Source organism: Tinamus guttatus, unplaced genomic scaffold (assembly GCF_059628265.1).
Source record: "Tinamus guttatus ecotype Peru unplaced genomic scaffold, ASM5962826v1 Tinamus_guttatus_pri_ptg000115l, whole genome shotgun sequence".
NCBI classification, from domain to species: domain Eukaryota; kingdom Metazoa; phylum Chordata; class Aves; order Tinamiformes; family Tinamidae; genus Tinamus; species Tinamus guttatus.
The window spans coordinates 8,516,793-8,805,150 of record NW_028288649.1 but is presented as its reverse complement, the minus strand read 5'-3'; the positions used below and the strand labels follow the sequence as shown (position 1 = coordinate 8,805,150).

The 288,358-nt window shown below is 39.0% G+C and overlaps 1 protein-coding gene across 2 annotated transcripts; it reads left to right on the top strand.

Moving 5' to 3' along the window:
- Window positions 1–67,841: 67,841 nt before the first annotated feature.
- On the top strand, window positions 67,842–268,144 carry LOC104566438 (ubiquitin-conjugating enzyme E2 E2). 2 transcript variants are annotated; one of them, XM_088521202.1, is made up of 6 exons: window positions 67,842–67,899; window positions 71,226–71,414; window positions 79,473–79,523; window positions 229,939–230,071; window positions 243,716–243,863; window positions 267,203–268,144. In XM_088521202.1, exons 2-6 carry the CDS (start codon window positions 71,239–71,241, stop codon window positions 267,298–267,300), a joined length of 606 nt encoding a protein of 201 aa, XP_088377328.1. In that variant the 5' UTR covers window positions 67,842–67,899; window positions 71,226–71,238; the 3' UTR covers window positions 267,301–268,144. The 2 variants fall into 2 exon arrangements, with proteins under 2 accessions (XP_088377328.1, XP_088377329.1); XM_088521203.1 differs by having other exon boundaries at window positions 67,852–67,899; window positions 71,231–71,414.
- Window positions 268,145–288,358: the final 20,214 nt, after the last annotated feature.

The following is a 288,358-nucleotide window of genomic DNA, read 5'->3' as shown; positions in this document are numbered from 1 at the left end:
TTGGTGTAGCAAACTTCTGTCCTTGGGTCATCTGGAGCTCCTATTAGCCCTGCCTTCCTCTGGGCCTCATCACTGATCCTGACAGACATCAGCCTCTTCTCCCACCTGGAACTGTTGTAGTCCAGCCTGCCCCATTAACTAGTTCAGCCCACACCAAATATGCAGTATGGAAATTTAGAAGGACAATTCACACAGAGCATCTAGTTGCACTGTAAATTCACATCCTAGTTTATTTTGTGACGGACTCCCTGTAAGACAGTTCCTTCGAAATTCAAATCCAGTAAAAGCAAGTCAAACCATGTCACCATCCTAGTAGCTCTCACGCCAAGACTTCATGGTTCTCCTAGCAGAAAACCATCTTCAGCTCCCTTCAGACATCATCCTGCCTGTCCTCAGGCAGGTCCTAATCCGGGAAAGGATGTAGAAAGAGCTTAACCACCCACCACTCTTATATGCTATTGGGAGCAAGTGCTTGACTGACAGCATTTGCTAAAACTAGAAGATCTATGGACTTCAACAGAAGTATACCTATATTCGGAGGTACTATGTCCTGTTATATCTCCCAGCTTCCTCCTAAAGTAAGTAAATTTCTGTATTTCTCTTTCTTACCCAGCCCATCTCTCTACGAATTTTCTTGAGAAAAGAAGTCAGAACATCCCTATTGTACAGTTATGCCTTTGAAGTACCATGTGTGCCTGCGATCTAAGAGACATCTCACAGGTTAACATGAAAACAGAGGATTCATCATTCAAAATGCGTTAAGTCAAAGCTTAATTGAATACACAGTTATTTTGAAAAGAAGAATCGCTTTAAAGTTCAAGATTACAGTAACAACCCAGTTGACTCACTGTTAATAACCATGGCGTTCTCACTACCTGTATTTCACATACTAAGTAATAATGAAGAAATCCATTTACTAATCAAGTCCCCAGATTACTTGTATTTTGATAACTTCCATGTTGCTATTTATATATAAATAGGAGGACTCCTGTTTATAAATTTATATATTTTTGTTTATAAATGTCTTTATAAACATTTATAAATGCCATTAAACATCCTTTAATTCCTTCAAATATCAAGTTTAGTAATATACTTCCAAGTCCCCCTATACAAAGAGATGGTTAAAACATTCTCAAATTTTCTGAAGCACTGCACTACAATTTAGTTCCTTCAGAAAAGAAATCATCCAATATACTTTCACTAAAAACTCAGGGGGATTGTATGTTATAGCACCTGCCTCTTTTAGAGAAAATGTTTTCTAGCCCCAAACTTTTTAAAAAGTTCTTCAATAGAATTTCCCTCATGTCTTTCATGCATTTGTAATTTTTTAAAATGTATTTAATCAGCAAAACTGATCTCTGAATTTCAATTTTTCTTCCCATATAACCTGCAGGTAAATAGAAAGGAAGTCAGATACACACACTACAAAAAACTTTAGATGCTTTTGAAAGTAGTGGCTGAAGAACTGAATTCCCACTCTCTGAAGTTATTTAAGCAGTTACATTTTCTCATCTTCTCTGCAATATTTAGTATTTTAACAAAATATATACTTTTTAAATATATATATATATATACAACATACACTATATATATAATACATTAGCAAAGAAGCTAATTCTTTTTTTGGATCCAGTTGTCAGATGAGGTTGCAAGTCAGAAATCCAGTGACCTTGGGCACAGAGTCAGATCTTACATTTACTGAGAATCAGTAGATATCGGCTGAAATGTGTTAGCCCCAGTCCCCTCACTTGCTTTTACAGATTACAGATCCTTGAAATTCCATTTCAAAAGCCTTTTTGTGTAGAGTTTAGGAAGAAACCCTCCCTACTCTCCCCAGGTCTTTTTTCAGCTAGATGTTGCAAAGAAGCAATATATTCCTCTTCCTCCTCTTTGCAAAGATGCAGAAATCTAAGACTCTTCTAAGCACAGCCATGCAAGAACATTACTTGGTCTCTAGGGCTTTTTGCTGACCTTAAAGCTTAACACTAGCACTTTGTGCCTTTGAATTGCTGAGAAGGAGGTCCTACCTGAGCTGAGCAGCTCATCCGGACCAAGATGAGCTTTAATGTTCACTGACTGCTCCAATAGTTTCACAAGCTGCTGTAGTTGTAGCTTTCACAAGATGCTCTGGGCCCTGTGGACGGTTAACAGCAGAGACCAGACGCACCGGTCCCTCGAGTGCAGGAGAGGGTATTAGATCACAGGAATAGCAGACTCACAGAAATAGTAATTCGAACAATCTCCTGCTGAAGAGCATGTGGGTCTCAATTAAAGGGCAGAAATGAAGAGGACAAGCAGAAACATAAATGACAGCTGCAGAGGAAAAGACAAAAAACATATATACACACTAAGGTCTTGCAATACGACCCAAAGCACTTCAGCATCAAAAAGCAGTCATAGATCTATTTAAATCATGTGCAGAAATGCAGAGAGGTTTTCCAGAAAAAAAATCTTTAAAAAAAGCCTGCCTAGTAGCTCTCTCTCTAAATACATGAGTTTGTTTTTGTTTAAAGGAGGTAAACTGTTCTATATCAATGTTTCCAAACAGAGAGTAAACTCTGAATTGCACCTTCAGTTGAGACAGGACATCATCCCAAAATTCTCAACACGCCACAACCTCAGCTAAACTCTATCTCTGTATATATTCAATACAAAGGGCATGCACACATAAATGCAAAGAAATGGTTTTGTGTTGTTTTGTTTCATCACTGCTAAATGAAGAAAAGAAACAAATGCTTTGCTCCATTTTTTTTGAAATTCCCTATGGCTCCATAACAGACACAAGAGTTAGTCTCAAATGTACAGTTCCAGATCAGTAGAATTTTTTGGAAATCCAAAAAATTTCCATCTGGAAAAAAATCAAACTGTCAAAATTGTTTATCACTATTCTAATTCTGTTCCTTCTCAGCAGCAACACACTGCCACTGAAGTCAAGAACAGCAGCATTAAGATAAGTGCCAATTTTTTTGAATGAATTGTCTGCCATAAAATCTTGTCACTGCTAAGAAAGCTGTGTGTCTCAAGATTAAAAAAAGAGAAAACTCTAGAGAGCACTCCTTCCCTCAGTATTTATTCGGTATAGCCTCAAATTATTCTTCATAATAGAACCATACCCAAGTGAGCTATCACTAACTTTATTTCTTACCTATTGCTCCTAGACCCACAAATACATTAAAAAAGAAAGCATAAATTGATTATTCTAAAATTTGTTCCACGACTAGGCATTGCTATTCCAAATGATTGATTTAGGCCATAAAAATTCTAGATTCACCATCTGTCTTCAGAAACTGCCTCTTGTGCCTACATTATTTTAAGCAGATGTATAGGACAAGTAGTTTAACTATGCCTGTTGTCATAAATATGACTAGCTTTTGTAGAAATCTTAATATTACAGTGCAGAGGTCTTTACACAGTTTAAAATTTAAAGTATGAAGAATCTGAGTTATGTAAATGATGCATAAAGACTACAAAAGAGAGGCCGCTTGGGAATCTTTACAATCTTTACAATAATATAGAGATACGAAGTGCTTTGGTAGAAATGTTATCTTCTCTGTTAGTTATCAGAAAGGTTTTGAACCTAGACTTACAGATCTGCATGCCATGGTAATGTAGAGTGCTATAAACAAGGAGTTGTGTTATGTTTAGACGGCATGAAGAGAGACAGACAAAGAATGCACATCCAGGGCACCATCTATAAACGGACACACATAGTCTGTCCCTTAGCTAATGTGTGTGATGGCAAGTCAAGTTTTTAGGAAAATGAAACATCTCCAGCTCCTGAAAAAACAATTAATGATAAGTTTTCTTTTTTGTGGAAGCCATGCTTTCTTCATTCAGGTCGCGGAGTATACTTGATAAACAGAGTGTATTTAAGCTCATAGGATTTGTGTGTATATATATATGTATATATATACACACGCACTTTTATACCCATGCAACTTACTTGTAAGGAAAGTTCACTTTTAATCAGAAATTGCTCTGTTGATGAGCAGGACCATTTGTTAAGGATTATCGTGAAACGGAAAATTTAAAAAGCATATAACAGTACTATGTGTGTCTCCTCTGTACATTTGTTCAGGGTGACACCAGTAAAGGTAAATGTAAAAACCCACACCATAACTTACTCTAAAGCATTCAGGAGCATTTTAGAAGTGTGTCAGTAAATGGGGTCAGAAAAAACTGCTGAGGATTTAGAACAAAGTTACAGTTTACAATCTGAGGCCTTATGTGTCTCAAGTATAAAATTATGCCTAGGATAAGTCACCAGTCTTAGAGAATGTACAATATTAGAGTAGAAATTTATGATCCACTTGTTATAAAAGTAGTAGACATAGAAATACTGAGAATTATCTTCCATTGGAAACCTGAAGGTGTGATGCAACATAAAAATACTCTGTGTATTAAAGAAGATTTTGACTCAGGCGAATTTCACACGCAACCGTTTCGCTCTTTGGATTGTGTCTGCAAAACAGTGAGCAATCAAACTGTATAAGATATTGTTGCTCTTCATCTGTCATATTTGGCAAGGAGGCTCATGTTCCCTAGCGTTGTTCATGTCCTGTATGTTTCCTCCTCAGAAGAAAAAATGCAGTTCACGATATAAGTAGCAACCTTCTGCCCGATATGAGTCGGACTCTTTTCTCCCCAGATCTCTACTCTCCAATGCTGAGAGTAATTTGCTGAGAGCAATTTGCTGAAAGCAAGAATGGTGAGTTCCTGCAGAACTACCACCACGGGACATGCTGCTGTCAGTCACGCGACTTGGCTCGTTGCTTGGCTCAGTTTCTATTTTCATATAATCATCATGCAAAGTGTTTGCTGGATAGATACAGTAAACTTCATGACATGGACAGTCTCCAAGAGCATGATTCTGCACAATGCTGAGCATCTGGGACTCCGTCCCGTAAAGTCTGTGTGTAATTTTGAGAATGAACAGACTGTCATTGACATAACTACTGCTTAAGTACATGGAAAGTCACCTGAAATAGAATCTTTATAGTATGCAGTGTGAGATTTTGGCATATTACAAATAGTCAGTGGGGAAAACAGCTGATACATGATCTTTTTTTTTTTTTGATGCCTCTAATTATATCCAGTAGATTCAGCATCTTGCAGGACTAAACCCAAAGATGCAATATACAGAAAGGACAGAAGAAAGGGATAGAGTTTGACAGAGTATCAAAGGGATACAAAGCTGGATTTCTGGAGTCTGGAACTTTACAAAGATTAAAGCTGACTGTACAAGGTCTTATGAAAATATTTGAAGGACATGGTTATAATATCTATCATACATCATTGTTAACTCCTAATTTTGGCACGCCTCTCAGGCTACACAATATTTTTCTTGAAACGTCTTTTTCTAAAATAAGACCGTCACATATAAGAGTACTGAAGTTAAAAAAAAAAAAAAAAAAGCCAAAGGGGGTTCCTCACAAAGCAGGTGCTTGAGAATGGCTAGAAGGAGGCAAGAAAATGCTGAGGAGTTTCCCATGCTTAACCTTCTTGCTAGATCTGTGAGAATTTACTCCTTTCCTCACTAGACAAAAAAACAAAGTGTTAGGTGGATTCCATCCTGCAAACCATCGCAATAAAGATCAAGCTGGTCTTTAGAGCTAGACTGTTTGGAGGATTACATCCTTCAATGGCACTTCAAAGGGATAGTTGAAAATTAACCACATTCTAGAGAAATGCAAATATTTCCACTCAAAGAAAGGCTGAATGGATTTGAAGTGAAAATGTACAAGTTCAATGAAAAGTCTTTCAGTGGCTAGAAACAGAGTGTATTATTAATGTTTGTAATCCAACACAGTCCTCTGTGTTGGTTTTCATAATGTTTTCTAAGTACATATTAACACTAGAAGGACACAGAGGACAGTACCTTGAAAGGTAGCTTTCCTAAGGCATTTCATTAAAGCAGGATTTAAATCTGAAAACAAAATGAGATTTCATTCACCATCAAAAAGAAAAATTACAGATTTCAAAGTTAGTTTAAAACATTTACTCTCCACAATGATCCTTGTGCATTGTATTAGCACTCCACATGCTACAACTACTTTAATAGGCATTTCAACCTGCAGAGAAGTTAAAGAATACTGCAGCTAGTGATTATTATCTCTATTTCTCATCAGTTATTATAAATGTTCTAATCATGCATTATCTCATCTAGCTAGAAGACATCGGAGTAGCTCTTCAAACATGGTTCTGGTGCTTAAACAGATTAGAAAGCTTTCTTCTTCTGCAATTGCATACATTTATACATACTTTATACATACTTCGTATAAAGGTCTCCTAGGGAGAGGAACACAGTGTAAGATCTCTGGATAAACACAGAATACATTTCTGGATTTTCTGTTTATTTCTGGGTACCTGAGTTTGAGAATTAGGCACCAGAAGAACCTTCTTTGATTTAAAAGATCTTAAAACATTACTTTCTGCACAATCCGAGGACAACTGATCACCTCAGAAAAATGAGACCAGTTATTTAAGGGTCTGTATTTAGGGACTTAAATTTTAGAAGAATGTTGGCCCTTCCCTCTCTCACCTTATAAATGAACTACTACACTCAACATCTTGCTGCTCTTCCATGTAGTTAATGGAACATCTCGCTTAAAAATCCTTCAAAATCCCCTTCCTCAAATTTAACCAAGGACCATTCAGAAGTGTGGAAGGGGTGAACAGCTGGGTAGCAGAATTCAAACTAATGTTTCATCCAAAAGGGCCAACAAATTCACAGTCATTCCGAGTTCACAACTATCTGGGCCCACAGCACTGCTTTGCCATAAAAACCTGAAGTGCTACTCTCGCACAGGCCACAGTCCATAGCATTTCTTTCACTTGGGCAGGGAGTCTTTCTGATTGCCTTTGAAAAACCAATCCTTCCCCTCTCTTGCTTTGCTGGATGACATCCTAAACTGTTTGAGGGGGGAATATGAGGTGAGAGAATGTGACTGGGCCAAATGCAAAACTACATTTCCACAGCTAACTGTTTGAAAAACAATGGGGAATTTGAATTGGAAACTGAAAGGAAAAATCATTAACTCTTAAAGAGCAGCTGTATTAGCTTATATCATCCACATTTTCAGGACTACAAAGCAGGTAACGCCTGATTTTAGAACATGAATAACTGAGGAAAAAGAGAGAACAACAGCAACAAAAATTCAGAATCTATTTATCTAGACAAGCGAATGAAGAGGTACCATCCTCTCTTCTTCTCCTGCATTCTCAAGGTCAAGTACAGCCTTTTGTTGTACAAGGTAACAAAGGCGAGCACATACCTGGAAGGTGGCAGCCCAGCACCTGCAGAGAGGAATTTGCACTGAAATCCTCTGAAAGTCACTGAAATTCTCTAGTGTTAAGGATACCAAACAGCAGCAATGTGATGGCAAGTATGTCAGGTTCTTAGCCTGTGATTTAGCCCTTATTTCAGGGGCCAAAACTGGGCTGAGGATGGCTTTTAGCAGACGTGTTCAGTGGCTGTTGTACAAAACAGCAATTCTGTACAGCACACAGAAATAAGGCACAAGTCAAACGTAAAGAAGTGAATGATGGTAAGACAGCGTTTAACTGCTTGAGGCGGATCATGTCTGGAATGGAAGGATTAACACCCTTATTCTTCCTAAACCTGCAATATCATCTTTACTGACCCCAAGAGATCAGTGCCTTTCTCTATAAAGCCCATGCACAGGTCATTAACACTCTACTAGGTATCACAAAGCCAGTTCAGTAATGACTTGCAGGGCAGGGTTGGCACAACTCTGCTCTTTCAAAGATCCCTTAACAATTACCATGTTTGAGGACTTTCAGCATGGAACTGAAGATTAATTCTTTAACCCAAGAGTCTTTATGGGCTGCCTGAACGATTGAAGTGAAGAACGGGGGATTTTATGGAGTTCTTACACTTATACAACATAGCTATAATAGCAGAGCTTGCCTTCTTTTAATTAGATTGGAGTGCCAAGAAGCAGATGCAAAAGGCACTTACTTCCCTGGCCAAAATCTCTCACTCCCAAGCAATTTCAGAAATGCAAATTCCTACCACATGAGGTAGAGACCTCTGTTTGGTCAGCTGCATGTTTGAATCAATTCAGATTTTCAGCAAGCGGATCCCCTAGCCTAAAGCAATTCTTCTAAAATCCCGGATCTACAGAACCAGCACTACCTCATATTTCCTGGACGTCATATATCACTCTGTCTATTTATGTATCTTAATACAAAAGCTGTATTTTAATCTAAAGAATTCATACCTTTCTCACAATTATTATTTCACCGAAACGCAGCTTTAAAGTTTGCACATAAGTTACTTTTGATAATGTACAGCAGGTGGTCCTGCATACTTACACTCTGCTCCTAGCAATTAAAACTATATAATCTATCACAATGTTACTACAAATTTAGAACAGGTTCTGTGCTATACTTCTACAGTTACCACACTTTTAGTCAGAGGAACTTATTCAATGTATCTGCTAGTACTTCTTGCAAACCAAAACAAAGACAAGAATATGAATGCAGACTTTTCAGGATTCAAATTGTGACATCAAGTCCAATTTGAGTTTATAAATTTATCTATTCAAACCCGTGAGCCAGGAAGACATACTAGCTTGTACTGAAAACTAGCGTTTTCAGGAGTGATCCCTAGAGTGATCCCTTCCAGCTGATCTTTCATTGTCACCATGCAAGTGGGCAAGAGCCTATTTTGCATTAAAAATATTCGGTATGGATTTATTGCAGTAAAATAAAGTCTTGGGCTACTGTTCTTTCCTCAAACCATAGGCTATTCCCACCTCCAGCTCAGTATCTCTCTCTAGCCAGCTGCAGCCCCCTAATTTCTGCCAGGGGAGCTGCTCCTGCAAGCACTCCCTCATGTATTTCAGGCAGAGACATCTGGATTAGCAAAAACCACTACTTTAAACTAAGGTTGAACACCTTTACTGAGTCAACAGACTGTAAAATTCAGCACCAAGCTGTTCGGTGATCCTGTGGCCTCACTCCTCTCCCTCCTGAAATATCTGTGCCACATCTAATTTCTCTTCCATTTACGTCTTTCCAGAGTCAAGGTTTTCCAGTTTACAAGCAGTTTGTCCCACAGAAAGAAAGCAGCAGGAGGAGGAAGGTAAGGAGAAGAAAACAAGAACACCCTATCCAGCCAGCACACATCAGCACAGGCTGCCACATATGCCAGCTGGTCAAACTGGGATGCTCTGGTTCATCCACCAAGGCAAAAAAAAGAAAAAAACAGAGTCCTGCTGGTCACCCACATGCCTAACCTGCTGCAGGGCTGGGACAAGTTCATTTATCTAATTCAGATGAATTTTCCTGAAACTAATTGGGGAGTTTTCAGATAAACTCCAGCAACAGAGCCCTCCAGTACAAATCTCCTGGCAGAACAAAAATGGACTGAAAATAACTGCAGGTGAGTGACCTTTTATGTTGGCACAGCTGGATCTAGAAGCTGAATCTCCATGACTTAATCTAGGATAGCATATTGCACAGTAAGGTAGGAATAATTCTTGTAAGTAACTTAGGTTGTTCCTTCCCTCTTAATTAGTACTATATGTTGGAGTGGGTGGGGGTTGGAGGCAAATATGGAGAACCACAAAACAACAATAGTTCAAAGTAGCCAGGTTTTGCACCAATTTAAGTAGTTTTCAGATATGTCCAATAGATGCAGTATTGCAGCTGGAAAGAGTATCGACACTAACATAGGCTAAATTATGCCCTCATGTATAACTGTTATGGACTTACAGCAACCTCATCCATACACCCAGGGGCAAACCTGAGGCAAGGGCATTGCTGGGAGTTACTTTTCCACTCCAGTTTGGCCTGCTCTCCCAGCCGCAATGGCAATTCCTAACCTGATACTTGAGCTCCTCCATGTGGCAAATAGTAGTATCCATCTTCCCTGCGTATAACAAAGAACTTCCTTATTCTTTACAGCATTTTCCTTTCATTATTCTTCTTAGGGAAAATTAAATATCAAAGCTGCACTATAATACTATGGGGCAAGAATGATTAGTTCTGAGGATAGTGGAAGTAAAACAAAGACATCATTACTCTGATAATTGCTATTATACACAAATGGGTACTTTCATAATGTGATGTAGTTAATCTGCATGTTCATAAAAATCATTCTGAGTTCCGATACAGATCAGCTATTTTGAACAGTCAGCTTTGGAGAAAATCATACATGAATAGCCTTTCAATTACAGTAGTGCCCTCTTCCCTTCCCATGGGGAAATATCTAACAAAACACATTCTATTGTGCTGAAGATTTACCACTCCTTCTCTGTCAAGGTAGCAGTAACAAGACATAGTGCAGGTTTATTCCTTGAGAAATTGATAAAGAGGTTTTTATATTAAACCGCAGCCAACAGAGAATCTATGAACCTTGTTTAAAGAATATCTGGAAATTAAAGGTGGCATTTATCTAAAAGAAAAGGCCTTACGATTCCCAGTACACCTCTACAAGAAATCAATAAAAGGCAGATTTTTCTCAGCTCTGCAAGTTTTCAACTTATGTTGCATATTGCAACATATTATTAAATCAGGGTTAATTCTGTGCTGAGAACTAGTATTACCTCCTGCTCCCCTCCCCATTTTGCTCACACATAGCTTTACAAGCTTACAAATTTGCTATTCCACTAACACTGAAAGAAGCAACAGTGAAATGCTCAATTTTAAGTTTGCTTGTTTCTTTGATACACAGTAATTTGTCTTTTAATAAATGAAGTTATTCAGCATGCTTACTCCAGAAACATTTAGCTTGACAATGGATAAAGTTCAGGTCTTGTTTTAAAGAAGTTGCTTCTCCTTAATAGAAACCTTTCCTACTATGTGTGTTTTTGTTTGGCTGGTTTGGGTATTTTTCATTGCCTGCCAGCAGAGGACACAGATGACTATTTGGAACCTACAAGCATGAACCATATTTCTCAGAGGCAGGAGAGCAACATCTTTCACTGTAAATGCACTCTCTCTCAAAGTTTTTAGCTTCTGAGTTTCATGCTTTTGTCGGGCTACATTTCTTTTAACCAAGTTTGATTTTTTTTTTTCCCCAAGTTTGAAATCACACAAGCTAGAAACAAGTTCATCATTTTTGGCTCTGAAACTCAGGAAGGTGAAGCCATGCTTACAGAGATTTCAGTTCTGATTAGCTTTAACCATCACAAACTCATGAGCAGTCATATATTTCCCTACAGACAAATCATTTGTTTCCATACAGCCACATCTGCTCCCTAGATCCTAACTCATACTTTCAAAACTGCTTCTGCTTTTGCCTGTGCTCTACCAATTGTTACAGACAGAGGGAGCAAACTACTAATCAGAGGGAAGGGCTCATTTTGTGAAGAAACTGCTCTAAGAGGAATACTCCTACATCATGGATGAGGAAAGGGTGGCATGAGACCTACTCATTTCATAGCAGATCTGTACAACTTGTTTCCTTCAGACCAAGTCCCATATGAAACTGGAGAGACAGGGTGGGATTCCTTGTTCAGTGTCCTCCATAAAGATCTCCTTTTACTTGATACACAAAACTGCTTTTACTTCATTCTCTTTAATATAAGAAGGCAGAAAATGGGAGAAGCATGGAGATTTAAAAAAAAAAAAAGGGGGGGGGGAAGAAGAAAAAGAAAGGGAAAAGCGAGGGAAAGAGAAGCAAGGGAAGATTCACGGATCCTGTGTTTTAGAAAAAGAGCTGTTTAAGTTTCAAATTGTCACACATACCTGTGTGGCTCTGTTGTATATTCTGTGGTATTTGCCGAAAAAAAGTCTCCAATAATTAACTCATCTTTTGAGTAAATACATTTCTATTCTGCATCAGAAATGCTACATTTATGCTCCTGAAATCCACATTTTCCACAGAGCGAGCAGAGCAGTGAGAACTTTCAAACTCCATCCCATCCCCAAACCTTATCCCGGAGGGACTCTCAGCTCATCAAGCCCTCCTAAAAGGCCGTCAAGCCTGCAGTGGCTATCAGTTGGCCAAATGTTAAGCTGAGGCCTCAAGCCTCAGCCTCATAGACCACAAAGCACCTAATAAAAAGTGAAAAGTGCTTCTTTTCACTACAAAGCCATCAGAATTTGAACTAACATTGCATATTTCCCATATGAATCATTCCACACAGGGTTTCCTTCCATCACACACACATGCACTCTCTCTGTACTCTCCCGCACTCCCCAGCCAAAAGGCAGCATTAGCATCTCTTCCCTGACACTCTAGCCTGTCCATTATGACCCCTAGACTCTCTCAACAAGTTCATTTTTTTAAAGGTTAGTGTATTATAGCATTAGTTAGTGTATTAGTAATAACACCTTGTGGAATTAACTAATAAGCAGATTAAGACAGCAACTGGAATCAGGCTTCCAGAGGTAGAGAGAGACCGAGAAAGACATGGGACCCCATGAGATCAAGTCTGTTTGAGGAAAGAAGGTGGAGAAACCACTTCACCTGTGAGAAATTTGAAAGTGACTGGAGCAAGACTAAAAACAATGTTGTAAAAAAGTGAAATTTCAGGAGAATAAGCATCAGCTTAAATAGTTATCACAGAGATCCTAGACCAAAGCGAATCATGCTCTGGAAAATTGCCTTCAACAAAGTCCATCCACTAGCAACAAAGACTGGTCAATGGATCATCCCACCTCCGTAACACAAGATTTCAAGTCCTCCTCTTGTCCATATTGTTTCCCTATATATGTTCATTGATGTTTCAATGTGCCTGCCTCCTTCACTGTACAGAGCAGAGAGTGCTCACCTTTGGTTGACGAGCTGTCCCCCAGCAGTCATTAACTGCCTCGAGATTAACATTACCTGGTTAACTTAATGGTTATTTTTTTCCATTGATAAGGGAGTGGAGAAGGAAGAATATAATTAAGCACATGGATCCCAAAGAGATCACTTTTTATTCCAATTTATCTGAAGAAAAGATGAGTTTTTAATCTCCATTTGAGGAATTCAGGTTCAGCCAAGCTCCTGGATTAGCGCAACAGTCATGAATCCCTCATCACTATTTCAAGATCACATCCCAGCTTTAAGCCTCCTGCAGGCCTCCCCCTTCGAAAAAAGGAAAGAAAAAAAAAACACCACTGCTTTTCTCCAGGTTTGTCTATGAAAGCCAAGGGATTTACAACCCTGGAAAACCATAATATAGCAATAAATCATGCACCAAATTTAGCTTATAAACCTATTCACTGCAACAATAGAATGGAAATTAATGGCCAGATCCTCAGCTGCAACCATCAGCTTAGCTCCATTAAAATCCACCCTGCGGCCTGACCCCTGAGCGCTGACCTGACTTTGTGCCGCCTGACACAGTTTCCACCGGCTTTGCTGCCAGCAGGAAATAGCCGGCGTGTGGGAAGGCCCCTGCCATGTCTCCTGCTGCCCCTGGAGGAGGCTCCTGCGGCGCAGGGACAAGGGACACTGGCTGCGGGGCTGCCTGCAGGCCTGCCCGGCAAGGTCCGCGGCCAGGGACTCTGCCGAGATGGTCACATCCCCATCTTGCAGCCAGTTTGAGAGACCTCGTTCTGAAAACTAGCACTCCTGCTCGCGGTTGTGTGCATGAGCAGCCACCATTTTGTAGAAAACGTAAGTTCCAGGCAAGGAAATCTAAGGAACCGTGAGCTTCGCACTCATCCCATACCTTATTTGGGGCCTCTGTTTTGTTTTACTTTTCAGACAGACATTAGGGTAAGGAGTGTGAGCATTAGGTAAGGATCTCAGGAAAGGCCTAGACTAATTAAAGGAAAAGGGAACACCAGCGTCTCAGTCCTGAAGCAGACAGATTAGAAAATTTCCCTCTCAACTTTTGAAGGAGTCATTTCTTGTGGCTGTGTATGTTTATGTGGAAATACCAAAGTCCTACCTCAACGTACATGACACAGTTCTTTAAAAGTTTGTAAAAAAAAAAAAAAAAGAAAAGAAAAAAAAAGTGCCTTCTAGATATTTTAATTAATGAAATTCTGCTATTTAATTTAACAATGGGATACACAGTGTATTAATGATCTTTTGGTACAAAACTGGATCATTCAGAGCTCTTTCTACATGAGCATTGAACAAAAAAAGGAAAAAAAAAGTAAAGAAAAAAGACAAAAAGAATAGTGCACACCATGCAATATTTTCCACCTTTCTACTACTTTTCCTGATATTTTATCTCAGGTTTAATTTGGAGCCTAATGCTAAGGAAATAGAAAATTAATTGTGAACATTCCAAGCCTCCCAATAATAATAAAAAAATCCTTAATTCAAAGTTTTACTTTATATACCTTCGATTTCCCAGTAGCTCCATTTCTCAATCAGAATTTGAATAATCTTTACAATTTGTATTCCCCAAAACTCAAATTTAATGAGTTAGTAGGTATAGAAAGAGAAATAACAGCTGCAGCTTATCCCGCTGTGCTATTCAGTAATGACAATGTTATACCACATTAGCAATTGTGACATTAATAAAAAGAAGCCCATAGGATTAGCCAGAGACAGCTGACTTTAGTCAAATGTAGGTCATGCTTTGTTTGCTCAGAGCTGGGTAATAAATTTCCAGGTAAGTGCTCTCATGTGTCATACATATATGCCAGGAGCATAATTTCAGCTATACTAAATGATCCACATTCTTAAATTTCTGTAAGCCGTTCTGAATTATTGTTAAGCATTTAATTCCACAGCAGCATCTTACAGGCTACTTAGAGTTATTAACTCATATGACATTATGGCATGTTTTCTTTCTAGTGGCAGTTAATAGCATCTTGATCTGTTTTCCCTTTCACCTTAAGGTATCTGCAACTCTGAATTGTGAGTATTTAACAAAAGGTACTTAGCAAGGAATCAAACCCACTACATTTTGCAGTTTTAGCTAAAGGGGAAAACAGTATCTGGAATCAATCCAAGCAGCAGCAAGATATCTTCCACCACAGAGGGAGGCTTTAAAAAAATTTTAAAGGAAATAAAGGCGTAGCCTTCAATTAATAGTACAAAAGATCCTATCTCAATCTCTGCTACCTTGGCAAGCCCTCAAAATTTGGATTGAAAGCAGACCTTTAAACATATTCATATTTAATCTTAATACAAGATGTGCACTGAAACCTTAAAGGCCAAAATCTGTGTTCACTAACACCCTGACAGGCATCAGTGCAAAAGGCGAGTGTAACACAGCAGAATTTGACCTTGAGGTTGTCATCTTACTTTGTCTGCTTTTATTTATATTATGGTAATAATTACAAGCACCAAACAAGATCAGGGTCTTTCTGTTCAAGGCATCATCCCAACATGCATAACAAGGAGGGGAACCCTAGTTATGAAGAGCTCAAACAGCAGTAAGACAGATGGAAAAATGCATGATTATCACCTTTTTACAGATGGGAACCTCGACCACGAAAAGGCTAAATGCCAGATCCAGATGGCTTTAATTCCACCTAAGTCCCTCTCCTAGTGCTTGCTACAGCTTTAGACAGCTACTCCTCCAGCCCCTTGCTTAGGCCCTCGCTCCATCAGGGCACCCAGCTCCCTGGAGGGACAGCAGAGGGTCTCCTTTGCTGCCCCGTGGGCCATGGGCCGCTTGGGCAATGACCCACGTGCTCTGCTGCAAGGCACACAGCCAGGGGCCTGCGCTTGCACCTCACAGCCTGCACCAAGCTACCGCCTTGTTCATCTTATTTACAGTTAATTAGTCCAAGCCTTTCTCAGCAACAGTAGTTAATTTCTTGATTCCCTTCTATTTTTACCCACATCTTGCCGAAAATGTATTTACACATCAGCAAGTCTTTGGGGGTTTCTGAGGCATGCCAAGTGGAAGAGCTGACATACCTATCATTAAAGTCTTTTTTGTTTTAGTTTGTTATTTTAACGGGAGCTATTCTTATGATTGAAATTAAGCACCATCTAAGCAGGTTTTTTTTAGTAAATAAGAAAGATAGAGTTCAAAAAATAATTTTGTGCTTTCTGTAAGGAAGTTGAATGAGAAGGCTTTTCAGACTCTCAGTACAATTCATGATGCAGCAAGATTTCATTAAAGCAACAGTGTTTATTGGTCTCTTTTTTGAAGGCTGCATTTGTATCTTTATCATGCTTCGTTGTCATCAGTAAAACCAAATTCCATAGCCATATTTGAGAAAAACAAAGATCTTTTGTAAGGGACATTGATTTCCTGAACACTTTTGTGAGGTAATTCCCACCCAAGATAATTCTCCGCTCCTCCCCCCAAAAAATCAAGAGCATATGTTGAGCAAATGACACCTTGAAAAACAAATGAGTAAGAGAAAAATATGTATTTTGGCCAGAGGTCTGTATTTCCAATAAATACTGCATATATGTATCATCCCAGAACACAACTGGCCAATCTGCTTTTTAAAGATGATTTTTTCTTGCTTTGCAAAGGTAAGGAAGATCTATATGAGCAAAGCTGAGCCCCTTCTACTTCTCTGCATGAAGTAGATGAAGTCGATAAACCTCTAACATGCACATATACATAAACATTCATACATGCAGAAACATCCTTTCCTGCAGAAAATAGCCTCAGCAAAATCAGAACATGTGAAGAAATTATTGTCTGAAAATTTCTATATTTTTTGCACAAAAAAGAGAACTTTTTGGTGAAAAACAGAAAAACACTTTTTTTTTAAGCAAATAGGAAAAAACAAAGATGACCTTTTGGTTGGGGGGTGAGGGGGAAAATCAATCTCTCTGCTGAGGGGCTGCTCTCTCTCTCTGCATGCTCCTTTGTTTGCAGCCCCTCTCGCTGCCTTCCAGCTGAGCTACTGCCTCCGAGGATGCCTCCTGGCTTCCTCTTGCCAAGCACAGGCCAGGAAGGCAGCGCACTGCCCGCTTCTCCTTCATACTAGGGCCCCAAGGCTCTTTTTCCAAGGGCACAATGCTGCCAAAGTGTGACTTTATAAAGAATTCCCTTTCCTTCTCTCACCGCTAGAAACGTATTATCATTTGGAGGCACTTCTTGCTGTTATAGCCCATCTAAAATGCAGTGCAGAAGCACTGTCAGGGTGGCAGGTGAGCGGCTAGTCTTCCTTATCAAATTTGGCCACTTGGAAAGGCAACTTTTGTTCATTTTAAAAGCTTGAAACACAAACCAGCGGCAAGGCTGAAGGCAGAGCAATACATTGTACAGGCAAAAGCACCTGCCTCAGCCACGAGAGCTGTGTGGAGAGCAGGATCATCCAACACACAGGAAACTGAATGTAGGACCAAGGCTTATGCTACTTGCCACAGCTCACGGCAGCTGTCAGCTGGCTGCTTCCCTGAGCAGCACTGGCCTCGCTGCAGTCCCCGCAGAGCTCACACACAGAGTACAAAACTTATTTTTGACCCCCATCTCCCCTTCCTCCTTGCACCATTAGACCTCTACCCCTCACATATGGGGCAGCTTGGGAGCCTTCCATCCCCAATAGCTGACATGCAGAAGACAACTGCCCGCATGGCAGCCGTCCCACGCAGTGAGCAGGCATCAGCTTGGCTACTCCCTGTAAGCATTCACTGTCTGCTCCTTCCTCCCTGGTAATTGCATCACTTCTTTGGTAGCTTTTCAAGCCTGAAGTGAGCTCTCTGGTAGCACGGCTGCACTGCTGAAAGTCCTCTTGGCCACCATGGTCACAGAGCAACTACTCCATTAACATACCCAAAAGCTGCAGTGGCCCCAGTGGTACTAAACAGCCCTGGAAAGGCACCCCAAGGCACTTGCACACACCGACCGGTTACAAATTAGAGATGCAGTCCAGGAGCTTACCCTGCATAGCTGCGTAAGATGTGTCATGCTGGCCTTGCGTCTTAAATCAAAAGCGGTTGTAGAAGTTACTAGAAACGCCATCGGGCTCTTTCTAGTACTTGCATGAAGAATTCCTGCTAAGCGTTTGAGCCTGGATGTTCAACCAGCTTGGGAATCCTTTCTCAATTTGTCATACATTCACAGATCTAGAAATAGTGAGAATAAAAAGAATAGACCAACAGCAACACCAGGTAAAGTCATTCTCAACCTCTAACACCAAATACCAGCTGCAAAATATCTTTATATGTAAGTGAGAAGAAATAAAATAGCAATCTATTCAATGGTTATAAGCACAGGATCTCTGTAAAATACATGCTTTTTTCATTTCTAAGCAGTCAGAAGCTATAAGTTCTCCTGTTTTTTTTCCCCTCAAAACTCATAAGCTGTCTTCAAAACTGATTTAAGATATTACAAGTCAGCTGCTTTAGATCATATTTCCAAATGAATACATCATTCTGTTACTTCAGAAAACACTACAAATACAAACATCTGGTAAAATGAAACCAAAGTTTGGGTGGCAAGAAAGAGAACAGCAGAAGAAGAAAAAAGAAAAGAAAGAAAAAGCTTTTCTCTAGATAATTATGACAGCAATTCTTTTAAGTTTCATTTTGAAGACTTATTCAGATATGAGGCACTGATCCATACAAAAGAATAATTCTCTCTGGAAAAAAGAAAGTGCAAAATGTAACTGATACTACAGGCCACACTCCCAGACGCCAAGAGGAATTACACAAAGTAATATTGGTGGAATAGTCTAAGTAGAATTTCAAATACCACTTACTGCTACACTAAAAAAGAATGCACAGGTGAAGAAGACAGCAAACTTTTTAAGGATAATCCAGTAAGACAATGCTGCCAGTCAAAGACAAATAGGAATTTTAGGACCTTCCAGAGCTCAGAAGTAGAGAAATTTGAAGAATAACTGAGGAAGAAACAGTTATACAAAATGCGTCTCTGGCAGACTGTGACTCATTCACAGACTGAGATTAACGGCCGTCTCCTTATTGATCCCTAGGGGTTTCCTGAGGGATGGGGAGCCAAGGAGAATAATGTGGCCAGCAGCGTGGAGGCCTTGTTGGCCAAGGCCTGTCCTGCTGCACCTGGGTAAGGTGAGCAGGGCAGCTCCAGAGATTATGGCCAGGTTCAACCAAGAGTCCAGATCATTAGGGAGGTTTATGATGATGAGTCAAACTCCAGGTCAAGGCCAGGCCCTGAGGTCACCAGTCAGGTCCATGGTGACAGTGAACACCAAGATGGGAAGCCAGCCTACAGCCCAGGGTCTGGACCAAGAGGATCCATAGCAAAGCATGGGTATGGGCCAACTGGAGGCTAGCACTCCTCAAACATAGCTCAGATGAGTTCTGAAGACCAGGATAGAGCTTAAGTAGATCTTCTAGGCTCATGGACAGGGTGGGGAGGCCCCAGTGGTCAGGGCTGAGGCTGGAGGTGCCATGACTGGGTAGGGGCAGTGTCATGGCAGGGCTGGAGTTAACCGACAGCCCCAGGCTGTACTTGAGAGGCAAACTTACTTCCAAGAGTACTGGATTAAAAAGAAAATCTGATGAGGGATTCCTAAAAAAAAAACTGTCAAAGTATGCAAATAAACAGAGTAAGATTAATTAGAAACCAGATGTTGGATTTGCTACTACGAAGTGCTATTGAATATGACTAATATGCTTTTAAGAAGAATATTAGATTTCTCAAATTTGACAAGAACCACAGAACAAATTTTAAGGTCTGGAGGAAAACAAAAAACTTTCTTTCATCTAGATACCTAGACACATGTGCAAAAACTAGAGAATCAGAAAAAAAAGTGCCTGTTTTCTTTACACTCAGTTCAAATCCTGTTTTCAAAATAATAAATGCATGCACACACAAACATATAAATCTTGGGAGGATATTGCAGAAAAGGAGAAATATAGCTGCTTTCCTGTACAGCAAGGAAGAGAAGTCATATCCTATTCCACAAAATACATCCAGGACAATGATGAGGAAGAAAATATAACGAAAGATAATATACCTGTTTCACCCGTATAGTATGCTCGGTCTCCTCTACCGCCTGTTGTCTGTATCTGCCACACCACGTAGGCGTAAACGTTGTCCATGTTGCAGGATGCTGTTTTGGAAACAAGAGAAGAAACAAAATATTGCTTTGAGAAATCCAAACAATCTGTATCAGCAGATGAGGCCTGACATTGGGTTTGGTTGTTATCATTCCAACCCATGAGCATTTCAGGGCACTCATATAAGATTTCTTCACTAATTCCCACCGAGGACTAGCAGAGTACTAAGGCTCAGCCAGAACCAGTCTCCGGGGCAAATCTAGTAGGAATTTTGAAAAGGATGGGGAATTATTTTATAGAAATCAGGCAAATCTACTGCAGGCTGATTTCTGAGGATTTGCCAATGTACTGGAGAAATGTTTCTTGGCCCACTGGAAAAGTGGAGTAGGCTGCTTTAAGGTGCGTAAGCACAGACTGAACTTTGCACAGTCTGCAGAAATAGAGGGTTACTTTCCTTTGTTCTGTATCCTCAAGAATTTGCATAACTTTCCTAAAATTTGGATCCTTACGTGAAAAAGCAGATAATCTGTGAAAGGTCCCAGATACATATGTATATATATATAATCTTGGCGATCCATTTGGACCCTAGCTATTCTTGCACAATACCTTACATTGTTTCACACTTAGCACAGACCTTGAAAGTTAGATGTAGGAGAGAAAATTCATACCCTTGAGAGTACCACAGCAATATATTCAACTATTTCTTATAAAAATAGCCACACAAATCTAACTCAGAGAGATTTCTTGATCATTAAAATCTGATATACAGTGAATGTAATTGTTTAAGTCAGGTACAAAATCATTGGGAAGGGTTAAGAGGGACGAGAGCTCTTTTTGTTCAGCTCAAACACACACAGCTAATTATTGGACCCTCAGAATGGTTGCTATAGGATGGTTTTAAATATACGCCGTTGTGCTGTTAGCCTGCAACACTGATTCCTCCAGCACGGCGCTGGGAACAGCTTTTGCATAATGTGTCACCACAGATGCTGCTGTATATTTGGCTTAAAGTTCCACCTCTAGGGAAACACATGCCAAAGTATTTATAATAATGGGCTGCAATTTATGTGAAAGGACTTTGCACCCCTCCTACATGAGAAATTCAACACACTAGTACACTCATTAACGCATCATTAGTGTAATGGCGTCCTTTATAAAACAGCAATATGCATACTTTGTTCTTCCAGAGGTGTTTTTCTTCAAAGAATGCCAAAACGTTTTCCAAATATAACCAAACAGTTATCAACCTCCAAAATGTTTGTGGAAGACAGGGAAAAAAAAAAAAAAGGAGAATGTTTGTGGCTACTGTACCATCACATGGCAAGTGCAGGGTCCTGCACCTGGGGAGGAATAACCCCAGGCACCAGTACAGATTAGGGGTTGACTTGCTCGAAAGCAGCTCTGTGGAGAGAGATTTGGGAGTCCTGGTTGACAACAGGTTAACCATGAGGCAGCAATGTGCCCTCATGGCCAAGAAGGCCAATGGGGTCATGGCCTGCATCAGGAGGAGCGTTGCCAGCAGGTCGAGGGAGGGGATCCTGCCCCTCTGCTCAGCTCTGGTGAGGCTGCACCTGGAGTATTGGGTGCAGTTCTGGGCTCCCCAGTACAAGAGCTTCTAGGGAGGGTGCAGCATAGAGCAACAAAGATGATTAAAGGACCGCAGCATCTGTCATATGAGGAAAGACTAAGCGAGCTGGGCCTGTTTAGCTTGGAGAAGAGAGGACTGAGAGGAGATCTGGTCAATATGTATAAGTACCTGAGGGGAGAATGTACGGAGGATGGGGCCAAACTCTTCTCAGTGGTGGCCAGTGACAGGACAAGGGATAAGGGGCATAAATTAGAACACAGGAAGTTCTATCTCCATGTGAGGAAGAACTTCTTTACGTTGAGGGTGACAGAGCCCTGGCACAGGCTGCCCAGAGAAGTTGTGGAGTCTCTTTCTCTGGAGATCTTCAAAACCCGCCTGGATGTGACCCCATGCCACCTGCACTAGGTGTCCCTGCTGGAGCAGGGGAGTTGGGCCAGATGATCTCCAGAAGTCCCTTCCAACCTCAGCCATTCTATGATTCTGTGAAAAAGGGGAAGCTTTTATAAATCAAAAGACTGTGAAATTCTCCTAGGCCCCTCTGCCTCAGCCTTCACTTTACTCCTGGGAGGCAGGAGGAGAAAGGCATGCTACACGTAGAGCAGTAAAATAGGGTTATGAAGGAAAGCTCATCCTACTTGGGGAATGCAGCTTACTAAAGTAAAAGCTGTGTGAGTTCCTCTACCTTACGCAAGGATAGTGTGGCTCAGGTGTTTTTATCTTCACAGTTGCTAGATGCCTTGAAAAACATTACAAAAGAGTTAGAACTAGATCTCAAAAAGAACCACAAGCTCAAGTCAACAAAACACTTAAGCAAGAGATTAGCTTCTAGCATTTGCATAATTGAAAACAATGCAACATAACCTGTTTTGCCAAGTCATGGCCTAAAGTAAGAATTTGCTTTCTCACCTAATATCTGGCTGAAGACAGTGAAGGCTGGAACACAGAGATAGGCAATCCTTCTGCAAACTTTCTTCTCCACTCTATTAGCTACCTGAGAGATACCAGATTTACAATCCCTTTCTCAGTTATGAACTCCATTCTCGGAGGTCATCTCTGGCTTCACAGTTTCAAATGCTGATGTAGTTTGAGCGTTGTCAATCTTCCTGAAAGCCCGAAGCAAATTGCTCTCCATGTTGACCAATTATTTCTGCATTTTCCCTCCAAGGAAAAGCAGAGGCCGATGATAAGAACTTCTGTATGGTAACAAGCAGGCAGTACAGCAAATCTCCACTCTTCTCTGCCAAGGGTGGACCCATTACTAATGTTGCTTAACCTATGCAAAAGTAAACTAGAGCCCTGAGTAATATACTTTCTGTGGACCAGACACCCCTGCCAAGCAAAATCACAGTCACCTAATTCAAACCACGTATCTTTCCAGCACCTGCCTGTGACTTACTTTTTTCTGAAGCTACAGAATTATTGTTTCATCTTTGTCTCAGACAGTAGGAAATAGAAACTAGGCACTGACGCTTTCAAATTCCTTCAGTCCAAATATCTAGGCCACTTCTTCCTGCTTTATCCAGAAGATCTTATTTTCTGTCTTTCTGAACCCCAAATACTGACATAGGTATGTTTTGGAATGATTAAGGCATCTTCTGTGTTCTGTTGCTGTGGTATATCTAATTAGACAGCAGACAAAATAACTACTCACACAATAGTTTGGCTCTCTTCTATTACCTCTCTCATATACACTCATGACTTCACCCTAAATAAAGTGATAAATCTAGTGCTTAAGCTAAAGGTATGAAAAGGAGACCTTGGCCTTCCATAAAGATCACCAGGAATCCATGCAAGTCTGCCTTTTGACAACACACATGTCCCTGACAGCTCAGATAATTGAATACTCTGCATACAGGCATCCTCCCTAGGGAATATGCTGCCAAAAGGAAAAATGCAACCCCCAACTATAAACTCTGACAAGTATAAGTACTCTGTACATCTATTAGCCCACCTTCTTCAGTTCCCTACGTCCTTCTCATAGGCAGAGGAGGTGAAAAATCCTAGGAGGGATATTAAAAGCCACAACTTAAGTCCGAGTCTGTTTTTTTTCCTTGCCTTTTTTTCTTAAATAGGTTACCGTGTATCATTTTTGCAATGGAAGTTGTTCCTAGCTCAAAAAAGCATAACACATTCCCTGTGTCCACCATGGGCCACAGGACACTCCATCACTTAGCAAAGCCAACCAGAAATCGAATCTATGTTAGAAAGTCTCCAATTCATCACTGTCCCTCAACAGCAGAACACAGTTTGAAAGATTACACTCACACAACAAAAAATCTAGTTAGGTTTTCCAGTTAATTTTATGATAAGTAGTAAGTCACTTTTTTATAAAACTGTTCTTAAGTCATTCTCAGACCCCAACCAAGCAAGGTTTATAAAACACATTTCAAGTCTCATTTATTTTACTGAAAGTAATCCCATGCTTCTAGCTAGCAGCATTGCCAAATGCAAAAAAAATCCAAAAATCTTCAGTTAAGCACTGCCTCCCAAACTAATGAGGCTGTTTGTTTGTTTGTTGAAGATATTATTTCTCCTTGGACTCATATTTTCAAGATGTAATCCAGAAACACAAAGGCTACAAAACCAGGTTTTAATTTAAGTTGAATATCTGAATCCCTATTCCGATAGCCAGAGCCTTAAGATCAACACAAAACACATGAGAATTGGCAATACTGACTTAGATAGGCACATGCTTAAGTGATTTGTTTTGTTCCTTTCTTGAAGGAAAAGGGTTTGGAGAAGAGGAGGGTCAGAATTTTAACCTCCAACCCTTTCACCTTTGAATCCTTACTCAAAAGCTTCCAGGAAGGAAAAAGGACTTTGCAGCATGTCTGGAAGTTTAACAAACCCAATCTCTGGTTAATCAAATAGAGAAGCCCTAGGGCTGTACTAATTCCTATACCCAATGAGGCCCCTTAGAACAGAAGGAAACTGTGAACATAATAGGTAGTAGAGCTGCTTGAGTTCATTTACATGGCATATCCCTGGCTCTTAAGCTATTCTAATGTTTCTGACTGAATAAGCAAAAGAAGGTTTCCCCACCCAAAACGCTGAGCTGGTCCACTCAAGGCAAAGCTGACTACCACAACCCCTGATTTCACACACTACAAAGTAGAGTGTATTTTATGAGATGAGTGAGGCCCCCAGAATCTCCTTTTTTTCAGGATCCTGAGGTTATATTTATTAAGTGCACTCGTAGATATGTGTGTATCCCAGAACTGACAGTGTCTGCAGCATAACCGAAATTCAGCAACACAGCTTATAAGGCAGAAGAGGGAAAGCTTTTGTTATTTTTATACTGAACCCAGCTATAACTAGCCAGCCACTATGTTTGACATCAAGATCTCTTTGTTAGCTGGGATTTAGAGTTTAATGTAAGTTATCCAGAGTTTAGAAAGCAATTTAAGGATCAAATGATTCAGCATAATGTTTCCGCAACCTGTAATTTAAAGGGCTAAAAGTCTCTCTGCAGACACCAATGCTTTTAGGGTCATGAGTTTATTTTTACTCTGCTATTTCACTTGGTAAATGGGCTGTAGGCATTAAAGGGAATGACCACTCCTAAAACAGAACCTCTAGCTGTAAAAACTGTTCATTCCGCATAGTACTTTGCTTTGGCAAGTGAAAGCAGGAGGGAGGAAATCCAGCTCAGTTTTGACCTCAAATTCATTTCTGTTGCTGATTTCACATATGTTAAAGGGAAATTTCTCTAACTACTAACAGGCAATCTGCACTAGACACTGTGGCAATATTAAGCAAAATGACGTGATCAAGGTTCACAGGCTTTGCAATAGAGATGAAGTTTCAAGTCCGCAATTTTCTGCAATTTTTTTATCTGAAACGGATCCCTTGTTAATTCATAATAAAGGGAATAAAAATAAACTAACTTGTTCACCAAACTTCAGGAATACAAGTAGCACAAATTCAGAAACTCAGGGAAAATGAGAAGCTGATTGGATTCTCTATTATAGGAAGGTTTAGTTACATATTATAAATAAACAGATTATATTCTTATCTTTTATTGAATATAGTTGGTCTTTGTTCTCATAAATGCCTCTGTATACAAAAAAATTGCTGTATATTTCCAGCTAATAATTTTCAGCCCATTGTTTATTGTTAGGTTCTAGGATTTGGTAACTATTCTAGGTACTAATTAACATGACATAGATATCAGGAAATTGCAACAGTACAATAACAAAAAAATAATTTGGAGTTATTTTTAGGTGGTTTATTGGCACCCAAAATTGTGAAAGCTTCTTAAAATAAAATGTATTTCTTTTTAATAAAAGCAAACCAGACCTGTGAAGAAATTTAAAAATAAAAGAAAATTAAACTTAAAGGAGAAAGCAAAAAACCTACTAAAAATATCCACACGTTAATTCAGGCACTCAATGATTTCACAAAACAGAAGGAAAGGCTGAGCTGCAGAGTTTGGTAATGGTAAAGGATGACATCATTAAGTTCATAGGTAGACTTCAACCCACATTATTATTGAAGTTTATTGCAAATTGTGGCTGCTTGGTCAACATAAGCATGCAAAGCAGTCTTGTGGTTTTATACCTATTCATAGGTGTTCAATGCTTGCCTGAAAATCACAATAGCTGTAGTGAATTGCTCTATTACACTACAAACTGGCTTTTTTTTTTTTTTTTTTTTTTTTTGCAAGGTGTCTCCTCTAGGTGAGGGGAGAAAGAACCTAACAGGACAACATTTTTCAGTAACAGAATTTATTAAGAAATGCATATGAAGAAGCAATTTTATTTTTTAAATGAATTTATCAGTTATTAAGGCTGGAAAAGATAGGAGATGGAGGAAATAAAGTATTTCTTATCTTTATCTTATTTTTCTCAGAATTTGGACATTTCAGAACCTTCCTGGCACTTTCCATGCTGATTTAGGAAAAACACATCAGTACAAAACACTCATGTCATTAATTCTCCAACATTGATTATTTCTAATTTCTCACCTCTAACTTAAAACCTTCTGGATAGCTCTGCTTTTTAGAATGCATGTTGTGTAGTTAGATGTCATGCATTATGCACTGCTATTTAATCATTTGGATGACAGATTAATTCACTCAACAGTCCTAGACACAGCACACTGTGGAACATATAGGCACATAGAGACCTGCCAAATTTATCACCTTACCTAAACCTCTCCCAACATTATTATATTTAGACTTTAAAAATATATAAAAATGCAGAAAATGATCAAGATGTCTTGAGAATATCCACTTAGTACTTTTTCATGATTCTTTCTTTATCTTTTAAGCATTGTCAACAAGAAAATAGACATATCTACACTTTACAAAATATTACAAGTGTTTTGAAACCCACAGGAACAATAGAGCATAGACTTTATAAAAAAAGAGAAAATGAATGAGGCCTAATTACAGGCCTTCACTCCATTCAGGAATTCTAGCAAGAAACATCAGAAATAAAGCCTGGGTTTTGTGAACAATTACCATTTTTCCGTCTTTTAAAATGAACTATAGAATGAATCAGCCCACAGAGCTTTTGTTCTCCTGCTGCTGCCCTTTGGAAACAGTAGCAGGATTTTTTTATTTCTTCAGAGGGTAATGTAGTATCTGCTGCTACTAGGGCTGTGATTTCACTTCAGCCAGCAGCTGAACTGGTTCTGAGCCATTTCCCACCAGCGAAGGTTAAAATGTCACAGCCATCAATTACCACATTTCCTTGCGTGGGTTGCCATGTGCTTAAATAATAGCACGATAATGGACACACATGCTTCTGTATGCAAACAGCAAATTTACGCTTGAATCCCAAATGATTTATTTTGGGTAAGGGAAACACGACTTGGAGGGGAGAGGGGAGGCAGGGGAGAAGTAAATATTCTCTTTGCCTTTGTAACATAGAGCATCAGACCTTCTTTCTCAAAACGGCACTACCCCTCCTGACAGTAAGCACCCTGAAGTTTAAATATCCAATATACAGAGCACAAAATCCCAGTATTTACACACTATTCATACCTTCATTCCATGATACCCAGCAAATACCAAGCAATTATTTGGCAATGGTGTTGCTTCTTTTAATGTTAAGCACATTCACCCAAGCCGTGTTTAGTTTTGCCCAATACCAGGGTGTAAGAGGCACCTCGCCCACAGTGGTGTTCAGAGCCCTTACTGCAATATCTGTGAGTGGCTACACGTCCTAACTACTTCATTGAACAGAGCTGAAAATGCTTCTTCAGTTGCCAGTGACGTACAGCTGGAGGAAGGAATGGAATGAGGCTGAATATGAACTGTAAATAAAACCCACTTACTGATAGCTTGAGGTTTTCTCTTGGCTTAAGCACACACACAAAAGAAAAAGCCAGGAAAGGCCAATACGGTCATTTATCCTGACCTCCAATTAACTTGAATGAAGAAATAACAAAGCAATTTCAGCTTACTCAGAAGAGCAAGCTCTAAAAAAAAAAAGCACAGCACACAGTCCAACTGAGAGCTCCTTCTGTACACCTGCAAAAAACACTGGCTCATCTACAAACTAATGATCATTTTCCAAGCGTGCCTTACTGTTTTCAGACGTGAGTTACTTTGACTTTATCAAGATCAATTTGTGACAGCACCAAAGTCCTGCTTTTGCGGAGCCAAAGCCCAGGCTGCCACCCTTCAACACACCTGCAGTCAGACAAGAACAGGGTGAGACCAAACACAGTTACCCACTGAAGGGGGAATGAGAATTGGCTGAAAGAGCAAATTTTACTTTTTTTCTCTTTTTTTTCCTTTTTTTTTCTTTTTTTTTGTCCTTTTTTTTTTCTTTCAAGGGAAAGCTGAGGTAAATCTGCCTTCTTATATGCCCTCATGTAGGCTTGTTAGGTGACCAAGATTCAAGCTTCTCACCTCAAATGGGAAATGATGGGTCCAAAATGATGGGTTCAGGAAGGGGGAAGGAATGACCTGCAGAAGTCATCTGGCAGAGGAGAAACTGTATCTTGTTTAAGGAGGGGAAGTTAGAGTCTTTTTGCTGTCCTCTATGTCTCACTGATGACTAACTAAGGTAAGAATCACCAAAAAAAGAAAAGATTTTGGTTGCACATATTTCTCAGTGGGAATCAGAAGAAGCGAGTAAAGCATGAAGTACAGAAGCATGGGCCGTGATATTTTGTAAACTGACCCCTCTTTTGGAAGGGGCTGTGGTTTCTAAATACACTGGTATTAATCTTTTCCATGACTTTGCTGAGTCAACAGTCTGTATGCTCCTTTCTCTCCAGCCCCTACTTCAGGCTTCAGCTATCTTCATTAATATCATTTAAAACAGAAAACGTCTATTCTGGTAAAATTTTATTTGAATGAAATTGCACATTATTGACCTCCTTCATCAGAAAACATATTTTAAAATTAAGAGCAGCTTTTTTACATTACTAGTAAGTTAAAAACATACTCAGTGAGTTGTTTTTAATGTTTTAGCCAATTTGTATGGACACTATGTCTTCTATTGCTTCTGAAGCCTACACTGAATCCAGAAACATGTTGCAGGAATGAGCGAATACTTTATTTCAAATGCCACGCAATATGATAATTTATAGAGAAATACTTGCACATTATAATTATGCTCTCTTTAGAGTCCTTAGCTAGGTAGACAGACAGTCACAGTGAGGATATATAGATAATACTGTCATTTTCCATGTAAGATATTTATCCTACTCGGATTCCAGTTAACGTGATTTTGATCATCTCTCAGAAACTGAATTTGTTGGAGCTTTTTATATCATGCTTCCCTATCATATTTTTTATTACTAACATGATATTTACTATTCAAGAGATCTGTATACTTCCCAGATGAAATTAATCAACTGAGCAGCTTCTGGAATTTTAAATGTGGTCCCTATGGCAATAAGCAGGTTTCGCTGCTGATTTTGATTTAGGAGAAATAAAATAGATGCTTACTTTACTCTACAAATTGATCATGACAGCCAAATTCTACAACATGGCATTTTGACTCTGTCCTGTGACTCTCACGAATGAAAAACATATCACATATGATGTACCCTTTAGGAAGTTAATGTCTTTGCTACGTAGTATTCTGTTGAAATATAATGGCGTGCAGACATGGCACAGAATGGCTTGGATTAAATATCTGGGAAAAGAAACCCCTTTGGATGACTGTCAGGACTAGTCTGTCTCCATGATCCCAAGACACAGGCTGCCACATTATCATTTTTATACATAGTTAAGCACCCAGACTCTGATTTCATTAATCATTCAGTTAGGATTGCAAATATATCAAGCAGAGGACATGCACTGTCTTCACATGGAATGCTATTTACTAAGATACTATAGCTGTATTGCATAATATTAATCTCTGATGTCTTAACAATAATAGCAGCACTTGAATCAAAGGTGTTTTTCCTTTTCAGTTGCCCTTTAGCCTGTATACATTTTCATTTCTCCAATTCCTGCTCCTTTAATGGGATGATAGCCTTTCTCAGAACAAATTAGCATAAAGATTTCTTTTTGAGTACCTCACCCCACTTTTTAATTGCAGGGGCCTGCCTAAATACAGTTTTGTCTCAATTGCATGCCAAGGAACCAGTCTATTACCTTAAAAGCCAAGGAGTAAATAAAAATCCATTATTTGCAGCATGAGCTGGATCAGTCTCCAAAACACAATGCCAGAAGATTTCAGCCTCCTTCCTTCAAAAATGGACCAGTTTTCACAATACTGGAGAACCATCTTGTCTCAAAACCATGGTCACATCCCAACTGTAAGTAGTAGTAAGCAAGCTTACAGTCAGCAAGCTGACTAAGCAGATGCTCAAGAGATCTGCCTTTGTTTAGCATAAAACTGAGCTCTGAAGTTTGTCATTTGAGTCATTATCAGTCATATATTTACAACATAAACTATGATTCATGTCCCACTTTTTCTTTTGTTTTCTGATTTCATCCTGAGAACAAGAGATCTGCCTTTCCACTCTTCCAAGACACAGTGCAAGGGGCTAGACAGAGTTTTGGAGCCCTGTGCAAGCGCCGTACCTGTTGTCATGGTTGATATTTCACGTGTGCCTATTCTGGCATTGTGTAAATTGTATACTATTTTGTGCAAAATTTTTAAGCAGATGCCAATTTTTGCAGGCATTTTCTGTGCAAAAAAATGGCAGAATCAAATCTGCACCACAAAATCAGGTCATCTTAGGTATAAATCCTTTATGGGTACAATCAAATACTTGGACGTTTAAATTAAAAGAAAAGTAATTGCAGATAATTGCTGTCATTTGGCAGGGTTATTTTGTGAGATCACTTTCTTGACTGGCAAATTACATCCAGACTTGGGAAGAAATGCTGTACTGCTACTAGATGTAAGTTGGGGGGGTTATTTGTTCATTGTTTTTAAATTGATGTTTCCTGTAAAATAATCATTGCACCTGAATCTATGTCTTAACTCTGACAGGGGTCACTTCTTGGGACAGAATAATTTTTCTGGAAACTAAACACGAAAGCTGTGCTAATATAGCAATCATAGCAAAAATAGATTTTTTAAAAAGTCAGATTTAGACTATGTTCACTGTTTCCTCAGTTTCTATCTGGCATTATTATTTGGGTACATGATGCTTTCTTCAAAGCTGAACAATGAAGAAATAGTTAGGAGCCCGCTGGGAATGATTACATGCAGATAGGCAGTAATGGTTAAGGTGGGCCTGAAAATCAATCCTTAATACAGAGTAGCTCAAACTGTTGATTATTTTCTAATTCTCACTGAGATTCTTACACTCATCTTTCTTCAACATTCAGTCTCCTTGTTCAAGAGAAAGCAAAAACCCGTAAAGGCAATTAACGTACTGCAGCCAAATCCTCCTTAAACAATGACAAAAATCAGGAAAGTGAGGCAAACAGGATTTGACCCTAACTATGAGTGCAGTATTCATCCTTCAATGTGCACATCTTAACAGTCTAAGGATTTATTTACAGCAACTGAAAAGGGCTTCTATAGAGCAATGCAGTATGAAAATGTGTTATTTTGCTGGATGTACACAGTAAGAACATCCTCCCTTGACCATCTCTGTTCCTTTTTCCAGTTTACTGGATGTCTTTCCTAACTAGCACTTTTTATTTGTTTGTTTGTTTTTTTTTCCAGTCACTTTCATCTCCCTCTGAACCTTTTGAACTGCAGTAAGTGTGATCATTTATTGGAGTTATTTGTTTCCTGGCTTTTCTTCCCATGCTTTTCCTTCTTCCTCTTCTTTGCTAAACTCTGACACAATATAATCTTGTTTAGGATTAATTTCTATACTGCTGTCCAATTAGTTACTCAAGGCTACTTGATCCTTCTGAATCACAGAGCAGACATCCTGCTTGGAAGTAGGTCACTAGGACCTTAATGAACTCATTTATGTTAACAGAGAAATTAAATAAAGGTGTTAAAATAAAAGAAGGTAGTTTGCAGACAAACCTTTCCTCAGCAAATTCTTGCTATTGAACACGTTTTGTTCTGGCTTCAGACATGCTTCTCACGTAAATTATGCTGTCAGTCCCTTGTTTGATTTGTAAAATAATTATATCGAGCGTGCCAGGGATGTCATTTTATTCACAGGGAGCAACACTCAAAAAAGTTTTCTGTTTAATGATGATCCAGAAACATTTTGTAAGACATCCTGTAGCAGCCCACACTGAACATTTCAGTCCTGGGTAGCTGATTTTGAGCTAAGGATCCTGTTTATCTTTGCTGCAGTCCCCTTTAAAAGCCTTTTGGCCTGGACCATGAGGTACTGAGTGTGCTGCAGATAAAGCCATACTATTTTATGTTTAATGGACCATGTCAAAAGAAACAAATACTTGAAATAGTTGGATCTTGCTACTTTTAAAAGTCTGAGCTTCGTATATCCCCAGGGTCTCTCTGCTTGCATCTTCTTGAACAATACAAGCCATTATTAAGAACATGAATAATGTGGCATGCTATCATATTAGAATATAATTAAAAACAAGAGAGCCAAGCCTCACAGCTGCTTTGAACATACCACACATACTGTGACCTCTGCATTTGTTCTGAATTAAAATCGCGTTTCTTATTTAAAACCTCACCTCCGTTTCCTTGCTTTCGAGCATGTGCTCAGTTCGCTGAGCAGCCAGTGCCTATTTGAACGATATCTGCTTTCAGTAAAAGAGCCGCATCCGAATCGGAGGCGGGGGAGCGCCCACCTGCCTCGCTGAGCACCCACCCTCTGCAGCCGGAGGAAGGCTCGGAGCGCCACAGGAGGGACACAGCAGGAAAACCACACGTCACGAGGTGCGATCTGACTGATGCTGGAAAAGCCAGCCCTGCCAGAAACGGCCTGAAACCACCCGAATGTATTCCCCCCCATGCAGCATGCGTTGGCACAGCGCTGCATGGCATGTCAGTGCCTGTGTGCAGCACTCCCCATTAGTCGCCTCACAGAGGCAGCACATCTACCCCCCCATTTCCAAGGTTGGCAGTTTAAATGTGGAGGGATTGTGTGCAAGCCTCTTTCACAGAAGAAGGGTTAAATGTGTGTCTGTGATCACAGCTGGGATTGCCTCAATAGCGTTAGGACTTGTGGAAAACCATATTATGACACCTACACCTTCTTCCATCAAGCACTCAGTGTTCAGAGACAGTTTTTCCTCACTAACATATTTTTATCAGTTCCTACATTAAAACCATGTATCAAGAACAAGCTGAATTAAGAACAGGCTGGCAACTGACCCAGTTTTGCCCAGTCAGCCTATCCACTTTAATAACTGTCCATAACCACAACCCATTTTTTTTAAATCTCCTCAGACTCATCAGAGGAGAGCTTTCTTGGCCTGGATGAATAAGGGCCCTCAAGGATGAATTTGGGCTCTAGAACATGCTCAGAAAAGAACCTGGTGTCTACATATCTTCAGCCCAGGATCTGCAGAGTTAAGAGGTTGTAGGCATGGTTGATACAACTGTTTGTTACGTTCACTCCAGAAATAGGCATGGGATAAGGTCTTCACAGACCTGTCTTGGACCAACAGCAAATCCAGCTGTGGACTCATACTGAACCTGAAATACTGGAAACCTTCTGAACAAGGATGGAGGCTATAAGCAATGTAGGTACTTTAATGAGTGTTTGGTGTCTGGCTTTTGTTTTGCGGTCTCCTCTGAAGAGGTGAGTGAGCTGATGTTCTTTCCGGGTGTGGGGCCTCAGGACACAATCCTTTATCTTATTCTGAAGGCTGACCCAGAAAGAAACTGAACTGTGGCTGCCTTTGACAGGATTCACAGCTGTTTAAAATGAAACGCTGTTACAGCAGAGGTACGAGTAATTCTGGTGATTCCCAGTAACACAAGTTTCTAATGGAATTGCTTGGGATTCATGGATTCTTCAGTTCAAGGACCAGGGAGTCAACATCTAGCTTTCCTTTAAATGCTAGACTACTCCAAATACAGCCAGAAAATCAAATTTCAGTCAGAGCCTTGATTGTCTTCTGGTTGAGTATCAGGCCATGTCAGGTGGGTTATCTGGGGAGATGGAGGGGTGTTTTATAGTCATCAAAGCATTAGATTTGCCAGAAATAAAATATATGGCAATCGCTGGCATTTATCTCATCTCTTGACATGCTGTCCTTAGCATGACCCTCCAGTCTGCCACCCTGTGGCACAGTCTGTGGGATGCTTGTAAACTCTGGTTATCCTGCAGGCCCCAGCTAAGGAGAAAGCATTTAGTTAGTTCCTATTTTAAGACACAGAGAGACCACGGGGCACAGTCGTTCACCTTCACACTGAAATGCGGAAGCGTTGTGCTGAGCTCACAGGAGAGCGTTGTTTGCTCCTTACTGTGGGCTGTCACTTAGGAGTGGAGGTAGCTTCTTGTAGAATAGTGAAATTTGTCAAGGTCAGCTCTTGGCAGTTTTCTCTCAAGTCTTGTCCCCAGCTTCTCTGCTAAAAGGTGCTGGTGAATAACAGTTAAAATCAGGCCAGGCGTGCAGGCCCTGTACACTAGCAAGCGCAGGAAGTCCTGCCTGATACAGATAGGACAGGATCAGGGCATGGCCTAGACCTGCTTTCCAGGGGTGTGTCAAAGACTTGCAGCACAAACAGTATCGCTGCTGTGAGCTGGCTGTAAAAGGTACATTGCAGATCCCCAGGGTGACGTTTGGCTGTGTCCTAAGAGCTTGTGGCACAGCTAGAGTGCTCGCCTAGGCTGAGGCTCGCCTAGGATGCAGGCTCAGGGACCCACTTTCAGGACTTTCAAGGTGTGGAAGGAGAAGTAATCTTTCATGTTTGTTGTTGTCTGACTATCCCTCCATATGGTGCTTCTGCCTCACCAAAGCAATACTTTGCTGCACTCTGTATTGGTTCGGGCAACGATTCTGCAGATGATTCAGCTAATATAGCTTAATACAGGAAATGTACAAGTCACATCATTAAACAATCACTTATGTATTCTAGACCTTTATCATAAGCCATCTTGAGATGAGTTAATTTATTTCTTCCCTGGTGTTTATAAGATATGACATCCTGCAAACAACTAATTCTGGATCTCCGTTTTGTTTGAGATTCAATCAGCAGTTGAGACTTACACCTGGTATTATGCCAGGATACCTAGAAAGCAATGATGAGCAGGCTTTCAAGCATTTGGCAGATCCATTTAAACAAGCAGAAGCTGATGTGAAAAAAACCCCAAACCCTCTGAGAAACTAGCAGTTCTTTCTCACTTTCAAAAAGGCTAAAATAAATAAATCCATGGCTTATACATGCTTGACTGAAACAATGTTTACAAGTTCCTTATCAAACCACAGAGCTGCAGTCTAGTTTATCTCAAATGAAAGGAAGGCTAAGTGAAAATAATTGCTCTCAATAGCAGAATGCAACTGTGGGTCAGAGCATCCTAAAAAGCTTAAAATATGGATCCAGGGAAAGCATAAGCAGAGATACCTTTCACTGAAAAAAATAAAAAAAAGTCATTTTACTCCTCCAGACAGCCAAGTGTATGAAAGTCATAGATAATGGGATAGTAAGACTAGCTTCATTATTCATATTTCCTTATCTATTTTATTAGTCATATTAATTAACAGCAACTGAGGAGCACCTTACTCTTTGAAATTTATGTATGACTCAGTTCAATTATTTACAGAATAATGGCTAATTAAATAATTTAATTCATTTAGAAATATACACATTGTAAGAGAAAGCAGTTAGCACTTTCCAACAAAGTGCATTTTTAATTTGAGGAACAAACCAAGTTAAACTGGGGAAAAAAAAAAAAGAGAGAAAAAGAAACAGCAAGGAGGAGACATGGCTTAGAGAGACACAAATATTCCAGCTAAAGTCAGGAGACAGAGTGCAGGTTTCATAAGCTTCTCCAGCTGAGCTTTCTACTAATAGGATTTGCCTTCCCACTCCAGCCTTAAATCACTAGGTCGCTTACTTGGCAGTAAAGAAGAAATCATTTGGATGTAACAGTTCATAGCTTCACACAAAAAGAGCTAGTTCTTAGGCTTCCTGCCTGGAGTCTCTCTTATCTAGTCCTACAACACTAGACTTATTTAGCTACACAACCTACACGGTTATGTGTCTTGGTTCATTTTAGTGCCTCTAGGAAGTGAGCTAAATAGGCCATAGGTAGCACAGGATTCCTCAAAGAAGCAACCACCATGATGGGACCATTTATATAAATTTATATCCATGTGGAACATCAAAAAGGGACCAGAGAGATGACTGTGGGAGAAGCGGCGGAAGGCTGCAAACTTTCTTTAGGAACAGTTCAGGTGTCAAGCTACAAAAGAAAGATAGAGAATGGGGTGGTGGGTACCAAGTTATCAATAAGGTTGGTAGTTGTGGGGATGAGCGTCTGTGAAAGTCAGGAGGAAAAGGAGAAAATCAGCGTATGTGCAGGACCTACTTCTAGTGGAGACATCCTAGTGGAAACAGAAAGTCCTAGTGGAGATAGACTGCAAAGCGGAGCTACCGGAAGTACTGAGTCATCAAAAGGGAGGCCAAACAAACCCGGAAACAGGCACGGGAGCAAGATAAAGTAGTTCAAAGCTGTGATTCAGAGTGGGACTGTGGTAAGAGTGAGTGTTTGGTGGCTGGGAGCCATAACAAAACTGTTGGAAAATGGTGTAAGGGCATGCTCCCAGGAGGGCCCTGCACCGCTGGGAGAGCATCTTCCCACCTGCGAGGAGCAGAGGCAGGAACTCAAAGCTTCTCGGTGAGCTCTTCTATTCTTTAGTATAAGCTTTTCTATGAAATAGAAGATATTTGATCTCCACAGAAAAACTTCATCTAAATCAGGATACAGACAGTTACAATTCTTGATAATTGCATCTCACTTACACCTGCCCCCAACAAAAAAAAAAAAAAAAAAAAAGTGGGTTTATCACAAGCAAGAAAACAAGAGAGTGCATTAAGTGTGCTTACCAGTTCCAGGTAATTTATTAGAGAACAGAACTTCACTGCATATTTTCAAGACCTACTTAAAGGAGTATTAAAATATCAGAGATACAATCAGAGTACTATACAATTGCAACATAAAATTTGAAGACATGGATTACATGAAATTACATGAAATGCTAGGTTACTGTGCAATTGGAACTGGTCAGACACAGTAGGATATGACAGTAAATGACAATTATCAAAGTTCACTGAAAGCAATTGCACTTACCTGAATATGCAAAATATATTTAAATCTGATTCGAATTCAGCATGGTGAGTAAAAGCAGAAAGCCCGTGACAGTTATCTTATGCAATAAAGAAGTCAGTATTCAGGAGGTCAGAAAGTTTTCAGTTTCCAAAAAAAAAAAAAAAAAAAAAACAACAACAAAAACACACAGTAGAACACAACCATTTTCCAAAGCAGAAAAGGGCTGCAATTCAACAATAATTGCCAGCATGAAAACACAAGCATAAAGCAGCTACTTGATTCCTATAAGCAACCTAATATGCCACTGGACTCTTTATTCTTTAAACTGGATTTACCTGACTCAGTGTGAAACAACATATACTTTGCATTACTAGCTGTGCTTTATTTGCATAGCAGTGCAGAGATGAACCAAAACAGTGAGGTTTCACTTTTTCTCAGTACTTGCTAGAACCAGTGTAACCAACCCTTCTGAATCCCACTGCCTGCTTGAACACCAGCTGGAAGGACAGCAGAGAGAGCTATGGGTGTAATAGCTTCAATCTGCATGTTAGTTTAGCACAGGGCAAATTCTTACAAAATGTGACTCAGTTATGTTGTGGGTCCCTCTTCCCTGCCATGTTTAGGATGGATATGCCAAATAGTTATTCCCAGGTAGAATGCCAAGTGGAAACTTTTTTTTTTTTTTTCCCCCTTAAGGGGGACAAAATTCACGCTTTTCTGACTTCAAGCAATTTCTTTGAAATAGGAATTGGAGCAGCTCCATTTCTTCAGAATTACAAAAATGTTTCTCGAGCTTAAAATTTGCCGAAGGCTTGTTTGCGTTAGGATTTAAAGGCATAATACTAGATCACATTAGACAACTGGACCTAATGCACGCCTTCTAGAAGCCTAGTCAAAAGCAAAAGGCAAATTCTCCCAGGTATTGAAATAGCTCATGTGAAGCTTTGATTCCACCCTATGGTTTCAGAAGTTTATATCCTCACTTTGTTTTAATCAGAGTTTCAAAACAGTACTATTCAGACTGAACGTGCTATGCGTGGTCTGGGTAGGCTGTGTCTAGCACACAGGTTGTTCCCCTTTTGCTGCTAGGGCAGGGAGTATTTCCCTCCCCAGCAGGCCTGCTGCAAACATGAGGGACCCACTACAGCCCGAGAAAGAGAAGGCAGTGGTAGTTCCTTCTGCTTCTAAATCAAACATCCTCGTACCTGCTCGCCCTATGCACAGTGCCAGCAGCTGCTCTTCTGCTCTAGAGCCTCGCTCAGAGTGCTCCTTAGACAGCTGTTGATGCAGCTGCAAATGCCAGAGGTCTAAAGAGGTGAGAATTAAAAACAGTGGAATCGTAACCCCGCAGGAGCTCAGCAGTAATACAAGATGTGTACTCCAAAGCCAAGGGTGAGGCAAAAATAAAAAATCCTTCAGGGGAAGGTTAGCAAATCCCCCTGAAGGGCCCAAAGTATTTCCCATCCTTTCCTGCCTTTCAGACCCAGAGGGGCTGGGGCACTGTATGACCTTTCACATCCTCTCTTCCTATGGTCACCCACAAGTATTCCCTGAAACCAGCATCCTGTCCACAGCAAAAAGAAGCAGAGACCATGTGGGACTAGTTAGCACCCTCCTCTATTATCGTAGGCCTCAGGCTAAGCAGAGCTTAAAACAGTTACCTCCAAAAACACTGAGTACACAAAACAGCTCCAGAAGGCCTCCCCAGAAGCAGCCTGCCTGCTCTCCGGCTGTGTCTCCAGTCTTCTTCAGCTTAATCCTGTCCTACAAGATGTTCCCACCTATGGAAATTACAGGTTGTGTAGATTACACAGTTTTGCCTGAGGGGGTCCTGTCTAAGTACAGCAAGACTAAGCATAGTGGTAAGTCCTCTGTAGTATACTTTGTTCCACCCACTTGAAAAAAAAAAAAAAAAGTGACTCAAATCCTTTAGCAATTTAAAAAGAACAAGAAAATCTTAGCCCTGTGAGCACCTTCACTCAGACTGTAGCAATTTAATAATGCATAAAATAATAATAATAATAACGTAACAAAGCAGTTTCAGTTTTTCCAGGCTCCTTTTAATCATGGTTGGCAGTCTTGCCACTGCAGGTTGTGAACTCTTTGACTCTCCCAGGGTAATCATGAGCAGGCTGAGTTGGTATTTGTATAGAAAATCCACAGGGAAGCCATAGAAAAGGTTTAGATTATTCAGACACGGAAATAATACTTATCTCTGTATTAATAAGAATTCTGCCACATATCTTGGAGATAATCCTGACTCTCCAATAAAGATTATCCAAGAAGCTGCAGGCAGTGATGTTCAATTTTGTGGGTCCATCAGTTTTTCTGTGGAGGTGTGCACAGCTCTGTATAATGAATGGAAGTCTGCAGACATAAGGCTTGCTTAGTCAGCTCTTATCGTTTTCTTAGAAGTATTCCATGGAAACAAAAGTGTCTATGGGCTGAAAATTACAAAAACAAATCACCATTTCAAAACACTGTGGTCATTAGTGTTCTCAATCTTGGCATCTAAGTCAAATCGCACTGTTGAAAACTACATTTAGAAAATGTAAATATCCAGGAGCTGTCAGTAAAATTATGTTTTCTTTCCCCTTTATATAGGTGTTGTGGGATAAGATAACATTGCAAAGTACGACTGAAGTACTGCCATTTACTACCCAAATGTGTGCCTCACTGTGAGCTATGTTTCATTCAGCAGGGCTGGTTACCTTTTTTAAGGGTTCAGAATGAAAAGCACTAGAAAAAGTAAAAACAGAGCTCAAATGGCTAGCCTATTTGAGGTTTCCACTCACCTGAAGGAAAATCAGAGAGAGGGTACAGGTGGGAAAAAAAAGGTGTGTAAAAAAGCATTGGGCTGCTTTTATGCTCTTTATCTATACCAGGCTGGCCTTTGGAACAAGTAATAACTTTGCGAAGCAGCCTCTTCATGGCTTGAAAATGCTGCAATAGCAGGTCAGCAGGCAGAAATGAACCCTCATGCACACGTCTTTTGGACATACCCTTTTTTCTGAAGCCAGAATTTCTACCCCAGGAACCTGGATAAGAGAAAACAAAACAGATGCTGCTGTATAAGTCAAGTCATTTTAGGGTTTCTGTCTTCTAAAGAGCAGAGCAAGCCAGCCCCAGCAGAGCTGAGAATCAGAACCATTTAATTGCAAATATCACTATTAAGGAATAATAGGACAGTAAAGCAAATGAAGCAAAATGCAAAGCAATTATTCTTATTTGTTTGGGTTCGATACAATGCTGGATAAAAATCAAATTCTCACATGCACTCAACACTGGAATGAACAACTGTTGTCAATTACTACTTTCATTCAATACTTAGAGAAAATATTTTACAGTACACTGAAGTATCTTCAACATTACTACTAGCCTTATTTTGTTTAATGTACACCCCATCTCATTCGAATTCTGCCACTTTAGTTAAGTGCTTTTTATGAGTTATTGATGCTCCATTGTTTTGCATGTACTTCATTCTTTACCATCTGTGACAAGATTTTTAATCCTTACACACGAGAAACCAGGCTCAAGCAAGAATGACCTGTCAAGAATACTTACAGCTTTGTGGTTAACTCTCTCTTGAGTGCAATTTAATCGACGTGGTGCTGCCTGACAACATACAAGATTCAGCAACATAATAAAATCTGGATCTTAACCATTTGAGACTATCAAAGAGAAAGGTAGAGGTTTAGAGATTTGAAGTAGCACCAAAAATGCGGCATCTGAGATGTCCACGTTTCTTCTTTAAGATTGGCTGAGTGGGTATGAACTGTGTTTTCAATGGGACAACTGAAAGTTTGCATTTTAGTGATGCTTGATTTTTCTTATTATTATCATAACAGATTATAGGCAGAAACAGCAAAGATTTCCAGGTGCTCTTCTGCCACTGGGTCTTATCTTTTTGTGAAACCATCACTCTCATAGTCAGATCATTTTAAGCCATCATTTTAGGCAATCTTTGACCTCACTGTTGAGAAATTATGGCACTTGCTTATCTTTTCAGTATACAGTTCAGTATACAGTATAACTGAACTACAGCCACCAAACTGTATCATTTGGAAGTCAGCACTCAGATACTGCCCCAACAAGTATTTCAGGATAGACACTTTAGAAAACTCTTGGATGCTGTTATTGTGGAGCCACAATGGGGAGGGAGATGAGGTTAGTGTGGTGAGGAACGGGGGACTTGTGACAAAATAAGAAACCCTCTGCTGTGCGTATGGAATAACCTCCCTCCAACCTTTCATTGTGCTCCAACAGCTAAAACTCTTGCCCCAGTCTGAGTTGTTTTATCACTGACACCTTCATACTCTCAATCTGGCCCACCTAGTGATGGGACCAAGTTCTTTTTAATATATTGATGCAAGTTACTTCATTAAGCCATCTGAAAGACTTAAGTCATTTTAAGTGCATTTTATTTTAAACCAGTCCACTGTCTTTTTTTATCCATCACATTAGATCTAAACCTTCCATTCTCATCTTTGGTGCCTTGCATAACTGCATATTTTCTACCTATACATTTGCTGTCTCCTCTTAGCATTCACCGCAGTCTCCATGTTCTACTTACATACCTTCACTGCTGTCTTTTCTGTGTTATTCTGCCCTGTTCATGAAATGCAGTGCTGATTCTGGTTCACTGAATTTGAACTTTTCATTCAAATCCCTCCTTTATGTTCATTTTGGTAGTGCCTGCAATTAGTGACTCACTGATCATAATTATTTTAAATAAACCATTTAGCTAAGCAGTTGAGGTGTTTACAAGCCCAAACAGCTTAACAGCTTGATCTTATTGCCATAATGTGTGAGGTAGTTCCTCATTCCATCTTCTCCTGCTGTTTATTACTCTCTTTCTAATCTAAAGTTAGATGCTTAAACTCTTCAGGGAAGTGATTATGTCTTTCTTTTTGTTTAGTGTAGTGCCTGCCATGTTTTAAGGTACGGTAAAATATAATACCTAATATGCACAAATTGATACCTGTAGTCCAGCACAGACTCAAAAATATTAATATAATTAAGAAAAAGTAAATCTTAAAAATCAAATGCCATAGTATGTGTTCAATGAGAAACAAGAATAAGATAAATCCAAGAGTGCAACAGTTTTGAGTTAAAGGCTTAATTTACAAGCCTCCCTAAAGAAGAATGCCCCACTTTAGGAAAATAAATGAAAAAAAAAAAGAATATTCTATAGCGGTGCTGGAACTACAACATAGTTCTACAGAGATGCTTAAAATTCAGTAGATCGAATGAATGCGAGCTGCCTATTTTAGTCTATGTAAGCAGCCAAGAATGTCTAGAAACAGTTTTCCGGGACAGAGCTGTCACATGCTTAAGATGAATGTTGCGCTTGCCTCTAGTAGAGCTGAAGTGTATGACTTAATCTTATCTGTTTAACATCCAAGAATCCAGTTTTAGATTTTTGGCAGCTAACATATGCTCCCCCTGTGGCAACTGTATAATAACATAATATACTTAAAAAAAATCCAGGCTCAGTTACCTCATGAAACTATTTTAAAATTCAGGCTGAGCACAACTGCAGTATTTCAGTTTACAAGCATCATTTTCATTTACAGCTGTTTTAAAGGACCCATTCTAATGTTTTATGTCTTTCACCACCTGCAGAACTGAATGAAAATATTTATTCTATTTTATAGAGGGCTACCAGAACCAAGAAAGCAGAACGGAGTGAGAAGGAATAAAATAATTTAAAATAAAGATAAGATCCAAAATAATTTATTTTATTACCAGTCTGCTAACAGTGAAGATAGTTTAAAAATATTGGGAAACCAGAATAAAAATAAACTTTAAGCAAGTAGCAGTCTTACAAATGGCCAGTTGCCTAAATGAGTATTTATATTAGTGCTTATAGGCCTGACAAAAACAAATTAGATTCCTAATATTTTTAATTACTGTTTTTAAAGTAATTTATGTACATAAAAGGGATCAGTTTATTTAACCTGCAGCTTTAATGTGCCTGAGGTCTAAGTTCTTTGGGCAGGAAATCTCTTTTCAGTGATTATCAGTACCAGCTGGAGGCTCCGTTGTAATATAAAATAAAGAGCAAGAAAGGAAGGGGAAAATAAGCTGGGCCTTGAAAGAGTCCTGCTTGGAGCCAAGAGAGGCAACCTCCTCCCTCATAGGGGAATGGCTGAAAAGAGTCGAAATCAATCGGGAAGAGTACAAAAGATGAAAGCGAAGCAGGTAAAACAACAAGGTAAAGGCTGCAGCTGAGGAAGAGTGAAGAGGGAAGGCAAAAAAGCCAATAAAATTGAAAGGAGTCGGTCTTTTTGGTTTGGGGAGTACGGTCTTGCAATCCCAGTGATGATCTATGGCACACTGCACTCTTAACAGAAAGGAAAGGCACAAAAAAAGATACAAGGGATAACTAAAGGGATTATGTTAGTACCAGAGGTAAGGTTTAATTAAATACTGGAGCCAAAGGTTTTAAAAAGAAAGTCCCAGACAAGGACAGCAAGCAGAAATCCCAGACTGTGGCAGCTTCTCTGCCAAAGAACAGGTGAACACAAAGGTTTGCAAAAAGGGTTGGTGAATGATGCCTGAAGGAACCCTGCCCAGGGGTGAGAAGAGAATTAGGGGATGGATTAGTGGGTTTCCCTCCCCAGCTTTTGCTTAGTGAGTGGTTAAGGGATGCTAAAAGGTACTGTGTGAGAGCTTTGTTCTGACAACCCGTGAGGTGCAGGTGTTGTGGTCACAGCAGAAAGTTCAAGCTGCTCTGCTAACAGTTGTTAGCCGCAACTCATACCAGAGTGGGCAATTCTAGTGCAAAATGAGCAGGCAAGTATCCACGGCCTTTTCTTCTCTTTGCAAATGTGGCCCTAAGGTGGCACTTGCAATTTCATCACCAACTTACTAGGAACCGGTACGAGACCATAACTACATATCTTTTAGAATAGCTGTCTGGCTGTAAGGCTTTCAGTAGAGCTGGAAAAATGGTGGGCAGGGGGGAGGGAAATTCTCCATGAATTATGAAGCTGGTCAAGCACCAGAAAAAACTGGTGTGTTAAATAAATGATTTGAGGAAAAACAGCCATAGTCACTGAACAGTGAAGAGTTTCTTCACATTAGAGAATATCCATCTAAATTTCAAAGCTGATTCTGATCCAAACATAATTTCCATTCCTTCATGTCTCTTCATGGCAAGCACTGATAATCTTTTCATAAATACTTTTAGACCAAGAATTATTACGTGAGGAAATGTATGAATAACTTTGAATTACAAATAGGTTCAAGGGTTTCACAGTCTGCCTATGAACTATGTACTAGTGAGGAGAAGCAGCTATGTGCTGAATAATTTGTTCAAAATTATTTGCTCAATACAGACTTACAGGCTTAGCAATTTGGTCTGGATTCAAACCAGTCATTAAGTGAAAAACCATTTCTTTAAACTTATTCAACAAAATAGTCAATTTTCATAAAACTTGTATGTATTTAGTGGTTTTAGATAAAACATGATTTTTGTAAATAGCTCATCAGCACCCTAGGTCTGAGCAGTGACGTCTGCCTGCATCTGCAGACAGTCTGGATCATTAACTTTGGGAAATGTGAATTGCACCATGAATCTCAATAGTGTGTTAACAAAGTGCTCTTGGGATCCTGTCAACAGCCCCTCAGGAGAAGAGTATGTGTGTGATGAGGGATGTGGCAGGTCCGAGCTAGTCACCCTAGTGAGGGTATAGATTGGGAGGCATCTCTGCAACCTTCCCTCTTTCTGAGGGCTTTTTTCCAGTGGAGAGAAAAGCCTTGCTATGACTCCCACAGGCGTGGTGAAAGGAACCCCCTGTCCAGTTGGGAACAAAGCCGTGGTGTGGATGTCCAACATGCTGTGCTGTTCCAAAAGGCCATTGCTTTTTGCAGCAAAGCTAACTTAGGTAATGCCTGCCTCATGTGCCTGTATCATCCCCCAGCTGTGTTGGTACAAAGGTTTGTCCAGCTGCACGGTCAACAAGATCAGAGACTGATTAGAATTTATCATTACCTGGTAAATTAAGTTTATTTATAAGAAAGATCAGAGGAAGAGGCAAAATCACTTTCAGTTACCAGTAGCTCACTTCCTGGCTTCTGGAGTTAGCTAGAAGCCAATGTATGTGTCTTCCTCGGTGCACACTGAAATGTGGTTAGGGGTGCACTAAGGTGAAACTGTCCTCAGAGGCAGGGAATGATGCCACGGAGTCCCTCTCTGCCTCCTCAGCTCCCTGCTGGGCTTTTAGCTGTACTGGCAATCCAATACGCTGGCTGAGCTTTATATAAAGTGCTTGAATGATTTCCTATTTTTGGTTCTCCATTTAGTTATGTTTGTTCAACAGTCTAAGAAGGTTATTTAAAGCATATTTTTATTTACATATGAACTGTAAAATATTCAATACCACTACATTTAAATAACTTTTGTAACAAAGTGATAAGGAAATAAAATATGAGCTTGACAGCTGTGGAAAAGGGACAGTTAGAGGTGCACTATAGCAAAAACAGTGTTAAAGTTTTATATCTTCATTATACCCTGTAAACACTTACATGCTTGATTAATCTTACTCCTATTTAAGTCAAGGAAGCGGCTCACATGCATAAAGTAAAAGCATACATAAGGACAGGATGGATTAGGCCTACGTTGACACAGAGCGTAATAACACATTACAGTTTAATAGGCTTACCAGACCAAGGGCTCTGAGTGGAAAAACAGTATTATCTTCAGAATGATAAACATTCTACTAATTAACTCTGGTTTTAGATTATCCCTAGATATATCTCATAAAGAAGCAGTGAGATTTCCCCCGTCTCTCAGAAATATGAAAAGACCTCTGTACCATTTAAAAAAGAGATTATACTCTTCAGGGGGTTTTGTTTGTTTGTTTGTTTTTAATGGCTGTACAACTAAGAGACCTGCTAATAATTATGTAAATTATCCGACTCAAGATGAACTGATTTCTTTAATATATACCACGCTGCTATGTATTCTGTAAGGCTTAAAGTTTAAGTGCTGAAGCAATAGCAGAAAGCCAAAAGGCTTAAGGATTCTGATTGCTACCATTCACTGACCAAATGCAACTAAGTTTGAATGCAATCCTGAATAAGTGGAATAGTTAACAACATGGCTGTGCCTCTATTTCAACTTCTCTTTAATTGGCTATGTCAACACAAAATCTGCCAGACTATCATGAACGAAACTGAAGTATTTGTATATAAAAAATAAATGACCAAGTCCAGAAATATGCGTTATGCCCGAGTGAGCTACCACCCATCCAGTTCTGGTCAGCAGAAGTTTGTATGAGGTATTCAGTGTCCTGGTAGCCAGCAGGAAGGCTATGAGAGAGGGTGCAATTCTGTGCCCTCTGCTGCTCAGAGCGCGGATGTGGTTGTGGAGATGTGTCAGGAAGGAGAGCAGATGATGGTGATGCTGTACAAACTGGTTGCAGAATAGAAAAAGAAACAGCAGAGCATAGGAAAATTTGCTAGTTTCATTTCCAGTTTAACTTCACTATGTAGAAAATGTTCTGCTACTGTCAGAAAACATGACAAGTGAGCAGGATATTTTAAAGACCACTCTGTTGCTTCCACAAACCATCAGTGTAGGATGCAGAAGTTAAGACAGCTTTCCTCCAAACCTCATCTCCCTCACAGGTGGTAGCCATTTCTACACAACGCAGTTTAATTCCAGCAGTAATAACAGCATAGGACTAACCTCTGCCCGGTCCCATTCCACAGCCTATGTTACCCCCTATTGACTTATGTCAGCTGTGAGCTATGTCTGAAGTTTATAGGCAAGAATAAAAAACAAGTCTTTGCATGGTTCTACCTTTTTCATTTAAGAAATATGCATATTTTTTAAAGAACTGGAATAAAACATGTCACAGAGCAAAGTTCCTCAGCTTGATATGTAGTTTTCAAAGGAATGGAAGGAGCATTATTGCAAAGATTCTAGGTATTCCTGGAAGAAAAAGGTACACTGCTGAAATTAGAGGTAGATGAAAATCTCTGGACTAGCCAGCTGAAATGCACTGGAAATCTATAGTGAGCACTGGGAACTCAAAAGGCACTTTAAGCTGCTGGACGAATCCATATTTTCACAGATTTTTTTTCTGTTGTGAACTGATGTGTGGGAAAAGCAGCCTCCTCAAATGAAAGTGGTGGATACAAAGTCTTACCTACAGCAAAGGTAAATTTTCTGCAAACCAAGGGATATGATTATGTCAATGAAGTGCTGGCCTCTTTCCAACATTTTTCCATGTTGTTGTAAAACAGCCTCTAGTAAGGAGTCACCCTGCATCACCTCTGCAATTACAGGTCATCTTAACAGATGCAAAACAGAACTAAATAAAAGACATTGCGCAAGAAGAAACAGGCTTTTGTCTACAACTTTGATCTAACATTAGGCCCAATGCCTCAACAGCAGCCATGGTAACACAAACTGCTATCCCTGAGCATGCAAAAATGGAGAGACAAAAATCACAACTTTAACTTAAAAAGAAAAGAAAAAAGAGAGATTTTGGGGGAAAGGGGAGAAAGGTCTTTTATTGAAGTTTTTGATACCGTAGGATTTACTTTTTCAAGCTTTGCTTCACTCTTCATATAAATCTGAGATCCTCCCACAGTCTCAGGACATCTGGAGCTGATGACTTAAGGAAAGCCCTAAACATCACTAGAAATGTTAACACTCAGCCTGTCAGCGTGACTCTGCAGGGCCACCAGCAGCAGAACAGCACGGCGGGCAGCGCAGGACGCGAGGCAGCGCGGGGAGACCTTGCCCTTTCAGCACGTCCTTCCTTGTGTGACAAGGAATGGTTATGCTCCTCCCTGTCCTCCCTTCGTGCGTTTTGAATCAATAGTTGGTTCTGGCTTGAAAAGCTTCAGTGTTTTAAATCTGGCTAAATCGAGTCTCCCGTAAAATTGAGCTGGCAGCAATGTTTCCTGTCTGACTTGCAATTGAAGCGGGTGTCATTGGCCAAACGTGACAGGAAGGCTGAGGTAGGTGAGAGAAGGATTGGCTGGGTGCAGTTTTCCAGTGGTAAATGTAACAGATTTTGGTGGGATTTTATATATAACCACAGTACTGATGTGCTGTAATCCAATTTGACTATATTCCCTGTCCTAGTTCTTATGACTGATTCCTATTTTAGTCTAGCATCTGCAGGAAGTGTGTCCTGTGTTTGACAACCTCAGCTTTCTGATTTGTTCTGCTTTTAAAATGCACCTATCTGATAAAATCATTTTTTTCAATTTCTGCCCTTACTTTATAAGGCACTTTCCCAATACAGATTTCTTGTGTACTGCAAGTTAAGAGTGACATGGCATTTAGTGGGGGGTGAAAAAGCAGTTTTAAGTCTACTTATTTCAGTTCTTGTGACTCCGCTGGTACTGGCTCAGCCGTACTTACTGCTGTGGGAGATGCCTCGTGCATGAGGAGCTGCTCTCCTACACAGAGATGGGGTGGAACAAAAGGCAGCAAGTGGGTGCACGCTGGTCTCCCACTGGCCTCCTGAATTATTTTTAAATGTTCTGCTTCTTACCATATGCTTCTCCTTCGCTCCATGTCCTGAAATTGCGTCTGAAATCAGGAACTATTATATAGCTGCTGGTTAAGTAAGCAGTTCTACAGAGCGAAGAGAAAGTAAGAGCAAAATATACAGCTTTTGGGGAGGGGGCTTCAGGTGTGTATGAGAAGCTCTAAACAAACTGCCGCACTCAAGTGTCTTCTACAGGGCAGGAGAATCTCCTTCCCACCCAAGATCAGCCCCAAAACACAGAGGAGAACAACTCTCAATGCTGATGGCTTTACATAATCCAGAGCAGTCCTTTCCTGGGACTTTTAGGACAAGGCAATCAGTCCCATTATTATTCTACTGCCATAAGGGAGCTCTCTTCTAATGTATGGTGATAGAGCAATAATCTACAATGTACATTCTTATCATCACTCGTAAGTGAATCATATAAAACTCCTCCATTACCATACACCATAAAAAGATTAAGCCACATGCGCATTTTAAAATGTAATTATTATATTTAAAGAAATGAAACTGTATTCTGAATGATCTCAGTACTTTATTTAGCACAAGAGACTGCACCAATTTATTTTTTCTATTAAAACAGTTTTTCACAATTCCTTTTTGTTAGAAAATAAAAGCTTAAAGCCAAGCACAGCTGCTGAAAAGCATTAATGAAACCTGTGTCTGCCTAGCAGAATCGAAGCAGTAGGAGAGGTGGCAGCTAGCCACAGAAAAGGGCAAAGGAGATCGGGAAAGCTGTAACAAGGGAGGCATGAGATAGCAGGAGATAGCAAAGATTTACAAATGGGTTTCCTGTTACCATCCATTACCATCTATATCTGCATCTGGGCAAAATGTAATTCAACAGATTTGCAGTTTGGAAAATGTTAGTGCATTATGATAACATCAACATTGCACACCGAAACCTTTAAAGTGAATTACAACCACATTACATTCAGTAGGGTACACAGGATCTAGTTAAAATCTAAATAAACATGCCTTTGCAAACTTATTTATAGGGTTGTGAGTTTTCTCAAAGGCATGTGTGTAGCCTACTATTAATCTTCAGAAAGCAACTGCGTTTCTTATAAACACAAATTAATATATTATTTTTTTACATTTCCAAATTAAGTTGTGTAATAAAGTGCATCCTTTTAAATCAAGGTAATGCAAGCTGACATGTGCTTTCCTTTGTGAACCAGATGTTTTAATTGTTAGATAAGCTCCTAATAGTTTGCTCCTTCTGAAAAGAAAACGAAAGCATATGAATGACCTTTCCCTCCCAATGGCTTTCAGAGCAGCTACTTTTCTCAAAGATTAGGAGTCTCTTGGACTCAAGCCCTCACTCCTCTTGTATCTGCAAACTACAGTCTGAATTAGTTTTCTGCTTTAACAAAAACTCCTGCTGTGTTGGAGAATCTCTTAATTACTTTTCAAGCTCCTTGTGTTATTGTGGAACTCTATGAAAATCTGATTAAAGTGCTAATAAAATGAGTGAATAACATTTTTTTTTCTTCTTAAATTGGAGACTAAAATACAGAGCTATATTGTCACAGTGTCAGATAATACGTGAATATAAATATATAAATGGTACTAAATGAGAGCCTTCTGTCATAAAAATGTAACCGTGGAAATTATTCAACCCACATCAAACAGTGTGAAATATTAAGGAGAAAACTTGGTAATTTAGGTGTATAGAATTCTTTATCAAAGTAATTTAGAACACTGAAGTTTTGCCTCCTCTGAGAGTTAAGAAAAAATAGCACACTTCCCAAACACAACATCCAACTTGTTTGAACGTCACCAGCTGATACTTGTGTTTCAAAGGCAGCCAGTGGCTTCCAGTTTGCCACCAGACATGAAGACTGTAAAGGTTCATCATCAGAGTTGCTTCAGTGAGAGCTGCTGTCTTTTTTGATAGCAGGTATAGACTTATAAATCTGCCCAGCAAAAATTATACAGCATAAGGCCTCGGAGGAAAACAGAGCTCTACAGCAGGGAATTGCAAACCTGCTGAGGTTTAACAAATGCTCAAATAAGTCTTTGTCTCATCTGTATTGCACATCTTTATTATGGCCTACAAACTTTCTGTATGCCATACCCATGACAAAGAAAATCCCCAAAGTCCCCAAAAATCAGGACTTAAGTAGCCCAACTTAAAACGGAGGCTCAGGATAGAAGTGTTTTCTTTTTTTAAAGATGGTGATATGTTTGTGAGGGAGCTGAAGAAAGGTCCTGCTTTCTGACAGGTAGAAGGAGCCTCAGATGGTGGGAACCTTCACTACCCCATTGGTTTGTCTGTGTTTGTCTCCTTCTCCATTACTTTTCTTAAACCCTGCTCCCTCAAGTCCATTTGGGATGTACATTCCCTCAAAATGTCATGCTTCCTCTGTAATTCACCCTTTGAGGTGAACATCCGGATACATGGCAAGTCTTCCTTTACCAGCTATTGGCAATTAATGACAAGACCATGTAGACTTATTTTTTTAAAAAATCACCTTAAAAACACATGTCCCTGGTGATCATACAAAGGATAACAGCAGGAGCATGGTGTAGCAGATTTTGGAATCAACAATACTGGCATAAATCTAGAGAGATGCAGCTACATCCTATATTCACTTTGACTTTATAGAGAATGAAGTGAAGATACTCCAGCAGGCATATGCTGCTGGACCTGCATAGTATCTGCCAAACCAGGCTGTTCTGCAGTTGCCTGCAGGAATTTATCAGGAGTTGAAGCTACCACTTCGTTGGGAGCAGCTACTCAGCCACATCCCGGCTCTGGGCTGCATTCATGTTTCAGAGGGAGACATCTGCCTTAAAAAGTGGCACTTCGGTGTCATCCAAAATCAAGACAAGGCATACCACTCACTCCAAACATGTACCTGCAGTCTCACATTGATGCCATGACTTTTCTACCAGCATTCAGCCACTGGTTCCCTGATATATGGAGATATCTAGGTGCATAGGCTGCTGGGTGCAAGTTGCTGCTGCTTGGAAGAACAGCAGCTCCCCATGCATCCCCGTGGGGAGCCGGGCAGCCTTGCAGGGGCCTCACACTGAATTCAGCTCCCTGCATTTTTGTACTGCACGTTAAGTCTTTCTTCAGGATGGGGGCACCTGCTGCCTTTCTCACAGGTGTCCCCACCACAAAGGCTCAGGTAGAAGGAAGCCTGTTACTGGAAGCACCGTATCAGATCTTACCCCTTTCTCCAGCCACATGGCACTTGCAGGAACTTTATATGAAATCACTACAGATGTCCTCAGCACACAAGCCCCAGCAGCACGGGATTCCCAGTGACTGTCGCTTAGTTCTAAAGGTGAAGTGGAAAACATGTGTAAACATTCATGTTTTGTCAACATTTAAATCTGTCTGCTCAAGCTAATGTGCCAGAGGAGGGGGAAAAGAAAAGTAAAACAAAGGCTGGTCGTTGTGCTGGCTCTTTGCTCTCAGGAGACCGGGTTGCTGACGTCACCGACACCAATCCTGGCAGAGCAGAGTGTTCCTCTTTGGGTTCTTTCATTTCGCTTTACATCAGCAGTTCGCTGCTCAATGCACTGCTGTCACAAATGGCAGGCAGAATGCTTTTTTTTTTCCCTCTCCTGTAAATTCAGGATAAATTAGATTTGGTGCTCGTCCAAGAACAAAATACTGTCTGCTATTGTAAGTATCGTTATGGGCCAGATCTTCAAATCTTTACGACTGGCAAAGGGTGGTGTCCAAGTATTGAGTTAGTAAATTGAGTTAGATTTGGCCCTGTATCTTTCACATCTTTGCCTTTAGCTTTTGGTCCTCCCAGAAATTGCAAGTGAATTTAGTCCTTATAACAGGAAGAAAAAAAAAAAAAGGGTTGGCTAAAATAAGTAATCCAGATTTTCTCGCTATAACTATCCTTTGCCTGGGCTGACTAGAGTTCTTTATTTTAAACTGCAATTAATTTCTGTAAACAGGAGCTCTGACGATCCCAACCTCATTTGCATGGGATTTGTATGGGAAAAAATGAACTCAAAGTGAGTGGAGGTCTAAATAATGTAGTATCTATAGCCAAAATAATAAGTACCTTGTGGAAAATTGGAAATGACTTCTCTTTTCCTTGTTGCTTTTTCTAATGCTGGTTATTTTTCATCTCCAAAGCATCTTAGAGTTGAAACAAAATGGTACTTGTGGCATTTGTTAAAATTTCAAAGGGGATCTGTCCATAATTCTTTCACGTTGGTTTTCTGTAAAGACTGGGTATTTCTAGTCAAAATCTTCCCTTTTGCACATCACAGAGAAGGAAATTTAATCCAACCTAATCCTAAAGCAAGTTATTTTCTGATGAGACTCACCAATAATTTAAAATCATTTTCAAATGGCTAATATGTGTGATATATGTCCAGACATTTAAAACTCAACAAGGAGAATAATTCAGTAAACAAAAGTTTCCTTGTAATTGATTTGCCTGTCTCTGTTTCACAAAATTTTCCCAGCATTGCCTGCATGTGATGATGGCTGCTGTCATGAATACGAATTACATGGTTTAATGTCTTCTCTTTGCTGTGAAAAAGTGATTAAAATAGAATTTTAGATGGAATCAGTGTATAAAAAGGCTACAAGTTATTACAGAAAATGTATTTTTACTGTGGTATTATTTTTAAATGGCAGGACATGGAATGGAAACGCAATCTAGAAGGAGTGGAGAGCTGGGGACAGATTCTATTGTTTTCACATGAAAAAGTTGTTGTTTTAATAATAGCCTTCTTCGATAATGAGATTTGTTTTTAATTAATAGTCTGCTTAACATGTGTGTTCCATTACCAGGAACCTCTTAGTGCTTCCGAGACCTCCTAGTGAAAGCAGAGACGCAGCGGAGGGTGGCGCGAAGCTGTTGGAGGTGGAGGCAGCCGCACTGGTTCCGCAACCGGGAGGAGCGCGTTCGTGTCAGCGTGATGCTGTGCACAGTGAGTTCAGCCAAGGAACACTGCAGCTTCAGGCTGAATCTCTGCATAACTGGGATCTTTACACCTGTGCTGGGTAAACACCATCCCAGCACCTGAGGTGACATCCCGCATAAGGTAAGATAAACTCAAGGACTAGAGTAGAACATAATTTGAAACTACGTTACACCGTAATACAGCACCGTATCCACGCTGGCCAGGGCAAACTGGGTGAAAGGCCAGAATAAAAAGTTGTTGACTTATTTGTTTGTATCAAATAGATCAAATCCAAGCCTCAAAAATCACCTTCCTCTTTCTCAGACCTTTTCTTCTCACCTCACTTCCAAATTCACCCCATAAAACAGACAGACTGAACACCAGTTTGCAGCCATTTCTACTCTCTTAAGTTGTTTTCTGGAGACTTTGGATGAGAAATGGTCAAAAAGCCCCTTTTTAGCCCACATGAAAAAATAAATATTGGTATCTCAAGTCCAGTGAAAGTGAAGCTGAATGCTTTACTGTGGCTCAGAAGATACCAAAATCACTCTGTTATTTTCTCTGGTAAGAGTAGCATCCTGGTGTTAGCTACAATGACATGTATCTCATAAAGCCAACCATATGAAACTGGGTTTACACTGGTGTAATCTATTGTTATGTTGTGCTAGTTTTACCCATGCTGAGAAGTGTGTTACTTTGCTCAGCCCAGATCCCTCCAGCAATAGTGTTTCAATACGTGTCGTTGCAGCCAGTTTGTACTGCTGTTAATTACAGCAGCAGGAACCGTCCCTGAGTGAACACGTTCATTTCCTTCAGGAAGTGGAATTAGGAGAAGGCGATGTCAATCCCATCCGAGATTACTGAGTTTATGTGTTAAATCGCTTCGCGACTGCAGAGTATTGACTATAAAAAGATTGAGACCGTGCTGGGTGATGACCATGCGGGGCTGCTGATCCTGGAGCAGGCTGTGAGAGCGGGCAGCCTGTGAGAAGCGTCGGCATCCTCCCACCGCTGCGGCTCTGCGTCGGCCTTTGAAGGATTCCCCAAGGAGCAGCATGCTACCCAGCTAAAGCAAGCACGGCAAAGGCCAGCCGTAATATCACATTTCCAAATCTGGTCTATTTCAACTTGAAGTGAATTCTATGTGCTTTGTTTGTGTATCTTATTTCTAAACCTTTAAAGCATTTTTTTTTACAGAGTGGAAAGAATTTCCCCCCTGAAAGTGTGTGGAAGAAGATGTCACAGATCAATTAGCAATAAGATACTTAGGGCTAGCTTTTTCAAACAATACTCCCCTTGACAAGGCCTTAATTTGTAAGTAGTCTCACTGAAATTTAATTAAAGAATATTTCAAAACACCGATTCTAGAAATATGGATGGTGTTTTGAGTTTAACCAAACAGACTGGTTTTGTTCTATGTATAAAATGACTTTCAGAAACCAATTTATTACGACCAAAAGTTAAAAAAAAAAAAAAGAAAAAAAAAGAAAACTCTCTTTTGGTATTTCATAGAGCCTTTCTATGTAAATCAGTAAGAGTGATTTGCCAAAGCATTGCAGTTCAGCACTGAAATGGTGCTTCCAGCTTGGTTCAGGGCACAACACAAAGATATTGCTAAAGGAGCAGTACAGGAAAAGACCCAGAGTAACATCTCTTCTCCTTATTTCATCACTCTAACACTCCTGACTTTTTCAGTTTGCTATTGAGATCCTCCGAAGAGTTGAGACTCTTATTTTATTTTGTACTGTCCAAGAAAGTAATGAGAAAAGAGCTGCTTTCTCTTTGACCCTTCAGATCTCCTCAGCTTAATTCTAATGTATAGTTTATGTGAAGCTTTCCCATATAACCCCATACTAATATAATTAGTTATAAAAAATCCTCCTTGAGAGTATTACTTCTGTTTCAGTTCAACTCTCCTCTTTACAGTACTTTGAATATCTTTGGGCATTGCCAGGAAATCTAGAAATGTTTTCCATTTCCAAAATCTGTCATTAATGAGACTGCTACTACTGTACATAAGAATTATTCTATACTATTCTAAGAAGAGGCGCTCAGATGTTTTAGAAATATGAACTAAGGGATCTTGAAAGGAAAAAGGCAGACCACCTTATCATGAAAGACATATTTTGGGGAGGGGAAGTTTTCTCACCACATTATGATATGTCCTAACATATAGAAGGCTACAATTTCAACTTCTGTCCTGGATTTCTAAGAACTCTGACCATTAGTGTGACTGTACTTTAGCAGAGCTCACACATGGAGAATAAATTTCTGTTCTTATTCACAAATGCACAGACCCGTTTTCTCATTATTTTATAATATAACATATGCACTTATGCAGGGAACACTAGAGAGTTAACTGAGGTATCTTCTCTTTGAATGTAGTTTAGATGCTAAATATTTAGAAGACAGCAATTCTCTGTGATTAATAACCTCTACACCAGTCATCAGCCATGGTCTGTGAGTTATAGTTTGTGAGGTGAGGGGAAAATTACCACATCTGGAAGGGAAAAGCGCACAACACATTGGAATTGGGGAGGTAAGGTAGTCAAGGAACCAAGCCAAGAAAAAGTAAGTAAGTGTGCACAGAGAGAATGGGAAAAAATAAAAAGTGGCTGGAAAATGAATGGGAAGTAGGGTTGGAGAAAAATAAGGCTTCAGGTACAAAGGGCATATTCAAAGAAAATATATATAAAAAAAGAAATAGAAAGAAAAGGTGAAAAGAAATCAAAGACAAAGGTACAAAAATGTGTGAAAGACAATTGGAGGCTTGCTCACAGAATTAGAAACCAAGATGCTCTTATTGCTCATCATAGCCTTTTTCTCTCTAGTTCTACGCTTCTTTGCATGCTGTAAGGACTTTTGAAGGGAGACTTCATTTCGAGGAGTCTAAAGCTGAATCTGCACAGTTCCATCAGTTTTCTCAAGGTAGTTAGTGAGAGAGCACTTCATTCCAGATGCCAAAATCTGTTTACTACTAAATAAATAAATGAATAAGGCCATAAGATGACAGACGAGTCAAATTTATAATACATTATAATCTGTTTCCTAGAAGGGATAAAACAATTTATTCGTGCAAAGACACATTTTGCTTTGGCTCTCAACCTTTTAAAGTGACATCATGCGCAAAACAGGGATTATGTGGAGTTCCTGAAACAGTCATATTGTCTGCAGACCAGCTATTAGAGCAGCCCCCGTCTTCAGAAAAATCAAGTGCAAAGTCTCAGATGGAAACACAGATGAAATAAGGCTGTGGCTTTGCTATGTGTCTGTGAGGAGTCCTCTGATGCGGACAAGAGGTAACACAGTGCCTGCGATTTACTGAAGAACCTGTCCTGGTAGAGCCAGGCTCCGCAACAGGGCATGAGTTGTGGCAGACATGAGGTTTGTTGGTTTGATATGAAGGACTGGCAAGAAAAAGGCCCTCCAACAGAAATAGGCCTCCTTGGACACCCTGAGACACCTACTGTGCACCAAGAGATGAGACAGATGTGACAGATCTGTAAATGGGACCTGCCAGGCCCTTAGGCAGAAGGGTAGTTATCAGGCAGGCGGAATATGCTTGCAGACTGACTACTGTATCTTTTCAGAGATACTTTTGACTTCCAGGAATAGTAAATTAAAGCTGGTTTGTTGTTGATTAATTCTGTTGTCCCTGAGATTCAAGGCTGGATGCTGATCTAAACTGAGACCCTCTGGGATAACACAGTGGGGCCTGTGGCTATAAATCTCTGCTGTGAAAGGCAGGGAGCACAGGTCCCAGTCTTGGTCCCACCTGAAGGAATGTGATAGCTAAAGATGTAAAGTTTGTGGTAATTGAAGTGAGGGGTTGAAGTGTCGGCTGTTCTGCTCTCAGGAATCCTTACAGAGGTTGCCAGACTTCTCCCAGGGGTTGCCACCTCCGAGCAGGGGGAGCTCATGAATCAGCCACCACCATTTACCGTGGTTGGCCTGTTGAGGTAAACCAACATTGATTTTGGTTTATGCTAAACTGCAAGATCCAGGAGCTGATTCATGAGCCATTCAGCCACCCCCGCCACAGAGCAGACGCCTCTGCAAGACAGCAGGGTTGGGGGCATTAATTGTTTCAGCCAATGTATTTTGAATTTTAAACTACCATATGTGTGTAGGTGCCTTTGCAGGAGTTCCCCGGGGAGAAAACCACAAAATGAGCAAACAAATAAACAAAATTTACAACCTAGCCTGAAACAGTGATAATAACTATCTGGAGTTTACTCAGGATTTCTGCCTTCCCGTAACATTTTTAAAACTGCATACAGTGTTGTTACCAAGAATACAGCTGTCATCTCAGATCTCAGATGTGTTTCCTTCTATACCTTGAGTGAACAAAATGATGTAACTATTCACCTTTACAGCTACACTGTGGAAAATAAAAGCTCTCTAGTGCTCACCGGTATTTTCGAGAGCTACTAATATTTTGTGTTTTGATCTGGAACACTCAGAATTCTTTAGGGATATCAGGTTTTTCAAGCTCTTCACATTCAACTATCTCCGTTTTGGGAAAAGGAACTCAAGAAAAGCACTCCATTACACAAGTCATCTTAGGTCTCCCTATTGACATCCCCAATTGTACTAGAAAAGGCCATCCTTCCACAGCACACTAGGATGCCTTAGGGTTTTATTATATGTGTACATTTTTATTAAAGGGCTTATTACGACATTCATGAACTTTCCAATGAATTTAGATACAGTTTTGAGCACACTTGCCTATACATCTGCTTTGGTGACCAAACTATGTAAAGTACATGAAACCAGAACACCCAAGCTTTGATGCTTCTTAGTCAGTTTTGGTTTGCGTTTTGGGGTTTCAGACCAAAGTTATACTTGAGGGAATGAACTGTTATGAGTCAGAATAAAGAATATGTTATATGATGTCCTCCCTAAAGAAACCACAGACCTTTGCATATTCTCTATTTTCCCTACAAATTCAAATGACACTTTAAGCTTTTCTTAAGGAAAAGAGGAAGGGAGGGAAGGGAGGGAAGGGAGGGAGGGAGGGAGGGAGGGAGGGAGGGAGGGAGGGAGGGAGGGAGGGAGGAAGGAAGGAAGGAAGGAAGGAAGGAAGGAAGGAAGGAAGGAAGGAAGGAAGGAAGGAAGGAAGGAAGGAAGGAAGGAAGGAAGGAAGGAAGGAAGGAAGGAAGGAAGGAAGGAAGGAAGGAAGGAAGGAAGGAAGGAAGGAAGGAAGGAAGGAAGGAAGGAAGGAAGGAAGGAAGGAAGGAAGGAAGGAAGGAAGGAAGGAAGGAAGGAAGGAAGGAAGGAAGGAAGGAAGGAAGGAAGGAAGGAAGGAAGGAAGGAAGGAAGGAAGGAAGGAAGGAAGGAAGGAAGGAAGGAAGGAAGGAAGGAAGGAAGGAAGGAAGGAAGGAAGGAAAACTGAATTCTCCTGTAAGACTGCTTATTTTTGTTATGGTTTCAAAAAAGATACCCAAATAAGGAGCCTATTCCCTATAGTACTTTCAGGGCTGCTTTATTAAAATATATACATGGCAAATAATGTATGGCATCAATAAAAACTATTATAGTGGCAATTAGGATTTTATCCAGTCCATTAATGTCAATGGGAATCTTTCCATTGATTTCAAAGGAGTTTGAAGTTGGTCCATACTAAAAAAATGTTTTTCAGCTTTTAGGCCTACCGCCATCCACATGGGCAAGAGGAAATTTCTACCTCACCTTCTGGGCTCTGATCGATGGATTTTTAATTGCCAGTAATGACCAGGCCATTATATTTAAATTGCCTGCCAATTTCTGGTCTGTTGTTTCAGATTTGTGGGCTCAGCAAGCAGATGTAGAGGCAGCTGTGAAACTCACAGCTTCTGTGGCTTTTCACCTCACGGGAGATGTAATATAGCAAACCATTTAGCTAGTCTCCCCCACACTAGGGAACATGAGTCTGATAAAACAGTGCAGTCCAAGCTGCAGACTCACAGGAGTGAAAAACTATCATTGAAACTCTTCCAACACCAAATTATATCTTCCATTGTCTCAAAGGAATAATAAACCCTGGCTGGCTGATTGTGGAATATAATAATCATCTAGCTGAATTAGTGGGCATTCCTGGGAGTGACTGATTTCTGCTTTTTCCAAACAGTATTTTTTTTCAAGTTAATAGTTCTTGTTACCAGCAAAACAGAATTTTACCATATATAACTACATGACAACTAAAGCTAATGGATATAGAAATGGTGGTTTTCAGAATTACGCTCCATGTGCATGTGCATAGTCATAATAGAACACTTTTATGCAAAAATATATGGCTACAGAAAGCCATTTCCACTGACACAGTGTCAGGGCCCCTGAGGGCATGACCAGCCCTCCGTGTCCCTGCCACCCTTGGCCTCCCCTGCAGATATTGACCCCCAGCGCACAGGGAGTGACCCGCAATACCCCAAGATTTTTTAAACAAAGTTGTCTTTGTTGAAAGTGGCAACTCCCCTTTAATACCATGTCTGTTCATCTCATTTGGTTTGACTGAGATACTTGAAAATCACAGTACTGCATCAGTAAACAGTTTTATAGCATGTTTGAATCTGTAGGACACATTTCATTGATTTACTACCCGTTTTTAAAGGTAATGATGAATTGTGCTATGTTTTTTGATTTCAAGTAACTCGTGTGTTTGATCTTGTAAGTAAAAACCTCCAAATTGATGTCATTGAGTAATTTAACACCTATTTCCAAATTTGATTCCAATATACAAAATAGAAATTCCTCTATTTCACCTGCAGACATAGGTCAAGTAGACCAAACAGACCCACTCTCATAAAAGCATAAGCAGAAGTGTTTTATCTAATAGTTAAGCAATTAGAGCTTTCACCAGGGATACTGCTGACACAGGCACAAACTACCTGTTTTTCTGAAGGGACATGTTATCTCAGGTTGCTGCCTTGAAAAGAGGCAATGGTGCGGGAAAGGGACGGGGGACTTCCTAATCTCTCTTGCTAATGCTGTTCCATTTTGAATGGGATCATTAAATATTAAAAGAGTGAAAGAAAAAAAAAAAAGATCAGAAGACAGAGACTTTTACCCTGCTTGTTAGGCCACTCACGTTTGCAACTCTACTCCAGTGCAGACATAGATATTTTTTAGAGAGGACAACAGCTGCAATGAGAGAGAATAAGCCAAGTACCAAAGTGCTGCAGCAGTTCGGACATGCCTCTTGGGGTTAGAACCAATGAGCCTGGGTCCTTTCAGCCAGTGGAGGGAATTATATTTCCATTTCCTGTATCATCAGTGATGGCTCCATCACCAAAAGATGGAATGGACAAAGGTCTTCTGCTTATTTAATTGCAGGAGAGAGATGTCAGCCAGGAACCAGTGCCAGACAGAGGCACTTGCATTTGTGGAAGAGATTGTGCTGGTGTCAACTCTCTCCTTACCACTTCCTGACGACTAGGTTAGTGTCTCACTACTTCTCCAAATATTTGTGGATCCTCTATATCAAAATATAAAGCTCTGTTAATGTATTTTACTGTAAATGCATAGCCCTAAAGGAGAACTGTGAATTGTACTGGTTGGTATAGCATCTATAGTTAAAAATTGCAACAATGACCCTAAATTGCTTTTATGGGCCCAGCTCTTGGCTATGCCTTGGGTTGCAGTTCAAAAAACTCTAACTTAGGAAATCAAACCAATGAAACATTATAAAGAGAAACTGTGGACTGGATTCTCTAAAACTGTTTTGCGCTTTTCCAAATTAGCTGTAAAATACAAAAAAAAATGCCCATTTTGCGCACCTAGAGATACCTATGTCCAGTACAGAGTAGTCAAATAAAAGGTTTACTTGGATTAAACACGTAATAGATACAGCTAAGTAGGGTCTCAATTAAGTTACAAGGCCAAGTGAAATTCTTTAAAACACACTTCAGTAAGTTGCTTTGTCTGACCTGCAGTTTGCATATGTTCTGTCATCCGTGCCTTGTGTCATCTTCAGGTAGGTTCTTTCTTCTGGAGTCATGCTCAGCCAAATTCCATGAAGATACATGCATGGGATGAGGTACAAAATTATAAAAATCCAGGATTTTTTATCTGGCTTTAAAGCAGGTGTTTTGATTTTCCCCGATTCCAAATACTATATCCATGTCCCCTGTAGAAACGATGTGGTATCTTTCCAAATGAATTTGCTGGAGCCCATGTGAACTACATGATCCCTCTTTTCATTTTAGGATCATAGTAAAGCAGCCAGGCTTAGACTCAAGCTTGGTGATTGGCTCAATCTATTTGAGTCTCCTGTAAGAGAAAAAGTGTGAGCTGTGTTCGTGTGGCTGAGATGAGCCGAGCCTAACAGTGGCCAACGACCCGCTCACACTGCTCAGGGCTCAGAACCGCAGCAATGATACTGGAGGGAAAAGTCTATTTAATTTTGCAGTAGGTGTGTTTGCCTGCGCTGTGCCTTGCAGCGTTTTTTAGCTGAAGTGGGTGCCTCACCTCCCTCCTCCCCGCTGCCTCCCTGTGACTGCGCCTGCAGCCTCAGGAACAGCCCCAGTGCGATCACCCTGCCCCAAAGCTGCTGCTTCGCCACAGGTAAGGGAGGAGGATGAGCACTGGCTGTTCTGTTCCCCCCTCCCTGAGCACCTGCAGGAGGAGCTTGGTGGGGAGCAGATGGGAGTTTGTCCAGCTCTAGCTAGGTCTATAGCCAAAAGATGTCATTTTTTCCCTGCAACTGTTACCACTAAGGTTGGAAGAGACAAAAAGTATTTTTTCCATCCTGTGTTTCTCTCTGGACTTAGCCATTCAACTGGGTAGTCAAATGTAGCAGCTGCTTAATCAGCATTATTTGGATAGCGCACAACTGACCATAAGCCAGAAGGGTTAATTTAGGGTTATCAAACTGCAGGCATTCCCCTTTATCTCTTCCAGGTACAGCCCAAACCAGGCCACCCCGGTCAGAAACCTCAGGAAAGAAGGGCAAAACATAAGCAGACTGGCTTAGGGCTGCGGGGGACTTCCATTTCACCCAGGGAATCCCCAGCAGAGAACATGCAGGTAATTTCCACTCTCCACAATCTGCTTCAGACCGACTGCAGGCCCTGGCGTTTTTGAGTTGCGTTTGGTCATTGAGACTGAAAGGAGCTACACAACCCTGTTCCATGAGGTTTGCTGTGCTCTGGCGGATGCACTAGCCACCTTAAGGAGGCACTCTTGAAATGTGCATTAATCATGCATTAGCCATGGAGGATGTTTGGCTTCATCTTCTGGTGCCTTAATATTTTTAAAAAGGGGATATGAGTATCCACAGCTATATTTTTCTTTTTTTTCCTGTGTAAAGGAGTAACTTTCTAGACAGAATCATAAAGAGATCATAAGGACATCCTCTGAATTTTAGCCATATTTTTTTTCAGAAAACAAAGCCCTGATCCTGTGAGTTCAGGTGTTGCAGAACCAAAAGAAAATAACAGGAATGTGGAGGCACTGAAGAGAGCATGGAGATAACACTCAAAGAAAAAACAACAACAACAAAAAACAAACAAACAAAAATCTTTTATAATTTATCTACTCTTTTCAACATTGTCTCCCACCTATGGTGATGAATTAAGCCAGTCAACACAGGAAATTTGTCCAGTTATAGGTCACTGCATTACAGTAGCTTTGGAAAGAGAGATTTTTCCCTTCTGCACATAAAAGATGAGATTTTTAAAGCAGCGGCGTACTCTAGTATTCTGTTGTTAACAATTTCTGTCTGTCTAGAAACTAGCAGAGAATTATCCTTTGCAATTATCTTAAGTTGGGTTCTAAACCAGCACGTAAAAACAAGCCTCTGCTTCTGACACTAAGCAGTGATTTATTCCCCAACCTAAAGAAAAAACGAGGCTTTCATTAAGAACACGGAAGCAAGTTATTACTTCTCTCCCACCCATCCCTAATATGTTTTATCTTTATTCTTTAGAATCCCAGATAGCCAAGTGCCTGAGAACCGTGAGGATCTCTGATGGCACATGGTTATTGTCCCAGTTGTTTTTTCTGTTCCAGTTGAATGATGCTAAGAGCCGTTCTGCTTCTGAGCAAAAGGGAGGAGGACAAGCTGCAGATTCTTATTTTTTTTAGGTGAGAATAGACTAAAAGAGTGTTTGCATCAGGCCTTACAACTCTTTTCATATTTAATGGCTTGAAAGGATTAGGGTGAATAAATTCTAATGATTTGGGGGTTTACTCTGTTGCAGAGCAAATAAAGAAGTCAGCCTAGTAATAACTCGTCTCTGTACCCACACAATTATTTTACTTCAGAACGCCATAAAATATTTTAAACAGATTTATGTCTAGGTACTTTCTAAGTAATAGGTTTACTCAGTGTTGAGGATTCAGTCATGTTTCCCTTGATACAGTATATAATGTTTTTAAACAATGAAGGTATATACAATTAACTGAAAAATCTAATGAAATTTCTGCTACACCTGCCCTCCCAAAATCTATTCTTGCTACTCTGTTTTGTACTGATGCTGAAACCTGGAAAAGAAAATGAATAAGAAATCCTGATCTCTGAAACACACAAATGTTGTGTCCAGGGGCTTCGGAGAGCAGGGTTCTGTGAACTGCAGTTTACCTTTGCCAAAATACAGAGTAGGATTCAGTCAAGTAGCAAGAAAATGAAAGCAAGATTGTAGAAAAAAAAAATAAATACGATGTGAGAATCACCTAACCAAAAGCAGAAGAAAGAAAAGTAGTGGGGATGTGGAAAACATCCCCATACAGTACAGGCCACATCCTGTAGACTATCCTTACGGCTCTGTACTGTCACAGCGCTACAAAGAAAGTCAATTGCAGCAGAGGGATGCCTTAGTGGCACAAAGCTTCTGCAGAACTTCATGCTATTCTACCTTCCCACCTCCGTTTCTCAGGATAAGGACAAGATTGGGAAACAAAAGGCTATAGCTGGCTGCTGACTGCTCTCAAAACAGCCCAATAGGGTCCAAGAATTATCAAATACACTAAGCAGCAGGAAAGAAATGGGGTGAGTGACACAAGCTGAGATAGCCCCTGCTGAGCTGAAAAAAGGAACAAGGTAATTCTTTACACCTTTGTCCCTTTTCCTCCAATCCTCTGCTGATAACAGCTCGGAAAGATGAAATGATCTGGTTCATTAGAGTCTGTTTGAAAGAGATGAATAGAACAATACGGTGCTCCATGAACAATTGAGTATTTTCAATCTCAGCCTTTAATATAAAATATTTAAGTTTTGAGAGGGAAGTATGCTATCATGAGAGAGCTACTGTTATGCTTTCAGCTGTATAATAATTGAGACACTTCCTGGTCGTTTCCCCACTCGAGAAAAACTGTCCCCGCAATTTGTATGCCAAATATACACAAAGTTATCAGCTAGAATTCAACAAAAATACACGTTTAAAAGCATATAGAACAATATTAAAAGGACTTGTCCTTTAAATGTGAGACAACAATAATTCATAAATAGAAAAGCAGAAGAAATCTTAAAGTCTGGAACCTAAATTTAGGTGATATATATTTAAATCAACCCTCCTTAAATGGAAACTTGCCTCAAATTTCTCCAGCTCCATGAGTTTTGATTGACATACATGTCCTTGTAACAGACACTCAGAATCAAGAGGCCTTATTGGAAGTGTCCTTAACTAAAACAGTCGTAAAGTGTGACTGTCTGTGTAGGGTGATCTTAACTGAGTGTGTCTCTGACGAAGCTGTAAGTTTTTATGAGAGTAAAGAACTCAAGTTGTTCCGGAGGTGTCCAGCATTATAAATAAGCATAATGTGTGGCTTAACACTCCAACACAGCTGAAATCTATCATTGCAGTATTTCTAACAAGTTCAAAAGGGCCAGAATTTCAACATTCGTGATCCAAACTTACAAAAGTCTTCAGAAGGATTTTGAATAACACAATATTATGCAACCTTTAACATCTGAGGACCAAACATTTTATGTCAGAAGGACAGAAGGATAAAACTGATACTTGGGAGCCACTGGTTACCCTGACCAACTCTTTACTCTGTGTAGGTAGGGCTCATTCAAAACCTTCACTTGAAATATCAGAAGGTGCTCTTCAATTTGCATTTTACTGCATCAGACAGTAAAATTATGAAGTACAAATGCAGTATGAATACTAAGACAGTACAAATTCTCTCCCCAGCTTAGCTGTCCTCAATGTAAGCTGCCATTTAGGGTGCTGGGGCAGAGGATATGCGCCAAAAGAAAAACCAGGGTCTGACTCCCAATGAGTCAACCCCTACACTTGGTGCTGGAACACTTCAGCACTCCCTTGATTTTTTTGGCACCAGGAATTTATGACCCAGATTCTGGGACATGGTATGGCCCTGTCCTATGCCTCTCTGAACTAGACTATACACCGAGCTTCACTCTTTCTCTGCTTCCTGTGGATGCTAGCAGGAAAGAACACAGCAAAACACACAGAACTGCCACGGGAGCAACACTCTGACATGGGCCAAGGAGTTCCAATAGATGGGGTACTCTGACAGGAAAATTTATGCCTCCTCAAAGGCAGGCACCTCTAAGCAATCAGAGCAATGGCAAGGAAGCAGGATGGAAGACTCATTTGGAAGTGCATTTCATAGCTTCCTGGATGGTTTTCAGAAGGACCGTTTCTGAATGCCTGGAAGAAAGGCACGATTTAAGTGATTTTAGGAAAGGAGATTGTGATGTCAAGAGTGCGCAACACAGCCGGCAGCCTTCCAGCACAACAACAAAGCATCACTCGCAGGAGATTTGCATTCGTTAAAAGAATTTTATGGATCATATTCTGTTAATTACCTAGCTGCTAGTCTTTGCGAGGAATCAGTGCGTGCCAGCAGATAGAAACCCACCTAGCTGACATTAGGAGCTTTTCTTCATGAGTTCATTAGAAGAAGCAGGAAAAAAAAATATCTTGTAAATGCATATGCAAAAGGAAGAATTAGCTGACTGCAGTGTTTTTAAGTTTATGTGTGGATGTGCCTGGGATTACTTTAATAATGAAATAAAAAGACACAATAAAGCAAGTTATTTCAAAACAATTACTGAACAAAGAGAAAGATTAATTTTATGTAGATAGAAACTGTAAAAGTAACTTCAGTTATCTGGATACAACACAAGAGACAGGTGCTAATAGCATTTTTAATCCTTAAATATTGCAGCAGTGGTTCAAGTTCTTGATTTTCATGCATAGACTCCATCTACACCATAACCATGAGTCAGAAAAAGTACTTCACAGCTCAAACAAGGAGAAACTTTTCCTTGCCCATGCCGAATAGCACGAACACATTTTATTTTTTAGTTTTCTTTAGTAATTGCGATGTGCCACTACCTCTTTGCCCATGGTTGGTGTGCTTCCCTGTTGGCTGAAGAAATGCTGATGTATTTACGTAACCGAGCTCGGCACCGACTGCACGTTATGTAAAGGCTGGAGAGGCAACGCCAGGGTGGTGTTTTACCACCGTGCCAGTGAGACCATGCGGGCCGGTTAACTCGGGGCCAGGGGGTCGCGTTGCTCCCGCTCAGTGTTAGTGGCACCCAACAGGTCACGCTTGAGCGCGGCTCGGCCTCGCTCCGGGCCTCTGCTCGCGTGGGAGGCGAGGCGCACGGGCCTGCGCGCCCGCACCCGCGGCACCCACCCGGGCGGGATGCCCTGCGCCACCGCATGGCCCTGCGAGCCGCCCGGGGGGCTCTGGGCGCCAAGTGGCAGCGCTCAGCGCCCCGTGCTCCGGCCCTGTCTTCCCAATGGGAAGCGCCGGGCCGGAGGAGGCAAAGCCGCGCGGAGAGGAAACAAAGAGAGAGGAGAGGGGCGGCCAAGAGCCGGGAAAGTTAATCCCGGCCGCCCGCCGCCTCCACTCGCTCCTTGCGGGGGGCGCGATGCGGCCGCGGGGGGGGGCCCACGCAAGACGCGAACCGGGGCCTCCTTCCCTCCCCCCACCCGCCTCCAACGCCCCCCCCCCCCACGCCGTCACCGCTCCTCCCCGCCCGCCCCCCCGCGGTTCCCTTTAACGCGCGCTCCCGACGGGGGTTTCTCACCCCCCCTCCCGGCCCCCGCGTGCACGCGCGCGCGCCCCCGCCCCGCTCGCTTGTCATTTCCCCCCCTCGCAGGGCGCGCGCGGGCGCGCGCGCGCCCGCCCCTCCCTCCGCGGGCCGCGAGGGCCGGGGCTAATTGGCTGCGTGCGGCGGGCGCGCGCGCGCGCGTGCGTGCGGCGCCGCTGCCCGGGGGGGGGGGGGGACGGACGCGCGCGCGGAGGCGGCGGCGTCGGGGGCGCGCGCGCGCGCGCGGCGGCGGCTTCACTTCTCTCCGGGCAGCGGGGGCAGGAGCGGCGGCGCTGGGAGAAGCAGCAGCAGCGGCGGCCGCCGGCGAGAAGCGCGGAGCGGAGCGGAGCGGAGGCAGGCGAGGAGCGGGGCGGGCTCATGCCCCAGTGAGCGGCCGCAGCCCCCTCGCCAGCCCCGAGCCCGGCCGGACGCGGGGCTCCCGCCTCGGATCGTCCCGCAGCCCGAGCCCGGCGCCGCCACCGACCGCGCGCGCCCGCAGGTAGCGACGGACCCTCCTGGCCCCCCTCACCCCCCCACGCGGGTCCCTTGCGCCTCCCCTCCCCCACGCCGGGACCCTTCCCCCCCACCCTCGATGTCACCCCCCCGCCCCTCCCCTCCGTGCCCGCCGCCATTAAGCGCCCCCCCCCGGTAACAACTCCGGTGCCCCGGCGGCCCCCCCGCCGTGGCGGGTGTCGCCTCCGGGGAGGGTCCCCGTCGCCCTTGTCCTCCCCCACGGGGAAGCGTGCGAGGGTTTTTCCGCGTGCGCGCGCCCCCGGGGCCGCGGGCAGCACCTCCCCCCGGGCCGGTCCCCTCCGTGGTCCCCGCGCGGCCCCGGGTCCCCTGTGCCCGGCACGGGCTGCGCGGGGGCTGGCGCGAGGCCGCCGCTCCTCGCGGGCGGACCCGCACAAATACCCAGTTTGTCTGCGCTCGTCGGAAATTAAGACCGCTTCGGAAAGACATCATCTCTGGCGCTGCTGCCCTTGGGACCCGTCTGCGCTGCCAGGATCTCTCTTTGCCTGGCTTTTCTTCTTCTTTTATTTATTTATTTTTCTTTTCTTTTGAGAAGGGAGGGTGCCAGTGGATATATATAAATATATACACACACATACATACGTATGACAGTAGCAGGATCTCTTGGACGCTCTTCACTTAAAATTTACAGTCTCCTTACAGTTGTCGTCCGCGTCGATGCTGAATCATCTCGTGTTAAGGGAAGGACTTTTAAGTCCCCTTCCCACTCGCCCCCCAGTTTTCTCAGTGCGTGGGCAGGAAGGTTAAAAACCCTCGCGTGGATGCAGGGCAGCCCGGGGAGCTGGACGTCATGTCTCTCTTTTTACGCTATGTGACAGTTGCAAACGCACTTATGGCTGTCTGGAGTCAAGAAGTATCTCACATTTGTCTGTGTTGATTGCATGGAAATGTTTTCCGACAGTGTCATTCCCTGGTTGATTATTTTTTTCCATTCTTTTATTTGTTCATGTGCTTGTTTTCTAAGTTTGACCACATTTGAAGTGCCTGGCTCGAGGACTTTTAAAGCACACTTCTGTCGCAGTATTGAACGTCCCTTGAACTGGGCAAAATAGGTAAAATTGCCAGCGTTAGGAGGGAAGGGCATGGAAAGAACTGGCTCTGGGTGTCAGAAAGGGGACCAGAGAGAGACACACAAAGCTGTGAGACAGAAAGAATAAGAAACTAGGCAGCCATCAAATGACAGATTTAAGCCCTTTCCTGATGTAAATGCTGGCATTACATGTTACAGTAATTATATGCTCTGGGCTACTGGTACAGTATTTATCTGCTGGATAGTAACCTGAACTTATGAAGTGAATACAGTTGTTTTGGGATAATAGTAATATTTATAGCCAAGGTTATTCACAGCAGATGTCTATGTATATAGGCTTCATTATATATGCTTTTAACTTTCTGGCCACCAGTGCTAAGTAATAGGTACGTTGTAAAGAGGATCTTCTGTTTAAAATTAGACGTGCTAACAAAAGATCAGAATTAAAATCTGGAGTAACTGAAGACCATAAGGAAAAAAAAAAGAGATCAAGTTGTATTTTAACTGTATATAGAAGCAAATAAAGCAGGTACCTGCTTTCCATTTGCTTTGTAGTTATTCCATTCTATTTTTAATTATTGAATTTATATTTTTCATATTTTATATTCAGAGTATGGTACTTTTGTCTTCTATTGTCTCTTAAGTCTTCTTTTTCATGTATCTTAACATTTGATAAGGAGGATGTAAATATAGAAGATGTGAATTATGGTAAATATATTGTTGTAGCTATGTTGTCCCATCAAGAATGAGCAATTTTATACTTTAATTTTACAAATCAAACTATGCTTTATTTCCATTCATGCAATGGCCTAGGTGTTATGTTTTTATATATGAATATATATTTATGAGTTTTTAAAAGAACCCCCAAATGTAGCTTAAGCTACTTGAGAGTAACCTCTTTCCACATCCATCACTTGCTATTTTTTATACTTTTTAAATATTTTAAATGCATTTCATACTTGCAGATTTTCTTTTTCTTTCTGTGTAGCCTCAATTAGACAAAAAAGATTTAGTTCCTACTCAGGTCAGTTGGTTTGAGTTGCGTGACTAATGCCTGAAAAGATTGATTCTTCCATTCCGAAGTGTGGGGTTTTTTTATTATTATTATTACATGCATTTATTTTTCTTATATGTAATTCTAGTGAGACAGATTATGGCCTTTTTAAAAAGTGGCCTTTTGAAAGTATTGTTTTTTTTTAACATAACCTCATTGACACTGTTGTGATTTTCCTTTTCCTTTGCTGTCTCTTTTCATAAATATGTGCAGAGAGATCAACCTAATCCAGTAAATGAATGTGGTTAAATAAAAGGATAAGTGAGTTGAAGTTAACAGCAATTTAAAACTCTTACTGATTTGGATGGATTCTATCAGAAGACCGCCCAGATACATGGGGGTTGCATGTAAGCAAGGAACATTTGGGCCTGTGTGCTGTGAAGGCGGCTCTGCTATTAATGTATCTGAAGAAGGACATATTTATATGAGCTATAGATTTGGAGTTAAAGAAGAGACTTTCTGCTTTTAATAATTTTTTTTTCAAACAGTCCTTGCCATTACATTTGCAAATTTATAAGGAGTTTTTCATGGACACTTGCCTTTTATTAGAATAGTTAGAGAAGTTATGACAGCTGTAACAGTGCACTTGTAATTCTTCTGTCGGCATATTATTCTTTCATTCATTTTTAAGTAATAAATGAAAGTAGCTAACTAGTATCAGAAGTGTGCAAAAATGTATCAGCTTGACTTATGAAACATAATGAAGAGTCTTGTAGCTGGTGTTCTTTGACAGCTTTGTTGCCTGATGTCACTTGAACGGATTTAATTGGAAGAAAAATTCCTTATATCCTCTACCAATGTATTTACCATCGTAGAGGTGTGCTGTTTTAATAAAAACACAGAGTTCTGTGTTTGTACTGTTTGGTTCTATGAATGTTTCCATCAAGCATGCCAAATGACATGTGAATTTTGTAATGTGGAAACCCGCACGATACACTTGGAAAGAGCCCGTAGATTTATTTCATATGGGATAACAGAGAGTCTTAAGACAGTAATAGCTCAGTTTTTAACAAGCCGTTTTTAATTTGAACTGGTGGCATAGAGATGTAATAGTCTTATTTCATGTTTTTGCTTTATGGCTTTATTTATTTTCTTTATTTTGCTCTGTTAATTAAACAAAATTGTTGCTTTATTTCCTTAAGAAATATGAAATATTATCAGGCAGTTTCTTCTGAAAAAGCTTTAACTTCTCTTTTTTGTTTCTGTTTAGTTCAGCATCTGCCATGTCTACGGAGGGGCAGAGAGTTGATGATAGTCCAAGCACTAGTGGAGGCAGCTCTGATGGAGATCAGCGTGAAGGTGTTCAGCAGGAACAAGAAAGGGAGCAGGTTCAACCCAAGAAAAAAGAGGGCAAAATATCAAGCAAAACAGCTGCTAAACTGTCAACTAGTGCTAAAAGGTAGGGTGTTCTTTCCAGTTGCTTTTTTTTTCCCTCTCTCATTTTTCGGCTGGCCATCAGATGTGTGTATTGATTTACTATATTCATGTTCTTATTGTTTTATTACAACACAGTTATATCAGCCAAATAGTCTTTGGAGGCTAGTCACAGTAATGAGACCTGTGTCCTTTTTTCCATACTTTGACGGATTGGCTCTCTTTCACATGGTTTTAATAGTAGCTTGCATGATAAAAGCTGACATTTTTTTATTGCTAGTAAAACTCAGACAGTTTTGTAGCCTTATAAAATATATCTCTGTATGTTTATGTATGACTGATGTTGAAACTTGTCAGTGTAACTTACAGTTAATTAACCATAAACATCTCAGACAGTTCAGTAACTCAGCATGTTAAGAGGCTCCTGTAGTACCTATTGCTATATGTAAAGTACTGCATTTCTCTTTCCCAGATGGTCAAGTCTGAAATATTTGTGTGAACAACAACTATGTGTTGATTTCATTACTTTAAACTGTGGTCTGTTTACCTATCCATTTTTTTCCTCCTTTTTTCTACTGGAGAGAAAAAGTAGATTTGGAGAAAAGCTGTTTAAATTATTCTATACTCTCATGTCAATCTCGAGATAAGGATTGTCATGCTCAGACTGGACAGATAGAGCAACACTCACCTCACTGCTCTATCAGGACCGTGGTATTAGTCTAGGCAGCAGAATTTAAATGGTATTATAAAGAATGTAGTTAAAGTATACTTTCAAAAGAATCTGACCCGAGCCCAGTCCTGCAGACTGTCCTTATGTAGAATTCCTGGATCTTAAGTCAGTGTAAACTGACCACGGGAGTCGGGGAAACCACAGGAGTTGTGCGAGTATGTCATTATGATAAAGGAGGAGGATTAAGGTCTTATTGCCATAATTTATAACATATGCACATGGTAGAAGGCTGTAAATACCAGCATAAGTATGCATACATGCATCTTTTCAAGATTATTATTTTTTTTAATCTTGGATTAATCCTACCATTTACATTTTTTTTTCTGTCCTGAATACTCTTTCCGTTTCCACTGAGGGGGTCATCATACTTTTCTTTTGTCATCGACACCTTCCTAATAGCTTGCCTGTGTAAGCCTTTATTTATTTATTTATTTCCTCCCTTCTCACAGTGAAATGCTTTCTCAGGAAGAATCCCTACTATGACGCTACTAGCAGACTGGCTAGTCAGATCAGTTACAGGATGTCCAGCAGATTTTGACAATATTTGTTTTTATGACTAAAAAGAACAAAAATCCCAACTTCAAGCCATGAAGTTGTGCACATAATTAGTCCTTGTAGTCATTATCATTTCTGACTCTGTTCTCTTTCCTCTGCTTCCTGATAGATATGTATTTTAGCACTATAAATCCTACATAGTTAAATATTCCTAAGACCATCGAGTCCTGTTTTTACCGTCTTTAGAAAAGAGTCCATGTGTTGTGAACTTTGTATAATGATGCCACAATTCTGCGAGGGCCTGTAGACACTATCCTATTAAAAAATTAATAACGATATGTCAGAAATTAGTCTATTAATCTTAGCTTTGTGTCTTCAAAGCTTAGGGCTTTTATCAACATGCATTTTGCAGTGATAAAATTACTTAAACCTTTTAAAATTTAATCATATCTGCTTATGGTTCTGCTGAAACAAATTATGCCAGTTGCTGACAACAGTACATTTGTCAGTCTCTCAAACAAGGGTGTACAAGTATGTACTAATATTACATAAAAGACTATCATTATGCATTTAAAAATTGAGATTAGTTAAAAGTATTTTAAGAGTGCTGTAGATATGTACACTGTAAATAATATTTTTGAAAAACGTATTTTAGGAGCACTGATTGTCATAGCATTATTCATAGCACTACTCATAGAAAAATCACGATAATATGTTTTTTTACATTCCATTTAAAGTCAGTATTAAGTTGTTAGAGTTAGGATGACATTTTTATAGTCATACTTAATCTGACTAGGTTTTTATTACAGTTGACTTTGTTTTTTAGGTATATTCTTTTTTCAGTTAGAAGCAGTAATGCCTTAAGAAAATAAAACCCTGAAATCAAAGTTTAGGATTAAATGGAGAGGACTAATATCAAGTGAAAAAAAAAGTATTATTATGTATTGAGGACTAAGTTTCTGAAGATTATTTCATAGAGAGTTTTTTCTGTCATGCCCTTTTGTTTGTTTGTTTGCTTGTCTTGTTAGAAATTATGTCTGTTTCAGGAATAAGGCTGTAGTCCTTCATTAGGAATGCTGTTAACCAAGTTAGAAATGTTCTTTTTAGCTGAAACAATTTGAAATAATTCGTCTTTTCTAAGTGAAAAACTTGATTATACATTTGGCAAGTTTTTACTCTATCAGCTGTTGAATTCTGTGACTTTGTATGGCATTACTGTAAAATCCCTATAATCTTCATTTAACAAAGTGTTTCACTTTGCTGTGGCTTCTGATAACTCTGTTACAGTTAGGCAAGTCAACTCTGCAAAAATCTGTAACAAGACAGTATATGATATGTGAGACGTTGGTCAAGATGCCCTTGTTTATCTTTAGAACAGATAATGCCACTAAGGTAATGTAGTGCTGGAGCTAAATCTTTCTCTGGGGCATTCGGACTGAAGATTTGATTCTAATCTGAGTTTGGATGCCACAGTACTTTTGGTTTATGTTAAAGCTGCATAGTGAATAACTTGGATTAGAATTAAGAGCTGTACATTTGTAGGTGGAATACCCTTTCCTGTTTTTGTTGTTGTTGTTGTATGCTTTATAGTCAATTAGTAAGATTTACTTTTAAAGAATCTTCATTAATGCTGTTTTTTAGCAAATCAGGATTTAACAGTGTACTCATTTTTGCTTGTGTCGAAGTACACTTCTGTATCTTGTTTATATCTTCAGTCATGTATATAATGCTTCTGCCACTTAACGCTTTGCAAAATGATTTGACTATGGAAAGGTATATGAACACACTTGAATTAATATGTGAATAAGTAGCAATGAATTGCTTTTAAAATAGTTTTTTTTTTTTTTTTAGAGGGCAGAATGCTTTCATGTGCAGTGCCTCTGTGCTAATGCTACGAGGGAGAGCAGCTTACAGGTGTAATAGCTTACAGCATATGTCATACAGTGTACCAGTCCTTCATTTTTCCTCACCCAGAGGGCATCACCTTAAATAGCAACCTTTCTTACCTAACATGTCAAGATTGAGAAACTCAGTGCATATCACAATTACAGTTCAGACATGGAATTGAATTGCTGTCCTTGAAAACAGCAGGCGTCTTGTTACCTTTTAAGTAGCAAATCTTAGCCTGACCTTTGAATTGAGAGAAGTGTAACCATTCTTGGCTAGCATAGGAGCTCAACAAATAGATGTATTGTTTTCCTGGACTCCTGATGTTGGTAGTTTAAAATCTATCAACCTTTGGGTCCAGGCCTGGATTGTCTTCTCTCTCTCTCTCTCTCTTTTTTTTTTTTCGTTAACTGAAATCGTAATCTGTGGAGTAGCGGCTAAATAGTGAATTTAATTTGTTAGAAATCTAGGAATATAAAATTGAGATATTACTATTTTTTTTTCCCTTGGAGGAGGTTATCATAGCACTATTTCTAAAGAATCTGGTAATTATTGTTAGATATGTGTTAAATATGACAGGATAATATGGACTTTTTTTTTTCTTTTCTTTTCAAAAATATCCCTGTCACTTATATGTGCATCTAATATTAAAGGAGAATATTTATCTTCCTCAGCATAAATCTAACCGTCTTTCAATTGATTTCCTGCACAGTAACAGTCTATGTAAGGTTGAAATATGTACCACTTATTGAGGAATTTGTTATTTATAAAATATTGGGGGTAAAGAGGCACTATTTTAGAAAAGCAAATATTGTAAAATTGGCTTATTGTGAAAGAATATTTTTGGGTTTTTTTCCTCTTAATTATACTAGAAAATCCTCTTAACACATTCAGTTCTCCCTTAGCTTTAGGGACCCTTAACTATTCCATGGAGAAACAACAGACACAACCCCTAGGCTTGGAACAGTGGTAAACATGTGCCTGTGCGAATTAGTAACGTTTGAAACTCACAATGTACTTCTGTGCTTCAGAATTTAGGAACAGATTAACCTTTACACTTTTACTAGAAGGCAAATATGTTTGTTCATTCCCATTAGTAAAAGAGAGTAAGGGAGAGAGGGAGGGAGCGAGAGAGAGGTCAAATGTCTTCTCTAAGACTAAACAAAGAGCATCAGACCTGACATTGCAAATTAAATGTCCTGTGTGTACAGCCCAGGGCTTTGATTACCAGAGAATATTTCTTCCTCCCTTCTCTCCCCAATAATAATGTAGTGAGCCAGTGTATCATTAGTTTAAGTATAACATGAATAAAAAAATAGAGTCGCTTTTACTCCCCAACATAACTAAAAGTGGCTGTACCGAGCCAGAAAACCCGTAGAAAAAGGACCCTACGAGAAGTGTTTGCTGGCAGTGGCCCCGCGTGCGCGTTGCGATGGGCGCTCCGTGGCCGCAGCGGGAAGCGAGGCCCGTCCCGTCCCGCGCCGCGGCGGCTCCGAGGGAGCTCCGTGGAGACCGCAGCGGGCGTCGCGGCCGTGGGGTAGCTCCTTCGGAGCAAGGCCAGCTCGCGCTTGGGGAGCCCCTATCACTGCAAGGCTCTCTGCGGTGTTATTTGGTGATTTAACTGTGACTTTGAGTGCTGTGACATGTGAGCAAGCTATTGCATGTCAGCTGCTCGGCAGAAACGGTTTCTGCATGTGCTCACGGCGTGAATACAAGGTGAACTAAAGCAGCTTACCTCTTAACGAAACAGGAGGAAGGCGTACGTATTGCCTTCCGTTTGGGAAGACTAGGAGAAGGAACATGGGCAGCTTACTGAGGAGCAAGTGATTGATATATTAATATGTTTTAGCTTGTTTGTGTAAAAATAATTGTGAATGAAACATCTATATATTGGATGCCTGCTTGAATACAAATACAAAGTAAGAGAGAATTAATTTTTATCATTTAAAGCAGAAAGGTGTTTTGCTTTCCTGTCTACTCAGTCCCAGGAAAAGCTCTATCTAGAACCTTTTCAATCCTGAAAAGGAAGTGGGAGGGAAGGGAGGAGGATTTAGAAGGAAGAAAGGAAGGGTTTTGATCTAGGACTTAAGCTACATTTATTGCCAATCCATTCTTGATATGTCTCAGACTCATTGTACTGTAATGAAATATTAACGGCTTTTATTATTATATGTAGAGCTTAAAGCTAAGGAGTAATCCATGACTCTATAGAATATCAATGTCATCATTCTGTAACTTCTCAAGAAGTGGAACAAGCAAGCTAACCTGTAAACCATGAAATTGAAGGAGATTCCATGTTAGCTTTTCTTCTACTTTGAGTTTGTGATAGCATACATTTGAAAATCACAGTTTTACTTTGTCATGGAAGGAAGAAATATTTTAAGCATCTCCTACACTCTAAAATCCTCTTTTTAAAAGAGAAAAATTATTAGGGTTTTTTAAATTGAGGGTTTTTTGTTTGGTTGGTTGGTTTTGACCATAATGTTTGTTATGCTTAGGCTTCATTAAGCAGTATGTCCAAAAAAAAAAAAAAAAGTTTACTGGAAATGTAAATATTTCAATGAATAAAATAAGCAAATAAACACTGAATTTCTGCCCCTCTGTATGAATATATATATACATATTCAGGGCAGACAGAAGTTGGAAGAAAAGAAAAATGTCTGAAAGATCTTTTTTATCTTTTCAGTCACATCAGTTGGACTAATAAAAGTAATCTTTTATTAGTAATCTTTATCTCTCCCTGAAAATTATTTTCCAGATTAAAAAGGATAAAGTAGTGGAATTTCTTGTTTGGTCCCATTCCTGTTCTACCTTTCATTCATTTATTCATTACAGCCATAAAATCAACTTGTAGTGGCAGAAGGAGAATTTTGATAGTGGCTGTGAGACTCTTTAGTGGACAAATTTCTATTTGGATCTTAACATTACATGGAAAATTAAACTGCTCATTTTTGTTATGTGTGCCAATACCTCTGAATGTTTATTTTGATATACCAATTTTTATGCTTGTATGTACATGCAAAGTAGGGGGCAGTTGTTTTTAGCAAGATATGTGTGTGCCTGAGGCTGGGTCTGAGCTCTTGGGCTGTGGCTTTAGCATCTGTCCTAGGAATTTGAGCTCTGTTATTATGCAGGTTTTCTTTCTTAGTGTAGGGAATAAAAGGAATAGTAATCTGTTCCCATACGTGAAATCTTGTGCAGGAGAGGGGCAGAGGAGAAAATATTGAGGATATGTCAAATCTTTTTTATTTCCTCTCTGTTCCCAGATGTTGTTCTTAAACTGAGTTAGCCTAAAATAAAGCCTTGGGCACGATAAGGTTCGTTGGGAATGTGGCCACAATGCTTGTGCTTATGGCATCATATTTTGGCAGCTTCTGGGAATATTTCATTTTTAAACTCTTCCTCTGCATGTTCAAATTTCCTTGGAGGAGGAGGTGCTGACTTTTGTGCAGGTGTTGGTACGAAGGAAAAGAGCCTGTATTGCCGGATATGACAGAGGGCAGGGATCCCACTGCTTGGCCCAGGAGCATAAGCTTTGGAAGGTCCAAAAGATATTTTAGGAACTTAAGAGCTCTACCTCCAGGCAGAGTAACTGTGAGGATGCTTATAACAAGTGGAGCATTGCAGGGGTCTGTAATGGGCCTGTCCAGTTTGACATCTGTATCAGCGACCTGGAGGATGTGACCGAGTGCCCTTTTACCATGTTTGTAGATGCCAACAGGCTGTAGGTGCAAGGACAGGGCTATCATTTGGGAGGACCTAGACAGGCTGCAAGAAGGGGTTGACAAGGACTGCCTAAAATTCAGCAACCGCCAAGTCCAGCGCTTGGGAAGGAATACCCACTTGTACGCACAGAGCCAGGGGCCCGCCTGGCTGCGGAGCAGATCCGCCCCGAAGGACGCGGGGGTCTTGGCAGGCAGCGAGCCGAGCTGAGCTGAGCTGAGCTGAGCTGAGCTGAGCATGGCCAGCGATGCGCCCTGGCAGCAGGGAAGGCCGCCTGCATCCCGAGCTCCATTAACGGGAGCGCAGTCAGTAAACAGAGGAAAGTGATTATCTCCCTTTGCTCAGCACTCATTAGGGCACATCTGGAACAGTGTATCTAGTTCTGGCGCCCTCCACGCAAGAAGGTTCTAATCTGGAGCAAGCCCAGGGGAGGGCCCCCGTGCTGCCCAGGGGACCGGGGCACTCGCTGGAGGGAGCAGGGGCTGTCTAGCCTGGTGGGCACAGCTGACAGCAGACCTTAGATGAGGTTACTGAGAAGGTGCACATGAGTGCATGAATGGAGGCTGAGAGACACCTCGCATAAACTGAAACAAGGAAAGTTCTGGCTGAAGAGAAGGAAATATTTTTACTGCAAGGACAGTCAGGGAGGCTGTCCAGAGTTGTGGAAGATTTCCATGATATGACTGGATAAATCCCTCAGCAAACTGGTCTGATCTTGTAGCACATTCTGCTTTGAGCAGGGCATTGGACTGGAGCTTTCCTGGCTTCCCTTCTGCCCAAATTCTCTATAATTCAGTGAGGTGGTTTATTTATTTTTTTATGCTGCCCCGTGTAAAGGGTTGTAAGAAACAAAGAATTCTGGAGAACAAAGCGAAGAGCCTGGGGCATATGGGCGGAGAAGGAATAGAGGAGGGTGTGTGAAACAATGAGTGTGTAAGTGAGCAAAGGAACTTAGAACCCTGACTTAAAAAAAAAAAAAAAAAAAAAACTCAGGATTTATTTGATGGTTGATCATGGAACAACTTGTTCTAGATTGGAGGCTCATTTTTCAGACAGGATTTTAGAACTTGAGTTTAGTCCAACATTTTTTTGAACAGTTGCATGCAATTTTAGCATCAGGTTTCCATTGCAAATGAAAATTATCTTTTACTGTTATTGATTGCTGTAGAAATATTTCATAAAGTTGAAGGAAATGTATTGTGAAAGAAATAATCCTGATAACTTCTATTTTTTTTCTTTCCTCCTAAGAATTCAGAAAGAACTTGCAGAAATCACATTAGATCCTCCTCCAAACTGTAGGTAAGTGCATATGGATTTTTTTTTAAATTTGGAGTACTTAGAGAAATTACGTAGAGGACTGGGTAAATTTTCACTATTCTTTTGTACTAATTAGTGATTTTGGAATAAAAGCTGTTAGGTAGCATCTTTGCCTATGTACAAGAATTGATATGGTATACTTTTGATAACAAAAGTAATAGTAAAAACAGTACAGAAATATATGATGTGTTAATAGATACATGGTAAAAATCAATTCATCCTTCAACTCGAGATATTAAATCAGTAGTGTTTTGTTTGATACTACAAAGTGTAATCTTGGTGGCAGTTACTGGTTTATGCTTGATTCCTTTTTCTTGTAAATTGTTAACATGCTGTTAATATAACTGAGAAAGAAAAATGTTAATGGAACAAACTGTTATTCATCTTCTGAGTGTATTTTTGGTGATCAATTACATTGAGAGCAAACTTACTGGAATGGAGTGTACCATCCTGTATGCTTTGGAAATTATTCCTTTTGTGCTGCGTTTTTTTGTCAGGTGTGTTCGCTCGTGATGTTTTAAAATTTGCTTTGAAATGAATCATGGCATAGGCCTAGGAAGCCTTGCTACCTTGTGGCCCGGGCCTTACACAGCTGCTTCTGGGTGGCTGTCCCAGGGTTGTGGTCTGTCAGCTTGACATATGGTCGGTGTTGGAGCGACGCCAGGGTTGTGCAGTGCTGCTTAAAGGAGCCCCTGCAATGGTACCTCTCGCGGTGAGAGGTCAGAGTGAACGCAGAGGAATAGCTGCTGTGCAGGTCTGCCAACTGATCTCAACTGATGTGGTTAGTAGGATTCATTCTATTAGTGCACTAAAAAGAAAGATTGATAGAAATAGCTGATTGCATGTAGCTTTTATAATGAATCCCAGTCTGTTTCAGTATCAAATTAACTAAGTAACTGGTAGTAAAAATGACAGTCAGCTTTATTGTTTGGTCTGTTGACAAAAATATGTGTGAGAGAATATTCTAACAAGGTTTGATGTGGTTGTGCTGGATCTCTAGATATAAGTCAAGTGGTTATGTACTAAAGCACCATGTAGTGAAGTAGCCTTGCAATAATAGTGTTCAAAGAGTATTTCAGTCAATTAGGATGAGCAGTTCTTTGCTAGATAAAACATTTTAATAGCTAAGCTCTTCTGTCATACTTACGACTGTGTGTGAGTCTTCAATCACGTCAAAGCAGTTTCAAATGGCAGATCTTTACTTAGGTGTTGATGACGGATGCCTATTAGTGGATTGATTTGCGGAGATGAATGTGAAACTTTAGTATGTTGTAGGAGAATGCCAAAGTCTTTGAATTGAGTGTAAAAGGCTTCATTTTTAAAGCAGTCATTTGTTTTAGTTTTTGAATCCTTCCATTTGTAACAAAGCAGTTGTTTCAGTATATAGGATACTGTTGTTTGCTTTTCTTTTACTAGCAAATGTAAAGTGAGCATTGGCTGGCTTAGTGGAAAGCCTCTTGGAGACTTGCAATAAAAGAAAGAGTGAACTGGAGTTTTTCTATTCTTTTGAACTATTTACACTAATGAAAAAAATATCAATGAGATGCACCACATGATGCTGTTTTGCAAAATCAAAAAAATACCTTTAACTTCATGTATCTGTTGCTTTAGCACACTTCTTAAGATACAAACTTACTTCATGTTGTGATCTTGATAGATAACATTAATAACTTTACTCTTAATAAATATATTTTTATAGACAATAAGGAATCACTTCATTTAGTTTTATGCCCTTTTGACATAGTCTAAACAGTGTTTTCATTTGAACTTCATTTATTTTGTATTATAGTTAAACATTACAAAATAATTGGCCAGACATGATTCTTCAGCATAATGAAGAGAACTAAGTTGTGATACAGTATATACCTGTAATTTGCCCAGAAGAATTGATTTTGGGGTTTTTTTGTTTGTTTGTTTGTTTGTTTACACAAAAGTCCTATTTTATCAAGATAAATTCCTTACTGATATAGGCTCCTTGAAGTGGTTGCATTCCCAGTCCACCTTCGCTCTGCGTCATCTTCTATCTCAGTGGGAGGTTGTACGTGTAAAATTGATCACATTCGTGTTACCCAATCGTGATTAATCTGGAATGTAAATGCCAAATAATGTAGAGGACAACTGTACAACTGCTAATCCTCAAGAATACTATCTTTAGTAGTTTTCTTAGGGACTATAACAGGCAAGATATTTAATCAAGCTGGAACTTGGGTAGAATATTGCAAAAATGTTGCAGGATGTCTAGATAACTGCAGCAGGCTGAAGGTCACATTTGTCCCATCCCGGGAAGAGGCAAAATGGAAGAGCCTGTCGTAACAGCAGCCCCTCATGGCGCGCTGGGCTCCAGGGAAGCTGCTGTTTCTGCAGCAGCTGCAGTCTCAGCTCTTGCCCCACTGATCCTCACAGACAGAACAGCCTACATAATCTCCTTGCCTGGCAGAAAAACTGTTTTGCTGACGTTTAACACTTTGTAGCTGCAGGATGATCAGTATTGCAACTTGAAGCTTCTTCCCAAACTGTGGAATGTTGGGAATTTCAGAGTTTCTTAATAATAATAATAATAATAATAATAATAAACTGCCACACTGGGCTGTAAAAGTGGATTTAATATTATAAGAAGTTGTTATCTGGTTTGCAAGGTATCATTGTATTCCAAATTCTGTGGCTTGCATTCAGAGCAATGGAAAGACTCAAACTGACTTCATAAACTTCTGATCTTTTCCCCACAGCCAGAATATTAAGTGTCAAGAAGCCAAGTCGGGAGGAGGGGGGAGATGAGCACTGTAATCAGTGCTATTTTCAGAGGGGTGTATGTTGCAAGAAATCTGTTTTACTTCACTTTTAACAGAAATAATTGGATGTTTTCTGGTATGTATTTCCCCTTTTACTGTAGTACAAAGCTGTATTATCGAGGAGAGTCATGAATGCTGAGCAGCTACCTTTTGTATTTTAAATGTACAGTATTGTCTGGTTTTAGTATGTGAGGCAACAAAACAGCCAAATTGTAGAGATACTTTTTTTTTTTTTCCCTTCCCCTACTCTCCTCTCCTATTCATTGAAACACTAAGACTTGATTGCTAGAAATTCTGCTGCACATAGCACAATTCTGAATACAGGCTATACCTTTTCTCAGATGTAGTAAACTCTTGGCTTTAATGATCTCTTATTATATATTGTGTTGCTGGAAAGTATGGGAATAGTCAGGAATTCTTGTAGCCTTCCCAAACTTTCTGTGCTTTGGGTTGTATCTTGTCAAAGACAATAGATTTCATAGAATATGTCTCCTGTTGTCAGTGCTGTGCACTATTTCTCACTGGCCAGAGAACAACATCTTTGTGGCAACTTATACCAGTTGCTTACATGGGAAAGTAATATTTGGAAAGTATTTCATGTATTTCTAGCTTCTTCCAATGTGAACTTAGCAGCTGGGAACACAGAGGGCCTGCACAGAGTTAATAGCAGCTCTCTGTGGACACCGCTTGGAACAACTACTCAAAATTTTCCTATTAAGTTACTGTTGTCCCCTATCTCTTTTTCTGTCTTACAGTGTTTCCTTTTGATGATTGCTAGAATATTTGTAACCATTCTTCTCTATTCTATGTGTTTACTGCAATTCCCTTTATGTACATAAATTTTATTTCTTTCTCCTTGTAGCAATATGGGTGATGTCTAGGGCTGAGAAACAGCTTTAGTGCAGCTTAGGGGGTAGATTGACCAATTCTTGTTGCAAAATTTTAAATCGTGAATGTAATTTTCTCTCCTCTGCTAGTTGCAAATCATTATGGTCTTGCTTCTTATACTGTTTCCAAAATAGATGAACATAAATAGTCAACACATCTAATCTCAGCATTTTCCTTGTGAAAATTAATCACACTGATTTTTTTTTTTTAATAATCCAGTTAATTAATGAATTCCAGTTGATGGAAAATCCTGCAATTTAGCTTTAGGAGAGAGGACAATGTGTCTTCTGGATGCCTTTCTTGCTGTTAGTCGTCACATTAAGCCCGGTATTCCTATTCAGTATTTTTGTGGCTCTGCTTTTGCTACAGTGATGAGGCCATGATCTTGGCTCTAAAGGATTATGTGTATTATACAAATTTAAATAATTTCTCTTGTGGCCGTTTTCTTAAGTGTTGCCTAATAGCACTTTAGAATTTATGGGATGGACACAAGTAAGGAGTGGAAAACAAACACGTGATTTCATAGGAAGAGCGGGCGAGGGGCAGAGGTGCAGGGAGCGGAGAAGCCGGCTCGGGAGCACTCGTGCTGTGCGGGGTCTGCCCCCATCTCCTTTCCCTCCTCTCGGGGAACTCGTGAGGAGCGCACAGCGTTGCAGTGTGGGTGAGGAGATGTCTTGCCGTCCTTGGGTCATGTGCCCACGACAGCACTTTGCCTTTGGAAAGTTTATAAATAATATTTAATATTTATAATAATATTTATAGAGCTTATAAATTAAAAAGATGCCTACATTTCCTCGATCTATTTGAATAAATACAAAATTGTTTGGAGAAGGCAAAACTAAGGTAGAAGCAATTTGGTGTGGGAGCTGGAAGAGTTCTTTTTTTAAAGCATTTGCTCAGTTTGTGTTTGCTTCTCTTCTGGTTGGTCTCCTTTAGCTTGCGGTGCGGGCTTGCTTACCTAGTGACTGAGGTAACCTCAGCACTTGCTCGGTACCGCTACATCCTCTCAAGCAGCCACAGCCCTTTTCACCAGCTCTGTATACCTGCTGGATTGTTTGTAGAAGTAAATGCTCCCTGTCCTTCCTATTCTTGTCTGCAGCTCACATGCTACTTCAGTGAGGTGCTACCTTCCTCTATAACCAGAAAAATGTAAAGTAGCGTAGTCAGCAAATACTATGTCTCTATGTGTGGATTGCACCGTACTAATGACTGTCAGGTCACCTGGAGGGGATGTAGGGGTTTCATTGCTTCTGTAGCTAGAGCAAGCTTTTCATGCCATTTCTGCTGATGGTGTATGAACTGGGTGCCAGCTTCAAGTGCAAAAAATGCCCCAAGATCTAGCAGCTCATATCTTTGTTTTAAAAGAAGCTCTCACTGATTTTGATTGGCTTAAGCTAGCTGTGCAAGCTGCTTGTTGCCGTAGGCACATGGCTGTGATGCACATGATGCTAATGTGTGAGCAAGATGAAAACCAGAATAAGAAATGCTTTCTTTGAGTGCTTTTCCCCACAAACATTTCCAGACTCCTTGGTGTTGAGTCTGGGCTCTCTTCCCATTATATTACGTTACACATGGAGTTTACCTCCTGCTCGTACGGGCTTACTTTGATCTGGTACTTTTGTATCACCTTCTAGTGAAAAGTGTGACATAGAAAACTGCATACAACTTCTCCTGCCTGGGCCTCTTTAAGAATTGCCTGCAAATAGCAAAAATTAATCAAAAGAGATGTATGTAGGAGCTGTGGTATTAAAGCAAAGAATCATGTTGTCTTAAAATCTATGATCCTTCTACATTTATTTGAGGATAAAGAAGGAATATAAACCCCACTCGTATATACAACTGCTTTATTTATTTATTTATTTATTTATTTATTTATTTATTTATTGGGTTTGATTCCCGTTGTGCTTCAGAGGCATCAAAGAACATGTCCCCAAAACAAGCAAGCTAACAATTGCACTGAGATTATATTTTATAATAACAGCTAAACTATATTTTCTCATTTAAGCTAGTTTACCTGGTTTTCATAACTAGTTGTTATTTCAGGTTTGTTTTCTTGGAACTTAAAAGATGAAGTAGTAACTTGACACTTTTCATCCAAAATACTTTAAAGTCCGTTAATGCTATTTTTTTAAAAGTGCAAGTCATTGTCATTTGTTTTAATGCCTGAAATATGTAATGTACTAAACTTTTTTTGAAGTATATATTTTTAAGGTGTTTCAGTGTGTTTATTTTTACTGCAAAAATGACTCTAGGCCTTTGATAACATTGCTCACAAAGCATCTGTCTTTGGAAATAATTCACAGATGTTTCTTTCTGTGGGAGTTGCATGTGTGGAGATGCACTGTACGCTAGAAGCCACCTGAAACATAGCTGGTGTTTCTGTAACGATAGGGTATCTTTGACAAGTATGTGTGATATGAAAACTCATATGGCAGCCCTAAACTGGCTACCGCCCTTGCCTTTCATAGATAGAAGATAGCACAGGACCCAATGTACACATTTTGAGTGAAATGAAGTTTGTATCTCCCCTCGTTTCCATTTCTGATTGCTGTAGCTAGTAGTGGTGCGACTTTGGGGCTGATTAAGTGCAGTACTCAAAACCTTCAGGTTATATTATAGGCATCAGTGGTTAGCAAAGCTAGTGCCTGTGATCAGAGAGGTGTGTAGCGATGGGGAGAAAAAAGCAGCAGATGCTGCTTACCTGAACCGGCAACTGCACTTGCCGGTTATGAACTGAGGAACTCGCAGATAAAACACTGTTGAATATCCCCCAGAAAGTAAATAGAAAATAGTTTTAGGAAAGAATAAGAGTGTGTCCTTTGAACATTGTACTAGCGCAAGCATGGATGGATGGCGGGATGTTGGACCTTATCGCCTGGACAGCTGGATTAGGGGGAGCAAGCAGGGATTTTGCCATAAGCAGGGGTTGTGTTGATCACGCTTTCCTTGGAAAAGGGAAGGGTAGGAAAGTGCCCCAAAAGTTTGTAATGGACATGGAAGAATTCAGGGATCCCTGATATTTGTAGTATGCCTAAAGCTCTATCTTTGCTATGGTCTTTTACTTGCAGTTTAAACCAAAAAGAAAGAAAGACCTTGATGTTTTGAGTGTAGCTAATTAAGGACAAAGAAATTTTCTTCCAATAGCTTTATGTCTTGTTGCAACTGGTCTTCTGTGGTCTGGATTTTTTTTTTTTTCAGAGTATCATCTGTAGATGCTTCTTTTGGCCTGGAATTTTTCTTCCTTCCCTACCTGAATGTGGCTTATAAAATAGGACTAATTTTATATGTATGTATTTTTGTGATTTCCTCAATATAGCCTCAAAAATAAAACACTAAAACACAATCTTCCCTCCCTCCCTTCTGCATCAAACCCTAGATTAAGTGTTTTAAATAGAGCCGTGGCCTGCCAGCAAGGCCAACAAAACTACATTCACTGAAACTTTGCATCATTATTAAGACTTTGCAGAAATGATTAAACTGGTATGTTTTAAATGTATTTAGCTATTTAAATTTATTCAGCTATTTCTGGGGTGGTGTTTTCCAATTTGTTTTTCTAAATATTTTATATGTTCCAGTGTTATATACGAAGCCTGCTTAAATATCAGTTTCTTCACAGAAACTTGAGAGCAGAGTTGCTCGGAAGTGGTGACTGTAGAAAGTCCTGTTGCCCTGAACAATCACTGCCACTTCATAATAATTGCGTAAGAAGCTTTTATAGCACCTCTTTAGCCTTTGGTAAATTACCCATAATGGAACAAATGGGACAACTGGAAGCTACTCTGTCAGTTGGGTAAGACTGGCAGCATTACTGGTAAGGAAGTATTTGCTTTCTTAAATAAATGGTACAGTCTCAGAAGTGCCTAATGATGTGGACTTTAAGGACACCCACATCTCATCAGAATTTGAACTCTGAGCTTTAGTAATATAGCACTTTAAGATTTCCTTTTTAGGAAAACTTTTTTAAAAATTCAAAAAAAAGTATTGATTAACATTGTGTATCTTTTATTCCTGCCAAAGGAAAACTTCTTTCCTCAATTATTTGAAATCTAAAACTTTTCTTCTCAGTTTGAATACCTCACTTATACAGCTGTTGATGGAGGTGTGTGTTGTTTGTTTGTTTCTGACATAAACGTCACAGTTGAAGGCAATGCTGTATTTTTTTGTTTATTCTTGGTATAGAGTTTACCAGTGTTAATGTGTAGGAAATTACAATTAATAGCCTGAGCTTAATGGAATGTTTTCCAAAATGTCCTGGAAGAAAAGCTGCAGCTTAAATATAAAGAGCCATAAACTAATAACAGAGCATGCTTTACAGCATTTTGCAAACAAACTATGAAATTGATCTGGTTGCTGTTTTCTTGCTGGGCAATAAAACTTATTTATGCTGTAGTTACACATTTGCAGCTTTGTAACAAGCTTTTTGGGGTATCTAATTGACTGCAGCTTTGAATCATATCATAACACATGCCAAATGTGGCTAATTACAATTAAGATATCTACTTGAAATAATCTTTGTTTTCATTTTCTTTGACAATTTTTTTGCTCTTATTTACATGCCTTTAATTTTTCATTTTAACAGTTCTTCCAGCACTTTAATTTATTTTTGTTTCAAAGCTGTGGAATTGGATTAAACACGGTTTTTTAAGCACTTCCATGTTGCTTGGAGAGGAGCCAGTTACTGTGTATCAGCTTAATAGAAACCATGCCTAGCAGTGCCTCACATATGGCAGCTCGTGTTTGTGTGGTAGGGCATCATGTATTTTAAATATTACCTCTTATACCGTAGTCAAATTTATGCCAGAATCTGAAGTTTCCTCTGATTAATGTTAACAAAAATAGCAGAGAGCCAACTGTTTCTGTTTTTAGGGAGAAATATGTAATTAAATACATAATCTACTGTCTGTTGAGCACAAAAGCCATATTTTTGTGGCCTCTATTAATTTGAGATGCATACCGTGACTAAGAAAGGCTATAGGTGAGTGATAATATGCCTTCTTGATACTTTCAGCCTTTTATGACTGTAAATATTGTGGAAGCCTAGTCTGTGCCTCTGAAGCTGCGACTAAAACAAGAGTTTGTGTTTGACTTGGGAGACTGAGCTGTGCTCGAAGCACAGGCTATGCACAGTCACAGCAGCCGCTCCTCGAGTAACACTTGACGCCAATGACAAAACTGAAATCTCTCAAGATTTTGTTTGTTTTCTATTTAGAGTTTAGCATCGCTATTTGTAGTTGTTAAAGTCTTTTTATTATGAATGATCTGTAAGTAGCCTTTTTGATATGTAATTCAAATGTAATGGCTGTCTATACTGGTGCAAATTCCTGTATACCAGTAATTCTAAGCTAAATAGTTGCTTTTCTTTTTTTTGAGGTAACTACAGTATGCTTAGAATAATTATATACTGTCAGCCTTAAGATCATTTTACTGTAAATTTTATTCAGAAAACTTAATACTTGTCAGTGTTTGGTATTTAAGCATAGTAAATGGGCTACGTGTATAGATGTGGCCTATAAAATTATGCATTTTTCTTAGCCATGAAATAGATGGATGGAATATGAGCTATGCATTTAATTTTCAGAAAAGTTTATGAATGAAATATTAGATGTCTGTCTAGCGTGCAATTTTGGATTTCTTGATATAAATAATAGATTGTTAAGCTCATGACTGTGGCATTTAAACCGGAGTTATAAACATGAAAGAAATTCAGATGCAGAAATGGGTCTTACAGACAGAGCGTGATCACAGGGAAGCTATTTTAAGAACCACTAATGTCGATGCAGTGGTAGTTTGTGCAGTAACTGGAAGTAGTAGTGGATTGCATTTGTTAAAAATTATGCACTAAACTGTTGGCTCTAGGGTTAATTTGGTTTGAATTTAGCTTTAGAAATTTGACTAGTGTGAAACTAGAACGACGATGGCCTTTGAGTGTTGGGTAGGGTTTGGCCATGGCCTGTGCTCTGTTGGTGTGAGATCCTCCTTGTGCAGCAGGCCAGGTGCGCTGGCTAGCGCGGCGGCTCCCGCGTCTCCTGCATCTCTGGCACACACACAGCCCGCCCTGTGGCCCAGCGAGCCCGTCCTGGGGAGTCTCTGTGTGCCCCGGGTGCGGGGAGCCAGTTCTTCATCTTGCGGCTCTCCCTCTCGTGAGGTGCCTGTCTCCTGCGGGCCGCAACCTGGCGCAGAGAAAACAGCCACCTCTAGGAAAGACAAACAGAAAACCCACTTAATTAGCTGTTTGCCTTATCCATAGCAAAACACAAATAAATAAAATAGGATCTGTCGGTCCATTTAAAAATATATATATTTCGAAAAGAGGGTTTGCTTCACTGCCATATCTTATTCACAGGACTGTCCTGTTAGTAGCAGCAAGAACAGTAAAACACTTTGACACACAGTGTGTGCATTACAAAAATGAAGTGTCATATCAAAAATGGCTGTAAACATTTTCACAGTCACTTGTCATTGCAAGTTTGAAGGTGGGAAATTTTTAGAGAAGATGACTCAATTTTCTTTCTCCGCCTGCATGCCTGACTGCCGAGGAGGGAGGAAACATCTATTTAATGTGGCATTTCAATGGGCTGTTTTGGGCACAGCTACTGTAACCATGTTTGTCTGAGTGCATTCCTGAACGGCTTGTCAACACAGTAATTAGGCATTAATGCAAGAGGACTATTTAGAATTTTGATCCGGCATTAACTGAATTACAGGTTTTTACTCTGTAAACTGCAGCCTTCGAGTAATGAGATCAGGTGAGCACAAGTATCGCTGGGATGGGAAGCTGTCTAGCTGATAGGCATCACATAATCAACTTGAAAATCTCATTTGAGTCTGGAATCATTGTAGTGTAAATCAAATTTAAATTCACGCTTCAAGTATAATGACCTCCTGCATTACGAGGCTCCCTGAGAGATATTTAATTAATAATGTATATTAATAGTGAGTGTTTTGCCATGTATGTGTGGCATATATTTTTAGGTAGCCACAAATACGGCCTCAACACCCCACAACCTGACGGGTCCCAGATGATGTATTTTTAAGATGTTCTGCAACAACCCTCTTTGCTCCTTACTGAGTACAAGTAGCCGAAGGATGACAGCTATCTCGGTTTTTGTAGAATTTTTATGATTTAGATGATAATGATAATTTTATTCTGCTGCCAGTACAGAGCGCTTTGCAGACTGATATCAAGGTTAATTGTCACTTTGAGAAGAAGTGACGCACAGTCTGCCAACCTGATGCTCTGCTCAGCTGAGAAAGTTAATTGCTATTCAGTAGTATTTAAATGAGCGCAAATGCTGATAAATACACAACCAAAATATTTTATTTTTTCTCTTGCATTCATTCACTGTACTGGAGGATGAGGTCATCACTGTGTGTAAATATCACTAATGGACACTGTAGTAAAAACATGCTGAGTATTTACAGAGCTGCAAGGATTGAGATTCCCCCAGCGTGGGCTGTGGGGAAATACTTTAGATTCGAGTTCCTCTTGTCAACACATCCTAATTCTTTTATGTCTGTGGTTGCTCTTAGCAGTTGTACTGTTAGCTTATATATGACTCCTTTATGTACTGTGACCCAACCTTCCTGATCCATCTGTGAGGCTCAGAATTGGTAGTAAGCTTTGCAAGCTCTTAGGGTTATTCTGTGCTTCATGTCTCACATTTATTCTAAAGATAAGGTACATTTGTGTGGTGGTGTTTTTTTGTTTTTTTTTTTTTTTTACTTCAGCTTCTGGGAATCCTAAGTGGTGCAGTAGCCAGGGAGCGTGTGGAAATACACAATTTGTGCAGAAACGCACAAATATTACTGTAAATGAGTGGATTCTATTTTTTTTTTCTGGTATCCTTAGTAACTGCACAACTTTTTTTTGAAGGGAGCTGGGTCAGCTGTATAAAACCTGAATAGTCCTATGTCCCTGGGAGCCATCAAGCTATTCTGAATTCTGGGATTGGCTGTGCCCAGTCTGCGTATCTCCTTTCAGCTTGGTTTCTCAGAATTAAGATTTTTACCATATAACTCCCTCGTTATTATAGTTCACCATATAGCTCTTTGCTATGATTGCCCTTCTCAAAATATTTTTAATTGAATAGAATGTGTGAGCTTTGTTCCACCCGCTGCCACCCAAGAGGATATTTTTTTTTCTTTTCTGCAGTGTAAAACTTATTTATGGCAATGGTCTTGTAGCCTTGGAATTGATCATTCATTTTTATGTAGCAGTAGTTGCATTGCATACTTGTGATGTTCTTCCTTTCCACACTGCTAAACCTGCTTTTTTCTTCTCACTCTCACAAAAATTGTTGTTGGTGTGTTCCGTCATCTCTGTTGTTGTTAATATTTTACTGAAGTGAATTTTGTTTGTTTGTATTTTTTTTTTGGGGGGGGGTGTGGTATGTTAGCGGGTTGCTATTTTTGGACTCAACTTGTAACTTCTGTATATAACTACCATAAAAAAATAGATCATGAATGTTTTTGAAATTTGAACAAAGCACAGAAAAAATGTTAATTTTTTTAAGACTTAAAAAAAAAAGGTCAAAATAAAGACCAAATAATCTTCTATTAGTGTTATGTAAAGGGAATGAATTTTTTCCCGTGACCGTCCATATATTCTTGACTAAAGTTTTTTGCATATTAACTTTGGAGGACAATTTATTGCTTTCTTGTTAGAGAGTAGTTTCTTGTTAGTTTAATTCTGGTATTTAATGAGTATTATACTCCTATGAGTAAGAAACACAAATTCCTAAATGGTTTATTTTCACTAGTAAATGATGTCATATTTGTTTCTGTAACATTTTTAGATTCTCTGTGGCTTTAGTATCTTTCCACATGACTAAAGAAATTTTTAACAAACCAAAGGGAAAAAGGGCAACTTTGTAAGTATTAGTGCAGCAGCATAATCAGACATAGGTGATTTGTTTATTATAGCTCAGCACTAGAGAAAGGTATTTTTCTCACAAAGAGAAAACACACAGAAGATGATGAGGAAGCACCACAGTGATGTGAGACTACCCAGCTACAGAAGTATTGGGTTACTGACATGAGTATATAAATATATGCTTATTTTTTTAATCATAACGGGCACTGGTAATGTCTAATGCCAGGAGCCATTTTTACTGAAATTGTATTAAAAAAAGGAAAGTTTTGCTTGAATAAATGGAGGTGTTGTACAGGTGTAAGGACTACCATATGCTAATTTCTACAGCTAAGCCTCGAGCTTATTTGATGCAAATGTGAAAAGGTGAAAAATATTTGGTGTGAGAACACTCATTTCCAAGCAATAAAATGTTTATCAGACATATATCAAAGCTGTAGATAAATATCTTTCACTTTTATGTAATAGCAATTAGAATGGCTACAAAATTGGCATCCAGTCTGATTGCGTATAGATTGAAATGGAAAAATGGAATCGGAAGTAACAACGCAGTGCAATAAGTAACCGGGAGAAGAACCAATTGCTTAATAGTTGTTGTTGTTATTGCTTTTCAGTCTGTTTTGCAGACGTTGTTCCAAACAAGCTTTTTAGAACAACAAAGCAAGAAACCAAAACACAGCAGAGGGCAGGGAGGAAAATATAACTGTCACTTTACAGTAAGAATCCAAAAAACAATTGATTTTTAATGCTGTGTTTCTGCCTGGTCAGTTAAATAAATGTCAAACTACTCATGTTTCAGTTTAAGAACTTACATTAGCCTTAAATGTTTTGGATAATATTTTGTGGCATTATAGCAATTTGAAGATAATGTACCACTGAATTTTTGCCTTTCGGTTGTAGAAAGTGGTCAGTCACTGGAGAATTCAGCATCAAATATAGACTGCCTGTATAATGATTAGAAAAAGTTAAATTTGTTGCTTATCTTTGGAGATAAAATGTATTAATGGAGAGAAAATGTGTAAATGTCCATTTTTTTTAAGAATAGATGTCACTAAGTTCTAATTTTTTTTTATTCAATTTATAAATTCATTTTGCTTACTATTCCACTTACTCTGCAGTAAAATAATTGGCTTGCAAGTTTTACGCTATTTTCTTCCATTTTCTGCTGTGCATTCTTTCATTCTTTGGTATAGTGACTTGAATCATCAGCTTTATCTAAATATGCAGACTACCCAAGCTTATGATTTTGTTAAATTAGTTTTAAATCAGGCTTAATTAAAAAGTGTCCAGATAGTGTGCGGGGTGTGTGTGTGTGGTGTGTGTTTTTTTGTTTTGTTTTGTTTTGTTTGTGTTTTTGGTTTTTTTTTTTTTCATTTTTTGGTTTTTGCCTTCCTTAGATTTATATCAGGTCTATTGATTTTTAAACAGAACCAGTGTAAACTTTGTTTCTAAATGTTCAGGCAGCTTTTTGACCGGTTTAAGTAAAAATAGTCTTAAATTATGTATTTTGCTCAAATAATGCAAAACTAGGTATAGATGTATAATCTTCAGTTAGATGTTTGTTTTTGCTGTTTTCTCCTGACAAAGAGAGGTGGCTAAGAAACTAAGCTTGCTGGAAAAGTATGAAGTAACCACAGTGCCTCTTGTTGTCTTTACAAGTGTTATTGGCTTCAGTTATTTAATTTTAATGGAAACCTTATTTTCCTGCAAAAAATGCTTTGGTGGGGGCGCAAGTTAATGGAAGTTATCCAACAACATTTTTGATGGATTCTGCTGTATGATTTTGATTATAACATAATATTTCTTATTGAAAAGCCTGAGTATTCCAGTATTTTTGAGTTGGCATGTCATTTAAATGAATGCTTCATTGTTAGACCTGAAGCATATCTTGTGTTTGCACTTGGAAGCAAGAGTATGAACATGAAGAACTAGTGGAATGGATGTGTAAATCTTACCCTAATTGAATTGACTATTAAGTTTGACCTGATGTTTTAATCTAAGAGTTAATTAGTGAACTTCAAATTTTGCAAAACCATTTTGTTGGAGAAACACACGCTCTTTCTACTCCTCTAGATTGTATTATTTTGTTTTTAGACTTCTAAGCAATGAAGTTATTTAGCTGACTGTTGTCTTTAACAGTAAATTCTGTTAAGTGCTTTCACTTCCTTGTGTCGATAAAATAGATACATGTAAAGAAGAAATGTCATTTATTCTGAACACCTTCTTTCTGCGTACTTAGAAGTTACTGAATTCCTCTGCATTTAGTGCCTTTGCTTTTGTATCAGAGCAAAGCGCCAGCCATTTCATTAAGCTGGTCTAAATCTGCGCAGCTCAAATCCATCTTAAACGTGTATCCCATTTCACGTAGTCAGGCACGTCTAACCTCGCGTAGGGGAAATGACTGATCTGCAGGTGACATGAAGGTGATCCTAGAGAGCTGCCAGCTGCGTGTTCGGCCTGGTCTGCATGGCTGCGGCTTCCTGCCTGCCCCAGCACTCTCACCAGCGTGCTAGAATGGCAAGAAGCATTAAAAAACCCCCATGTTATTCCAAACTTTCTTTGATACTAGAACAGTAGACACTTAGTCCCTTTTCTGCTCCTGAAGGCAGTAACTAAATTGTTCAACAAAAAATGGAGCAGGTGATATGCTTAATTTTTAAATGCCTTACGGTTTTCAGCCGGAAAAAAAGCAGGCTCATCTTGGATCCTGCTGCACTAAGTTCCTGAAGATAAACGTGAGGAGGCAGGAGCGGCATTCCTGAGAGAGAACGTAGAAGCAACTCTTGATGAGCATAGGGAAGAAGTCATCTTAGGGATGTGTGGAAGAGTGATGTTTTTCTCAGAAGAGACTATGCTACTAACAAGTTGGGAGGCATTGATTTAGCATATAAATCACCTTAAAAATAGTTACACAATGATTTTTTTTGTGACAGATACTGTATCATTTGAAAGAATGTTTCAGGGGAATACAAAAACATGCAAGTTAAGATTTAAATTTACTAAAAAGATTTAGTCAATTTAAAAAGAAGACATCCATGTATTTTTTTTTTTAAACACAATGTTTCTTCTCATAGATTCTTTTTGTTGTTGTCGTTCATAACATTACAGTCTTAAAGGATGCCTTTGGAGGGCTGTAGATTAAGGCTAGATATATTGATCACTCTGGAATGCAGTGTTTCAGTTTTGCACTGCTTCTCTTTTTCTTTCTTAAAATTAGTTTCATTAAAAAAAAGAAAAAAAATCATTGTAGTCTGCCTGCTTTCTAAGCTACTTCATTTATGACAATTTGATCCATTCTTGTTCCTGTAAGGGCTTGGTTCTCCAGTTTTCAGGGTGAAACACTTCTGACTTTTGATTGTTATACTCCCAATAGCCTTATTATTAAAGGTAAAATTATATTCTCTAATTCTGTCTTAATGGATAGCAGCCAGAGTAATCTCAGTCTTATTTCAGTTAAGTATGAAAACCGGGAGTTGCTGGCAGTCCATTAAAAACAAGTATTTTTGTGTGTTAACATTGTGTGAGGAGCCACACCATTCTTCAAGTAAAAGGTAAAGATTTCTGAAAAAGCTTTTGAAAATAGCTTTTAAATTGACATCCAATCTGAAGTAAGTGATCCAGAGGATACATTTAACAAGAATACATTTGCTGCCAATTTGTTCTTGTATAAACATACCTATTGTAAATAGTCATATGTTTGAGCAAGAACTCTATAAAGAGTGGGTTAGTGAACCTGTTCATCGTTAAAAATGGTAGTGACAGAGCATGTGCTATAGCAGGGGCCTTTGCATGCCACAGAAAGTGAAAGAAACTATATTAATGAAGGGATCTACTGGAATATTAGAAATGGGAGTATAGTAGCTGAGACTTGGCTGGTTGCTCTACAAACACGGCAAGCATTCATACCTAGATCGATCACTGAATTCTAATTGCATTTAGACTGTAGGTTGTCTGCAGTGGAATTTCAGGGAAAAATACTCCTTGTAATGGTTTCCATCTCTGGCCGTGTTTCATGGCCTATCAGCCTCTTGAGTTTTTTCTTACTCTCTTGCTCTTTCTCTCCCTCTCCTCCCATCTCCTTCGGTAAAATGAACGATGCCAGAGGGCCGTCCTGGACTGTGAAACTCAATTTTCTGTATTACTGAGTTATTTGAACAGTCTGTCCAGGTTTTGGCCAGCATCAACTAGTGTTCTCCCAAAGAACTGCTGGTTTAGGAGAGGGAAAGCTCAAGGATGTTTCCATCAGGCAACTGCATGTTTTGAAGAGTGAGGGGATATGGACACAGGCTGTTCCGAGACAGTTGGCCTTGGTGCCAGAAGACAGTCCTGGCATGTTTAATTTACTGTTGTAGGCACAGTCCTTATGCCTTACACATCACCATGCAGAGAAACTGTTAATCTGGGCACCTTTCCAGGCTGAGGATATATATCATATATATGAGAGGATATATATCATTTGTCTATTACGTTGCTTCCAGGTTTCACCTTACCATTAGATCTTGCTGCAAGAGACACTTTTCTAACTGTGATTGGGCTGCATTTACTCCAGAATGAGAGCTACCAGGTGGCTCTGGAAAATGCCTCCGTGGGCTGTGGTTTTGCCTAATTGTCTAGACAGGATGTTTTGGGAATGTGGCTCTGTCTTCTGAGTGCAATGGTGTGCTAGCATATTGGGGTAGTTTGGTGTTGCTGTGTAGTAACGAATCCGTTACTTGTGTCTCCTAAAACAGAACCACCCTGATGTTAAAAGGTAATGCAGGTTTCATGGAAATTGTATGTGGATTTGGAAGAACCCTGTGTGTGGAAAGGGAACCCAGTAATTGCCTCCAGCCTTATACTGAGAGATCAGGATTTGGCATGTGAGTCTAGCTGGCTGCCAAGAAATCCCACCCATGCCCAGGGTTATTATTCAGAGTCACTGCTGCTGATGATGGTCCCTGTAGCTAGCCTTGAAATGTGGAAATATTATTCTAAGGCTGTCAGTTCAGGTATGTGCCTGCAGACTTTGCAAATTATGTCAAAAGGTGATATGAAAAATTTTTAATGAAAACAGTATTTGTGTGACACTTCTAGATTTTGTTGGCCAGCAAGCATATGAGATTTCACTTTGCAGTGGCAGAAAATAATTCTTTTACAAATTTAACTCTTCAGATGTAAAATGACTGAGGAAAAGCTTCCAGCTTCTACAAAAGCTGAGCAGTTGTTAACCTGGTCAAAAGTTACCAAAATGTCCATTATAATTCTTTAAATGGCTGCTCAGTGACTTTTTACATGGGAGCATAATTGATGGTGTCAGTTTTAATAAATAATTCAGCAGCTCTTTCCCTTTGATTGTATAGCAGGATTTGTGGATAATAGAGGTCTGAGGACTAAGTGTGACTGATGAAAATGGATGGCATATTGCTATCAATCTTGTCCCTCTCTACCACGTGTAAAAATTGAATTTGAATTATTGACTATCCCACAGCATATTTGTCCTCTCGTTATGTGTGGGCCAAAGAAACATTTAGAGGGTTATTACTAAATTTTGTGTGCCTTCAATAACCAATGCTAGCTAGATGGCTCCAGGGTTGGCCTCAATGAATTTTTTTTTTTATAATGGCTAAGACATCAGCAAGAGGAGAGAGTGAAATCCAATTCTTTAATTCTGAGTTTTATTGGGTTTAATTTTATTGTACTTTAGCAAAAAAAATAAAAACAAACCAAGAAAACTTTTCTAAAGTCAAAATATGCTTAATTGTTTCATGGAATTAATAAGTTTATTTGGCTCTCATAGCATGAAATAGTGTGGTCAATACCATTCAAGTATATAACAGCAGGTAGTTAGCATAAAGGTTAACTACCTTGGGATAAATTTGACTGATTCTACCTAACCCTTTTATTTTTCTTTCCTTTTTTTTTTTTCCCCCTCCCTTTTCTGTTGTTGTTGTCTCAGTTGCAGTTCATTATTCATCGGCTGGAATCTCTTTCATTCTGTGTTCATCTTCAGTTTTACTGAAATTGTGAGAGACTGAGCTCAATTCCTAGATTTTTTTTTTTTTTTTCCTGTGGTGGTGTTCAGAAATCAAAAGTATTACTAGGTGTTTATTTGAGTGTGTGCAGAGAGAGAAAGAGATCATTTCCATCCATCTGGTCTGTTTTTCACTAGAGGTTCAGAGCTATCATTCTTTCTTTCAGGGTTCACTAAGCCTTGAATGTGATTGAAGTATGGCAAATATTTTCTCTGCACTATCTGCCTTTCTCTTAACCTAAAATAAATTAATTAGTGATAACATCATCTAGTTGTGAGTAGAACAAACAAATTATTTCTCTCCTTTGAGAGATAATATATCATTGCTACTTGATAATGTATTATTATTACTTTTAGAAGCTGATTTGATCAGGGAATTGCAGTAGAATCTTAATGTACTTTTAGATATTTCCTCATAGAAGAAAAGGGAAGCTGTACCTGAAATGTTAAGTTAAAAGGTTGGCTGGTTGGCTTCTTCCCTTTTCCAAAAGACTGCACATTAAGTGATTTCTTTTCTCTATTTTTGGCTCCTCTTCCTATGGCAATTCCATTTATCCCCAAAGTTCTCGCTGTCTAAATAAATCTGAACTCATCTTTGCTACACCATGTATTTAACTTTGCTGCTTTCCTGCAGCCTTACAGAGAGCACTACTGAGTACACAGTTCTGTAGTCTGCATCCCAGCCTTCATCCTACCTCCTGAACTCATTTCTAGGTTTCCTCCTTGGCTGATACTTGTGAGAGCCACAGGTGTTAGATCCTCCCAAACACTCTCCAGGAGTCTGTGCAGATTCTAAGTGAAGGCTGCTAATTTGGTGCCTAGAAGGCTGCCGATGAGATCTTCATGGGCATCATTGAACTAGCTTCATGCCTTGTAATTAACTCCCAGATTTTGGGACCAGCTCTTCAGTGGAATATAAGGATATAAGACTCTCCTCTGTGGGATGAAGAGGGAGGTCTTGCATATGAAAATCTCCTTGCTTGTGATCTCTCAATTTGTCATCTTCCCTCTTTCCTTGCCATCGATGGACTTTCCTCCTCCTCCCAAATGAGTGATAGAGAATGATATCCTGAAGGTGAGATTGCTCTGTGCCATCCCTGCAAGTCTCTTGTTGGTCTGTGTGTGTGTCTGTCTTCTCTTCTGCCCGACTGTGTTCAAAAGTGAGTACTCTTATCTCTGATATATGAGCTGCCTACAGTAGGTGTGAATGTGCTTTATCTGTTATGTGATACCTTAACTGAGAAATCATCAATTGCTATCTTGGTCTTACAGGAATGTATAGAACCACAGCATGCTCCTGTTCATAGTTATTAACTTGTTTTGCATACATGTGTTACAGAAGAGATGGGTAAATTATCGCTTAGAGAGTACAGAGATTTAGTAGTCCAAATTGCTTGATAGCTCATCACGAAGGAGGCGTAGTAGTAGAGCGTATTCCATGACTTTGGTTAAAGTCAAAAAATTTTGAACTTCAGGATTAGGTTTTGGAATGTGTTAATGAGAGATCCCTGGAGTGGGGCTTCACATTTTGACAGGGCAAGGGACAGGAAGGAGTTTGGGTAGATAGTTGAAGGTCCACAGAGATAATGCAGCAGCAAATGAGTAGATAATAGTTTTCAATTGCTGCCTCCCAAATGAAACTTTTTACCTGAATCAAAATGCCAAGCATGTGCTGGTAATACCAATGGCTAATGGCCTGTCCTGGTTTAAAACAACAAGCATACAAACAAAAACAAACCCAAGCTGGCCCCACTTACTCAGCTTTGTCTGCAGAGGTGATTTGCACTGTTTATATTGCCTGCAGATTGAGTATGTACAAAATGTAAATATTCTGGATAGGGGTGAGGAAATTGTAGTCGTAATGCATTGAAAATAAATTCATTTCTAACATGACTATCTGGAAGCTAAATATTTCCCCAAGTATTGACTCTGATACTATATTATTTTACCTGATTTATTGTTTCATTCGCAAACCAGCATTTGTATTATTTGCAGACATCCTAGCATAATGTTGGGTTTCTAGAAGTGGCTAAACAACAAATAAGATTATGTTTTTGTATGTCAGTCATACATACTCTGTACTATTTTCTGTAGGGATAATGGAATATTGCTTTATGGTTTAAATTGGCTTAGCTTCTGAACTCTATTTTAAACCTTCATAGCGATAAGCTTGCACTCTGTAATATATGCTCAATTTTGTAATGCGAAGCTTACATTTATTAAAGCTCCGGCCTCCGGTAAATATTCCTGTCAGTGACGCCGTGTCTTCTGACTTCTCCTTCCTGCTGTTCTGAAGAGCAGAAATACAGCTTCAATGTTATTCCCATTTGCTCCTTAATGTATTTTTCAATGGCAAAAGATTATGTAATCATAATGTTGTTTTTAAAGAGGAAGCTCAGTGGCTAATTTCAACCAATTTGACAGGAAAGTAGAAGTCTCAAAAATGCTAAATTCCTACAATAAGCCTACACACCATATGGCCCAGAGCCCACACGTAACTCTTGCAGTTACTGCTTTCGTATGCCAGTGGCCGTGGGCAACACGTTCTCTTGTGTTGGATAGTCAGGGAATTGCCCAGGAAAGAGAGAGCTGATTTCACCCAACAGCTTCCCCAGGGACTGAGCTCGGTGGTGGCGCAAAGGTTCTCAGCACCTCGGCTTCTCAGCTCTCTATGGCTGTACATAAGACCCCATTTTGGGATGTGTTTAATTTTCAGAGGGAAGTAGGTTTTGGCAATACTTCCATCTTTGTGTACCCCAGTGAGGGGTCTGCTGCTTTTAAGAGAGCTAGAACAGAGAATTGCCCTGGTACCTTCCATGTCTCTTCCCATCCCGCCCCTTGCCAATATGAGGAACTGAAAGAAAACACTGCGCTGACGGGCATTCTCCAAGTGTCATGACTGTGTATTTGGCTTTGAACCTTATTCTTCAGTGACACAGTCGTGCAGTTCTGACTCGGGCAGTAGCTTTGAGATGTGCTTCTGAGAGGGTCCAGAGCGTCTGTCCTGTGGTCAGTGTCAGTGAAACACGGTGTTAGCCTGTAGTAAGAGTCAAGGTTCCTTTGGCCAAGAAGGGGAAAATGATGTTAACTTTTACAGGTTATCCACAGGACCATGCAGAGATAGAGGAACCTCGCCATATCTCTTTGGCCCTACGGATAAATGGCACTAGTTCTTTTTGGCACACTGTAGTGGCCTCCTGACACCCTGCCATTCCCTCACTCCATCCCCAAAACTCCAAACAAGGTTAATGCTTCTCAGAAAGCCTAAGGGAAATAGTGAGGGTTTCCCTATATTTGAACATATGTTCAAAACTGCATTTGTTACTCATTTAGCTGTCAGATGTGGGGGATGAATGTTCAGCTCCCAACACATAACTATATCACTTTAGCACAGACTGCATTTAATAGTAGAACAGCGAATCCAAGAATAGGTATTATATTGTAGTTGGTGTTATTTGAGTGGAGGAGGAAGAAACAGCAAGGTGCTTATTTATTAGTATTATTATAGGGGCACCTGAAATTTCAGAATATGCTTCATAGCTAGCCAGAGGGGAAACAGTTTCACAGCAACAAACTACTGGTATTAAACTAAGAAAGCCCCAGTTCTCTCTCTCTTTTCTTATTTGTGGTCTATGTTGATGTGTGAATTTTTAATGTCTTGATCAGACGATGTGGTTTTGGGGAAATATTCTTGGGAAATGTGACTTAAACACCCAGCCTACATATTCCTGTCAGGCCTGTCAACTGCTCTATTTCTCCCAGTACCATTTTTTCCCCCAATCACTGGTCAATTTCAACCAAAGTCAGCAGAGGAAAGAGGTTTCAGATATATTAAATTCATATGAGATTCATGAAAATTAGCAGCCTGATAAAGGAGAGACCTTCACCCTTTTGCCCTGTGGGAATATTACTATGCAAATAAAACCCTCATTACACATTAGATAATCCACATGAAACCTCAGCTCTGAGATGCAAACCCATAAAAATATAGAACACATAAGTAAATGCTTGCTACTGTTGTTTTGCACTTTTCCTATTTTTACTTGCTGATTTTCAGTTTTATTTGTTTTGAGCGGACAGGGAAAAAAACAAGGAAAAGATAATGCTCCATTTAAAAAAAAAATGAAAGAAAAAGCCTCCAGTTGTGTATTTCTCTTAAAACTGTAGCAAGCTTTAGGAATGTTTCTGCTGTTCTTTAAAGAATTAATGCTGGCTAAATGTTTTTTTTCTTTTAAAAGGCAGTATGATAAGTATTGCATGTTCCTGATAGCAAAAAGGGACTGAAACCTATATTTGCCTCAAAAAATCTTTTGCTATGACCTTCCCCTGACAGTTGTAATTGAAATAAAAACTGCTGCATATCTGTTCTTGAACGAGAGTTAATCCAGCAATAAAGGAGCTTTGTGGTTTATTGTTCTCCTTTTATTTTAAAATGATTAAAAAAAAAAAAACCAAAAAACACTGAAATTAAAGTGCTGCCAAAACAGGAGTGGAAACTGAAAAAATGTTGGGGAAAAATATTGTGTTGCTTAACTCTCTGATTGTGACTTGTTATTATAAAAATCAGTGGACCAATCTTTATAAGCGTACAGGTATATTTTGCACTGATCTGTTAGGAGTCTCTTGTCATGGAATAAAACTGTTTTCTTAGTCAAAGTATTTCTTTATACTCTGAGATCTTGAATTGACTAAAGCTACATACATACATACATAAAACATCAGTGGTATACCATGTATGTGCTCTCACCTAGCCTTATTTCATTGCTCCTATAGAGAGATGTTGTATAGAATTCTTACTAGACTCAGTCTTCAAGTTTAATATTCTTTATATATAATTATAATATTCTTTCTCTTCCTTCTCCTCCCCTTTCAAGTAACAAATCAGTCAATCTGTTTTCTGAGTTGCTCTTGCTTGCATTTGTGATTTCTGGTGTCTTGAAAAATACTGATTATTTTATTCTGGGTTGATAGGGCATATCGGTCTAATAGGTAGATAGAAGGGGTAATTGATGTTACTTGCACTGCTGAACTAAGTCGGGTGCAGTCGAGTAGATTTCATTACAAGTTATTTAAGACTCTAGTACTCAACTGAGTGTCCAGGAATTTGTCTATAGATAGAAAAGGGATTTGCCTCCAACTTCTCATGGATCATAAGCCACTAAAGGAATTGCCTTTCTGGCAGCTCCAGGAGAGCAGTCTGCCTTGACCCCTGTTTTATGCTAGATGTGATTATTAAATCCTTATCCTTGCTGCTTATGTTCCATTGGCCACCCTTATCTTGCCCCTTCCCAGATGCCCTGTCCCGTCCTGTGCAAGTATGCTGTAAGTTCCTGCACAATGTGCCTTTCCTCATTTTTTTCATCAACTGAGGATTTGATTTGCTTTATAGTAAAGATAGATATTTTGTGACAGTATTTAAATCCAAAAAGTAAATGTAGCTTATTGTAAAGAGACAGAACTTTGCTTTTCAATTTAATGTAAACAGAAAAGAATTATCTGTCCTCAAATATACAAATGTCTTTGCCATTAAGGTATATGGGTAAAATGGTGGTGTAGGAGCAATATTCTTTTGACTAGATCAGAGAGTGTACAAGTATTTTGAAGACTTGTGGGGTTTTTGTATGTGTATGTCTCAAACTGAGATGCTTACATGGCTTCTGGGAAACAAATTAAAGATTTTTCTATTTAAAAACAAGTTTGCATTGATCAGAATGGTGTAACGTATTCTCAAATTCTAGGTTGTTGCTCTAAATTTTTTGTTTCTCCTCCAAAACATAAGATGAACGATGGTATCTTGTAACAAATGGTCGTGTTTTAGAAACAGTTGCATACAAATGTTTGAGACGAAAAGTTTACAATGTTTTTTTTTATCCTTTCTATGCTTATCTATTTGAAGTAGCTTCAATGCTCTTTGAAGACAAAGGCACTGGTGTACATGCCACTGATAATAGGCAGTGTGCCCGTATCATGTATGCTGCCTTAATAATGTCTGACATTATCAGATTGATTAACTCGGCAGGGGGCCTTAATCAGATTTAACTACTGTTGGCAGCTGTACACTAGCAGAATAGTAATACATCAGGGAATAATACTGAACTTCTTTTATAAGCTGTATTAAACATGAAACTCAAATGTACCATAAAAATCATCATTATTTCTAGTACTAATGCAATGAAAAGTGTATATTTTTCACACAGTAATAATCTGAATCTCTTTTGGATCATGTTTTCCCAGACTTTCCGTTGTCTGCGGTTCCAAATTCTGGCCTGCTTTAGATTCTGCTTCAATAGTTAATGTGTGTGTGTGTATTTTAAACAGCCCTCACTTTCTCTTCGATTCAGAGACCCGTAAACCTTGCCGGACTGAACAAGTTAAGCAAGTAGAACCTAATAACATTTTTTTTAGTTGCAGTTTTAAACATGTGTGTACATGACCAAGTGATGAAGTTAGGTTTTCTACATCGTCCTTTCAAGTCTGATGGCATATTATGACACTCTTTTCATATAGTCTCATACATATTCTCATGCAGTAATTCCTAGCATTAATAAATAAAATACAGGTCTCAAAGATGTCAATGCAACATTCATTCATAAATTAATAGATCAGGAGGGACAATTATAATCAAGTGGGACCTTCTGCCTATCTCATTACATTAAGACTTTTCTGACTTAATTCTTGTTTGAACTAAAGCATATCTTGTACCAAAGGGTGAGTTCTGATTTAAACAAATTAATGAAGGGGACAAACACAGTCCTTGGCTATTTGTCCCAGAGGTCAGTTATTCTTTCAGGTAAATTTCAGACTGTATTTGTGTAACTTCAACATGTGGTTACATTTTTCTCTTTTCTAACTGCTGTTGGAATCAATCCTTTACGGGTTATTTTCCTTGCATTGGCAGAAAATTATACATCCACAGCACTTTTATGTACAATTGTTTTAGATGAATTTAGATAAAATGGCCTCAATCTGATGTTCTTGGCATCCTATAGAAAATGCTTGTATGTATTTACTATGAACTAGAAAACAAGTATATTATTTATAGCTCTCGTTCTTTTTTGTCATGTCTTATTTCTCTGGTTTTCTCAAAGACTAATGAAATTAGTTTGATCTGATTGAGTTCCCAGATAATACAAATAGTAGAAGTGATTGAAACAAACCTTTTAGATATGTATCCCACACATATAATCATATGTGATTCGTACACATAAACCAGCATTTCCAGTTTGGGTAGCAAGTGTTTCAGTTTGTTCAGGACAGACTTGAATAGGCCTGAATGTTCACGGTCTTCTTACCAGTATCTGTATTAGTATTTTTATTGGGTCAAACTTTTTCTATTTAGCACAGGAAGCTACACTGAACAGGTTCTGGTAACTCAATGCAGTCTAACACGGCTCAGTTGTCTGTATGTTGTAGGGTACAGACAGAAGCAGCTTCTCGGAAAGGCTGAGGAAGATCCACTCACTACTCTGTAACATCATGTGTGGGAATCAAGGCCCCATTAGCCGCATTCTCTCTTCCCTGGTAGATTTTTGCACTGTGTACCCATGAATATCACCTGCACAGGAGGGAATAAAATAAAATGCATAGTGAGGAAGGAAAGAATAATAAATCAAGTCAGTTACTATAATTTCAGCAATTACTTCAAAAATAACTTTCTGTGTGTATCAGACCAGCCAAATAACTAACCAGCTAGCTACATTTACTGAAACATTAACATATTAGCTTTACTAAGAGATTTTAAGGAAATGTCTGGTTAGAGACATTCCTTCTTTACTGCTTAGATTTTTATAAAGAATTTTTGCCCTTGATATCAGTCTCCGAATACAAAGTGCCTTATGAATTTAAAGCTTCACTTGCCTCTAGCAGCTGAAAGGAACAGGCTGTCCAAAGTGTTTTGGAGGCTGTGAGACTGAATGCTGGGATTAGATTGCTTGCATCTATTGCAGCCTGCTTGCTGTTCCGTTTCAAGTGGATTTTTAAGGTCTTTCACACAGTTCCCTGGGTTATCGTGTGTTATCTTTCTTTCCAATGAGTCATTGCTACTAGTCATGATAAATTTTTTTACTCGTGATAGACTGAGATTCACATATTTATTGCCAGGTTGGGTTCAGCATATGATTGGGGAAAAACAGCATTAACATGTTCATGTTTTTTTTTTTTTTCTTTTTTCTTCTCCCGCCATCCCCCCCACCCTCCCGTTCTATTCTTGTGTGAAGCCGGTTAGAATTTTCTTTAGGCTTAAGAACACAGTCTTATTGGTTTGCAATTGGTTATTGAGTTCTTAATTGTGTATTACATTTTGCCTTAGAGAGGAAGTAACTTTTGCTGCAAATCATAATTATTTTCCATGAAGACCATTGCTGGGTTAGATCACAAATGGATTATAAATCATTTTTCATTTGTCACAGACAGAAGAGTGAAATTTTACAGCCCTGTTGCAGAGGACCATGGCAGTTTAAGGCATTGAGTTGAGATTCAAAGATATGTCAAATCCTGGAAATATAATCCCATGTGAGAGATCATACACTTTCCAGTAGGATGGAGGTCTCAATTTACTTAGTGTTTTTAAAATAGCAGAACTTTATATCTGGTGACAAAGCTTGGAATTGTCAGAAATAGCAACAGTAGTCTGTTGTATAAGATCCAGGAGGAAAATAACTGAATGTGAAAGGACAAAGAATGAGAGCAAACAGCTCTCGTCAATAGATGCGTTATAGTGAACTCAGCGTGCTGGTAGATGTGCAGAATAGGTCATCAGTCCTCTGAAGAAAGTGGCATTTTCACTCCAATATTTAAGTGAATACCAAAAGAGATGCATTGAAAATCTGCTCCTATTGGAGTAAATTTTACATCAAAAGGAAGGGCTTTTTTTTTTTCCTCCCCTTATTGATACAATTTCTTTCTAATATTTAATAGAATTCATTTTAGTAATTTGGATCAGATAGACCGTTGAAACAGATTTATTAAACTTAACGCTCTTGTTAAAATACATTAGAACCTCCATTAAATTTGCAAAACAATGGAGCAGTCATTGCTGTGTCAAACATTGTTCCTCAGGTTTGGGCACTGAATGAAAGTGAAAAAACTTGCTATTGTTCCGGGGGCAGCGGGAGGAGGGGAGAATTAATTTTCTTTTAGTAGCATAAAATTCTTAAAGGTAAACTGCTAATTTTTACTTAGAATGAAGAGACTGTTAATTGTTTTGTAGAATACTATTGAAAATCCATTAACGTATGGGACAGTAGAATCAATTATGTATCTTTCCTATGTTTATAGATCCCTAGGAGGACTGTCACTACAGATCACCAGGAGTCTATCTTGGAATCTTAAAAAAAAGAAATGTGTTCTTAAAGCCATAGTTAAAGTACAGTATCTATAGAGAAATGATTTGTAATGTCAGTCAAGATGCACTAAATCTTTAATATTGTAAGGAGGACACTGGAATTATGCCGTATTATCACAAAAAGTGCTAAGTTGTTCCTCTTTTGGAAAATGCATCACAAAGCTTTCAGTGGCACTTTATCTCAACAAATAATTGATTTCAAGGAATGGGTCATTTAGCCTAATCTGAGTGAAAGTAATCTGATGTGCTCTTGTCATTGTGTAAAACATATTTGAAAGATTGGAACTGTAGCAAAATAACTAGTAGGAAAGTTGTGTGGGTGAAATGACCATTTTAAAGGCTTGACCAGGGACATAGATAAGAACTTCTGTTTATGTATTTTGACCATCAGTCTTGGACTATCTGAGAATTTTCATAGAAACTAAAAATTGTGTCCCTCCAGAAAACAGTGGAGAATTCAAAATAGAAATCCATGGAAATAATTTTCACTAATGTTAAGTTTCTCTTTCATATTTTCCCATAAAATTTTTCCATGACTTTCTGGGCTACTGTGACAGTACTAAGAGTTGGTACCGAGGACTGCGTAGGGGTCTCTGTGTCAGTTTGCACATTTTCTTTAAGGAGTTCATTAAGAGTGCTGGTAACCTTCACTTCTGTATTTTTCCTGGGTGTTCAGATGAAACCTGCAGGATGGTGTCTGGATGAGTTTTTGTGCTGGTAGGGGTGAAGGCAGGGAGAGCAGGCAGGCAGGAAAGGGGGGTGGTGCTCAGGCTGAGGTCAGTTGAGTTGTTAAGCTTTGATCCCATTTGATCCTGTTCCAAGTGCAATATTGGTGGACAAAAGGATGTCGATTATCTGGTACAAATGAACTTTTGAAGTCCCATCTTCAGGGTGAAGTAACAAAACCCAGTATTAATCACTTGGTGAAGACACTCGTCATGGGTCTAAGCTGAGAAATGAAATCTTGAAAGAAGTTGGAGACAGACAAAGCATGGCCAAAAGCAAGGAGCAGATAGGACTGTTTTTCTTTGCCTAGGAGTGCTTTTAATTGCAAAACAGAAGGAAAAAATGGCAGCGAAGAGAGAGGGAGTAGAAAAGTGAGGTATATAGATTGGAATCTTGCTTTCTGAATCTTAAAGCTGCGCAATTAGGAAGGAGTGAAATAGTGACAGAGAAATGAGTGGTGAGACAAGTGAATGGATGTTTTTGCTGCTTTACCTTGATCTCTCTTTTACTATTAATATAGAGCAAAGGGTTTCTAGAGGGCTATGTATACGACTCAAAACAACTATTTACCACTTCCCTTCTAGTGTGTGGTGGGTTTTTTTTTTGGTTTTTTTTTTAATTGTTTGTTTGTTTTTTCCCCTAGTTCCCTTCCCCTCCTCTTTCTGAAGAGATGAGTTATAAATGCACAGAGCCCACAAGGATGATGCTCTGGAAAGCTGTGATTAGGCTGCTTAACAATCTGTGAGCCAGTTCCTAAGGTCTTATTTTCTTGAAGGGTTTTCAGATAGAGTTCCTGACTGCAGGAATCCTGCCAGACTGGACACATGGATGCTTCAGGACAGAGCATGCAGTCCCTGTCTGTTTGGGCTCAGCTGCACGCAAAGAAGTTTAATCAGGACTACTGGTGCCATATTATCTGTGCTTTTCTCAGAGTATCCTTGGCACTCCAGCCTTCTTTTCTCTTTGCCAATGCCCACAATAACAGAGGAATGTCAGACTGCACCTGGATCCTTAAGGTAACATTTAGCCTCTAGCAAAAGTCCTTGTAGTTCCACTTCTGAGCAGCTTTTTGTGGGCTGTGGTTTAGGCAATGGTTCATATTATTCCACTGAATTGCTCCTTTCAGGAAGCGTAGATCTTTCACATTTATTCCAAATAAAAAGTCCGCCATGCCCACCAGCTCGTACAAGGTTTGACCCAATTTTCATCATACTAGTATGTTTTGAGAATATAAAAATTAACATGGACATTATAGTTGAAGGCAATGAAGTATCTATTTGCCTAGTGGTGACAAGAACAGTTGGAGGAAATTCCTTTATATTGCATTGTGCTCTCCTGTGGCATATGCTAAGGACTCGGAAATCTGCTTTTTCATCAAACATGTGAAGTTTGATTCTTTTGTGCAAGCTATAATGTTGATTATTCAACTGGATTTCAAGTAACAGGACAGGAAAAGTGTTCTAGTTCATGTGATAAGCATGATTTTGAGAGAATCAGCTCAACCGAAGGGTTTAACCCCCTTGGTCCTGTACTTGGGAAACTGAGTTCAACCATACTTTCAGAGACATTGAAAGCATAATTTTCTATTTATACTAGCACTTATCTTCTGTTGGATTCAGTAAGAATTACTTCAGACTGTATGGAAATGTCACTCTAAAATACCATGGTATTACATGTTATTACATGTATAAAAGTAAGAAAAAAATGGATCTAGGCATATAGGCAGACTTTGTTTTTTAACCTAACAAAGAACAGACATACCATATATTAGACCCTCACAGGTATAAATATTATCCTTATTTGTAACTGTACACTATGTTATAGAGTAGCATTTTTATATTTGCCGTTAAGCAGTTTAGCATCTTATGCTTCAGGTGAGTTTAACAAAGTATAAATACTTTGTGCTGTGGTTAAAATGCATAAATGATTTTACATATCCATAATACTAATTTAGCCTGTTTACTATTTCCAGAAAAGTAACAGGAAAAAAGAAAAAGCATCCAGTTTTCAAAATTGATTTCTGCAAATTGTCTGTAAGGACACTTCCTAACCAAACTACATAGCATATTCAAATAGTCTATAAAAGCTTTGGTATCTTGTAAATATAGTAGATACTTAGAGTGAACAAGCTAGTATGATCAGCTGGGCCAATAAAACAATTTTCATGCCTGTCAAGCATGTTTAGCCTTTTTTTGCCTTTTAAAAGACAATGAATATTTTAAAAATAAAACAAGTACTGTAAATTAATAGTAGACTTTAAAATGTTAGCTATTTTTGTTCTGCATAAATGTTCTTCCCAAATATTTTCCTCTAGGAGAGGAAATGTAACTCCAGGTATGTTTAAAATCATCCATTTTCTTGGGGAATGCTCTTACTTGTATGCTGATATCTGTGATATTGCTGACTTGTCTAATACCTTTAAGCTGCTGATGTTTTGAAAAGGTATAGTCTGCATGTGTAAGGGAACAAAAACTTAAACTTTTAACCTTGGTCTCCAAGGAATTCTTAATTTAAATTAGAAGGCTATCTACTCTTAAAAATATTTGTTTCTAATCATTGTAGCTTACTAGGATTGTGAAGTCAACAATGCCTGTTGATTTATAAGTAAAGAAACCTATTAACAGCATTTGAACACAGAAGATAGGAGGCATTTGCTCCAGCTGGTGGCTTCTCGCTCCTCTGTTATGTGTACCTGTTTCAAGGTACAGTCATTGCTGGTGTAAAGCAGTGCTCCCTCATAGGATGCCTCCTCTTCCCTGAAAGGAAGATGGTATACACAGGAGGAAAAAAAAAATGTAGAGAGGTATGATATGAATTACCACTGCATTCAGGCATATATATATATATATCTTTTTTTTCTGAGACTACTGCTTTGGCAAGATCAGGATGGAGTGCGGCAGAGGTCCATCTAAATGAGGGCCAGGGAGGGAGCAGTACTACAGACCAGCAAAGCCTCCGCCAATGGACCTGGCATTCCCTGCAATCTTGAATCCTGCTTGTTGTCATCTGCTCTGCCTTCCTTATGCCCCTGTGAAACTAGTTAGCTGTTTAAAGTGACTATTAGATAGTTAGCTCTCTTCTGAATTTGTTGTAATTTGTTGCCTTATTTCAGTAGCTTTGTATTGCCCCAGATGGCTAAGCAGACCTTTCTAAATTCCCCTCTGCTTTGCGAGGAAAATGTTTTGGGTTGGATTGTAACTCTAAAAGAGATGGCCAACCTGATAAGCAAGATGCATTTAGTTACTTCTGTTCCTGTGTGGCAGCGTTCACTGCTCCAGGCTGCTGGTTTCTTGCTTAACTTACCTGTTAAGATTTTTCTTTCTTTTCTTTTCCCATGATGGAGGAAGAAAACATTAGACTGGCTTCTAGGTAGCCAACCCCACTTCTATGGTCCTTGTGGTGAAAATATGTCTGTAATGCTCTGGTGTCTGACTTTTAGCTGTCTGGTTAAAGAAAAAATAGACCTGGGGGAAGAAGGAGGAGAAAAGGGGTTGTCATCAGAATAATTTTCAGAGAGGTTTTTTTTGTGGTGGAGCTAGGTAGGATTAGGAATATACTGTTCCACTTTGTGTCACTACTCTGCTATTCTAAATGTGTGCATTAGAGAGTCTGTAAACCTGCTGGATGTCAGTTTTGGGAGTAATTTAAGGTATTTATTGGAGTACGGACTAAAGAATCAAGTTTCCTTTCACTGATGCACCCTGTTGATGCAGGTACATATGTGTGCAGCTGCCTATCTCAACAGCTCATTTGCTGACATATTTATTACACATGGTTAATATGTAGATTAACTATAGTTAATATGAGTTGTTTTTAACTGTATATATTGTATGTGTTTATATATTCATATGTTTATATATTTAACTGTAGTTTATTACAAAAGTGCTTTGCCAATTAATTTCCATGTTAATATTCTCTGTTGAACGTTTCAGGCTTACTTTGTTGCTTCTGTATTAGAAAAGGCAACTGTAGCCTCTATTAAATAAATAATATTTCTTATCAGATGCCAAGTATTTCTTGAGTTACCTTCGTTAAAGATGCTATTTGTAGAGTAGACGCCCTTTGGCAAATAAGAACACAGAAGTGTGTAGTGGTGTATTTTGAAGATGATACATTTTTGTTGGACCTATGACAAGCTGTTCATTCGCTTACTCCTGTTTATCATGGCTGTTTGGATAACAAAACCGGGGAACCTCCCAGTATGTGTCTCTAATAGTGCCAGCAGAACAGACTTTTAAACATGTCATAACTTCCTAAATGCCTAATTTGTAAGCTCAAGTGATTTAAGTGTGTGGATTTGCAGAGTACAGTTGTTTAAAAGGCAGCTAGGGTGGAAGTAATTGATTTTTCTCTTTTCTTTTTATCTTTGCTTAAGTGGATATAACTTCAGAATAGAGCTTGTGATTGCTGCTTACAATTTAAATTATGTCCTACAAAATTTGCACTTTAAATACTTTAATTTTGGTCTATTCCATCTATCAAGGAATGGAAAAGAGATCCTATGTGCTTGATCAAAAGATAAATTGCCATGAAGTGGATGTCCTCTGACTTCTGACAACAAATTTGCTGTAACTTCCCAGCTTTTCTCCGAGGATTCTTAACAACTTGAAAACGCATTTGAGAAATCTACACAAGAAAAAAAACATTACTTTTGCATACTGTGTTTTCATTAAACGTACCCTGTGTTCTGGGACTTTGAGATGCTCTTGTGGACAGTGCCACGGGCCGCTGTAAAGCTGTGGTGGGTGTTTGCAGCCCGCTCCCGTGGCCTCCGTGCTCGGCGGCGGCGCCAGGCCGCAGGGCAGGCCTCGCTCCTGCGGCCATGCTGAGACGCCCGGCAGGGCCGCGAGTTACCTCAGAGAGCTTTGAGGGCAACGCTGAGCGACCTGTAATCTGTAATGAGCTGCCTTGCTTTCCTACCCCTTTTCTAGGGGTGGAAGTAGAAATCTGCGGGAGAGAGACCCCCTTTGCCAGTACTTGAGCTGTTATTTGCAAATGACCATGAAAATTTGCGGTGCCTGAGGAACGTGCTGCCTTGAAAAGGGTATTCTGTATTCCTCAGCATATGGAGGTTTACACCTTATCTGGGTTTTACACCCATTCTGATCACTCTCCTGACACTTACCATCTGGGAGAGGACAGGCCTCTGATTTACCAAAAAAAAAAAAAAAAAGTGTGTATATATAGGTGTTTTTCCTACCGAGATGCCAGGCTATAAACTTCAGAAGCCAATGTGTAAACATAGCCCTGTTTTTCCAGTGGAACTGATAATATCTAAGATAGATGGTGGGCAGAATACTGTATGTGAGTTCATTACAAACCATTCCTACTAAATACACTCAAGCTCAATCATTAATCCATATGTAGCTAGACTTTTAGCAGGAATTTACCATTAATCTTTTATTAGATACGGACTCTTGATAACACTCATGTGCATCAAATGACCTTCCTAATTTTCTGGTGTTTTGTCATTTTATATCATTAGTTATTTTCAACAAAAGGCCAGACTTTTTATTTGCAGGAAAAATAATGTAATTAAAAATAAAGAAATGCAAGTAAAGAGACCCATACATATTCAGCAGATGCTAGAAGCATTCTGGTCCACACTGCACATACCAGAAGGGTACTAATCAAAATAGGGAAAAGAGGTGGATAAATTGCACAATTCCAGTTATTTCATTTGCTCTGAATTTTGCTGTCAGAGTGGCACTGGTTTGTGTTCAGGCATGCACATTCTCACAATTTAACTACTCCTAGCTGGCTGCAACACGCTACTCTTCCTTCATCAAAAATGATGAGCAAGTAAACAGATTTGGAAAAATGTTAGACAAAGCCAGTGTGATCTAGGCAAGCTATGACTGCTGTATTGGCATCCAGCTTTCTCATTTTGCTTCTGCCAGGGAGATGCATTACCCCTCTGCTGCCTTCAGTTCTTGTTTCCTTGCTGCACTTGATAGGGTCCCAGCGGTCAGACCAACATGCCATCGGGTCATTTGCTGTCTTAAAGTATTCGTAGTTCTTATTTAACTAGTTCATAATTATTTCAATACGTAAGATTCCCTTGCTAATAGTTTTCCGCTCTCACTGATACGCATACACTTATGTGTATGTGCATGTATTTGTAGCCTTATAGAAAAGATGGGCTGTCATGTGCAGAATGTACAGCAAATGAATACTAGTACTTCAAAGCTTAATTTCAAGGCAGGTTCAAAAACCTGCCTTGGCAGTTTTAAGTTGGAATAGGGAGTGCTGTTTATCATGCAAGTTAGAAATTGTGTTATGAAACCGTCTCAGAAGGTTTTATGGAGCTGCCTAACCGTTTCCCCATAGTACAGACAGAATGAAAGGCTAAACAGAAGTGATTAATGCTCCATCTGCAGCCTGTTCTGTGTTTTCTGTTAAGCAATTGCTGAGAATGTTGCTGTTGATCACCTTTGTGGCAGTGGCATGTTGAAGTGTAGTGAATTAGCCAATTAGGCAGTCTATATTTGTGTAAAGAATGCAATTGGATATATAAAATATAATCAACTGATGTTGTGTGCTGCTTGTCTCTTTACTTTCCTAATAATGAGGTAACATCCATGCTTTCAGTGCAAAGCGAATAAATATTTTAATAAGTCAACAATGAATCCATTATGCAATTACTCATAGTTTGGATAGTCTCGGTTTTTCACATCCCTATTCACTTACAATGTGCTCTCTACATTGATATTAACCCTACTTTTTTTTTTTTTAACATAGCTTTACTATGTATTTTGACAAGTCTTCATTCAAGGTTTCAATATGTCTAAGGTAACAGCACTAGCTTGCATTTTAAAAAAATTATGAAAGTGCTACTAATTTCTAACATATCCAATTTGGAGATCTTGACCCAGCTGAAGTGAAATAATTTGTTTATATTCATATTTGGGTTTCTGAGGCTATTTGAAGTGGGTTTCGTAATCAGAAGTGTGGTCAGAAGTGAGAAAGCTTTTTATTCTCTGTTGCACAAAATTTAGTTAAAATAACAGAGATGGTCTATTATACTAACTTGCAGAATAGTAACAATAATTATTTTATTTAATTGGCACAAGAATAATGAAACTGAAAAAAAAAGCTAAATAATCACTTAGCTTTGGTTCTGTTTCATGCATTGAGAAGACTGATTCTTCCCTGCCTATCAGATTTTCTGTTGTAGAGAATTTTATTTTGATTCCATTAAGAGATTCCCATTATGATAAGTCCAGTAACTTACACCACTATGAATAACCCATTTCAGAGTTCCTTATGATTTCTGTGGCATTAGTAACATGTTGACTTATTTAGATTATTTAAGAGAAATCAAAACTTTGAATATACCAGCTTATGAAATACAACTTTCATTTTTTATTTATAAACCTTATTTGTGTTTCTAGCAATATAGAATCTTCAGGTGATTGATCATGTGCCTTGTTATTTGTGAATTTAAGTCAAGTTTCTAATTTCTTCTAATGTGTTCTGAAAAGACATGAGACAGTTTCATAAGAGAGGTGATTGCACCTGATCTTTTTGGATATAAGAACTAGGGAGTGTCAAAAGAAATCAGCAGCTACGCCATTTAGATGGGCTTCACAGAAGCCATTCAAGCTATGAAAGACCCTTGTGACAGTTGCTGTGAACATTAGAATTTCACATGGAATCAAGGAGGGACTGGAGAAATGCATAGGCAAGAAATATCCCACATCTTTGATGGGTGTAGAAACCATGTTTACCTCGGAAGGCCCTTGGGCTGCAGAAAAAGAAGCCCTGAAAGCAATATCATTCATATATATGTGTGTGTGTATGTATAAATATATATATATATTTATATATATACTGACCATGGGGTAGTACCCCTCTGTGGACAGCCCTGGCACTGTTAGAAAAAGGATCCTGGCTTGGGATATATGCTCTTAACGCTCCGGGAATATATTCAAACTGCTTTCTCACGTCCTGTTGACAAAAGTGCAAGTTCTGTGGGTTGATCAGGAAAAAAGGACCCTGTTAACTGTAGTAATCTTGGCAACCTGAGAGCCGTGTTTCATTTTTGAATGCATTTGCAGACTGCTCTTTTGCTAAAGTTAGCACCTTTTGTGCATGAAATTAAACTCCTAGATCTGTTTTACCATGTATATTAGCTGCTTTGTTTCTTGCTTTGGGGGGCAGAAGGAACTTAGCCAATGTGGTTCCCAATATTGCTAACCTTTATTTTGTTGTCCTGCCCAATGGGACGTGATCTGTCACTTAATGTGGTACAAGCTGGTAATTTAGGATATGTGGTTTGAGTAGAAGCTGTAGAAAGCTATTTGCTTAATTGAGGCCCAAGCTTGGCATTTTGTTGATGTGAGTGGGAGCAGAGCAGTTGTGACAGTCCGCAAGACGTATCCTATTTACACTGAAATGCCACAACAAATGCTCAAATTGACCAGGAGGTATCGCATGTATACAAATACAAGAGCATGTTTAGACTATCTGTACAGCACTTAATGCTGGAAGCTTCATCCTGTTTGCCATATTTCCAGAGGCTTACAAGCTCCTTCCTAAACTGCCTGTGAACAGTTGCTCTGTCTGAAGCACTTTGAATCATTAAAACACAATGATCCCACGTGTTGTTCGGAGCTCTTCATTGCTGGGAATTAATGGATCTTCTGTGGTTACCCAGAGTGCCAACTTTCAGACACCTATATGAAAGAAGGATGTCTTTTTATTTGTGCTCTTGTTGTTTTTGAGAAGCAGACTCAGCTTACTGTCAAAAGAAAGAGCATGGAAGGAAGTTAGCCTAGAAAGATTTGGCAAGAGAAAGGGCAGGGATAACACAAAAAGTAGCTACTGGCTGAAGTTTATTTTGAGCATTTGACTTTCCTTTTCCAATTATTATGATTTATGATCATCAAAACTTGAAAGCTTTAAGGAAATATCTTGGATTAGTGGAACAAAACATAGTTTACAAAATGTGTAAAAACCTAATAGAAATATTGCTGTCAGATTGATAGCAGCAATAAAATCCAACGTCAAGTTCGCTCTCTAGGATTAGTTTAAAATAATGAAACTGCTGTGAGATACCAGCATACAGTGAGGTATTTGACTGCCGGGATGAGGCACTGATACGATCTACAAACATTTTCCGTTAGTTGCAAAAAATAGTCATTGAGGAAGTTCAGCTCCAGCTCCTCGCCTCCAAAAAGCCCCTATTTGATGTATTCTAGGAAGACCAACTTTTTGGTCATAAATCATCCTGGCTTATTTCTCTATTGTTTAATTCGTGAAGCAAATCCCTTGATTTTATATGAAGTGATTATCTGGATTCACTTGTGTTGTGCCTTCTTTCTAGCATCTATTTTTACTTGTTCTGTTTTTACAGAACAGAAAATTCAGTTAGGTTTACAAAATCTGTTGCAAAAATGATAAGTAGATGCTTTTTGCAGTTTTTGAAAGTTATTTTCTTCTTTTGTTCTGCTGCTTCCTTTCGCCTTTTTCCTCTTTTCTACCCCTCCCCCAAAATAGTCGAAGGCTGGGAGCAGAAGCAACGGCATTTTCTTCTCCCATGTTTATTCTATTTCTTGCCATTTTAATTAATTAATTTTATGTTTGCTGGTATTTATAACTGGCAATGTTTGTCCCAAGGTATAAGTCACTTTATTAATAAGGGAAATTTTTTTTTCATTGAAAATACCGCTTTTTCCCTGTTTTTTGCCTGTTTATCTCTCTTCTTTCATCAGTTTATTCCCTATATCATCATTTGTTGTATGTGGTAGCATGTTTTCTATTTCCATTGCCAAAATGTTTCTCTGAAGTGGATCTTGCTCTCAACAAGTGCTTCCTTGAGGACTTGTGTAGTCCTTATTGAAGCAGGAATGTTTGTGTTGGAGAAAAATGGTTGCTTATGTAATAGCCCTGGGGAGTGATTTGACTTGGAGGGTTATAGGTAGCCTACTACAAAGCTCAGCTGGCAGATGGCCTGTCAGGTGGATAAAAGGAAGAAGAGAAAAGTGAAAGAAAATGTACAGAGTTAGGGCACATTTTTATAGCTGTAATGGCCATTGTACTCTGTCATAAAATGATTGCATTTTATTAGTCTTCAGTGAAGAAATGTTTTCATTCAAAAATGGGTATAATGAAGGGGGAATTAGCCAACATGATTATATTATTTATGATATATATCAAGGGAAGAAGGAATCAGGCAGGTCAATTTTATTCTAACAGACTCCGAATTACTTGGTGAGGCTTAAAATTACTGACATATTCAACTCTTTAAATAATGTATAGAAAACTTGTATATAATCTCCAATTCAGTGCCACTTTTATATTCTGTAAATATGCATTTTCCTAATAACAAATACCTAGAGAATACTACATTAAGTACAAATGAGACTTTTTCAGCTCATTGGTACAAGAAAAGCTTTGTCAGTCCTGCTTTTATTTATTTTTTTCATAGAGAGAATAGAGATTAAGTACCATATTAAAAGGTACACATACTTGAAAAAGGCTGTAATTATGTGCAATTTCATAAGAAAAATATTTTTACAAATCCTGTGTTTCATACCTTATGCTCATCCTAATTAGTTCAGGAGAGAAATATTAAATACTAATTTTGCCATGCTTGCCAAGATACCTGAAGGGTTATTTTAAAAGATATTATTAATAGGACTGGATACATTGTGTGTGCTTCCTTAATGATAATTAATTCACTCAGATGAAAGTCCTAATAAGCAGATGTGAAAGCAGAATTTGAGACCAAAAAAGCGTTTCATTTGGTTGCCGAGTACATCCATTCTTTGACACAAGTTTGACTGGTAGGTTAGTGATTCCAAACAAACTGTTTTATCAATCAAAGATGCTTTACTAGTCTGCCTTAAACCATTTTTTAAGCTTTTTTTTTTTCCAGTTTGATTTTCACCCAACTATTTTACTGTTAGGTTGGTTAGGTAATATTGATTTCTTACTGCAACAGTACTTAAAAGCTTTTGTGGAAATTAAGTGAGTTTTATACACAGCTGCTAATCTCATTTAGCCTATTTTTAGTTCTGCAAGAACAATAGGTGGTAATTCTTATTTCACTGATAATATACATTTGATTTTATTTGTATTTAGTTTTAGCAACTTCACAGAAGTCTGGAGTATATTGCATTAGCTTATTTTTCTAATTTTCTTTTACTTGTTTTTTGTTTTTAAGAAATATCACAGATTTATGTAAGCTGATAAATTGCTCTTATGGACTTTTTTTTTCCTCAATTGGAAGTATAAATTCCTGTTTTCTTTTTTAACTGGCTCATTGTGTTACATAATTTTAATAATGAGGGCAATCCTTTCCTTGGTTCAACTTCTATTTTATAGTTAAATGTCTAAGTCATATACTTTTGAAAATACAAATAACTAGGAAAAATAGACCTATTAACTATAATGTTAATTATTTATTTATTGAGAAATATTTACTCTTTTTTTTAAAGGCTTTACAAAAGGGTAAGGAAAGTTCAGTCATGCTAGCTGCACTTGTTCAGCTCCAAAATGTAATGCTGAAAAGAGAGTGATTCATTCTGTAGATAGCTGCCAACTTATCCTACCTAAGACAAAGCAGGAAATTATCCCTGTTGTTTGTTGTTACACTGTTAAATCAGCTGAATGCATCAAGCTCTTAGTCTCAAATAAGGTCATACATGAGCTGTCTTTTAGAATATCTCAGCTGTCATGTGCTCCTTGTTTATGCCCAAAGATGCTATTAACTCTCCTGGTTCTGACCAAAAAAAAACAGCATGTGAACAAAGATGATTAATTCTCTTCTTACACTTTGGCAAGGGGACAAGTGAGTTTTTTGATTAAGATTTTTGCTTCCATTTTAAAGTTGTAATTGAAAACAAAACCAATTTTTGAGACGAGCAAAATTTGTTTTGATGAAAAAGCTAAAGTCTTGCAGTGCTAATTTCGGAGCAGGCAGTTCTGCAGCGTGCGTGAGCTGCTGCTTCACCGTGATAACTCCTTGGCAGTGGGCAGCATCAACTCCCTTAAAATTCCTTCTGCTTTCATGGTGAAGTTTAAGCAGACTTGGAATATCAGGAGTTTTTCTCATGGAACAGTGACTTCCGCAGTTCTCAATGTCTTTTGACGTTTTGTAAGTAAAAATTAAATAGTATTCCCTTTTGTATGCTTTCTAGGAAGACTGTACTTTGAGGAATAATCTGTCGTACATTGAAACTAAGCATTTTTTTTGGCTTGCAAGTTTGTTCCAGTCTCCCTTGACTGTGATTATCTTATTTCACTGTCCCAGGCTCTATCCCAATTTGTTAGCTGCTTTACTGAAAACAATATTCTTTATTTTTGTGGAAATAAAAATATACTTTCCTTTGGTAGAAATAGATATGATGGCAACTGGTGTTTAATCTACCAAGGGCTTTGAAAATATGTGCACTTGGTCTAAGGTTTGGCAAATGAAAACCAGTGGGATCTAGAGGAAGATGTGTAGTTAGGGGTTAATACAAGGAAAGGCAATCTGGAAAAGTGGTTGTATTTGAGACTTAGTACTCGCTCTTAAATAAGGTGAATTACAATAATCTAGGCATTAGATAACAAATGAGAGGATTATTACAAGCATTGCCTTATGCTTATGCTAAGATGTGAATTTGCTTGGATTATAATGGAGAAGAGATAAAGGAAGTTAAGGTTGAGAGGAGGGAGGGCTCTGGAGATGGTGCTGCAGGCAGTGCAGTAGAATATTTTATGAAGATTTTTTAAAAGATTTCAGAATAACTTTGTAGGCATGCAGCAGTAACCTGATGTAAGCAAATAACCTACTGGAAGGTTATAGGTTGTTAGATGTAAGAATAAGAATTGTATTAAAATATTTACTATATTTTTTTTACATCATGCATTTCTGAATTTTAATTGAAAGCAATTTGTCTTTATTTCAGTTGAAAAGGCTTCATAATAAAAGCTAACTCACTCAAGAACCAGTGTTCAGGTGAATGAATGAGTAAGGCTTAATGAACTCATCCAGCACAGGCTGTCACCTAACCAAACACAGCACACCTGCTTGTAAAGATTTAAATGATTAATTGTGATTACTAGAATTGTTTGAAACACCAGAATATATGTATTAAAAAAAAAAAAGGTAGGGGAAGTTTTGTCAGGAAATGGGAAGAAACTTGAAATTCCCACAGTTCAACTTTATTAGGTCGAGATTTGTTATGTTACACCTGCAATGTAATCGGCAATGAATGCAATGGAATTAGTATTAGTTATTTTACCACAGTGCTAGGTAAATTTATCATGGACCAGCTCCCCAAGGCAGCAGCACTTAGCAATTTTTCATGTGAATGATGGAGGAATGGAGGGGTAAGTAATATTGGCCAACTGGAGGCGAGAGCTGATAAAAATGAACAATGATCAGCTGAAAATGGGTCAGGAAATGAAGACAAGTGGTGTGCCTTTGAGAAGATGAAGAAGCAGGTGTCGGTGGGGAGGAACTTGCAAAGAGGGTTACATCTTGCTTCAAAGAGTTTGGGAAACTGCTCCGTGCAGGTGCACTCTGAGCTGATGTGGATGTGGATGTGGTGGTGCTCTGCTGAAGACACAGGGAAGAAATAGGTCAGAGAAATAGGAGGTGCTATGAAGATTATCAGATCCATGGATATGTCTGCCTAGTGAAGGGTGGGAATATGTAAGTCCTGGGACACTGTCAAAGCAAATGATGAGCTGCAGTTCACATACAAAGAACTAGAAGATCCAAATTAAAAACACCGCTTTCAATGATGCACTTGCGTGACAGCAGGCTGCGAGTGATGCAGGATGAGCGTAGCCTTGCAGACATGAGGGAGGGAAACCGAGCTGGTGGCCAGGTATGAGCTGGCAGAGGTTTAAAGAGATGGGGCAGAGATTTTGATTTAGTTGCATGTAGAGCATTTAAAAGGATGGTAAACTTCCAAGTGGTCTCTGAGAAATGGTAGATGCGTGTGTTTGGTGGTGGGTTTATCCAGAGGTAATGCACAACGAGTGATGGAGTTATTCAGATGTTAACTTGAAGAATTTGTCCTCCCTGCCCGCCCTCCTTCCCCCTAGGAAGGGAGGCTTCAGTGTGCGATCCGGGTGGAGCAGCCCTTCCAAAGGGCACCGTGAACCATGGCTCCGTTGCAGAAGAAGGAAATTGGGAGACAAGACAGCTTATGTCATACGTGTCACCTGCAGTATTGGGTTGTGATCTCATTTTTACGTCAGTTCGGAAGACTAAAGTGGAAAAGGAGATGAAAGCATTAATATTTCAACAGCCACTCAATCATTGTTGTCACTGGCGAAGGCTAGAGATGATGAAAGGCAGAATGCAAATCAGAGCTGTAAGAGGAGCAGGAAGAATCCTTACTAGTAAGACTTTCATAATTTGTACATGTATTATTGTGGAAGATGATATTCACAGGGGAAAGCAATTCCAGAAAGGTAAGTTTCTTTCTATACTATACTATTTAGTGAAAAATGTATGACACTATTTTGTAAGAGACGCAAAGATTACAGGATAGGTAGTGATAGTGTGTATGTGTTTGCATGAGAGGAAAGAAAATGCATGCGTGTGTGTGTGTACCGAGGTATGCTGAGGATGGGAAGAGAGTGAAAAGGAGGCTATTCAGTTCATCCCCGATATCTGCTCATCTTTCCCATTCCTACTATTGCAACGACCTCGCCTTGCACTGTAAATTGGTCTGATACAGACGATGGTGAGGTACCAGGAAAACAGAAGGGTATAACTGTCCATGTGCATAAAACAATTGGGAAGGGTGAATACAGAGAAGAGGACAGTGATGTATTTATTTGTTAGTTGTCAGGAAAATCAGCAGCTTAAATATGTAGTTTTTAAAAATGATTTCTTTGGCTTTCTCCTTATTCCAACTGCAGTAAAAAAATGCATAGAAGAATGTTATCACATATTTCAGTGCAGCATATATTACAGTGATGCTCATGGTTTGCAGCCTGAGGGGTGAGCATACTCTCAGAAAGGTTAAGAGGCCACAGACTGTATCTTGAAATGCTTTCGCTACCATGTTCTGTCTTCCTTTTTAACATGGAATAATAATAATAAAAAAATGCAAGCTACACCTAAGGGCCTGGCAAGGATAGCTCAACAGTGCAGAGCCAGTGTAACCGAAATGAGGAAACAGGCAGAATCCTCTGTGCTGTGGGAGAAAAGGGTCTTGCTTCTCGTCCACAGCTCCTTGGCGTAAGTTAAAATAACTCCCTTTCCTAGCCTGACCAGGAAAGAGGGAGGCAGTGCTTTTTGTTTCGCAGTCTCTTCACTGGACCTCTGCTAGGTTGGCTATGGGGGGGAGCAAGAAGTAACTCATCTAGGGAAGCACTTGCAGGGAGTGAGCTGGGTTTTCCTGGGGATGCTGCTTGGCACGGCAGCAGGCAGTGAAGCAGCCGGGCTCCTTCATGTGGCAGGGGCTACCCTGCCACAGCACACTGCAGGATATCCAACCTCATCCTGCAATGCAGCAGAGAGGGGTTGTTGAGCAGATGCGTTTGGGACAAGGCAACAGTCACTCCCATGGCTTAGCCCAGACCCTGTGTTGTCTAGGACAGGAGAAAGAAAGCTTTCATGAAGGCTGTTCTGTCTTAGGTAGCAAATTGGTATTGTCTCCTGCTGTAGGATTAATTTTAATTTATCAGAAATACCACGGTGTGTTTGAAAGCTTACATTTTTGCCTAGGCATAGGCAAATTTAGGCATAGCAATTACTTTTGAATAATAAAGTTAGTATTCTTCATGCTTACTGCAGATAAACTGCTCACAAGTTGTGGCACAGGGCACTAAGCTGAACAATGTGGACAGACGAAATTGTCAGTGTTCTGAGTCATCGGATTCTCAGCTGATGGTATCACTGGCTCATGCACTCGGAACCATATCATTGTTTAGGAGCTTGTTGTTCTAATAAACTAAAATGTAATTGCTATTTTTTTTACGACTGATTCAAAAATTTGTAATTTATTTGAATAATCAAAGCCTGAAATTGAAATATTTCTATGAGATTTTTTTCGTTCTGTGTTGCCTGTATAAGGATTTGCTGTATTTATATTGAGTATGCAAATTTAGTGGTTGATGTATAATGAAAACAATTGAAGTATTTTTAAGTTAAGAAACAAAAACTCAGCAACATAGACTTTGTCAGATGATTATACTCCAGTGAAAAGAAGTAATAAAATGATGGTGCTTTCCTCTAGTTTTGATAAACAACTAGACTCTTATTTTGCTCTGTGTCGCAAAACATAAATAGCCAGCATATACAGCTCTTAAAGCGAAAAACAACTTAAATTCTATAAAGAGTCACTAAGGAATTAGAAACTTCTGGAAAGAGTTAAAAGTATTTTAGTCATAGAGAGTTTGTTTTGACCTTGCAATGTGTGGGTGTAAATGACGAGCTCTTGATAAGTGGGTAATTTAATGAAGGAATTTTGAAGGTTAATTCCTCCTGCCCATCATTCTTTCCACATCCTAAAAAACACTCTCCATAATGCAACAGTATTGTTTTATTTTCTCCAAATTACTCAATTTCCTTTGTAACACAAAGACTGTGCTTTGGAATTCTTCTCTGTGTGGATTAAGCATTTAATATTGTCAAAGGAATCGAAAATAAGTGTTTGATGTTTTATATAAATTCTACTTTACTGAAATAAAAGGAGAGTTTCTTGCCTTGTTCAGAATCCATGACAGGAGCATAAAACTTTCAGGATTTTAGTTTCATCTGTCTTCTTACTGCTCAATGGGAATAACATGCTCAGTTAATATTGAGGGTAGAGAAAAGCCATAGAAAACATAGTGGAAGAACAAGACTAAGAGAGAGTGAAGTAAAATGTGTTCCTTAAAGGGAATCTTCCCCCTAGCTTTTATGGTCAGGTCCTGGCCCACTTCCACTGCTATATGGCTCCCTTAGGCATATTTTCTCCAGGACAAATGTAGGCAGGTTAGTTCAAGTTGCCTTAAAAGCTACCCTGCCACAGCACATTGCAGGATATCCAACCTTATCCTTCAGGTAAGTCGTCCCATCAAATTATGCTAAGTGTAATAAATAAATCATATAGGGACTTTTAACAAGACTGTTTAAAGTGGAGGTAGGTGTGCAGCTATCTTTTAGTTTTGGTAATATTAGAGATCTTTGGTGATATTTTAGGGCAAAAAGAAATCTCACAGAATTCTGCTCCCCGGGTTGTCCGAATTCTGCATGATTATCACTTTCTAATGCTGCTGCTGCACAGGTAACACTGGCTTCAACCAACGTACCCTAAGGGTATGTTCCTGCCACTCCAACTCAGAATACTAATTAAATATCACTATCAGTATAACGCACGTAATATATAATGCACAATTCCAGATCTTTTTCAGTTAAATGGCAGCATAGGGAATGCCCTGTTACAGATTTGTAGGCCCTTGCTGTAGACCAAAACCAAGCAAACCAAACTGCATGGCCGCACTTTGGTTGGGAGCTCAGCTCTCCACACCTTGAGTCAAGCCGTCCTGCTGAGTGCGGGGGATCTCCCTCAGCTCTGAAGATCAGCGAGGGGGTTGGTTGTTTCTTTGTCTACCAGTCCAGACCACAGTCCTGATGATAAGTCACACTAACATCTATTAGTGCGTATCTTGTGACACCTCTGCTGCTTATAACTTATTTCCTTCTGAGGAAAGGACATTGTTCTCCTAAAGCAGCAGTGACTTCCAGGATCCTGTGTTTGCTGACATTTCTGCTTTGCCTTTCTTATGGCTTGTCTGTTTTCAAGCCTTTAGTGACTGGAACATCACTAATTAATTAAAAATTAATTAATTGTTTTCATTTTTTGAGAATGAAACAACAGCAGGTGACAGCCTGTACTTCATTATTACCACTCTGTAATTTAACAGCATGGGATTTGCAGCAGAATTGTCTTTTTTTTTTTTTTTTTTTTTCAGTGAGCACTTTGTTCTCCTGACACTCCTTTATGCTTAGTATTTTAGAGATAATACTGAATAGCACCTATAGTTTTAAACCCACACTTCATAGCAAAGTTGTTAAAATTCATGCCTCCCTCAGCTGAACTGAACTATGCCTGTTTTTCTTCCCTAGTCTCCAGCTGTGAATTTGCACAAACAAATAGGAGAACACAAGTCGATCTGCCCAATTACTGGTTAAGTTGATTTTAGCCAGTGACAAAAGCAAAGCTATTCAAGGAAATGAAATATCACTAAACTAATTATATCACTTTTGCTAAAATTGCCTGATAAGAGTGGAAAAAGAACTCGAAATTTCAAGAACTTGAAATTTCAGTTGGGGTATAGGTTTGTTTGTTTGTTTTCAGAAACAGGTGTTTTCTGTAAAGACGGTAATGACAAGTATTTCAATTCTTTCTTTGCTAGGAGAACAAGAGAGTCCTTCCTAAATAATTCAGACGTTAATTTCACTTTCCAAACTACATTCATGTAATATTGCTTGTATAGATATTCAATCTCAGCAGGTTGATGGTTATGCTTTCTTCTAAATAAACAGTGGAATCACCACCTGAATGCTAAATGCTTTTCTTGGGACTACCTGGATTCCTGCCAGGATTATAAGACGGTTATCAAGAGCTTTCTTTCAATTATTCGGAATAAAAATCAATCTGGGCTCGAACTGTCTGTTTAGCAGCACCTAACACTGATATCGAGGGAACTGGCGTGGCCATTCGCACGATTAGATTCTGTGTTTTTGCCTCCCTGACAGCAAGCCCCTCAGTATGTTTCCTACCCTTCAGCAGCTGTTAAACTGGGTTTCTTCTGGGTTTCAAAGGTCATCATTTTAATTCGTATTTTTCTGAGAGCTCAGTCACTGATAACTTATTTATGGTTTTATGAGCGAATTCATCTTCCTTTTGGCTGATGGGGTGTGCATGTAGTTGAGCCTTCATGGTCTACTTAATCCTGAGGGAATTCAGAGGCCTCTATTTTTCTTCTAAGATTCAGGATAGTTCTGAGGTTCTGTTCCTGCAATGTGCCACATGTTATGTATGCGTATTTTTTTTTTAATCTCTTTAACCTTTATCTGTGGGGAGTTTTTCTTTTGGTTTTTACTATTGGTAGTTGCAGCAATAGCAAGACAGTGGTACCAAACACCTGGGCAGTTATACCAGAGCCTATAGACTTTACCAGGCAGACGAAAAGCAGGAAGCTTTGGGCCTGTGGGGATGAAGCAGGAATTAGTGGTAGCATGGGAGATGCTTCAGATGCTAAAAAGTCTTGCTGTGTTTGTGCTAGTGGCTGCTAAGGTTCAATAAACTTCATCCAGCACTGGTACAATAAATTTAATGCATTTCTGGTATGTCCAAATATGACATGGGTAAGGGTAATATTGCTAAAGCTAGTGTGCCAAAAATAAACATTTTCTTTTATGAGTTGTAGCACAAGTGGCATGAAAGGGGAGCCAAATTGAGGCAAACTTATTGGAGGCTGATTGCTTGCTGTTCAAGAGAAGTGTTCCCAGAGCACAGGTCAGCTGTATGTTGAAGTCCAGTAGAGACCTTAATTTTTAGGAATTTAAAATGCTTTCCCAAGTATGGATAAATTAATTTTCACAATATCTGGAAGAGTAAACAAATATTATCCCTATTTAAATTGTGGGAAAAGCAATTTAGGCAGATGCAGTTATTTGTCACATAAAGAAAAACTGTATGAGAGCCAGAAACTGAAGCCAGATTTCCTCGTGGCGCGTCCTGCATTATTAAACTTCCCTCCCATGGTTGACATATGTCATTACATGGCATTGTCCATCAGTATTTTCTCTCGGGATATTTTGTGCGCTGAAATAAGATATTAGAATACAATGTTTCCCTTTAATCCACACACCCTAACACTTGAGCTAAAGGAATAAAACCACACGTGTACAAGTGAATTACCAACTTCAGATCAGCCACAGAAATAGGGCACAACATTCTCTTTGCCAGTGTCTTATTTACTTTTCAAAACAGTTGTTTTCATAAACACTTTGTGATGCTTATGTATACCGAATAAAAGAGTGGTTTTCAAAGAGTGAATATATTAAAAATTCATTTATTCAGACTTCATATTTACCTACTTTAATGTATTTGTACAGCAGGAAACCCTTTGTACCTTTTTAATTGTTACTTTCTCTAGACATTTAAGTCAATTACTGCTGAGCAGTTAAACTCTAGTGGCTTTGGTTACGTTTGGAAAAGAAGACTTAAGGAACTCAAAATAAAGCAAGCAGCTCGATTCCCTTAGTATTAAACTCCCTTATCAAGTATTAGACTTATGATGACAGAAGGATGTTCTGATGTCAAGATTTATCCCTTTTAAGATAACTGTTTAAAAATAAGCCCTTAAAATTTTACTTTTTAAAGGTTTTTCTATTACTTTTTAAAGGTTTTTCTAAGTAGATGAAAGTTTATTTTTATTAGGTCGATGTTTAATATTTAAGGTTTGTTTACAAAGCTCTCACTACATCTTCATGAAACGAAGCGCTGTAACAAAGGGCTTCCTGGCTGATCCGGTGTTGGATCCTGCTACACTCTCTCTCATCTTATATCCTCAGCTTTCAGAAAGAGAGGGCCTATGCCACTATTGCAAGGCATATCAAAGGTTCTGATATACCTGCAGCATTTCAAATCGGGATATTATTAAACTCAGGTATAAAATTACGGCTTAGCATATTTTATTCCTGGAGTTACGACTTTTATTGAGCTATTATTGGTATTAAATTCCCATTGAAGCAATAATTATGGTTGAACTATTTTGCTGACATCTACAGTCATTATAAAACTGATTGTGGTAGTTATGGAATCATCATAACTATACCCTTAAGCAAGTGAAGTAATAGACAAAAATAAATAAATATAGAGATGTTTTAATTTTATTTTGGAATCAGTTCCAAGTTATGAAATTCTAGAAATTGAATAAATGATCTGTCATCTTTAAAATAAAAGGAAAGCGCAGATTGTGAAAACACTGACCTACAGATTCAGTCCTTTGGCCATAAGGAGGTTTCAACAGTAGCAGCTTAGCTGACTCTTCACTGTTTCACTTCAGATTGGCCTCTGAGTTTGTTATTCAGATTCTCACTTTTCTTACAGTATGAGCACGGTGGACACTTCCAGTTTTGAAACTTTGAATTTAGCTTAGTAACTTCCAAACTCACCAAGGTCACCAGAATACCATAATTACAGACAGCTATGATTTTAAATTATTCTGTGGTCCACACATGAATCATCCTACCATGTGTCTATGTGTAACATCCCCAAAATATAATGATGCTCTTTATTAAGTAAATAGCAAATATATTAACTAGTTAAAAAACAAAACAAACAAACAAAAAAACACTATTGGGAATGCAAGACCTGAAATAGAATACTTCTTAAATATGAATCTGTAATTTCTAGCATATTTGTACATTTTATCAAATTAGTTTCTGTAACAAGTTTTGGTAATAAATTGACCTGCCTTTTTAGTAGCATGCTTCCCTTCAGGAAGCCTGTGTTTAAATATTTCCTGAAAGATTGCATTTTCACCTTTCTAAAAGCTTTTGAACATAAAGGACTGAAGAGCTGTTTCTAGTATGAAACAGCTAGTTTAGTATGTTTTAGTATGTTTTTCGTATGAAGCTTGTTTCATACGATTTTACACAATTACAGTATTTTTTTAAGCTGATTCCATCTTCCTCCTTATATGCTAAGATGCAATTTTGTGGAGTGGCACACACTAATGTCATATTTGAGCTTGCCTGCTTTGGAATTCATTTTACATGTTTGGCCAGCTAAACCAGAGCTGCTTGTGCTGGGCTAGACCCGCAAGTGCAAAATGTTGTTTGCTCGAGGGTGTGGGTTGGCATAATCTCAATGATGGGAAGATGTTACAGATACAAGCTGCCTGCTTCTCTGTTCCCAAAGCTTATTTTATAGTGATTACAGTTAGCGAATATTGGTGCAGGTGAGGTTGAAGTTAGTTTTATTAATTAAACTCTCAGAGTATAACTACAAATTACCTAGTCATTGTCACCAGTGCTTTTTAAGTGTAGTTCTCTAATTATATTTCACTACCTGTGCTGATCAAACAGTAAGTTCTGCAAGTTCTCACTTTTAATTATTGATACAAGAGCATAAAATCACTAATATAGTCTGGGATTTCATAGGCTCTTGTGACCATTTTTCCTGCTTGGGGTCTACGTGTACTTCCATAGGAGAAAGTTGCTCTAGCAGTAATCCACTCTGATAGCTCTTAGTAACCTTTGGAGAAGATGTGAATATATTCTTTTAGCATCAAAGGGAAATGTTCATGTTCTACTAACTGAAGTAAAAGTATGTCCAGAATTGCTAGAATATCTTTCACTACCAATACCTTCAATAATATTTTAATTGATTTTTTTAATGTATTAGTTTGCTTGGATATGGATTTATTCTTTTATATTATTTAAACTATTTTGAAAGCATTTTTCAACTGTCTTGCCTTAATTATTACAGACATTTACTAGAATTTTATGCTACCTCATACTTTTTTTCATCTGTAAGACTGAGGGCAGATGTAATAAGATGCATGAACAAAGCGTATTGCACTTTTAATTAACTATTAATATATTTAATGTAACTTCCTGAATCTTTATCTCATATTATTTAGATAATGTTTTTGCTGTATTGTCTTTTATTATGATATATTTCTACTATACAGTGCTGTGTTTTTAGACAATGTATTGATAGGTAATTGCTTATAAGTATGGCCAGTGAAATTTAAGTACATGACAAAAATATTGAGCACAGCATATTTTTAACATAAAGCCTCACTCTGATATGTTTCTTTTCTATCTAAATCTATCTAAATGTTGGCTGTGATTTTTCAGGAAAAAAATGTTGAAAAGGTCTCCTTAGCTAAAGGGAATAGCTGTGATTCTAGATATTATACATCACTGTAAAGTGTTAAAACACTAAGAATTTAATTCTCTTTTGTGTGTGTGTGTGTTGTTTTTTGTTAAAGTATTTATAAAATAGGTTATAGGCGCATTGATCTTGCACTTTTTCTTGTGACAGTGAATGTGTAGAATAATCGACTTTCTGTCCCATTTATAAAGTATTCAGTCATTATCCTAGTGCGTAATGTAATACCAATGTTTAAAGGGCTTTCACAGGAGGAAAAGTGGCATGGTTTGGTTTGCTGCATTGCCTGTCAGCATTTTATTTGTCTACAGAAGCATATGCCATAGCATTTCAGTTCAACTAAAGCACTGTGTGTTCTTCAGCTATGGAGAAAGCTATAATAGGAAATAGGTCAGTGTTTGAATGTAAAAATCTCTCTTGTTCCTGGCTCTGTGCAGATACTTTGAATCTGTGAACCGTTTTTTCTCCGTAAGATGCTGCTGCTGTTTAAAATTAAAGAGAAACTAAGTGTTTTCTTGCCTGCTTATCTGTGTCTGTTTAAGCTTACTGGATGTAAAAGTGATAAAATCCAAAGTTTTGCACTTAAATACTTACAATATGAATTGATGTATTTACTGAACTGCAACCTATTTATTCCAGGAGGCCAAAAGGTCTATAAATCTGACACTAACATGTATATATATCAAAAGAAAACATTGCTGCAACTTTTAAAAATCCTGGGGGATAACGTGACACAGCCCCTCTTCTCACCCAGGATTTCTATTCTGCTCATTCTTGCATCCACTTAGTATAGTCTGAAATTTTCTCATTCCTAATGGCAGACTCTGTTCTCCTAGTCTTCAGGCAAATATTTTTCAGTATGTTAGATGAATGTCAGGATTTATTGGTTAATGCCCCTTTTCCAGCAGAGATGAGAGACAGGAACCTCTAATGAACATGGTGTAGAGTCGAAGTATTCTTTAATACAACACTGGTGTACTAATACCTTATGCTGAACTTGTGAGTTATGCATAAGCTGTTTGGCAGATAAGCTCAACTGCTCTGCCTGTGTCAGGAAAAAAAGGGATTTTAGGATCCAGTGTGTGATTCTGTTTGCATTTGGCTTCTGCACATTTTTGCCTTCGATAGATCAACTTTCTGCTGAACTTTGCCATGATTCAAGATGAACTTTTAAACTGGTAAGGCTTATAAACCTACTCCTACAGAGCTTCTTAAAAAGAGCTGTCTTCATTCATTTGACCTTCAGCAAAATGCCAGCTTTGTAAGGATTTTTTTTTTCCATACTTTAATGAAGCAATAGCTTTATTTTTTTGTTACCACAAATATAGTTTCCCTTTTTGCCATAAGTTCACTAAGGGACTAGGAGAAGGTTTCAAGAAGGCTCTAGTGTTGGAAACAAAAGGCATGATACTTAGTTTGGAGGCAATGGGAACAAGTGTCTTGTATGATACACCACGTATCCTTAGTGGAGGGGAAGTCATGATATTACAGATAGGCCATATTGCTGCCTTGCCTTGTCTGCTGCCTTGTAGGAGCTGCTGCATAGCTGCTTAGATGGTGCATTTTTTCTTTACTTCTTTTTTTTTCGTGGACCCATGCTTTGGAGCTAGTGGCTCACCAAAGTACACATTTACTTATCGCCTGTTCTTGGGAAGGAAAAAAAAAACTTGCAGTCCTGTCCACAGAAACATGAGTTGCACATTAGCTGTCCTGGAAGGAAATGACTGGCTTATTTTCTCTCTCATACTATACCCTTTACTGGAGAATTTATGGGACCTCATGGACTCTGTGGTACCATCACAAGCGAAAGAACAGTCCTGTTGTTAACAATGTATGAAGAAATGTAAGGGAGGCAGGCTAAGTTGTTCAGTATGACAGCATCTGTGCACTGGTGTGTCTTGTAGACCCATCATGGCAAGAAATTGAATTCTTTTTTATGGTTTCTGTAGCTAAATCTTTCCTCTTGACTGCCGGGTAGTGTCCTGCTTCTTCATCAAGGGCAAAGCACAAGGTGCAAGCAGAAGGCACACGAAGTCGTGCAATACATTCTAGTAATCTGAAGGTCTTAATTGGCCTTAATTGGTCTTAATTTTTCGTTGCTGTAGTACTTGTCTATTCTCTAGTACTCCATTCTACGTAACCATTTTCTGCAACGGTAGAAGGAGGAAAAGTCTAGTGGACGTTTGGGAAAGACTTTTGTCTTGAAAGGTCTTGTCCTTAAATCCTCTTTTCCATCAATTTTCTTGTATTTTTCTCTGAGGAATCATCTGATTTTTATGCAATCTCTCAATAAAAGTTTTATTTCAAGTAATAAATATTGGCGAAAAAAAAGAGATAAATAAATTGTCTTGCAAAGTACCTCTGTCACATCAGCACAACTCTTTATCCTGCTTCCCTTCTACGTTCCAAGAAGTCTTGGTCAGAAAACCAGATGATAACTCAGTATTTTCAGTCTCAAATGGTAGCTCTGACAACACTTTCAGAATAACTCAAACTCTTAGGATGAAATATGAAGTGTTGTTTATTTCTGTTCCCTAACTTGCTGCATTCATGCTCCACTCTGCTAATTGCAAAACCTTGTGGAAAACACATTTCAGTCAGGGCCTGTTGCCCAACTCTAAAGACAAACAGGCAAGCTCCAGTTTCCATGGTTTCAGGCACTGCTGTGCATCCTCTGAAGGCTCTCCTGCTCCTGGTGGAAGAAAAGCAAGTACGGAGAATGCGCGAAAGGCTGGAAGTCAGGGATTGTTTGGGGGCTGGTTTTTGTTTTTTGGTTTTTTGTTTTTTTGTTGTTGTTGTTTTTTTCATTTTCATCTTTTATGTTTACTATAATGATTAAAGTTTTTTTCAAACTGACTTCTCAGTGATGTGTTTTCTCCAGCAAAACTGTCCTATTTATTTATTTATTTTTATTTTTTCCTTCTAGAAACAGAAAAAAGGTTACTTTGGATTTCACACTACAAGCGTTTTTCTTGGTTTTGGAGATGAGACATGGATAGGCAACAGTTCTTTATCTGCTGCAACTGATTATTTAAACCAAAATGTCCTGGGCTTGTTAGCCAATGGCTTCTGTTTCTGAAAGAGCAGTCTCCTGTTTTAGTAAGAAATTACATTCCTTGAGACTTCCTTGGGGCAAAGGAAGGGGCCTATCTGCAACACGGAGCCAGTTAAATAGTTCTGAGAAGGCCTAGACACCTCTAAAATGGCTGAATGCAGTTCTTGAAAGGCATTTCTTGCTCAAAACCTAGTCTCATTTTTATGCCTTCCAAACTTTTGACATGTTGGAATACCTCCTTGTCCTTTGCTTTAGCTCCCATGCGTAAAATAGGTGAATCAAAGAGTTCCAGCTTTTGGAACGGTCTGAGGGAGCAACGCAAGGGCCAGGGAGGGCAGTGAGATATGGGGAACCCCTTTTGAGGCTCTCTGCGATCTACATCAAATCTTTTAAGGACCCATAAGTGAAAAACATGCCACTCTTGGCTGTATCCTTGTTTGTTTGTTTTTGTTTGTTGTTGTTGGTGGTGGTTTTTTTTTTTTTGAGCAGATTTTATCAATGAGCATAAAAGTGTCTCAATCTTTTGAGAGGAGATGAGACAAACTCCTGAGTAGAGACATCCTGAACTCTAACTTGTAAGAGTATCTGCCCCTAGTAAAATAAATTTACTCTCAAGCTCTTTGCCCCAATAAATTAATATAGAAATGAGTGTAGTGTTTGGTGCATTGCTTGAGCGTGTTTTGTAAGAGAGGCATTTCATAAGCTCTTTGGTCTACTGCCTGTTCACAGAATGCCCATCAGAAAGGGGTCTCCTTCCTGGTTTTTTTTAAACATTACCATGCTCAACATATGGGCAGTAAAGCTGAGGACTGTATGTTGTGTGTGTTGCTTGTTTATTGCCCATCTTTTTATTTCTTAAAACTTAATGAATGGGAAAAAAATGTGGGCATTTTTTGTTCAAATTTATTTCTGTACTTTCTGTTAAATATTACACGGAACTTCATGTGCCCTATTGGCATGTGAATTGTTTTTTTTTAAAAAAAAATGCTTACAAGTCCAACTTTGAAAATTTGCTTTGCTCTAACAGAACTTAAGTGTTACTGATACTTTAATCCAATTGTGTGTTATTTATGTGAAGGCAAATTAATTCCTCTAAGCATCTTACTGTGCTATTGCCTTCTCAGTGTGTCATCAAGTGCCTTCTTCCCCCAGTGTCTGTGAACTGCTGCTTCCCAGCACCATCCCCTGAGCTGCTGGAAGCAGCGAACAGCTGCCTTCCCCCGTGCCAAGTGCCCCTGCTCGGATGGTTGGCAAAAGGCACCGGTTTGTGGAGCGCTGGGTTTCCTTTCTCCCAGTGCAGGATGAGCCCCGTGCTCCTGTGTGTGCCGCCGAGCTCCTGCTTCCCCTGCCTCCATGGCTCCCAGCACAGGCACAAGGAGCCCTTCCCCAGGGAAGCCCGTGGCAGCCAGACCCTGCCCAGCACAGCTTAAAAGCACAAAACAGGTATTTCCTCCTGCACTGTCTGCTCTAAGTCTTTCCCTGCTTGCAGCACTGCTCACCTCGTCGGAGTTCCTGAACCACCATGCGTTTCCCATCAGCTGCTCTAAACCTTTGAAGGCTTGTTTTTATCGTTTACAGATGCACATGATATGTTCTGGAGCACGTGAGCCTTCTCCAGGGAGAAAAAGAATAAGCCTGTTTTGGAGACTTGGGGTACTTTGGCTGGAAGGGACTGAAAATAGAAAGAAAACAGGAGGACAGAAAACGAACAAGCAAACAAGTTGTGGTACGTGGGAGGGAGACCCAGAGCTAACAAGCAGAAGGGTGGCAAGTCTTGCCTTTCTAAGGACAGGGGTGCTAATTAGTTTCAGACAGCAGTTTTCACTTGGAGTTGATAACTGAGCGGTTTTCTGGTTTCCATTATGACTTATTTATTGTATCTGGGGGGTCTGAGTATAAAGTGGGGGGAAGGGAGCAAACCTCCATTGAAAAGTGTTTCTGTGCTCTGACTCAGCCTGGGGAAGTGTTTCCATTCCTTTAGCAGAAAAGTAGTAGTCATCATCTACATTGCTCTTTTGCCAGTATCCACCCCAGACCCTCTTGGGGTAGGGGGCTTTGCCCTCGTGAGTGCTTGGAAAATGAGTCTTGTGGCAGGCAGCACTGTAGAAAGTGTAGAAAGTGAGATGTGGTACAAAGTGAAAACGTTTAGTCTTGCTGTTTCTGTACCACACCCACTCTCCCTAGACTTTTTAATAATGTTGCTCTTCTGAACACTCCCATGCTCAATTAAATGATATTTTGTCTGTGCAAGAAGTATGCATCTCTGACCTATTTATTTACTTTGTAGAGTCTGAATAATTAATATAAAAATTCTCGGATTTTTTTTTCCCAGCATCAGGATCAAATGTTGCTCATTTACATCCATCAACTTCACCAAAAAGTCTTGCTCAGCGCTTTTCATCCATAGCTCAACACAAGTGTTTGTGAGTAAATGCCGCAGAAGGAAACAGGATTGTGCATTTGAGGGGTTTTTGTTTGCCTTTGAGGCAGGAATACTGCCTCCTTTTCTGTACTATCCTGTGAAAAGCAATAAATGAACATGCAAGTCTAAAAAAATAATCTTATCGAATAGGGTGGTAATCAGATCATCGTACTAATCTGCAGCTGTGCAGTGAGAGAAATGCCTACATGTGACAATTACTGGAGATGAAACCCCTAGATTATCTCCCAAATTTGCAATGCACAAAACTACAAAACTTTAGATATAATTTGATTTGCAAATTCCCCTTTTAGGGTGGTATGAGGAACGTGGAACATTCTCTGGGGAGACCAAAAAAAGACAAAAACAAACAAGCAAACCAAGAAAACCCTGTAACAGCATCACAGCAGAGCCATCCATTTTATCCTACAGTTGAACGCTGAATAAAGTCCGTGCTGTCCTGGGCTCCACTTTTCAAGACTGTGTTCTTGGCAAGTTACGGTGCTTCCCCCTTTGGGCCAGCACTCGGGCGTGCTGCAGCCCTGCCGTGCGTGAGCTGCTGGGCAGAAGGCCCCATGCACTCTGTGCAGAGCGAAGCAGCGGTGCAAGCCCCGGTATGAGCAGCAAAAATGGGGGGACCCGAGGCTGAGTGCAGGTTACCCACGTGGAGGCTGTACTTGGCACTTCTCACCTGTGTTTTTAAGGGTTCTAGATGTGTCTGTGGTTTATATCACTTGAGCGCTGGGTTTTTGTACCACATTCAGCAGGGCCGGAGAGAGGGGATAAGCAAACCCCTTTAGTTTGCTCTGTTCACAACCGCAGCTCCTCAAAGAGGGGCCTCCGCGCAGGGACTGACCGAGGCCTTTGCGTCTCGCAGGCCATGGGGATGCGTGAGGCCCCAGGGCCTTCCTCGTGGCACCGGTGCTGTTCAGAGACCTCGAGAACTACCCCTGTGTTAGTGCGGGGGGATGCGTCAGTCGCGGCTTCTCAGAAAATTCCTTTTGCTTTGAGTGAACTCTTCCCATGCTGTAATTACAACAGGGGGGTGCTGACCTGTCCTTTGCTATATTTTATACCTGTTAGCTAAATTCTATTACTTTGTGTCCTGAAAAAAATACATAGTTTCCACCCCCGCCTCCCCCCAAAAAAAGAACTTTATATATTTCTCTATAGATTTTTAAGTCAACACTTCAAAACAATAGAAATTTGGTATTTTAGCTATTCTGTATTAGTAAGAAGCAATGGTTTCATATTTAGAAGTATTCCAAATATGTTGAAAGCAGGATAAGCAGCCAACAAGAAATACAAGTAATTTATTGCTGCTTTTCTGTTGCTAATTAGCCAAGATACATTGTGATCTGATTTGTGATGAGATTATAATTTTCCAGTATTTTGACTCTCTCATTAGCTTAATGTTTAAGTAATAATTCGCTTTAGATAATGTATTTAATGCTCTAATATGTTCTGTCATTTCAAATGTTTGAAGGAAACTGTATTTCTGTGCGTTTGTTAAATTCTGTGACTATATATTGAAAATTGCCATCTTTATAGGCAGTAGCATAAATCGTCAAACCAAGACTTTTCCAGCCTGATGAAAATGCAAATATACACATATGGCTCTTGTAAATTCTCAAAAATCTGTAGTTACTAAATTCAATGTTTTTTTCTTTTCTGATGTCCAACAAGGTGCTCAATATTCACACTACTGTCATTTATTACATTAGTTTAGATTTCTATTCTGCAAATCTTTTTTTCGAGTACTTGCTTGACACTTCAGTTTGGCCTTTCTGGCAGAAAGAGACTACGTCCAACAAGTATGGGTTTGAAAGACTTAAGAGTATCAAAGTAAAGTCTGTAACGAGATGTTATTTTCTTCAAAATTTCCTTTATAGTAATAACTGTTTGCTTTAAGGTATGCATAGTTATGCCTGAGTTTCACGAGGCTGCTTGGACACTTCAGATTCTCCCCAGGCAACCCAGAGGTGCAAGAAAGCACATCTGGACTAATCTTTGTTTCTGCCATTTGCCAGTAGAGTACATTTCATATTGGTACTCTTTTTGGAATGACTCACTTTGTATACCTCATTTTTAGTGCTACAAATAGATGAAAGACTCTATACAAAAATAAAAAGAAGCATTTTCTTTTCAGTAGAAATAGGCATACTTTTGTTTTATCTGTGTATTGGGGTTGTACAGGGAAGGGTGCATCTGTGGTGTGCATGGGGAAGTTAGTAAAGCTCGTGGGCTGTGGTCCCCTCAGTCACCCCATCAAATCTGTCCTTGTTTGGAGGACAATCCCTGATGTTTAATTCCAAAGGGAAGCATTAATTTGTGAGCACATAGCCCATATCATTCTGTGCCTAACTGCATCTTCTTAATAGAATTCTTCACTTCAAAGTATTAAATGATTGTTGTTGGTATTAGTTATAAATTGAACAGATAAGACTATTACTGCTAACAAACAGTAACTTAGGTTATTATTACTAGATTAATGAATGGTTGTCATTTTTTCTTCCTCTCCACAAAGCCATGCACTCATACTGTTAATGGTAAATGGCCAATAAATGTAAATAGCCAATTTCCATTTTGATGAGGTACTGATGATAAATGCAGTTCTCTGTCTCTCCCCCTCTCTCTGTCATTCTGCCCCTCTGTCCTGTCTGTATGAGGACCAAGAGGAGCAGCACTGACATCAACCGTGAGGGGACCTGATGTGGAGAAGCTCGTAATGCCATCGCTGGGCTCCCTGCAGTCTCAGTCCTCCAACCAGCTGCAGCAAATGTATCAAGTTACATTAAGGCAGTATTGTAGCTTTTTGTACACCTTCTAACACTGTTGTCAATAAAGCGTGAAAGACAAAAGGACACAGTGAAATTGGACCCTAACTTGTTTTGATATATATTTTGTTTTGAGTAGGAGGAACTCAAAGTGTTACAGAATAGGTTCTGTAGCATAGAAGATATAATTTTGCTAATTTTCAGCTTCTGGCATTTCCTGTTTTGAACTTAAGGAAAAAAAAATCTGTCTTTTTAAATTGTATACAGTAAATTTAATGCTGTTAACTTTTTTGTTAGGGCATGCTTTTAAATAATGCTTCCAGATTTTTTTACACTTTGTTTATTAATTTAGTAAGGGCTTGCCATATGGAAGGAAGAGATGTGCACAAATTAAATAAATGACAACCAAGTGGGAAGAGAAACAGGAGAAGGGGGAGAAGCAGGCACAATCTATTAGCTGCAACGTCTCTTTCACATTAGTCTTAAGTGGTGTTCACAGCAACCATTAGCCGAAAACATCAGGCAACAGTAAGTTGGTTCGTTTTAAGCAAGCATTAGTAATGTTTAAAAAAAATTGGTCATGATTCTTTTGTTGGCAAGGCATACAATTTAGTGTAGGTGTAATGCTTTGAAGACATGGTCAAGCCTACCTGCAATAACCAGAAGACTTTCTCAATATTAATAGGTGGGCGAAAGCAGCACTTTAACCTGCTTTTCAAATTGAGCAAACTGAAATCCATTCAGTAAATCTAAGTCTAGACAAATAGCACTTTATGCCCAATGCATGCTTTTTTCTGTGGTAAGAATCTGAAGAAGGAGAATATGTGCATAAGTTCCTTCCTTCTAAATATTTAGCTTATCTTTGGTTTATCAAACTATGGTTTTCAAAGCTTTTCTTTTCTTTTCTTTTCTTTTCTTTTCTTTTCTTTTCTTTTCTTTTCTTTTCTTTTCTTTTCTTTTCTTTTCTTTTCTTTTCTTTTCTTTTCTTTTTTTTTTTTTTTTCTTTCTCCCTGTATAGAGCGGTTCCTGGGTAATGTATGTTTTTATGCATGCTTAATTTGATGGAAGTCAAGGTGTAACATTGTTATTCCACAGAGTTTTCTCTGGGTCTTCTATGCCCTGGTTGCAACTGGAAATCTTATGTATCAGGATGTAGATAATTAAATACAGCATAGAGCTAGTATGTTCTTTGGGTTGCTTCATACAGGAATCTTGATTTAGTGACCATGTTCATATAAGCAGGGAAATACGATTCAGGACAGAATGTAAACGGGTGCCAGAATCCGTGCGTTGTATTTAAGAGAGTGAATTGCACATCTGGGTTTTGTCATTTGAAATTGCTCAACCTGAGCAAACTTTTAATGCTAATACTGTTTTGTTGCAGAAAGAAACTCTGCTTCACTACCACATAAGCATTCCCAAGTTCTTTGAGATTTTAAGGCAGATATGCTGGATGTGAGGTGATTGGGGTAGATGTTGTGTTTCATCGGAACGGGCAGCAGCAAACACTGCTGATGTCTTTTGGCAAGGGGAAGACCAGGACATGCAGGCTAAGGTATTTTCATGACACACTGTACCACAGGGAATTTTTAAAAGCCTAGGATTGTGATTCCAAGCAGTGAGAATTTGATCACTAAAGGTTGGAAAAAATGTACATTGGAGGAACTGAGACCCACAGTTGAAACTGTGGCACACATCCAAGTTCAAGCAGCATTACCCTGCCTTCTGCAGCTGCCGAGGGAGCGCTTTGCAAGTTCCTGGACAGCGAGACTAGTCCGCATGTAACCAAAGCTCTTGAAGCCTGACCTTGGAGGTGCTGCATTAACAAGTTCTGCTTCCATGTGAACAACGGACTTAAGTTGGTGTTTCCTTTCTTTCACTTTCCTACTCTTCCTCCTTTTTCCTTCTCTCCTCAAACAACTCCCTGTATTGTTCTGGCAAATGTTGCATCAGAAATAACTTTGATGACAGGGACCAAAACAAAAGAAAGCAGGAAAAATAGCTGTTTGAAATCTTCGAAGCTTCTGATCTTTGTATAATTTGCAATAATTGTGTTTATACAATTGTGCTTGGCTTTAGTAGTTTAGGATTTTTTTTTTAATCTGTTGTCTGTCTTTCTGCTGAAGTGAAAGGCATTCTGGTTCTGCGTTGCTCAAGTCTTGTTTTGTCAAGCAGCTCCCTTTTCAGTATCTCACAGATGGCCAGTTTTGAAATCTTGCCCTGTCTTCCTTGTGTGAGACATATCATAAGTTCTTGGAGAAACAGCAAAACTAATTCAGAATCAGTCATTCTTCAGTCCTGCAAGCTCTTCCTTGGATCTTTTTTCCCCTCCTTTTAATTTAGATGAAATTTTATATGTAGCTCTTGTCTGTAAATAAATATTTACTGTTAAAAAAAAATTACAGAGGTGATTACAGCTTGTCAGTACCATCAGTCCTAGGTGGAATAGTGGGATGCCCATGTGGCTCTCTTGCTATAAGAAGTAAGGGAGAGAGGTATAACATATTTATGTCCTCTTCATGTCCTCTTTATGACTTAACACTTTGGTGGGTAAAGGTAATATTGTTGATGTAATTTACATAGGCTTCTCTAAGGCTTGACTTAGTACTATCTAATCTTTTGATTTTAAGAGAATGACATAGAATGAATCCGGCATACTAACTGGATTACAAGTTGGCAAACAGATGTCAGTGCAACTGTAAACAAGGGATCAATTCTACTGGCATCTCAACTGGAATCACCCCATCGCTCTGTATTGCATAACACTTTTAATCAATTAGTCAGTAGAAATGAAATTGTTGCATGCAAAGTTTGATTCACACAAGAGATTGGGAAAGTGATTTAAAAAAAGCAACATGGGCTATTCTTACAGAGCAATCTCAATAATGATAAACTGCATGCAATGAAACAAAATGAATTTACAGCATGAAGTCTTTCATCAAGGAATTAGCAAAGGACATCTTCAGAACTTGAGCTTGCTATTCGTTCCTTTGAAAAAATTCTCCTTCCAAATTATTAGTACTCTGCTTATAACTTGGATTCAGACCTGAGCAAGTTTTGGTTGGCATTATTTGTAGGTTTGGGTTATGGTTGGGAAAGGGGATAAGTTGATTGGGCAAAGGTAGTTAATCAAAGAATTGTTAAATCTCAGAAATACAGACATCAGGAATACATTCTGTGCGAAAGATCATTTCTGCTGTTGAACTTTTGAATGTTTTCCTTCGGTTGGGTTGGCTGTCGTATAGTCATCTCTAGAGAAAGAAGCAATTAGGCTGTGTGATGAGGGAGTGTTAGTACGTGATCTGGAAGACAGGTTCAGTTCCAAGTTGTTTTGTACCTTGGCATGTTGCTTAGTCTCTGTGTGCTTTAATTGCTTATACGTGAAATGGGAATAATTGGCTTTCCTATCTTGCAGGATTCTTCTAAAGATAAAATTCCTGATGATTTTCATATGCCATGATGCTGTAACAATCGCAGCCGTATAAATACCTTCTCTACCAATAATGCTTTACATATATATATATATATATATGTTTCTGAGTACTTCACTGTCTGTTTTTACTAAATATAGATAATAATTAGACCCTCACAAATTATGTACTTTTTGTTTGCCATCTTTAAAAAGAAAGTTAGCTAACAACCAAAATAACAACTGAAATACTCTATAAGAAGGCTTAAAAGCAGTCTTAGTGGTCACTACAGTTTGCGAATGTGCAGAAAAAGGCCACTGCAATCAAAATATGCACTCAATGTAATTACATTTCAATTAAAATAATTGGATAGGTAGTATAGTGCAAATTGTAGAAGGTTTAGGGGTTCTGGAAGGCATGGAGGCTGAAAAATCAAATGCCGTAGTAGGAACTTAAAACAAGTAAGAGCTTTTTCCTTCAATTTCTCTGTTTTCTGTTTTACTGTTGTCTTATGTGGAGAACACATGTGAAAAGGAATGCTAACATTAAATAACTGAATCACAGAAGTGGTTTGAACATATTAGAGCCTAATTAGTAAAAGCATATCCTTCATTGTAAAAAGCTATGGTTCCTATTTAAACCTTCTGAACCTAATAACTATATCTGAACTTGGTGAAGGCTTTGTAAAGGGAGCAGTGGCGCAGCTGTGTGCCCACATACATGGCAGAACTCAGCATGCTGAACTGTAAGGTTGCAGCATATTTGCTCCCTCACCCAGTTGTATCTTGTGTCTTTAGTGCACAGAAAATGTAGTATCTTGTTCGATCATGGAATTAAAGGTATTGCAGCACTTTTTGTCGAAGGCTTTTTAGCTTAAGTTATTTAACATTTTTGCTTCTAAGCATTTTAACTGTGTCCCTGACATAAATTTGATGCAATAATTCAAGGAAAAAATTGATATGTGATACAGAACAGCTCTGAAGCACTGAAACAGCTTTTATTTCCAAGTTTTTTTAAATGTAAAGGAAAACGTAAGAAATGAGACTAGAATTAACTCTCCAATGAACAAGTGTTTGCTGAAGTAACATGGCTTAAATCTATGCCTCAGGAAGGAATGTGTGCTAGCTGATGCAAAACATGTTCATTACTAATGCGGTGGTAAACGCTGTAGACTTGTGTTTCTGAGCACATGAGCCTTGACTCACCAAGGCCTGAAGCTACTCCAGGAAAGACATAAGCAAAGCTAGTGCCCTTCTCTCTAAAGCTTCATCAAAAGATGCGTCATCTGTTAAAAGCAGAGTAATCATCAGGCTATTTTGCCTTTCTGCTGACTACCACTATTAGAACAAAGCCTTCAAGCAAAAAAAAAAGGGGGGGGGGTGGAGAAAAGAAAGAGTTTGTGGCTTTGATCTCACTCATAGGAAGCCCACTGATTCAAGGCTGGATTATGCTTTAAAGTTCTGCCATTGTGACTGTTTCAATCATGAAGTGGAAAATATATTGCCATTACCAAGCTTTCCTCAGTGGTAAAAAACACTTGATTTGATGCAGTTGGCACTGTTAAAAATGTCTCTTTCTGATATTATAATGCACTCCTTTCAAGACACTGGTGTAAGCTCCTGTTCAAGAAAACACCTTTCTCTCCTTAAAGCTAATAATTATTCAAGCATGGATATACTTTATTTCAGATGGCAACTTTATTGAAGTGATCAGTAGTGAAATTATTTAATTTTTATATGGATTTTTACATGTAAAATGGACATATCAAATGACAATACCAAGACAAAGTGCATGAGAAATAGGGATGAAGGTGCTGAGCCAGCACTCTCCGTATAAAATAAACATCCCTGAGCAATTACGTGAATTCAGAGTCTAAACATTTTTAGGAAAGTTCAACAACAGCTTTTTCTCTGAAAAAAGCTTCCTCTCAAAGAGAAGAAAATATTCACAACAACGGTTCCCCCTTGTACCAGTCTCTTATCCTCAAGAAATCCTTCTGTGAAACAGGCAAATCAAAGAATTCATTAAAAAGATCTTGGCATAGTATTCCTGGTCCAAGGAGAGAAGCTCTAGCTCTAGATGCCATGTTGTGAAGTCCACTGAGGGTTTTTAGTACTAGTCCATGAATTCAGATGCTAAACTAGAAAACACCACCAAGTGAAACTATAGCACCAAATCAATACTCCACTACTATGAAGGAAGATATTTCACACGGCTCCTAAGTTTAAGTTTATGATTGTAGGTAGATTTTCAAAACCTACAAGTAGAACAGTAATCAAAATTAATATTTCTTTTTTTATACACTTAGAAGGGAGAATTTCAGCACTCTGTTATATTTAAATTAGAAATATAGATTTCAAAAATATGAGCAGGTGAAAGTAACAAAGTAGTAACGCTACTGAATATGATATTTATTTAGGTATTATTCTCTAACTGTTGTTTAATGCTTTATTTGTGGTAGGTACTATAGGTGTTACGAGAATATCTTTACTTTTTCAAAAACAAACCTTGCAGAAAAAGGAATTTGATATGTCATTCACAGTCAAAACTACTGCAGGGGAAGATGCAAGATCTTTGAAAGATGCAAACATAAGATAATTTACCCTTAATGACATCTCATGCAAATTTCTAACTGAAATTATTATATTTATAATTAACAGACTTTAATGTGATTTCCCTATTTTATGTGCAGTACAGGTTACCATCAAATCCTGCCCCAGTAACGTAAACAGAAAATATACAATGATATGAGTCAGCACTGTATTGGCCTGAAAGTTGTGTGTAGCCCCAAACAGTAACTTTCTTCCAAGATTAGTTTTAAAGTGAAAATGTCAGAATCACAGAATGGTTGAGGTTGGAAGGGACCTCTAGAGATCTCTTAGCTCAACCCCCCTACTCCAGCAGGGACATCCAGAGCACGTGGCATCCAGGCGGGTGTTGAAGATCTCCAGAGAAGGAGACTCCACCACCTCTCTGGGCAGCCTGAGGGCTCTCACCCTCACAGTAAAGAAGTTCTTCCTTGGAACTTGGAGGTGGAACTTCCTATGTTTCAACTTGTACCCATTACCCCTTGTCCTGTCACTGGCCACCACCAGTTTGGCCTCATCCTCCCTACATTCGCCTTTCAGGTACAGGTTGATAAGATCCCCTCTCAATCTTCTCTTCTCCAGGCTAAGCAGGCCGAACTCGCTTAGTCTTTCCTCATAAGATGGATGCTGCAGTCCCTTAATCATCTTTGTGGCTCTACACTGGACGCTCTCTAGAATCTTCACGTCCCTCTTGTACTGTGGAGCCCAGAACTGGACACAATATTTCAGGTGCGGCCTCACCAGAGCTGAGTAGAGGGGCAGGATCCTTCCCTCGACCTGCTGGCAACACTCCTCCCGTGAGACAAAATAGAGGGAAAAGAGTCTATGAAACCCAGTCATTTCAACATCTTTCATTTGACTTTGAGCAATCCAGAGCCATAACCTCTCTTGCATGTGGGCAATGTCACTCCATGAGCTGCCAAGAGGGATTAAGTCCAGCACTCCCATTCAACAGCTCTCTCTCTGCAAGGAGTGTGCTTGTTTTTACCAGCTCCATTTCATACTTGCACTTTACAATGCAAACCAGATACTTTCAAAATACAAGTACTTATTTGATTTAGAAATATTTTGCTGAAAATAGTGCAAATCTTAAATTAGCTTTTACCAAATGAAATGCCTCCTTTTCTTCAGTTCCTGGTAACAAAAGAAAAAAAAAAAGAGAAAGTGCTCATCCACTGGTAATGCTAAAGCATTACCTGTCATGAGAAAGGATTTCCCATCATTTGTGTATTTTGGAAGAAAAAAGATTACAAGAAAAAAATCTCTTCTCGTTTATCTATTAAAACAGAATAATGCAGGTCTAATTGTTCAATAGAAGACTGCTTAAGGTATGCATAGATCTGTCTGCCTGTCTATCTTAATCCAGTTTTGTTGGCATTTTCTACCTGGTTCTAGAGTCATACCATATTCTTTCATGGAAATTTGGAAAATATGGTATATTTCCTGGATTTTCAAAAAGCAAATTAAAGCACTTTTATTCATCTTATATCTAAGTATCTTAAGAGATTCAAGTTTCTTGATGCCAAAGTCTAACCTAATAATTTTCCTGAGATTAAATGTTTAATACTATTAGATACACGCTAAATATTTTCAAAAATAAACACAAGCATTTGATTTTTCTCTGCTTAGGACAGCTTTAAAAGATGAACAGATTTGTCTTGTTTTAGGAACCAAAAGCTACATTCAAGCTGTTCATAATGTCAGAGAGAAGTAAGGATTTGTGAAATTTCTTAGGCAGAACAGTGATATTTAAGGGGATGAGTGCTGCAACAGAAGATACTGAGAGCTAGCTAGGAGCTAGCAAATGAAAAATCATGTTATCCTTAATTAAATAAAACTGGAATAATTTCATGTCTAAAATGTCCTTCCCAGATTTAAATAAGCCAGCAATTTAAAGTTTAAAGTATGATGAAAAATATTAGCCTTTATTAAAGCTTCAGTCATTGATATTTGGATAGTTGATTAGTTCTTGTATTAAAGAGTTCAACTTAAACAACTTATTATAGAGCAAAATACTTCTGCACCATGAACACACATTTTCTAAAGTAAACTGGTATTTTTTTGTTAGCTGCAGTGAAACCAAACCCAATATTTTACTTAGCCACATCATTTTGTACTGGAATATTAGGGATTCGCGTTTATACCTCTAACAGTTCTGACAAAATAGATTGAAACTTTTAACTTAAATATAGACTGTCATAAGCCAATATATGTAGGAAATTTTATGTATTTTTATACATTGCTGTTCACTTGGATATCTGATTAATAGATACAACATAAAGGAATATTTCAATATGCATTAGTTAACAGAGTGATTTATCTACTGTTTCATGGTAATTTATAGGCATATATTTGTCAGCTGTTTCATAGTAATTCATATTGTTCAAAGGCCTTCCCACCATCAGAATATTAAGATCTGCCTTCTAGATTTCAGATGCACATGGAAAGAGAGCAAGATTAATTCATAAAAGGTTAAGTTACATTAAGGAAAGGATGCATAAAAACATATGTATAACATCTGTGCTAAGTTTTTGGAGATTTATTTTGAATCATGGACTGCAGTTTATTTAAACTGCATATATAGGGTTGTAATTGCTTCTTGAAGTTGTTTTGTACATTTACTCTTTAATATTAAATAAGACAGATATATTCCTTTTTAGAGCAAAAACATGCAGGGGGTTATATTACATTATTTGGGAGAAATACATCTTCTGTGTATTTTTTGTCCTCAATCAAGAGGTCCTACTTAGCCAAACAAGCCGTTGTTGAAGTCCTTATTCACACCAGTTGTAGTTCTCCCTAAATTAGGTGGATGGGGAGCAATTGCTCCTTATCCGTCTCTGCATGCTTGCATAGTTTCTTGCTTATCTCCTGTGCGATTTATACAGAGAAACTCTTAACATTTCAAAAAAGCATTCGGTCAGTATTTGTCTGTCTGATATTGTCTCTTTATTGTGTTGAATTCAGTGACAGGAGCTCTCTCAAATATAGCCATAACTTCTGAGAATCTCTGAAATGATCTGTGATGCTTCTGTAAATACAGATGCTGTTACTTTAAAATTCTGAGACTTAAAATCTACAAAAGTGCTTATTCAGTGCACCACATAAAAGATAAAAATCACCACTTGGGGGGATTCCAAATGCCCCTGGGATGCGTGTTTATGAGCCTAAGCTGCAGGCTGTATTTTGAAGTCAGGACACTTCAGGAGGATATTAAACATGTATTTAGTAGTCTAGTTTCAGGCATACAGATTGTGATAATGGGGACCTTGTTCCTAGCTGAATGCTCTTGTGTTTCATGCCAGAGAGCTCAAGCCTAAGTCCACATTATCATACCTACTGCTTTTGGTGCCGAAGCAAGCACAGCTCCCTTCCCGCAGTACTGGCTCATGCAGTGTGGACAACTTTTGAGAGAGAAGTCTGGAAAGCTTTGAAAGAACTCACTTTTCTTTCTTTTTTGTGTCCTTTTTTTTTTTTTTTTTTTTTATCCATGGCTGTGCAGAAAAAGAAAATCAAACGCTGCTTGCACCCCAGGCTTGTTATTGTAAATGCATACCTCATTAATTAAATGAACAGTACGTGTAGGGTGAAAACAAAATGCCATATTTATCTTGGCCTTAGATAGATGGTTGCATTATTCGCTGTCTTCACATTGATTTCCTCTCCACACCACTGCCTTAGTTGCATGGGGACTTTCCCTAATTGTTCTCCTTTGCAATATGCAAACACAAGCCAGGTGACTTTGAAGCGTGAAGCAGTAGCACTGCAAGTCTGAATGTAAGCAGGGACAAGTGAAGAAATGTGGGTTAGGTTCTGTATGAAATAATATGAAATGCAGTGTTTTTTTGCTTTTAATGTTTATCCATCACTATCAAAAAGGTGGAGACCTTCACTGCAGATTTTCTGTTTACAGGTTTCTCTTGGCAATATCATTTCATAAAGTTTTAAGCAAGGTATTGGATACTCTGATGATCCAAATAGAGAAACTGGGGAGCACAGGGAAGGCCAAGGGATCTTCCTTTAAATCCTAAAAAAGTGCTTTAGGAGCTTGAAAGTACATCTCAGCTGTTTGCACTTGTCAGTCGCATCCCAGACATAAGAAGAGCCCTACCTGAGCCAAAAGAACAGTACAAAAAGGGTTAGGGTGAAGATGGGGAGGGAAATCATCTTTCATCCCGGCTGTAGTAGAGCGGGGGTCCCAGCTGCGCGTGGCTCCGGGCGCAGGCTCTGTAGGCGCTGGCAGCCCGGCAGGCCCAGGCCGTGCGGCAGGGGCCCCTGCCAGCCGCGGGGGATTTACCGCGGAGCTGGAGGCCGCGCAGGCACCGCAGTGCCCAGATCAAGGCGTCCCAAAAGGCCTCACGTACTGGTGTCAGCGGGGCACCAAGCTGCCCCCCGACCTGGGTAGGCCTACATGTTGTGAGAGAGGCCTGGACAAGCGTTTCCAGCTGGGTTAGCGCTATCTCGTGGATCTCTTCCCACACCTCGCTGTCTGGAGCAGACAGGCTTATCTCTCAGTTGAAGCCTGCGAACATAAATCATTCCTGGCGTTTCATTTCCCCTGCCCCCTCCCCTGCCGCTACCCAAAAAAAAAAAAAAAAGAAAAGAAAATCATTTGCTTACATGGCTTTTCATATGGGAGGCATTAAATTTAGCCCAGGGTAAGCAGTGGTGTTCCTGATATTTCCCACCCAACAATCAGAGCGCCTGTAAAGCAGCCACCAGGAAGATGCTGAGAAAGCAGAGTCGACAAGTTAACAGAAATAACGCGGCCTGAGGTTGGGCCGTTAATGAGCGAGAGAAAGGAAATCTCGTCTAGAAGGCTGCCTGTCACTTTGAATGCTAGGTTAGGAATATTTAAATGAAAGCATCAAAAAAAGAACAAATGAGGCATATCATTTTTCTCTTCTGAAAATCAGAAACTAGTAAATTGTTCTGTAGATAAATTATGTAAAAAGCTGACGGTTTACTGAAGATGATGTGATGCTAATTTGAAAGAGAAAGGACTATAGTTAGTAGAGAAATTTGGTATCAGCACAGGAATCCAGGAAAAAAGAATAGAACAACAGTTTTGTTAACTTATTAGGTTGATTTCCCATAAAATGGGAGAAGTAGGAGGTGCTCTTGCTGGCTATTTTAGGGAAGCTCTTTTTGCCCCTTTTTTTTTTTTTCCTCCTTTTGTGTCTGGCTAGATATTAATTAACATGACTAACATTAGGCGGCTGTGTCTGCCTCTCAGAAAAATAGAAAATGAAAACACAAACAAAGACATCTCTATGACACTGTAGTGAACAATTTTGGCAGCTGAAGATGTGTTTAATCTATAAACAGGTTAGTAATATTTAATACTTCAATTTGTATGCTGAGAGATTTTCCTTTGTTCCTCACAATTCTATATTTAAGATTACCAGAGCTTCAGGCAGAACTGTTTGGGTAGTAAAGTGATAAACTGACACCAGAATACAGAGCAGAGAAAGAAAAAAAAAAAAAAAAAAAGGGAGAAAAGAAAAAGAAAACCATTAGGCTAACAGCAGCCAACAGCAGTTAATGGTTTTCAGCTGTTGCAGATCTAATTGATCTTGTTGCTATAACAGAAAGCAGTTCTCTGTGATTCATATGCCTTCTTACTGGAACGTATTCTACTCCCTTGCTGTTTTTAAGCCTCACTAACTTTGTTTTTTCCCTTTTCTTAAATGCCATTGCTAACAGCACATTCTATTTAAAGCTAATATTAGTCAAAGAAAAATTCTGTTAGCTCACTGAGCCTTAGTTTCTTTTCTCTCTCAATTAAATAAAAAATGCAAGCTACTTAAAATCACTTGTCTCTATTTTATCCTTTTTAATTTCCTTCTTTAAAGTGTCAAACCCAACACTTACTGTTCTTGATTTATACACACTTTGAAATAAATGCATAAGATGTGACTTCAGTGGCTTAAACATTTGCCATCAATTGCAGTCTGACACCAAAATCTATTCTCAGTTCTGTACATGGAGCTTCCACTGATGGTAAGAGGATCCAGTACGTTTCTGGCGGGACACGCACAGTCTGAATAGAATTTAAGTAGCTCCTGATAGCGTTTGGGTTCTGCAAAAGAGCTTCTTGCTCTTTTTTTTTTTTTTTTTAAACAGTCTTGAACTTCTGATGTGCTTCTTAAATTCTGACAGAAGCATTAACTTGAGTGATTCCATTGGAGTTGTAGCAGTAATGATTATATTTGTGAGGGGTTAACAGTGTGATTTTATTTTTGACAAAAAGAAATTGGAAATGATGGGAACAGCGTAAAAATCAATAGAAACTTGAGTTAGTATTTGTAATTCTAACTCATCAAAGAGAGTTTGTTTTCATGTTAAATATATGAGTACATCCCAAAAGGGAATTTGTAGAAAAAGCTTCAGGAATCCACTGCAGTTGCACATCGTATATTTTGATGCTGTTCAGATTTCACCCTTACTTTCAGAGCTGCCCATATTCCCAATGAGACAGACTGCTCTACAAAATGATTTTGCTGCCTGTTTTCTGTGAAAAGAATCCTGGCTCACAGCATGTGCTGTAATTGCTTTGTTCCCTATGTTATTTAAACAAAATGCCATTTATTAAGAAACTTGGAATATCTTTTCCTTGAAAAAATAGGAATTTGTAGCTGTTTAAGTGTAGGAATGCCTAATTGTACCTCTCATTCATTTGCCTTTGTCCTTGTAAAGGCATCCATTACTGTAATGGGAGACAGAATTAACATTTGCAAACAGAAAAGAAATGGGGATTTTTTCCTTTCTTCCCTTCTTGTTGTTTTGTTTTGTTTTTTAAAGTTTGACACAGAGCCCCCTGAGAATTTTTACCATATGAGAGTAGATAACCTTGTTCTTGTGTTCATGCATCCGTGCCCTATTCTGATTGCCAGGGGCTGTTTGTGGAGGATCCCATTTCATATCCGTTTAGCACTTTCTCCATTTTTCTCTCTGCCTTCATTCATCAACTCAGAATAATGTTATATCAAATATATCAGCAAGAAGCATAACCGTGACCTGCAGATATAACCTCCTAACTGACTCAGTGAAGGAGGAATCCACAAACAAACAAACAAACCAAAACAAAGAAAAAGACAATATAAACACAAATGAGAAGTCAATTTCAGCACAATGCAAAAGTTCAAATTTAGCATTTCCTTAAGCATTTTCACTTGTGGGAAGTTTTTAAGGATTTCACTACTTTTGACAGGAAGTTCTTAACTCCACATGCTGCAATCCCTGACAGCAGCCAACACCGTTCTCCCAGAAGCAGCCTGGGGAAGTGCAGCAACATCCAGCTCAGAGCACATAAAACGCTAAGAAAGACTTGAAAGGCTAAGAAAGCTTAATGTATGTAGCTTGGCATCAGGAAAAAAATTCCAATAATTTATACAGCCATGTCCATTTTTAATAAAAAAGAACACAACATTTTATTATCACAATTATAGAAAATTACTCTCACTAAAAAGTTTGCAAAGGCACATCTTTTGTTAATGCAAAAAATACGCAAAACCTCAGGAAGTATGTTGTTGTGAAACGTGAATTCTTAACTCACTTGTAGCCGTGAAGCAAGTGCAGACATCAGAAACACCTTTCTCTGAAAAGAATATTTCCATTTTTCTATTCAACTACTTTGAATGGAATTGTTGCCACAATGCGAATTTCGCAACTGCAACCATGGGGCGGGGAGAAGGGCAAGTTGAGAGAAGTCACAGAAGCTGTTTAAGTATATTAATTAAAGTGCCCCATTTTCATAAATGTAGGGAGCACACGTGTACCATTAAGAATGGCATGTGCACCTCTAAAATCAGACTACTTTTAGAGTTGCATTTTATATGTGACTGAGGAATGTAACATCGAGCACCGAACATTATCATATGTTAAATTTCAACATTAAATCTTCACTGGTAATGCTTAAGTCTTCTGTTTCTGAGAAGGGAAGCTAAAATACTTTACAGATTTAACAGTAAGATAGGTAAATGCACAAATTTATCTTCTTTTAGAAAGAGACAGCACGACAATAGTAAGGCTTTCTGGAGAAACGCAACTTTTAATGGAAACGTAAAACCCTAAAAATGACACAACAGCAAATAAAGTTTACACTGGAAACCAAAGCCATCTGGCAAATTAAGTGAAAAATTAATGATTAAAGAAAACCTCACTGTGTTTGTAGTTTATTTTCATCCATCTGTGCCCAATTATAAAAGAGTTGTCAAAGAAAGCAAGTCAATGGTGCTTAATTCCAAACTAATCCAGAAAGCCTGAAAATGTCCATCAAATGTATTTCTTAGAGTTTCTAATCTCTGCAGGTTTCTGATAAGAGCAGCATTAAACTATAGTGTCATGAATCCAGGCTCTCACGTTTGAAACTAACAGAGATGTACTACCTGTGATCATTTGAGATTAAGGAAATACCATCTTTCAAAAGCACGCTGCTGAGAGAATTTACAAAGGGAAAGAAAACCCCATTCAGACCCGTTTCTGCCGTGCACTGCCAACATAGCAATTGCAGTTAATATCTAGCGTTAATACCATCAGGTGTGACCCGAGTAGAGACAGTGCTACCCTGCGAGCCTGCCCAGGAGGAGCTGGCGAGGGAAGTGCCTTGCAGTGACTCCCCCGGGTCGGGTTGGCCTCGAGGAGCCCCTGCTCCAGCTGCCTGGGGCTCTGAGCGCGGCAGGCGAGGTGAGGAGCTGGCACAAATCAGCCCCCTGGCCGTTTCACACCTTGTTCGCTGCACAGCCACACAGCCACCCAAACCGACCTGCTCGGCGCCCCGTGATTCATAGAGCAGCTGCACGTTGGTCTCTGCAGAGGAGACGGTCTCTGTTTCAGAGCCTGCGGCGGCTTTGTTCCTATTTTGGGCTCTGAGGTTGTATTCAAGTAAGTTTTAACTGTGCCTGCTAAGCTGTTGGTGACCTGTCTCTTGCTTTATAATGAACTACATAGCGATATGGTGATACACAGTCCTAGACCACTGGCGGATATCCACTCTGTGAAAGATGGCATTTTTTGTCTTTCTTCAGAGCACTGGGGAGAGAGACTTCCCAAAGGCAGTCTTGGAGAGCAGGTGCCTAGCTTAATTACCTTCTTAAAGTCCTCAACCACTAACTGAAATGGGAAACCAACCCTCTGGGCACTACAGGTAACCTTTCCAAAACTCCCCCGTCAGCGATTTAAACCCAGCAGTAGGTGCACACCAAGAAAGTACGTGAGGAACAAGCACAGGGGTGGATGTGGTGTTTCCACCAATGTGCTGTATTTCCAGATCAGGTTTTGATGTCAGAGTAATGAACGGAAAGGAGAGCAAGAAGGAAAATGTAGTTTTTCCTGTGGTAGCAACATTGACCAAATCTCTTCTTTGTGTGAATTCTTTAGTATCTAGTAAGGCAGGGGTTGCTGTCAAGATGTCATTGCATTAGCCTCGTAAAGAATCATTCTTTGCCATGGCTCCTCTCTCACATAAGATTTAGGCAATGTATGTATGTGTCCCTTCCAACCTCAACCATTCCATGATTCTGTGATTTACGTATTTATTTGTTTATTTTTGGAGCTGTGCTCAGAAAAAAAAAAAAAAAAAACACTGAATGTATTAGGGATGGCAGCATCCTTCTATGCCAGTGTTGTTTGCTGCTAGCCTCCTAGTGTTGTCTCTGGAGGCCGGGCATTTTATAAGTCCTTGCCACTGAGGTTCTTCTGACATAGACTAGGTTAGAAATCATCCAGATTTGAGAAGTTTGGATTTGAATCATTTAGAGTTGTAAAATTTCAAAACTCAATCAATCACATCTGTTTTCTTAAATGGGCCCATCTGAAGTTGATGTGCCCATCCTTTCAAATAACCCTCTTGAACTAACCTCCTATATGCTTATTATAGCAAATAACATAAATCAATGCTATTAGCCAGCTATATAATCATAACATTTACACACATCCCAACATCCTTCACATCTAGTACATTAAAATTGTCTGCTTAAACATAAGTTTGACATCTAATTGTTTTTGGCTGGAGTTCAGGCTTACACAGCTCTTGGAGCTCCTTGGTTGTGTTGGTAGAGGTATTTGTGCAGCCATGCAGTGAACCAGATCAGGGAGCCGAGCCAAGTTCCAGAAAAAAAAATGTTTTAATAAGGTTATTTTTAATCTAGATCACTTCCCTCTACTGGTGATCTGGAGGCAGCAACAAGAACAGCAAGGAAAGAGGGAGATTAAGCAAGCGTACTATTGAAATGGAGGCCTGTCAAGCCATATTTTTAATGTAAACTTCCAGTGTGGTACAAAAGATTGCTACCTCTAAACACCAACATTAAAATGGTAATTGAAGAAAGCTCTTCAATTGTCTGATGTCCTTCAGTTTAGTCCTTATGTACAAAATATTCATTAATGCATAGCTTTTAATTTAATCTGCTCCATCTATGGCTTTATGTGTGTATTTTATTTTCAGGATGTATAGGGATTTGTATTGTGCATCATATCCATTGTTTTTCTATGTATATGCAGTAGGAAAAAGAGAATATCCTAATATGGTGTTTTAGAAATTGAGATACATCATTTCTTCTGCACTTTTTTTCCCCTGTTGGGCAGGGATTATTTTGAACATTGTGGTTCTATGCACCACATGTACACCAAATTTATCTCGTCCACGTTACATTTAAAATGATCTATTTGAAATTATTCTTGTTTTTTTGCATAGGTACACCTCAAAAAATAGCAAGTGTTAGTATTATGTTTACCTACAGAACCATAGAATTTTGCCTGTGTCTTTTCTGAAAGGACTTTTTGAAAATGAGGAAAGATCTGTATTGATACTAAGTCTCAGCCATTTCACTTTTTCATATATAGATTTATGTATGTTTACATGTGTATATATATACTATTTATATAATAAACAGTTTTATCTTGCAATTCTATGCCTTTTTCGAGGGCGGGAAAACTGAAGCAGATTAACACTTCCTGAAAATAAATAGGAAATTGGCAGAGCTGTCATGGTAAAATCAAGCCACGGGCAAACTTATATCTTGTGCAGTAACATGATATTCTGGTTGTATGCCTGTTTAATATCTTTTAAGCCACCTTTGGGCAGGACCCCACTGTAAACAAGCTGTCGAGTTTGACTTGGAACATCCTTTTAAAAATAACACTAATAAATAAACATTCTGTCTTCACACGTTTTGCTGCCAGGGATTCTCTGCTTCTAAACTTACAAGCATAATGATTTGTAAAGGTTTTTCATGCTAACTACAATCTCTATTTTTCATAAATATGAATTCCTCATTTTCCATTTGTTTAATGTTTTGCAGTTAAAACTTTGATTTTATTTTAGAATCATTTTATAAAACCTGTTATTGAAATTAACCCTATCTGTTAAATTCCCTGTGTAGCATTGTTTTATAAATCAATGACCGTAACATTAGGGAACAACGGCAGAGAGATCTGTGCCTCAGATTATTAACAGCTGAAGTAGAAAGCTGCACACAGGAAGTCATTTGCTGTGTACAGCATGTTCCATTGACTGAAAAAAAACCCACTAAGGTACACATCACCCGGTTCCTCCTGTGATACTTTACCAGGGAACTGTTTATATAAATACTTGTTTTAGCTCCTCTTTTCTCTTTGCCACTCTCATTTCTTCGTAGCTGCTAACTCTTCTTCCTGGGATTTGGGTTCGCTCCAGCATTTCCTGCCTCAGGACTGAATTCGTTAAGTAGGAGCCCTGTGCCTGCAGGCACGGCTTGTGGTAACTGCATTCCTTGCAGGATTGCATGCCAGATTGTAGGAAGGGAATCTGCTATAAGGAGGTCAAAAGGAAAGGAGTTTTGGAATGGTTTTGCACATGGTGATGTATTCACCCATCAGGTACCTTACATACCTTACTGTCCTCAAATGGCAAGTGAAACATCTCAGGTTTTGTTTTCATGAAGGGCCAAATCTTGCTTCCAATATAAAGCTTACAGTGACATCTGTGTAGATAGAAAGGGAGTTGCTTGGATGTTTTCAGTCTTTGAAAATTGCATGTATGGCTTAATATGATATTCCACCAGATTTGACTTAAAAATAAATTTTCTGAACAGAAAGTCCAATTAGATGAATTTGTGAACAACTTGAAAATCTGTCGCGGCAGTGGGTGGTAGTAAACATAGTTTTCTAGACTTTGGAAGTGACTGAATTTCAGTCAACATTTTTTGATACTTAGTTTGCCATTGGTTTGGTCGTTTGCTACATGAGTCTACAACTCCTGACCTCTTATTTATTTATTAAAAATCTTATCTATATTTAATCTCATTAGATGCTTTCAGGTTTGGAGAAGATACATGCATGCAAGCCCTCAGTTCAACAAACTTAGACTCCTACAAAATAAGAATAAAAGTGCATTTTAAAAATCATGAAACAACTAGGTATGTCTCTCATAGTAGTATAGATGACACTATTGTCAAAATCCATGAGAACTGCAGAAGGATTCAGTGAATTCTGTATTGCTGTCACCTCAGATAAGTATTACTGCCTCCATACTGCTGCTACTTCATATTGGACCACAAAAGACCATGGTACCATAAAATTTACTCTGCGTATGAATGACACAATGATTGCTGAGTAGTTTCATTGAAAGACCTTTCAGTCCTATTGCTGAAACTTCTTTAATGGTAGCTGGAGATTGTTTAATGAACATTGTTTCCAAGCTTTTGGTGATTCTTACTGAAAGGTATTTAAAATCTTTTTTTAGAATAAATGATCCCTAATGAGTACCACGTTGGATGTAAATGCTTTTTCAACGTTGAGTATTACAGTGTTTTAAAGGATAGTCACCACATGGAATATGTAACTCTTTGTGCATTCGTCATATATTTGACAGTGGCAGTTATATGACAGACTGTGGAACTATGAGATAAATTTCATTTACAGTGCACCTTTGATTGCCTCACTTTCACTGTCCTTTCACTCATCTTGTTTTGGACTCAACATTATCTGGAAATATAAGCCCATAAAATGAATAAAAATTGTTGCCCAAGGATTATTTTTTCTCCTTCACCATATGCCTTTTTCAAAAGATCTAAAATGCTTTTGTGAAGTTTTGTCTTCCTGACCGTGCTAAGACCCAGTGCTTTGTGAGCCATTGAATGCTTTATTCTATAGAGCTGAAAATTCTGTTTCAATCATAGGTACATTCTGAGTTATTGGTTGTTAAAATTGTAGTACCATGACTTATAGGGAATATATTTTAATAATTTTCACAGGTTATTGAAATATATTCATAATCATTTTATTCTCCCTTTAAGGCCTGTAAAGTTGAGCTCATGATAATAAAATCAACTAGCTTTGTAGGTAGATATATAAGAAATATTATCAATAAAAAAAGTGTGAAAGTCTCTAAAACAGAAGTAAAATAGCTTGTCTTCAAGGTATGTGGCATAAGTACAATAAATGGGGGTATGTAGCAGAAGTGTTAAGAGCACTCCCATGGGATGACCTGCATTAAAGTAAGGCAATATCACTACGCTCATACTTGGTAAAACCTTGGCCATATAATTCATGAAGGTAGGTGTAATAACTTATAGTCATGAAGGTGTTTTACTGCATATATCCATATAGAATTTTGTGCAAACCTGTATGAATTGTGCATCTGACAAATATCTGACAAGCCTTATTTTAATTCAAGTCTCTTCTATCTTGAGCCTCCATCACAACTGCCTCAAGCTTGAGTGTTTGTTTTTCTGTTTTCAGTGAAAATCACAGGTGTTGGACTATTAAATCTTTGGATATCAAATCTGACTTCTGTTTTGAAATGTGCTGGTTTTGATGAGTCACTGTTTCCTTTTTGATTATTTAATTTTTGTTCAGTTTTTGTTCAGTCACTTTTATCTTACTTAATTCAAGTTTTATACTAATGACAGTAGGGCAGACTATACTGTCAGATACTCATTTGGCTTTTAGATAATTACATCGATATTTTGATTTTCATATTTGGAATTGCCATGTCCACCTCCTTAGTTCCAGCTTCTTCATTTTGCATAGAGTTCAACTTCAGCACTTAGGATATCAAGAATATGTATTAATAAACCATGCACCTTTGAGAGGAGTTATAGAATATATTCCCTGAGGGCCACTGATAACTTTGTGGTTCATGCTCCACAGATTTTTTCAATCCTTCAAGGATAATAGTTGCTTTCATTTGAAGATTTAGGTACATAGGCCTCTGGTTACATACATACTTGCCTAAACAACTGGTTACTCCTGCACTTTTTCTCCTCCATTGCTTTATTTATGTATGTTCCCATATCCACTAACAGTAATGGGTAGCTTTGTAGTAACTGTGTGGCTGCTGCCTTCCACAGATTCATGACTTTTTTTTTTACTTTTTTTTTTTTTTTTAAGTGAGGAAGGAAATTGATATATGTCAAGCCAAATGAAAGATGCTAGAAACATTAAAAAGAAGGAAGCAGACAATGAACAGCTAGGTTTTTAAGAAGATTGTTTCAGATGGAGGCTGAAAGTTGAAAAGTAGCATGGAAGGTCCAAGTGCTGATCAAAAAACTTTATCCTTTCAAGGAGAAAGGGAGTAAAAATGAAAGACTTCACAAATGTGAAGAAGTCTCATAGAACAGCGGAATTTCCTAAGGCACTTGATAACTCACACTGTGGAAGTAGAAATAAGGGGAATCTAATAGAGCGGGAATCTAATTGCTGAGCTCAAGTTGGAGAGGCAGACGTATAAAGAACATGTAGCACTTGGCTGCAAAGGGAAAGAAAGAGTTGGCAGTAGTAGTAGTTCTAGTGAGGCTGAGGCACCAAAGAAGTTTGTTCCTGTTGCTATAAGGAAGGGGAGGGTTAATCTGTAGCCTGGTGTCATTTCTTAGTGTTGTAGGAGTGGTGTGTTCAGATAGTTCTGCTTCATCAAGCGAGAATGCGAAATATAGTTTAGAGACGTTGTTGACTTAATGATGAGTATTTCTGTTAAAATTATTTGATCCAAAACAGTTGCTCACTGTATTCATTATTCAATCTACATATGCTTCAATGTTAAGGAGAGAACAAATAAATTACTTGGGTCATCATAATGAATTGACTTTTTAATACGTGGTTTTAGATCATTTGGCAAATGGTTTAAATGGGCATCTTTAATTTAGCGTGCACACTAAATACAAAGATTTAGAAGAGAATAAATGAAAAATTCTTTATTAAAAAAACAAAATTTACTTTATGATTTAACACTAATCAACCATTGCTAATGTGGTATAAAATACTACTTAAGTTAGATACTGATTTCCATTATTAACATTAATGGTCTTAGTTGCCTCATCTGCCTTCTTCCAATGTATTAAGCATGCAGAACCCATAATTTAATTATCACCTGTTAATATTGGTTCTAAATTCGTTTCTGTGCTTTTGGGCTGAAGCTGCAGTGATGAGCCAATTAAAACCATTATCTGGCTGCTCAAAGCATCACACTTGTAGTTATGCTCTGTAGTACATGATCCTACAGGGACTTTTGAGATGGAACATGCTGCCCTAATGCCTTTTGGGATTAGGTAAACAAAAGAAAAAATGTAAAGGAATTTTTAAATATTTTCTGTTCTGCAGGATTTTAATGCTCAGATTGCTTCCTTTGCTGCACTGAAGCTAATTTGCATAGCTGTAGAAGTGTAATATGTAACTGAATTACAAGAGAGGCTCAAATGAGACCCTGTGTTTTCTGTAAATCCCAGAGGAAGAATTTGGTTCAAGAGTATACATAAGGTACTAATTGGTACCTTATACTGATAAGATATGATGTTAGATAGCTATTATTTGACTGAATGGTGAACTACAAAAATAAAGCATATTATAACCTCAGAGATTTGGTAATGAAAAAAGCATTTAATTTATGTAGGTATTCGCAAAGCAGCTTGAAAGGACAGTAGTCACACATTGTATCTGTCTCATTAAACTGTTTATCAACACGGAAGTCTCCTTTCCTCTGACGTTAGCAGCTTGTTGCTGATGTGGAATTTCCAGAGCAGGTTCTTTAAATTAATCCAAATCTCTGCCTTTATAATGGTTGACTGAGAAACAGCTGATGTGGACAATACACCAAAAAGTTGTTATATGCATTTTAACAAAGAAACATATATTAGCATTTTCTTTGTCAGTCAGTAATATCACAATATAAGCTTCGCAGCTCTTTGTGTAGTGGCAAAATCTAGAAACTAGACTATTCTACTGTGGCTACAGCAGCAAAAACAGAGTAGATGGACATAAAGGCAGCAGAGAATTTTCCTCCATCAGAAAACACAGTCTTCTGACCTGAGTTCGACCTAGGACCTCTGTTAGTGCCTTTTGCCCATGATATAACGGGGTGTTCATTTGCCTCTCTAAATTGTATAAGATATCTCTGTTTTAGGGACTTAAAATTGACTCTCCACGGACCAATTCATCAAGTGAATCAAAAGCCATGCCTCAAGACGTTGCAGAGATGCCAGGCATCTTTATTGAAACATCCTGTTGTTAGCCACTTAAAATTAACAGAGGGAGGAATTGCTGCTGAATGTACACCAGCCATTAAGATTCAGCCAGGTTTTAAATGAGGTTGGAGCCTTTCTTGTGAACAGAAAGCTGCCAAGGAAGAAATTAGCAGCAGCTGAAATCTGTAAGAATTCTCCAGCTATGCGTGTGTATGTTTGGGTTCTGCTTTGTTTTGCTTTTGGTTGCTTTCTGCTTATAATTTTTTCACTATTGTGTTATGGGCATGTGTTCTTTTGTCAGTGAAAGCTATTAAGAACAGAACAGAAACCCTGCTGTGACTTAAAATTAAAAAAAGAAAAAAAGCTCAGGCATTAGAAGAAAGGGGGGGGGGCATTGATAAGCTATAAGTGTGAATTGTGTTATCAGGATTAAGTAATTTTGACTACAAATGAGAAAATAAATACAGCATTCTTAAATCTTCTTTGAGTTAGTCTGGAGAAAAGTAACTCTCTAATTTACTTTTCTTATGAAATGAGATGTACACAAATTCTGCTTTCTGTTTATTCTTTAGTTTTACAGTTTATTGAAAATTAACAGTTGAGCAGAGTTGCTGCTTTGCTTTTCTCGACACTTTTCTTCCACCATTCTGGTTGGAGAAAGTCCACAGCATACGCTTGAGAAATTCATAGAAGCATAGAATCATAGAATCGTTAAGGTTGGAAGGGACCTCTAGAGGTCATCTAGTCCAACCCCCCTGCACACGCAGGGTCACCTAGAGCACGTGGCACAGGACTGCGTCCAAGCGGGTTTTGAAGAGCTCCAGAGAAGGAGATTCCACAACCTCTCTGGGCAGCCTGTTCCAGGGCTCTGTCACCCTCACTGTTAGGAAATTTTTCCTTAAGTTCCTGTGGAACTTTTGGTGCTTCAGTTTGTGGCCATTACCTCTAGTTATGTCAGTGGCCACCACTGAAAAGAGGCCAGCACCATCCCCCTCAGTGTCTCCATTGAGGTACTTGTACACACTGATCAGGTCCCCTCTCAGCCTTCTCTTCTCCAGGCTGAACAGGCCCAGCTCCCTCAGCCTCTCCTCATAGGGCAGATGTTCCAGGCCCCTGATCATCCTCATAGCCCTGCGCTGAACTCTCTCCAGCTCCACATCTCTATTATACTGTGGAGCCCAGAACTGGACACAGTACTCCAGATGTGGAGTTGTTTTGGCCCACATATAGTATCTACCCAGTCTGTGCATGTGCAGGTGCCCTTGTCCAAAAGTGTTTGGTAGAAAATGGAAAGAAGTTCAAGGCTAGGTGAGGGGGACCAGGGATACACTGGGGGAATTCCACTGAAGCAAACTAGTTGTGGAGGCTGTCTGGCAAAGCAGATGATTGTTGTGAGAACTGTTTTCGGAAAATATAAAATCTCAAGAAGGGACAAGTTTTCATTAGATCCACTGTTCACTCAATAACTTGTTTTTCATGCATTTTTCAAGTCTGAAGAGGTCTTCTAAAGTAAACTGTAAAATTACATTGTGGTAACATGTGGTTTCATCACATTCAGGTTGCCTGAAAAGCCAGAGTAATTTTTTTGATAGGCAAGAAGAATGTCATTAATGTTTTCATCGATCACTGTGACAGGGGAATGTATTTTATGACTTTATTAGTAAATCACCAAGAGAGGTTTGCAGTGGCAAAACCATAATAATTATGAGGGTGGACTTGACCCTTGCATTGCAAGGTAACTCAGAGCACAGGGCGAACCTCCACTGTTGTCTCTTCGCTGTTTAGTGCTAACCTGACATGTATTCAACATGATCCTTTAGTTCCCTTAGTTGGGCTAAGCTTACAAAGTTAACTGATTTTGTGCAATATAACAAGATGTCTTCATGATGTAAAAGGTAACCCAGTAATCCTGGATACACATATCCCTATGAATCTTATGAAGTTTTACCATATATGCAGATTTGCATATATAAATTTTTGTATTGGGCTCTTAATTGTCTATAAAAATTATTGATAAGTTTTTTTGAGACACAAGCCCTAAGTTCAATAAAATTTTCAAAGTCTGGGTGTGTCAATCCATAATATGTTACTGAGCTGTATTTTCAATATTTACTTAACACTATTTATTTAGCATTTTTAAATGTTCACATTACATTCTGATGAGTGAAAAGATGTTAACCTTCCTGATACAGAGTCACAGACTCCATATATGTAGTTTTATATTAGATAAAGTTCCAAATGTGACTTCAAAGCATATGCTGAAGCTGTCTGAAGCAAATCTACATTCTGGAAGCACCGACTAACTGGCTGAACAGCTAAAAGGGAGCTTTGCTTTATGGTTAGAATGGGAACGCAAGTGCTGGTGGGGCTGAAGAATTCAGTTTTTGTAACAAAGAGGAATTACTCTCCGAGGGGAGAATAATTTTGTTGAAAAAATACATCAGTTTAGATTAATATTAAGAACTCCAGCTTCAGCATTGTTATTTACTTTTTTCTGTGTGGCCTCAATAATGGAATGACAAGTACTCATCATATAGTTAAAATCAAAGTGTTTCCAACAGGCTATTTTGGGAGGAATTATACTGTTTTTCAAGTAAATTATTTAGCTCTCATTTCTTCCTGTTGTGTTTATGTAAGTGTTGTACACACAGCACAACAGTTTGAGCAACTCTTTACTAGCGCTATGTGTCTTGGGAAATTGCTTGGGCTACAGTGAATCATCTTCTGCATGAGGTGGCAGTTCTATAATGGTCTCTCCATTTGAACAATAACTATGTGATGCCTTTTAGATGTTGCTATATTAATTGTTCATGTGCTTAAATACTGAAAAGATTCAGTCAATGTTATGGAAATACTTTTGTAGAAGTATTAATATTACAGAAGACTGTGAAGCTTCTTTCTCCCTCTGATCTTATAACGTCTAAATGAGTAAATGACTCCATTTAACATTTTTGTGACATTATTTCCTCCTTGAGATAATATATTTTATCATGAAGAAGTTTTATATAGCAGAAACGTAGAGAATCACTAAAAACTGTTAGTAAAACAAGAAGAATTAGTATCAGCATTACGCAAATTTTATCTGTAGGTAGGTTACTTAGCTTGATTTATAGAGCTATTTTGGATTATGTGTGAAAGTTTGCCTACGGTAGTTGGATAAACAAGAGAAGGTTTGTCGTTAATGATAACAATATGGAATTAATGGCTATCGTATGTCTTACAGGGAGTGTTTCTTTTTTCTCTCACTTTTGGTTTATTGAGAGGCTTTACTTATTGCTATGTAGTTAATTAAATATAGAATAAATACCTGTAGGCCATTTTTCTAGCTACTTGCATGCTCCTCTTTACAGGTTAAGATGACTTTTCTTTTATATTCAAAGTCTTTCCTGCAATTTTGAACAGGGAGTCGGATTAAACAAACAAACAAACAAACAAACAACCATACATACCCACTGGAACCAGAAGACTTCCTGCTTGTACTATTTTAAGAGATGCTGCCAGTGACACCAAATGTGATCTTTAACTTCATGACCGTAATGCTGCAATGGGCACTAAAAGTACGACTGGTCAATGGTGCCTCATTAAGATTTGACAAATGGCTATTTTAAAGTATAGATATCATTCTGAATGAATAAAGATTGATTAAAATAAATTTAATTCCTGTAAGGTCTGTGGCACTGCTGTTCACAAATACCTCTTTAGAGATATAAGGGCTTTCATCTAAGCCAATGGAAATGTTGGATGATAAGGGACTTCAGATACCACCAAATCCAGCCCTCTGCCATGATAATGCAATATTATGCAGTCTTTTTCATATACTGATGAGGTTCCACCTGTAAGATTTTCCTTTCCCAGTCTCTCCCTTTGGAAGATTGCTGTAGAACCTCACTCCTGTAATGATAATTAAAACCTGCCATTTTGCAGTCTCAATTTATTCATGCCCAGCTCCTTCCCATTTGTTCTACTGCCAATATGCTCTTTTAGATTTAGCAAATCTTTTGCCTCCAGTGCATTTGCAGTCATATTTTCTCTTGACTTTCATTTTTCAGACTAAAGAAAAGGCCAAGTTCTCTCAGTCCCCTCCTATAAGATAGACTTTTATTTGATCTCTGTAATAATTCTATTCAACACCTGTTCAAATTTGAATACATCTCTTTTTAAACATGTATAACTGGAATTATACAAAATACTTCAGATGAGGTCTCACTACGGCCTATACAATGGTATGAATACTCCCCCTTCTTTATTAAAATACCTTGCCTTGCCCTTTTCATGGTCAGATTCAATTAAGTGGCTCATAGTCATCCTGTGACTGACTAAAATAGCCTGCTATTTCCAACTAATGAGATCCCAGTATATATCAGAAATTCTTGTTATTAGTCCCATGTGCCCCTTACACTATTACATTCTACTCAGTCCTGTACTCCAGTCTTCAGGATCATGCAATTCCTCCTGCAAGACACTCAAATCTCCTCTGGAAGACTGTGTCTCTTGACTTTGTGTCCTCAACAAACTGCATTAGCTCATTTTTGTTTTCAGCATAACATCATTAACTAAAATATGAAGCGAAATGGGTCCCAAACTGTAACCTAGTATTTTTGGAAAAGATGAGTGACCTCCTTGTGCTAGTGAAAGTAATGCCTCCTAAATGACCAAGGAGATTTTTTTAATTTATTTAATATACACCTTCATGAGTCCATGCTTCATTCTACCTCAGAATTCAGTATTTTATACTCAAATATTTAATACTTCAAACATAAACCCGATGCCTCAGAAATTGCAAGGTCACATCTGATACAAAAATGTTCTTAGAGTATAGCAATCTGTCCAGACTTTCACCAGCCACCACAGGTTAGATAAATGGGCCTCTGTGGATGCAACATTTGGCAGATTAGATGCCTGTTATCTGTTCTTTCCACCCACCAACATATTGCTAATTAGGTTTCAGAGCGAGGTGCAATGATTCATCTTAGCAGAACAGTGAATGTCTTTACTAAATCCTTACTCTTACTTCAGTTCCAATCCGCTTGAGAGGAAAAAGGAAAAAAGGAGAAATGTTTCTGAGATTGTGCCTGTGGTTCAAAGTTATTTCTCACCTATCTTTATCTCTAAAAGTCCTTAGGTTATCATTATGTTAGTGAGTACAGGACGTTCATGTCAATTAGTAGTAAATGCAGAACAAATTCTATGGAAATGATAACCATACACCGAAATGTGAACAAAAAATACCTGAGTCAGTTTTTGTGTGTATTTGTGTCTATGAAATGGTGAGGGCTGGCTTTATGTAGTAGAGATGATCACTGGGCTAGCTTTATGTAGTACAGATGATCACTGCACAATGAGTCGGAAATCTATGTGCACTAACAACCGTAAACCACCATACAAAGCTCTGTAATTGCTTCAGTCCTTTGCTGATGTGTCGAGGCATGTTTGTGTGCATCTGTGTAAATGCCTCATGGGATTTAACAAGTTGAAGAAACTAAACGAGTAAAAAGAATTCTTCCATAGAATAAAAATCTGTCTGTTGTCGAGTCTATAAACTCTGATATTTATAGAAGCAAGGGTGATTAGATAAGTGCCCCTTGGTATGTAGATTCACTGGTCAACTGTCAGAGTATTGGTCTGCCAGGTTGTGGTTTTCAGGAGTTGAGAAAAGCAGCAACCTTGTTGCTGTCAGCAGCGGGTTTGAGCTGCGTGGATCCAGCTGATGCGTTTTCTCCTTTCAACCGTGTGCCGGGAGCAGAAAAATGTGTCCGTCCATCTGCGCTTTGGTGGAGCCGAGGACTCCGAGTTCTTTCCTAGCTGAGCAGCTGTCACAGAGACTGCGGAGGGGTCAGGCTCTCCATGGCATGAGAGAATGGACTTGGTGTGTTCATTCGGGTAGAGAGAGGTGCTTCAGAGGCTGAAAGTGTTTCCTCCTAAAAGTGCATTTTTTGTGGGAATTTCAGCCCTGCCATAAACAGAACCACTGATGTCAAAAGGTAGAATGACAGATATCCCACAAAGCTCTTCAGATCAGTTTGAGGAAAATGACACTGCCAGCAGCCTCCATTTCAGGGACTATTGGAGTAGGGCAAGGGTTCAAAGTGGTAATTTTTTGTGTGTTTTATCTCCTGGCATGGCATACGATGTTGAGAAAGCTGTTGTCTTGGATTTTATTTTGCTTTTGTGCCAGTGTAGCCGCATTCAATGCATTTTCTGTGTAAATGAGGGCTGAAAACATATCTGATCATTAAAATTAAAGTTTTGATCTTGAAATCTAGAGCCAGGGGCCTCTGGCGTAGACTTGCAGTGTTCATTCCCTGCTCTGATGTGCTGGGGAGTGCGACCTGTCAAATGTGCTTGTTGCAAAAAAAAAAAAAAAAAAGTACTTGTTGTTTGAATGGGAAATCTTTTCGGGATTCTGCCCTACCTGAGTCTCAGCAGGAAAACAGTTTGGGAAGGGAGGAGTGGAGATCTTTGAAAAGTATTGTGTCCAGTTTTTATCAATTTTCTTTATGAAAATTTAAATATTTTCTAAGATGTTGTAAAGAAATTGTAAGTGAAAGAAAAAAATGACAGAGTGTGTTCATCAAAGAGGAAGATCTTTGCTCTTTCCTCAGGATGCAATTTGGATTTGTGTTAATTTGTGTTAATTTGTGTGGATTGAGCTGGAGCAGGAAGTGGAAGTTGGGCCTTTGAGGGCTACCAAGTCCTTGGGGGAATTTTTCTTAATTTCCTTTCCAGAGTGGAGTGGAAAAGTTCTGGCTCCTGTGCTCTCTCCCCTGTTACAAGAACCACAGACTTTATAATCAAGTAGTATTTTCTGTTTATTCAATCTCATTTTCATATGAGGACCTCAGGAAGAAGGTACTGTGTAGTTTACAACTATGAATACAAATCTCAGGTAACACCTGATCACAAGCGCAGGACAGTTTATAGAACCCCTGTTGGAATCTTTATCACAGTACCATGAGAATAGAGAGGCCAAGAGGATAGATTTGTAATTTTAAATGCAAGACACAGAAAACATTTTATTAGATATTCAGCAGATTAGATTAATCTTGCTGATATTATGAGTAAGCTAATGTCTGGAGAGATCAATAGCAAACATCTCAGTAAAAGGAATAATGTATTTTTACATCTATGAGAGGATTCAAAGAGCTAGCTGATTGTCCCAAGAACAAGTACTCTTAGTGAACACATTAAATTGGCAGAGGATTAATCTGGTGAAATGCAAGAAGCTCTCCCTTAAGAATGTAATTTACTTTAGAGGAAGCTCAATAAAATAAATAAGGGAAGTGGACAGTGTTTCTATAAATGATTTCTTCTAGTGCATTTAACAGTTTAAGTAGAATTACATTAAAAAGTAAATCTGTAAAGTATGAAAGTAACATTAAATTATAAAATTCACTACATGTGTATTAATTAGTTTTAAGGTATCAAATATTAAGAATAATTCATTTTTTCCCATGTATTTTAAAGAGTGTGTTTAATTTGTTCATGCTAAAAAATGTGAAAACACTTCAGAAATTAGTTCTAGTTAAGAGCAGGAATCCAAACCTGTCTTAGAGCCTGAACTAAAGGCAGAGAAGTGCACTTGACTACTTTTAAAAGCTTCAGATCATGCATTGGTCTGACATGGTTGTCCCTCGCGTGCAGCATTTCTATTTTTTCCTTCCTAAACAAAGCCTCATTCTAATGCGCCTTCTCCCGCCTGCCTCTTGGTGTCCACAAGCTGTTGGTTAATGGACTAGAAATTTTTTAAATCTTTGCGTTATTAAAAGAATGACAAAGTCAGCAGTGGGAGGATAGAAAACGGAGTAAGTGCAGTTCTTAGGGGTTAATTGCCACTTTGTTCCACTTCTACCAGCTTTCTCCAAGGTCAGACATAGTTTTTTCTTGTATGTTCATTGAGAGGCTAAGAACATTTTTGAGACATTTGTATTTAAATGGATAGGCAAAAACTCAGGAACTTAGAAATAAACTTAACCTTGGTGTAACAATTCTAATTTTACCGGGCTAATTTTGCCTTTGCTTTTTTAGAGAGCCCTGTTTGTTACTCACTTTGTATTTGTTTCATGTATCCTGTATGCAGTTTGCTTCATTTGCTAGAGCAGTAGAGGGTGCTTAAAACGGTGTTTGAAGGACAGTGTGTTTTGCAAAGAGACATCATAAGTGTATATCAAGGTCAGGTGCTTAAGCAAAACAGGATTTTCAGTTGCCATTTCATAAACTAAAACACCAAATTCACCATTGGTTGAGGCTTGTATTTTGTCTTTAATCAATCAAATTGCCATTCTTTGACTTAAAATGAAATAGCCATGTTTCAGGGCCTTTCGTGGGCCTTTTCTTCGGCTTCCAACTGTACCCTCTGAAGGGAGGGTGCAAGGATCCCAGGATGGGCAAATGTGGCTAATAAACCAGGGTGGTGGGAGCTAGTAATGCACTTGTACTTGCAAGAAACATGTTTACAAGCCAGTGGTTTAGGTATCTTTGTATGCTGCTGTCTCTCAAGTCCGTGCTTTAGCTGTGGCGGCTGGTGCACAAGGCACAAGAGCTGCAGACGTTCTCCCAGCGAGCCCGTAGTTACCCGGGATTTCCCTTTTTTTTTTTTTTCTTTTTTTGTCTTTTCAACAGCAGTTCCAGCCCCTACCTATAAAGTTAGCCTTTAAAACTGCTACTACTCTTCTGGTTGTTTATTATTTTGTAGCTGGATCAGCTCACTGCAGAGCTGTGTAAGTAATTGCCCCAGCATAGGTGGAAGGGACTACAGAAGCAAGAGCTGCCTCTGGACAAGGAAGATTGCTGCTGAAGGTGTAATCAAAGCTTGTTTTTTTCCTAAATACGGAGAGAAGGAGGTGTTTTGGTAGGAGCTTTGTGATTCGAATACTCTAGATGGTCCGTGTGAAGGAGAGAAAAGAGAGTGCACGGTATGTGTAGTTATTATAAGGAGTTTGAAAAGATCATTGGAGTGGCTTTGTATTTGGAATTCTTTCTGAATATTTGGAACATTAAAGTGATTTTGTATTTAATATTGAATATGTGCTTTACTTCTGCATTTTTCTATCTGTATTTGACTAATGGGATTGGCTTTTTTAAGAGGGCACGCCAGGATGAAAGATGTGAGAGATTTTTTCCAAACGCGGAAAAAGCAACAGATCTTGCCTGAGTTTCAAAAGCTTTTGCCGTAGTAGATCAAAATGCCTTTCCAGAAAGCACTAACTCTCTTCAGAGTTAGTGTTTGTAGTAGGCTGGATACCATAAAACATTGCTAATGACCTGTCAAGCCTTTGATCTGTGACTTGGCAATTGCCCAGTCCTGCTTTTCGTTGCCTCTCTGCAAGATGAGCTCTGTCTCTGTTTATTTCTGACTTTGCAAAGTCCATCTCCTATTCCTACTAACCTGTATACTACCCATGGCAAACACAATCACTTCAAATGTGTTTACAGTGTCTAATCCAGTAGAGGGTTGTCTTGCATGAGCCTAGTTGAGGCCTTCATCAAATACACACATTCTGAAAAAAGGCTGGGAAATTACAATGCAAAGATTAGAAACACTTGTTTTATAAATACATATATATATATATATATATATGATCTGGGCAGCTCATTTGTGACTTTTGAACTTTTGCTGTTGGCAACAACTTGCTTCTTATAGAGGTCTTGGTCATGAATGAAATACACATTTTAAAAAGTGGTCAGAATTCTTAAGAAGTCTTACCTTAAATAACATTTATTTCCTTTGCTGTTAGAGTTTAAATTTCTGACTTTATGTAACACTTCCTCTTTAAGGATAAAAATGTTACCTAAAAAAACCTAACTTTTGGAAGATATTGGAAGAGTCTTTCACTCATGTTTCAAACTGATTTTAAATCTCTGATCGTTTTTTGATCTGTTTATGCATTGTTATTTTCCTATATCATGCAAAAAGAGTGGTTAGCACTTGCACTTTCACTCTTCGTATTTCAGGCAAATAGTTCTAGAAGCCAATAGTGTTGTGATTCTAATCCCAATGAAAATCATCTGTACAATAAAAGCAAAAATGGTAGTTTATCCACCTTATTCATTTGTTACTGATTTTTTTCTTCACATTGGATTAAAAATGTTGAACTAATATTCTATTTATTCTCAATATATGAGAGATTTTAAGATAAGTAAAAACATCTACTTAGTAAAACAGGACAATCTGTTTTAATGCTGAGAATTTGTGATGATTTAAAAAAAAAACGAGAAGATGCTTACAGTTATAAACCTGTGAAAAAGTTGAATAATGGAAGCAGAGACTGAATATCTCCAAAAGTACAAATTTCAAGAGATGTAAGTTTTCTGTGCATTTCTCAGACATTATTGCTGTTTTCTTCAAGACTGTCCACAGAATGTCCCACAGAATTCATTTTTTCAGACATCTACTGTCTTGAAACAACTATATACATTTTTATATTATTATGTAATAAAGAAACAAATTCTTACCACACTTGCCAAAAACTTGACTACCATGCAGTCTAAATTTTCTACTGAAGGAATACATAAGTATCCAGTGTGAAAGCTCAGAGATGGCAAAACCCCTGCCTTTCCCAAAGGAAGGACTATGTGGGTCCAGGCATCTTGCAGTCAGCTGGCAACTTATTAAAGGAAGAAACAAATATCCAAGCAGAGCCTACAATAAAGACTGATATTAATAAGCAAATTGAAGTAACTTTCTCCGCTGAAATATATGAGAAATCTTCTGCCTATAACTGTTTTTTGATGATCAGTGTAAGACATGATACAGAAGAGAGATTCAAATCCTCAGCTTCAATTATAACTGGAATTGGCCACATCCCACAAAATCCTGTTTAGCATTAACTAAAAATAATGCAAGTAGCACAGCTTATAGCAGAAGATCAGTGTGATCGTTTTATTGCATATTTGCATGCTCTGTGTAAAGTGCAACAGCTTTCTTTTCATAGAGCAATTGTCATTTGCTACAGACATTTTGCTGAAGTTATGAATAGGTAACGTTACATAATCCAAAGGTATGCAGCTCCCTGATCCTCAGCCTACTAATATTTATTCATTTATAAAGCACAAAATCAAAAGACAATCATACTGAGAAATTTAAAAGGAATTCATGAAGACCCAACCTTGGTGTTCTGATGCAGCACCTACCAGTGCACTTTGAGACTCTGCTGTTGTTGGTAAATCTATTTTAACTACAGAAATTGTTAGTTGCATGTGGTGTTTTCTAAGGACTTGCACAGGACTCATTTCTAAGCAATTGTAATTATATACATGTCTTCTAGAGAGTCCCTCTTCCTCAAAACCAAACATTTACTTATTCTGCTACTAAGTATAATTACAACATTACTGCCCAGGTCTTAATTTTATGCATGTGCTAAGCAATTATTTTCTATTATCGTTTACCTTAATTCATTTTTAGATTTTTTTTTCTGTGATTTGTATACATACACCTGCACAAACAAGTCTCCAGGGATGGTCAGACTTGCATATTCATGCCCTTTGCAGTACGAGAAATTTGAGTTCCAAATTTTCAATTTCACCTGCCACATTTCATCATCACTCAAGAATCTGACCATTTCTTGTATCCAGACTGTGCAAAAAATACTGGAGGAGCCATTTAAAGATTAGAATAAAAGAGCAAAATAAATCCAACCCAGAGAACTCAGTTACACCTGAGGAGTGCACACCTCTCTTGTAACAGCTTTGCCTAATAAAAAATATTTGTATGAAGAAACACTCCCCTGGAATGAGAGCCTCACTTTCTTTCAAACTAAATAAACAATTAAAAACGATGTTTTTCAGGAGGTGCACTATTATGTGCATCTTGTCACATTTCAGATCATGCCTTTGATCCCCAGACTGAATCCCTGTTTTCTGCCAACCTGAGCAAGATGATTGAGAAGTGTAATCAGTCTCTGTGCTTGGTATGCCATTTGAATTCTGTACTCTTAAGGATACAGCTTTCTTATATTTGTGTTTTCCTAATTTCAGTATGTATAGGTACTTAGTGCAGGCTTCAATATAGCTCTAGTAGCTTTAAAACAACCAGTGAGGAAAGAGTCCAAGAAGGCTCAAAAATTCCAACAACAGAACCTTATCTAGCTCGTTATTTAGGGGTCATTTTGCCTTTTCTATTTTCTGCCTTTCTTACACTTTATTCCTTGAGTGTACTGTTGGCTGTGAATTGTATGTTCTGTAGCGGGATAATCATAAGGTTTTTTGTAGATACCCAGACAGATAAGTTTAAGCAATCTGAAATGGGTATTGAAAGGTGTGGCGAGGTAGCATGCAACTCGAGAGTATGGGAATAGTCGAGAAAATATATGGGATATATTTTCCTTTCCTAAACTGCTTGCTTGTGTGACCCTGGAGAAATCGAGTACAGCATTGGGTTTCCTCTGCATAACAGAAAGGCACCTTTCAAAAGCATGGGATCTGAGCATGGGAAGCATTATTTTTGAGAGAACAGCAGAGATCCAGGTCTTTGTTGTCCTCCTTATTCCAGCTGTGCACCTAGTGGGTTTGTCTAGCACTCTAGTTCTGTTTGTTTGCCAGTTCGATTGCGTTTTCTCAAGATATCTTTAAAGATTTTGAAATACTTGGTACTATTTCCTATCCATTTTATCCATTGTCTCCAGCATATATATGACAGTTGGCTTGATGCAACTCTCATTTGTTTTTTTTTCTAAAGAAAAAGAGATATTATTGACACTATGACTGTAAGCACACAAGTATATTATAAAGGAAAAGATGAAAGACTGTGGTTATTTCATTATCATTGGATTTTATCACTGTAGGTGTTACTCGTTCACCCGCTGTTAAATTGACCCACTGTAAAATTGATAAAAAGACAGTGTGAAATTGCTGTAATGGACATTCAGTGTGAGATTTTTATGCTGTCTAGCAAGAGTAAATAGAGCCAGTTTAGTATCTAAAAATATGACTTTTGATACTCCTGAGTATCTTTTCAGCAAAGGATACCTATTAAATTTGTCTCAGATATTTACACAAAAAACATATATGGTCAGCTTTCTGTGAAGATGTGTTATATTCTAAAGTCAAATTATGCTGCAGACAAAGATCTGTCTACTTTGAGAATTTGAGTCTTTTTAATGCAAATATTCTAGGGTTTTTGCTTTCTCTTTCTTTAAATCATGAACACTTTTGTGTTTTAATCAAGAGATTAATTCATGTGCTGAAAATGCAGTTTTAAGATGATGGAAAATTAAACTGTCTTCTCTTCCCCCACCAGCTAGATCTTCTTGATCTTCTGGGACAGGGTTCAGAGATTTTGAGCTTCCTCCCAAACTACAACACAGTGTGCTGAGCCTATAGTAGTAGTCTGTCTGTGATTTATCTGTACGCCTAGTATGGTTGTGTTGTAGCTGGCTTTAGCCCCTTCTGTTTATACCCTCATCTTTACCTTTTTCAATTTTTAAATAGAAATCAAGTGCAAGTGTTCGTAGTTCTGTGGTGACCTCTGAAAAGTGGATCTCACTTTTACCCCCAGGCAGGGGGAGCCCAGGGCCTGGTGCAGAGATGACAGTCCTACCTGCTCTGCACATGCTTGAGCACTTGCTGCCTACCAGCAAGTTCTGAGTGCCCCGCTGAGGGGATACGTGCTCCAAGAAAACGAGCCGTGTCCCAGTGTCACTGTGCTCTGTGGCCAAACAAGAGAGGTGCCAGAAGAGAATAATCTCTATAAAATTAGATGTATCAGACACTGACTTCACAAAATTGGGATGGTGGAACTTTTAGTAACTCCAGACAGTGCTCCTTCATCTTTGCACTGTGAAGGGTAACATGTAAACTGTTCGGCTGTTTGGTTCCAGGATAACTTGGCTCTAGACTTTATCTGGAGCACAACTTACCCTAGCAGCGTACTTAGCATAGCCCTAATGCACACCAAAAGAATCTGTATAGAAAAGTGCATTGCAAGTAATATGGTTAAGAAACTATAGATTGCAGGTTGCAATATACAGGTAAAATGAAAGAGCTGCCAGGGCACCTTGCTTCGTGAAGGCACTTGGTGTGACTGGGCTGTGCACACTACATCCATCAAAAGCCCTGGACCTCTAGGGCCTGCTTCCCTCACTCTCGCTGTCCACTGAGATCTTTCAGTCCATTCAGGTTGCACAACTTAAAAACTTTTCTTTTTTCATGCATGAAAGTGGAATGTTCTCCAGTCAGGATTGTCATCTGGAATACCTGATCTCATGCCTGCCCTTCCTCGGTGTGTGTGGCCAAGCTTAATAGCATGTGGTGCTCAGCAGCTACATAAACTTGAGAGTTTGGGAATAATAAAAAGAGAATGGGAGAAGGTTACAAGTTATTCTCGCCTCTTACTTTTTTTTTTTTTTCTTCAAAAAGAATTTGTACATGGCTAAGTGGTATGCTTTGCCATGTGTTGAAGTTATGCACTTTGCTTATTCTGATACCTGTCAAAGCTCCCTTTTTGCAGATTTTGTCTGTATTTTTCTTAAGACACTAGATCTCTTTGAAAAGGTGAGAAATACTGTTAAGTGTGCCATGAGGGGACTGAAGGGAAATCCTAAAGCTGTTATGTTTCATAGAAATGTTTGCACGTGTTACTTCTATGAAAGCCTCTGAATCAGTATTGTTTCAAATACTGAAATTGAATCTTGGAAATAAAAGTCTCCCGAGTACAACATTTATGTAAATATTAATATATAATAGAGGGAAAAAAGGATTAAATCTGTCTCTGTAAGTAGAAAAATACAATGTTGAGGAGGTTTGTGAATCCACTGAAACCAACTACATTTTATGGCACATGATGTCAGATTAAAACACACCTGAAATAAAATGCTTGGCACTCGTAAAAAGATATTTATATTTATAGATTTTTAATCTTATTCCTCAAGTGGTTTGCCTCCTAAATTGTCTATTGTGTTGGTGTGACACCGCAGGCACGGTTTAAATTATTTTCTAATTTATTTGTTAAAAATATGGAACTACAAAAAAAAAAGTTGATTGTTTTCAGATTAAATTTCTACTGAGCATATTATTCATAAATTCAGTTCTCTTAGTGTACAAAATCTCCTTGGCTCTTGCTTGACTTGAGAATCATATTCTTTATTACTACACAGCAGAACTATTTTAATTGCTCCCTTGAACATTACAGTACTTCCAAGCATGAAAAAATAGCATAACATTTATGAGAGTAAGTCTGTGCTGTTTCAGTCACTCCTCCCATTTGACAGTGAAAATCATATGTTTAAAAAAAGAAAAGCTGCAGTCATATAAAAATAATTTTAAAAAGCTACTGCTGGCATATAATGGAATGGAAGTAAAGGAGTTCCTGTGAGGATACGATCTACTTTCTTCTGCAAAGGAGAAAAATATTAAGCAAAATATATGAATTATGGAATTATCAAATAAACCTTTAAAAGCACCCATAAATGTCATGGTGTGCATCAGTCATGGCAAGTGTCAGGCTCAGTTCAATAGGAAAGGTTGAATGTTATCACCACAACCACAACGTTTTTCGGGATGGCTTGTGTGCAGACTGAAAATGTTTAGGACAAATACACTGTTTGGGATATACACTGTTTGGGAAATACTATGCTTAGGACATATATTAAATACATTTGGGACAAAAAAAAAACATGGAGAAGGACCTATCTTAACTAATATTAATTCCTATAATACAAGGTACTCTATTCCTCAAATTCCTTTATACTGCAATGATATATGTTGTGGTAGAATGAGCACTCTGTTTAGTGCATTCCTAAATGCCTTAGGAATACTTTCAGGTGTACCTGTTGACTTCTCAGTTTGAAACAGAGAGAAGCATGTTCCAGCCTTCCCTAGGGAAGTTCTCCGGAAAAGTGAGGCACAGATTGTCAGTGTCTGAAGTGGCTTACTATATTCCTTAAAACCAGATTCACAGTTTATTGCACAATGGTACATGAAGCACTCCAGCTAACACAGATTTGAGTTCAGATTCATTGACTATGTTCATTAGATTGTGTAGGTCTCAAGTTACTATCGCTATTAATTCTTGGCATCACTTCTGTGCATGCATATATATCAGGAAGGCCCATGTTGTTATGAATGAGCCTGCAGTACCTCTTGTCCAAGTTCTTTTCCCTTTCTTTAGATTCAGAAGCTTCAAACAGTGAAGAATGAAGCTCTTCCCTTTTTTTGATGTATATTTCTTACAGAGATGAGCATCTTATCACCCCCCTGCCTGCTGCTGTTCCATCTATTCCCTATATGTGGAGTCCCTTTCACGTGTGCTGACAGAGTACTCTATATGTAGCTCAAGTAGTTGTTCTCAACTTGTTTTTAGTTTGGAAGGTTATAGTTTGGAAGATGGCTGCTTTTAATTCTGAACTGACAGTTGCCTGTCTTATACCGATACGTAAGGTACTAGCTCATTCCGCTGAACCTCTGTTTTGTGCAGCTGAATAAGAAACATACCAAGAGCAATCTAGTGAATCAACTTGTAGGTGTCAATAATCTCATGTATTTTATGTCCGGGTGGGTGAGTCTGCACGTTCTTAATCTGAATATCCCAATAGGGACCTAATAGTAAAGGCCACTTTTGGAGATATTTCTGCAGTTCCTCTGTAGTGGTGCTTCGCCCTGGAGAAGGCCTGAAAGCAGAGCTGGACCAAAATGAGCGTGAGAGCTGCTGCTTTAGCGCTGTCGTCAGAAGAGAGCAGCGGCTGCTGGTTCCTGCGCGTCAGACACACGTGCCCAGGGAGTTCACGGAGCAGGGATTGCGGAGCTGAGTGCTGGGCAAAGCACAAACCAAAGAACCAGGAATTCTATTCTAGTAATTAAAGTTTTCCTGTATTAAGCATGTGTTATGATTAGAAGCTGATACAACATTATTTTAAGGGTTTTCTCAGCATCTGTTGGAAACCAGAGCTTGTTAAATTGTCACGCTCTGAACAGAATTGGTGCTGGTGCAATGAAGGAGTAACTCTTTCCATCAGTGAAGAGTGCCAGATGGTTTTGGTCTGCTTCTTTAACAAGACTTCATAGTCTAATGATTCTGCTTTTGTTTCTACATACTCTTATTGACAGAAATTGGCCCTTTTAGTAGTTTTGATATGAAACCTGAGTTTCTCCTTTCAGACATGGATCTCTGTGCAATTACTGCATAGGCTGGATCAACCTTCATTCCACTAACGGGAAAAAATCTGATGAGCTTCAGTGAGCTTCGAATCAACCTGTAAAGAAAGCCATTTGACAATATGGATGTACTCTTTAGACAAAAGGTTTGGCCCAAAATCTGTTGAAGTCAGTCCAATTTTTTCCTTTATTGAAGTCCTTTAGTGGAAAAACTTACTTAATAATACTCTAGTAAGAAAGAAAAATGAACCCTCAGAAGTTTTAAAAAGTTGTTGGGCTTTTCTTTTAAAAGCCTTTTCTTTTTAAAAAATAAGATTAATTTTTTGAAGTGAAAGCCTATGAATGCAAGCCTATCCTGCTTCCAATTAAGAAGTCACATGTAAACTTTGTCATGCTTATCCACTGCCTTCAGTTCAGAGAAAATACTTACAGTGGAACATCACAAACGTTCTGCTAAACATAAATTAGATTCACAACATGCTATCCAAACTACACCTTCAGGGCAAGACACACACACAGTCCGTCTCCCTGGGAATTTATTTAACTATGCTGGCTGTTCCAACAGCTCAACAAGCCGTGTGGCTTTGTGTATTGTCATCGTGGGAAGAAAAGGAGCCACTGTTTGGGCCTGGCTTGAGGCCTGCGTGCTCACCTGGCTGGGGTACAGGCAGCCCAAGGGCTCTCCATGGCCTGGTCGAAACGGCGCGGCCTTCCTCCTGCTAATCCGTATGGGGCAGTAGTGGTGAAAATGATGGTCAAGAGAGGCATGCATGAGAGATGATGAGTTTACAAGGCTCATTAAGCTGGCTGAATTTCTAATGGTATCATACTCAGAACAGTCAAATGGAACAACAGTCATTAAATTCAAATCAAAAGAGTATTTCTCTAAAATGGCTTTTTACAACGTGATAATGTGCAACAGCTTCATCTGAAGTAGAGAGCAGACAGGCCTTTTCACACAGAGTGGCTGGACAGGACTCTTGGTCATATTTTATTTCCTCTCTCACCTCCTGGGTGACATTGCTTACAGATTTTCCATGTAGTTACTGACCTGTGACTAGCAGTGGAAAAAATATCTCACTGCTCTATCTGGCGATTCTTTTCTCTCACTGTGAGCACTTGCTTACCTATTCTTTTGCAACCTTCACAATGTGGTGTGCTATTTTGAAATGATTCCCTTGCTTAGTGACAAGGTTGGAGCTATGCTTTCTTTCCCCATCTGACAAATACGTTCTGCATTCAGTAGTATTCATTGCACAGAAGAAAGGTCTCAGAAGCCCCTGAGCTGGCATCCAGTTGCACAACTAAGTCAAAGCTTAGTCATGTATCTCCCATTTTATCAAACTTTACAGTTATTGGTAGCATGTATTCTCAATTAAAACAGAGAAGTAAGCTTGTTATTTCTAGAAGACATAGCAATTTCGGAGCAAAACTGCATTTTGTTTTTGTGAGCCTATTCTATTGATCCTTTTCTCTCCAGAGAAAAAAATGGATCAATATCTACAACTAATATCTAATACAACTATTAAATGAAAGGATACAGGAAAATCTTACACTACTCTTATCTGTTCTTCACTTATTTAGAATCTCAGGATTTAAGATAGAGGCCGAGAGTGAGCTTAACCTCCTGTTTATCCCACGCCCTCAGTTTCACCTTTGCTGCAAAACTGATCCTTATGTTTTGCCCTTCAGAAGGAGATTATCTCTTGACCGGAAGGCACCAAAACAATCCGCCACTTTCCTTGGCAATTTATTCCAACAAATTATCACTTTCACTACTAAAATTTCATGTGTTATTTCCATCTGCTTTCAGCTTTCAAATACTTGCTGCACTTTGTTTTGCTAAATAAAGATCTCTTTAGAATCCAGTATTCAGCAGTTTTTCTCTCCGTCTCTCTCTAAGGCATTTTTCCAAACCTTGACTCATTTTTATGGCTCTTTTTCTTTCCCATTTTTTTCAGTATCTTTTGAAAATATCAGCACGAAAATACTGCACAGTGTTGCAACACAGTCTATATAGTTCAAGTTATTTCTCTATTGAGTATATATATATATTTTTTTTGTCCCGGGACAACACTGAGTAGTCTTGCTGTATTGCTTATTCAGAATAGTCATGCTGCTTGGCTTAATCGTGTAACATTTTAGAGCCTCTGCTTTGCAGCCCCACATGTGAAGATGCCTGCAGTCTGTGTCTCTAAACATGCTGAGTATGCTAAATACCCTTGCCCTGACTGGCCTTAGTTTATGATATAATCCTGGTTGCTCTAGAGTCATTTCTGCACCAGAGATCCAGATACTCCTTAGCTGTGTCTGCATCAAACACCCCTGAGCTGTTCAGTGTGGAGGTCTGAGCTGTCACAGCCCCATGGCTCTGCACGGTGCTACCAACATTTAGGCTGTCCTAATGTCTAGATGCAGCTCTCACTTGCATTGCTGAAAATTGGATTCTAGAGAGATCTTTATTTAGCTATCACAGAGGAGATATTCTAAATATCTCTAAATATTTCTAAAATTTTATTCTGGCTTTGCAGTCTGCTCACCTGCAAGTTCATCACACAATTTGTGACAATTTGTAAATCAAGTAACTGCATCCAGTATCATAATCACAATTGGAGTCTATATCCGTAGGCTATTAACATTTAGAAGCAACTTCTGCTACAGGCAAAGCATTTTCTTGTTGGTTCTGTGCTTGGGTTCTTTCCGTTTGTAAAGTTATATATAATATATGTCGCAGAGGGAGAAATAATCTGAAGGCACAAAAACAGTAATGTGGATGTTGTTGACAGCAGATGAGCTGAAAAAATGTAGAATAATCTGTATTGTTAAGCAGAAACAAAATCTTCCAAGTATTACTTCTGTGTTCTGAATTGCAGACCGTTGTGCGGTGGGTATTGAAACTTCTCCAATAGAAGCAGCAGTTTATAATAATATATTAATGCTTATATTTTGCCATGTTGAGGGGGAGAGAGTGTGTTTTGAAGGCAGTCTGAACTAACACAAAACATAATATTTAAAAATATATTGACTTTGACATTCTTGCAGTAGCTAAGATTCAGTGCTAGGATTTTGAGCTTCTTTCCTCTCACGGTTTCTGCTAGATGATACCCATTTATCAAATATAAGTGGCCGGATCAATATAGTGTTTCTGTAGCAAGTAGTAATTGCTTTAGACTTATTACTTACACTAACAGACTTTGAGTTGCTGCCATTATTCTTCACTGGGTGTCCCAAATTGCCTTTTGCTAAAATGACTGGATTAACAGTTCTTTTTTTTTTTTTTTTTTATTCTTGTTAAGGATGCAGAATTGCTCTAGAAAAACTGATAAACAGGTGGACTATTTAAACCTCATGTTTCATAATAGGTTAAAGTATAGTCTTATATAATAACTACGGTTTCTAGTTGTTTTTGTTTGCTAAATACTTCGAGCTCAGTTGCAATTAATTTTATGCAAACATAGCATGTTTGCACTGATACTTTTTTCATAAAAAGAAACCATTTGTAGTATCTATGTGCATCTAGCATCAAGCACAGTGGATTTCCAAGTGAACCTGTAGACATAGAATAAGCAAAAGACTGATAATAATTCATTCATAAACTTTTTGAGCCTCTCAGTATTACAGAAATATTAACAATCTTTGAGAACACTTATTCTGGATATTTAATCCTGCTGTATATTTAAAAAACCTGCAGGCGGCCATATTGGGAGGCCAGTGCTTCACATCAAAAGATGGATGAAAAAAGGCACAAGAAGACTGGCAACAGGCAAATCGGGTATCCCATCATTTCTAGGCATCTTCTTTTTTAATCTTATGAAGCACTGGACTCTACTAATGTTGAAAATTTGAGATCCGTATATTAACAGTGTAAAAACAAATGTCTCATCGACCATTTTAATGTAATTTCTCATTACTTTGAGTGGTCCTTTGCTATGTGTGTTGTTCCAGCTTTACAAGTTTACCCGTGTAGCCTTAACTTTTAACCAACCACTCAGTGACAGCCAAAACAGAGAGAAAGACACTTTGAGATGACAAGTAAAATGAAACTTGAAAAGGCAGGAAGGAGGACATGTATGTGCATTGTCATTAGGGTTAGCATTTAAAAGCCAAACACCTACTTGTCACCAAATCAGGGTGGGAGGCAGATCAAGAAGCAGAAAAAGTGAGAAAAATGCACATTGTGCAAATTGAATTGAAGGTATCCTTGAAGAGCAAATAAACATGATTCGAACTTCAGCACTGTTTAATCTTCTGTGATTTACTCCTTGGCAATTTTATGGAAGCGGCATATTTTGAAAAGTAATACTACAAAAGCTGAGCCATCTCTCTTCACAGAACTGTGAGAACAACACAAAAAAACTGCAACATATTATAAGGATGTTAGTTTTGCCATGATTTTTGAAAAAGTAAGAAAAAATAAAAATAAATCCTATATTCTAAAAATTCAGATTGGTCAGTTTTTACTTACGAATTAGGATAGTCATTTGATAAACAAACAAAGCATTCTTTTACTTACCAGACTCTTCCTAAACAGATTCTCATTTCATTGGAGGTGTTTCTGGGGGATGTCACAGAAAAGACAGTAACACTTTAAACCTTTCTCCTCACCTCCATGGCTCAGCTGGGAGACCTGTTGGGGAATGGCTACCACCTACTTGTTAAAATGTGATAATAGTTCCTGCTCTGCTTCTTTCATGTCTGTGCTGATTCTGCAGCACCGACAAAGAAAGTGCAGAAATAAGAGTGTAGTTTTAGTACAAAACTCATCAAATTGTGAACTCATTCCGAGAGTGAAACTGGTGAAAAAAAAAATTGTTCTTTTTACTCAGTCATTTTTCCAACCACAATTGTATCGTAACAGCTCTGTCTTTTACTGTTTAACAGCTGTTTCAGAAAACAGGCTGTGAGATATTTTATAGTTTCTGAGACTCATCAAAATATGACTTGTGATAAATGTTTGTAGGTTATCAAATCCCCCCAGCCTAGTCAGCTGGACCCACAGAAAGTCCCATGTCTTGCAGTATGAGGAAGAAAAAGGACCTGCTTATGGACCTGAATTTCAGTTATATACTGGGAAAACAAAATCATAATAGTAACAGATGTGATAATCTTAATGAAAATTACAAACGAAGAGTCAGATGTTTCATCAGTTTGCCAAGCCATGTCACCTCTTTGCTAAAGGAAAGAGCTCCCACAATGGGAGCCTTAGAGGCATCTAAATAACTGTTGTTCATGAGGAATACAATATGGTCATTAAGAACTAGTCACTTTGATATGCATATCATTTTATTTCCCTAAGGATGTCACGTGCAGCTGGATAAGTCCTTTCAGAGGCTGTCAAAGCAATCATCTTGTTACCTCTGATACTGTTACTTTTACTAGCTTAATGGACACATGCAAAATAGCACTAAAAATACCTTTGATGGTTCCCATAATGTCGAAGCGACTTCATTTGCCTGAAATCTGCTCTGCAGTGAGCAACTGATTGGCAACCAGATCCAGAAGGAGGGCTCAGCATTTTTGCATGAAAAATAATGAGCACCATTCATGGTTTCATGGTTCTGGTTAGCTCTAGTTTCTTTTCTGGGCAGATGACATACAAACCCATTTGACTACCCTGTGGTCAGTCAGCATTAGCAAAAGGATGTATGTCATATAAATGTTTGGAGTTCACAATTCAAAGAATCAAGTCCATTCAGGAGGGTACTCAGGAGGAAAAAAGAAAAGTCGTTCTCAGTAACATAAATTTTGGAAACTCATCGGGGACTGAGCTGCTGTGTCTCAAACGGCTCTAAAGATGTTACCCATCTCTCTACGTCTGTGTGCTTGCCTGCAGGGAACAAGGGAAACACAAAACCTAATAGCAATTACAACTTCCTTAACAGCTGCTTTTATTAAGAAGTATTGGAAAAAAAAGCAAGAAAAAAATTGTTTGACAAGGGGAGGGGAAAGCCTCGGCACTGAATGTAGGCATCTTATGTACAGTTACTTTCTGCAGTTCATGTGTATGCATGAGGTTTCTGTTGTGCAGCTGGTTGTTTTGTTCCATGTTGTGGATAGACAATTTTGGAAGCAATACACTCTGAACTCTTATTATTCAGATATTGTTATCATTTATCTGAAGTGAGCCCTCATGTTTTAAAAGAATTTAGTCCCACTTTGTTCAGCCTTGCAAGCTTTTCATACAGTATTTTGAACATTTTTTAACTTTCAGTAAAGTTCGGCTTGTGTCTTCTTTCCATGTCTTTGTCATTTCTCCATGTGTCATTTTTGAAAATAGAATTTTGTTGCTGAAATCATCTAAGCCATCAATGCCTGAATATCTTTTAAAATCTATTCTAAAGAAGAGCCCTATTCCTTTTATAATCTGCAAATTGAGCTCTGTGTGTTCTATTTTGAACCTGTTGGCTTCATCAGTAGCATTTAGATGATCTAAATTTCGCAAAAGAGAGCTTCTTAGAGGTCTCGACAAACTCGTATTTTGAAAAAATAAAAACCTTTTTGCAGAAAGTCTTTAGTATAACTGTTTAAAACAATAGAAATAATATACTTTTATGTGTACATCTTAAAGAATATGTATCAATATTTTTGGAAGATGGTGTCATATGAAGTTGTATTTCTTTCATTTAAGCTTATTCTTGAACTCTGCTAGCTAAACATGAATGCAACATCAGAAAAAGTTTCTGATATCAGGAAAGTAAAGATGATGTGCTTTACTGTCAGGAGGAAGCAGGAAATAAATAAGAGAATTTCTGAAAAAAAAAAACTAATTTTGCAAGAGAAAGAATTAATACTGAGCTCTTCATTTCCTAACTATTTAGTCAGATTTATTTACACTCAATCTCTAAAGGTAATAACAAACCTGTCCCTAGTGCTCCTGCTTTGTTCTTTGGGTAGTCATTCCTTTCATTTCCAACTCCAGGAGTCGTCACACATTATGGAAATATTTGTGAGCTACTTCTCAAAAGTATTTATTTCCTTTTAGACATTTCTCATAATTACAGGGAATGATATAACAAAACAGTTTCCCAAGATAGGTAATGAAATCCAATCTTCAAAATTATTTAGCTCAATTAAGTGCAAATACAAATTAATATGGTAACAGATTTAACTTTCAATAATTTTGATATACTTCAATCTGTGCAGATTGAATACTTTCAAGAGCAAAACTGCATTTGGGGAAATGCTCAGAATATGTTTAGAATAATATCCTATGAGTTGAATAATCAGCCTTGTATTTAAGAATCGGGTTCCCCAACCCTGTGTGGTAGACATGTAGTCAAGGATTTGCTGAAAGATCACACACAGTTTGGGTACTGACTGATACAATAAGATTTATAGTCCCCATTATAGTGAAAAGCATTCCTTATGTCAATTTAGAGTTTCTAGGAAATTTTAAAGCAAATGGGAAATTGTGCAATATTAGAATGACTAAGTTAATCTGTAAGTCCCAGATTTGGTGATATTTAAGTAAGTCAATATTTGGTATTATTTTGAAAATGATATTTTATTGTTAAAATATGCTCAACAACCTAAAATGAGATCAAAGACTTTTAGTGGCTAGAGAGTCTAATCATAGGCCTGAATTCTAAAATATCAGTATTTTTCAGCCTTTCATAGCATGAATTAGTAAACCACATACTTCAAAAATAGGTATTCATGTAATACAATGTTTCATTAAGAAAATTTGCTTTTACTGAAATATTTTGTGTTTCAAATTACAGAACATTTTTTATGATTATGATCCTCAAAGAAAGTGAGGAGGTTGTAAAAATAACTAGTATACCTAGTACATAAGATAGCTCATGTTAGTGAAAAATATTTTTTTTCTGAAATAATGTTGAGACTTAGTTTTCCCCAGCTTATACAGATACCGTTCTTTGAATATTATTGCTGTTCTATTTAGTGCCTCATAAAAAAATAAAATTAAAATATACATCTCTTTATTTGAAAACTGTTGGTATGCATGCAGTCAAGATCCTGAAGCCATACTCAGTTTAATTCCAATTTTTTACTTTTCAATTATGTAACTTAGGAATTAGAAAAAGTGAAAGAAATAAACGTTTCATAACAAACTGCAGTGCAGATTCCTCAGATGTAAACAGTGTCAATAGGTCAGACTAACCACAACTGATTTGGTAACTTGACATTACAAGAAGTGAAGAAAAATACAGCTACAATAGTACAGAAGTAGAAGTCAGCTGCTTTTTATTTTTGTGATACCACTAAAATAACCACAAAGGAAATTTAAATAGCTACATTTAAAAATATTGTAAGGCTGTGCCACAAATGAATGGGAGCACAAGAATTTTAAATTACTGCTATTTATAACTGACTTGAAAATATTTAGGAGGAAAAAAGTGCACGACATCCTAGGAGGTACAAATAAATGATTTAATCCCTTAAGGACAGTAATTATCAGGCAGCAGAATATTTCATTTAGTTTATTTTATTTGCTGATAAACTGCAAACACCTTGTTCATGCCTAAAAGTGTTTTTTTCATGGTAAACTAATGGAAAAAAATAAACTAGGGCTGTTTTCATCCAATAAAGTGCCACTGGGTAACTTAAATATTTATTTATAGTTAAATAAATATAGTTATTGACTTAAATAATAACTTAAAGTAACTTCTTTTGCACTAAAATACTTCATACCTGAAAAGTGTGTGTGTTGACAGGAGAAATGATGAAAGGAGAGGGATCCGCACCAGGTGTTGGATAGCAGAGAGCCCCGTTCAGGCAAGGGCGAGCGAGGGGACTCTTCCTGCCTGCTGCTGTGTGCTTGAAACTCCCCCCAAACAGAACATGTGCTTCTTTTGGGCTGTGTTTATTTTAATAAATTATCGTTCTGTATTAATATCATGAGAAGGAGGAGTAGATCAATGTGTTATAACTCATTTACACAGCTATAAAAAACAAGTACAGTTCTATTACAAATGGGTGGTTTGGACTTAGGAACATGAATTTCATTTTGGACACAGTTGAATTTCAAAAATCTAGGGCTTCGCTCTTGAAATTTCTGTTTTTATAGAGAAATAAACCAACTTCACTTTAGTTGCTCTTTAGCTCAAAGGTTCTGTTTCTTCATCTCTTAATCAAAGTATGTTTGAACCTCATAAACTCCAAGCAGAACGTAAGTGTTGCTGTGCTTGAATATTGATACCCGTAAGTACTAAATGGTAGCCAGCAATTAGCCCTTCTTGCTCCCTCTCATGGTATCTCACTTTCAGGGGCTGACTTTGAGATCTTCTTATTTCGAATTTTCCACTGTATACGTAGTGGCACAAGAGTATATGAAGGAATAGAGAGCTGCTGATTTCCAAAAGCTTGAACCAAAATGAAAAGAGGGCCTCAAACTGTTAATGATCAAATCCTTGTAATGTCCCAGATGGAGATACTTGCTGCTGGCTTCGATCCTGACAAACACGTGTTGAAAGATGATTAAAAAAGCATATATGCCTTACTAATACAATTTACATATTCCAAAAGATGCAGCCATGGCCACATGGGTGTTGTGTACCTCCTCAGGAGAGGCAGGATGCAAGCTTTCCTCACAGAGGTGGTTTCGTTTAGAGATGGTCCATATCAAAGAGAAGTTTGACACGGTCCCAGCTATCGGCTTTCTGGATGACATCTACCTTGGCTGTGGCCGGTTGCCGCGATCGCCGCCGTGGGCTCTGTAACGTGGGCCTCGCCGGCGCTCGCCCCTGCGGTTTCACGCGCTCTGGAAGCGCCGCCGGAGCCTCCCCCTGCTCCTCGGTTGGCGCTGACTGCGCTCGGAACGCGCCGCTGCTTCTCTTTCTAGTGCTGCCACACTTTAGGCCATGTGGTTATTGCTGTTCTTGGAAGGCTCAAATGATGATATAACAAACTTGAGTCGATTAGACCATCATCCGATGCCTAGGAAAAGCGGAGATGATAAAAAGAGCAAATAATTAGTTTCAAGTGAGATGGGTGCAGGAAAAAAAAAGTGTGGTGGTGGAAATGCAGGGGCTAACATTAAGATTAACACAGTGTTAATCTGGTTGCTACTCCCTAGACTAATTTTTGTAACCTTATGTAAATGTTGCCATTAACAGAATTTTCTTGGCCTAAGGCAGTGTTTCATTTAACACTGCAGGACCAAAGTAAATGAACTCAAGCACTGTAGAAGTTTCTGAGCTGCAAGAAGAGGAAAACATGTTATCGTAGTCTGGAGAATGGGGAAAACACTGTAATGACAATCTGACATTACTAGCTGGAAGGATTTGGGGAGATTTCTAAAGATAAACTGTTTAATTCTAAATATTATGATAAAATCCTTGTTGCCTTGGCAGATCCTAAGAAATGGGCTTTATGCAGGTGACCTACTTGGAGCTGGTGGCATAGGCCTACAGCTGAAGGGCTTGTTCACAGCCTGAGCCCCTGCTGTGGCCATGGTTCAGATGGAAATAAATAACTAGTTTCTATACATTTGGAGGACGGCCAGGATGTTAAATGAGGTTTAGTTGTTGTTATATCAACAACCTGTATTATAATTGCATTGGATCTACTGTCATTGCTCTTAAACTCACAAATAAATCACAGAGCTAAATAGCCTTAGTAGTGTATACTGTATTGAATCCATATAACATATGTATGTTAAATAATGAAATCAACTAATGTTGTACAGGTCATCAAAAACTAATAAATAATTAAAGATTCACAATTGTGGCAGCTAATGAGTTAGTCACATCCTAGTTTTACAGGAGGTGTAACTGAATGAGGTAAAAACTGTGTGATTGTTAGTTTTAATAAGGAGAAAAATGAATAGTGAAACTACCTCCCTCTAGTATTTTTCTCATTATGCAAGATAAAAAAAAACCCACATGTCCAAAATTAACCTTAGAAAAAAATACATTATTTTACTTGCTAGAACTGTCAAGGATTTCTTTAAATAGTATGTTTAGATTGCTAGAACTGTCAAGGATTTCTTTAAATAGTATGTTTAGATTGAGGAGGGCTGAGTGTTGTTTTAGTGTTTTTTTTTTTTTAACGTAACGTGTAATCTATGGAGTTAATAGTTTAAGTGGATTTGGAACTCATCCTGTCCATGGTTTGTCTGGGATAAGTCTGACTGAAATAATCTTATGCCTCATAATGTAAAGACAGGGAATTGGATACAGGATGTTATATTTGCAAGGTTTATGAAAAGAAGGTAAAGAGATTTTTTTGCCATGTTTTTATATCAAAACATATTTGTCAATGTTTATTCCTTCACGGACATATGTAGTGTTTAGCATTACTTTTGTTTCATTTTACTAGTTAATTTCGATATGAGTCATTTTGTTGTAATAAATCAATATATATAGCAAGACTGGGTCCATATTTCAGATTACCATGTCTTGAATATAACCCTTGAGCTGTGCTACATCACTTTTCTCCAAGTTTTATCTTTGACATAAGGATTATTGTGGAAGTACAGAACTAGGCTCACTAATAATTTCTTATCTAACTCTTCTTTCACTTGTCTAGACCCAGGCAATATCATTACCAGATGTATGCAAATATATTGTGGTTTCTTCTTCTGAAGATAGTTAATAATGATGTATCACCAGCAAAGTAGGAGACGGTCCGCATGGAAAGGAGTCTGATTTCATTTGTTGGAGGATGGGAGAGTGAAGACTGGCAACATGAAACCATCATTGGGAATGTTGAAAATAGCTGCTGAATGCTCTGGAATTTGGCAGTGCTGGATAGAAATGAGGAACTCTTATAGGGACAGGTTAAATAGTTTTGCTACTTCATCACTGCTTATGTGAACCAGGAGAAATTTAATCCAGCTTTTAAGGACATGCTTCAGATTAGTATACCACTTTCAAATTATCATACTTTTTTCTCCCTGCTTTAATCAGACTATTAAGAGCCACAATTTTAATTTGCAATTTGCAGTGAAAGTGCTCCACATTTAATACAGGGATAGCTAAAATAAAAGTCCAATTTATTACCTGTAGTCATAAAGGAAGGAAAATGAATAACATTCTGATTTTTTTTAAAAAAAATCAAGATCTGTATATAAGGTTAAACGGTCTGTATTTTTGAAACATTTAGGCAAGACTCACCATTTCAAATGTATGTTTAAGTGATTTGGAATACTTTATAAAAATCCCTTTACTGATTTAACAGCTAGCAGAAGCTGTACTGAGTTGATTGCTGAACATTGTTAAAATCTTTGTTGTTCTGTTCTTTATATATTCTCTTGACTGTAACTAACTGAAATGTCAACCTGTGCAATGAATATTCAGTGACTGCATCCCGAGAATCTCTTGAAAGTAGTGAGACAGATCATTTATTTCCGTTTCTTTTTTCTTTTTTTTTTTTTTTTTTGGCGGGGGGGTGGTGGGGTAGGGAAGGAGGGGAAAGATTTATTTCTACAGTTTATAAAGGTATATTTCACATTATTGACGACTGCAGCATCTGAAGCATTGCATGGTTCTGATTGCCTTTACTTATGAGGCTGCATTTTGTTCAAATAATAATGTGATTAAAGGATTATATAGAAAATGATAGGACAGTCTTACAGACTAAATGAAACTCAGTAGGACGGGAGGAAGGGACCCAATTAGCATCTATAAATACTTTCAAAGTAACAGTACAGATGAAGGAAGGGATTATTCACGGTCTGGAAAGGTACCTAGATAAATACTGGCCTGAAGCTACCAGGAAGAGTTTTTGACTGCGATCGTTGGCTGCTGCATGTGGGAAATCCCTGCTGGAGTCAACAGAGGAACTCTGGGCCGGTGCAGTCACTGGAACCAGTTGTTCCCACTTTGCTGATTCTATCAGTTTTGCAGAGAAATCTTAGCTCATTTATTTGAGGCCAAGGTTTTGCCTGGTTTAAGTAGAACTCTCTGAACGGATATCTGGTGCCTTGCTCCCACACTTTTTATGGCCCACTGCCTCTTGTTTGCATTAGCCCTGGTGGTCTCTGTTATTTTTTTTTAATCTTCCTGTATTCATTCTTAACAACCACGATATTTTAATCTAATGCAATTATCTCAGGGCTATAGGTGACACAGTGGAGTTTTCATAGCAAGATGAAAACTGTCCCTCATGTGGGGAAATCAAATGAGAGTAAAAGCAAATTAATCTTCCCCTCACAACTAGATGCCATTCATTTTCTTAGTACTGCAGTTTTTACAAATAGATGATGTACCAGAGGAGAGTTGTTACCAGGGCCAGCCTGCCACGTCCACAGGACGCAGCAGCACCAGGAACATATTGAAACACTTCTCGAGCTGGGCGTTCTTCAGGGAAATAAATGAGTGTGTGTTGATTAAGACAAGTTGCAGCAGAGCACCTGCAGTTCTGGCCTGGAGCAGGAAGGCCCGTCCACTTCCCGCTTCGTTCCTGGCAGCTGCCGGGAAGGCCAAGGCTGGTATTTGGAGGAGAAGCAGCACAGGAATGAAAGTGCTGGGTTAGGGGATATGAGGATATGAGGTGTATGGAGATGCTGCTCTGATACACATTCTGCAGACATCAAATTTAGTCAAAAAAAGATAAAACTCATTTTTGAGTGAAAGATGCGCAGATATCCGCCAAGCACCGTATGGCACTGCTGACTCTCACCAAGAAAGGAGCTTGCCACGTGTTGGATGGGCACACTGGGCCCTTCTAAAGTGCCTAGATACTTTCTGCAGGGCTGCCCTCCCTTGCTCAAATCAGCAATGTTTACTCAGCAAGCTGTGGAGATCACAGCTTTAACACTGTGGAGAATGTATGCTTTTGCAGGGGTGCAGAAACATAAAGCAGGTTCATGCAGGGAGAGGAAGCTTACACAGAAAAATGCGTGAGAGTTGCAGATGGATCTGCAGAACACTAAAAATTTAGTGGGATAGACCATATACACTAAAGATCTGTACTTCCATGTGTTGTTTTATATTATTTTTTGCTACATAAATATACTTTAATCAGTTGAATGGCATATGGTGAATAAAGGTAAGAGAGTTTCTCCTGCCATCTGCTTCTCCAGAGATCATTGCCAACATATTCCAACTCCCTTCCTGCAAGACTTTTGTACAGTTTCATATCTCAGTCATTTAGTTTCTTGTAGGATTAAGTTATGATTTATAAATCTGTAGGTTTTTTTTAATAAAAAATTGGTTTAAAGATTTATTGTATTACAGGGTTAGAAAGCTACAAGTTGCTTTTGTTTTGTCTTTTATTAAAGTATCATCTTATTAAATTCTTCAGTGCATTCAGATATTTCATGTCTTATGACATTTCACCTCCAAAGCATTATCTATAGTTTTGTATTGCAAACACGAAAATGCTGATATGAGCAGAACCATCCATTCTGTCATCCATTCAACTACTTCTCTCAGAAACAAAATAAGTAAGCCAAATTAGTAAGTTTGACCAAAAAAACAGAGCAGCTGCTTTCAGTTTAAAGCTGAGACACTCATTGTATAGTGTGCTTTTGGAATAATTAATTGATTAGATTATTTGTAAATCCTTCTGAATGCCACTCAGTGCCTTTTAAGGCTATTAGGTTAAAAAAAAAAAGAGAGAGGAAAAATCTCGCGAAAAGAATTAAATAGGGTTGAGATTTTCTATGAGTTATTGATGTTTTAGTATTCTGCTAGTCCGATCTGAAGATTTCAAATCTCTTCAAACACTTCTTAGTCATTTCTGCTTTAAAGAAAATGTCTTACACTTGTCTGCACAGCTTTACCTGAATTTTCTGCACTTCTGCAGTGATTATGTGAGTTTTAGTCTCTGTGGCACTCCGTATGTATTCAACGGTGTTAGAAGGAATGCTTCATTTTGGTAAGATACATAGAGGACTGCACAATTTTTCTTTTCCCTTTGTTAAACCATATGTGGTAAACCGTATATTTTGAAAGCATGTGTATTTCCATTAGGGGGAACAGATATTTTGGTGGTTTGGATCAGGGATTTGAGGCTATTTCTTTTACTGCCTCTAATTGGCCTGTTCTTCTGCTTGCTCTTACTGTAGCCATACAATAAGACATGGGACATTTCTGGCCGCTTTTATGGGAGTGGAATGATTCTTTCCTAATTTTTGAAGTCAGGAGGGCGATTCTTGCAGGACAGAAATACCTCACTGTATCTATGATGTTAAAGTGTGGAAAAAGATAACCATTGGTTTTCTCCATTATGACCCACTACCGTGATGAGGGATTTTCTGAAAAAGAAATAACAACAGCACCATCACAAAAAGAGGTGGAAAAGAAAGTGGTTCTTATAATAATTCTTCTAAGGGTCAAACATCCTGCCTTTTTACCAAACTGTGATTTCCAAAATGAAAGGGAAATCTTTAGTAACTTTTCCCTGCAGGTTGCATTTTCAAGGCTTTTTTTTTTTTCTTCAGTTGAAAAGTTGTTATTTGAGCCAGTGACAGTTTTGCATCGAATATGTGACAGGATTTATCCTTGCTATGTGACAGCATTCCACTGCAGCTCAGTGCGTAGTCTGAACCTCCAGTCTACAGCCAGATGTGAAGCACTGGATGCCAGATAATGGTCATCATCTGAGAATGTATAAAATTAAGACATAGCTTGACAGTTTTACCATTTTAGTAGTGTTTTTACTATTGGTCACATAGCAGCATCTCAGAACAAAACAGTCATCTCTACTACTGTTGCCAACAAAAAGTGCTCTGAAATTACAGCATTTTTCCTGTTTTAGGTAGTTAGAGCCTAGTGTAATGCCTAATAAAAGAAGGACATTCTCTTTCTCTCTCTCTTCCCTCTTCACCTTTTCCCCCTTTGCCCTGAACTTTATTTTTTTTCCCTTAACTTTACAGAGTTTTGAATAAGCCCATATGGAGAAGAAACATACTTCAAGGAGAGATGTGTGTAGGTCTCCAGAGCACAATAGGAGTATGAATTTGTCTCAAAGGCTTAATTAGTTTTGTAATTAATTAATATTTGCAAGCCACTTGGAGAATCTGGGTGCAAATGATTATTATTTTCATAATGTCGCTATTGAGACACGTGAACAGGAAGCAGAAATATAAGGATAATCAGCACATTCGTGTGGGCTCCCACTGCCACATTAAGATCATTAATAATTGCTTCTATTTATACAGCATTTTTATCTAGTATTAGTTTTTTTACTTCAGTGCAGGGAAGAGTACAAGAGCTCAGAATTTATGAAGTCTCACCAGCTAATGAGACAGCAAATACAAATAAAAGAGGGAAGGAGGGAATTTTTAAAGTGGTTTTGAATAGCAGGTTGGGAACAGAGAAGAGTCATTTGTGAGACTAGTGTTTAATTTCATAATTCCTTATTATTATTATTTGTTTACACCTAGCAAAATCTCCAGTGCTATCCCCGCACAATTTCCTGATTTTGTGAAACAATTTTGTTTTAATACGTATGGGCATAAAGGCTGTAGATAGTCCCCAACTGATTTTCACTGTCTGATAATAATATATTGGACAAAATAGCATTGCTATTTGTGTGGGAGTTAATGCTTTTGAAAACAGCTAATACACTTAACTACAGTGTATTAACAGTGGGCGTTCTGCTTATTTTTATTGCAAGCTTTAGCACTGTGCAATTTTCCTGCAACATGTTAACAATAATCCACTTCATTCCTGCACTTAAATATTTATTGAGCATTACAGTAAAAAAGTTATGGGAAAATACATATATATATAAAAAAAAAATTACATCTTGGTGTGGCACTATGTCCATAAAAGAAAACAGTAATGAGCAGGTTCAGTGCAGTTTAAGATTAAATAAGTATTATTCCAAAAAAGAATTAAATGCCTACAGAATGTTTTTACATTATCTTTATAAAGAAAAGAATGCTCAGAGAAAGAAATAAAGTCCACAAATTTACACCAAAATTGTCATTGCAGTCCCTGGTTAGCACTGAGCTGAACATTGCGGAGGAAGCAATAGAGAGTCATGAAGAGGCAGAAGAGAGCACAGTGAGGCTTCATGCGCTGGCCGGGGCTGAGTAACCCTTGGGATTCATCCCTTGGGATTCACCCGTCTCGGCATGACGGAGGAGGGCGCCCATCCCAGGGCGCTGCGGGCAGGAGAGGCCTGCGAGCGCCGCCGAGGCTGCGGGGCCTGCACCGCGGAGCATCCCTGCCTGCCTGGGCCGACATGGCCGGCCATGGTCTGCCATGGGGGGAAGCTCTGACTCCCTGCACCTTCGTGCAGCAGAGGGACACTGGTCGCAGCAGTATCTAAATGGGCCTTTTGATGTAGTAGTTCTGAACACTGTCTTTTAAGAAGATAATACCTTGAGAGCTTCCAGGAAAGAGCGAATTTTTATAGTTGAAAAAGCTCGCAGTGAAGGCTTACGAATGAAAGTTACCCATCTGGGTTATCATTTCAGAAACACACAGAGAAAGTAGTGGGAAGCAGGGTGTCCCATAGGGCATCCTTCATACAGAGCTTCCCAGGTCACAGAGCACCTCTTCATAACCTAAGGCTGCAGTACAAATGAGTCCGTGTGCATAAAACCACAAGCATAGGCCAAAGCAACATTCAGAAGTTAAATGTCATGTACAAGAGCTAACCATGAGGAGGCTCAGGAAGGTCTTGTTCCCTGATCAATGACAGGGATAAGAGCCTGTGTCACTACCTCCTGCTGTTGGAGGGGAATCCCGTCCAACTCCCATGGTAGATAGGTCTAAATGAAGGGTGGAACATTAGGTTATGTTTTAACAGAACATTACATACAGCACAGGCCTGTAAAGGAAAACATCCTACAACCATCTGTCGTAATCTGAGCTTTTGAAACAACTGAATTCCCCAGGAAAACCGTAGTAATTTATCTGTAAACTTGAGTGATTAGCAGTGCCTTTGCTTACGGAGTTACTGTGATCATCAGGCGTTCTTTCTGGTGTCCTTGTTGCGTTGTAAAGCAGAGCAGTAAAACATCTCTCCATAATCGCCTTTACCCTTGTCGTCTGCAAGTTCTTACATAATGATATATTTTTTTTTTCTGTGGTAAGCTGGGTTTGTCTGTACAGCATCTTCAGGCATTACCACTGTGCAGGACTCTGCAAAATATTTTCGTCTTGCGCAGCTATTATGATTTACTCAGGGAGTGCCAGAAGCCTTAGTGTTCACCTAGGCTCTTTTATCCTTTCATGCGCTGTAAAGAAATTTGGAGCTTTCATATAAAATTTCTTTTGGAAGGTGATCAAGTAACCATGCAACTTTTTGTTTTTATTTGAGTAAAGCAGGAAATCTGGCTTACACTGATCACTCATTTTTATTTGTGTAATAGAAAAAAACTCCGCCTTGTAATAATAGAAGTTTTGACTCACAAATCTTTCCTTCATGCTTCACTTAGTTTTATTCAAATGAAAATGCCTGCACAAGTGAGATCCTGGTGAGTCTCTGTGCCCCTTACTTTTCAGGGATTCTAGAAAGATTTATACAGGCGTTTACAGTTCAGCATTGGCATTGTCCTTCATTAGCTTTCATTTACTGATTTATATGCATCAGTAGTCACTTTGATTCATGATGAAAATAATAAACATCAGAGAGCAGAAAAACAAAAGCCTGTTTTTTTTCTTTTTTTTCCATACTCCCCTAAACAACTCCCCACTAAAACTGATCCTCAGAGAGAGAACTGTGCAAACATGGGGAGGAATCATTATCAAGTGCTGTCTTGGCATTGCTTCCTTCTTCCTTCTCCATATTCCTTCAGTGCGCTGGGATACCTCTTGAGTTAAACTTTTTCAAAAGCAGTATTCACCATTGAAAATGTGGGAAAAATACTGAGGTGCAGACCCTGGTCACCGCATGCGTGTATGTGGTGTACAGTTCATGCAATCTGGAGTCCAGCCTCTCTACACCTCTCACTTTGATATCAGGGCCCAAAGACCCAAGTCTTCAGTCTCTTGAGTCCAATCCTTAACAAGAACACGGTGCAATAGCTGTTTAAAGTACTTTTCAAACACATCTGACACATTTCAGCATGTATTTCATCTTGTCTGCCTTCAAAGAGCACTAAAGTAACACAATACTTGTAATCATACATTTTTTTTCTGAATGATTGATTATCCATATAGTTTAAATGCAACATTCTCTTAATTTCATATTTTTCCTGGTCCAAATTAAGGCTTACATTTGAAAGGGATGGACAAGTACAGTATTTATATGGTAATCGTCTTGTTGCTCTCATCATTTCAAGTTGCCTCCCAGACAAAAGAAGTATTAGCTGCTGAATGATCTCCTGGCTCCCTAATTAGCACAGGACTGACCACTCTTCCCTCGTTCCCTATGTTAATAGGTTCACAATGCAGCCGCAGTGCCCAGCCTGGTTATGTCACACATGTATAACAGCACAGATCCTGTCCTCCCACAAAATGCTACTCAGTTTTCTGTGTAACTGGGTACACCCCTCTAGCACATGAGAAAACAAGCATGTATAAGCATATAAGCTTCTCTTAAACGTATAACCATGACATCTCAAAAAAGCAAGCAAATCCTGCTTTTCCCACACAGAAACTAGTACCCAGTATGCCAGTCCTTGTTCCCAAATTCCTGCCTGTCCTGAGAACATAGGCACTAGTTTAAGAGAAGAAATGCTTGGTTTAGCAGAAGAAATGCTTTGTCTCGATTCTGGCTGGATCAAAACTGAAGCCAAGCCCTTCTGCATGTAGGACAATGGCTAGGAAATATGATCCAAGAGTTTTGTTACATATGATTTACTTTAGGGGTAGAGATTTGTATCATCATATTAATAGTTGTCAGAGATCAAGTTCTGTGGTTTCTCTTTGTAGCCTTTAGAAGAATTACAATTTTAGCTTTTATAAAAGCTTTTAGTTTTTTAGTAAAACTAAAAATTTATGCAAAAAATGTTTAGTAATGATTCAATCACAATTTATATTATTCTTACTCATGCTATTATTGATGCTGATAAGAAAGCGGAAGCCTTTTGTTCGGGCCCTTGATGCTTAGAACAATGCAATCAAGTATTTTATTTTAAACTTCATAAATTATCTATTTTCTTAAATTGCAAATGATCCATTTATAAACATAAGCACTCCATGTTATAATCCCTTGAATTTGTTTTAGTGTGAGGAATCTCATTCATTGGCTGCAAGCGTATAACTAAAGATTTTAATTTTTAACAATGAATATTTTCTATGCTTAGTACTTACAAAGCTATTAAATTATATACAGTTATTTATTAAACAGGGAACTAATTGAAAGTCATTGTTAAGCAGTGTGCCCCTGGAATTTTAAAAGAAGTGTGAAATATCCTGAGACACTGCAGGAATAATAATAATAATAGAATAATAGGCAATATATTTTTGAAAGACTTTACCTAAAAAGAGACTACTGTAATAAACTTTCTGTTAACTATGTCTTTTACACTAATCAGTCTTGCATAAAATACAGCAGTAATAGTGAGGGCAAGGGCTGGGAATTCAAGTGACCTTCTTACTGGACTAGCAATTCCTGCCTCCTCCCCAGCATCAGCAAACCTTGTGCACCTTGTAGTATTGGTGCAATTCAGGCAGAAAGGGGTTGGTGTCCCCTTCCTCTCTCCCTCCCCACTTCTTCCCTGGTATAATGGGATGGGAACATTCTTGTGGGAAGGGAAAAGTGGGTTTAAAACACGTCAGGCCAGGGAAGGAATTAAAGCAGGACTCACGTGTCCCTTATAGTCTAACACTGCAACAGAATTTAAATAGAATTGTGCTTTGACTTTGAAAAGAAGCAGCTCAGCATCTGAAGGCGCTAGGGTGGATTTGGAGCGGTGAAGCCCTGTCTGACACAGGCACTGCCTTGCAGGCCATAAAAAGATACCTAAGCTGCAAAAGGAAAAGAATTCAGGGCACACCCTTCTCGGCAGTGTTTCCCTTGGCTAGTTTCAACAGCTCCCTGCTCAGCTTTGCTGTCTGCTCCAAATTCCTCTTGGAGCCATCTCATTCTCCCATGGGCAAGCATCTAACCCATCCTGGGAAGTCCAGCCTGGATGCATTTGCAATGAAAAGCAATGATCCTCAGTCTTAGCAGGCCCAAAGCCCTTCGCGTGATTGCCTCGGGGCACGTGCTGATCTCCCACAGCTGCAGAAAATGTCCCCACTCACTCAACAGTAGCCTAGCCACAGACTCTGCACAGCACCATGCGTGTTGTAAGAATAAAAACAGGTGAGAGAGAAGTTAGACCATCTGTTAAAAAAGGATATGTTACCCAGAGAACAACATAAACTATATAAATGCGGAATGTGGTGGTAAATACGTAAACAAAGTCACAGTATTCGTGCCTTGGAAAGGATGTGATACATACATTCAGTCAGTGATCTCTGATTAAAGTAGAAGGATTTCAGAGACTACTGCTTCTCAAACACACCCACAGGAGAGAAAAAAGAAAAAAGTTGCGTGTGCGGGAAGAGAATAAAGTTTTGATTTTGTATAGTCTTGATTGTCCTTTATGGACTTTAACACTGAGCACTGAAGGCGCAGTATGTGTAAGAAGTGCTTCACCACAGGCATAGCAGAAGCAGTTGTGATTGAAACAGCACAGGGTTTTACAGCTTGTTGTTATTATTTTAATTACAGCATAAGTTATGTATTGTTATCATTGATTTTTTTGCCTCATTTACATTATAAAATGATTTTACTTTAGTTATACAGCCACCGTGAAGTATTTCACTTACAGTGATCTAAAGATCCCCAGCCTTGTGTAGCGGTTCACCTTTAGCAAAGGAAGCAGCTGCAGTGTGCAGGTATCACTACAGCCCTGTAGCCATGTGCTCACCAAAGCTTTTCCATGTAGAAGTGCCTTGGCCCACAACTGATGCACATCGGAGTGAAGTCACTCAACAGGACAAATCTTTAGATGTGAACCAGGGCAGGCTTAAAAATGATGCCACTAAGCTTTGTAAAAGGTCCTGGGGTCATATCCCGAGTTCTGAATAACATTAATATGCAATATAGGCTGTCTGCGGTACAGAGACTCAGGTGTCCTAGATCTACTGATGTGGATATTATTTATGGTTTCATACTTTCTCGAGGCTTAGGATAAGACAGGGAGCATAAATCAGACCACCATTGAGATCAGCCTTTGGGCAGCTTCCACTTGTTTTGGTAGCTCTCCTGAAACACCGTCAGCGCTTCCCTTCAGGTGGGTGTTCCTGCACAAAATGCTCTTTTGTATTACCAAAAGCCTGGCTCTGTACCTGCACAGTTTGGGGAATGTAATCTTTTGGCATTCACTGTTTTAGCTCTTACGTAAACCTCTTTTTATATCTGTATTATTGCTGAGAAAACCAAACATGTTTCTCGCTTCCAGCTTAACACAGTATACCAGAGAACCAAAGAAATATACAGACCAAGTCTCTTTAGATTCCTATCTTTAAGTTATTATTGTGTTCAGTGAGTTTGTGGTTTTATATACTGATAATCAAATGAAAAGAAGAGATTACTGTCATTACTGGTAATTTACAGCTTCTGCGTTTGATCTGTCACATCTCGTTTTAGACATTAAACATGATCTGTTAGTTCCACAATCACCTAAAACTTTTTAGGCTGCAAGTTCAAAAAGGAGGAGCCGCTTTCCTGCTGTTTTTCTTTAAATTTCTTTCTTTGCCCCTTGTGAGAAGGAACGTCCTGCCCTAAGGTGTTAATCCTAATTCAGGTTGCTGGAGGCATTTTAAAAACTAATTCATAGTCATGCTTTCTGTCCTTTATAAAAGGTAATAATTATCATATTTCTTAGATGTGTGTCTCAATCATCTCTTAAGGTGCATAAAGTGAATGAAAGTTCCAAAGGCAAAAATAAAAGAGATTTCATTAGTAGGCCAGGATCTTCAGACATCTGTTTGCAGAGAGCTGAATTGATGGTGTGGTCTTTTGTTCGCATGGACTAGCAGTTGCTTTGAAAATGTACTGTGTATCTAATTCTGCCTTTTTTTTTAATTCAAAGGCTTTTGATCTTGCTATAAATTAAAAATAAATGGTACACTAAATAATCAAAGGTGCTACAAAGTCAATCTGTTTTTTTTATCTGTTCAAATATTTATATTAGCAACATTTTTTAAAAAAAGAATGTGCTTATAAACAAGTTTAGTTTAACATTAGAATGAATTCTGACTCATCAGAAGTGTTTACAAACACTAGCAGCCAAACAAAAGTATTATTTTAAATGTTTGGTTTATTGATAGTTTAAACAGCGAGACTTGACTTTTGGAGGGTTTGGTTGGCATTTTTTACAGTTAAGGAAGTTAAGCATTTGGTATTTTTATAAAATAGGCATATTTTTATTAAAAAAAAAGGCAAAGTATGGATGGTCTGTTAACTTAGTGGTATTTACATCAACCCTTTTCTGATACTCATCAAGCAGAGGGACTTTGGGGAGGAGGGGTGTGTTTCTTTTGGTCTGTTTTTGCCTCTCATTTTCTGTATTTTAAAGCATAGCCTGGTCTTTGAGTTGCTGTGAATTCCCGGGAAGTTGCTCGTCATCTGTCAGGTCATCAGTCTGATTTATAGAAACAACTGCATGACAAGAGCCACTTAAGGGTTATTAAAAGCCTCTTGCCGCGGCCGCGCGCACGAGCCGGGCATCTGGAGCAAGGGAAGGGTGCAGGCGAGCGGGCTGCTCCGTCACCGCTCCCTGCTCCCGGGCCACCCTGAAAAACAGCCCCTGGCACGGTGCTGAGTGGAGCAGGGGCCTCAGCATCCAGGGAAAACTCATATCCGCAGCTGGCCTGGCCATCCCAGCGCTGTCCCAAGCGGAGTGGCTCTCTCGGGGCCGCGGGAGCTGCAGGGCAGGCTGTGCGGAGGCTTTGCTGTGTGAGGGCCAGAAGAGCATGCGCGTCGGGAACCTGGTCAGCCAATTTCCTCCCAGTTGCCAAATGGCCCGTGTGACTATTCAGCAACACCACAAGATGTTATTTATTTGGCTTTATGGAAGCGGCTGCTCATTAAGCTGTGAGAAACAATAAATTGGCAAACACCTATTATATGCCTTTGTGTGAAGACCAAATCATGCTTCCATTGACTAATATATTTAAGAACTCTTAAAATTATAAGCATAAAATTAGTGTAGGGGCAGTCCTTAAAAGAAGAGCCTCAACTCACTCAAGAGTACTGATTTATAATGGAATAGGGAGGCATAGGAATGGAAAACATTATTCAGATTCATGTTTAATCAGAAGGAGTGCTTTTAATTAGCCAGAGAAGGAAATTTTGAATATTTCTGTTTAAGTAAGTGTTACTGCTCAGAGAAATACTTTAATCATAAGAAAATGATCAGCTCACTTGGCTCATTATTTGGTGTCTTTTAACATAGGATGTCTTTTAACATTGCACATTCTAAGTAATAACAAAGAAGATGACGCACCTGATAACTTGAAGCTTTTTTCTTTCTCTTTCTATCTGTTGTTTTTTTAAAGCTTGGGTAATAATTGAAGTATAATTAGAGAACTTTCCTAAGATCTGGATCTATTTAATTGATTTAAGCATAGACAGAAGATTCATTTCAGCTGTTCGTGTTTTTTTAAGTCACATAAAGATAGTGCTCTTATTCTTTTATTTCTAACATAAGCACAGAAGAATAGTAGAAATGTAATCAACACAAGACTCGAGTATAAATGTGGTAGTGACATCATTAAAAATTAAAGATATTACTGAATTATGTTTTGACTTTTAATGAAATGATAGTCTCTCTACTACAGAATGTTTTGCAAAGAATATGCAGGTAATGTGGCTAGAGACTTGTTTTAAGTTCTCTCCAGAGATTGAGAAATAGTGTTGCATGAAGGGACGGAGTGCTCCCTCAGCAAGTTTGCTGATGATACCAAACTGGGAGGAGTTGCCGATACCCCTGAGGGCTGCGATGCCATCCAGAGGGACCAGGACAGACTGGATAACTGGGCGGTGAGAAACCTCATGCAATTCAACAAAGATGAGTGCAAGGTCCTGCACTTAGGGAGGAATAACCCCAGACACCAGTACAGGCTGGGGACCGACCTTCTGGAGAGCAGCTCTGCAGAGAGGGACCTGGGTGTCATGGTAGACAACAAGCTGACCATGAGGCAGCAGTGTGCCCTTGTGGCCAAGAAGGCCAATGGGATCCTGGGGTGTGTTAAGAAGAGCGTCTCCAGTAGGTCGAGGGAGGTGATCCTGCCCCTCTATTCAGCCCTGGTGAGGCCGCATCTGGAGTATTGTGTCCAGTTCTGGGCTCCACAGTACAAGAGGGATGTGGAGCTGCTGGAGAGAGTCCAGCGCAGGGCCACAAGGATGATCAGGGGCCTGGAACATCTGCCCTATGAGGAGAGACTGAGGGAGCTGGGCCTGTTCAGCCTGGAGAAGAGAAGGCTGAGAGGAGACCTGATCAGTGTGTACAAGTACCTCAATGGAGGCACTGAGGGGGATGGTGCTGACCTCTTTTCAGTGGTGGCCACTGACAGAACTAGAGGTAATGGCCACAAACTGAAGCACCAAAACTTAAGGAAGCTTAAGGAAATATTTCTTAACAGTGAGGGTGACAGAGCACTGGAACAGGTTGCCAAGAGAGGTTGTGGAGTCTCCTTCTCTGGAGATCTTCAAAACCTGCCTGGATGTTACCCTGTGTCCCATGTTCTAGGTGTCCTTGCATATGCAGGGGGTTGGACTAGATGGCCTCTAAAGGTCCCTTCCAACCTTAAGCATTCTATGATTCTATAATAATCTGGGTTCAAGATCTCTTTTTCCCCCCATGTGGTAAACTTTAAAAATTGAAAAACTCTAAAATCCGCTTCAAACTGTGGGTTATCCTATACCTTCTGCTAAGTGAAAGCCCTGCCTCTTACCGAAAGGGGCATAAGGGCTGCACCTGAGATGCTGCCCTGATGCCTGACTATGGCCAATGTCTGTCCCCGTGGTACAAGCCATGTCGCTTAGCTCCGTTTAATCCCAGGCTAAACGCACTGGCCATGCGTTTACTGCGTTTGCCCAGAGAGGAGCTGTGGGAAGTAACTTGTTGGACTTCTCTCTGCGTGGAGATTGCCTCCCCCACCAAAGATATAAAAATATCCTGAGGCCATTGGATATAAGACTGAGGAAGTGGTTTCATGATTGAGTTAAGCCTATTTAAGTCCCTGGTATCACTGAAAGAGGTTGTCCCTCCCTCTGCTTTATCCTTCAGCTATTCATCGCTGTCCCTCTCCGTGTCAGTTCAGGAAGCTGCTTCAGCTGAAAAAAAAATCTTTTTTTTTCTTTTTTTTTTTGATGAGATTAATTTTCAGTCCAGCCGCACAGCTGCCCAAGCACTGATGCCAGCACAAACAAGGGAGCTGGAAACATGAGCACAGAGGGCAGGACTGCTGCTCTCAGTAGCAGTAAATAAGGTTAAGTTGCTCATGAAATCGCAGCCTATGTGTGAGACAAAGACTGAATCAAGATTATAGATTTATTATTGTTTGAAATGTTTGAAACTGTTTGAAATTTGCCATTCATTTCTTTTTTTATTGATTTTTTTCATAAACCATTTCATTTTTGTTGGTGTATATATATTTTTTTTCCTTAATGATAACAGCTTTCTTTTTTTTCCTCTCTTTTTTTTTTTCTGTGTTAAAACTATATTAGTTTTAGGAAAGGACTTCTGTTTCTCATCTTTAAATATTTTCCTATGACAGCCCCTTCCAGCCCTAAAGAAACAGGAGCTTTGTACTTCCATTTTTATAGCTGGAGAAATGAGACACAGTGAAGTTAATTGACTTCCCTGCTCAGTGTGCGGACCCAGGAGCCGGGCAGGGGCTGAACCCAGATCTCCTGTGTTGCTGTCCGGATGCGCTTGCATACAGCCAGGGACTGCAGAGCTGGAGCATGTCCTCTGCACACACTACATCCAACCACAGTATTAGTGAACTTCAGCTGATGTCCAGCTTTTTTTTTCTTTTTTTTTTCTTTCATAAAAGTATCGTTTCAGTCTTCTTGTAATGAAGTAGCCACAAGTTTCACCACAGCTTTGGCAATGTTCCTCTGTTCAGCACTTAGCTTGTTCTGCTGGGCTCTGAACACAGTGCTCTTCAGCTTCCCTTACCTGGGAGAAGTATGGTCCTCATTAGAAAAATTAATTAATTGTTTGAGAGGAAATCTCAAATTTCTGTGTTACATCCATTGAAAAGAAGAACAAAATGAACTCAAAATGTACAGACTTTCATTAATTATGTAATTATCCTCCTGGCACTACAAAAGTGCCACGTAAGGTCCAGATAACTCTGTGAGCTCTTTCTAGGAGAAGGGTGGGGATTTTCTGCCTTTATTTTGGATCCTTTCATCTGTTTGTTCTGGATAGCATGTGAGATGCAAAGTGCAGTTTACTGGAATTGAGAAGGACGTAGTGTGTACTGCAATTAGAAAAGACTAAAGGGAAAATGGAGCAACTGGGGAGATTAAGAGAGTTAGTCAGGCAGAACTCGTGTCTCTTGAGCCTAGTGAGAAGAAATAAAGAATTCAGCTTTTTACTGTAGAGTTGTCCTTCCTTCCTTCCTTCCTTCCTTCCTTCCTTCCTTCCTTCCTTCCTTCCTTCCTTCCTTCCTTCCTTCCTTCCTTCCTTCCTTCCTTCCTTCCTTCCTTCCTTCCTTCCTTCCTTCCTTCCTTCCTTCCTTCCTCCCTCCCTCCCTCCCTCCCTCCCTCCCTCCCTCCCTGCCTCCCTCCCTGCCTCTCTTCCTTCCTTCCTCCCTCTCCCTCTCTTCTCTCTTTCTTTCTGTCTTCCTTCCTTTCAATTTTTCCAAGGTTAAAGTAGACTGGAGATTTATAAGCCTTTTTAACTGTCTAATAGCTGGTGTGCAAAGACTCCATCCTGTGGACAAAACAAGTTTTCCGTATGTTTGGAGCTCTGTGATTGGCAGTCCCTTGATGGTATGGCCTTTGGAAAGGACTGTCTCCTGGGGGTTAATGTCAATATTATTAAAAGAGATACGGGGAACCGGGTAGGACAGGAAACTTAAAATTCTTTCTTCACCCAAAGAAACATTAGATGCCTATATTACATGCATGAAAAGTTTGTATTTAAAAAAAAAGTCATATTTCCTTACATACAATAGGTGAGCATAGTCGTATGATACTGATTATCCTCATATATTTTGAGGGGCCATTATAGACCCAGTGTTATCCTGAATTACACCTCTTTAATTCCATCTGAATCCATGGGCTGTAAGAGGTGTATAACTCAACACTAGAATTTGTTTGACCTTTCCATTATCAGAATAACTTGACAGAGAGTCATACAGTATCAGGAGTTACGCTTTTTAAGCACAAATTGCTGTGGCCTATAACAAAGTGCTTTAACTTTCTTAGACATTGCAGCAGCTGTTTTATCTTACACTATACCACAGTTGGACACTGAGAATATATGGGTATTCCTCTGAAGTGTTACAAAGCGTCTGCAGAATTCAAAACTGCCCAGGTGTCCTCTGGGCAGGCTTTGTAATGCATTCCTTACTTACTGGACTAGAGTCCTCTCAAAAAGAGTTTCCTTTGTTGGGTGCCTCCATTTCCAGAGCCTGACTTTGAAGATCCAAATCAAACATATTTATTTGATTTAGTAATTTAGCAGTTATTAAAGAGCTTTCTTGATTCATGGCCTAAGAGTCTAATTTTTGTGGTTTGGGCAACCACACCTTGGCCTCAAAGATATTTTTGAGGTCTTCACATAAAAAATACCTGATATAGTTACTCAAAAACCCATACATCTCAGATGAAAGATAGGTTTGATAGTTTTGTCCCAAACTTGTTTGTTATTTACAGCTTGTGTAGCTCTCTCTGAAAATTGGAATTCTTTGGAAGCATATTTTGGAAATCTGAAACATTTTCTTTTACTTTGTTGTTTAGATAGCAACCAAATGCTATGAAAATGTATATTCTGTCTATCCTTGAGGTGTGTTCCACTTTCTGAGAGGGGATTTTCCACACCAACGTTTGATATTACCCACTGGGATATAATAAAATGTCATACAACTGTTCCAGTTCAACTAGATTGGATCCACATAACAGTATTAAGATTTCTGCACATCTTTTCTCAAGGAGAACATCATATTTTGCTCTACTGCAGAAACTCATTGAATTACATGATGCTTGGATTTATTCCTGGAATTTCTAGCATGGTAAATTTGGAAATTCAAAATAAATATATGTACACTGTTGAGATAAAATAATGGTGGAGGCTTCCATCCGAAATCATTTATATATACTTGTGATTTGTTCTATCATTTGTTTAGCTCATAATAAACTGCCAGAGCCTTGAAATTATAATTTCTTTTCTTAGTGCTTTTTTTTTTCTTTTCAGTTGTGTAAACTTGCATAGCTCTCCCATTTACCTCTTACGTCCTGTTATTGGCCTCAGTTGCGATGGCGTGTTATAGGAACAGAAATAGTTGAGTTAACCCCCCCGGGGCATATAAGAGGTTTGTGCATTCAACTAGACAACTTGCAAGATAAGCATATTGTGAAGAGTTTAATTTTCATGGAAGTCAGAACGAAGTTCCTTCCAATTTTGGTTGAAACAGACTTGGAGTAAATGTGAATGTTTTTAATCCCTGAGGGAAAAATATTAATGCCTGTATATGTTCCAGTCACCGAAGGAAACAGTACCACAAGAATAATGTCCTACCTATCCCTTGCATAATCGGACCTTGTAAAATAATTTTTTTATCACCATAGTTCCAATATTTTATATTCCAGCCTATAACACAAGAGGAAGGGCTGGAAAAGTTCTGCATACTTGATATCTTTCCCCCTTTTAATGCTTTTACCCTTCCCTTAGATGTAGGTGTATTGCCACTGAGGATGAGGAAATAAGTTGAAAATAAGTGATCAAATAGTACATAATTAAAGGTTTCTCATATCAGCAGTTTCATTATTTTCTGCTTCTGTTGTTAGGGAATAGACAATTTTTAAGCACACAAATCAGTTTGGTACATATCAGTACCAAAAAAGTCTTCAGGCCCTTTCTGGAACTTGTATTTCAGGGCAGGAATTTCCAGACAGTGGGAAGGAAATTCAGTGTTTGATGACTTCTGGCACAGCAATTATCAATAGCATGAAAATGGCAAGACTTGGAATGTATTTCAATGTAGTAGGAAGTTTTCAAATTTTGGCTTTGGTACACTTTGTCAAATTGAAGGCAAAACCAGAAAGCTTAGTTATACATAATGTAATTGAAAGACTTTCCACAAGAGGATAGCTGTTTAAAAATAGAGCATATTTGGGAAGTCAAGTACTTGGCAGCATTGCTTTCACAGAGTTAGGCCTGTGACATATGCATACAAAAATCAGGAAACTGCCAAGTCAGCATTAATCAACCTTTAAAAGTTGTATTTCCTGATCTGATGTGGATTTGTGACAAACTTATTCTATTTCAAATATAAGTATTTTGTGCATTAAAGGTCAAATGTATGAAGTATATTGCATTCCAGATCAACATTGCATTTCTTTTTGCCAGCTGGAAATTGACTTTGTGTGTTAGTGAAGGGAAGTAGTGGTGAGCTGTTTTTTATTTTCTTTTCTTTTTTTTGGCACATTACCATAGTTAGGAACAAGTTAAGCAAAGAAGAAATGATGGAATCATTTCTTGCTTCACAAAATTATTAAGTAAGAACCAGATATCATATTTGTCAACTCCCCTGTGTATGTGACAAATGGTAAATAAATAAGTCAGCAAATACATACAAGGAGGTAATTCTAGCTGCTGATGTGTGGGTCATAAGTTTGCTTGTCAGCAAGCAGAAAGCATTGAAGAGGCAATATAAAATCTTAAATAAAAAGCAGGTGCATCTTCCCTTACAGTCTTTTATTTTTGCTTAAAATGGTGCCTGTCAAAGCACCTGGGCAGTGGCCAGACACTGTTCTCTTTAGAGTCACTGCTTATGGAGAAGAGTAGGGTGATGCTGATACTTATTAAAAAAAAAGTCAGGAGACAGATAACTGACTTACCCCACAATGGGAATATGACTGTATTTTTCAAATTCGCAGTTCAAATAGGACAGAGGCTCCAGAGTTTTAAACTTCAAAATGGCAATTTAAAGAGAGCTTGCTTCAATATCTGTATTTTTAAGAAAGTCCATTTTTAAAAATATTATGGTGAAGAACTCCCTTCATTGGGAGATGGAAGAAGAAAGATAGTCCAGCTATGTTCAAGCCCACATTAATGAAGGGGAGTAAATTCTATCCAGGCCAATCATGCAATCCGTACATAGATTTTGCCAACATATATACTTAACTATGAATGAATGAACATGATATTGCAAAATCACACGTAGCCTAGTGAAGAAACAGCATATTTCCTATGCACACACCTTCTGTCAGGTTTTACTTTTGATAAATGTGGATGTGAAAGACAGATAAACTATCGAGACGCATTCAACCTCTACGTCTGCTTCGGCACAGTAGTCTCTCTAGACGCTCCCATGCAAAGACGATGCTGTATTACGGCTTCTAGTGGTGTCAATTCAACAGCAAATGATTATGGAAGCTAAAAGAAACCTCCAGCCAATAAAAAGAGGTCTCAAGAGATCATTTCCTCAAAGCTTTTTTACAAGACTATGTAACTTCCCAATGATTTTTTACATATCCAGCCTCACTATACTTATCTCTACCATGCCCAAAGCTACAAAATGTCAGTTTATGACAATGGCATTCAGTGGGCGCCATGTTAGGCCAGACAAGGGAATTAGAGCGGGATCAACATTACACTGTTGTGACATATATGTTGTTTAATGAGGCCTTCTCCCCTTGGCTATGGTGAACTCCATAGCACTCATGCTCATGGTAGAAATATTTGGTTTTGTGAGAACCAGGATAAATGGTGCCAAGTATCTGCAGAGTTTAATAGGTCAATACACAATCCATTTTTTGCCAATTTATGGGAAAAGGAAAACTTTTGCTTATAGTTTCTGTAGATTGACAAACTGCAGATCCTAAGAGATTGATAACATATAAATAAGAGGGTGGAGTAGCCTTTCAGCACATAATGTCTTTTTCCTCATAATGAAACATTTTCATTCTTTAAATCTGAATAATGTTTAGAGATGCAGAGGTTTTACCTGACACACTTCATTCCCTTTCATTCTGTTGTCTCTCTGAAGAAAAGCCTTTTATAAAAATTTCACTAAGGGGGCAATATCTTTTGCCTCGAACCTGTGAGAAATTACTCTTTTGTGGTAGTTTATGTGTATTTCTTTACATCAGACCATAGTCTGTTAATGTTGTTCTTGATGCCCACACAGAGTCTTGTGTAATTATTTTTATGCTCATATTTACATTTTTATTCCAATGTGATCTTATACAATTCACTTCAATGATTTCCAAAAAATATTTCCATCATTTTTTTTCCTAATAAAGTTAGTAAGCAAAATTTAATTCTGTAAGCTGGTATAACTCCATTAAAGCCAGTGAATTACATCATGACAATTTTGGCCCATTACTTTGATTTAGGAGAGGTTTTTCGTGCATGCGTGTATTAGGAGCGCTTTTTTCTTTTTTCATTCTGATATGAGCATCTGTAGTTGGTGCTAATAAATTCTTGAAAGTGTGTATATTCTAAAAGGAATGTAAGCAGGGTTTATTCTAGTGAAAAATGATATCTTGGAAGTGTGTATATTCATATAGTCTAATGTACTATGATTGTCCAGGGCTTTTTTGGAAATAGAGTGACAGTGTACACAATAGATATTGCTCAATCTAAATGAAAGGGTGAAAAGGCTATAGTATATAAGAACTCCTTTAAAAGGTAAATGAAGAATTAAGACTTCTTCCAGGTGAGACTTTCCAATTATTTTAAGCTATGTACCATAGCTACCAATGAAACTTGACATCCAATGGTTTTCTGTGGGACTCTGTTCTAGCTCCTGGATGCGCCCTGTCTACCGGGCTTCAGCATTTCAGGTTATATTTTCCCTGTGGCAGAATAATTCATTCAGAACTCCTTTAACCATCCCTTTGAAAGACAGCCACAGCAACATTGTGGTGTTTTCGATCTTTCTAGCCTTTAGCTACTGTGTAGACTGCAAAAAACATATAAACGCCTCTCTGTTGACCAGACCTCCTGGCTTTACAGAGCCGGGAAGCAGAAGAATGTAGCAGAAGAATTTTAAGTTTAAACACAGTTTCTATCTTTTACTATTCAAAATAGCTTTTTCCTTAATTTATGTGGAGTTACCTCTAGTTCATGTCTTAGTATAAGACATGTTCTGAATAAAAGGTGCTTGTTTTAACTGTGTGGGTGTTTTACATTTAGTGTCTTGCTCTGGTTGCATTCATGTGGTTGTAGCAGACAGGTGTGACCCCTGTGATAATGGATATAGTCTAAGCTCTGTTATTAAGAGAACTTATTCTGTGCATCATTTTTGGTATCTGTAGCATAGGGACAAAAAAAAACCCACAGAGCTGCAGAATTGTTGTATGAAAGCTGTTACATTATTCATTAAACGAAATTTGCCAGTTAAGGCATGTTACAAATGGTTTCACTCGAAATAATGTTTATGCTACCCATTGACAGATTTTGCTCACCCAGCTTAGACTAAACAGATCCCTTTGAATCAGTGGCTGCAGGCTGACAGACGGATTCTGCTCTGCAGAGCTACTGCCGTCTGTCCTTTTCTTCTCCCTGTAGGACATATTGCAATGGGTTTGAACCTACTTTTCTATGAAAAAAAAAAAAAAAAGAGTCAATTGCACCCCAGGGTATTAAAGTGAAGAGGTATCTCCCTTCACCCCACTTTCTAAATGAGATTTGCCCATGTCGCTTCATGAACCACGTGTTCAGCACAGGATGGCCCATTTCTGGGCTTTCGTTACACAGTCAAAAACCTGCTGTAACGTTTCTATAGGACTGATAAAAAGCCTTGTTTTCTGTGCCTTTTGTGGGTACTGATCGTATTCTCAATGCCTACTGCTCCCTCCCCAAACATCTAAACCAAAAGTCTTAAGGCTCATCCTGAAATATTCCATCCTTGGATAATTGAGTTTATTCTTTCTCTGCCCAACAGAATAAAATAGGCCTTTCTTATTAGTGTCTCTTGATAGCGTATTGGCTAAAATGTAAGGCTACAGTGAAAAATAAGGCTATAGAGTTATGCATTTCAATTGCTGGAACAAAACTTCACCTTGCTGTCAAAACCAGCGAACAGCAGAAGAAAGGCCCAGGTCCTGAAAATCTTGTGTCCTTGAGTGGCTCTACGTGCCTAAGTGTTGTTGTTCATGTCCATATGTATTTTTGGTACTAGGTCGTAACATTTTGCAAGACCTGAAGATAATTAGTGGCTCCTCTTTATACTACTGTGAATAGTTTCATTGGCTTCTCCCAGCAGAAAGCATTTGCAGCAACATGTTATTAAGTTTTCAATATTATAGTGAAGTGACTGCAAGCTGTGGTATGTGTGAATGCAGAGAGGCAACTTCGTAATGCTATTTTGTAACACCCAGAGCCCAGACTTTTCTCCTGAGCAAGGCTGGGCAGCCTGAGCCTGGGTGTTGCTCATATTCTTACTCGTTTTCTGCAGTGTGTGTGCAGGGGCAGCGCTGGTGGCTGAAGGAAGAGCTCTGGAAGGGTGGGTTGTCAAAGGGTTCAGCCATCTCCTCAGCACGGTGCAGGCTTCCTGCCCACGCTCTCCAGTCAGGAATTTCTGGTTCTTGTGAAGTCTCTAATGGGGAGTTCTGGCACAAAATACAAAAAGCAAAATCTTTTGTTTAAAATTATAAAACAGTAATTTGGATATTTTTCTTGGATGGGTATTTTGGGCTCAGGGTTGGCTAGCACAGTGCAATGGTCTTCAAATGTAAGATCAATGGACATGTAAAGACATTTTCTAAAATTTGGAAGTAGTTTTAAAAACCCATAGAGTAATAAATTCCTAGGGATATTACGGTGAGTTTCCCTCCACCCTTCTGAGCATGGAGCAGCAGTCAGCAGGCCAGTTCTCCTCCTGATGCGATTACAGCAGTAATAAGTTACAGTGTCAGCAGAAGCCCCAAACTACTTGAATTTTACTTGATTCATTAGGAGCATATTAAACTGAGAAATGTATTGTGGTATTGAAATGCACACTGGATAGCTGTAACAAGTATGCCAATGCCATATGTAATGAATAATTGTGATGTTTTACAGCCCACAAATGAAAAATACTTGTGGATATTGTACGGCATCAGAGATGAAAAGTGTAACAGATTTCTTTTACAAGAGATATGTGAATACTAAACTTTAAATATATATTGCAGAGGAATCCTAATTTGTCTAACTTTATAACCATAAGCTGAAATTATATTTGTGGCAGTGTCACCCTACATGCACTAAATCTGCCCTGTCATTGGCTGGCAATATCTGAAAGTAGTGACATAAAATAATTTATACATTAAAATGTATGGGTTTCTGAATATTAAAATACTTCAGGTGTATTTTACAAAGCCTGCAAAGCCAAAGAATGTTATTTTCTGCAGGTTTCCGTTGATGGTGATGTAAGTGATTTCTATCAGTTTTATGAAGCTGAAGTACAAGCAATTAAAGTAAAGAAACAAGATCAATGTGATAGCAGTGATGCTGATTTTGATCCATGTTGCTAATACAGGTTCAGCCTCAAAAATAGAATTATTTTCAACCCGCTGTTTCCTCCCTGGTTTACAGTGGTTTGTTTACACAAAAGCCTCTGGACACTGCAGTGAAAGCTAGTGAAGGACCCGCTGTGCATCATTTCTGTCTGTGTATTTAAACACATCATTTCTGTCTGCGTATTTCTGGCTGTGTATTTAAACGATATATTTAAATGTGTCCTTATGCTCCCCTTCGGTTAGAGAGCGGGCCGCTCACCTGCGTGACACCTTGTATTCACATGGTCATGCTTTTGGGGGAGGTAACTTGACTTCCCATCAGTTCGCCAGAGCTTCAGTTTGCTGATTTTCCACAAAAAGAGTATTGCTTTTCCTAGGACTTTTCTAGGAGGAAGCGACAGAGGAACAGGGGTGGGTTTCTGAAAGCCTGCATGATTTTTGATATTTAGACAAAATTTGTGATGTTTTGTGTGTTTTTTCTTCATTGACATTGTAGAAAGCCCGAGCACTGGATTGGCGTACTCTAGAAGTATTCTTAAAGTAAAAAGATTGCACACTGAAATAAGAAAAGAGAAAGTTCGCCTTGAAACTGGACTAATTCTTTATTTTTAGCTGTAATCGGTCCAGTTTTGTTGAACAGGTTGCTAGACTTCCCACATGGCATTTCCATCCTGAATTTCAGAGCATTTAAATCGTGAGATGCAATCTCAGACCCAGTGACAACAACATAAGCTGACAGGAAAGCGGGCTTCCTGGTTTTGCAGTTCCAAAATCGCACATGAAAGCTCACATTTTGATATTAAATAAAGCAGCGAGTCTATTTGTAACAAAAACTGTCCTTCATGCTCCCAGCCGGCTTCTTGGGGATCAACGTGAGATTTCAGGCCCTGCGGTGAGGCCGGGTGTTGGCTGTAAGCCATATTTATCGTCGTTTCTGTGGGATGAGGCATGGCTTCAGAATGCCTTTAACGGGAGAGCGACACCGAGCACTACAGAAGGCAGATATTGAAAAGGATGTGCAGGTTTTTTCTTGCCTCTGCTTTCTAGCCTAAGCATCCAGCACATTGCGTTTTCCGAGGCTACAGTAATTTCAGTTGTGTTCAGAGGGAGCTTTGGTTCTTTGGTTTGGAGGGTTCAGGGGCGTTTTGGTGACCCGGGGACCACCAAATTTTAGGATTTTAGGATAAGTTTCTTAACAACGTAGGCTGAACAAAATTTAAAGTAGGTCAATGTGCATTTGCATACACAATTGCACAAGCAAGACTCTTTTTCTTACAGGACTCACTAAAAATAGGAGATTTGAAAATGAAAAGTGCCGCGACAGGCACATGTGCTTACCAGTGGCTCCTCAGTGCCCATGGTCGAGTCTTTCTCCATGCCAACGGCAGCAAGAGCTGAAGCACTGCCGTCACTGGAGGCAGCATCAACTCGAGTGCGCTGAATTTCAGCCTCCACTTACTAGAAAAGTTAGTTGTCGTTCACATTTTCTCTGTTTTGTGCTGGGATATGTCTGGTTTGGTTCACAACAGATTCCTAAAAAAAATACATAAATCACATGAGGCTTTTCAGGAAAAAAAATGAGGGAAAGGTTGAGTGTGAGATTGCCCATGAGGAAAACAGTGCCCCATACATCAGCCTTACAGGCTGCGGAGTGGACTGTTCCGCTGCTTATCTTAAGGTAATTCAGGATCACTTACAGACCTTGCGGTGTCTCTATTACATAAGAGCGTCTCTTGGCAGGAGATAAAATCTACAGGAAATTTCTGCCTGCTGACATTTTCCCCGCCGCATTTGTTACGTTTCATAGGGACATTTGTGCACCCGCTTGAGCGCTTTTGTGTGGGTGCGAACGTGCTCTTCAGCCTGCAGCTTCAGTCCTGCACATGCTGTATACATTTAGCTTTAAATAAAGCTAAATAAAGTGTTTTGAGGGAACTGCATTAACTTGATAGTGGTGCCTGGGGGAAAAAGTAATGTCTTCATGCAAAGATTGTCACAGGCCATGGAGTTATAGCTGCAAGCGGCCGGCCTTATTAAGTAAAGTTTCTGGGAGTGTTTACATGTCTATATAGCTGTATAATAACCCTCCTATATGGCTGCCTAATAGCCATTCTTCACTCTTTTTTTTTTTCTCTCAGTTATGTTTCCAGTTAGAATATATATTGTTATATGTAAACTTCTGTCTAGGAGAAGATTAAGAACAAAATAATAAAAGGCATGAATCCCCTTTGTGCTGCTCATATGATTAGTTCAGTTCCTTTCAGTGTGTCTATTTGAACAAGTAAAATAAAAACAAATTTAATTCCAAACCCTTTTACTAACTGTCAGGGAGGAGAATTCATTGACCATAATAATATCTTCACTGAGTACTACATGCCATCTATAAATGATATACATTTTTTAGTCATTAAGTCACATTAAGCAGTTTTAAGTTTTGCCCTCAGCGTAAGCACTCTCTTGCAATTGCATCTGTCTCTTCAGTATGCAGAGTACATGAAAGGAAAATTGTGCTTTACCCAATTATCTAAGAAATTGCAAAGCTATGAAAAACAGATTGCTATTAATAAACAAAATTTTCTTCAAAAGACTATGCATACAGTTGTGAGAAAAGAGCAGCTCTCCCTTACGTAATATACAATTGGCAAGTGTAGTAATTTTAAATATATATATACTTTGAAGGCAACAAAACCAATAAAAGTTCTGAAAGTGTGACGGGAATAAGCACACTCTTGTGTTTCAGTATATGGCAGAGGAGCTCTTTTTCCTCTTCATATATAAAGTGGAATACTTAAATGCTTCTCAGCTACTTTTCCACAAATTATCACAAATAATAATAAGCGTGGCTGATTTTGATCATATCCAAGTTATTAAAACAGTAGTAGGGCTTTAAGTATCTCCACCACACCTTCCCTCTGCCTTTCAGAAAAAAAAAAATAACACTTCTGTTAAAATCATTACACTTGGCTTAGTGTTTGTGAAAGTATCAATTGACCAGTACAGAGATTAATACGAATAGATTTCTACTAGAACTGTAAATACCTGGAAGGACAGGAATACCTGGGGACACTGCATGTGTTCCCATGCAGTGCCTCAACCTAGAGATAACACATGCAACCAAAGAGTATCTCTTCTTCCATCCAGGCAGAATTGCCAGCAATAATATTATTATCAATGATATTCTTACTATTGGGGATGTTTACCTACAAATAATTTTTTTTTTTTTTTAAAAAAAAAAAAAACTATTCCTTAAACATAGACCACCAAGGAGTCTCCAAGCACTAAGAATTTGGACAGAAGCCACCCTGGATAGCAGTGAACCAGAGACCACAATATGAACATTTTTGTAGCTTACACCCATCTAGTCAAGTCATACTAACCGGCCTATGAATACCACAAAGGGAAAGAAATGCTCACTCTTTTTGCATAAATCCCTATAGTTTGCTAATGATTAATCCTTTTTCTTTATTTCCCTGTGTAATGCCCCTATTCCTCTCCATCCTGTCTCCACTTCGGTCTCCCATCACAGTGTACCTATGCATCTTTAAATTCATATTTTCAATTTCCCTTTTTGATTTTTTTGAAATAATGTAAGTGCAGACTTGAAGTTGGAGGCAATCTGAGCATAACAGAACATGGTATCCTATAATATGATTGCACTATATTGTAAGTAATCGCTTATATAAATGCAACCATGTTGTTTTGAATCAGGACTGCTGCAATTAGAATCATCTGCTGTTTGCTTTAAATACACAAAAATTATACAAGCATGATTAGGATAATAAAGATAAGTAATAACACATGATGAAGATAAGTAATATAACTCTAATGTGCATGGGTTAAGATGCATGTTATTTTCACATTATGAATTTCAGAATTACTAGTGTAATGTTATGTGGTTCTTTTTGTAGTGTCATCTATGACTCAGGGTGGTCTCCTGTCACTTAATGCAGTGTTTAAACACGAACAGTAACATTACACGTGAATAAAAAGCAATGAGAGAAGGTACCCCAGGTAGCCAAACCAGGGAAGTGAGCAGGATCTGGAAATGGGGAAGAAAATAACCTAAACATAGCATTTCTCATGCAAAATGCATATGTGATTAAAGATTCCAAATTACTTTTACCAAGGGTATTATAATGGCAATTTCTGCTTTGTTTAATGTAGGAAACATTATATAAAACAGTTATACAAAAGCATCTTCTGTATACGAAGTTTGATTCATACAATATACTAATAACTAAATGTAATCAATGCATTATTAAAGTCCTGTTCTGTTGATAGAACAATAGTCTCTTGATTACAGAGTTTGAATGTTGGTTCTTGCTTGTTGATTAAAAATGTTGATTCTTCATTAAAAACTCTTATCACTTTTGGAATAGATCATATGTGAGGCCTAAAGCAATGAAAAGCTTTGAGACAGATTTTACTGAGTTCTGAATTCTCCCAAACTCTAGTCCTAAGGTAGAGGTTGCTTTTACAATAGTTCTCTGTCTTCGGTTATGCAAAGTTCCCTTAAAAGAGAGGAAAAGAGCAGACTTTCACTATGACTTTCAAGTGACAAGCAAACCTTCTTCTCCTGAAGCCATTTTGCTTTCAAAATTCCCAGAACTACTTTCCATCCTAATACTTTTGAATTAAACAAGGAATGAAAATAAGCCATTACTAGTCCTGGTCTTCTAAGCAGAAGTCCTGATCTTGGGAGCACGGTGAACATCTGCGTGATGAGAACAATGTAGCCTCATTCGACACATCTGATGTTGTAAGTCATCGTCACCGTTATTGAAAAACAAGGTAGAAAGCCCCGTTCTTATGGCCAAAGCGGTGGCATAGCCAGAGTTTGGGAGGCTACGAGCAGGTCTGACAAGGGCCTTTGATGACTCCATAGTCTGAATTTACAGTAATTTATCCTCAACCTCAGATAGATACACTGATCTTAGTGACAAAACAAGCTCTGTGCTGCATAAGGCTACTTTTGGCTTCAAAGCTGCTCTCAAAAAGATGCTGTAAGAAAATTATCCAGCCTCAAAAAAATGAGGAACTTCTGCATATTATCTTTTCTGTTTACACTGTCATGGATCCAAGTAAGTCCTGCACAACAAGAGACAGGGTTCTTGAAACATCTTGAATATATTCTGGTGAAGTCAAATGGTCACCAAGCTCGGGTCACAGTCTCCCTTAAATCCCTCTCTGAGATTCTGCCAGATCTCCTTGTCTCTAATTCAGTTAGTCCAGGAGTATGAGTTTGTCCATCCACACAGACATGGCAAAGAAAATTGCCAATTTTTTTTTTTTCCAAAATGTCAGCATGTGGTCTGTAGTGGGGGTGTTTGGTCTCAGCAGAAAGTTGAGACATTTTAAGATTTCTTTCACCTTGGACCTATGGCTGGTCTGCATGTTTGAAGTAAGAAAATAATTTCAAATGGAGAACAAATGTGAAAATGTGTCAATTTGACAGCAATTTCCAAATTTATTTCCTTTTGTTTACTAGTGATCTGCACAAATAAGACAGCCTCTTAACTAAATTGACTAAATAAAAGGAATCTGCTTTTGAAGTATATGGATTTCAGAATCAAATTTCCTTTTTTTTGTGCCTGTTGGCTTTATAGGCTTGTTTACTTGAAAGGAAATGACTTGTTTTATAATGTGTTTAACATCATGTTAGTTAATCTATGCCACAATATAGAGTTGTTTCCTCATAGAAGCAGGCATTTAACATGTAAGTGTGTGTGAATTTCTTACTGAAATTAGAGAAGTCTGTGTTCAAGCTTGTTCCTCTGTTTGTAGGGTAGGCAGAGCAAGAGGAATAGTTGGTAAAATATTTTTGGCTTGAGAACTCTCTGTGAATACTAATTTCTTTAATTCTTTTTGTTCCTTCATTGATATTTTCGGAGAGATGTTTTACAAGCAGTTTGTATGTGGAGACCGTAGTCTCTAAAACTTCACAAAAGGAAATCTCAGGATAAAATGCAAATAAATCCGGCCACTTCAGCAAAAAGCTACGAAATTATGGTTGTTTCATAAGGTTACAAAATTTCCAGGCTCCTCTTTAGGCAACTTCCAATAGACAGGATATTGAAGATGACATCCATGAACAAATCAAAGCCCTTCATAGTTTGATAAATCATTTCATAAAAGGACAAAGACACATGGCCCAATCGTTATACAGAACCATCTTCCCAAGAAATGGAGAATGCACAGACATTGACAAACATTACTGCCTTGCTATTAGTATTAATAATAGTAAGCATACATGTGTGTACCTATATTATAAATCATCCTGTATAAATAATTCTCAATTGCTGAAATGTCTGTGTACTCCAGAGTATCCATACACTAATATTGCTTCAAGTAAGATACTACTTTTGTATCAGGCTTAAAAAATATCTTACATGTCCATCTTGCATGCTTCTGGTATTTGATGGTGCCTTACCAAGGAGGTTAATTCAGTGGTCAATAATAATATGGAAAATTCTGTATGTTAAAATAAGAGTAGTCAAGTCTTCTGGAGTTCGAATGGGTTGGAGATGGCAGAAATAATAATATTTTCCCCCAAAAGCATAGTTATAATATGGTTACATATATTAAAGAAAGTAAAGAACCATGTTTTGTGCTGAAGTTGGATACCAAAGTTAATGAATTCATTAGTTTGCAGTTATGTGCCCTAGGTTTTTTGGACACTACTAAATGAGGTCTTTACAAAAAGATTCCCTATAGGCCTACATAGAGAAAGATGAATATTAGCATAGTCACAATGGATCGTTATTAAATAGCTCTTTGCTAAGAAATTTCATGCCATATTCCACCACAATAAATAGAAAAAAAAGTCTGAAAGTCTCAGTTTTTATTCCGCTAGCATTTGGTAGTAATGATAGGCAAGATACGAATGTTATAGATAGGCCTCAAAGTGGGCCCAATGTGCTTCTTCTCTAGAGTTCATTTTGTAAATACTGTTATAAAATACTTATTTATTATATTCATGAATATATGAAACAGATTATATGAAATATATACCTGAATATTCCTGATATAATTATTAGTTTTAAAATAATGCAAAACTGAGGATGTGCTCTGTTTTTAGTGACCTGGGTACCTGGTTATCCCTAATGCATCTATTTGCTATTGACTCCTCTTATGTGCAGAGGACACATTACTCTTGTATTGAGACAATATGCGGAGCTGTGTGTAAATGCACCCACTATAAACAATCCAAAGTTTTCCACCTCAGAGGCTGAAAACCCAAGTCAACTCTTGACCAAGGTCTTCCAGCTGTCTTAGCAGCGAATTGCTAAATTAAGTCCTGCTTCATCAGAAAGTGAAGGAGAATTAGTTACAGGTCAACTGAGCTGCCCGTTGCTGATACATTGTGCATGAATTTTTTTCAGATAATTTCTGGTGATGAATGGGAATTTGGAAACATTTTTATATAAGTGAGCAAATGAACATATCAAATGGGTTTCAAATCCAAAGCTTTCAATGTAATGCATGCATGAAGTAGATTTCTAGTCTTTTTGAGCTGGTCTGCTTTACACCTGTGCTGCCTCAAAGGTTTCCACAGAAACTGAAAAGGCAATTCTATTTTAAAGAATGCCTTTTCTCCCACAAAATCTTCCAGCAACTTTGGGGTATTTGTGCCATCTGTCCACACTCAGTAGCCTCATCCTTTCAAACTAGATTTAGAATTTAAAATATAATACCTATCTGCCCTTTTTATGTGTTTTTTGTTTTTTGGGGTTTTTTTTTTTTTTTGGTGTGTGTGTGTGTGTGTGTTTAACTTGGAAAACAAAGAATATTAGATTGTACCTGTTCTGGATAAAGAAAATCATCATGAAATTAAAAAGCAGTCACCTTTTGATAAATGAAATATAAAGTTGGGAAGGGGAAAGATTCAATGAGAGGCAAGTTAGGAGCTGCAAAGAAATAAACTCACTGGACGAACTGCAAGCTCAAAGTTCATATTAAGACGTCTCAGGAATATCTATTAGTTACTAGTTTGCTAAAATATGGCCATAAATCATGCTTGAAAGAGGCCATAGAGGCGAATTAGACAGATTTTGTCTTGTTTAAACTATTCAGTCTGTTTCTGATGGTGTGAGAGAGATATAACTACAGTCAGTGCTGTTACTTTTTTTAAAAAAAGATGTGACAAGAGGGAATCAGGCCCACAGATATGTAATAGCAGACAAAGCAATGTTTCCTGTTTTGAACAAGGGAAGCCTTCTATGAAGGGTTTTATGTAATTTTGCTCAGCTGAACAAAGTGGAGAATACTTAACAAAATTGCCATTTTAAATCTCATTGTGAATACACAGCATGCTGTGATCATACACTGTGTAATGGGGTTTGCAATGAATAAATTGCTGTAGATACTATAATATAAATAACTGCTTTATGCATTAAGAAATGGTTCGCTTCATGATGGTTTCTTTCTCAGGGATGCTCTGAAGACAGGACTTTAGAGAATAAAAGTCTTACAGTACTCTCTGAATACCAATCTACCAAAGTGCTAGGATACTTTTAATAATTTTTAGTGGTGTTATTTAGAAGTGAATAATGAAGTAAACTAAGTGAAATTCACTTTGTTGTTAATCTGTGTTATTTTTTATTGTGGTCAAAACTCATGAATTTTAAACAAAATACAGCTTCATCAGGTGCTTCAGGTTCCATTAATAATTCTTAGGGGCTCCATCAACAGGCAGCCAGATGGAGATGATTTCAAGAAAAAAAGAGAAGGTGCCTCATACAAACCTTGGGCACACTGGTCCAAAGTACGGTGGGTTTGTTGTGATGGTCTCAGTCACAAATGTAATTCTGAACTGGGAGCAAGTCCAATCAAAATTTTTCAGCTGTATTCTGTCACTGTAATGACAGACAAGTGGTGTAAGGGTTTTGTATGAAATTTCTGTTTCTGGCATTGATTTTTGGAGTGACAAGTCAGAAAGACCAGTCACTTTGTCTTCAGTTTCCATTATGAAAAATACATGTAGTGAAACCTACCTCGAAATCATGCTTGCCACTTCTAATTATGCTGATGTTACAACATACACATCACATGAACTCCCAGTACTATTGCAGGACCAAAAATACTGAAGTCATAGATCCTTTTCTCAGCCTAATTGGGTCTAAAAAAATCAGCAGCAGCATCTTCTGGTATTTTCAATGACACTTTTTGGATCGTGTTGATGTAGAAAGTTAAATGAAGATAAATTAAAGAAATATAAATCTTATTTGAGGAATTTTCAGAAGATTTTTTGGTGAAGGACATCATCAACATTATACCAGAAGTCATCACTTCTCTCTATTTTTGTAGTGGTTTATTTCTTTAATTCTTTGATTTTAGTGCTCAGGGACTAGCCAGATAATTTCATCCATAGCAGAGGTGTTATTAGCCATACAACTGTGCCCATTGCCACAGGCAGTCTCCGTGCTTGCTGCTGTCTCTTTGTTTTTGTTTTGTAGAAGTGTGTTCCTTTGGCTGCTCTGGCAACTGTTTATTACATACATTTATAAAAGCACCTCCTGATATCACTGTAGCATCTGGGCAAGCAGCTGTGACTCACTTTCCCTTCTCCACCCCACTACTGCAGCACCCGCTCTGCTTGCTCTCTGCATCTCAGAAGGGCAACAAGGAAGAAAACAAAATGAATAACTGCCGTACTGAATTAAAATCCCCCTGCACCACTTCCCACCCCCTCCTCCTTTCTGGAAAAAGAGAAAAAACTTGCAGACTGGGCTGGTGCCTTTTGATGAGGCATGTCAAGGGGAAGAAGAGCTGCAGGTACCCAAGGGAACGAAGGGGCCTCTGAAAAGAAAGACCAATGAATCACTGTCATGCAAAGAGATATAACCACCCTCAAGCAGGAAAGAGAAATAAGGGGTTTTAAGAAGAAGAATTGGCAATGAAGAGGGAGGACAAGGGTGTGAAAACTCCAGATGTGGTAGTCAAGTGGGTCTGCAAAATGAAGAGAGGTGAGGCCTGGCAGAAAAGCAGAAGCACAGCAAGTGAATGTTAGCTAGGTGACCAGTGTTGCTGACACTGTCCATATCTGTCCTAAAGCCAAAGAGACACAGCAGTTACCATGGAGGGGAAAGTGGATGGTGGGAACTCCAGCTGCTCACAGAGAAATGGTGCCAATACCTGATGGGACTTACTAGTGCATTTTGTTGAACGCGCTCTAACTTTGTGTTGCTGGGGAGTCTGAGAGGCATCTGGTGATTCCAGCTTCAGCGCAGCCCTTGCTGGCTGACTTCTGCCCAGACTGAGGTTATCTAGCAGCTCCACTGCTGGCTGCAGTGCAAAGCTCGGGCATGGGGACAGCACGGAGCTCTTCCTCAGTGGCCTATCAGCTGAGACACACTGGTGGCACAAGACAAGGTCACACTCCTGTTCAGGACCAGTTTCAGTATTGGCAACATGTTCAAAACAGAGAGCAGAGTTTATTTTATGTATTGGGTTTATTTTAATGAGGCGTTGTGTGAGTTTCTCAGGAGATGTATCTCTTCGAAGGCTGAATCTGCAGTCTTCTGTTGTGTCACATCCATCCTTTTCCCTCACCAGCTGTGCTCTTAAATTATTTCGCTGATCTTGTGATACTTTTGTATTCACTTTGCCCTCTGGGCATGTGGCTTCCCAGAAGCATTCACTAAGGGCAGCTAGAGGCAGGATCTGCTCCAGCATATCTGTTAGATGTGCGAGAAACACAGGATTGCAAGAAATTGTGTTGTATGCTGTATAAGTAGAGATAATTCTGCAGTGAGCTCTTCTCCTCAGAGGGAAATCTCTTAAATCATGAAGTCAAGGCTTCTTGTGATAAGAGGAAAGCAAGAGGAAGAGACTCCCATGTATCCGGCTTCCTTCTGCTTTCATGTATTACTGTAGATAGTTCAAAGGGTCTGCATCCTCCTCAAACTGTACCTAGTGCAAGGGAACTCAGGTCTGATATGTGTTTTTGTGCTCTAATGCAGTTCAGATTAGACAAAAAAATAACAAAAATGAATGCCATGGACAAAGTGAATATCTTGTTTCCTTTTTTGTTTTTCTGCCTCGTTGTAAAGGAGAAGGATAAATATAAGCTTAAACTCTCCTGGTACAGGAGAATCTCCGTATTTCTTTAGTAGTCCTGAGGAACGGGAAGGTCTTGCAAGCATCTTGTTTTCCTGTTTTATTCAGTCTGAGTGCTTCCCTCCAAAGACTGTTAGCTTGTTGGAGCTAGTTGGCAATGCAAGTTACAATTGCTTTTCTCACTTCTTTTTATGCTGCAGGGTTACCTTTCCCTTTTGCTAAGGAGTACTGTTACACTTTAGAACTGGATTCTAACAGGAAATGTAAAGGAAGACATTAACATGTCCTCATTTTCCACATCACCTGAAACCCACTATGAGATTATACTACCTCTAGTTAAAAACATAAGGGAAGCATGTGATCTCTTATCTAGAAATATAAGCTAGATGAGAAAATAACAACATTACTTAGGTCAATTCATTCCATATGACTAATTGATGCATGTGATTGATCCACATTGAACATGTGGAATATCTTTATTTCTTTGGCCTTTTGTATTTTCCCTTTTTTGAATTAAGTCCTGGAAATTGAGTATATTTCTATAAAAAACACAGCTCTTATGAAATTAAAAATCTACAGTGCTTTCATTACCTCTCTTAGATAGGTTTTTTACATTACGTCTCATAGATGCTGTAGTTTGCATATACTCTTCTGTTAATTTACTGATATATCGTTTTAAATTGAATGTTGTAGTACATTCCAAAGGCAGTCAAGGCTTTGTGTTTATAATTGTACTGAACAAGCAGCTTTTAGCAGCACTACTTCCAGCGACTGCCTGCCTTAAACAGGTTAAGGGAATGGAAAATACTGAATATGTTAAATATTTAAAGTAAAATGGATTCAATTACAGTAACATTTGAATAATTTTGCTACTAACTATGACTGATGTGCATATATTTCACCTGCAAATGTAAATATTGGAAGCGGTGACAGAATTGAGCTATATTAGGAAAAGCAAAAGAGAATAAATACAAAGGACAGTGTTTTATGCATATTGACTCCTTTGTCCATAATTTCATATATCCAAACTTGTGTCATTATAAAAGGGAGTAAATAAGATCGTCTTGATGTCCACTCACCCCCAGCTCTTCCAGTGAGCAAAGCCAGTAAAAGAGACAGTATTCTGAGGGGGTGTATCATCAGTTTTAAGGGAACAATAACAGGAGAGAGCTATCTCTTGACAAAACATTGATAATTTTAAGTCTCAAGAGCCTTCATGCTCAGCTGCACCCCCTCAGTCCTATGCTACAATTCCCACCTGGAAGATATGCTGGGAATGTTTGGAGCGCAGGCTCCAGAATAACACTGCGTTCTTATCGCTGCGCTCTGCGTTGTCTTTATTGTGCACAGTCACCAGGGGTTAAGACTCAGGACTCATACTTGGAGGCCAAGCTGCTGATCTGCCAGCATATCTGTCAACAGATCTGTCCTTATCCTGACCATCTTATCTTTATAATTCAGCCGTTTCCACCTGGAGCTGCTGGAGACATCATTATTTCTCCCCTGAAGCTGATTGATTTAGCACTAGGTTAGTGGCAAGCAGCACGTCTATGGTCTGGCTCTGGGTCAGCTCAGTTCAACACAGATTTAGTCCGCTTTTTGCCGAGCGGGTGCACATCTGAGTCTACCCTTCCAAAGATAACATAATTTCAAGCACTGGGATGTTTAGTTTACTTTTCTTTGAGACCTGCGGTTTAGTTGCCAGTAACATTAATAGAACTGGAATATAAATCGTACTGAATGTAGAACATTTGGGCTTCAGTGTGCTGGGCAGATATCCATGTAGAGAGATGGGCAATTAAATCCTCTTGCATTATAAACCTTATAGAGTAGGGCTTTGGCTGAGGGCTTGCCCAAATGGGAATTTTCTCTGGTGAAGCCTGAAAAATTGTCATTCTTGTTGCCAATAATGTGGATAAATAAAAGCTCAACAATTAGGAGAGAAGGAAAACAAGGAAATACACCTGTCAAACTTTTTGTATTATTAATGTGCAAGTGAGAAAAATGTTGCGCTTGTGCATTGTGTTGCCCTCGATGCCAGCTGTTGGCTGAGCACATGAGCCGGTGTTTTGCATCGGCTGAACAGCCTCAGTGCCAGCAAGCACTGAGCAGGCAAACATCGACAGCAGCAGTCTTCCCACACTGCATACAATACGAGCGATGCTTTAAATTAATAATAATACTTAATAAAGCTCCATCTCTCATTTGCAAAGAAAACCTTCAATTAATGTTAATCAGCATCCGCAGAATGTGATCAGGCTGGGCTTGTAGCTGGACGTGCCGAAACAGTTCAACTGGCAGATGGAGCATTTTCCGACTATTTTAATTAATGACTGCTCATTTCAAATGTTAATGCAATTAAACAAATAGGCAAAGCAAATAAAAATAATAGAAGTTGTGGAAATGTCACTGTCAAAGAAAGTTTTAGCATCTGATCCAAAACGTGGGCCTCGCTCAAATCCATAAGGAGCCAAGCCACCCCTGCTGGCTAAATGAACACTAATAGAGGCGAGGTTTCCTTTTGTTTCTGGCTGTTTCCAACCATTTCTCTGGGATTGACATTTATATCTCTTCCATTTTAACCTTGCTGGCATCAACCAAGTCATTGCTTCTCCAAGTATTAGAGCATTTTCCTGCAGAAAATGGGAAAGGATTTCCTTCACATATTATAGGTTTGTTTTTTTTCCTGTAAGATTTAGCCTACCCTTATTCCTTGCCTTTTTATGTTTGAACCAATTGTCTGATTTTTTAGGGCTTTACTTTCTGTGAACCTTGTGTACCGTGGCAGGGGTGTAGACCCACATTCATTTGGGCTTATAAAGAGTTCAATTAGCCCTTTAATGCCTAGTTCAGTCACAATTAAACCTTCCCCGTTGACTCTTGGTCTTTCTAAAGGCAGAGAAGGTGTTTTAATTATTCATTCTCTGGTTTGTTTCTTACAGCAGTCTCAGCTGTGCTTTATTATTCAAAGGTTAATGCAAACTGAGAACTGGGTAAATTAAATTTGTTTGGCAGCTAGCAACCTGATGTATTATAGACAGTGTGAAATATGGATGGATGAATGGATGGCAGCACTTTTGCTATTGTGATGCTTAAAAAGCCTGATTTTATCTTTAAAACAATTGCCGGTTTTGTTACTGAGGCTGATATAAAATGAATATTCCATTATATTATATTCTCTGTAACCCATTTTTGTTAAGAAAGCACGTAGTTTAGAGAGCCAAGAAGCATTAGCAGCTATTATAGAAAATTGATGTAGGTACCATGACTAATGAACTAGGCTGCACAGTACTGAGTCGCTCGGTTGTATGCAGGGAATCGTGCAGTCAGAAGTTTTAATGAAGGGAGCCCAAGGAATTTCAGGTGAAAAAGGGTTTTATTAACTTTCAGTGAACAAAATGAATAGTTGAGCAGTGAACATGACATGATGTCGTATAATAATTGTATGCCTTGGGTGCATTGTGAGGCATGGAGCGTAGCCAAGAGCTTTCATCTGTTCCATACACAGGGTTATTTCACAAACCCCTGTGTACTGTGGAAATCTTTATTGCAAACATAACAAGAATTGTTTCACAAGAAATGCCTTAAGAAAGTACTGCGTCATTTATTTGAAAAATCTACCAACACTACCTTTCTGTGAAAAATATTAGCCAGACATCCATAAGTCACCATCCCAATTGATCCTAATTAAAATTCAGGTCCTGTATCAGTGACTTCTGTCAGTAGGCTGTGAACCAAAAAGGAATCTGCAGCTTCCTTAAGAGGCCACCCTGATTAAGGTATCTTCTTTCCCTGGACAAGCATTATATTGCCTGAAAAAAGGTTGTTTTGGCCTATAGAAGAGTAATGCCCCAAAACTTTATTCATTTTTAATTTGCTTCCTCCAGAGCTTAACTATGTGGGTACAAGATTTTCCATTTTCCACATATGAGACTATGTGTTAGATATTTCAAATATTGTTCCAGTGCCAGGTTTTTAAATGAGGAGTGTGAATTTACATAATCCTACAGTTTAACCTGCTTTCTATTTATAAGTTTTTCAAGATAGTGTAACAATTGCAGAGTAAAGCAGCTTTCTGTACTAATGACTGGAGTCCTTAGGATAGAGACTTAGAAAGCACAGCTAAAAGGTCATTTATACAGTGCTAAGTCTTTAGTACATCACGTGCTATATGACAATGTGTGCAATTACACTACTACTGACTGATGAGGGAGGTGGATGAGGAGGTAGGTGAAAATAGGATGGCTTGTAAGGCAAGACAGTGACAAGATATCTCAGCCAGGTTTCTGTATCCTTGTACTGTAAATACTGCACATCTGCCCTCTGAAATATTTGAGATAAGACAGTTAGGAAATTTTCAATATTTATTTAAATAATTTATATCTCAGTGATATTAATACTTCTTTATGGATGAATGTGTCAGTTCACCGACTGAGCTAAGGACACCAGTTACGTGTGTTATCTCAGGCTAACTTAATAAACATACATAATTTTAACCTTTAGTATTATTGCACTACTATAGTAGTTTGTAGCTGATGGATGGATATTCTTATGTGTATGTGATTGTTAAGTTATATTTTTGTTCTCTATTTTAGTGCTGGACCCAAAGGAGACAACATTTATGAATGGAGGTCAACCATACTGGGACCTCCAGGGTCTGTATATGAAGGTGGAGTTTTCTTCCTTGACATTACCTTTTCACCGGACTATCCTTTTAAACCACCCAAGGTTAGTAAGAGGATTTTAAAAGTCTACTTGAAGTCATCTCCTAGTGATTTATTTCACGTATTGGTATACGACTGTAGGTTGAGATAGAAAACTCTGAAGGAAATGATAAACATTTAATTGATTGTTTTGATAAAAAGAATTTAAATAACTGCCTAAAAAATTCCTGTATGTCTCCAGTATACTTGGACAGGTATGGATTTATTTAACAAACGGTTGCATAACTTCAAGCAGTTGTTGTGTGATTTGGGTTTGTTTCTAATATGAAAGCATTCATGTTTGTGTTGCCCCTTTGTAAGCAGCTGATAACAGTTAATCTTTCCCATTGACCCTTATAATTCATCATCGTTCTGTGGCACTCTGACAAAATGCACACCTTTTGCACTACCCCATATAAATTACTTCTTTAGATGCAAAATTCTGTACTTCTCATGAAGTTATAATTAATTGCTTTAGATCACTTTTCTTGAAGAATGTGGAAATAAGGCAGCAAAGACAAGAAATCAAACCAAAAGATGTAGATTAGTAGAATCCCGTATGGTTTCCTTTTTAAAGGCTGTCAATATTGGCAATATCAACCAGATGTAGAAATGTACCAAAGAACTGTGCCAATAATATGAAGTCAGGAGATCATCACCAAAAAGAGATGGACTCAGAATGCCATACAGGATAAATCTAGGGATTTTGAGGGTGGGTGAAACAGAAATGGAGCGAAATGTAATAGTGCAAAATGTCATCAATAACTAGTAGCAATCATTTCTAAAGAAGGGGGCCAAAATGGGCTGCAGTGCTGGATCACAGGATTAGTATAAGACACCAGTCTAATTCATCTATAACAAAGATAGATACAGCTGTAAGATACTTCATCTGGCATTTCCTGAAGGAAATGTAAGGATTTATCAGTGTCATATACAAAACCCTTGAATCACTTTATCTGGAACACCGAGCGCAATTCTTGACAGCTGTGGTCAATAACACTCATAGACACTGGAAAATGTACCCGGCAGGGCTATTAATAGAAGTAGATAAATTGATAGGCATGTTTTGTGAAACAAAGTACAAAGAGGTAACTTGTTCCTCTTAGGAGAGGGGAGAGTGAGGTTCACAGTGAGCTGCCCAGGAAGAGTTACGGAGGAAAAAAAATATGTTCTTTCTGACACACTTCTGAAAGGGCTGATGTTTGCCTATGGCAGAAGGGTGTTGCTTTAAGAGAGAGGTTAGTTGATTCCTGATGACTATGAGTAGATGACTAAAGGAACATTTATAAACAGAATTTTAATGCTACAGTAATAATTTTATAAATAGCACCAAGAAAAGAGATGTGAATTCAAAATATTTGGCTTTCTGTAAACCACAGTTCCCCAACCAGTGACCTAAAGATGGGACAGTGTTAGAGATGGTCTAACTTTGTTTCCCATTTCTCATGTCCTGGCTTAGAGAAGCCGTGAGATCATAACAAGCATTACAGAGGTTTGTATACCTTACTGACCACAATTTTTCTGATTTCGACAACTGTAATTGCACAGTTAGTTAAAGCTTTGGGTACTCTGAGATCCAGCAGTGTTCTGTTCCCCTGTCTTGTTCAAACCTCCCTCCCAGCCCACACTGTTTTAGTCTTCGCATTTGCTGTGTGGATTTCCATCTTGACAGGTCCCTTTCATTTTCCTCTTTGCTTGGCTTACTCTGTATGTAGCCATTGCAATGCAAGAGTTACCCTCAGTCCCACAGCAAATTAAAGAGAGAATTATTTAGTAGATATGGGCATATCCACAGAATTGGATTATTGGATATAAAATGCAACTTGAAGTTCTCTCAAAAAGTGCAAGTTTGAAAGATACCTTCTGTCTTTCTCTCTATTATAGCTGTTGAATTTTAAGGCAATATATGCAGTAGGCAACCTTTTGAAATAGAAGGTGAAGGTCCAGTTTGATTTTTCACAACAAGGTAAAGATTTCTGCAATCCACGCTCAATTGTGTTTGGTGACTGTATTATTCAGAGACATGAGTAAGGCAGCTGTGCATTGCTTATTAATGAAATACCAAGCAAAGAGGAGGTTCTTATCCTGCTTTGCAATAGATCTTTTGTCTGCCTTTATCTTGACTCCAACTGTCTTTGTAAGAAATGTGTGCATATAAATGATATAAACATCTATTGCATGATAAAGAACAAGAGAGTTTCTGATGCCATATTGTATTACTACAAGGCCAGTATTTATGATCAAGGAAATTGTTATCTGTAAGAAAATAAGAAGCACATGTGGTCAGGGTACTAATGTCAGATTTAAGTAATATTTCACTAACATACTTTGTTCACATAGATTCTTATTCTAGTCAGTTGATGCCACTACTGTAAGTAACCCTTATCTTGAAGCCTGATATAAGAATTCCTAAACTGTTGCTGAATAATTACACATATGTTTCAGACCTTTCAAAATTGTTTTGTAGCTAAAATACTTTGGGAAGTCCCTTGAATAAAGCAGTGTAGGAAGATGACTACTTGTCTTAAGGTAGCTGCAGTCAATATTGTTGAGAAATGACAGTTAAATATGTTCTTCAAACAGTTATTTTTAGCATAAGAAATGTGCTGAGTAGGTAGAACATAACATATGGAATCACCATGCAGTGCTATCTGTATCACTGGGTGTTGATGTCTCTTCCACTTTACCACAAGATTTGTGATATTTGGTGCTTTTCTTAAAATTATAGTTCTTAGGGCTATGGGAATAAATAAGAATATTCCCACTTCTCGTGGCTGTATCATCTTTAATAAAATAAAATAAAATATAAAATAAAATAACCACTAGAGATAAAAATGCAACACTGTAGAATGTACAGAGAAAGCCTTGAAATATATTCCTGAATGTTGGCAAGGTAACATCCATGTAAGTACATAACAGAAAAAATATAACCCGCATTTCGTGCTCTGGTTGAATTCATACATTCCTCCTGAGATTTCTGTGGGCCACTTTTATCTCTCTTTTACTAAGAAGTAAGGAACATTTAAATGAGTACTGTCAAAATTGATCTTCCAAAGATGTGACCAAAAAGGCCCGGGAAGAAACAGAAACTGTATTTCCCAGATGCAGTTACTTGACCCAGGGTAAGGTTCCAAAGCAAATGCCCGTGTCACATAACACAGTTATTGTTGCAGGGCCTAATCCAAAGCCTATTAAAATCAACAGAAAGATTTCCACAATCCATTATCCTTATCTGTTCTCAGATGTGTGCTCTGTGGTAATACATGTGTAGGTTATACTTGCATGTATGGAAGTAAAAAATAATTCTTCAGTTAAGAAAAATATATTGAAAGTGAGCTCTGGATAATGTTAAGTGCCTATAATTTTATTTTTATAAGTGAAATATGTTGTGGTATAGTCATTGCTTGGTTTGTATTATACAAAGATTTGAATATTTTCTAAGGGATACCAATTCCTTCGCAAAGCTCTACTGATGCTTATTCTGATGATTGTGGCACCCTACTGCATATTAGAAAACATTAATTAAAAAAAATCTGAGAGCACATTTACACATGAAGAAGTATGGACCTATGATTAGCAAATTTAGAAATTAATTTTCATTTGTTCTTCTTGATAGTTAACTTGCTTTATCACTTAAAAGAAGATGAATCAGTCATCCATTCTGTTTTTATTTAAACAAAGTGAAAATGTCTATGCAAAACTTTGATTTGAGCTATTTAACTTTTCCTTCATTCCCTACTGCATATTGGAAAACATTAATTAAAAAAAATCTGAGAGCACATTTGCACATGAAGAAAAGAAGTATGGACTTATAATTTGGGGGTTTTAACAAATTTAGAAATTAATTTCATTTGTTCTTCTTGATGGTTAGCTTGCTTTACCACTTAAAAGAAGACAAATCAGTCATCCATTCAGGTTTTATTTAAATAAAGAAAAACATCTGCTCAGAACTCTGATTTGAGCTATTTAACTTTTCCTTCATTTTTACACCTTTGTAGCCTTCAACATCACAGCCTCTCAAGATTTTAAAATATTATATTTGTGTTTCACATCCTCTAATAGCTCCATGCAGTCCATTTTACATGCCTGATTTTTGCATATCCAAACATCACTGCCGTTGGATTTCCCTTCAAGTCTGCACCAGCTAGTCATTTCCCCACAGATCAATAGTTCTGTTTCTGTCTGTCTTTACCTGTCAGTGTGTCTCTAAGGTTGTCATAAGCATAATGTCAAATAAAGCTATTTTTCAACAAAATAACTGGTTAGTCATGCTATAGTTTGCTCTCGTGCTATTCAGTCTTTTTTTTTTTTCCTGTTTGAAGTCAGTCTATTTCAGTCTTTCAGCTTTGTCTCATCCTTGAAACTGGACTCCAAAGTTTTTGAGCTGGAGGTCAGTGACCCTTTCAGTCCTGCTTTCCTTTTAAATCAATGGCAGTTTGCTTCACCCACAACTGCAGAGTAGTCCTGCACAGGAGAAAGTCGTTCTTCTAAAAGAAGTAAGAAGGTTCTCTACTTGTGACTGATGCAGCTTGAAAAGAAGTGACAGAGGGCCATCCCAAACTATCTCAAATATCTTTGTAACCAGATAACAAGATTTTTAGAACAGCTCATCTGAGAACTGACAAATTAGCTTTGGCTTTCTGGGAGGCTCTAATCAATTAAAAACATTTCTTAGCTTTCACTGTGAAGAAGCTTCTGCAACGCCGCGGAAATTAGCTGAGCGCCTGGTTGGCTGAGTCAGCATGAAAGCAGGGAGCCTGCAGTATTCTGATTCTCTTTCCAGTTATATCCTCTAATGTTTAAAGCACTGTGCTGTTTTTTGGAGATGCCAAGCAAGAGGAAGGTATGCGACAGACAAAGCAAGTCGCAAGTGTCCGCACATGATCTCACCTTCTGCTAAAAGCGGATGCTTGGCTCACAAACTCAGGACGCATTTTATAAGATGAGGTTTTCCTTCAGCCCCAGAAATATATTTTCTCCCTTGTAGTGCAGTGAACTTAGGAAAAGAGAATGCTGTGACCTGTTCTGAGCAGCCACTTAAAGAAATGAGTGAAAGTATGTGGAGAGCCTGCCACGGAAATAGCCTCGTGTTGCTCCAATGCCTTAATGACCCCTTAGCCTTTTTTAGAAATACCTCTGAGATTTCTTTTTCCTGCTAACTGTCTTCCTTTCATGCTTAATGGATTCAGACAGGTCCCCCTTTGGCTTTGACAAATGAAAGCTCTCCCTCTTGCTCTTTTTCTCTAGGCTATCAGATGGGATAAATAGATATACATACATGATAGATCTCCTTTGCATGTATGTGAGTGTCTACCTGCATATCCGTATAAAAATGCATATGATGTACCATGTCTTTCGGTCAGCCTGTTTTTATCTTTTGTCCACCTCAGAAACTGGTAGTTCCCTAAATTTGCAAACTTTTTAATTCTGAGATCATCTAAAATTCAGCCATCGAGACAAATTCACACTGCAGTGTTATATACGCTACACCTGTCAAAGAAAAGGGACTGTTCGCGTTAGCCTCCATACTGTCCCTCCAGAATGGGAAGTCTTTCAACAGTTTTTCATACAGTTGTTTTTAAAAAAAAATTAGTACTATTCAAGAGAACACTCCCTCTAGGCATCGTCACTATGGCAGTGTCTGCATCTTCATCAAAAATAATCTTTATTAATAACTTCTGCTCAGATATTTGACTGTATTCAGTCAATTCAATTTAGCTGTAGCTGATACAATGTGAATATATCTATCATTATCCTAGTACTCTCCTAGCTTTATTTTTGAATTTGAGTGATTTATAAAATCTCTTAATCCCAAGTCTACAATTAATCTTGCTAGGAACTTTAATCTCATCTGACTGAAAAATTGTTCACAGGACTTGAAAGCTGCAATATGCTAAATCACCTCTAAATCAAAATTAGAATAACAGAAAACTCCATTTCCTCCTTGTAAATCTCATATGTCTATTGACTGACTGAAAAATTGTTCTCAGTGTTTGAAAGCTTAGCTGCCTTAAATCAACTGCTAGTCTGCTAGGAGAGTCTTCTGCCTTTGTAAATGTCACACAGAGTATCTGTACAATCTGGCCTTGATGGCAATATTAAACATGTCTTCAATGCTTTTTATGTAATTGCCACATAACACTAATCTGTATGCACAAAATAGCATTATGTGGAGTCCCCCTCCTGTAGAGCAATGTTGGACCTTTTTTGTTAAATTTGGACTCATGTATGATAGGCAGTTCCCTTTATTCCTGGTTTTTGCTCTACTTTTCCACTTTTCCATATTTATTTTATATATGATTGGTTGTTAAGGACATTTTTCCTTATCTGCAGCATAATAGAAAAATGTGCTTAGAAATTACCTAAGGGCACAAGCCTACCTCTTTTCTAATTGCTCCCCCAAATGTTATTTTCAGAGTACTGTTGCTTTTTTTGCTGTTGTTAAAAATTACATTTTTAATATGTTCCCCTGCTGATTTTCCATTGCCTGTGTCACTATTAAGAGAGTTTACATGTCAACCCCTCACTCTCGAAATACCCTGCAGCGCAGCCTGTTCGATCCTCTCCCCTTGCCTCCTCGGCAGCCCTGGCGCAGGCCGGGCCGCAGCCCCTCTTCCCTTGTCCTCCCTCAGATACCGGTGTCCTCCGACTTGCCTTCAGACATGACAGGCTGCTGTCACCGCTGTCCCTTACATGCGGTTGCCTCGTCATAGCCCCTGTCACATCCCATTAGCTCTGGCCGTGCCGCTCGCAGCTTGGCGCGGCTGCCTCCCGCGCTCCCCGCTCCCCCTCTCTTCCAAAATAACACATACACAGAAGCGGAGGACAGAGATGCAAGCAGAAATTCATAAAGCTGAGGAAAGGATCAAGAGCTGTGCTTTATGATCAGTAAGTGTAGAAGTCACGTTCAGTACAATAGCACCTTGTATCCTTTGAATTCCGTTATCTGATAATTCTTCCAGTGATCGCCAAATCGGATTGCCAGTTTTTCCAGTGAATAGCCTTCTTTTTACACTGTTTTAATATACTAATTTATATCACTGTTCTGTATTTGCTTCTTTTGTCTTAATGAAAATAAACCTATCCAAATACACCCTTCCTGTTTTCTCTCCCCAAAACTTTGAAGGTTCCATCATTTCTTGCTAATTTCCTGTAAATACCCAGTATATTAAGTGCCCCAAAAAGCCCTGTAGAGATCCAGAGTTTTGCAGGGAGTATCTTCTAGCAGTGCGATTTCCATTGGACAGTCAGTTTTCTGTAAGAAATTCCATTTTATCACTCACTTTTTTCTGGTGAGATCTCTAATAAAGAGACCAAATCCATATGTAATCTAAATATGCATCATGTATTAATGTTCTTTACAGAACATTACAGTTCTGAGGTGAATACGCCTATACGTCCCCATGTAGGGAGCCCCTAAATATTCAAAGGCAGTTGAAGCTGGGAGAGGGAAAAAAAGCCAAATTTTAAAAATTATAAAATTCAGAAATGCCTGCTGCAACCTGCCTGCATGCGTTGCCCTTTGCTAGCTCTGGGCCCGATGTCTCTTCCCAGCACACCCAGCTCGCTCGTCAACCTTTCCTCCCTGAGCAGGTCCAGGAGCCCCCTTGTTAGGGAAACATCAAAAGCAGGAACAACAGTAAAAAGCCAACTGCTATCTGTCCCGTTGTGATATATGATTTGTTATGCAAAATAGAAATGTTGCTATGGGATACGTTTGCTCACATTTAGATGAGAACAGTTGTATTTCTTTAAACCACAAATGAAGGATCACTTGGCAAACTCAAAAAGAAAGTATGTGTTGGAAGATACAGCCTACATATTTTAAACTATGAAAGGGGGGATTTGTTTTGGAAAAGTAGAATGACAACTCAATCTTTAAAAAAAGTCCTCCCTGTAAGATTCCTTTATTCCTCTCTTTCCATAGGGAATTATTAAATGTAAAAAAGATTACGTTGGTTAAAATAAAATAATGTTGTAAACATTTGTATTGACTTTATGAAAAGAAGCTTTTGATGTTTTTGAAGATTTTGCAATACTGTATCTATTTTGAACCTCCCTAACCTGGACTCCACCCCACTGCATTTGTTCTCTCCTGCTCTTCTGCTGTTTTCAGAAAACTTGGTACAGCTTGAGATATTTTTTCTTTACTTTCCTTCTCTACTTTCTCTGCTGTCATTGTTCTGTTTCTTTAAATTTATATTTCTTTTTCCTGCAGCAGTTTGTTCAGTGAGCTGGTATATTCACCATTAATATATGGAATGATAAATTGAATACTGTTTCATTTTGGACAATATTAAAGTTTAACTCATATAATTGCTATTATAAGCCTTTTAAATTTTTATCAGTTATGACTATCTATGTTTCAAATAGTCCATGTTGTTACAGAAGCCCCAGTATGCTTTGCATGTTGGATTTTTCTGTGGGTGGAATAAAAGCAGTTACAAGTTATCATTTCCTACTAGTTTTAGGTGAGATACGTTTTCCTTTGATATAATAAACTATATCTACTTTCTACGTACTAAAACTAGGCATGAGCTAGTTTTCTATGAACTGTATGAAGTTCATTTCTCAGCATGTATTCATTTAACCAGGTCAATTTAATGGTGGGCATCATATGGTCAGTCATTTATTATGCAGTTTATGGAATAATCCATTAAGTATCTCGATGGCTGTTCCTGTGTGTGCTAGAATTCTGTGTTGGAAAACAGAGATCTTGTCTTAGAAATGCAGCTTCAGTGCAAGATACAATATAGATTTAAATGACGTGTACTCTGTAAGAAATTTAACATAAAGGTTATTGCATGAACTTTGTGTCAGTCATAGCTATAGACAATTTCCATTTGTTTTATACTAGTTTTTCTTATATTACTAAAGAGTATAGGCTTGATCTTGTTTTTATTACTTTTTTATTCAAGCAGACAAATCTATTGCTCGTAAAGTCTGAAAAACTGAGATGGGAACTACTTCCTCCCTCCTGAGCTCCACGAACATCATTATAAAGGGCATCATATTTTTTTAATATATATATAACCTTTTCTGTATGCAGTACCACTTCTTCCACTTCAGGTAGTGCCACCACAGTTTATTAAAGCGGAACTCTAGGGGAATATTTGAGAAATGCAGAAGCTGCATCTAAGGAGAGACCGCAGGATTGTGCCCTTGTGGGGGGCATGGGAGCTTGGAAGGAACTCTGCAAAGTGGCAGGAATAAAAACCCTGGAATCTCTGTCCTGCTTCCCAAGGCAGCCCTGCAAGGAAGTTTGGTTTCTGTTCATTGCCCTGCCGGCTGCATGAACCTTTCCTCCCTCTGTGCAGGTTGCTCAGCCTCAGTGGGAGGAACGAAGATGAGGAGGTGGGGGCTGGACCCAAGCAGGCTGGAGAATGCGGTTCTGAGGCAGGCTTAACCCCTTGCATGCTCACAGGAGAAGGGGAGAATCCTTCCTCCCTCCCAATGCCGTCTGTAAGGGAATTATGACAGGCATGTTCTGGGGAAAGAGCGCGAGCCCTGGGTCCCCGTGGGACCAGCCCTTTGAGAGCGGCGGTGCCTTCACGTGCCTGAACCTTGCAGGTGAGGTTGGGCAAGCCACACACCTGGCTGCTAATGCCACGGTGGATTTAGACCTGCTGTTGGAATGGTAGGTTCAAAACAGAGATAGAGAGTGACTTTAGGACTAAATCATACTGGAAAACTGATGTTCAAAGTGACACTGTCAGGCCCAGGTGCAATTTATCTTGCCTAATGTCACTTACCTACAATCAGTCAACTGAAATCCATCTTAATTTGTCCTTCCTGGGTTTTAAAAACAGTCTTTTCTCTGACCTAAAGCTCATTTAATGAGCAGCCACTCATAGCTCTTCTCTCTAATCATTTTTTCCCTCTTTTTAATAAATAACCTTGGTTTCTTCTCAGACATTCCATAAAGTTTTCATATTTTTTAATTCTATTTTACAGTACACAGAAGGGTTGGCATTCAGTGACCCTGAATAGATAAACAGGCGATTTGCTGTTATTTATTTCAAAAAGCAATGGAATTTAAATTCCTTATCATCGCCTTTCTAAAGGTTCTTTATAGCACATTTATAGTTTCAGAAGATAGTCCTGTTTTTTCCTCTTTTACTGTAATTCATATTTCTTTGACCTGAAGTTGCATTCGACAAAAAATGAGATACTTTCTTAAAACTGCAGAATCAAAGAGAGTAAGTCCATAGAGGATATTTATCTTAAAAAATGTATATAAAAAGATAAATAACTCCTCTACCATTCATTTGTTTGAGGGGAACTCCTGCTGTACACCCACACAATCCTGGAGTCTCTGCATAGGATTGTTTCGGTGTTTTCATCAGAAGATAGATGCAATTAGGCTGTTTCCCGTATAGGAATCATTTCAGCAGCATCAAAGATAAAAATGTGGCCATAAAGGAAGTGTAATTCCTCTGGAATAGAAGTTTCACTTGATTTCTTTCTACGTATGTAACAGAGAAGTTGAAGTCTTTATAGAGTAAACACAGCACCACATGCAGGAAGAGTCTCCGAGTCTGCCTTACTGCCTGGCACCACCTGCCTCACGCTTCCCAGAAAGTTGCATTCCAGCAATTCCCAGCAATTTGGGGCAATACCTGGTTGAGGAAAGCGATCTGTAATCCCTGTTGTATTATGACTTTTTATACTACTTTGATATAAGAAAACAGATTTGGATTTGTCAGCATATCCTTGTTTGAGAATGCATTTCTCCTTCCACTTTGCCTTCCCTTTCCTTTCTCCAACACCAACTGCATGGAAAAGTAGAAAGAAGTGCAGTCAGAACAGCCTGATGATCCTATTCTTTTCATAATAGCTCATACATTTGTTACAAATTTAATGTGAAATTGAGCAGATTTGGGGGTGTAAGTGCCTCAGGGCCAGAATCAGGTGAGGGAAGATAGCAGGTTTCCAGCAGGTTTCCATATAGCTGACTCCGCTATAAAGCAGCTGTAGTGGCTGGTGCCTCACTCTTGAGCCAGTCCTGGCTCTTGTGCATCTCCTCAAGGCCCTCTCTTTGCCTGGGGAACCCAAGTCCTGGGACTGAGATGTGCCCTCGAGGTGGGTCCTGGGGAACCCACGTCCTGGAATGCCGCTGTTATCAGCCAGGAAGCTCTGTGTCATCTGCTGGCAAAAGTACCTCCATCTGTCAGTCCCCAGGCCCCAGTGTATTAAGGCTGTCATTAATACAGCTTCTTCAGAAATTCTGGAGGTCTTAATTTCTTTGTTGGTAAAATGCCTCTGTGCATTGAACAGGCATGTTTAAGTGTGCTGGCATGTTTGGTGAGTGGGCGACCTGTTTGTCAGTGATAAGCAGCAAACCTTTTCTTGTGAGTGGGTGCCTTCCTCACTGTCACAGACTTAAGTTGTGCTCATAATTAAAAAAAAAAAAAAAAAGTCCTTTTTAGAAGTTAGATGGTTTAAACTGACCAATACCTTAAACCAAGTTAGATGGTATAGAGAAATCCATACCGTGGACTCCATGTTACCTCCTTTGCATTCAGAGATGCCCAGTGTTCTCAGTGTTTTCAGATACTGCTGGAAAGGTCTTTACATTTTTAATCAGTAAAGGAAAGCATTCTTGTTCAAGAAAGAAAATTAAGTAAAAGCTTTGTTCTAACTATGTAGTGAAAAGTAAGCATATAATGCAACCTAATAAAATTAAATAGATGCTAAAATTTTTGTGTGAGTCATGGGACATCTTGCTACAAAGTATTTCCTAATTCAGTTATGTCTCAAGTATTAATAGAGCCTGAAAGCTAATCTGTATGAGGGCTTAATGAACATTGACCTACAATTTACAGGGTGCTCCTGCACTCCATACACGCAATTTCTGTAAGACAATTTGCTCCTCCTCTGTATTGATAACCTTCCTCCTTCACAATAATTTCCCTTTGTAGATGAATATTTAATTTTGTCACTGAGTACTACTTCCTTGATCTTCCAAAAGACATCCCTCGCCTCAAATGCTGAGTTGTAATGGGAAAAGGTAGATTTCCTGGCTATAGTGATTGGATGAATTGAGGTCATTGTGCCAGAAACATTTCAGGTTTTTGTAAAAGTATCAGAAGCAAAGCACTTAGACCAGAAAAGAATAATTGAAACCATGTTTGCAGAAGAAAAAATGGAAAAAAAACACCTACAGGTATGTAGGGTGTCGAGCAGCAAAGTGTTCAATTAGGCTGTTAACTGGTAATAACTTTACACAGAGATATACTTAAAAGCTGGTGAACCTGCTATTTGGGGGTCCTTGTTAAATAACTCACTGATTATGATACTGGGGCTCCAGAAGTTTTGGCTCACATCTATGTGAAAGCATACTTAAGAGAAAAAAAATATTTTATTATTGAATATAGTGTTTTAATACCGAGAAAACTACCTTTTCTTTACATTATTTTGTCACAGCTGCTTGAAAGATATAGTCAAAAGGAGCAGAAGTGTTCAGTATGAAAAAAAAAAGTAGTAAAACAGGCACTATCTTTTTTCACTTGTATCTGCTGTTCTGCTCACTGATAAATGTCTGATCTCAATCTCTGAAATCACTGCGACTTTTGTTGCTAAATATTCAGAATTCAGGGTCAGGCTTCTTAGCAGTTTCCCTTGCTATGGTGAGGTGGATTTATTGCTGTGGTTGGTGAGGAGGGCAGGAGCCCTCCCAGTTAATAGCACTGTCCAGTTCTGGAGAAGAAGCTGCTTGCTTACAACCAGCAATGTGCTTGCCTGCTGCTGCCTCGTGCCCAAGCAGCCTGTCTCCCGACAGGACGTTCTTGTTGCTGATGAGATAGACCACTGAAATTGTACATCTTCATTTTAGATATTATGAACATGTCATGAAAAACATCTGCTTTGACTTGTCGTTTGAATAGAACTGATGGAGAAATCAATCACTGGTGGAGACCCCCAGCATGCAGGGTTTTTATACTATCCGTTTGTATTCGACTATTTATTCTGAACAACAATGCCAACTTTCAGAGCTGAAAATCTTTTAAAATAAAAAGCCTATATTGCTAATATTTTTGCCTAGAAGCAGAAAGACACCATTCCAGAATAAAGAAGCCAAATGGTCTCCTCTTCATTTTTGTCGTGTGTCACGTGGGAGATAATATGTGATGCAGAATGAATCCTAAAAATAAAACACAAGAGCATAAGATGTTTCTAAGAAAGTCTACTGACACAATTGGAAAAAAAAAATCTTTGAGCTGCCTTCTTCAAGGATATTTCATTTTATTTTTTCTAGTAGTTGCTCACCACTTGCATTTTTTTTTCCAGTTTAATTTAATGAGTCAAATGCTGAACAGTGAAGACAATACCTTCTTCTTCTCTTCAACGTTAACCTTGTATAGATGGAAGAACATTTTTGGCTCTGTACAAAAATCATGAGTTTGGAGAAACTGAGGCAAAAATAAGTTTGAGAACCATGTCCCACTTTTTTATCATGCAAACCTGTTCTGCTGGCCACAAATTGAGGAGGCAGAGTTTATACTCTAATGAATACTCCTATCGTCCTCTGTCTTTAACTGAAAGTAGCAGAATACTGTCATTTCAGCTAGGAAAGTAAAATGTTCTTTCATGTAATTTTCTAATTGCCTAATAGTCCTCTAATTATTGGTTTCAACACCTTTGTACTTAGACACACTGTCTTTTCTAGGTAACGTTTCGGACAAGAATCTACCATTGTAATATTAACAGCCAAGGCGTCATCTGCCTGGACATTTTAAAAGACAACTGGAGTCCAGCATTAACCATTTCTAAAGTTCTCCTCTCCATCTGCTCCCTTCTCACAGACTGCAACCCGGGTAAGGTGAACAACTTTCACATTTGCATTCATTCCTGCTTCCTCGTCTGTCGGCTATTAGAAACTGACTGGTGCGCTGCTTTACTGCCACGAGAAATTCTAAATTATGAGAAATTCTAAAAAAACCAGGAAAAAATGTGGGTTTTAAATTTCATTCCATTAAATGGATGCATTGTATAGAAAGAGAGCACAATTTTAGGAGTTCAAAGGTTTTTTTAGTACCTAAGGATAAAAATCTGTTAATTTAAGAAGTTAAATCAGTAAAAAACACCTTGTAGTAGGCATTAATTTGGATATTACAACAGGATATTAGTATCAAGAAATATTAATGAGTTAATAAATATTGAAAAGGAAAGGTTTCATTTAAATATGCTGATAATTTGGTCTCTGGAAAGAATATTAATAGTACTGACCATGATAGATGTCTAACACAGATTCTACAAATAATGAAAATTAATTTAAATGAAGTTTATTCAATATCTTGGACAACCAGTATGAGTATTCAAAGCAAGCTGTCATTCTTATTAACTAGCATAGCACTTAACCTCTTCCCTCAGCTCTTATAGATTTGTTTTCTATTACTGACCGCTAGATTTGTAATTTCCTCTTTCTCTTACCCTATTTATCAATGAATTATTCTGACTGTAGCCTTGGAAAACCGTAATATATTGAAATCATGAAATAATTATTAAATCAGAATTAGGGGATCAGCTTACAGGTCTGGCTATTGGTTTGGTTTGGTTATTCTACACCTTTCCTCTTTTTTTTTTTTTAAGTTTGCTGTGTGTTTTAGTTTTTCTTTAGTTTTCTTTAGTTTTTTGAAGAAAAAGTTTTCTCCCCAACCAGATTGCTAAAAAACTGCATTTCAAAGGACAGAATGTGAGATTCTTATGTAATCAGTGACTAAATCCAAAACTCTAATCGAGGACTAAACTATTGCAAAACTTAAACTAGGGTGAAAGGGGGCCAAAATGCAACTGTCATTTCTTTGTGTGTGTTGTTTATTACTACACATAGCATTAAAACCTCACCGTTCCAGCTAGGAGCTGGAGCTATGGAGGAGACCTAGCTTGCCATTACAGGGATGGTTATTGTGGATGTGTTGAATGCTCTCTACTTACTGTGCTAAAAGACTGATTTTCTGTAGCGTCTACCCATAAGAAGTTCCAACATTATGTTAGGCAGATTGTTGACAAAAACCTAAAGAAAAGAAATGAATATTTTCTCAGCTATCTTAGAGAACTGGTGAAAAACTACAGAAATACTGCTATAAATCTGGTAGTTTCCTAATTTGTTTCGAAACCTAGCAGGAAAGTGGTGTGAGGAGTCAGAAATTGGAAATACACACCTGCTCATTTGTGTTCACCTGTCCTTGAACAGACAGTTTGAAATTTGTCCAGTCTCAAATAGTGATTTGAAATTTAGAAGTTTACTACCTCTGCCTTCTCACTGTTCCCTAAACCTGTTATAAAGACTCTGTATGTCAGCACACTGAAAATGGTTACCCGCGAAGTATTATCAAGTGCAACAAGTAATCACACTAAAAATGGGAGGTAATTTTTCTCTTTTAGTCTCTCCAAGGCAATAACTGTAACCACTGTCGTGACTGCAACTAGAACTAAAAAGTTTTATGACATTTCATTGTCAGTGTAAGCACTCCCTTTAAATACATGGTAGTTGTGGATTTGGTTGCTGTTTCATGTTCAGATCTTGCTATGAATTTTGGAGGTATGCATGCGATTCCTTATTTTGTGTTGTGAGTGCCGCTCGTTTGAGGGGCTCATGGCAGGTAGATGCGAAGTACTGAGTTCTTTTTGCCTTCCATTTAGGTTGCTTGTTCTTCACTAGATACTTTCTTTAGTAAACTTTGAATTTCAGTGATGTCCAGTGTAAATTTAGGAGTTCTGATTTTTCAGTGTTTTGCATAACACCCTAGAGCCCCTTCTTTTGTGGTTTTGTTGCACGGCTTATCCCTTTTATTTCTGAAGAAATTTTATCATTACCAAATCATTGGATTAGATGTTCCATGATTGAACATGCTGCTTTAAGCTGACCACTCCTCACAGTGGGCAAAACGCTTAGGAATATCATGACACATGGTGGTGTACAGACACACACACTCCCATATAGGTACACACATACATATATATATATATCCACACACATGTAAAGACACACATAAAGCCAGTAGTAATTTTTTAACCCCTCTGTTCTCAACTAATGAGGCTGCCTCTTTTTAAGGGCACAAACCCACCAGGGGCTCAGTTTGACAAGCAACTTGGAGTTCTTTGTGCACCCTTCAGCAGGCACAGGCAGATCAGGTCGAACGGAGAGGTAACACGGAAGCCCCCACAACCATAAACATGTGGAATCGGGGAGTTTTCCACCCCTGGGCTCTCTGTAAGGGAAAAATAAAATCTAAAAATGATTGGTTACCCAGTAGTCTCGCATTTATGCAAATCTTCATTAGAACAACAAATGGCGCTGAGAATGGCAGCTAATTAACCCGCAGCCATCCGCGGTGATTAGGGGAGCGGGAGGCCAGCTGCAGCTCCGCTGGCGAGCGCCTTCCGAGCAGGCCGAGCGCATGGCAAGAGGTGTTTGCTCCTGCCGCGTCTGCCGAATCTGCACAAGCAGCGAGGGAGGCTCCTTCCTGCCTGCTCTGCATCCCCGCGCTTTGTTCCCTATCACTCAAGGCAGGAGCGAGTTTGTCCCTTTTTTAGAAAAAAAAAATCAACCTACTACTGCAAGTCTTTGCTCGTAAGATGCCTCAGACCCTTCAGTCCTGATTATTATTAATTGTCTCTATTTTGCTTGGCAGCGTCAGACAGTAAACTGCGTTAATGAATGTCTGAATTTTGTAACAGCTGGCTGACTTTTTCAGGAGGGGGAAGGGGCGATGGAGTGTTTGTGTGTGAGTGAACATGTGTGAATTATCTGTGAATGTAAGAGAGCCAACTGGAATGGCATCAGAGAGATGTAGGAGATGATGGGTTATGCTAGCAGTCAGGCTAGAGATTAGTATTTTTCTTTAAGGTGGTACTCTCGGGGCACTCCGCACAGCTCTTCCCACAAAGCAGGGCCCCAATCTTGTAAATATTTTGGCATGTGCCAGTAACCCCGTGAAATCTGATAGCTGCGTTCATCTGCATAAAGCTGAGTATGTGTTTGTAGGCAATGTGTACAAGTGCTGAGAACAAATTTACTTTTCAGTATTAGCTGTTAGGTCTTGCCTCCATGGGTAGCTATTCCAGATTAAATCCATGTGTGGACACTCACCTCTTTGAAAATGGATTAAGGTAAGGCAGGAAAAACTGTCTTACTCTGGAGTGAAAGTTAACTGTATATTAGGTATTCAAGAATAGCTCTGAGAGTGTAAATTCTCACACTACCTTAATCCAAAATAACTTTGAAGAATAGATGGCCCTGCAAGTTTTGTATTTTTATAGAGATTGGAATGTGAAAGCAAAATAATTATTTTTATCTCTAGACAGCTAATGGGGGTCCGGGTTAAAACATTTACTGCTCTTGCTTGGTCATTCCCACCTCATTCCCACCAAGGGTTCTCAAATCCTGGCAAAACAAAAAACTCATTTGCAAATGTTGCAGAGAAGGTATAGTGAAACACCAACAAGATTGCACTGATGCTTATTCTCTGCATAGCCTCCTTTTTCACGCATCCAAGATACGGACTTCGATGGCCTGGTTATCACGTGTGTCTTAACAATGTAATGTAGATTTGTGTCTGCTTAATAACACACAAGGAAGCTTTGATTAGGAAATCAGCACAAAACCTGTTAAATCTAGCTTGCACCAAGCTATTCTTCACATTGTTCGCAATTGTTTTTGCCTAGTTACCTACCATTTTTTCCATATACAAATCCTAAAATCAGGAATACTTTTTCCCCTTGATCACACTATTGGGGTTCTCTACCGAGAAGAGAGTCCACCGTGTAGGCCTTGCTCCTGCCCCACCGTCTGCATGACAGACTGTCCGTTTGGGAAGCTCCTTGATTCCACTTGGGTGCCCACGTGCAGGCCAGGATTGGTACAGCGGTGCAGGAGCTGGGATAAGAGGAGACATCCGGTTACTAGAAGCAGCCAAAACAATTTTTTTTTTCCACAAATGTGTCTGGTTATACTCAGCATTTTTCTGGCAGCTGTAGTAAAGGTAACTGCGGAGGAGCTCTTTGAGAACTTCATTTTCTGTGTTGTTTAGAAACGTATCCCAGATTTCTAGCCTAAACTGACTGATGGGGTTTTTATACCCATTGTTTTTAAGAAAATCTTATCCTATAGTTTAAATGACATTTTTTTCTTCCTTTTATTGATTTCTGATGCACTAATGAAGAACCATCCTGTTTCCTCTTGGTCTTTTCTTTGCTGCACACTAACCAGATTTATGTCTACAAATCCCTTTTTATGCTTTTGCTCATCCTTATAGGATGCCCCTCTTCTGCCCCAGCATCATGCTGAAGTCATCGCTCTTGAGCATGACTGATTTGTGTGGAGTTTATCAGTGCATGACGCACAGCTAGACAGACCCTGCTCATGATCACCATCATCTGGGATGAAATATTTACTGTTCCCAGTTGGGTGTTCCTGTCTCAATTTCAGCCCTGCCAAAGGTTATTTCTTTCTGAGCCCTGTCATTTTCACTGTTTGTCTGACTGTCTTCTAACCCAATTATGTGTTTAAAACTGGAAAAAAAAAAGAGGAAAAAAAAAAGAAAGGAACATTAGCCTCTGGGAAAAGGAGTTAGCAAACAACTGACAGCAGTAACCACTTAACCTAGGTCAGCACTAACCAGGTGAGTTGATATGACTCTGCTCTTAAATACTTCAATGGTGCATTATAGATATGTAAGTGATGTAAAGCTGCTTATCTCTTTCATCCTTTTCACACCAGAAAGTGTGAAATTTTGTTCGATATTATATATTTTTTGTGTGTGTGATTGTAACTTACAATTGAAGCATATATGTCCTCATCAGTAAGTGAATTTACAAGAGTAAATGAGTTGGACAGATAGCATTAAGTTACAGTCGTGTGGGTCCCGCCAGAGTTAATATGATTTACAGCTGCTCAACACTTCTGAAAAGTGGCCTGATTATGTTAGGAGACTTTACAGTTCATTTTATGGTGTGCAACTGTAACATGCCTCAGTTAGAAATATGTATGCTGATTTTTTGAAATAATTACCATGAATCGTGACTTTACTACATAGTTTCATACCTGTTAACCCACATTAGGTAATACGATGGCTCCACACCTTAATGACATACATTCTCCTAAACAAGGATGAACAAAGTCAAACAACATCCTAAGATTATGGGGATCTTTACTTGTCTCACTAGGGAACACAGGGCTCATGCCTTCTTTATATGTCATCTTTGTGTTTTGCTTTATTCCTTACCAGAAATGCATTATTCTGGTCACTGACTGGGTGTTGTTGGCAATTGTGGATAACATATTGTTGTTGCTTTTGAGTTTCAGCAACAGGTTATCCATGTGGTTTGGCAGGATTTAGGGTTGCCTAAATATTTTCTGCCAAAAAAAACATAACGTAACACTCTTATCTGCACCTGCATGAGGGTGCTTGCATTTAGAGAAGTTTGAGATGGGGTGCAGTATGATTTTTTTCTCCAGAGATTATAAAATCCATTCATTATCATCCCTTGCAGAAAAGGATTCGGTCATGTACCTTAATGCATATCTTCAGTCCTCAATCGGATCTGAAACAGCAGAGTGACTTTTCAATATGAGCATAAAAGCCCTAAAAGCCTGCAGGGTATTTGCCCTACTGAAGGCTCCTGGAGTCGTTGCTGTGTGTTTATAGGGACTTTGCAAAACAGAAGTTGGTGGGGAGCTGTGAGGCACACAACGTGCGAGGGAAAGCCCCGGACCTGCCGGCTTGCTCCGCTTCCCGGCCCTCCTCCCCTCTCAGCCCACAGCACGCACTTTCCCAGTGCTGCATCCCCTTGGTTCTCTTGGTGCTGGCTGCAGCCAGAGGGAACTTGGTATGATGCCCTACTACCCCTGCACCATCCCAAGGGAGTCGCCAGGAGGCAAGGAAAAGCACGGGCAGATTTGGAGTTTGGAAAGCCCTGAATACCTGTGAGTTTTGAATTTGTGTTAGCGTTTGGGAAATTTGGAGCTTCATCTAAATGCTTGTCGCTAATAATGTCTTAATCCTGACCATCACTGAGGTACTGACAGTGGTAGAGCTCGATAGGCCAGTTAAGGAAGCCGCCTGCCCAGATGCCAGGGGCGACCGCCACCTGCGCCGTCCCGGGAGTGAGTCCTGTGCACACCTCAGGCAAAGGGAAGCAGATTAACTCGAGCCCTCCCTGGAAAACCCGGGTTGTCCGCGGTGAGTTTAAGCTGCCAGGCACTGACTTGCTGCCCACGGACATGTGCCATCCTGTCCACTCTGCTTTGGGGACGATGGTCTCTGCTGCAGGGGCAGTAGCATCCAGAGCTACTCAGGCCATTTGCAAAGCCTGGGTCACCCCATAGCCCTGCTCGTTCAGCCAACAAGCCCCAGTCGAACCGGTATCTGTTGGAATGTCTAATAGGTGTCTGCTTTATGAATAGGTCTATTTTCAGTATTGCTGAGAGATCTGAAAGAGCTAGCCTGTCCAAAAAAGTTTAAAAATAAATCTAAGGCAGCTTAATAAAGGAAAATGTAACATAGCTGTAAAAATAAAATCTGTTCCATGTTGAAACATTTGGCTTTGAGTAAGGATTTGGCTGACTTGTGGTCACAATTCTGCTGTTTGGCTGCAATGCTCCAACTTTAAAATAGCTCTCCAGCCCTGAGTAATGAAGAACAGGTCCATGTCCCTAGCCACTGAGTAGGCTGGATGAGACTTTTTTTTTTCTCCCTCTGTTCTTCTATATATCTAGAGCTAACAGGAAGCAAGTATGATGTTTCTCCTCATCTGGTGCTTCTCTGTAGCAGAGGCTGCTTTCTGTCAGTGCCAGTGCATGTCAGATGCTCCTTCTGCAATTTTTTAGACTTCCCAATTATCATTCCTTCTTTTCCCCTCTCCCCCAGTTGTCAAGTGAATTTAGAAACTCTGGATGACAGCAAGTTCAAGGGATGAGCCTGTTCTCATTTTCCTCATTCCTGTATTTTTTTTTCTCTTAAAGACATAATGTGCACAATTTCCTACTATCAGAAAACTTTGCTTTAGAATCATATCTGAATTTATTTCCTTCCCACTTAGCTAGTCCTCAAAAAGGACTGTGAATCTTTCCTTGCCCAAATATGTTTTGCACTGTTTTAGAATGAAATTATGTTTCTTCTAAAACATACAGAAAAGAGGAAAAACGTAAATGCTTCTTCAGTAGCAATCCAGCATGTTTTGAGTAGAAATGTTAAATGCAATAAATATGCTGGAAAGTGACTGATATAGTTATATATTGACAAAACAATATATTTTTTTTCAGTTTTATTAGTCCGGCTAAACACAGATATTTGGATTCTTCTCTGTAGACTACCACTTGCACCATGGCAGTATGGTAATAGCAGACATACAACAAAATAATCTCATTTTGCCATATATCCTTTTTGTAAACAGCAGAGGATCGTGCGAGCAATGAAATTGCTCCGTTGTCTGAGATTATTTATATTATATATTTATATTCTTTAGCTTAGAGCTGTTTTTCCCTTATCTTCAGAGTTTGTATACTATGTTCTCTTAGGAATGGGTATGGTTTCTAATCCATTTCGGCAAAATGGGAAATACTCTTTTTGTATTTTGTTTCAGTGACAAGGCGCAGAATTTTTACATGCAATAAGCAAAAGTTAAAACAATAGTCAATTCAGGCTGTAATGTTTTTGTCTGGCTTTAAGTTACAACATAATCTGTATGTGCCTTTTAAAGTCTCCCTCTCAGGATGTCTTCAAATGAAATTAAGTAGCTCCAGAGAAAAATCCCAGTAGTTTTTTTTTCTTAACAAATATAGAAGTTAGTGCTCTATCTACTCTGCTATCTTGTTGCCACTGGACAAGAAGCAGCATGGATTTGTGCATTTAGCTGATTGCTTTACGTAAAGGCCTTAATAAGAAGTTGTCCTAAAGGAGTGTGAAGGGAAAATGCAGTGCAAAAGTGATCATTTCTGTTCTGCTGTGAGTGCGGAATGACAACACCAAAGACAGGATTGCCTTGGGGAAAAAAACATCAGCACCAATTTCATTCACATGAGCGAAGCTCTCGCACCAAGTGTGACAACATACTTTTTGCCAGAAAGTTTATTTTTAAATATTTTACATTCCCTTGCAAGTTCTGCAGAATCTGCTAAATATTTATTGAATTAATATATACATATTTTGGCTTATTGTATCAGATATTCTAAAGAGAGCCCGGACACATGGCTCCAGTACACTAAAGGCACTTAGGCACCCAAAGATACAGGCAGATAACCACTAGGGTTTTCAGGACGTCCCATGGGGTTTAGGCACTGAGGCTAGAATTCTCTCTGCACTGTCAAACTTTTGTCAAGCTACAAACTTTTTATATATCTAGTCATATATATTTACAGAAGCATATAACTGTATCTTCAGATATACACATATCACAGGGTTCAGCTCTGGTTGGGATTCATAAATATGAAATTAAATGTGTAAACACCAACAATGTAGCACCATATGTTATGAAAACTATACATACGTAAGTATTTAAGGAGAAATAATTTGCATAGATATAAAAAGCTGATAAAAATATTCTAAGTTTTTGTTCTTCCCCATTGACTAAGTCCTCTCAACATGAACCAGTGATTGTGAGGATTATTGTAACAGCAGGAAAAGCATTTGTGAACTGTCATCCCTTCAGTAGTTCTCAAGGAAATATGTCTTGGAATATCTCCTAATTATGTGTTCGGGGGAGGAGACTAGGATCAGGATTACTATTTATGTTGGCTTAAATCTTTGCTCTTTTCAGTCACGCGTTGGCAATACCTTACAGACAGAATAGCATTGTCTGTGAGCATTGATGTGTTTCATGTATATTGATGTGTATTATTCAAAATTCATAAGCCATCATCAGAAAGATTAATACAGCTGTAAGAAATAAGGTTATTTGGAAATATTTATTTTAAAAACACAATAATATAGTTTTATAAGACTAACATCTGTTGAAGTAATTTTTTCCTCTGAGAAATGTCTGGAGTTATTTGCAGAATAATACTGGTGGGTGGTATATAATTTAAAAAGTAAATGGCACAGATCATTTTAGAAAAAAAAAGAAAATGTGCAGGCTGGCTTTTGTGATATATAAAACAGAGTGTGGTCAATTGATATAACTCCAGATGTCAATCACACATGCACTTACCCTATCCTTTTTGTATCTGATATGTTGTTAACATTACAAGCAATAACCATTAGCAATATTGAGGATGATAGCCATTCTCAAGCAGAAGAACAGCAATAACGCCGTTTGGTCAGGTAGGTTGCCAGTAACTGCTCATTGCTCAGCGGTTCGGTGGAGGGTATAAAATTCCCTCAAAGCACTTTGCTCATGCAGTAATACTTGAGAGGAAATTCCTTCCTAACCACAGCTAATGATCAGATTATGTGTTGAAGCATGAGCAGTAATAGCCTCTGCAATGGCAACTTAGCTGGTGCCATGACTAGTGAGTCTTTTAATCTTTTTTAAATTTTCCTAAACTAATTACCTTACAATATTCCTACACTATATTCTTCTATGTGTGTAATTAGTGGGCGTATGAAGCATTTACTTCCTTTTAACTTTTTCCAAATGTATTGATTTTTTTTTGCTTGGATTCCTCTTTTACTGTGGAAAAGATGAGCAAGACCACTTCATTTTTTATAATCCTCTTTATAAAATTGCCTGTCACATCTTATTTTGTTTTATCTTCCTTTTTTTTCCGGAAGAAATAAGCTTAGATTTTAATCATTCCTTAAATGGGAAAGATTTGACAATACTGCTAATAACCTCTTGTCCTTTTCAATATGTTTCCTACTCTTATGTTGTATTTATTTAAGATTAGGTGAGAAAAATTGAACTTGAGACATAATAATAGCCAACCATCAGTTTATTAAACATCATTTGATGAAAGCAATGATCTATGAAAATCCAAATTTGTAAAGAGTCTGTGTATATCACTGACAAGAAATAACTATAAAGAGATGTATTTGGCAATCATGGCAAAATAAAGATTCTTTTCACTGTCCTTAGCCAATATTAAATTTCAGTACGCTTCAAAAATATCTGAAAAATTATACATCTTTCTTTTTGAAGATTTTCTTACATAAAGTTTTATGAAAGGTGTAGGAGAAATATACATTCAAAATCTTTACAAATTCATGCACCTCTATTCTAGAAACATGTGTTACATCTATCTTAACCACAGTTAAATTAAAAGTACTTGAGGGTTTATTGGAAAAGGTTAAAAATAAGAAAAGTGGCATTCATTCTCCTTCCAATAAACATATGTAATAAACAGTAAATCCTTTAGGAAATCCATACCAAAAGAAGACATCAATTTTGAATGTTTCACTATGTAAAATATTTGAGTAAAGCAATGAGTTATTCTATTTTTAATTAAAATCCTCGCTTAAATAGCAGGCGTTCCAAAATATAACATCTACTTTGCAAATTCACTGCAGTCGTTTGCAGTCATTAGACGTGCTCGCTTTGTTTCCTGCAGGCTGTGTCTAGCCAATACAGACACTTCCTTAATTACAACGGAGTGTTTTGAATGAAGTCGATACAACACATTTGGGCTTAACTGATTCCATTTCTACTGCTGAGAAATGCTTTCTTTTCCTTACTGGGTATATTTTCTCACTAATAGAACTACATATATTTAAGAGAAAAAGTAATTAAAACCAGAAAGCAAATGACATTAACTGTCACAGTGTATTCCTACATTTAATTGTCTAATCTCATAATAATTTAATCTAATTTTCAGTATTCTCAGTACACATAGCTCAGATCTCAGATGGCATCAATCCAGTTGATGACTTTACCCCAAATTTTTCCTGTAGGTTTTGTTCTATGTATTTTTCTTTAAAAAATAAAGGGGAGGACAAAACTTGAAATTTTTTACTGTATGTTTCTAATTGGGTATGAATGACTTTTAGTACAACTCTTTTTAAGGATGCATCCTCCTTTTCTTAAAATACAATTATTCTTGTTCACCTTAGAAATCTCACTGTTTCAGATTATTTAAGTTTCTGAAAGAAAGCCTGCTACATTTGGCTTTTTAGCAGATTCATAATAATAGAGTCAGTCCTAAAAAGCATCATGACCAACACAAAATTTACAATCCTGGGTATAAATACACTAGCTATTAAATCATTTAATCTCTCACTTTCTTGAGCAAGATTTTGGAAATTCATATTCCTGAGTGGCTCAGAGTCTGCTTTCAGAGAAGATTTACACTACTGCAAGGCAAGTCTTTTTTACTTTGCATGGCTAATTTTCTACATTTCTCAGCAGGGAAGGAGGAAATGGTGGTTTGTTTTTACAGTTTTGCAGAGCCATCAAACAGCAACAGATAAATTATACGCAGTGTGTGCCTCAGAATACCTATTTCCACAGAAAATCAAGTTCAGGTGCATTAACTAGAGCATTGAACAGTTACTTAAATACCAAAATGTAGAGTGTAATTGTCCCAAATTTAGGGGTGGGATATACAGTAAAATTTAAATTCATATAGGGTACAGAAATAGAACCCTGATTAGTGGATTGTTGGTAGAAAATTCCATCTGAACAAGGCATAAAAAAAGGGACTGCTGTGGAGTGGAGCTGTTTGCAACTTAGAGATGAATTAATTTTTGGAAAATTATCAAGGACTGGAAACCTCATCACTTGAGTATTTATAGTGTCGATTAGGTAAGGTGGCATAAGAGTAGGAAATACTGTAAGCCACAGTATTACATTAATAGAAGGAATGCCTGCATTGCCTTCCCTGCCTTTTCCACCTCTGTTTTTTATGGTTCTTACCATCAAGCTCAAGCTTAGTACTTTTCAGGCCGGTGCCTGAAAACCCTTGGTGAGCTAACTGTCAATTAATTAGACATGAAAAGAGCCAATATTATCCATGGTGCAGGAAAAAGGATTTCCAAGGAAAGTTATTTAACCTGCTAGTCAATGTGAAATTATTACTCCAAATATCATAAATTCAATCCTCATGCAGGGTTGCCATGTAACTTCATTGCAACTAATCCAGTTGCTCAACCTGCATACTTGATGAATGTTAATTATTTTGTTTAACCTGTTTTCCTTCTAGTCCTATTAGGTCTTGCTCTAAATTAAGCCTGATTATATTCAGATTCTGAAGTTAATTTAGAAGTGCATTGTCCATTTGGTGACCGAAATTAGGCTACTTTCTCACTTACCTGCTGATTCCTCAACTATTCTCAGAGCTGGCACTGCCCTTCTTTTTTTCACAATATTCCATGTCACCCCGGTGATCAGCCTTCAGTATATTGCTGTTAGTGGCACTTGCACATCTTCCAGATGACATTCCAGTTTTCATATTTGCTTGAGCATTGCACATTGGTACAATCATCTGCCTTGGATGCCTCTCTCAGTAGGACAGTGTTACTGTAATTTCTGTGGTGCTCAGTGGATCAGAGTCCTCCTTGCCAGCACTGTCAGAAACCTGTCAGGATTTGCACCCTACTAGTAAGACCCCACAGGTGCCTTTCCCACACTCTGCTGGTATGGCACATTAAGGTGGGTGTTAATGTGAGAAAAACCAAATATTTCAGTCCCTGGCCTATGTATGAGGCCTACTGGCCATTAGCAGAGATAAAATTCTTCCCTTTTATTCATAAAAGCATGTTTTAGTCTTTTGAAACTCTGTAAGAAATTCCTAATAGCAGTTGTGGATTTAAATGAGTTGAATTAATAACATGATTTAGTAGAACAAGAAGGAGAAAATCAGATTAAGCCAAAATAAGCAGCATTCATAGAGTATGTAGGCTTTCCTAGTTATTCCATGGATTAGTTTCAATAGAGGAACAAAGAGACAGACTCACGAGCAGGATTCAGATGACTCCCACATCTCACCTAAAATGACTCCAGCATGCCAAATTTCAAGATTTTGATTTCACTCACATTCAGACACTTCTAAAAGTGACAATGCTTTTAGCACTGTTTTTCTCTATTTCTAAATGTCAGTAAAGACTAGAGCACACAGTGCTGTGTAATGCTTCCCCCCTCCCTGTTCTCTGGGAGTGCACATAATGGATGTATCCTGTGAGACCACCCATTTTTCTTGCAGAGTAGTCTCCATTTGGTATATAAGATTATAGGACATCTAACACTATACAAAGCGTGGCCACAGGGAATGCATTTACCCCTACTTGCTTTGGGATTAGACTGTTCACTTGGGGAGTATAAGACCCTTAAGACACTGTTTTGCCAGGTGATGTAATAAGTGGGAGTGAGAGAAGAAAAAAATCCAAAAGATTTTTTTTTAAGAAATTTTAAAGACACTGCTATTCCTATGAAATATCTATTCCTCCTTTAGTAAATCAAGCAAATGCATTCACAGTGTTTTTCAAAAAATGTAGTTGAGAAGCTATGGATGCATGCCAGTTTTATTATGAATCTTAGCATTTTGGTTAGTTGTGAGCATTCTGAGATCTTGAGTGCTGTGATTTCCTGGTTATTCAGGCACAATGATCTTCCATAAGGTAGACACATATTGTTATAACTTACTCTCCACAAATGCTAGCAAACCATATGCCATGTAATGTCTTCCATATCAACCTCTCAGTTATCTGTAACTCTTTTTTTAAACTAAGAAGAGTGACTATTTCTCAATGGAGTTCATGATTATGAAGAACAGATACTCTGCTAACGTATCAGTGCTTTTAATTTTGAGACGCAACCATGCATCAAAGCAAAGAGTATTATTTCAGAACTTTAATTGTTCCAGCATGCCTGCACTTCTAATAGGTGCATGTTCTCCCTTAATTAAAGACAACTTCTACAGATCAGTGCGCTGTGCCTTGCTGATCCATGACTGCATTACCTAGCTCCCAGTCAACCACTGCAGCTCATAGAAACCTTGCTAAAGTTTGAAGATTAGAAAAAAAAAAAAAACCCTTACTGTTTAAATAAGAATGATTTCCCTTGGCAAGATACAGAGATGAATCACTGCCAACACTTTCCTTTAAGAGCCATGTTAATAAAATCGGGCCAGATAATACTCCTTATTTCTGAAACATCTTTTTCTGAGGCAGCCTCATATTTCACACAGATCTGTGGTAGGTAGCTTGACAGCAATCAAATACATGTCCAGAGAGAGTCATGAATTGCTCCTTCCATATATCCAAAATGTTTAGTAAATGGATGTTTTCTAAATTGGTTTGCAAAACTCATTTGCTTTTGAAGATAGGTAACATATCCCTCCAGACATCAGTGTGGACATTGGAATCAATTCATATACACTTTGTATAACAAAGTGTAACAACTTTTTTGTGTAACAACTTTTTCCAGTCATTACTTGAACTAATAGAAGTCAAATGCATTTCTGACCATTCTGTAGAGCTCAAAATTTAGAGTCAGGTCATGGATATCAGTCTCTTTACAGTACATGAAAACACCTGTCTATGGTGCTTATACAGCCTCATTTACCAGAGTATTCAAATACCTCACAGTTTTTCGTATATATTTATTATCAGGCAAAGCTACATGATGGAAAGGTATTAGACTGTCCAGTTTTACAGATGGGAAACTAAGGCACCACAGTAAGAGCGCATAACTTTCTTTGGGTCATCATGACTCCTTTCAAACTGTGAAGTCCGAGATGTTGTAAACTATGAAGTCCTCTGGAACAGCATGTCTTGTAAGCGGTGGCATGACTGCTCCCTGCTTGTATGCCCAGGTGCCCACCCTGTCTGCATCCCGACTGGGCAACAGCTCAACAGACCGGAGATTTCATTCTCAAAGGATGTTCTGATCTAGCATTTTTCTCCCTTTCCCTTTCTCCTCCAGCATGCACTCTGATTTGTACCAGACAATAAGCCCCTAAGCATGTAGCGAGAGAGGTAGCCAAGGACAGGACGACTGAAGAACAAGGACCGTGGTACTGATGAACAAAACGTAAATAGATCAGTAGGAAGCAAAATAATAGGTCTCCTTTAGCCCCAGGTTAGCCTAGTGACCACTAGGTCACCTTTCCTCTGCCGGGACAAACACTTTTTGTAACGTTGGGCTCCAAGGATATACAGTCCTAAAGCTGTAGTATTCATTAGAGCTTTATTTAGTTCTATAAATACAAAGGTGTTATTTGTAGTATAAATATGCAGATATAGTTCCAAGGACAGTGTCTCAAGTCATTATGCGTTTGCCCTGTATTTCCTTATTTCTCATGTGATACCTGGAAGACCAATCTAGGGTTTTATCTGGAGTTGACAAGCGACATTAGCAAGTCAGTCTTTGTCTTTTTAGACAGCAGCACACTGAATCAGCTCGCAGCTAAGAAAACTATGTTGAAGGATGTCTTACTGCATTTCTTGTTATTTTCCTTTTTAGTGGTAACAACCCTTGAAGGTCATAGGGTTGCCCACTTCGTCAAAGGCATGTCAGTCATAATAGCCAGCCTAATGACACGTGCAGGCTCCAAGGCAATTTCACCAGGCGTACTTTGATATTTTAGCACAATGACATAGCCTTTATATATGTGCATTCTTGTGTTGAGTATTAAGGTATACCTAACCAAATCTGCAAAACTAGTTCTTGAAACAAGAAGCAAAGTTCATTTTAGTCTGGTACGAATCCTGCTAACATGGAAATTAACTTCACTGATTTCTTCTCTTTATAGAATACGTTCATTTGTGCTTTAAAGATTTTTTTTCTTTAATGAAACAGTTCTTTTTATTGTTCGACTGCTCTCATATAAAATTTTTTGATTGCTCTATCTTTCTTTTGTATAGTTTTCAAAGAGTCTTATCGATGGTTAGCTACATTATATATGGCTAGTTGTAATTGTGTTCTCAGGAAAGCAAGAAACAAATTGTGCTTGAGCTTGTAGGGTGTGCAAGGCAATTCGAAGTCCTGCTCCTGCTCTTTGTTCTCACTTAAATCATTCTGTTGTCACCGGCCCTGAGCTCGTGCTGCCCCGGCTTCCAACCGCGAGGCAGGTTTTATTGCAGCACAAACAGGGATTAGTGCTATGTTATACTCATTTTCACTCCTGCCCTGATTTTGAACACTCTTTCCAAAGGTGAAAGGTTAGTGGAGTAATTCAGTGTGTTGCTCCACCTGACTCTGTCTCCAAAGAATTACTTTGGCCACACGTTGTTATTAATGATAGCAAAGGAGAGCAGCACCGCGGCCGTAAGATCACTGACGGATACTATGATGCATTTCACATACCTCATTTTCCACAACAACACTCACAGTATCCTTGCCATGGTCTTCTAGGAGTTCATTAAGTTCCAAATAGGTGACAAGTGGCAAACTGTGGAAACTTGCTAAAGCAAAGTGAGGTTATAAATAACATTACTCACAAACAATTCATCTTCTCTTAAGCCCTGCAAGAGGAATCTTGGAGTATTAAATTGTTTTATTACATATTCGGAATAGAATGTCTCACACTGCTCTTGTGTTCAGTTTTCACTGGCTGGTCTTTTTATAACACTAGCCCTGATGCCACTGAAAACAACATAAAACAATATAACTGGAGATGAATTCTATATTTTTAAATTAAGTTTAAAGATGTTCTTGGCATGCATCAAGCTGTCAGTATTTACTATTAAAAATGGTATTTAAGTGAATTATTAGTATCCTTTTTTCAATTTTTTCCTTTTTTTAGGATGGCTTTTGGAATTTATTTCTTAAAGGCAACACATTAAAACTACAAAAATCAGATTTGGAAAGCTTGACTCTCAGTGCAAGCAAATATAGAAACACAGGCTGTCCTGCACTGCTGTTTGCACTGAAATAAGTAAATGAAATATAGTAACTGATAGTCATTGAAAATATTAATTTGGTTTTGGGGGTTTGTTTTTGGTTTTGTTTGTTTTGGTTACTTCCTCTGGTAACCAAATCCTGCCTATGTCACTGTATAAGGCTAATTCCAAAGCAGCTATCTTATAGAGGAATAATTTACAGAATACCTTGATTTTTCCTTTTAAAAAAAGCTATAATAAGCACTTCTTTTTTCTTTTTTTTTTTTTAATTCAATAGCAATACGGCAGAATATTTAGAAAAGGGAGGCAGCCTAACCAACCAAATAATATGCCATAAAGCACAAGCTCTTAACTGAAGCTCAAAAGGCCCCAAAATGGCGCTTTTTAAAATATTTGTTTTCTACATTTCACACACTGCTTCCAAAGAAAGGAAAGGAGATTTTTTTGTGTGTGTGTGTGTGACTAACATACAGGTAAGAAACAGAGCCTTTCACTGCTATGCCTGCAGAATAAGATCTTCAGCTTGCATCTAACCTTTGGAAATTCCTCCAGCTTAATTCTGCTTCCTCAGCTGCTGGCCAGCTCTTCCATATTCCCCCTGATACAGAACTGAATCTAAACCCATACCAAAAAAAAAAAAGTATATTGTAAATATTTGGCTAAAAGAACTGTGAGGTTTTTATAGGCTGAGTTTTTAGTTTTAAAGTTCGCCAGAAATATTTCAGAGAACCCATTTGTGACCATGTAATAACTGGTCCCATCAGCTGTTTTCTGTTAAAACTGTAAAATTCTGCAATAGAAATATTATATTACTTTATAAAGCTCATAAATATATATGTAAAATACACGCAAACACCCCTAATGTAGATTTTTGGCCAAAATGTGTGTCTCTTTAGCCATGTTGGCACTAGCAATTGGCATTTCATTTCATATCATGTGGCTGATGGAGGAGGCACATTGAAATTGAGCTGTTAAACACACTATCTCCATTTTTTATTTCACTGGAGTGTGTTTGCTGTATTTTTAAAAGAGTATTGAAAAGCCCAAGAGATGAATTCTGCTCTGAAATTGCTATTTGCTGACGTAGAAATAGCTGTAAAAATACAGGCAGAGAAAAATACAGTATAACAATATATTTTCATTTATTTGGAGGGAAACTAAGTTCTAAATAAGAATTATAGTCTGTCTTGTGAATGATAAAATAGTATAACTAGCATTAAACACAGCTGAAATTTTGTAATGACCAAACCTCAGCTCATCCAAATCCCCAATGGCATTAACTCCCTAGAACTGCACTGTAAATTTGATTAGCCCTACAACAGATATGAGACACAAATATTCTTCCTTATATAGTCATATTAAGTGGCTGCAAAAGAAAATGACAACTCATTGTAGAACAGCCCTTTTAAGCTTTTTTTAAGCAACAGTTTTAAGCTAGGCAGGATCTCCAGCTAGACCAGCTTTCCAAACAACATGTAAATACAGAGTAATTCTACGAATACTGATATAACATGAGGATTAAATAACTTTCTAAAGGTATGAGATGAGGGAGGATTGGGCAGGTACACTTTTCCTACAAAGGTTACAACAGCTTTTCCTGATACAACAGTTCTCCTAATGGCATTTTCTACCTCACTGAGTCCTAGCTTTTGTCCATGCTTGTTTTGTTTTGCACTTTCTATTCTTATTCTTACTATTTTCATTATTCTTGCACTTCTTCTGATGCTTTATCTCCTGATCTCTAGCTTCATATGGAGCTAACCCATATGGGATAACAGGTTTTCTTTAAGCAAGATAAACATTATAGAGGCCTCTTGCAGTTGAAATGCTAGATCTGAGAGATAAACACTAGAAGGAACAATAAATTATGAGATATTAAAGTCATCAGAGTTGCACAACTACTTTGGTTAGCAGGTAATAGTGCAACCCAGTATCTAGTGTTCCCACAAGGTTGGCTCAGAGGGTTTGGGCCCTGCTCAGCACAGAGGTGAGAAATGTGCAGACTTCTTGAGTTTCTAGAGCATGGGAGGCTGGTGTGTCTGTGCCTGGGGCCATGTCAGAGGAGGATATGTGTGTTGATGGTGTCACATCGCAAGTACAACAGCTCACATGACAGGCACATTGTGCCTGGGGATATAAGAGGTCCCAAAACAGGGCGTTTGAGGTGCAGGGCTCCTCCATCCAAGACACTGAATTGCTGGCCTGCTCCTGATCAATAAGTCAGGAATCAGGGCAAGCCACTGCCTCTGTCCTGGGGGCCCCGGAGCTGGAGGGAAACAGCAGCTCAGATGAACCGGTTACCAGTCCTGCACGAGAAAGCATCAGGCAGGAGCCAAGAGAACTAATCTGCCAGTCAGTGGAGACTAACTGTTCTGATAGTCTGACTTATCTGCAAAAGCAGTTGCTGCTCTCTGCAGTGCTTGCTCGGCTTGCTTGCACATGGTCCTGCTTTTCCGTAAGAGTGACCCAGCCCTGGAGGAAGGAGATACCAAGTTAGATAGTAACGAAATTGTCCTGCATGCAAGTAGGAGAAAAACAGGAACCCCATCTGAGCCCCACAATATGGTTCATGCTCAGTGTTTGTAGGACTGGGATCCCACTTACCTTGCCTCATGGCTGATATATATATTAACTGCTTTAAAAGTCTGTGTTTCAGGGAATATTGTTGCCTGGACTTGTATGCGCAGATGTTCTCCATAATAGTGTTTTATTCTGATTTTCCCTTGGCTTTTGCGTGCTTGAAATATAGTTTAGTTTTGCTGTTATTGTTATTAATTTATTGTGGTTTTAACTTCATTTATTTCATTAAGTTATTCCGATAATACATTTTTGGCATAGCTTTATGTTATGATCCCCTGCTTTTCCTTGTTGTTTGGACACAGTCCCATTTGGAGTGAATTTCTGTAATGAAGTGTGATTCACTGATGAATCACACTACTACTGCTAAAAAATAGAAGAAAAAGTAAGAGTGATTTATTAGTTATGGAAACAAATTTCTAACAAGAAGAATAAAACCACAGGTATATACAAATGGAAAATAAGAAACAGCTTTACAGTAATGAGAAATGGAAACGTGGGAAAAGTAGTCACAGATTTTGAGCTTCAGTGGTCCTTTTTATTTTTTAATTGGATACTTAATGCAGCAATTCTTTTATAAATACTTATTTGGCCCTACTAATGGAGATTTCAGAATATTTATTTTACCATGCAGCCCAGCTGAGAATCAGGTTCTGCTCAGCGGCTCACTACCTTGAATAGAGGGGGAAATGGGAACTATTTGGTTTTCCTCTTCTTTAGCACTTCGTAGGACTGGGAGGCCAGGGCTAAGGCTCATGCCATATCTTTAGCATATTGGAAATGAAATCTTTGTTTAATCAGGATGGGTCAATTTAGGTGATAAGCCCCATGCTATGGTCCCTGCGCATGAGCTGCGTGGAGCTGGTGGCTCAAGATAAAGTTTTGAGAGATCTGTCTCCTTGTGCCTGCAGTCCTGCTCCCTCCTCCAACACAGCCTGCAGCCTGCAGATGCAAAAAGAGACAATTTGTATTCTGTATTTCATACACTGTCCTTGTGTCTCCAGTGCAAATACAGCATGTTGGATGGAATTGGCCATTGTGCCAGTATTTGGATCATTTTAATCAAAAATTAATGAAAATTAGGGGCACTAAGGAAGAGAACCTCACACTTAAATAACTTCCATGAGGTAGCATTGCAGCTTCATAGAAAAGTAAGGATTAATATTGAGGTCTTTCGGGCATCAGTGTGGTGCTTTTCTATTGTGTCCCATCTTCTTCTCCCAGCTCAAGACAGGTCCCATGGCTTCCCATGCACCAGAGCCAAGTCTGTCATCCCTTGGGCCTCAGTGTTTCCTCACTTGCAGCAAGCATTTCCCAGCCCCACCAAATACCTCAGTAACCATCTGCCCAGACCAATTCATTCGCCCCTCACAGCCTTGGCTGTAGAGCCCCTGGACTTGTTGCCAGTGCCTGCTATAAGTCACCTAGTACAAAGCCTGGCAAGGCATGGTCTCCATAGAAGCAACATGAAGGCTGCTTCGGTCCTGGAAAATGTTTCCTCCTCCCCAGCCATTCTGGCTTTCCATCCAAAGTAGTTGTACCTTCTCCTAGTTTTATGGCTTCACAGGAACTGTTAAAATAAACTAGCTCTTCAAACGCCCATTAAAGAGTTCTTATTAAAGTCATCGTACATTACTGAGTATAAGGATGTCACAGCTCAAGGCCCTCTGACAGAAATAGGAAATAGCTGGGTCTCTTTGGCAAGAGCCATTTTTCTTCTTCAGTTCGCAGCTTTGCCAAGATATGGTTTTGTTCTTTGTTTAATATTGTTGTAATTAACTGAATTTGTAGACAAATTGCCAAATTGTAAACAATCACCGAGAGCAACAGAAGGTTTGGGCACTGCTCCCGCTATGACAGGGAAGTATTTCTTGTCTATCCTGAATTCCTCCTTTGCCCAGGCACTTGCTGATGGAGGGGGGCTCTAATTTCAGGGAAGCACTCTGAAATGTACCAAATGCCAGATCACTCTCTTGGTGGGAATCATCCCCAACAAGAGCTATATGGGCATCTAACGTCTTGCAGGTAGTCACATCTACTCTTTCCCCAGCTGCCAGACCAAGCACTGCAGACGCAAAGGCCTGGTACTAAGTATTTCTGTGTGTCTTCACACCATATCACAGAGCCCTGATTTTAGGCAGGATTTTAAAGATCTCATGCACTTTGCCTGCTTTGCAAACTTATCTTTCTTATCTGGGAATTCTTTCTGTACAGTTACCTGTGGGTACCTATTTACCCTACAGTTCTTGTCCAACATTATTCCAGTCACGAAGAACAACTTTCCTCACAAATAATAGTAGACAGTTAGCTTTCCATTTGTGCAAAACAAAATCCTTCTAGTAATCCCCTATGTATTTCTTCTCCTTATCTGAGAAGATAAAGGTGATACTCTTTCTATTCTAAAACTTTTAAAGTAGATCATAGATTAGCTATACCTCTTTGACACTCATGCATGTAAAAATAGTAAAGTCCATGCCTCGATGACCTCCTCTGGATATATTAAGATATTAAAGTTAAGCATATGCATTAAGTGTTTGCAGGGCTGAGACTACAGGGACTTAGTACATCACGTTTGCAGTGATTGCTTGCCTTACAATTTAGAAGGTTCAAACGTAGGATTCAAACCATAGGCTCATGAAAGCGTGTTCAACACAAAGCAAAAGATTTTTTTCACTGGATATGATTTACTAACATTCACTAATGTTGGCAGTAAGACAATGAATCGATTTTTGGCTGAGCAAATGTATTTATCCTATCGTAAACCCTAACCATCAAACAAACAAACAAAAAAGCCTAGAGCCATTCTGCTTTGCAGAAGGCCTGACGTCTAGCCCAGGAGAGTCTCAATGGTTAATTATGTTCTGGAATCACAACACGGAGATTACAGCTGTGCTGTGGAAGTTTGATATTCGTGTTGTTCAATGGCACCATCTTGAGTCAACTGCAAAACTAATTATTAAGTGGCTCTTGAAAGGAATTTTAAAAAATCATTACTATCACATGGTGTGTGATACAATCTTAGGAAATTTGCTGTTGCAGGAGAAGTACCGAGAGTACGGACCCACCAAAAAGGGAAACAATCTATACATTTTGTCTGTTTTAAACTGAGAGGATATTGTTGTTCAAAAGATAAAAATGTTGATTACACACAGTCCTTTCTGGAAAAAACTTTTTGTTTGTTTATTTTTTGTTTTTCTTAGAAGGCTAACTGATCTGTTTGCTTATTTGAGAAGTAATTTGCAGATTACAAATAATCTAAAAAATACTTCTTTGGGTTATTTCTTCTTTTCCGAAGTTCACAAATACCATGACAAAACCAAATCATACAGTATTCTGTACATATTCATACCTATTCTGTCTCAGAAAAGACATGAGGCCATAAATCAAATGCTAATTAGAAAAGCTTGTAATTAACTTCTGTTGCTTTGAAAATTGTATTCACTGCCTGAACTCCTAATCTTTCTTTATGCTTTAAAAGTAGTCATAAAACCCATTTAACCTGATAATAGGATTGGAGCCCATCCTCTTTTTAGATGGTAGTAGTATAGATACTTGTACACCTCTAATGTTGTAAATAAATGTTTATTCCTATCATAGATAGGTCTTTCTGTCACTTTTAGCTCAGAAGAAAATTATTGGAAATTTTGTTTTAAAATGTAAAAAAATCTGAAAAAAAAAACTTGCTTTAATCATAAATTTACTCGAAGTTTACAGCTAATTGTCAAGTCAACTCCACTCATCCTCTATTTTATTTCTTCCACTGTGCATGCTTGCTTGCAGAATGCAAATAGTGCTTTATTCTTACAGATAATCCTAACAGAACTTCATCAATGAGTATTTCATGGTTTGTGTTTCCTTTTCAGCTGACCCCCTGGTTGGAAGTATTGCCACTCAGTATATGACTAACAGAGCAGAGCATGACAGAATGGCCAGACAGTGGACCAAGCGATACGCTACATAGGAATCTCCTCTAGAATATGCTGGACCTGTGCAAGCACATTCACTAAGTGCATCAATAGCCCTTCCCTTCATTCTTATTTTTTATTAAATTTTGAACCATTTTGTGACAAAAAAAATGTCCTTACTTTCCTTTTTTATTTTTATTTTTATTTGTTTTGTTTTGTTCTGTTAACTTGAAAGCTGTTTCCCTCAAGTGTAGACAGGGGATTTTGGTTATCAGTGCAAAGAATGTTGGATCTGTAATAGTATAGAGCTTTGTCACAAAGCTTTGTATTAATGTGTGTTTTTTTTTCTTTCATGTGGTTTTGGGGAAAACAAACAAATTCAGAATTATATCTCGTTTCTACTTAAATGTAGTGTTTAGGGTTATTTTTTTGTACTGAAGTCTTTAATGGTGGGTGCATGCTACTGGGAACAAGTTTTGTATAAAAGCTTAAAATCAAGAATCACTGTGCATTACTAAGACTGTGTTTATCACTAGCCTTCTGTTTCCCACACAAAAGGCTATTGCGTTGAACAAATTAATATGTATTTTGATTTACTTAAAAAAAAAAGTGCTTGTAAATTTCTTAGGGACCTGCCACTTTTGACTGTGGATCAGTTGATGTACACTTGTATTATTAAAGCACTCAATAAAACACTGTGGCTGATAAATGCACTTTTTGCAAGACAGTGCTTTTGCATTTAGGCAGGATAGACTGCATAGCTCTGGGTGCAGTTGTCCTCACACAATACAGCTGCGGGTTAGGCAACTATTTTTAGACCTGAACTATTCATTTCTTCTCAACAATACATTTCTTAACACCGAATTCTTCAATGTGTACATCTTTCATATACAAACATCTTCTGAATGTCACAAGCTGGTGCTCAGATATTCTGGAGGCTCTTTCTACATCTTTTATACTATAGCTTCACAATATCCATCTTGTTATATTTAAAAGTTGACTATAAAAATATCCTTACAATGAAAGCAAAGTATAGGATGATGATTTTATTCAGCAGGCCTCATTTTGCCTTTCTCCAACATTTTTATTTGTAAGAGGAACTGTTATTAAAAAAAAAAAAAAGATGTTTTTCGATGGAAAATTGAGCCCATTGCACCAGTCATTCCCAGCACGTTCAATGGCAAGGGTATTTCTATTCAGATTTGACCTTCAGGCTAATTTTAGATATGCAGCCATAGAAGGAAAACTACTTGGCGAAGGAAATGTGTGGGTGTTGTGATTTGGAAAATATATACTGTGATGCTGATATTTAAATGTTCTTTGTGTTGCAAAGACATACTGGAAAATCTCTGTCTCATATAATTAAATGTTACAGATGCTGTATACAGTGGTTGCCTACCCTCTCCCTCTCTCCTTGTTGTCTTATGTTTAGTAAATGAAAATTTCAAAAAGTTACACTAAAATGGAGACAGCATAAAGATACAGGGAGACCAAATCCAACCCAACTCCAGCTGCCCTGAAAACTATAAAAAGTCAATATGATCTCATAGGTGCCCTGTGCCAAGCACTTCACCGCTCAGTTTTTCCAGGCTCTTTTGTTTTTCCCTCAGCCGTTTGCTGATAATGGAACAACTCACCTCAACTCCAGGGGAGGTGGCCTCGGCATGGAGGGAAGCTGGAGGCAGTGGCTTTGTCACAGGCAGTGGGCACACACTGCTCTAGGAACCCTGGGGATCTCAAAAGTAATGACGGGTTTGACCAAAGCAGCTGGAGAGCTTTCTGGTGGCTGAAGAAGCCAACAGGTTACCGATCTGGCCGTATAACATTTTGAGGCCAACAGATCCCAAATACTGATGAGAAAAAAACAATAATACTTTTGAAAAAAAACAGCCCACATGATCCCTCAAGCCCACCAAAGCACAGGCTCAGCTCATCCCGAACACCTTCTCAAGGACGACTATTACAAGTGTTTCCTTCAGAAGTTGTTTCCACCACATAAGCTACCACAAAGCACTTCCACAGTTGAAGGGAACCTGCCTGTTGAAAAAAAAAATACCACAAAGAAACCATATCTTGCCCAGTAGAGTAATGGCATAACTTCCCTTATCCCAACTGCTAAAGAGATTTATACCATGAAGGCTCTGCATCCCTCGAGACAACAATTATTACTCAGATATTTTAGATATTTCTCATGAACTACTTTAAGTGCCTGCCATGCCGCAGCCTTTATTTACACTCAGCTGAACAGAATGCATTAATTTCCCAGCTATAGTTTCCAGAAACATGAACAAACATTTTAAATCTGTTTAAAAAGAAAGTCTTTAATTTCCACTGACATCTACTCTTTATTTTCATGCCAAAAAAAAAAGGCAATAGAAACAGACAAGCCTATTCTATCACTAATGAAAATATAACTGGAAGACAGATGAGGTAACTTAGAGCGGGAAGCATAGACTTATTAATAAATGTCTATTCTCAGGCTCTCAGCTTTAGCTTGCCTTCCTTACTGATCAAAGCTGTGCAGTTTGAGACTACAAGTGAGTTGCCCTCTGTATGAAGCTAAACAGTGGCTTCATCATAGATAATACAGAACTACTAATCTTAAGAACCATGGGGATCTGAAAGAAATAATCAGAAAGGATCAACCCATGTTGATTAAAGCAGATGCAGAGTCTTCTAGTGTCTGCAGATGCCAACTGTTTGCAAGTCCGGCCATAAAATTCTCCTCTATTTTTAAATCTGCTCTATTTGCCTCCTGAATAATTCTTTTTCTTCATCTGCTAAACCTGGGAAGTCTGAAGCATTAGTGGAAGTCTGCTGTCGTCACTGAGAAGGTGAAGTGATCTGTTCCCAGCAGAATTCAGTCTGCCAGCAGAGCCTCTCTGACCCATAATATAATGGGATAGTCTCTGTTTTCTTTTATATCTAGAAAATATTGTGCATTATGGAGTCTCTGCTGCCCTGTGCAAGGATGCCATGTAAGTATAAAACATAGAGGAGTCCAACCCCACAGTCCCCAGAGCTGGGCCCTCTGCCAGGTCCTCAGCCTTTAAAATGTTACGTCTGCAACATCAGCTTTCTTGGGTGCCAGCTACTTCCTAACAGGGCTCCTCCACAACCTGGAGGCCCACGCTCCGGGTGCAGGGCATGATGCAGGTCACTATTCAGCACAACGGGCCAGGTCCCTCAGGTATCATGCTCCCTGTCAAACCTTCTGGCTTCTCACTGTCATTAATCCCCGAGTTACTCTTCTTTCTCACTCATTTTCTCCTTCACATGATCTGCTTCTCTCTTGGACTGATTCATTACTCTCAGCAAAAGGCCACCTTATATATTGATCCCAGCTCACATAGCTCTTCCTGATGTTGCCTGAGTGTAATAATTTCTTCCTCCTCCTAAGAATATGCCTAGGAAGTGCCCCCTGGCTCCTCTCCCTTGCCTGAGGCAATGCCTATGGCAGGAGCTGGAGCTGTGAAGATGCCCTGTGATGATTCAGACAGTGCAGCAACTCCTTGTTGCTCCAATCCCAGCATTATCCCGGGATCTTCTTTTCTCCTTTCCAATTCTGACAAATTTCTCTTTTCTCTGAAGTCAGATATTTTGCACCAGTTCCAGTGCACTTGCTGTATTTTTTTAGTTGGACACCTTAAAACAAGGACTCAAAGTAAAACTTCTGCCACCTTCAAAGTCACAACTGACCAACCTTGATAGAGAAGATTCCTGCAGAACCACCTGTGCTGCTGATTCTCCTTCCTCAGTTTCTCTTTCTACTTTTCTACTTCCCATTTCCTTTCACTTTTACTCTTATCCTTTCTGCCACAGTATCAATACATTATCTTGAAGCTTCCTTTTTTCCCCTTCCGTTCACCTCGGTCATGATTGTTCTTTCCTTCATCCTAAAGAGACCGTGTCACATAACACTGGGCCTTCCACAGCTGCTTGAAATCCCGACTTTTGTAGGTGTCGGAATGAATGAATGAATGAATAAATAAATAAATAAAGGCTTTGCACCAATTACATACTTCCTCGTTGTGCAGTTCCTGGCAGGGCCTACATATTAAATCACTTCTCCCACTCATATCATTATTACTAATGAAATCCTTGCTGCCCTACCTTCTTAGCATGAGATGCATATGGAAACGCCTTTCCTCAACTCACATGATCTGCAAGACTATGCACGGCTGCTTGGCTACCCACCGCCTGACTCAGGCGACAACAGGGATATATTTGGGGACTGTTATTTACCAGGAAGAGTTTCACAATACCCTTAAATCCATCATTCTGCACCCTAACTCAATCATTAACTTTAGTAAGGTGCTGCAACACTTTAGGATAATAAAAAGGACACAGGAAAATATCCTTTTTATGTCTACTTCAATTGTGAAAAAAATAGCCACAAGTTGAAGGAAGGCTGAAATAAAGACAAGGGTCCTAAACCATCCCGATCCCTTGCTGGTCTTTATTTAAATAAATAAAACACTTTACCGTCAATGTAAATGTTGCATTTGAATTCTTAGGTTGTGCAGAACTGAATCCAAAAAAAATGCTGTCACGAGTGTCCCACCAGTAAACATCGCTGGTGGGACAGTCACATCACTAGCTTCCTGGAAAAGCTTTTCTAGCGAAAGGCTTCCCCGTTGAAGAGCTTCCTGAAAGCCTCATGGTGCCCATCTCCGCCTGCTGCACAGGAAGGCCCTTGGGAACATCCCTTGTGGGTGGAAACAAGCCCCTCGGGTCACTCCTTATTGTCACTTCTCCTCAAATACACTCACTCACAACAGGCATTTGTTGCTGCAGAACCAGTGCTAGGGTCTCCTTTTGTGCAGCTGAGGACCTTGGGGTCAAGGAAAACAGTGGGTCACACTTGGGTTTCTATGAAACGCCTTCTCTCTCCAGTTGCCTCATAGCCTTTGTAAGCCCCTCAGTGGAGTCTCTTATCATGAATAGAGCCCCTACCACACAGGTTTCAAAGCAGGCCCTCTCCTTTCCCCAGTTGTCATAAACAGGGCAAAGAAAGTGCCTTTGCCCACTGCACTTCAGCTACACCTTGTCTGCAGCAGAGCTCAGCTGTGTGCTTGCCCACAGGCAAGCTGCTCCAATTTCTATTTTTCAGCAATCTTTCAAATTCTGAGAGATCTTTGCTAGCAGTTGCTATCGAGAACCTGCAAAATTATTCTTTCCCCCTTCCTTTGGACCTCGTGCACTCTGGTTGCATGAGGATAGGGATAGGATAGGGATCTATGGTGTATAGGATATAGGGGTCCTTCTCGGCTGCTCCCCGGGCCTCAAATCTGCTTCTTCACTGCGTCTGCAGCCCCCTTGCCGAGCCTGCTGACAGCACCAAACCACCGAGTCCCCATGCCCGCGTCTCCGAACGTCGGACGCGTCCCGCTGCGATGCGCGGACACCGCGGCGGCGATGGGGGAGCCTGCCCAGCACCTGCAACCGCTTGGCCAAAGGAGGAAGCGAAAACACGCTGTGTGCTCATTCCTGTGAGAGAACAGCTAATGCCTTTGCCGCTCAGCCCTTGCACCGGCACGACTTTTATTTGCAGAGCTTATGGTCTCGGGGTTCAGAGCAGCGCCGTTTGTTTGTCTTTTAGGAGGAGGAGTATAAGAAGCAGCAAAATGGTTTGTATTAAATGTCCTATATGTTACTTAATAAATAGAGTGCAAGCGAAAAAAAAAAAAAATCTGTGTGCAGTGGGAATTTTATCATCTTTCACACAGGAAAAGAATTCTGTGAATTAAAGTCTCTACCGCTTCCTGTTCTGCTTCATGATTTATTGTTCATCCAGTGCCATTTGCTACAATTGTAAAAGAAGATGTTCCTGAAGCGTATTCACAGTTTAAATCCCTGTGGCAAAGGAGCAAAGAATAATCAAAGTGTCCTCTTGCATCTCAAAGTAATCTAATCAGAAAGGCTTCTGGAAATATTCATGTACACACATTTTTATGATAATTTAGTAGTTGATAAGTTTAAAGAAAAGTCTTTCTCTTCTATTTCATAACATACATCAGAGGTCCTGAAATACTGTATTCATTACTGTGTAAGCTTGCCACTTTATTTAAAATAGAGTTGAAAAACCTTACATAGAAGTTTTCGAGTGTAAGAACAAGACTGCTACTTGTGTAGTGGATTACTACGTGGACTTAATTGTCTAAAAAAATATAACCATCTGTGCTCTTTTCCTTTAGATTTATTTAAAATATCGAGAAATGTCTGAAAACAAAAACAAAAATTACAGTAGCCACTTGAATCCTGCTAATGCTCTGGATGAAACTGAGAGGTGAGAGATATAATGACTAAGTCTTAAAATTTAAATAGTGGCACTGAAACTCTGGAGGCAGAAGAACAAGAGATGCAGTCAAACCCTGAGAGGAACTGAAAAAAAAATAATTACAGAAATAAACATTGCCCGCATAGGCTACACATTTCCTCCAATCTTCTATATATCCTGTGGCATCCCCCATAGCTCAACACATCCTCTGCGAGTTGCAGCGTGCTGAAGAGTTTTAGCAAAACAGGCCAAGATTTCCCTCTCCAGCTCTGCCAGCTCCATACAGCTCTCACCCCGTGGCAGGCTGCCTTTGGGAAGGGAAACACGCAACCTCAGGAAGTTAGTTTGCTAAATGCCAAAGCCAAGAGAAAATTTGTGCCTTTTTTTTTTCTTATTCTTGCTCCCCAAAGTGGAGGGGGACCTCGGCCACCTCCTGCTGCGCGGCCTGGGCAGGGGACAGGGAGGCTGCATGCAGTCTCCACAGAGCTTCCATAGTGCTGCACTGTGAATGTGGAACAGGACCTCTGCCTTCCCTGTGGCCTGACCATCAAAATGTAAGCATCAAGCCAGGAAAAAGTAACCCTGGTCTTCGTTTTTTTATAGATAGACAGAAATTCCTCAGTTTAGCTGAGCCTCTGGGAAAACAGTGACATCTCTGGGGTATTCAAATTCGAAGTAATGCTGAACCAAAAGGAATTTTTCAGAATTTGGAAAGCACAGTCTCTGTAGAGACAAAACTGCTAATACATAATGCTCTCCTGCATGACATATCTTCATGCAAGGGCTGGACCACCACTGCTCTGCCCCTGCAGCACCACTTAATACCCTAATCATAACTTCGGGAACTCAGCCTTGAGGAACAATATTAGGAACATACTTGTAGGGCGGGGTTTTTTTTTGGTATTTTGTCTTTTTCAAAAATTATGACATGGCCTGTCTCCTCAGGTTCTTCCTCGCATCTCCTCTTCCCATCTGTCCTGCTTCTCACAGTAGCGAGCAAAGAGGAAGCCTGCAGCGAGGGACCAGTCACCTCCCAAGCGGGTGCTCCTGGCCAAGCCGGAGAGTCCTCACTGCGCACAGCGGTGATCTAGAGGAGACATTTTGGCAAAGCACAGGGAGATGTAATCTTAGTAGCAAGAAAAACACTGAGAAACAGGAAGTTTCCTTCCTCAAGAGTGTGCCAAATGAGTGCATAACGATTGCACAGCAGCGTGAGCCGAGGAGACACGCTACGCTTACCCAGATGGCGGGATCTGATTTGTGAAGGACGTGCTCCATCTTTTCCTAGGTTATAACAAGCTAATGGATGCTGAAAGTACGTCGCTGAATGTGTGTATTTTGAAGGAAAATACCGTATGTGCTCTTATTTATAAACCTATACTTGTTTTAGTCCATAGTTATGAGTTGTCCCTCAGGGTCCCCTCAGGACTTCTGCCTGCTCGGAGAGGTGGATGGATGGACACAAGGACGTGGCTTGGTGTCTGCAGCAGGGTGATGGCAGTGGGGTGAGAGCATTCCCAAGCCCAGAGGCTCTATCCTCCAGGCCTCCCTCCCTCCCTACCACTGAGGGAAAAGGGAAAAGGGAAAAAGCTTCTATAAATCTAACGTGCCTAAACTTGTGCAAATGAGTGGATTTGGGATCAAAATGTCACCTTACTGTCACGAATGAACTCACCAAAGCATAAAGACATTTCCTCCTGTGGAGCTCAGCACTGCTTGGACAGGACCGGGATGACCTGCTTTCCCTAGGAATGTGGCGCGGCACCCTGAAATGTGGTGAGCTCCACTGGGAGAGCCAAAAGGCAACAAGCAAAGCAGGCTGAGTGTTACTCTTCTCTCCTAGCTCTTAACTATTGCCTCTGTAATGTTGCTGCCTCACTCTGGCCCACAGCAGAAGGCGAGATTGGCATTTTCATCCTTACTTCAAGGAGGAATGAAAAAAATCTTCAAATGAAAAAAAAAAGTCAGTAATTCTCCAGGAGTGGCTCATAGTAGCAATTTCTTCCCTTACCGCATACAGTAGCCTTCGCACTGCTGCACTATGCATGAACAAAAGGGACTGTCCCCCGAGGTCCAGGCAAGGGTCTGAAGACACCTTGTAGGTGGTTAAATTCATGCACTGTGAATCATGCACCGTGCCTACATCACTGTGACTGCTCTTCATCCATAATGCTTGGTATGTCAAGACCTCATTTCAGGACAAAGGCCTTTTATGTGGTAGAGTTTTGCCTGGGGGATATTTCAGCGATATCTTGTATAAAGTCTGATAGAAATTTTGGCGAAAAAAAAAAAAAAAGGTTAATAAATATATTTTTCTGTATCACCAATCTCCAAATATTTATGCAAATAACTTGTGTGTATATGAGATCTCAATAGTGAATCTGGCCAAATGTAGTTGGCCAAACCACTTTTTCCTCTAGGGTATTGTTTTTCCTTTGTATGAATTTGGTTTTAAACTAGTTTGCCTCTTAAGGTGCCTTCCCTTAGTATGGATGTGCTTTATTTTCATAGAAGTAGTTTTTATAAATAGGCCTCTACAGATTTGCCACTGAAGTGTTGCAGCACTGGGAAACTGCATATAAAACAGTATAAACCTAAATGAAATTGCTTTATAGGAATTGATTTTTATTGTCTGAGCTGATAGAAATACAGAACGCAAAAAGCATACTGAAAAGTAAATTCAATTAAGTGCTAGTAATCTGAGGTGTCATTACTAACATAAGCAAAGAAACGTTTTGATTTACTACATGTTATTTTCAGTTTGGCACTGTTGCCAGGAGGGAGAAATCTTATAGTTGAGCAGGAGGGAGCTGAGTAGTTTCTCAGCTGCTTGTTCTCAAGTGTTGATTGCCATCACGCTCAGCTGTGGAGGTGGGAGGGTGAGGGGGGCAGTGGAGTGGGCTGGATACATCCTGTGCTAATTGGGTCCTTAATCAGGTACTACCACAAAGGTGGGTTGTTGGTAGAGAGTAAGGGTAGCAAGGCTTTTAGCTGTAGACAGCTGACAGAAGAGCAGTGTTTCTTTTTTATTTTGGGGACTTTGAAGGTAAGAAGCTATTATTATTATTGTTATTTCTTTAGCTGTATTTATTTTCTTTAGATTAGCTCTCTGAGTTGACGTCGTTTGAGACGTGCATTTAGGTGGCAATGTCAGTGGTGACCCCACGCCTGTGCCTCTGAGGCGAGGGTAGTGGGCTTGAGGAGAAGGAGCAGCTTCTGCCTCCTTGTAGCTGCCTGAGCTGGAGCAAAGCTGGTGGTAGGGGCACCTTCCTCCTGAGAGCTGGAGGCCGCGTGTACAGGAATGGCATCACGGGTTTGGTGGCTCAGTGCTTGCCTTGGGCTTACTTGTGCAGCCTGTGCTTGCAGTCTGTGCCTCTCTGGTGCTGTGCTCCTATTTCCTATTCCCTCCCCTGCAGGGCTCTTCTGAAACCCTGTCACTACTACTGTTTTATTTATTTATTTATTTATTTTTGTCCTGACAGATTTCTTATTCTCCCCACACATGTACTTTTACTTACTGCTTCATTCTCTCATGTAACTCTGCTAGGAGCTGGTTTATTGCTTGCTCTCAGCTTTGCTCTATATTTGTCTGGGAGGCAACTTACTTGGTGTACCAGTGTTACTAATCCCTTATGTGGTAGAGGGAAAAACAAAAAGGACTTTTTTTTTTTTTAATGTCTGAACCTTTTTTTTGCGAGATAAAAGCTGTTTTGCTTCAGCAGCTGAGGCCTTGGGAGGTGTGTTGCTTGTTGTATGACAATTGATAAAAGTGTAGGTTGTGTTTTCTGCTTCAGGTGAAAGCTTGTGGTAAATGGGAGGGATTTATATGCAGCTAAGTTACATTCTCAAAGAATGAGATGCCAGGAAAGTAGTGAGTCTTTTAGCCTGAATTAAAATGTAGGGCTAACACTTGGAGATGACAGTGGCCTTGATTCAGCTCTCGTGGTTGTATAAATCATCTGCTGACTCAACTTTTCACACTCAATTACTGTGAACACATTGGGGTATAAAACACTGACTCTACTGTCAATCATGAAACAGCTTTATTTTCTGATCTCTTCCATGTGTGTCACTTGATTTCTCCTTGGTTTCTGAAAAAAAAAAAAAAAAAAAAAAAACAGAAGTGGTCTCCACACTTGCTTTGGCATCTGTTTCAGTTGTGGAAGTATATATATTCTTATGCTGGTTTATGTTGTGGTTGGGTTTTTTTTGTTGTTGTTGTTTTCTTTTTCTTTTTTTTTCTTTTTTTTTTTTTTCCTTCCTTTGGGCAAGGCTAAAAAAAAAGAGCTGGATAATACTAGGAAAGGCATCCTTTGGAAGAACTTTTGGCATCCCGTGAAAGCTTCCAGGCCAAGCAGTAAGAGTTGCCAAGGTGAAGCAAGTGATAATGTAGTATTAATGAACTGTATTGTACAACTGTAATAGGTGATGCTGACTTCTAGGCCTGTTTACACTGTATATAATATCTGCATGTGATATTTCTGTCATGGTGAAAGTGATTAATTACTCCCTTTCTCTCCATACGCTGTCTCCACAATGAGTTGGGCATTGCTCCAGTATTTTTTTTTTTCCCAGAAAACTACCTTTTACTAAAAACAGCTTTCAAAGCTGATGAGAACTGAGTAAAGTTGATTTAAGTATCAATCTTTGGGAGTTTAACATTATTCTTGATAAAGTCAAAGGAAGCTTTGAAACTTAAATCAGGGGAATAGAAGGGACTGATTTCCTAAGTCTTGGGTTGCCAGTATATTAGCTAGCTCTGCTCACGTTTGGCCTTTTCATGACTGACCTCTGAGCTCTACTGTTAAATGAGGTTATGGAGAGAGTTACAAAGTGGCAATGATAACAAGCAAATAAGACCTCACTTGCCTCATGTGAAGAGCCCAGGTGACTTTTTAAAAGTAAATTCATTTGGGATGGGTAGAGTGCATTGGTCAATCCTTCTTAGTGCAAATTAAGAGATGACCGGGGAGATTGAGTGGGAACTGTCCACATCTTCCAAAGAGCAAATCAGAATACTCTGACCTAAAGTAACTGGATCAGTGGGAAATCTGATTAAAGGCAAGAACTTGTCCTCTGTCTCGCAGTCCCTTAAACACGACAAGCAGTGTCCTTTTCAGAGACTTACTTCTGTCTATTCAGCATGGGTTCCTCATTCACTCTGTGCTAAGCAATAATTTTCTTTCAGTGTAATTAAAGCACTTGGGCTGCTGTGATGCCAGTGAGTGTATCTTTAATTATGCTAGCAGTTCACAGGTCCTTAGCCCTGCAGGCACAGTGGTCAGACTAAATTTGTAAATGAGGGGGGAAAAAATGATGAGAACAAATCCTTAGGGTATTTCAGCAGCTCATAAAGCGTGTGAGGAACAGAGGAAACAATGCAAAGGTGATAAACTTTGGAAAAAGGAGAAAGATCAGCGATTATAGGCTCTGATCTTGCAGAATGGTCTCTCCTGTCAGCGTTACAGGAATTAGTCCATCTGTCGTCCTACCCTGAGTCCTGCTGAACAGCCCTACAGCCCTGCTCTGGCTGGTTTATTCAAGCTGTGTGGGTTGTGTGTGGTTTTTGTGGGTTTTTTGTTTGTTTGTCGTTCTTGGGTGTTTTTTACTTTTTTTATTTTTTTATTTTTTTTTATGCCACTTTGTGCGACACCCGGGCTTTAAACAGACAGGGATTGTTTTTTGATCTTTTATCCTTTTCACAAGATTCCTTGGTTGTTTGTTCTGTGCCACACAACATACCCATTGGTTTACCTTCTCTTAAATAATCATGTGCTGTTCCTCCCATTCTTGGAATATTTGACAGTATTGGTTTGCATGAAGCTGACGTAGCGGGACCCAAATCTATATATTCTGGTGGAGCACACCACTTCCTCTGCTCGTTTCCTCCCTTTCACCACATTGTCATAGGTTGTAATATATGATAATGCACATGATGCTGAGGTGGCATTTCTATTTATAGATGCAGACAGCTATATAAAGTGTGGAAAATAGAGCACTACAGAATGTTTGCAGAAAAAATCATTATAGATGACACTTACCATCATATCTAGTCATAGAAAGCTGTGTCATGACACACTTGTAAATTGACCAAAGGGTATCCTGTGGGAAGCCTCAGTTGTCTTCATGGTGTATGTTTGTGCCCTTTTTTTCCCCTCCATTTGGTTTTTATTAGGTTCTAACTACTTGCTATCCACTTTGGGTGGTGTGGTTTTTTTTTTTTTTTTTTTTTTTTGGAATTTCCTTTAAATTGACCTAAATATCCACCTCTTTAAAAAGCTGACTTAATCCATGATGAACTCCCCTAAAATTAGGGCTACTGGAGTTAGTGCATGTGATAAGATAGCATTGCCTCTGCAGAGGCCCAGCGTTCCTGTTCCTGCTGGGATGGCTGCTGCCGCATGTGGCTGGCTGGCTTCAATGTAAAGCTTTGTTTGGGATTCTCTGTGCCCTGCCTTAGGTTAGTAAGGATGCAAAATGCACGCAGAACCCACAGGGCACAGCTTGACAACACCACTTAGCTGATCTAAGGGCTCCTGGTGTTGGAAAGGAGCAGTTTTCACCTCCAGTTGTGCATTTTCATGCTGGTAAGGAGCCTTGCTGATTCAATTTACTGACCTTGCAGAAACTACCTGTGTAGAGGTAGGAGGGTCGGGTGAGGCTTTGTGTAACTGTTCTAGAGCTGGGACTAAACGGTGTGATTGGAGGTGGAAGGAATAGGAGCTGTGCTTAGCAGCAACAAGCTGCTGGATCCCTGAATTTAATTCTGTCCTGCATGTCCACCCCTTTATTTGCACTGGCTCTAGAGTTCCCCTGGCCTTGGGATTAGCCACTTCAGCAGGCTAAACTGGTAGAAAATCCATGACTGTTTGGGTGTCAGGGGTGTATTCCTGGCTTGCCTTCTGAAGCTGCCCAGCACAGGGTTAGTGCTGAGGCTGGTGTAGGGCAGGAGACAGTGGATGCCCAACCAGGGGTGGGAAGGAGAGTAGGGTTGCAGCAGAGAGCAATTAAATTGGTTTAAGCTGTTCTGTGGCAAATGGAGCCAATTTTAGGGGTGACTTAAGCACAAGCGTAAGGATACAGTTAAGTGCTCCTCTAGCAAATGAAAGCATTTCCCTTGGTAAGTCTAAATGTGAGCATGAAGTAGCTGGCTATTTTTGTTATTTGTTTTCCTTCTAAACACTCACATGAAGGTCTAAAATGTTGTGTGTATTTATAGTCAAGGAGGCAGCTCTTAAAGGAAAGGACTGTATTCTGTTCTTTGCTAGTCATTCCTGTGGCTGAGGGACCAATGCCTGTTAAGAAAGGTTTCAGCTGAAAACCTCTGACTGCCTTTCTGGCTTGGAGTAGGCCTGGAAAGGAGATCGTGTCCTCTTGAGAGTGGAGAATGGAAGCAGAATTTTCTCTTACAAATGTTTCAGTGGTATTTTTATGGCAGTCATCTTGTTCTGCTTGTTGCTGTATGTGTTCCCCTCTGTCCAAGAAAGGAGAAATTGCTTCTGAAGTGTATCTGAGTGGCTGGTGTCTGTCTGCACCCCATAGAGCCTGGAGTGGCCTGACTGTGATAGTGTTGCTGCAAGGTGCTCAAAAATATGGCACTTTGCTGTTGCCCTGCTTTGCTGTAATCCCTGATGCTCAGCTTCAGGGTTGTTTCTTATGTCTAGTGTCAGTGTGGATCCATCTCTGGACAGGTCTGCACATGAATGGCACCAGATCAGACAACCACAGAGGTTAAGTGCTTCCTTTGTGCCTGTAACTACAAGAGATGCCATCAAGGTAGGTGCCAAGAGCTTAATGAGGTGCTGGGTACATTTCCCTCTCTTTGGGGCAAGCCAAAGAGGATGGAAGCTGCTGATTTGTGCTGTTTCATTCAGGGTTTCCTTCCAAATAACAGTCATTCTCTCCTTACGGAAAGCTGCAAAACCAGTGGAAATGGCCTCAGCATCCTGCCAGGCCGTTTTGTCCAGGAAAATGCTGGGTCACAAAAGCAGCTAAACGGAATTATGAAACACCAAAACCAAACATTAATGAAAGGAAGTAGCAGCATTTCAGGCCCTTGTTTTAGGGTCTCATTTAAATAAAAAACAAAGCCCTCAAAATATCAGTGGGAGTGTTTTGCTTTTCACCAGGCCATAGGCATGGGGGTTGCCAAGCGTGGTGGAAACGATGCAGAACTTTGGAGCTACTTGCATCAGTAATACACAAGAAAACCTGCCGTGTTTGCATCTTTATGGTGGAGGGAAGTAGTGTCGCGGAAGCGAGAGCAATCCTCTCTGCCTACTCACACATACCACACATCTCTCCTTTCTGGCACCTTGTAACTGATTGCATTGAGCTATAGTAAGAGGCAGAACAGGGAGAGGGGTAACTGATGCAGTCGCATGAGATTTTGCCCTGCAGCTTACTATACACTTTTTTTCTCCCCTCCCCCCCATCAGTGTGATGGGTTGACACCATGGGGATATTTGGGTCTGGAGTCACTCTTCCCCATGGCGGCTGTGGATAGGGTATTGATCTTTCCTCTTGCTAATCAGAATAATTTTGAAGAAAGTTAAGGGGCTCATTTCCTAGCCATTTTTCTCTTTAGATCTTTAATTTAAAAACAGCCTTATTTTAAGCTTTTCCTGTTTCCTGCCTTCTTTGAGCGACCCTTCAGTGCCTCTGCTAAGGGGAGAGAGGAGGCCCCTTTTCCTAAAGGTGATTTGCCCTCTGTAACTTAACTGAGCTACAGGTAAATAGCTTCAGTTGGTCAAGGTGAGGGAGGGAAATGTGCAGAGTTTCAGTCTTTTTTGGTATCTACACTTTTTAAATGAAAATACATATCTAGGGAATATATGCAGCTCCCTTTACTTCAGCCTCAGAATCTTTAATTACCTTTACAACCTACTGTGCAGCAATAAGATGCTATTATCCGCACTTCATTTCTTCTCCTCAGATAAGGAAGCCAAGCAAAGCTAAGGACTGGTAAAAGCCAGACCCTAGGCAAGAGGTTTATGATCTTGATGCAGCAGATGGAGGCTTGGTGTCGAAGTGAGCTGCAGCAAATTTGCATGCTGAGTGGAGGATTTTCTCTTTAGCCAGCAAAAAATGTGAAACAGAAGGGCCTGCCTTGCACTTGGCATTTCACTGAATCCAAGACACATGGAAGAACTTCATCCCCTTTGGATACAAAATTTGTGTTTATTTCATAAGATTGGGAATGCTTATCCAGTCATTCAATAAATGACTTAGGCTCATTGCAAGAACCACCATACAGCTAAAGGAACGACTGAAATACAAAGTGAGACACTGAGCAGCTTGGCGAAGTACTGAGTGGTAGAGTCAACTCTAATGTTTAAAAAACAGCAAGAGCCTATTGTGATAACAGTTAAAACAAAATGAAGGAAATCCTTCAAGATCCCTTTTTTTCCCTCTACTTCTGGTGATGCTATCTGAGCAGATGTGTTGTGCAATCCTAAACATGTGTTCCTCAAAGGGTTTAAGTCCACCACTTGCACTGGTGACTTCCCACTTCGCTAGTGTTTCTTATAGCATTTTTCCAGCATTATTCTTCCCTTAAGTTTTGTATGTGTGTGGTTTTTTGTTTGTTTTTGGGGGTTTTTTTGGGGGGGGCGGGGTGGAGTGTGTGTCTTTGGGTTTTTTAGCTTGTTCTTTTCAACTCCCCTTCTTGTAATGGACCACTTATTGGGGGCAGAAGGGGGAAATGGAGGGGAGAGAGAACAAATAAAATCCTTCCGTTGATGCAAGGCAGGCAAGAACCTTGAAAGGAGCGTGTGTGGTGTGTTGTTGTTGTGGTGTTTTTTTTTTTTTTTTTTTTTTTTTTTTTTTTTTAAGGCTGCTGTAGGCTATATATGTGCAAAGACTAAACTCCATAATCTGCTATAACAAGACTTTTTTCCTCAATATGAGGGAAGAGCAGTTGTACTCTGCTCTTTCAGGTTTGTTTGGAGTATTTTTGTGGTTGTTTATTAAGCAGTGAATCACAAAGTGTCAGGAGCAAGCAGCACATGCACTGTGATTTCTTTGTGGGCAAAACATTTACATCTTTACCATGTGCTTTCAACCAGATTCTCCTCATGTTTCTAAATATCCAGCATACAATTAAATGCAGAGCACAAAGAGTGGGAATGTGTTATTTGAGGAACTTGTTGAGCTATTTACTGCTGTAATACTGATGAGGCTTCTTGTCCAGGTCATGTTAGAGTAGCGTGATAGGAAATGAAAACTCTCCTACAGCTCTGAAGCAAAAGCTTAGGGAAACTTGATTTTTAAATTGCTAACCACCTAACCAGGAGAAAGCACAAGGATGTTGCCAGGAAGCAGGTGTTGCATCTTGGTTCCAAACTATGTACCAGATTTGTAACTTGCTGTTGAGGTCATGGATGTTATTAGTAGGTCATGAGGAGCTGTATGCTCTTGATTCCCCTTATCAAAAGGGATTTGGGTTTATTGCAGAAGTCTGATAGTTCAGTGATGCTCACGGCTTCATTGTGCCCACTGCAAAAGGTCAATCAGTGCTGGCTCAGAGAAGCGCCTTCCAGCCAGAGTCTGTGTTTTCTCTACAACAAGGTTATGAGACCCTGGTATTGCAGGGTTTTCCTGTGCTACTGGAAGTATTTTTTTGTTTATAGAGTTGCCTCTCTTTCCAGGATTTATCAGCCTGGCAACAAACCCCATGTGTTTAAGATTTTCTTCTACTGTTTTCAGAAAAATGCTAAAACACATTGGACTACATTTCTTCAGGGAGAAAACCATTATTTTGAGTTTCTAAGGGGGGGGGGGGGGGGAGTCTGGAGAATTAAAACTGAAATCTTCCTCCACTACTGAGAGAAGTATGTTCTTCCAGGGAGGTGATCCTCTGGCATGAGTGCCTCTCAAAGGGTGGTCCCCTCAATGAGGAGAGCTCGGAGCTCCAGGAAGAAGTGGATTTTAGTCACAACCCTCAGCATTTCTAACTTATTCATTAATTTTTGTTTGGCAGGAATAGGGAGAGGGAAGTCATCTATTCCAAGATGAGACTACTTGATATATCCAAATTGGAAGACTGCAAATAAGGATTTGTTGGCTGACCTAGCAGCACAGCTCTGTTAGACATTGTCACCAGACCATCTAGTAGCTCTATCATCTAATAACTATTTGAATTGTGTGAGAATAAGAGAACCCAGCTATTGAGGTCCTGGAGCCTTTTTTTGCTGTGTACAAAATGCTTGTACTGTTCAAAAAGCAGTCTCCAAGGGATTTATACAGAGTGGAGAGTGTACAAAATTGCCACCAGAGGGAATGGTGTAGTGGAATAGGAGTGCCATAATGCTTATTTCATTGTGCAACAAGCTTAAAATGCTATAACAAAGCTATTACTATGTGAAATCATGCCTGTGTAAATGCTTTGCTAATATTAAAGTGCTGAACACATGAAATCCTGGCTATTCCAGAGAGACAAGCAAATCCAGGCGTTGATCTTGCCAGTGGAGGAGAGGTGAAGGAGGAGGTTATGCTGACCTGTTTTTCCTGTGAATGTGATGGGAGAATCCTCTATATAACTGTTTGAGCCAAGGATGTAATGACAGAGCACAAAAAACTCTCCAAAAGCTACCCAGAATCTTATCTATCCCCCTCTTGTGAAGTGAGAAACGAGGATATACAATGTTGTAGCAGACCTGAGAGGGTCTGCAGCTTGCCTTTTCTGTCTATAGGGCCTCTTATACAAAACAAGAGGAGACCATGAGATCCTTTCAAATGTAGAACATGTGTACATGTAATGTCTACGGAAACTAAGGCCCCTCACCTGTCTGTAGACATAATTGGCACCTCTGACTTTTGACCTGAAAGTTCCTGGTATCCCTGGAGTTCTGCTGAAATTTGTGCACTGTGTGGTTCTTACAAGTTGTGGGGAGTGAAGCAAGCCTGATCCTCCAGTGATGAGATGTGACTCTTGAAGATGGAAGGCCCTGGAAAGAGCAGTTAGAGCCCACAGTAATTTCAGGCCAGGAATTCCAAGATAAAAATCCTTTTCCTTCCATGTGTCCATGCTCATTGCCCTAACCAGTGCCCTACAAGGGAAGATCTAATGCTTCTGCTTGCTTCTACCTATGATTACTGTGTTCTTTGGCACAAACTAGTAGACTATCAAGAAAAGTCTTTCCTGTCTATTCCTTAATACTTCAGATGTTTCTAGGAGGTAAGGCTTTGAGTCATTTCTGAGTTGAAAGGAAGTTGTGCTCAACATTCCTTGCATTCTGAATCAATACCTTAAATATCATGTTACCATCTGAAAGGTTTAAAGAATGTGTGTATGATCTTCATGAGATGATTTGGAGCTGTGAATCTCCAGCAATCAGAAGTGACCCTTCCTGCAGCCCTTGTCTAGTATTAAAGTTTGGGAGTATGGAAGGAGTTCAGTCACCTCTCTTTATTCTCTACTGAATCATTCTGGCAGTTCTGTGCTGTAGTGATGAGTGTCCCAGCAGGGCTGTTTTTTGTGGGTACTTTGGATTATACTTTTGAAGTGTGGTTTCAAGTCGGACCTTTGCAGCTATGGACTGCTGCTGAAACAGGTGTCCCTTGAGTTTTTCTTCCGATTCATCTTTCTTGCTCAGATCTAGATGCTGTATGCCTATGGACAAACTGGCACAACTTGCTAACCTGATGACAAGGAGCTTCTGGGAAGTGGTTGGAAAGGGCAGATGGGTCGGTTTTCTAGGAGATTAAGCTGAGTAGACTCAACATTGAGCGGTGTTGGTTACAGGATCAAAACAACTGAAATAAAGAAAATGTTGCTAAAGATGGGCAAGATTAGAGGAATATGAGACTGACCTTTCCAGAAGCAGTCTATGGTTATGTTGGATTAGAAATGGCTATCACTTAGCAAGCTGTTTTGCTCACTATATGTCTGATTCCAGAGATACAACATCAAATACTGCACCTAAAAGCACAATCTGATCATAGGTGTGTAGCGCTTGATCCCCTAAACTACAAATTATCCTATGTGTGATAAGCCTTCAATTCATCTTGAAATCAGTGAAGTATTTTCAAGAGCTGACTCTGATAAACTGGAGGACTTTTACCACATAAGTGCATGAGTTTGAATTGAATATTGGTGAGTACAGTTTATATAGTTCTAACGATTTCTTCTGTGTGCTTGTGGAGAGCAAGTATCTTATATCTACTTAAACTTTACTTCTCCTTCTGTCTGTTTCTAGTTTTGACAAAATGATATATCTCTTTTTCATAACACTTAAAAGGTAGAAACTGAACTGCTCCAATTCTTCATAAATGCTTTTTTTTTCCTCTTCTCCTCCAGCTCATTTTGTTTTGAGTGGAATGGCATATGTTGTCAAGTATAGAGCGAAAGTAGTACATAGCCCAGAACCTAATAAAACAACAAATCCAGCGTGCCCTCCTGGTCTGCAATCTTTTAACAGGCTGCCTTCATTAAACCATAAAGCCATATGCTTCCTAAAACAGATCACATCCCTGGTTCCATGACATGGTACGTGTTGCTCTCACTGTAGTTCATGCAGCTTTCTAATTTATAGCACCATAGCTTTTATTCTTACGAGGATTCCCAAAGTACAAAAAGAGGGAAAATATCCTTGAGAACTGTAAGCTGCATAGAGAGAGGCTTTTCACCATTCCCAGCCCTGGGTCTGGATGCAAGCAGCACTACTTGGAACTAACCTTGTCTACCTCAGCTTTATTCCTAGTAGTGTCTCCAACGGCCTAAAAATATCCAGCAACCTTAGTGGAAAAATCCCAAGGAAGTTGGTGGACTCTGATGGAAGAGTTGAGCATTTAGCCTGGGGTACCCAAGAGCAGATTTTTAACTGTGGACTTAAAGTATGCATCCCGCCACCTGTGTGGTTTTTATTTTATTTTTTAATTCCCCATGATACAAGCAGTGACGGAGCACCAGTCAGGATGACTGACAAGTCACAGAAATGCCCTATTTGTTTTCTGTCAGCTCTTCTGAGTTCTGGTATTTCTATTTCACTGCTGTTTTGAAGGAAAAGATAACAAAGCTGCAGCCATGAGCTGCTAGCCTGTACGTAAGGCTACTTTGGCTGCCTAACAGCACTAGTGAGTAGAGGGCTCCGACGATTCTTTCTATTTGCTTAAGGAGTGAAACCCCTCTGGGAGGGAGAGAAAGCTGAGATTTTTCGTAAAATGATTTAATACGTATAAAAATATCTTGATATTTCTTAGCAATGAAAAACAGCTTTTTAGAAATGAACATGGTAAACTGTACCTACTGAAACTGCTGTTTTTATTTTAAGGTGCAAGCACCATATAAATCCATACATGTAATTCAGGGGGTGGGAGGTAAAATATGTGGCACTTCATTAGAGATATTGTTTTTCATTTACAAGCACGAGAATAGTTTTTCACAAGCTGAACTGTATCTGTTTTCTTGCACAACTCTTAAATACAACTCAGTAGGCCAAAATTTCTGCTGAATTAAATAATCATTTACATTGATTTAAATGTCTTGATTTTTTACACAAGTATTCTATTTTCTCTCCTGTTATAAACTTTCTGAAGTGTTTATTAACAGATTAAGTTTTTGAGTTTAAAAAAAAAAAGCAGTAACCCCTTTAGTTTATAATTAAGCACAGAGCTGAAAAGTTGAAGGTGTTACTGTAGGCTGATTCTGTTATGCTGATATGAATGTGAATAAATTTATTGAAGTCAGTGCTGTTACTCCAGATTTTCTGTATCTGGCATCCAAGTTTGTTTCTGTGTGCCTAAATTTCTTCTATTCAGGCTTAGCTTCACCTCAGTGACGCATCTCCACTTAACAACCAATGCTTTTGGCTTTCCTGAGAATCTTTGGGTTG

What these genes read in the sequence shown, in the direction of transcription:
- LOC104566438 (XM_088521202.1), top strand. Translation starts at nt 71,239, where the DNA reads ATGTCTACGGAGGGGCAGAGAGTTGATGATAGTCCAAGCACTAGTGGA. An exon ending in CTGTCAACTAGTGCTAAAAG is followed by an intron (nt 71,415 to 79,472) that starts GTAGGGTGTTCT and finishes TTTCCTCCTAAG; the next exon opens with AATTCAGAAAGAACTTGCAG. An exon ending in GATCCTCCTCCAAACTGTAG is followed by an intron (nt 79,524 to 229,938) that starts GTAAGTGCATAT and finishes TCTCTATTTTAG; the next exon opens with TGCTGGACCCAAAGGAGACA.